The sequence below is a fragment of the Hippocampus bargibanti genome, linkage group LG11 (genome assembly GCF_051943395.1).
Source record: "Hippocampus bargibanti isolate YZ-2025 linkage group LG11, ASM5194339v1, whole genome shotgun sequence".
Lineage (NCBI taxonomy): Eukaryota > Metazoa > Chordata > Actinopteri > Syngnathiformes > Syngnathidae > Hippocampus > Hippocampus bargibanti.
Genome location: NC_142744.1, coordinates 14,015,322 through 14,295,000, shown reverse-complemented (window position 1 = coordinate 14,295,000; position 279,679 = coordinate 14,015,322). Strand labels below are relative to the sequence as shown.

At 41.4% G+C, this 279,679-nt stretch overlaps 13 protein-coding genes across 31 annotated transcripts in view; 12 read left to right on the top strand and 1 right to left on the bottom strand.

Annotated features, from left to right (window-relative positions):
- The window catches only part of kif1ab (kinesin family member 1Ab), a 43,733-nt gene extending 39,399 nt beyond the window's left edge, over positions 1 to 4,334 (top strand). For all 4 annotated transcript variants that reach the window (XM_089007596.1, XM_089007595.1, XM_089007594.1 and 1 more), the window contains one exon: positions 1,717 to 4,334. In XM_089007596.1, the coding sequence (XP_088863722.1) occupies positions 1,717 to 1,783 (67 nt within the window). In that variant the 3' untranslated portion in view covers positions 1,784 to 4,334. The remainder of the gene's footprint in view (positions 1 to 1,716) is intronic.
- Positions 4,335 to 12,582: 8,248 nt separating this feature from the next.
- Positions 12,583 to 16,182, top strand: LOC148891707 (espin-like protein). The gene is made up of 3 exons (XM_089008367.1): positions 12,583 to 13,155; positions 13,643 to 13,822; positions 13,909 to 16,182. Exons 1-3 carry the CDS (start codon positions 13,036 to 13,038, stop codon positions 15,361 to 15,363), a joined length of 1,755 nt encoding a protein of 584 aa, XP_088864493.1. The 5' UTR covers positions 12,583 to 13,035; the 3' UTR covers positions 15,364 to 16,182.
- An 891-nt stretch (positions 16,183 to 17,073) lies between these two features.
- Positions 17,074 to 26,062, top strand: rab6bb (RAB6B, member RAS oncogene family b). Of its 2 annotated transcripts, none has more exons than XM_089008756.1 (8): positions 17,074 to 17,318; positions 19,049 to 19,107; positions 19,494 to 19,547; positions 20,245 to 20,350; positions 21,523 to 21,634; positions 21,722 to 21,815; positions 23,610 to 23,676; positions 25,051 to 26,062. In XM_089008756.1, exons 1-8 carry the CDS (start codon positions 17,249 to 17,251, stop codon positions 25,113 to 25,115), a joined length of 627 nt encoding a protein of 208 aa, XP_088864882.1. In that variant the 5' UTR covers positions 17,074 to 17,248; the 3' UTR covers positions 25,116 to 26,062. The 2 variants fall into 2 exon arrangements, with proteins under 2 accessions (XP_088864882.1, XP_088864881.1); XM_089008755.1 differs by lacking the exon at positions 25,051 to 26,062 and adding an exon at positions 24,632 to 25,014 and having other exon boundaries at positions 23,610 to 23,713.
- A 26,807-nt stretch (positions 26,063 to 52,869) lies between these two features.
- Positions 52,870 to 70,633, top strand: LOC148891705 (angiomotin-like 2a). Its single transcript, XM_089007854.1, has 10 exons — positions 52,870 to 53,072; positions 53,861 to 54,607; positions 57,572 to 57,740; positions 62,054 to 62,288; positions 64,742 to 65,037; positions 66,156 to 66,331; positions 67,060 to 67,161; positions 67,837 to 68,033; positions 68,356 to 68,487; positions 69,412 to 70,633. The coding sequence occupies exons 2-10, from the start codon at positions 53,916 to 53,918 to the stop codon at positions 69,495 to 69,497; spliced, it is 2,085 nt and encodes a 694-aa protein (XP_088863980.1). The 5' UTR covers positions 52,870 to 53,072; positions 53,861 to 53,915; the 3' UTR covers positions 69,498 to 70,633.
- LOC148891704 (uncharacterized) lies at positions 66,228 to 92,198 on the bottom strand. 2 transcript variants are annotated; one of them, XR_016116405.1, is made up of 3 exons: positions 92,036 to 92,198; positions 84,084 to 87,441; positions 66,228 to 66,366 (listed from the first exon to the last, which is right to left on the bottom strand). XR_016116405.1 is itself a non-coding variant. In XM_089007855.1 (2 exons), exon 2 carries the CDS (start codon positions 87,291 to 87,293, stop codon positions 86,220 to 86,222), a length of 1,074 nt encoding a protein of 357 aa, XP_088863981.1. In that variant the 5' UTR covers positions 87,294 to 87,441; positions 92,036 to 92,198; the 3' UTR covers positions 79,330 to 86,219. The 2 variants fall into 2 exon arrangements, 1 of the variants encoding a protein (XP_088863981.1); XM_089007855.1 differs by lacking the exon at positions 66,228 to 66,366 and having other exon boundaries at positions 79,330 to 87,441.
- Positions 92,199 to 94,091: 1,893 nt separating this feature from the next.
- Positions 94,092 to 102,278, top strand: ndufv2 (NADH:ubiquinone oxidoreductase core subunit V2). Of its 2 annotated transcripts, XM_089007406.1 has the most exons (9): positions 94,110 to 94,223; positions 94,290 to 94,349; positions 94,462 to 94,515; positions 95,999 to 96,061; positions 97,597 to 97,713; positions 97,783 to 97,951; positions 99,276 to 99,385; positions 101,945 to 102,021; positions 102,102 to 102,278. In XM_089007406.1, exons 1-9 carry the CDS (start codon positions 94,182 to 94,184, stop codon positions 102,193 to 102,195), a joined length of 786 nt encoding a protein of 261 aa, XP_088863532.1. In that variant the 5' UTR covers positions 94,110 to 94,181; the 3' UTR covers positions 102,196 to 102,278. The 2 variants fall into 2 exon arrangements, with proteins under 2 accessions (XP_088863534.1, XP_088863532.1); XM_089007408.1 differs by lacking the exon at positions 94,290 to 94,349 and having other exon boundaries at positions 94,092 to 94,223.
- Positions 102,279 to 103,610: 1,332 nt separating this feature from the next.
- Positions 103,611 to 128,316, top strand: ankrd12 (ankyrin repeat domain 12). Of its 4 annotated transcripts, none has more exons than XM_089007402.1 (13): positions 103,611 to 103,750; positions 114,104 to 114,217; positions 114,928 to 115,084; positions 118,270 to 118,341; positions 118,657 to 118,797; positions 119,434 to 119,637; positions 119,979 to 120,121; positions 120,200 to 120,347; positions 120,442 to 124,565; positions 124,643 to 124,741; positions 124,889 to 125,032; positions 125,290 to 125,385; positions 127,213 to 128,316. In XM_089007402.1, exons 2-13 carry the CDS (start codon positions 114,158 to 114,160, stop codon positions 127,396 to 127,398), a joined length of 5,574 nt encoding a protein of 1,857 aa, XP_088863528.1. In that variant the 5' UTR covers positions 103,611 to 103,750; positions 114,104 to 114,157; the 3' UTR covers positions 127,399 to 128,316. The 4 variants fall into 4 exon arrangements, with proteins under 4 accessions (XP_088863528.1, XP_088863530.1, XP_088863529.1 ...); XM_089007403.1 differs by having other exon boundaries at positions 103,612 to 103,750; positions 120,445 to 124,565; XM_089007404.1 differs by lacking the exon at positions 118,270 to 118,341.
- Positions 128,317 to 130,098: 1,782 nt separating this feature from the next.
- On the top strand, positions 130,099 to 144,761 carry twsg1a (twisted gastrulation BMP signaling modulator 1a). The gene is made up of 5 exons (XM_089009024.1): positions 130,099 to 130,264; positions 132,811 to 132,977; positions 138,107 to 138,206; positions 140,669 to 140,929; positions 143,190 to 144,761. The coding sequence occupies exons 2-5, from the start codon at positions 132,843 to 132,845 to the stop codon at positions 143,369 to 143,371; spliced, it is 678 nt and encodes a 225-aa protein (XP_088865150.1). The 5' UTR covers positions 130,099 to 130,264; positions 132,811 to 132,842; the 3' UTR covers positions 143,372 to 144,761.
- Positions 144,762 to 146,268: 1,507 nt separating this feature from the next.
- Positions 146,269 to 161,787, top strand: pip4p1a (phosphatidylinositol-4,5-bisphosphate 4-phosphatase 1a). Of its 2 annotated transcripts, none has more exons than XM_089008844.1 (7): positions 146,269 to 146,491; positions 148,863 to 149,056; positions 151,223 to 151,329; positions 151,513 to 151,618; positions 153,839 to 153,891; positions 155,778 to 155,868; positions 158,951 to 161,787. In XM_089008844.1, the coding sequence occupies exons 1-7, from the start codon at positions 146,374 to 146,376 to the stop codon at positions 159,092 to 159,094; spliced, it is 813 nt and encodes a 270-aa protein (XP_088864970.1). In that variant the 5' UTR covers positions 146,269 to 146,373; the 3' UTR covers positions 159,095 to 161,787. The 2 variants fall into 2 exon arrangements, with proteins under 2 accessions (XP_088864970.1, XP_088864971.1); XM_089008845.1 differs by lacking the exon at positions 158,951 to 161,787 and adding an exon at positions 156,698 to 158,454.
- Positions 161,788 to 168,193: 6,406 nt separating this feature from the next.
- LOC148891699 (ETS domain-containing transcription factor ERF-like) lies at positions 168,194 to 171,522 on the top strand. Of its 3 annotated transcripts, none has more exons than XM_089008790.1 (5): positions 168,194 to 168,228; positions 168,370 to 168,421; positions 169,732 to 169,969; positions 170,136 to 170,271; positions 171,115 to 171,522. In XM_089008790.1, the coding sequence occupies exons 2-5, from the start codon at positions 168,370 to 168,372 to the stop codon at positions 171,349 to 171,351; spliced, it is 663 nt and encodes a 220-aa protein (XP_088864916.1). In that variant the 5' UTR covers positions 168,194 to 168,228; the 3' UTR covers positions 171,352 to 171,522. The 3 variants fall into 3 exon arrangements, with proteins under 3 accessions (XP_088864916.1, XP_088864915.1, XP_088864917.1); XM_089008789.1 differs by having other exon boundaries at positions 168,195 to 168,228; positions 169,729 to 169,969; XM_089008791.1 differs by lacking the exon at positions 168,194 to 168,228 and having other exon boundaries at positions 168,355 to 168,421; positions 170,067 to 170,271.
- A 416-nt stretch (positions 171,523 to 171,938) lies between these two features.
- lig1 (ligase I, DNA, ATP-dependent) lies at positions 171,939 to 231,357 on the top strand. Of its 2 annotated transcripts, none has more exons than XM_089008898.1 (26): positions 171,939 to 172,112; positions 173,741 to 173,809; positions 174,160 to 174,437; positions 174,517 to 174,654; positions 178,926 to 179,090; positions 179,161 to 179,260; positions 180,474 to 180,554; positions 180,863 to 180,919; positions 181,768 to 181,826; positions 182,092 to 182,205; positions 191,697 to 191,863; positions 195,258 to 195,334; positions 195,410 to 195,501; positions 197,418 to 197,517; positions 197,707 to 197,792; positions 198,518 to 198,633; positions 203,203 to 203,298; positions 212,737 to 212,847; positions 215,644 to 215,715; positions 217,914 to 218,058; positions 218,133 to 218,215; positions 219,347 to 219,499; positions 221,098 to 221,151; positions 226,499 to 226,642; positions 227,279 to 227,371; positions 231,177 to 231,357. In XM_089008898.1, the coding sequence occupies exons 1-26, from the start codon at positions 172,096 to 172,098 to the stop codon at positions 231,249 to 231,251; spliced, it is 2,742 nt and encodes a 913-aa protein (XP_088865024.1). In that variant the 5' UTR covers positions 171,939 to 172,095; the 3' UTR covers positions 231,252 to 231,357. The 2 variants fall into 2 exon arrangements, with proteins under 2 accessions (XP_088865024.1, XP_088865023.1); XM_089008897.1 differs by lacking the exon at positions 231,177 to 231,357 and adding an exon at positions 227,444 to 227,825.
- Positions 231,358 to 238,223: 6,866 nt separating this feature from the next.
- mpz (myelin protein zero) lies at positions 238,224 to 258,734 on the top strand. 4 transcript variants are annotated; one of them, XR_016116461.1, is made up of 7 exons: positions 238,224 to 238,458; positions 242,084 to 242,250; positions 246,150 to 246,363; positions 249,477 to 249,606; positions 251,308 to 251,350; positions 255,715 to 255,934; positions 256,269 to 258,734. XR_016116461.1 is itself a non-coding variant. In XM_089008539.1 (6 exons), exons 1-6 carry the CDS (start codon positions 238,413 to 238,415, stop codon positions 256,278 to 256,280), a joined length of 612 nt encoding a protein of 203 aa, XP_088864665.1. In that variant the 5' UTR covers positions 238,224 to 238,412; the 3' UTR covers positions 256,281 to 258,734. The 4 variants fall into 4 exon arrangements, 3 of the variants coding, with proteins under 3 accessions (XP_088864665.1, XP_088864663.1, XP_088864664.1); XM_089008539.1 differs by lacking the exon at positions 255,715 to 255,934; XM_089008537.1 differs by having other exon boundaries at positions 255,715 to 258,734.
- A 3,411-nt stretch (positions 258,735 to 262,145) lies between these two features.
- The window catches only part of atp1a2a (ATPase Na+/K+ transporting subunit alpha 2a), an 80,835-nt gene continuing 63,301 nt past the window's right edge, over positions 262,146 to 279,679 (top strand). For 2 of the 3 annotated variants that reach the window (XR_016116444.1, XM_089008350.1), the window contains exons 1-7: positions 262,146 to 262,219; positions 272,149 to 272,193; positions 273,511 to 273,570; positions 275,113 to 275,316; positions 278,201 to 278,314; positions 278,391 to 278,525; positions 279,125 to 279,242. Coding sequence is in view for 2 of the 3 variants with exons in the window: in XM_089008350.1 (XP_088864476.1) it covers positions 262,199 to 262,219; positions 272,149 to 272,193; positions 273,511 to 273,570; positions 275,113 to 275,316; positions 278,201 to 278,314; positions 278,391 to 278,525; positions 279,125 to 279,242 (697 nt within the window). In the remaining variant the exon portion in view is untranslated. The remainder of the gene's footprint in view (positions 262,220 to 272,148; positions 272,194 to 273,510; positions 273,571 to 275,112; positions 275,317 to 278,200; positions 278,315 to 278,390; positions 278,526 to 279,124; positions 279,243 to 279,679) is intronic. The other variant, XM_089008349.1, reaches the window with a different exon arrangement.

Below are 279,679 nucleotides of genomic sequence, written 5' to 3'. Positions count from 1 at the left end.
GATCCTTAACAAAGGGTGCTACTTTTGAAATCACCAAGTGAAAGTATTGAGAAATATATTGAGGATTCTTGCAACTAATGTTGACGTCTAACCGCATATGTTGCATCACACAACATAATTTCGGTATGTGCATTTTTTGTTCACTCTAACTGGCAGACGATACAAACACACTTTGAAAATATCATTGTGAGAAAAAGTCCTCCCTTTTTGTATGAAAGGGATACGTTTTTCTTCTTATTTGGTCCAGCTCCCACATTCATTTTAATACCCTATCTTATTTCTAAGAGGAAAAAAAACTAACGAAAAATTAGGATGTTACTAACGGCTAGCTTGTTAACTTTGCAACACTTAGGGGCGTTGTTTGAGCATGCAGTGTATCTAATAATGAGATACGTCTGTGTAAGCTCTCAGTCGTACAGGAGTGGAGGTTTCTTCAGCCGTCATCTGTACAAATTTGAAGGTTTCAGACGTTTCGCCTCCTATCCAAGAGGCTTCGTCAGCGAACACACATTGCACACATCACATTGCAGGAGTTTCTGAAAAATTACAAAGAGTCCTTTGGCAACACAAAATTCCTACTTATTTTAAACTGATAAACACGTTAAGGCAAAAATTAGTGCACCCAAAAGATAGGCTACCAAATGAAACACAAAGTAATGTAGTTTATTCCCTACATTGTAGGAATGAAAATTGTAAAGAGCAGTACATTGGGGAGACTCAACAAATTCTCAAAAAAAGACTTTATCAACATCGCAGGGATAATACAAGTGGGCCTCAATCGGCAGTACATTTGCACCTAAAAGCTAGCAACCACTCATTTGACGACAATGAGGTTAAAATCTTAGCGAAAGAACATAGATGGTTTGAAAGGGGGGTAAAAGAAGCGATTCTTATAAAACAACAAAATCCTTCATTAAACCGGTCTGGTGGGGTGAGGTTCAATTTGGATCGTTCATACAATAGCCTGCTTAGGCAAAACAGGTTAGGCAACATTCGTAATGCTGATGCGGTGATACCGGTGGGAGTGGGGGAAGTAGGCCAGTCGTTAGTCAGGAATGTAGGAACAATCAGTGGGGCCACAGGGAGTGGTCCTCTGCTCCCCCCAACCTGAGAGTAGGGACCTATCATAGCTGTGTCCGGCGCCGCCATGGCTGGACATTAGGGATATATAAATGGGGCAACCAGCGAGACTTTAGTTCGCTGACGAAGCCTCTTGGATAGGAGGCAAAACGTCCAAAACCTTCAAATTTGTACAGATGACGGCTGAAGAAACCTTCTCATCGACAGTTACTGTATATAAATAAAAAAAATACATACATGATGATTTTATTTCTTACACATTATGATTTTCATCAATTCTGGAAGGGACGGGGCGACACCTGGTTGGTGAATTGAATGGGGTGCAAACAAGGAAAAAAGGTTAAGAACCATTGCCGTATATTGATACCGTAGGTCTAGCATCCTGTTAAATTTCATGCGTGGATCCATGAGACTTTCGTTGTGCGTTCTGCCGTGATTGACAACTCATTTCGTGAAAATGGATGAAATGGAACGGATTGCTTAAAAGCACCCAAACCAAAATTCTCGGCTTCCTGTTCACATAAGCACCACCAACCAGAATTCGAACTGAACTTCACGTCTTGACTTTATAAGTCAATATATGCAAACATTTTATTATTATTTATAAATGATGTTTTTTTGTTATTTTTCCCGCAGGTCTAAACTGTCTAGAAGAAAGTCGATCCATTCGGCTCCAGATGTGAGCGTCTTGACAGGCATCTAAACACCACCAACTCCTTTACCTTACATAACCCACAAAGATAACCTTCTTAATATACTGTATCAAACATGCTATCACTGTTACAAAGCTGCATGTTGGCAACACCATGTACAGCATAGTCATACACTTGCAGTTAGGTGGTTATCCTTTGTGTTTTCAAACGGGCTAATCCAAGCACGTGGGTTCTCTTTTGTACATAGTGACACGCGGTGGGGGGAGGGGGGCTTCTTCTGCATGATGATCGTGCTAATTGTGTAGTCTCTTGCCTTGTACTTGCCTTGTTTCGCTTCGAAGGTGTCACAGTACATTTAATACGAGCTCAGCTATCCTGTAGCCTTGGGAAAATGGAATGCTGTTTGAGCATTTATTCACGAGCCTTCATCCGTGTAATAGTACACTCTGAGTTGAGAGAGCACTATCTAAATTATGATGTATTGTATTGCATTGTCATACAGCACAGTCGTAGAACAACTGCGTTTTAGTCATATTTATTTATTGATTTGTTTTTGTGTTTGTTTTGGTTACTAGTGCTACGTTTTGATAGTTTTTGGTCGTATCAAAGATCCTGATTAAGTGAGCCATTTTCAGCATTTAGTCAATATCTTCGATATACATCTTCATTTCCAAATGCTAGTTGTCTCTGGACGACTTAGCATGGCACTTCTGGTTTTCTCGTATGCTTTTAAACCTTGTCCTTAAGTAGTATCACTTCTAGGTCCAACTAGTCTGCATGTGTCATACAAGTAGCCTTGTGAGCCCTATGAATAACACGAACTTGGAGTGTTGCCTCACATGTCGTTGTCGTAAGTAGGGTGTTCACGTTTTCCTACTGCTGTGCGAGAATGTAATACAGTACTGGGAATCAATCACTTGTAAAACGATTTTGATGTACTTGTGCACTTGTTCTCAAGAAAGTCGGTCATACGGGGATTAAAAGTCACACCAGTAGAGGAAGAGATATTACGAGTATGGCGTTCTACTAGTGATCTGTGTCACTACTATTTGGGACATGATGAGTCATGTTTAGTGCTTCATTCATAGTAGAGCACACATTTCAACAGTGCGCAGTTTTGCCTGAGGAGTAACATCAAGTTGGCCGGCTATGATGCCAAAGTTGTATTTCTGTGCAAAAATGTAATGAGAAAAAAAGACATTACTCATTAGGCACAGTAGTTCTACCATATGGTGGAATTGTCTTAAGAGTGATGACAACAAAAAAATAAATACTGGGACGTGGCCCTTAACTCATTCACTGCCATTCACAAATTTATTCGGGAATTGAAAATATGACGTAGAGCAACATTCCCGAATTTTTTCGGATTTTGGTTTTTCTTGTGGGGGTGCCGATTAAGCGCTGGTAAGACCTCTGGCAACATTTTTCCTTACCACAAAGGGGCAGCATTTCCCCTTTTTTCCATGTTAGTGCGTTGTTCCAGCTTCAGCTGTTGTTAAAGCACGATATAAACCAATATGTATGTACATGTATTGCATTGCCTTTTGTACGGCCACCCCCTATTTCAAGCTCATATAACTCCATACCCATATAACTTAGAAATCAACTTTTTTTCTGATGAAACAGGAGTCTAAGGTTTGTAACGCTGCATTGAATGTTTATGTAGTCCCAAAACTCAATATTCTGTGGGTCCTGGAATTCAAGTGACAATGATAAAAACCTTGGCACTGGAGTGGACACATTTTTGCACGTCTGGCAGTCAATTAGTTAAAAGACAGCATAAACGCTCAAACATCATTCCAGGATAGGTGTAAAATATGTTCTCCCATTATTTTCTCTTTGCCTCCGAAAATCATATAACACCTTGGCTTTGAGAAAAAAAAGATAATCCCTGGCACGTAGAATCACAAAGTAATGTTATTTACTGTCGTATTATGCTTTTTTCATTATTTGCGATGGAACTACCGAACAATTTTGCTGCACGGCACTTTATTGTCCTTGTTAAGTTGTTGCATTACCAAAGCGTTTTGTTTATTGTCTGTGCATAGTTTGCATTTGTCTTACTAAAATATATCCCATCAAGATGACAAAGGGTACAACTATACCGATAACCTGTCTAAATGCATCTTGAGCAGTTACCCTGTGTTGTGGGTTGCGTTCATCGGAATTTGTCCTCCCCTATCTATTTGGAAAAACAATCGAGGCCAGCAAGGGTAAATTCTTAAAAGTGTTCAGTATTTACGATGGGATATTGTGTGTGCGGTCAACGCTGAATAGGGCCAACCAGCAGAACGTAATGATGCTCTGTGAAATAGACTTAACCATCGCTGATCCGATTTTCAGCCATGTTCATCTCCCTTCCGATGTAAGTCAAGAAAGTTTTACATGTCGTTAACGTCAAAAGATGATTTTCAGCGATTGTGGTGTGGTATTGCTCGGGAAAACTGTCAAGATGGCCTTTATATGTGGTGATTCTGTTCAACACCCGCGATAGCAAATCTTTACCGTATATGTGTGGTCAACATATTATGAAATGGAATGATAATCAGTCAAGCGGGATACACACACACACACACACACACACACACACACACACACACACACACACACACACACACACACACACACACACACACACACACACACACACACACACACACAAAAGTAATTAGGGAGGATTTGAAAATTTAGAAAATCAGCAAAATTCCGATTATCAGATGCCTCTGAAATATTATCCTGAGTGATTATCCTTATTGTAGGTGTGATTTGTCTCCCCACATCTGCTCGGAAGAAGTAAATCTTAAAATGTGTTAAGATTTACAATCATGATTGTTGAACATTTCATACTGTATACAGTATACAGTGTTATGTATTGGTCATCTGGAGCACACCCGCATATTCTGACATCACAAGTGGCAATTTTTGTCCACATAATGTGTCTTTAAAATGAACAATTTCAGTCGATCATCGGCATTTCCCACTCTTGTAGAGTGTCGTACCACAGATAACCAACACAGCCGACCATTTTATAAACAGATAATGGAGTGGGGGAAAATCTGTGAAGACACTGCTCATGCTGCAGGATAGATGCTCAAGATCATTTTCAAGAAACCCCAGACAACCTAACTCGGATTAGAAGGGGGGGGGGGGGGTTCAATTCCCCGGAATTGTATTATTATTTTTATTATGAAGAGGGAAAATGCACACAGCAGCAAATGCCTCCCATTTTGTCCTCCTCGTATTGTTCAGCTTGTTCATAGGCTAAAACCGAATACTATTCAATTTTTGATAAATACGAGTGAATATAGTCATATCGTCTTATAGCGTGCTAGCGTGTGATGTCCATGGTGTACCACAGTATCACTTGTAAGCCAAAATCCGACTTGTTTGCATTGAAGCTGTTGTAATGGTAGATTAATAGCCTATGTTTGAATTGTTTGTAGTTAGTTTTCATGTGGCAATGCCAGTTTTTAATCCCACCTCTATTGAGCAAAGGAACATAGTTCACGTTGGAAAAAATTGCACTCAACATAAAGGCCTTAAAAAGTAGTTTTGGGCATATTCCTCACATTACCTGAAAAAAGAAAGCAAATCAATGAGTTGACTGAACAGTTGATTGAAATACAGTAACTTACCTTTATGGCTAACTTGTTCTTTCTGCACCGATCAATTTGATTTCACCAAATGTATTTCACCAGAGTATTTTCACTCAGTCCTAAAAACAAAACATCCCGCGTCAGTCTTGAACCAACGTGATGTTTCCGCACAGTCAGGTGACACTTGAAAAGTTAATAGATTTTGTACCTGCAAGTTAAGTTAAGCATGTTGAGTCCCATGATGCTTGCTAAAGTCCCAACCAAAATTTCAATTTGTCATATGTAAATCACAATAACAGTTATTATTCTTGACTTCAGATTTGAAAACTAGTTATTCATTAATTTGTTGCGCGTTCTGTATGTAATATGTAGAGGAGATGAAACATTCGAATGGTTTCCCCAAATTCATAACGGTCCTCGTGCCAAAGAATGAGTTTGACACCCCTGATCTAGTTGAAGAGCATTCGATTGTCCCATCTGCCACGAAATGTCGCTATCCTCAATAGACTAGAAGCGATCCAATTTTTGTACATTGGAATAAATCAATCAGAATTTCCAGGGCAGTGGACCAATTCCCAGGCCACATTGTCAGAAATAACTGGACTGCGCCAGATTGAGATAACCCTCACTCATTAAAAAAAAAAAGATTTTAATCAGAAACATTAAAGGACAACCAACACCATTTTTTTGTTTCCTAACTGACATCAGAAAAGCATTTTATAGCATCTAAAATACCCAAAACACGCAGGCTGATATTTTTAGTCAAATGCAAAACACAAATAAAAATGAGTTAAAATGTCCCAAAAGTACTTCAAAATGACCTCGGACATGCCGAGTTTCAGAAGAACACAACGTTTTCAGGCCAAACAAAGTACCCAAAATGCGTTGTGTATCGCTTTCTCGGTCAGGGGCGTTCCTTTCGTGATGTCACGTCAGGCATCGTCACCAACTCGAAAACAAGACTTCCTGAATATTCAGTGCGAGTCTTAAAACGTAAAATATACCTTTATGACAAATTATGGACACAACTTGTCCGGAGGCGTCGGTTGTCCTTTAAAAAGTGGGGTTTGTTGAAGACATGGTCTGCCAACCATTTGGTCTTTTGTTGTGCATGCTCCAGGCCAGCCAGCCTGTTTAGCCATGCAGCCAGACAGGGAAAACCTGGAATTTGATTTGAATTTCCTGCATGTTTTGGGGTTATCTCAGTCTCTTAATTCTTGTTGAGCAAAATGTTCATTCTGACCAGATGAAAAATGAGTAGGATTTATTTATGACCTTGTTTGGGTTCTAGAATACAATGCGCAATATATTTCAGTGAAATCCTCTTTCTACATTTGACCTGAAGCATGTCACAGTAAACAATGAGTTACAAACGGTAGCATTTTTTTTATCTTCAGCAAAACTCTCTAAAATGAAATTTAATTGACACACTGCCATGAAATCTGAGCTGCCTCGCTTCAACCATGCGGTTTAATATTTTTTTTGTGCATTATTTGAACAAAGCGGCATTTGTACAAAGCATTTGTATGCACTGTGAGCTTTGCTTCATGTCGGGCTGATTCTTTAGAGGTGGATCCTAGCATGCGGGTCCGCATTTCGTCCTCCGCTCTCCATTTCTCTTTCTCCTCTTGCCTGTAAAAGTTCAGCTGTAAAGTTTAGTCACTACCTACTCTTGGGAACGGGACTCTACCTTCTGGCTCTTTCTTGTACATAAATGATCCGCAGTGTGTCTGAGCTCTTTTCTGTCCACCGTATTCCACCACCAAGGAGAATATCAATTTTCATAAGCAGTCTTGCAGGGTGATCGTTCTTTTTTTCCTTCACTTTTGTCCCCGGCTTTATCTTACTTTTATCTTCTTTGTTCTTCTCGTAGCTTGTCAAGAGATTTGGGAAAAAAACATAATCTGAATAAATGAGTGATCATATGTGTATGTTCTCATGGTCGTATTGTATTTGTTTTCAATTTAAAATGGAGTATCTGCTAGGTACGGTGGACATTTGAATGCACAACAACTGAAAGTATTTCCTTAAATTGCATTGTACCAGTGTTTGAAATAACATCTGCCCGGAGGCCCGGGCCGTTCAACTTTTACGTCGTCCGTACAACTTTCAAAACGTCTCGGCCCGGGTGGCCGACAACTTCTTCAAGAAAAACAAAAAACATGTTTTCAAATCAAATGTTTGTTTTATTCAATAAAGCAAAAGCAACCGTTACAGGCCGTGTGGACTCCTCTTTATAGGCGCCTTCAAAACTTTCAAGTACACTTTACAGTCACGGTATAGTTCAAAGCACGAAACAGGTTTCTGATTGGCTGCCGTGCCGAGTATGCAAATTGCCAAACGAACGTTCGTTTGGAAATTTGCATACTCGGCACGGCAGCAACGTGTACTTGAGAGTTTTGAAAGGCGCTTATAAAGTGGAGTACACGTGGCTTTTAGCAGACAACGCAATGCAAACATTGCATTGTACACCATGACGACAACTGGAGCAAAATCTTCAACAAGGGATATTTACCATAAATTAAGCAAGGGAGCATTTGTGGTAGGTACTTCCTTCATTTAAAAATATCCTTTATACTTTGCAACAATGTTTTTTTTTGCGATTAGTCGTCTTATTGTGTTTCAAGTTGTGAAAAATGGGACAGGCAACCTTTCAGAGTTGTCTACCCGCGTGTCCGCTAACTTTTTGTCATGAGTTTCAGACACTGATTGTACATATGTGACTTCCATCATTATTTTTCTTGTGGGTATCCATTTGAACATGTAAATTATTCACAGAACCGTAATTTCAAATTTGCATTACATGTACATATTTGCGATTGCAATTTTTGGCCACAAGATAAAGCTGAAATATATATATATAAAATATATATATGACTTCAAGACGGCGCCCCGAGAGTGGCTGCCTTTCCAGCAGCTCATGTATTTTGTTTTTCTACTTTCATTCCTTTCATCACTTTGCTGATGTGAAATGTAAATTTCTCCACTGTGAGACTAATAAAGGCATATCCAATCCAATCCAATCCAATATATGTAGGTAGATATAGATAGATAGATAGATAGATAGATAGATAGATAGATAGATAGATAGATAGATAGATAGATAGATAGATAGATAGATAGATAGATAGATAGATAGATAGATAGATAGATAGATAGATAGATAGATAGCTTTTGAGAAAATTTAATGCTTTTAAGTGCACCCTGCACTGTGGAAAGGTAATTCTGTGATGACATCATCTCATTGTCTAGTAGTGTGTTCGTCACTTCTTCTTGATACTTGTGTCCTGTTCAATACAACCAACTAGGGTGTAGGAAGATCCAGAACCACTTTCAAGCTCCTGCATACATCGACTCGGTCTATCCCTCCACGTTCAGGTCACCCTACCCGTCCTTCCTCTTGAATTATGGACAGGTGTCCAGCCCCCCAACTGAGCTTTAGGTCCTGGATCTTTAATGGTTTTCACCTCAAGAGACCAATGAGCACAATTCTGCATTCTGGATTTCCTTTCGGAGTCACCACATTTTTTTCCGACCTTTCTCCAACCACGACTTCAAGGTGAGTGCTGTCTGGATCACCGTGGTGAGATTGTGATTTTCAAATGAGGGCAATGTTTTCTTGTTTGGTAGCACATTTCTGTGAAATCTGAAAATGAATATCTTCTATATTTGTATGTATTTGATAAAAATGTTTTCTTCATTTGATGAATTATCCCGTGAATGATTGTAACCACTATAATAATTAAATACAGCAATGCAATGCAAAATTAATTTGTGAACAACGCAAAGACATTTAACTTTGCATTTAAAATCAGATTATTTAATTTTCCATCACAAAGTATTTAATGTAGCATCTGTATTTCAATTTTTTAACAGAAAAAAAAGATAATTGGGCGAAGAAAAAAAAGTGGATTCATGGGTGTTATTGGACAAAGCCCCTATATAATAAGTGACAAAAAGGTGTGTGTATTGCCAGTATTATTTCATGCACCATTTAACAGTGCTCAATGCTGTCAGGCGATCTTGGGCAAGACTAATGACCAAAGTTGAGGTTACCTGAAGCACAATATCACATTTCCACTGACTCTCACAAGCTTTCTCCTGCATGTCGAGAAGCTTCACATTTCACCGCCATCAGAATCAGAAAACCTTTATTCGTCCCACAATGGGGAAATTTGCATTGTTCTTTGCATTAAAGGACAACCGACGTCTCCGGACAAGTTGTGTCCAACATTCGTAAAATGGTTTCAAATGACTTCTACTGAGTGTATTTTACAACGATCCCACCGCATATAGCTATATTTTACGTTTTATTATTCGCGCTGAATATTCCGGAAGTCTTGTTTTTGAGTTGGTGACGAGTCCATACGTGACGTCACGGTAGGTATTGTCACTGACCGAAAAAAGGACACATCGGAGCAGTCCTTCCACGACGTCAATGCATTTTGCTGTACTTGTTTGGTTTGAAAACTTCGTGTTGCACCAAAAAGAGGCAGAAGAGGGTGACAAAGCTCCATGTAAGGAATTAATCAGCCTGTGGAAACGGGCTTATTAATTCCTTACACGGGGATTTGTCGCCATTTTCTGCCTCTTTTTGGTGTTACATTTCCCCCCCTATTGCCTCAAAATGGCACAGAATAAATTCTTTAATCAATTGCAAACATGTATGCTTTCCTCTTCAGAACTATTTGAATCATATTCATAACTGGATGAGTAACAAGAAAGCATATTCTCTGAATCTGAAGCCGTTGTTTTGATTATCCAGCAAGGCAAGACCTCGAACAAGGGGGCGGGACCTTCTGAAACTGGCCACTTCCGGGTTCATTTTTTTTTTGCAGATTTTGGACACTTTAAGTCATTTTTATTGGTGTTTTGCATTTGACTAAAAATATCATACTGCATGTTTTGGGTATTTTAGATGCTATAAAATGTTTTTCTGATGTCAGTTAAGAAACAAAAAAGTGATGTCGGTTGTCCTTTAAGTGTGCGTGTATGTGTGTGTCTGTCTGTCTGTGTGTGACGGGGGGTCCTGATTACACCCTTTATTCAGAAATTTGCCATGTCAGGTCCAACTCCTGCTCATTTTTATCTTCCTCTTTTTCTTTCAGATTCGATCAGCTGCTGCTGGTGCTGCTGCTGCTGCTTCTTTAAAATCTTTTATTATCAACATGGAGAGCAGCAAGGTGTTCACTGATCAAGTCCCGTTATTCAATTTATGTATGCAGATGGGTCACATATTGTGAAAGATATATTCAGGCTTAGGTGGCCTGAAAGAAAAAAAAATGGAATTACCAAATCCCGTGACTGTAAAGTGTCCTTGAGAGTTTTGAAAGGCGCTTAGAAATGAAATGTATTTTTTTTTTTTAACTCATTCACTGCCATTCACAAATTTATTCAGGAATAGAAAATATGACGTAGAGAATTCGTTCCGGGTTTGTTTTTTCTTGTTTGGGTGCCGATAAAGCACTGGCCATGGCCTCTAGCAATGTTTTTCACTTCCACAAGGGGCAGAATTTCCCTTTCTTCCATGTTTGCACTTTGTTTCAGCTTCCGCGTTTGTTAAAGGACAACCGACTTCACTTTTTTGTTTCCTAACTGACATCAGAAAAACGTTTTATAGCATCTAAAATAACCAAAACACGCAGTATGATATTTTTAGTCAAATGCAAAACACCAATAAAAATGACTTAAAGTGTCCAAAATCTGCAAAAAATTGAGCTGCGAATTGGGCATTTTGAGAATGTCCCGCCCCCAGTTCGTGATGTCACGACAAGACGTCTTGCATTGCTGGAGAATCAAAACAATGGCTTCAGATTCGGAGAATATGCTTTCTTGTTAAAACATCCAGTTATGAATATCATTCAAATAGTTCTGAAGAGGAAAGTATACATGTTTGCAATCGATTAAAGCATTTATTCTGTGCCATTTTGAGGCAACATTGGGGGCAAATGTCTCACCCAAAAAGAGGCAGAAAATGGCCACCGACCTCCTGTGAGGAATGAATCAGCCCGTTTCCACAGGCTGATAAATTCCTTATATGGAGCTTAGTCGCCCTCTTCCGGCTCTTTCTGGCGCAACACAAGGTTTTCAGACCAAACAAGCATTGACGTGATGGAAGGACTGCTACAATGTGTCCTTTTTTTCCGGTCAGGGGCGTTCCTTCAGTGACGTCACGTACGGACTCGTCACCAACTCAAAAACAAGACTTCCGGAATATTCAGCACAAGTTCTAAAACGTAAAATATAGCTATATGCAGTGGAATCTTTGTAAAATATGCTCAGTAGAAGTCATTTAAAGCCATTTTACAAATTATGGACACAATTTGTCCGGGGACGTCGGTTGTCCTTTAAAGCGCTATATAAATCAATATTTATGTCTTGCATTGTATTTTGGACAGCCACCCTCATTTCAAGCTCATATAACTCCAGACCAATATCGTTTAGGAATTAACTCGTTTTTTTATTAAAGAAGAGAGTCTAAGGTTTCTAATGCTGCATTGAAAGTTTATGTAGTCCTAAAACTCAACATTCTGTGGGTCCTGGAATTCGAGTGACAATGACAAAAACCATGGCACTGGAGTGGACACATTTTTACACGTCTGGCAGTAAATGTACAGTTCATGTACAGTGTATTCATAATCTAAATCCATCATCTCTATTCACACTTCAAAACGCTGTAACGGCATCCATAGTCTTCTGTGAACCTCTGAAACAGTCGTAAAATGTAACTGACACACGCAAACACCTAATACATAAACAAACAGTGCAGCTCAAGAAGCAGACAAGCTAGCCGTTTTTTGCCATACCAACCGACCAGTTGAGAATGACTGATTTAAAGTCTTCTATTCATCAATCAAAGCATGTTGGAAATGTACACAGAAGGCCAGTGCAATGGAGTTTTTAAAGGACACATTAAGCATTTCTGTCACAATTTAAAACAGTTCCCAGGTGTCTTGATATACAGTATATACGGGTCATCCATTTTTTCATAAGATCATGTATTATGCTTTGCGTGGGTCCAACAGCCGGTGAAGGAGGTGCTTCCCCTTCCTCGACTCCAGGAGATGGACTTATCTCCATCCCCAAACATTCGCAAAAAACAAACGGGGTCCATGCAGTACATCCACACGGCCTCCTCAGGTAAGCGATGTTTTAGGTCAGGTGAGTCAAACTCATTTTTATCGCCGGCCAGATTTTAGATGGCTTCCCTTGCAGGGCTGTTGTGACTGAAACCATGTAAAGAGGTCAAGAATAACAGCTTCTCTTTCAGCTATTGTTTAAATTACTATATTTATGGGTTTGTTAACAACAACATCCTGAAAATATCACTCTCTTTGATTACAAATGACGATTTTGGTCACGCGTTTAGCTGTTTTTAATCGTTAAATAGGCAGAGTAAATTCTGATTTGGTTTCCAGTCAAGCAGAAAAAAAGTTCTTCCAGATAAACCAGAGCCACTGATGAAAAGGTTTCATCAGCCTTCATCTGTACACCTTTGAAGGTGTCGGACGTTTCGCTTCTCATCCGAGGAGCTTCGTCAGCAAACTAAAAATATCTATAGGGCCAGAGCTACCAGCAAATTTTAGTTCGCTGACAAAGCTCCTTGGATGAGAAACGAAACGTCAGGATCAGTGCTACAAAATCATGTCTGAACAACTGAGAACTTAAGAGATGGCTGTATCACATGTTGTGATTATTTTCTAGTGATGACATCATTCAACCAGCTGAAGCCTCCGGAGCAAGATCTCACGCTGACATCCCACGTGAAGTCCATCAAATCATTAAAGCAGGCTGGCTTCACTGCGGCCATTTTCACTGGACAAATGGTGAGCAACTGCTTGCTTCAGAGTGGGAATGAGTCTCCAGTTTTTCTTTCTTCCTTGGGACACAGGGAAATGTGTCTGTATCACTTCGCCTGCATCTGATTCCAGTTGTCAAACTTGCTGGGTCGCCCTCCTGCAAGTTGTCTTGAGTCATTCTTAGCTTCCCTTGTGTATACCACCTTTGTACGAAATGTTGTCATTCGTTCAATTTCAGTTCCTCTCCCGCAATCACACTCAATATCAAATATTGGAAGTAGCAGCAGATCTGTCATAGATTCTGAACATTTGATGGTTCGCAAGCAGAGTACTTTGAGGCAAGTCTTGACATTCTGCCCAGTTTGAACGTGTTTACTGAACAATTTCCGCAGCTGAGACTCAAACTCAAGCCATCAAGGCACCAAATCCCAAGCAACGGGCCACCGACAATCCGTCCCTGTCACCACAGAGCACAACTAATGACAGATGTGACAATAACATTTTCTCCATGCAGAAATTTGACAGCGAAGAGTTTCCGCTGGAGGAACCGGTTATGGATGCCATCCTAGCTGACATCGAGGCTCTGGTGCCCACTCACGACGAGGTTGGTCGTCCCATTGCTGAGTGGAAACGTCAGGTGATGGTGAGACAAATGCAGACCCGACTGCAGGATGAGGCAGATCAGAGGAGACAGGTACAGTCATGCCTCATCTCAATCCACCTGGCCAAAACATATGGTTCAAGGTTTTTCCTTGTATTATTGTTTTCCTCCCCTCACAGGACTTGGCCACTGACTGCCCACTCATGGACAGCTGGAAGTTCTCCCAGACCCACAATGCTGTTCTTGGGCCCTTTGGTGAGCTTCTAACTGATGAAGACATGTTGTATCTGCAACAACAGATCGACAACGTGTCCCTCCAGAAGCGTCACCATGCCTACGAGCTGGAGCTGACCAGGTTGATGGAAGAACTTGGGTCGATGTTACCGGACCATATCCTGAACATCTCCCTGAAGAAATCCGGTCTACACCAAATGGATAAGCAGCAAAGTCAAAACCTGCCGCTCTGGTATAGTCGCGTCTCGGAGATAGTCACAAGTATGTCACTGTTGGTGGCCAACCTGACTCAGACTATCGAGGATGGATCTGTGAGGACCATGGTGGAGCGGATAATGAAGGGACGACAGGGTTCAGGCGATGGTCTGGAAGTCGTCCTGGGCAATAAGATGGTGCAGGATCAAAACGGACGTGAGAGAGTGTCCATTTTTGGGCATCGTTTAGACAGCAACGGGAAACGAGTGGAGAAGGAGATCCGTCAGTGCGGGGTTTCGGTTAGAAAGCTTCGAGCCAACTTTGAAGGGCAGATCGGTAGCATTTATCCCTTCGCCGGAGTGGTTCCAGATAGCCAGACCTCAAAAAATGAAAGAGTATCTGAGTTGTCAGGGATGAGCAAGCCAAATAGTACTGTGAGATTCAGCGGCGATCCTATCAAGCATTCACCTGTGATCGAGACCACGAGTCTCAGGAAAGAGCGTATTGTGGTGTTGTTCCTGAGCCACTGGAAAAAGTCGGCTTACGCTATCGCCACTCGGGCAGCTACGCGTGATGCGAAACCGGAACGAGGCCAGCAGAAGATCCCATCCTTGTTTCGCTTCTGCCAAAGGCGAGGCGCGGTGGATAAGATGTTAACTTCTTGGAGAAATAAACTCCAGCTGCGTGGTGTTCAAACATCCCATTTGACATTGTCCGAAAATCAACTTCACGTCTTCTCTCCGGAGCAATTCCTGCCTGAGGTGGAAGGTTCGTCGGTGAGCCACGATAGTTTGACGTTGGATCTCTTCATGCTGGGATACTTCAACATTTTGGAGCAGGAGTTGTCGTCGGTTGAGAGGAAGATGAGGCATCTGCTCTGCTTCGAAGTCTTTGACCATGTGGGGAGTTTCCCCTGGGAGACAGTGCGGGAATTCCACAAGGTTGTTCTTGAAGAAATCCGAGCCGGAAGCCGACGTTGGAGCGACGGCTTCGATGACATCAAACTTCGCTTCTTCAACCCATCTGAACCAAAGTCGGAAAGTGGGCCGGTGCCTTCACTTGTAGTTCAGTGTGCTTTGCCGGATGAGGGGAACTGTGGCACAGACTTGTCCTGTTTCAACAACGAAGACATTTGTCAATATATTGATCGCAGCTTTGCTTTCTGGAAGGAGAAGGAGGCGGAGATCTTTGATTTTGAACATTAACTGCACTCTAAAACCTGATGCTTTTTGTCCACTTAGTGTGTGTTGAGTGTGGTTACTCGACATGGGCTGAATAGTGACTTGGACAGAACGTAATTTGCATTGACTTTAGCAGGAGGGCAGCAGAGTGCTCCAGTGTTGAGCTTGAATCTCCGCATTCATACAAATGGACAATTTAGAGTATTCAATGAAGCTAACTGGAATGAATAAAACGTTGTTGAAAGTACACGATATATTTTCTGCATGTGAATGGATAAAGTGTGCCTTTGTTTTCCTGCACCTTTCATTCTGACTCCTAGAGTTCATGCTTCCTTACATCCCTACCTCCGTACTCGCACAATACTTGTCGCCTTAATCCCATCCTACTTCGCTTTCTTCAGTCTTCTTTGCCTCCCTTTTTCCTTTCTTTGTTCCTTCCTTCCTTCCTGCTGCTGTGAAATTGTCAGTTTCTCCACTGTGAGACTTCTTTTCCTTTCGGCTTTTCCTGTCAGGGATTGCCACAGCGAATCAGTGTCCCCCATCTTCAGAGGTTTGATTTGCAAGTTTGTTTTGGCCATGCTTTTGCTTCATCTTCCTTCCTTCCTTCCTTCCTTCCTTCCTTCCTTCCTTCCTTCCTTCCTTCCTTCCTTCCTTCCTTCCTTCCTTCCTTCCTTCCTTCCTTCCTTCCTTCCTTCCTTCTTCTATGAATTGCGAATTTGCCCACTGTGAGCTAAATAAAGGTTAATCTAATCTAATCTAATCTTCCTTTCTACCTTCCTTCCTTTTCCTCCTTCCTTCCTGCGTTCCTTACTTCCTTCTTTCCTTCCTTCCTGCCGCTGTGAATTGCAAATTTCCCCACTGTGAGATGAATAAAGGTTAATCTAATCTAATTTTCCTTGTACAGTTTGTGTTTTTTTTATCGTTTCACACACTCCACCCCTTTGAATTGCTGCTGTGGACTGCAAATTTCCCCTTTGTAGGACTATTACAGGTTTTTTTATTCTGATTCCTTCCTTACTTCCTTCCTGCTGCTGTGAATTGTGAATTTCCCCACTGTGAGATTATTAAATATTAATCTAATCTGCCTTCATTTCTTCCTTCCTTCCTTCCTTCCTTCCTTCCTTCCTTCCTCTTTCCTTCCTTCCCTCCATCCTTCCTTACTTACTTTCCTGCCTCCTTCCTTCCTCACTTCCTTCCTGCTGCTGTGAATTGTGAATGTCCCCACTGTGAGACGATTAAAGGTTAATATAATGTAATTTTCCTTTCTACCTTCCTTCCTTCCTTGCTTTCTTCCTTCCTGCTGCTGTGAAATTGTGGATTTCTCCAAGGTGAAACTCATTGAGGTTAATCTAATATTCTTTCCTTCCTTCCTTACTTTCTTCCTTACTTACTTCCTTACTTTCTTCCTTCTTTCCTTCCTTTATTTCTTCCTTCCTTCCTTCCTGCTGCAGTGAACTGTGAATTTTCCCACTGTGAGACTAATAAAGGTTAATCTAATCTAATCTAATCTAATCTAATCTTTCTTTCTTTCTTTCTTTCTTTCTTTCTTTCTTTCTTTCTTTCTTTCTTTCTTTCTTTCTTTCTTTCTTTCTTTCTTTCTTTCTTTCTTTCTTTCCCTTCCTTCCTTCATTTCTTTCCCAATATACATATCTTTCTTGTCTGCGTTCCTCTCCAATTCAATAAAGTGAGAATGGAACTAGGTGAGGTCGCGCATGCGCACACGTGGCGCCGAGCTGCTCGAAGGACGCCGAGCTGCATACCCATCATTCAAAGCGTAGAGAGGAAGATCATCTTCATCAGCCTCATTCTGCCCCCATTACCGCCACGCTGCTACGAGCCAGCCGAGACAATTCCCCCCTCTGCAATAATCCACCCTTGAAAATAATAACAAAAATAAACAACCGCCGTCATGTCAGCCGGAGGAGATTTGGGGAACCCCCTGCGGAAATTTAAACTCGTCTTTTTGGGAGAGCAGAGCGGTGAGTCATACCATCGCCGAAGCTTTTCTCGCATCCCACCCTTCGCGACAAACAGTTTTATTATGATGCGAATATTTTTTAAATTGTTTTATTGTTCAGTTGTAAAAGATGGCGTGGTGCCTGTCTTCCTTTTTGTTCTCGTCTATTGTGGGGGAAATTTGTTTCACCGAGACTGAGGAGAGGCACAACCCAATCCAACCCAAATAGGAGTAATATATTTTATTAGTAAAAAACATCACAACATAAATTGCTGCTGTTTAGCCTCTGTTGCGTGGGGCGCTGTTTTCGATGTTTAGACGTGCTGCAGTGGCCCACAAACACAAACCGACTCTTTCTTTTTGATTGCCTCGCTTTTCTTAATCCTTTTATTCGTTGTATACGTATTTAATCCCACCCATAACACGACAAGATCCTTCATTATGTCATATAATGGCGTTGTTTGCGTACGAGTCCCATGCATGTGTCAGTTGGGGACACACCCAAGGCTGCCGATGTCTGCTTCTTTCTGCAGCCTCCGGCTCGTCCCCTCACTTCAAACAAGCGCACAGCCAAAGTCTTGACGTTACACAACATTTTTTGTGGGTGTCTGAGTTCATGTCTTAGAGGTGCGCTGTTTGTGTCATTCCAAACAAATGGCAGGCCTTCCGGAAAATAGTACCCAGCCCAACACCTCCATAGAAAAAAAAAAATTCATAATATAATACGTGCGCGTGTGTGGCCTTGTGGTGCAATATTGCTGTCCGTGGTTCTGAATAGATGCCCTGCCCAACACCCTGTTCGTTTCCGTTTACGCAAAAAAGGGTCCGCCCAGAAGGCAGCAGCTCCAGCTTTAAAAATACTATGTTTTAAAATGTCATTACTTTTAAGACATATATATCTGATTTTCACGGGTCTTATCCGCTGTCTAGTGGAGAGGCCAATAAATGAGTTGTAACACTTCAGAATAGAAGAGGTAACTTTTGCCTTGAAGACATAGGAAAGAAAATATATTAAATGACAATATAAATAACTTGGTCATTCCGACACCAGGCCCATAGTTTTAATTTGTATTACATTCTCTTATGGTGAGAACAAAGCTGTAATATTAATTTATTCGCTGCCATTCACACATTTATTCGGGAATTGAAAATATGACGTTGAGCGCAGTTGCCGAATTTGTTCTGGTTTTGTTTTTTCATGTGATAAAACGCTGGCCACGGCTTCTGGCAATGTTTTTTTCTTTTCCACAAGGGGCAGCATTTTCCTTTTGTCCATGTTAGCACTTTGTTCCAGCTTCAGCTGTTGTTAAAGCACTATATATAAACCAATCTGTATGTATTGCATTGTATTTTGAACAGCAGCCCTCATTTCAAGCTCATACAACTCCAGACCCTTATAATGTATGATATAATTTAGGAATTAACTCGTTTTTTTCTGATGAAAGAAGAGAGTCTAAGGTTTCTAATGGTGGATTGAATGTTTATGTAGTCCTAAAACTCAATATTCTGTGGGTCCTGGAATTCAAGTGACAATGACAAAAACCCTGGCACTGAAGTGGCCACGTTTTTGCACATGTCTGGCAGTGAATGAGTTAAGAAACAAAAGTCCTCGCATTGCTTTTTGTTACACCAAATGGAAACATCCTTGCTTAATTTTTGACTCCTCGTTTCAAAAGTTGTCTTTAACACTCCTAAATAATGAACCTCCGGCGAGTTAAGTACACTGTGTGATATCCTTCTGCTATCTTTCAGTGGGAAAAACATCTCTCATCACCAGATTCATGTATGACAGTTTTGACAACACATACCAGGTGAGATACAAAACTGTCATGTAAATTTATAGTATAATATATGCATGTGTGTTATAATTCCCTTGCTTGAAGTCGTATTCAAAACGATCTCATTTGGGATCATATTCGCACACGACAAATGACATCACGCATTTGTATAGACAGTACTGATTATGTTACTAATCTTTGTGTCATTTGGTTTGTTATCAAATGTGTCTTGTGAAGCAATATCGTCACATAAATGAATATGGATTTTTCTTTTCCTTGGCTGCGTGATTGAATCGTGAAGAAGATAATTAAAAAGAAGGAGATTAAATCAGATTTATGACTCCGCCTTCTACGTATATATCTTTTGTCATTTGGAATTAATGACGCTGCAAATGAGCCGTTTTCCTTGTGTGCCACAGGCCACCATTGGGATTGACTTTCTTTCAAAGACCATGTACCTGGAGGACCGAACAGTAAGAAGCATTAGTTGTCTTTCAGAATGACTTGATAGTCAGAAATGTTTCGTGGGTTTTTCATTTCTGATAGTTTGCATCCACAGCGTTAGACCAAATTGGGGATTGATTTGTGTGTGCCTCACGTTTACAACTTTTACGACTACATGACCCCAGCTCGCCGCACCCAATGCATTCCAAACAACTGAATATAATAGTTCAGGATAAACGCTTAAATATTTGAAAATTCAGCTTTTGCTGATGAAAATGGTCACATCTGGTCTGATTATCCATGTTTTGATCTGCTGCTTAGCAAATTTATAGGCTAATTGACCCCAGATTGTCAGAGTGCGTCCGCCATAAGGCATCGAATACTGACACGGGGTAATTTGTCAGCGGTATCTGATCATCTACTTTTTGATTAGTTTTTTTCAGAAGGGAGGAGAAATCTTCAAATTTTGTCTGTATTATTGGGATGTGTGTACCTAAATTTCAAATTGTTTCTTGCTGTATGTAGAATGTCATTTGAGCTCAGTTGGAGGAAAAAAAATCCAGTTTGACTAATCCGTGATGGGATTTCATTTCTGCCTAATACGATAAACCCAAGTTTATTTCTGCTCGTAATAGCACAAGTGTCCCAAAAGTGATTTTTTTTTTACTCAGGGAGGCTGCACTACAGTTGAAAAGTCGTTCATATTGCAAAACTGTATTTGTTTAGGTGAGGCTGCAGCTGTGGGACACAGCTGGACAGGAGCGTTTTCGGAGCTTAATCCCAAGCTACATACGGGATTCCACAGTGGCCGTGGTGGTGTATGATATCACAAGTGAGCAGCTCATATGTTTGTTGTCCATCTGCTTAAATATAGGTACTGTTGCTGTTTGTGCTTCCAATCCAAAATGGTTTATGATTAGTTGTATTCATGAAAAATAAATACAGTATAGAACAAACTATAATCACAAAACACAAATGTACCTCTAATGGGCATTCCAGTGCCAGGGGTTTTTTTGTCATTTTTACTCGAATTCCAGGACCCACATAATATTGAGTTTTAGGACTACATAACCATTCAATGTAGTGTAAGAAATCTTAGACTCTCTTCTTTCATCAGAATAAAATTAGTTAATTCCTAAATTATATCATCAGAAAAAAAAGAGTTAATTCTTGAATTATATGGGTCTGGAGTTATATAAGCAGGAAATGAAGGTGGCTGTCCAAGATACAATGAAATACATACATATTGGTTTATATAGCGCTTTATGATAATACATTTTATTTCAAGCGCCTTTCAAATCTCTCAAGGACACTTTACAGTCACAGTTAAGCATAGATACAATGCTAAATAAAATACAGTTATAAATAGAAACAAGAGATAAAGCTACACAGAAAATGCAAGTTTAAATCTGTGGGTTTTGAGGTGGGATTTGAAGGTGGGAAGAGAATCGATGTGACGAATGTTGGGAGGAAGTGAGTTCCTGAGTTTGGGGGTCGAGCAGGTGAAAGCTCTGTGCCCCCACCGAGACGGGCAGGCGGCACGCAGAGGTGGAGGGAGGAAGAGGATCTGATGGAATGAGAGGGAATAGAAATAACAACAGCTGAAGCTGGAGCAAAGCACTAACATGAAAAAAAGGGAAATGCTGCCTGCTGGTGGAAAGGAAAAAAAAAACATTGCCAGAAGCCATGCTAGTGCTTTATCGGCATCCACTCAAGAAAAACCTAAACCCGAACAAATTCGGGAACGGCGCTCTAAATCATATTTTCAATTCCTGAATAAATTCGTGAATGGCAGTGAATTAGTTAAATATCATGACATAATTATCCACAAATAAGGTACTGCCATTTGCAGTCTAATTGGTTGTATCCATGTCAGTATCACTGAGGTAAAAAAAAAACTTTAATTGAAAAAAAGTTCAGTACAAATGCTAAACTGGAATAATCGTGCGAGAGGTGTCATTGACTAAATAAAAAAGTGTACTCATGTGACATATTCCTCCGCAGATGTCAATTCGTTCCAGCAAACCTGCAAGTGGATCGATGATGTCAGGACCGAGAGAGGAAGTGACGTCATTATCATGCTGGTGGGCAACAAGACAGATCTGGAGGAGAAGAGGTGAGGCGGTACCATAACATTGCTCATCAGGAGGTCGATGCTGATCAAAATGGCTGGGATGCTTCCCCCGGCCCCCACTTTCCCCAGGCAAATCACCATTGAGGAGGGAGAGCAGAGAGCCAAAGAGCTGAACGTCATGTTCATTGAGACCAGCGCCAAGACGGGCTGCAATGTCAAACAGGTGACACGTTCTCCCGAGCTACATCAAGGACATTACACCACATCAATATGTGGTCTACTACTGGAATGTTTTCCAAAATGCAGTCCGTCAAGTCATATTTTTAAAAATGTCGCAACATATCCCCAAGCAATAATGTCACAAATATCAGCCCTGTTTAAATAACCTGAAAGTCATGTATGAGTAACATGATCGGAACAGAAAACAACAAAAATAAACCTAATAAGGTATAGTTACCTTATACTATGAGTCTGAAAGGACAACCAACGTCACTTTTTTGTTTCTTAACTGACATCAGAAAAACGTTTTATAGCATCTAAAATACCCAAAACACGCAGTATGATATTTTTAGTCAAATGCAAAACACCAATAAAAATGACTTAAAGTGTCCAAAAGCTGCAAAAAATTGAGCTGCGAATTGGGCATTTTCAGAAAGTCCCGCCCCCAGTTCGTGACGTCACGCCAAGACGTCTTGCATTGCTGGAGAATCAAAACAATGGCTTCAGATTCGGAGAATATGCTTTCTTGTCACACATCCAGTGATGAATATGATTCAAATAGTTCTGAAGAAGAAAGCATACATGTTTGCAATCGATTAAAGAATTTATTCCGTGTCATTTTGAGGCAAACGGGCGGGGGGGAATGTCGCACCCAAAAATGGCCACCGCTGTTGTGAGGAATGAATCAGCCCGTTTCCCCAGGCTGATAAATTCCTTCCATGGAGCTTGGACGCCCTCTTCTGGCGGCTTTTGGGTGCAACGCAAGGTTTTCTAACTAAACAGTACAGCAAAATACATTGACGTGATGGAATGACCGCTACAATGCGACTCTTTTACGGTCAGGGGGCGGTCCTTTCGTGACGTCACGTACGGACTCGTCACCAACTCAAAAACAAGACTTCCTGAATGTTCAGCGCGATTCTTAAAACGTCAAATATAGCTATATGCGGTGGAATCTTATTAAAATACGCTCAGTAGAAGCCATTTGAAGCCATTTTACAAATTATGGATACAACTTGTCCGGAGACGTCGGTTGTCCTTTAAAGTATTGTTCTGTAGCCACAAGGGGACACAAGCCAGTGTCTTCTTGTGCCGGTCCCAAGCCCGGATAAATACAGAAGGTTGTGTCAGGAAGGGCCCGACGTAAAAGCTTGGCCAAAACAAACATGCGAATCAAACCTCTGAAGATGGCCATGGCGACCCCTTGAAGGGAAAAGCCCAAAGGAAAAGAAGAAAGTATCTTACCTTGATTGCACTTAAAAGGTGGGGTTCTCAGTTTTTAACCTCACTTCAAAAATCACACCTCCCCAATAAACCTTTCTTGTTACTTTCATCACTCTGCTGTTGTGAATTGGAAATTTATTCACTGTGAGACCAATAAAGGTTAATCCAATTCAATACAAGATAGCAAGGTATAGCTAGCATTATTATTATTATTAACAAGCCAATGTCAACCACGTCTGTTGAGTTGGTAGTGTGACTTATTTGGAATAGTATTACTATAACACCAGATTTATCAGTTTATTTTTTCAATGTACAATCAAGTATGCGTACATCAAAGGGAGTTGATAAGTGGAACTGTTCAGCAGAAATATTGTTCATTCCTCATATAGTTTGAGATCGCTTTCCTCCGCATCTGTTTGCTAGCAATTCCCAGTCGCCCAATTCTACTTCACGACAATCTCAAAGTGTTTGCATTCCATAATCAGAACACGCATTATGTACAAAACACTGCCTTGTATTTAAGAATAGAAATCTGATTCGAATATGAAAATGCTTTTTCTCTGCCTTCCTCAAGCTGTTTCGTCGTGTTGCAGCAGCTCTTCCCGGGATGGAGAGCCTTGACGATGCCAATCATGAAAGCAGTATCCTTAACGAACACGAGCGCAGAGTAACTGTTGAGTAAGCAAATATTGACATTCCATCATTTAAATCTCTGTTGAATGGTTTGCTAACATCGCTGCACAGGAAGCTCAATCTGGTTCACTTTATCTGTAACATGACCTCACACACCACCATCTAGTGTTCATTTGACAAACTGCACACAATATTACCCTGCGCTATGCTACACAATAAATAATAATAACAATACATTTCATTCATAAGCCCCTTTCAAAACTGTCAAGGACACTTTACAGTCACGGTAAATCTTTACATTCATACCATACATTAATACTATAGAGTTTACCATGCTAACATTAGATGCTACAACTGACACTCCATACTATTCAAATGCTATACCATTCCAGAGCCCCTTGCAGTAAACAATGCTGGGCTACATGTATATTATGGTATCATATAAAAACAATAAGTTTTAAAAATGAAGAGAGTCTCCTGTTTGTCATTTGTTAGCTCCAATAGCAGTGTGCTCCACTGACCTGAAGCACTAGTCAGGCATGGAGAGGGGAAATAGTTCAGCGAGGTAAAGTGAGATTACACTATTTAAAGATTTAGAAACAAATAAAATAATCTTACATTCAGTTTGAAAATGTACAAGCCAGATCTCTGAGTAGCTCTATTTAGGAGCCGAGTAGCAGCATTTTGGAACTACTGGAGATGGTTGAGGACTTGCTAACCTCAACCTAAATTGCACTACAGTAATCTATCCAAAATATAGTTTAAGGGCTGTTCAGAAAGAAGAGGGCTGTATCTGCCCAAGATAGATAAAAAAACTGGTTTTAACAACAGCACCAATATGAGAGTCATTCAAAACCAAAGTTCAATGCTTGTGATGCGAAATCAAGAGGCATAAATTAACATGGTAGGTTTACAAGGGCCACCAGGACCGACTGCCATAAACTTGTTTCCTTCTCTTTGAAGTTCAAGGAGTTCAGACCCATGCAGGCCTTGGTTTCCTCCAGACAGGACAATAGTGACCTCGAGGAAAAACATCCTTTCTGTTCAGTGAGTAGGTAGGAAAATGTCCCATCTTGAAATTAGCCACACCTTAACAGTTCCACTTTGAGTAGCTGTTAACCACTAAGGGTTACATGAAAAGCAATACCATGCTTAAGATGTAACCTAGGGGCATTCAACACATTTAAAACAACAGGGGCTAAAAATGGAACCCTGTGGAACTCCCACTACTATGACCACACTGTACCTTATCACACTCTGTTATACCATCCCATCCCATACCATAAATTATACTTTACTGCACTTACTGTGCTCAATCATATATGTAATTAATATATTGTATTGTGTAGCTTTGTATTTTTCCTTAAGCGGCACTTTTCCAGTGATTGACATTAAGCTGGACAAACCGGCAGAGCCAAGTGTCCCCGAGGCCGGGTGCTCATGTTAATGCCGAGCTGTGATTGGCCACAGCCCCCTTCACGCCATTGGCTTGTTGTGTTGCTTAAACAACTTCCTGGTTAGCCTACAGTTGACTCTTAACTCCAATTGGATGTATCATACTCGAGGATGTATCTGATTGGACACATCAAACGTTCTCTCACAGTCAGTCGTTCAGTTGTAAAATATTGTATACTTTGTCAATATGTAAGTGACCAGAGGATGAAAAAGAGAAAATGAAAAGGAACACGAAAACGTTTTGGGAGGGGGTAGAAAAAATAACTGCAAAGGGAGACCTGTTTCTTTTCGCTGTTATGTTTTGTATTTTTTTTTAATATATGAACAGGGAAAGCACCAAAATTGAAGCCTAAGGATCAAATGAGACTTTTTGGCGAGGAGCTAGTTAGTGGGCTGTCAGTTGGCCATTTTCCACCCTTAAAGTGGCGGATCACGTCTGAATGTAAGCAGCACGCATGCACGCTAAACTGATTTCTTATTGTTTTGTTTTTTTAAACTTGCCAGGCTGCTCTCAGAATGTTTTCTAGCATCTCTCGCTGTCTTTCTCTCTATAGCATTGTCACATCCCACACAACTTCCTGTAAGTTCACATAACAGTAGCTGTGAAAAACGTGGCTCTCTATCTCTCGATTGGTTCAACTTTTCTAGGAATTTTATTGTGCATTAAAAAAAGATGAATAATATGATTAATAATAATGTACAAAGAAGACGCCCACCTCCCCTACCCTGCGCTCCCCCGTTAAATCCTAATCCTTCCCCTCCATGTGATGTTTAACGATCCACGGTGATGCACTACACTGTATATAATAATGTCATATGTATGTTGTGAACGTCCTCTGTCCAAGTGGTCCTTGTTCACCAGTATGGATACTGTGATATTGTTTCATGATTAATAAATGACCGATTAAAGGGCTTCACTGTCCTAACTCGCAACACTTACATGGCGCCAAATGTGATTTCCTTGAATCAAATGCACATTTGTCACAACCAGGACGTCCTTTGTGTGTGAAATGTCGCTAAATATGGAAAATGAGCCAAATTAACAACGGGCTGATTGAAAAGCTTGATTACATTGATTTTATTGTCTTTTAGCGCATTTCTGCTTAAGGAGGAGCTGGAGCCTTATCCGAAAATCGTAATTAATTCCTTTGCATATTTCATGTAAGCTTTAATGTAATTTAAAAATAATATTTTGAAACACCGTATTTATTTCAGGGACATGAGGTAGAGCCTTATTTTAATTGAATCTATTTAATACAGTATTTTGTGATGCATTTTTTTATGTTATTTTTAATTTCAATCGATCAAATATTTTATGTACTTTTATTTTGTTGAGCCTTGTCTGCAAAGCATATTTTATTTTATTCCACTTTTTGTTTCCTCTTATTTTCTTCCATTTATTGTCTTATATGTATATTTTATGAAATTATTTTTTGTATCTTGTTTTATTTTTTGGCACATTGTATGCAAGACTTATTTTGTTTTCTAGACATTTACACCATTTTGTGTTTTATTTCATGCAGGCTTTTTCTCCAAGGCCTATTTTATTTGAATGTTTTCTTCCATTTATTGTTTATTTCTATTATCAAACAATAAAATATTGATGCGAAATGTCCTTGCTGAAGCGTTCTTTCTGGTTTGGCGCTGAGACAAGACAAGTTCACGAGAAAGAACCTTTTCTGGATGACTAAACTGAAGCCACAGTTGCTTTCTTGCTTGATGTTGTGTTACTCCATCTCCTCCATGAGTTTGCGTGCAAACAAGCAGTGGTACATTTGTGGTTGATTCAATTGGAATTTGGGCATCGCTCAGGGTACTCTACTCTACCCCATTGGACTTCTTAGTGAATTCGCAGATGAGTATTTGTACCTATTCCAAGTTCGAAAGTACAGGGTGTACGTTCAAGATGAAAATGAGGTAGGAAAATGTCCCATCTAGAAATTAGCCACACCTTAACAGTTCCACTTTGAGTAGCTGCGAACCACTACAGGTATGTTCCTGAGTAAAAACATGAAAACGGTCAAAATGCAAATCCTCTTATTTGACAATGGTCCAGAAACGAAAGCTGGCCAGTTTGTCTTTAGTGCTTCTATTCAAGAGCTCGCTTACTGCAGGTTGAGTTAACGAGTGTCACATTTCGGTTTGCGACAAACAGGTGGCACTGTCGTGTCCCGTCTGCAGCTGCACAGGTGTTGGTTGTTTTAATCAGTCGCAGTTATAAGGACTCCCAGCACGACTATTTGGGCATTGGTCATTGTTTTGTTTGCTCTTGTCACGCTTCACTCGTAATTGTCTCCACTATAGGTCATGTTTTACTGTTGCTCTCCTTCATATTTCGCTGTTGGCCTCAGTCATGCTCTCGCTCGCTCATGTTAGCGTCCCTTCTAGTTTTTAGTGTCAGCCACAATTATTGTTTGTTACTTTTGATTTTTTGCTTTTGTCATTTCTGAGTTCCGGATTTCGTCTTTCTCTTTGATTGTTTCACTCTGTCAGGTTTGTTTCATCTTGTCATGTTTTATTCATGGTTTTGTTTGCTACTTTGGACCCTTTAGTTCTGATTACTTTGTTTTTTGAGATTTTGTTTCTGCTGACTTTATTTAATACAATTTGTTAAATACATACAGCTTCTCCCTCCTGCCTGCATTTTTGCAGTCCACCACCCACAACCTCCCAAATCGTGACGAGTCAGTGGTTAAAGACCACTGCGACAAGGTTTACTTTCTTGGACTGAATTTGACACCTCTGTTAAACATGAGGTTTGCAATTTGTTCCATCAATAACTCTGGCCACTAAATATGAAAATCCTTTTTTTTTTTGGAAGGCCACACCCCATCCATGTAAAGTGGCATTCAAGTGACTTTGTGATCCACCTCCAGTATCTTTTTTGTGGCTCAACAAGTGCATCATGTCCTGAGTGGAAGCCCTGGCAGTCCCCCGACATGGCTCACTCTGGAAGGGTGTTCATACAGATATCCCTCTGTATCAAGGATTGGCTGAAAAAAAACATCCGTGAACAGATGCTGAAGGTGAGCCAAATTCGCTGTCATCAGCATACGACATTTTCTGGTTTTGACAACAAATCAACGCAAAGTTTAGTGGAGGAAGTTTTGTAAATTGCGATGACAATTTTAGCTGTATGATTACAGACAAAATGTCAATTTGCAATTACTTTGATGCGTGTTATGATCATGATTAGGAATCACAATGTGTTGTGTTTGGAAAAGCATTTGTATGTTTACTCCACTCCCCTTAAACCAAAAACATGGAAACAGTTTCCAGTGCTCAGTGAAACTTCCAAAAGTCAGATAAAAATATCTGAATTTAAAAAGCGCAAATGTTGAATGCTGAAAAAAATGTTGTCAAAATGTTTTGGAGTTTTATTTTATTACTTTTTCTTTTTTACTTTTATTTTACCATCCACACGAATTTATCAACTTCAGTAAAATGTACATTTTCCACGAGAAACAAGGAAAAACGGGGAGGTCCTAGAAAAACTGAGGAAAAAATATATACCACCGCTTTTGTTCGTTCAGCAGTTTAATGAAGTTGAGCTGTGCGATCGCCCCCTGTCGGTAGGCAGACTACTGGTTGATAACTTGCTTTATTGGATAAGCAGCAGTTCCCGCAATGACAATAGCGAAAACGATTACATCCATTTAATCGTGGAAGACCCAACTGCCCTCTTGACGACCCATTGTGCAGCCTTCTTGCAAAGGTATACACACATACCGTTTTAAATTACGACCACAATTCGTATTTTACAGTCTTTTGAAAGCAGCACTTGTGTTAGCGGTTGCCACACAATATCTCGCAGTCAAAAGTATAAAGTGTAAAGTAGCTCTACCTAATGTTTTCTTCTCAAGTTCTGACAGAAAGTGCATAAAACTGCCAGGAAACATTTACAATTGTAAAGAGCTCAAGTCCAAAGTTGCCATGGCAACCTTTCAACACAGGAGGGAGACAACAGCAGCTTTGGAAGGTCCCACCGCTCCATACTAAGGAATGTGTGAGCTTCGGTCTTTTCTGGTGTTATTTAAAAGTCGGGATTAATCTGACACAACCTCATGAAGTGGATGTTTTTACCCTTTGCGTCGAGAATGGAAATGAATGGCACTAAGGCACAACTGGCTAATTTGACCAAACAACAATAAAAGTACAATAGCAATAAATTTTGACTTTTGTGCTGTGGCTTGAGACTTTTGGAAATTTAGCTTTTCTGCTAGGACACAGGTGTCAAAGTCAAAGCCCGGGGGGCAAATCTGGCCCGCCACATTTTATTCGGTCCGCTAAAGCAAATCAAACATGTCAAGTGCCATGGTGCTTGCTAAAGTCGGAACCAAAATTTCAAGTTGTTCTATGTAAACAACAATAACAGTCATTATTTTTATTTCAAACTTGAAAACTAGTTATTCATGAAATCATTCACTGCCAGGCATGTGCAAAAATATGTCCACTCCAGTGTCAGGGTTTTTGTCACTGTTACTTGAATTCCAGGACACACAGAATGTTGAGTTTTAAACTCTCTTCTTTCACCAGAAAAAAATCTGAATTCCTAAATGATATGGCTCTGGAGTTATATGAGCTTGAAATAGCTGTCCAAAATACAATGCAATACTATATATTGGTTTAGATAGCGCTTTAACAACAGCTGAAGGTGGAACAAAGCACTAACATGGAAAAAAGTCGAAATGCTGCCCATTGTGGAAAAGATCGATGAGAAGGTTTCTTCAGCCGTCATCTTTGAAGGTGTCGGACGTTTCGCTTCTTATCCACGAAACTTTGTCAGCAAACTAAAGTCTTACTGGTAGATTAGACCCTATATATATATATCCCTACTGTCCAGACATGGCGATGCCGGATTCTGCTATGATAGGTCCCTGCTCTCAGGTTGGGGGGAGCAGAAGACTACTCACTGCCACTCCACTGATTGTTCCTATTGTCCTGACTAACGACTGGCCTGAATGCCCCACTTCCACCGGTATCACCTCATTAGTATTCCTAATCCTATTTTGCCTAAGTAGGCAGACGTATTGTGGAAAAGAAAAAAAAAATTGCCAGAGGCCATGGCCAGCGCTTTATCGGCACTCAAGCATTAAAGAACAAAACCCGAACAAATTCGGGAATGAGGTTCTTTGTCATATTTTCAATTCCTGAGTAAATTTGTAAATGGCAGTGAATGAGTTAATTTGTTGTGCAGCATTTTGGGACTTTCTGTAGAGCAGATTTGATCTTGACCTCTAGACTGTAAATGATTGGTCCAATGTCACCATTGGGAATTTGAACCACAGTGACAATTTAGGAAAAATTGGCACACAACAAATTGACTCACATATGCGGTGTTGTAGGAGACGTGTAAAACTCCAGAGAGACTCCAAATCGGCACATTCTCTGCCCTCTGCGACCAGATTGCAAATGTATTTTCACCACTGGCTAACTGGCTGAAGAAATACGTTTGAATAATCGATAAATACTGATGATAAAACACTTTTGTATCTGCAGGGGTTCTTGGCATTGTCAGGAACGCGGTGGAAATGACGGCAAGGTGCAAAAAAAGCCATCAAGCTTTGCAAGTAAGTTAATGACACTGACACGTGAGCACTTCAAATGAACGGCATTCTTCTCGAGTGTTCTTGCACTTTTGCCACTCCACCTTTCTTGAGTCTTTTTTTTTCACCCTTGGAGGACACGGTCTAACCACCAACTCACTCACTGTGCGGTTTAATAGATTTAATGAATAGATGGATGGAATGAATATTCCATATGAGCAAAATATGAATCTATTACAATAGGATTAAGAACTAGTGTGGCTCTCTTTCCACAGCCTTTGCAGACAAACGCTAAGATTCCACCGTCGATATGCCATGGTTCCTCTCGCTGTCCATCAGTTCTTTACTGAACATCATGCAAAAATGTCTTCCGAGAAAGAATATGAACTAAAAATTAAATGACCATCATTTTGATTCTTCTCTTTGTATTTTAGGTTATGCACAATGCTCATTTATTGTACAATGATCTAATTGTAACATGTATTCGTGACATATTGATGCCTTTTATGCTTTCCAAAACTCTGAATTTTTGAGTGGTTTGGAATGGATTGCGGCATTTACATGGAAAACCCGTCTCTACTTACAATATTTCGTAGTTTCGAGATGTCTTCTTGAACTGATTAATGTTGTGACTATAGGTACCAATATATTTCAAGAAAATATTGAGTGCATTCCAGTCACGTTGTCACTCAAACATGAAATCAAATGAAACCACTAAATGAATACCTCAATCAAAAATATTGCGCCATTCATTTTACCAACATTGGTACTGTACAATGATCAAATGCCCTAAAAAAGCAACTGTGATACAAATTTGAAATGCCACCATCTGTGTTTTGTTAGCGTCGATCCATCTTTCTGTTGTGCTGCATGGCGTTGATCAGCATGGCAGAAAAGGAGGCAGACACCAAATATTTACAGGTGAGTTCATACTTTCACTTTCTCTATAAACCCCCCTGAAAGTGTGAATGCCTCAGCTTCATAAACCAACAACAAAAACAGGCGGACACGTCAAACGTTCGTCTAACAGGATATACGAAATGTCACAGGTAGCCTAGCATGGATTTCAAAACCATTTTGGTTTAAAGCAGGAATTTAAATTTCAATTGAACCGCTGGATAGTTTGATGAAATGAAACACCATGTGTTGTTTTATGAACACAACATTGGTTAGGCGTGTTTATCCGATCAGGAAACTCCATGGGAAGATCCATGTCTGTAAGTGAAGAAGTCGGCCATTTTAGATTGGAAGAACTTCTTTTGGACAAATGAAATTGTTTGTTTCTATTGTGATATTCTCTGAAATGATTAAGAAAAAAACATTTTTTGCCTGCACCATTAAATGTGAGCACAAAATATTATTATTCTAAGTGTTGTCCTTGAGCAAATGGTGCAAGGGCCCGCAGACAAATTGGACTCCATTCTAGGAGAATGTGAGTGGTGTTCACACACGTGATGTAATATGTGTAGAATGTAACGGTGGGGTTGTGGGCCTGCATAAATTAGACTCAGATGTGTTTGGTAGCGTTGTGTCATATCATTTCATTGTGTTTGGCACTTTTTGGAATTCGTTTTTCACTGAAACGGTTCTCTCAGGAATTAATCTTCATGATTTAACTTTGCTATCATTCGATGAGGTCCAATTCAATGAGGAGTAAGCGTAATCCAATTGGTGTCAACTTCGCTATGACCCAAAACAATCAAAACCAAACCTCATGTGCGCAGACATGATGAATGTATCAACAAACTCAACTCATTTCTTTTCAACTACTCTTACTAGTTCTATGACTGCTATAAAAAACAATTAAGTAAATGTTTGAAAAATATCAGTAAATGTCTGTTTTCTTTGGTGGGGGGGCTGGGATAATGGCTCATGGAAATGTAATTCTCTTCACGTTTCACAATTCAATTCCGCCATACGTATTTATCAAGCACTTTCAACCAACCACCGGTGCATACAAAGTACATGCAGCAAAATTAATTCAGACAATAATTAACAAAACAATTATCTTCATTAGTGAATATTAGATTTGTAGTGGGCACTGGAAACACATTTCTTTTTAGCTTTTCAGGGCCTTTAACCATTCGTTTTTATTTTGTTCATTTTTCCAAAATAGTATATGTCATTTAAACATTTGTTTTTCAGCTCCTCAAACATCCTGCTTTTTTTAGTATTTTATTCACACTGTCGGCAACATGCCCACGCTGGACCACTTGGTAGAGTTCCGAAAATGACGTAGCACATATGACAAACCAGAAATGATGCATGTTTCCTAGTAATGGGCAAATCATTGCTCCATGTCTCCTTTAAAAAAAAAAAATACAACTAAACTGTAGCGGTAAATAAACATACTAGAATTATTTTGGGAGCAAAGAAGGAAAACAAATTAAAAACAAAATAATTGCCTCAAATGAACTCAGTCTCTCCAAGGACTCTTTAGATGCCCAACAGGGCGCCTGATGGGAAATCCACAATTAAAGCACAAACACAGCAATGAGGAATGACTCACGCTGCCTCCATTTTGCCGCCTGAGATTTTTCTGCTTATCAGCTTCATCACAAACGCAGACACGGTTCAAAATAAAATGGAAACGACCGCAACAAAGTCCAACAAGGTGCCTGATGTAAAATACTAATGGTCCTATAGTGCAGCAATAAAATACAGCAATTCTGGGAAATTCACAATTGCCGCTGCCGAAGAAATGGTTCCCAGGCACACAATGACTTTTTCCTCGCTTTCTGTCATTTGTGGCTCAAGACGTAATATTTTTTACAGCGCGAGATGTTTCATAAATTGCTCAATAGGGTTGAAGTCATGGGATGCTGGGGGCCGAATCTCATTTAAGGTTGCAAGAATTGCTTCTTCGAGTTGGTATTTGGAGTTTTACCGCCATCCAGATGGCAGTTGCACAATCTGGCGCTGAGCGAATTTACACTCGCGTCGCAGCAGATGGTTTCAATCTAGCGAGGTATGAATGCACAGAAATGCCTCCATCACACATGAATTCCTCTAAGACCAGTACTCTGATGCAGAATGTAGTTTTGTTTTTCATGGGATCAGCAGAGTTTTTGTATGACCACCAGACAACGCACATTTACACCCTTAGGTATTTGGCTGATTTTACTCCCACAGCTCCTTCGGGCCCTGAAAAACACAGGATGACGAGCATGCTCCTTTCACACTGCCAAGCATGTGTGCAATATTACATTGCACACGTGCTTTAATAATCAACTTGGAGGGGAGTTTAAAAAAAGGGAAAACATCCACCGATCCACCATTCATTTATCCACATGTAAGAAAAACATGCTTGGCCAAAAACAAAAAAATATCAAATGATCAGATAGTACCAGAATGTGAAACTGGTATGTACTAAATCCCTCAGTCGAGGCCCAACAGCAACCTTAAAATTATTCCAGCTGCATCCTAAACATCTGGTAACATACTTCTTCTCCGTGTTTACTACTTGTGTCAAGTTCTATTGCAAAATATATCCCAGAAATGTGAACCGGCGTAAAGTTTGAACAATAAGTTTTATTTACAGAAAATGCAATAAATTAAACAAAGGTACACTGGTAACAAAAGTGCCAGGATAATATGAAAGTAACATAAATTTCTTGCAAACAGCAAGTAGGACTAGATAACAAAAATAACTTAACTCCTAACAAGAGAAATGAAAAACAAGCAAGGCAAGAGAATCATCTCACAGTCTTACTAACTTAGATACTTGACTGATTAATATTGGCAGCATGTTTGCAGGATGGAGGGAAGGCCTTTATCTGCCACCTTCGTGAGATACAGTGATACCTTGGCTTACAAAATTAATTGGTTCCCAGACAGAGTGTGGAAGGCGAAAGGTGTGTATCCCAAAAAAAAAAATTCTCATAAGAAACCTTTAAAATGAGAATAAGCCGTTCCCAGGTCCCCATTAAATATAATTTTCGACTTTCTAATGTTCTAAGCCTTAAAGCTACACAAAATATACCTTATTTTATGTATAATAAATGTGTTATGGTATTATAATTAAAGAAATTAACTGGACTGTATAATAAAGTCATTTTATTTACCTTTGTGATGGTCGTTGATGGCTGGATGGAATGGAGTGGAGACTTGATGTGGAACGTAGCCTTCTTCTTTCTTTCTAATTTTACCGAATTCCTCATCAATTGTGCTCTGTTTAGCTGGGTTGATAGCTTTTTGCATCAAGTGTACAGATGGCTTGTGCGGGTTATTTGTAGAGCCTGATTGATGGGATTTTTAACCTTGCAGTCTACACTCTGCCTTTGAACTATCAAAGTTGAAACGAGTCCAAATTTCACTGTTTTCTATCCACCCTCTCTCTGTCGTTTGCCTGTCTCTTTAATGTTTAAACCACCTCCCCTCACTGCTGCGTTCTTGACCAATCACGTGGCTTTAACCGACGATTGGGGGTGGGGAATAGAGGACCAAAACAAGCCGGCTGCCATTTTCTTGTTAGGAGAACGGGCTCGTTCGCAAACGACACATCACTCATTGTGGCAGCTCCGTGTGTATCCCGAAAAATAGTTTGTATGCCAAGGTAAAAAGTTTCATAAATTTAACGTTCGTAAACCGAAAAGTTTGTAAACCAAGGGGTTCGTAAACCGAGGTATCACTGTACACAAAAACAGAATCATGACACAGAGAGTGACTAGCCAACTGCACTTGTGCTGGATTGGCAATGTGTTTTCAATAAGGAAAGGATCTCTCTATAATATTACACTTTACTTTATAAATCTATAATCCCAATGATTATGAGAAAAGAATAAAACACTTTGTGCATTATAACTGATTGATTGCAGCTCTCTCTATGGTGTGTAAAACCTGGCCACTAGGGCTGTATAACAAAGTTATGTTGACACAACTAAGCAATAGTTTCACAACTCCTTGAAGTGACTTTCGTGCAGTATTATTTGTATTTGTATTTATTTTTTGCACAGGATAAAGAATACATGCATGCGAGTATTGTTATAGTGTCTGTCTACATGTATTGATGCTCCATTTGTGTCCAAATCTCTCTTGCTTAAAGCAGCCTGTCAAGCGAATGCAGGGCACAGATATGCCAAGCGCATGAATCACATTGTGGGTTAAATATGCACAAAATAGGGCACTTACGTCCGGCTGATAAGAACATTACTTTGTGCTTGTTCTCATACAAACACACATCCTGTTAGAATTCCAAGAATCTACACACATACACACATATTCTGCCAGCAGTGTGTTGATCACAGCTTTGGAATCCTTTGGAAAAATCCCACAAAATAATTTCCCATGTTTTTGACCCGACACCGGGTGCGTTAATAAAAGCTCCTTGACAAATTACGTTTGAAGTGTTTCTCAAGTCTTGTGCAAAGGCTCCTGACCCCATTTACAATATTTTACATACGATTTGCCTGGTCTCTGCTTATATATAAAAATGATAAAGACAATATAAGCATCAAATGGTCTTTTGGAGGGCGGCCCGGTAGTCGAGTGGTTAGCACACCGGCTGCACAGTGCAGAGGTCGCCGGTTCGCGTCCCGGTCCGGCCTCCCTGTGTGGAGTTTGCATGTTCTCCCCGGACCCGCGTGGGTTTTCTCCGGGTCCTCCGGTTTCCTCCCACACTCCAAAAACATGCATGGCAGGCAGATTGACCACTCCAAATTGTCCCTAGGTGTGAGTGTGAGAGTGACTGTTGTATGTCTTTGTGTGCCCTGCGATTGGCTGGCAATGTTGGTGCAAATTTATGACTGAGCCGTTACGATGCCTACACCCACCTGCAGTTAAGTAAACCAACACCCCCTGGTCAGTATTTGCATTGATGTTCCAAAAAGCAAAAACAAATTAAAGCCGTTTTCCTTTTGTATCTGCAAGTTGATCTTTTTTGGCGAGGCGGGGGAGGTCTTGGAAACCTGCCTTGTAAGGAATGTCCTGAATTAATTGTACAATCTGTTGATTTAGTACAATAGTCTACTTCCAACATTCCAGAGTTACGTAAGAACGTTGGTGAAGTCAATAACCTCACTAGCAACTTTTTTTCTCCCTTTGTCTGAAGTAGACCAGAACATACTGTGAGTTGAGGCTGTAAACGCACTCACATGCTTCCCATACATGAATAAAAATCATTCAATATAATCGCACAAAGATTCCACTGAAGGGTAAAAAGTGAACAGGCCCTCATCTTAAGTATTGATTCTGAGCAGAAATTAAAGTAAATGACAAGGTATTACTGACTTATTTTAACCAGCTCCAAAAGTGAATAAAGAGGGATCAGCACATGCTGATAATCGGAATACATTTCTGCCCGATTTCCTGATTCTGATCAAAATCGCAGTTTTTGTCCGACTTGGAAAAATAAGACAAATAAACTCACATGTACCAACAGTTGGTCATAATTTATGGCTTTTTGTAAACACACATTCCATCCACAGCACAGTCATTTGGGATAATCTTCCTGCGATTTATAATAATCAGGCCTTTTCTTACTTTGATCGCAACCGTGTAGAAATGCTCAGATTTGTCTTTATTATCGGAATGCGTGTGCCCCACTTTGCTTCACGTCATAATCATTGTGTCCATACTCAATTCGTAGTCTAAATATTGAGGTTCGTCTCATAATATCATGTGTCAGATAGATTGGGGAAGGCAAATTATTTAACACAACTCACCCCAAAGAATAATCACTCAGGCAATGATCATCTGGATTTTTGTTGAATTTGATCATAAGTGTGAAGTTAAGGCTCAAAGTCAGAAGATTGTGAGCACGACAGGCTAATCACGGATGATAATCATTGAGAGACCTCCGATGATCAGGCCTATGCTATAATTCGGCTCGATTATCACTACATGTGTACTTAAGATAGGACAAAGGCTCTTCATCATCATTTGTCTGGATTCCCTAATTGGAAGAGGCTTGCGTGATTATTTGAAAACATTATCCTGGCTTCAGTCTCAATGTCTGAACTTTAGCTTGAGAGGAAGAAGGAGAAAAAATGTGTTTGTCCACGTCCCCCTGTAGAGCGGAGATAATGACATGCTGGCAGGGGCAGATTGCAGGGTTACCATCGGCCTGGAACTGTAAACACGGCAGCGCGGCCTCGTTAGGACATTCCAGAAAGGTCCTCAACTGTGGATTCTTGGAAGAGTTTCCCGCTTGTTTGCATTCCTCCTGTGGGACAGCAGCGCTAACAGAGTGGATAGCCTGTGATCAAGGCTGAATCCTGCAGGCCACTTGCAAATTAGTCCAGAGTGGAAACCGAGGCCAGCAGATGTCAAGCATTGCAACAAAACTGTCAAAATGGCTCGCGACTGATCCTTTTACGGATAAGACACGCGCTCTCAATTCTGGCAGTTTTTAGGTGGAAATTTAAATCAATGATATTTCATGCAGTCATAACATTTCATTCGGAGAAGATTCAAAGAGACTATTTTATATCGTCATTGTGTAATCCGGTGAAAAATACACTTTGAAGTTGCTAGCTTTACTTTAAAGTTTAGTTTTTTCGGTCATCAATATTCAACATTAAAATGAATTAATGAAAACATGAATCTGATTCACACACAGAAGTTCAAAACAAGAAATATTAGTCTGTTTAGTTAAATTTACAGAGAGATACACGTTAATTGCAAGCCGACCTTCTGCCAGCTATCCAAAAGTCGTTTCATTATTCTGCCTGTAACCATACTGTACATCGCTGGCATGAACAAATTAACACATTTGTTTCAAGATCACGGGATTTTAAGCATAATTCAAAGTTTTGACTCATTCTTGTGAGAGTCTGATGGAATTTCATAGATAATATATATATATATATATATATATATATATATATATATATATATATATATATATATATATATATATATATATATATATATCTTCTTCTTTTCCTTTTGGCTTTTCCCCTCAGGGGTCGCCACAGCGAATCAATTTCCTCCATCTATCCCGGTTTTGTGCATCCTCTTCTCTCATACCAGCTACCTTCAAAACCGAACTTCTCCTTGTCGGTACCAAATCCACCCTACACAAAACTAACAGTTTCTCTCTCACCATTGACAGTTCAACCGTGTCCCCCTCCCCTCAGGTCAAGAGCCTGGGTGTCATCCTCGATAGCTCACTATCTTTTCACTCCCATATAAATAACATAACTCGGTCTGCTTATTTCCACCTCCGTAATATTAACCGTCTCCGTCCCTCGCTCACCCCTCACACCGCTGCTGTCCTTATCCACAGTCTCGTCACCTCCCGCATCGATTATTGCAACGCACTTCTCTTCGGTATCAATCAGAAATTTCTCCATAAACTCCAACTCGTCCAAAATTCTTCAGCCCGGATCAACACTAGAACCCCCTCCTTTCACCACATCACCCCTGTCCTCCAGCAACTCCACTGGCTACCTGTTAAACATCGTATCGAATTCAAAATACTTCTGTTTACATTCAAAGCCATCCACAACCTTGCCCCTCCCTATCTTTCTGACCTGCTTCAAATCTCTGTTCCCTCTCGGTCCCTCAGATCCTCGTCCTCCCTTCACCTCTATGTGCCCTCTGCCCGTCTCACCCTGATGGGATGCAGAGCTTTCAGCCGCTCTGCTCCCAAACTCTGGAATTCACTTCCACCCAACATCCGTAATATTGACTCCCTCCCTATTTTCAAGGCTCACCTCAAAACCCACTTGTTTGAAATTGCTTTCAATGTCTAGTTCTATCTGCTATTTTATTATGTATCATTTTACTTATGGTTTTATTGTTATGTGCTTTGTTTTATTGTTTTTATTGTAAAGTGTCCTTGGGTGTTTTGAAAGGCGCTTGAAATAAAATGCATTATTATTATTATTATTATTATTATTATTATTATTATTATTATTATTATTATTATTATATCCTCTTTGACCACATCCATAAACGTCCTCTTCGGTCTTCCTCTCGGTCTCCTGCCTGGCAATTCAAGGCTCAGCATCCTTCTCCCGATACAGTTACTCTCTCTCCTCTGGACATGTCCAAACCATCTCTGTCTGGCCTCTCTGACTTTCTCTCCAAAGCCTCTCATATAAGTTGTCCCTCTCATGTACTCATTCCTGATCCTATCCAACCTGGTCACTCCCAAAGAAAACCTCAACATCTTCAGCTCTGCTACCTCCAGCTCTGCTTCCTGTCTTTTCTTCAGTGGCACTTTCTCCAGTCCAAACATCATGGCTGGTCTCACCACGGTTTTATACACTTTTCCTTTCATCCTAGCTGAAAGCCTTCTATCACACATCACACCTGACATTTTTCTCCAGCCTGCCTGGACACGCTTCTTCACCTCTTTTCCACACTCTCCATTGCTCTGGACAGTTGACCCCAAGTACTTAAAATCCTCCACCTTCTTTATCTCTTCTCCCTGTAGCATCACTCTTGCACTTGGATCCCTCTCATTCACACACACACGCACACGCACACACACACACACATATATATATATATATATATATACACACACACAGTAGTTAACATCATTCTTGTATAGAATTCTTGTAGCATTCTAGTATAATTCTGCTAAAGATGTCAGCTCAGCTATATTACATGGTAAGCTATCTGTTGCAATGGACAATTTTACCGTCACAATTTTGCAGTTTCATTGATTGGAATTTGGAATTATTAAATTTCTAATGAGCAGCTCCAGATAAAACAGATCGAGGTACTGGATGTTGTTAGGCTATGCTAACTGATGCGACAGCACCATGGCGGCATGTAAAATCCACCTTTTTCATTGGAATCTTATTTAAACATTAATTCTAAGCGCTTCAGTGTCTGTTTAGCTAAACTATCAATGCAGCAGTTGGAATGTAATCTCAAACTCCTGCCTTCCATTTCCATCGTTGAGACTAGCATTGTTTACTATTTTTGGCTGAATTCCTCAGTATCCTATCGTTTGGGTTATCATGAATTTAGATTCCAAAAGGGAAAAACAAATGTGTTTGTTTCTTCGCATTACATGTTAGCCTTGAAAGAAATTGAGCTAGAATCTCGTAACATGTTGATGTCAGCATTTATTTTGCATTGTAATAAAATGTTTAGCACTCAGTGAAGCATAAAATCCACCTTGGAGGTATATTAACAAACTGATTAGTAAGAAAGAGTTATCTTGCTCTTGATAAGGCGAGGAGGTATCCTGACATGCAACAGAGATCATCAAAACATTTGCGTCGTTTGTGTTGAAATGTCATTTAAAAAGATTTAACATGGTACTGATTGAACAGGCGCGAATGAATCTATGTGGGTCATAGCATAATATCTCTTTTCTCCTCTTATGTGATGTATTTTGGCCATTTGGATACTTCTAAAAAAATCTCCCTTTCTTTGCAAGTTCATCTTTTAAAAATAAGACAATAAGCTTCTTTTTAGTCCAGACAGTTGCCGTTTTGTGTAGTTGTGTGCGGGCCCTAACATATCTTACAGCTGAATCATCAGCACATCCAGACTTTGATGCTGGGGTTGTCTGGAAGATAAGGCATTTTTTCCACCAGACACTTTTGGCGATCTGACCAGTAAGTTAATGCTAAACATGCTGGATGCTGACACAGGAGCAATTTGTAATTTATCTAGTCGTCTTTTTCGTGAGGAAACCAATGTGGGTAAGCCAGACACAGATGGTTTTTTTCCCTCCCAGCCTGAAAAGGGATTGAATATATTACTTTTATGACCACTTTTAACAGAAAATATTCAATATTTCACCCTCGTATTGTGGGTGTGGATCTCCTGACCCATATACGGGCCCTTCACAATACCTGGAAAAAAAAGAATGGATAAAATTCTGGACATACATATTTACTTTCAGACAGTCCCAGAGTGCAATTTCCAAGCCCTCTGTCCTGAAAAGAAATATTTAAAATCAATAAACATAAATGTTGTTATATTGCTGAAAATCTGCGATTTAGACCAATTTTTACAAGGCCTAAGTGGGAACTACATCAATGTGATTTTGTGGCATGGGTAGGTCGTACAAAATTGCTGATGAGCAAACCCAACCACAAACATTTTTAATTTTAGGCTACGATTTTATTCAGTTTTTGGACATGTCTTATTTATCTTTTATGTCTTTGTCTGTCTTTCTTTCAGGCTGTCTAATCTATTAGTATTGAACTATTTGTCCAAATATCTCTGCATTTCTGAACTGTCAATGATTAAAGTATGTTATTCAGTGTGACATAATTAAAATATGACAGTGAAGGAAATGTTTACGTCCACAGAATAGCCTCCAATACATTACCAGAGCTCATTTACAAGCTATTGTCCAAATATATCTGCATTTCTGAACTGTCAATGATTAAAGTATGTTATTCAGTGTGACATAATTAAAATATGACAGTGAAGGAAATGTTTACGTCCACAGAAGAGCCTCCAATACATTACCAGAGCTCATTTACAAGCTATGAACACATTTGGTTTCGCTCTCTGACATGTCCAAGCCGGCCATGGGATTACATGTTATGTGCAAGCTCAGCAACAGAGGAGCACAGATAGCAGTTTGCCTGGGGTGGGGGGCATCCAAATGCATGCCCGGGACGGCCTCCAGAATGAATGGCTGGCATTCTGGCGCCCACTGGACCACGGGGCCAAAGGCTGTTTTTGGGACACGGCTGTCATATCTTGTTGTTGTGTCATTCGTTTGCGGTATGCATGTCATCTCCAGGGCAGAAGATAGAAAGCCCAACCCTTGATATCGCTGATAAATTTATCAAGGCTTAATTTGGGATATGTTTGCCCTCCAGCTTGGAAAGACTGGGGTCTTTGAATGGATCATTTATAAATTAAGAACGGTCGTTCTATTCTGGGGGGCAGTAAATATGGAAACTGTTCCCTCAATTTTTAACAATGTATTCTTTATCAACTTGCCCTCGTTGGCTGGTCATGTGTACTATGTAGAAACCAATAAGCCAGCTAAATTTGGCAAGGTAGAACAGGCAAGGAATAATATGTTAGAACAGGAAAGGACAGGATCAGAAAGGAAATAATAGGCAGGAAAGTGTGCTACGGAACAGGGTAGAGCAGAATAGGACAGGGCACGGCCACGACAGGACAGGAGAAGTCCAAACACGACAGACACGTCAGGCCAGAACAGGAATCTGCGTTGAGTCGATTTGTTGATCAATCTTGCTACTCAATTTAACGCCTGAAACCCAGAGATAATATGCTAATATGGTGACACAGTCTTTGTAGAGCAAAAATAAGATGGCTAAGGAAGAGAATAGTGGAAAAAAACGGCAACAGAAACATCATTTACAGTGACGCTCAGCCACTCACCACCAGCGTCCTATGACTAATATGTCTGCGAGTGGAGGCCGCATATTCCGTGTTTGGAGTGGGTGGCAGTAAAAACAATAGAGTTGCTATGACGGACTCGAAATATGTTAGCTCAAAGGGGAAATTTACATCAGGGAACTAACGTCACGAACTCAAGAACTCAAGCCATTGAATGTACATCCTAAGAGAGTCTGTTGTGGTATGTGTTTGAGCAATAATATTAGCGCTGATGTTAGTGCTAACACACAACCTCGGAGATATTAAGGGTGGATTAAGAATACATACAGGAAAACTTCCAAAATCCAACTTTTTTCAAAACTTGGATTCATTTCCAAATTGATTCAAAATATATACATTTACTGTACATGTATATATATTTCACTTATCCAAAGTTTATGTTGGTGCCACTGTTACACTTATGCTATTCTATGCTAACATTGGTTAACTTTTTTAACTTATGACAGCACTGGGTCTGCCTGTCACTTGAAAGTTACTCTTGATCAGTGGTTCGAAATCTTGTTTGAGCATTCCTGTCAACCTCCACGGCTCCATGCCCTTACAAATTGTCGTATGTTCCCGTACAAAATACAAAATAATCGTACACAATATATTTATTCAAATGTGTTTATTTATGTAGTTTAACATCAAAGTCAAAAAGTCAAAGTCAGCTTTATTGTCAAATATGCTAATATGCATGACATACAGCACAGATGAAATTACTGTCCTCTCGGACCCAGCATGCAAGGCACTTATAATTACTTTAACAAACATAAACATGAAATGGCCAATTTGCCGGGAGAGGGGAGCCGCTGCGTGTTCACACATGCACACATGTTATATTGTACATGTGTTTATTTATGTCATTATGTACATATTCTTAATAAATGATGAAATTACAAGTGTTGCTTAATTACTACAGTGTTCTCTATTGGATGCCACTGTTGAGGAGTCTTCCGGTTCTTTTTTAGGAGCAAAATGAACATCTATTGATCGATATGTTTTCCAGACTTCTGCCTTTTTGCCGTGGCTCTTTGTATCAAAATGCGTCTTTCAATCATCGAAACCGGAGGCAGCTACTTTGACGTCTTTTTTGCAAGGACCACAATACGAATACTCCACACCTTTCTTCGAAGCTTGTATCGTCTCGTATCGTCCTGACATTTGCTCCTTCTCTTTGTGATGCTTGCCTCTTCCATTTAACTTACGGCCTTTTAATTCAGGTTCGGCCATTGCGACTTGATGATTGTATCCAAAGAAATGCAATGGGAAATCCCTAGGCGGCAGATGCATGCGCACAGTAGCATCAAACCGCTCGCTTCGTTTGCAACGAAAAAAAACAATACCGAGATAGAGGCTACCGCGGCGAACTCGTTTGACTTGATTGATTTGCCGTTTCGTGATAGTCGGTGTATACCGGATGGTACCCATAATTGACAAATGTGCGTTTTTCCGTACAGATTTTCTTGTACGTCGTACACGTCTTAAAATGCATAATAAACGTACTTTGTAGGGCAAAAACGTACAGGTTGACAAGTAGAGGCACCGAACCCCACCAGTTTCAGAATCAGAATCAGAATCATCTTTATTGCCAAGTATGTAGAACACACAAGGAATTTGTTTCCGGTAGAACACGCTGCACTAGTATAGTCGTCAAAAAAACTGCTAAGTGGCACTATACAGTTCCATTTTGGCTACTGTTGAAGAGTTCAAAGAGTTAATGGCTTGGGGGAATATGCTCATTCACCGAAGCCTTCTTCCAATGAGTGTGCCCACTAACTGCAGACTAGATTGACGGGTGGACCTCTGCGGCGGAGGGTCCACCGAACCCCTGAGACCGACTCACTGAAGCCCTCGGGTTCAATCGAACCCAGTTTAAGAACCACTGCTCTAGATCTTCTCCTGAAATCATTCCTGTGACAACCACTGAATTTAGTGTCTTTGTAAGTTTATGGCAGACTTTTGTGAGGACCTCAAAAGTGGGAGGTGTTGACTTTAGATCTTCCCCCGTGGCCCAATTGTGGCTTGAACGTGGCTCTTGGTCTTCACTGTGATTTTTCTGAAACATAAAAAAAAATACAAAAAACATTGACATTGGATATTTCCTGAGACTGTAAAACTCCATCTGTAGCAGGATATATTCCCCCCCTCTGCATCCAGACAAGTAATGCATGATGCATGTGCAAAGCTACCACTGGCTAATTTAACCAGACTGAGGAAACCCAAATTTAGCTCCAAGTTGAGTTCAACACAGTAGTTGCCAACAAGTGTCAACCATCTCAATGCATTCTTTTGAGATCTGTGACTATTCCCTAAACAAAAGACGTCTTGAATATCAAGACTTCTTGTGTATCATGGCTAGAAAGGTAAAATGTGGTTATTCCAGTTCAGCGGACAGGGCTGCTGGGTGCAAGTGTTCGCTTATACAAACCCAAACAATGGCCATTGTAATAATTTTAACGACACGATATGTGATGCAATGAACAATCCAATCCATGTTTTTTTCTGAATTCCTTGAGTTTTCATTTTATCTTGGACAGAGTCAAGACAAACTATGACTGACGTAGCTTAGCAACCCCAGGACCAAACCAAGACCAAGGTTTTTCACATTGGAAAGCAGATTTCTCTCTTAAATGCCTTGACAATCTTAAGAAATCATCGTTCCCCATACATATTGAAGACACACTGCTGGATGAAACAAAGCATCCCCAGAATCTAACCAAGCCCAATGTTTTAGACAGAGGAAATTTCTCACTCGAATACCTTGATAGACTTGACATTTGAGTGTATTGTGGATTCAATTCACCACCTGTACCATGCAAAGCCAACGTCTGTGTAGGGCCTGCACTGTAGGCTCTCAGTCGTACAGGAGTGGTCCATCGATGAAAAGGTTTCTTCAGCTGTCATATGTACTTCTGTAATCAGATTTGTTCAGTACCTCTTTTGTTCTGAACAAAAGAGGTAATCATATTAGATTCAAGGAGTAGTCTACAGTTCCCCCCCAACCTTAGCAGGGACCTATCAGGGCAGACGTCTTGCACCGCCACCTCTGTCCATTCGGGATATATATATATAGGGCCAGAGGTACAAGCCCAACTTTAGTTCACTGACGAAGCTCTTCGGATGAGGAGTGAAACGTCCAACACCTTTAAAGAAGTACAGATGATGGCTGAAGAAACCTTTTCATCCATCCAAGTGACTAAGTGACTCACAATAATGTCTGTATCTCTTGAAGCATATCGGGGAATGACGGGCCTATGCATCAAGACCTAAACTCGTTATGACCACACATCTGTTTTATTTTCACACACACACACTCAACACTTGTGACTCACAATCTGAAGTCTGCCAATGTCTGGAAATTCCCTCGGAATACTTGGAAGTTGACTTGCTGCAACATGCAGACGTTCCTCACCTGCTCTCCACCCCCCCCCCCCCCAACACTCTTCTGATTCCATAAAGCACCCGAACATGCACATGTCAGGATGAGAATCGGAGCTGTTGTGAAATATGAAGACATGAGAAGCTTGCTTGGCCGCTGTTTCCTGAGAACAGGATATGGGCCTGGCTTTGAAACACCTTGCCCCCTCCTGTCCCCCCACCCTTCATTGTGTATTGTGTGAATCACTAAGTACTACGTGGATGTGAGAGCCAAACATAGGAATCCATTCCAGTCCTTCCAACACTATCAGTTACTTTCCCCACCAAGCGGGCCGTATCAAGTCGCCTCGCTGTCTATTTTGTCCGGATCTTTCCCACACAAGCCCAACGGTCTAGTATCTCTACAATGTTCCTGTCCGCAAAGGCAAGAGATAAACCACAAGAAGCTAAACTATTTGAGAGATGAAAGGAACAAAAACAAACGTGAACGAGATTAGGAGAGACTGAAGTATTGTGGTTTGAGCTCATTTTCCAATTTCTCACTTCATGCAGCTTATCAAAAAGAAGCCTAGAACCTCCCCCCCCCTTGCCCTCCAAATTATTGAAGAAATATATCGCAATGTGTCCGGAGTAACCCAGCTATTCTTATTCCCAGCATGTTAAAGGTTTTCCTTATCTGATTTTTTAAAAATCTCTTTTATCACAAATCTTGTATTGCGTACGTTGGGTTTATCTTCTTCTTTCACGTTTGACTGAGTGTTTTCATGATCTGCATTTTTTTCGTGCAACAAATCTTGGAGTGTCTCACTTCTATTTAGGATACCTGCGTTTGCATTGGACAAATTCCACAGTCAATTATCCAAGCCTTGGAATTTGCTCAAAATGGCTGCTTCAAACCAAAATGTCTGGATAAGACCTCCACAGTGTAAACATATCAAAAAGGTAAATGCACTTGCAAAAATCTATGTGTTTTAGGTCACGTTTAAGCCCTCAAAGGTGAATACAATTTATATATAATAAAAAAAACATGCGCCAACTATCTAAAATATCCAACAGTTGTCCCTTCTAAAGTGTAAAAGTGGAGTTAGTCATACCATCCTCCCTCTATTTGAGGAATAGAAACTTGACCGCAGGGTTGGAAGCAGCGTGTTTCCAATTGTGTAACATGTACTTTGACAACGGTTACTGTTGTCACAGTTGCGCTCTTGTTTTCAACTAAAGCCACAAAGAGTGTATACTTTTTACATGGCCACATACAGTACACGCCTGACCAGCCAGCCAGTTGAGCAGATCTTTTCTATATCCTTATACTGCATATATTCATCTCATGCATCCATCCTCTTATCCGGGGTCAAATTGCAGAAACAGCTTTAGCAGGGAAGCCAAGACTTCCCTCTTCCCTGATACTTCTTCTACAGAAGACCAAGCTTGGGATTTGACTGGAAGCAGAATCTTTGCGTCTGATGACATAAAGTAGCCAGAGAACATAAGCAAGCCTACTCCATGTTTCATAGAAGGTTGCCCGTGTTGTGTTTAGACAGAGAAGAGCATTGGATACACTGTCAAATATACTGTGTAGAGGTGGCTGGCTCATGTTTTGGGACTGCTCATGTATAACCCACACCGGGTGTCTTAAATCTGTGTGGGCTATGATGAAATCTCAAGACTATCGAGACACACTGCAGCAATATGTGCAGTCAAACAACTAAATTTAGTCTCGGTTATGTTCTGGGGTTGCTTTGCTCCAGTAGCGACCCGTGGATTTCATTGCTAGTCCTTCAATAGTGCTACGTCTTAATTAATCCACACTGAAAAAAAGTGTGGTGTGATTTACTACAAGTTTACTACTAGGGGGTACCATTAGCCAGAAAATAACTGACCGACCTTTCTTATTTTTTTTCTTGAAAAGTCGGTCTTTAAATGGCTTTAACAGTAAATCTCCAACCAAATCAATTTCTTCTCCTCCTTCAGCCAATGTGGGTTGACAAAACTGCTATTAAATCAACACAATATAGTTGCTTTTGCAGCTCGCTACTGATACAGTGAGCTTGCTCTGGCCAATATTCTCTTGTCACTAGCGGCTTGTGATCAGAGCAGTTTTCGCAAAAACACATTTAATGCAACAGGGCCTGCATAACTGATTGTGAAGGTGTCCAGGTAAATTTCTGACCCTGGTAACAAATAATGGCTGAAATTTGATTGGTTAAATGGTTAAATGGTTAAATGCTTAAATACGAACATCTGGAAGCAGCACAACACAGGAAAAGTAATGAAAGGGAGCAGAAAGACAATTTGGAATGATTTAATAAGAATTCATGGACAAAATATAATTAATATCAGTTTGTGATTCAGATATTTTTAGGCCAGCAGAGAAAGCTTTGCAGGCCCTGACGGCCGACCACTGAAATTTAGTCTTCGTTCTGTTCCGGGGTCGCTCTGCTCCATCAAGCACGCAGTGGCTTGTATGTAAAAGCATATTGTAAATACATTTAAAGGACAACCGACACCATTTTTTTTGTTTCCTAACTGACATCAGAAAAACGTTATATAGGATCTAAAATACCCAAAACACGCAGGCTGATATTTTTAGCCAAATGCAAAACACCAATAAAAATGAGTTAGAGTGTCCCAAAACTACTTCAAAATGACCACAGGATGACGAGTTTCAGAAGGTCCCGCCCCTTTGTTCGTGCATTGTGTGTCGCTTTCTCAGTCAGGGGCGTTCCAGATGTGACGTCACGTCACAGGCATCGTCATCAACTCGAAAACAAGACTTCCTGAATATTCAGCGCGAGTCTTAAAACGTAAAATATAGCTATATGCCGTAGAATCTTTATAAAATACGCTCAGTAGATGTCATTTGAAGTGATTTTACAAATTATGGACACAACTTGTCCGGAGGCGTCGGTTGTGCTTTATTTTTTTAAAGGAGCCAGCTTGTATTCAATTGGTTAAAATGTAACTTCATCCAATCGTAGGGATTTCATGTGGATAAGGAGACAAATATGACTTTTTGTGTGACACGTCAGTTTGGATATTGGAGCTCCATAATGACTTTTTAAAAGGCACCAAAATGAAGGGTCAGCCTTTGCATTCCTTCGGAAGTTCACAGGAAGCCTGGCACAATGGGGGACAAAATGGGCCAGAGGCATAGTCTCCCAGCAGGGACAAGGCCAGGAGTACACACACGCACACAGATGCACGGGCACACCCACAAACAACTTCAATACTTTTCTCGTTAGGCGCATTGATTTTTGCTTTTAATGAGATCATTCGCCGTGGGCCAGTAATCACATACTGTAAAAAAAAATCCATTGAAGTGGCCTACTTGGCGCTCGTTTTAAGTAGGACTTTCTATGAATCAATTTTATCCAATAATTCTTTCATTTAATTATTTTAGTTTTTTTGCTGTTTCTGTGATTCGAAACTAACGTGCACTGCTTGGTACACAAGAGCAGCATAAGTGTTGTCAACTTTAATATTCTAATTGGATTATATAAATTATATGATAATCTTAGTACAATACAATTGATTTACAGTATATAGCGCTTTAACAACAGCTGAAGCTGTCACAAAGCGCTTCACATTGACAACTATCATAGAGAGGAAATAAAGCAGTCACAAAGAAAGCACCAGGGAGTAAAACTAATATCTAATAATTTGGATTAGCCAGAATATGTATGGATGGATATAAAACCCAATTTTAGCCATGAAAAAGTCAAGATATCTATGTAAAGGGTGATTCAGAAAAACTAAAAGTATATCATTTTTCTGGAGGATCCCTGTTTGATTTTTTTTTTCTTGCTGAAAATGCTACTTGTTTTGATGAAAGGACCATTTTTTTCGATAAACCGTTATTTTGATATCATCTCTTATCTATAAACGTTTATTCGTATTGTATATTGTGGAAAATTAAATGAGGTCATTGTTATTGGGTAACGTATTTTAACCGAGAAGGGAAAATCTAAATGTTGGCAGAAAGACATTACAGTTGTTTTATCTGGAGACAACCCTCATTCTTTCTCTCTTCTCCCTTTGTCAGCTCATGTGACTGGTCAGTTATGACAAACATCTCAGTTATTTCCACCTCTCACGCTTAAAGCCTGCCATAAAGGACTTAGCACCCATCAAGCAGTAAAGTTGTAAATAGCTGTCTGTTGTTTTCTCAGCTCTTCAAGTCAAATGTAGACACTGTCATAAACATGTGCTTTATTTCTCCCTTGAGGCCCTTCTGGGAGCAAAGACTGTAATTGACACTTAATTGTCAATCACTGGAGGGAAGATGTGCGGAGCGCTTGTGCCCGAACACCGGTACACGTGTGAAAAGGTGGGTAATATACACGTCGTCTTCGTTTAAGGCTCTGTGTTTGAACTTGGACGAGGACAGAATTTGAGTTGGCTGTGCGCTGTGTTGAAACACTTAATTGCACAATTCAAACATCCAAAAACAGATTTTTCACAAATAACCAGACTGGCAATCTTTTGAAATGCCAGACTGTTGTGATGTAAAAAAATGCGATCAAGATAATTACGGGAATATCTGAAAAATTGTAACCATTATTGTAATCAATAATTCATTGATGGCTGGTGGATGATTTTCTGCTGAAGGTGCTGCACAAGTGGACCTGTAGACATGCTTTTTTTGTTTACTTGTTTTGTATTTATTTTTTGTTTACTTGTTTTGTATAATTATTTTTTCCTTAAATGAATCACCAGTATACCCAAAATCACAATGCTCCTGACCTTGCTCCTATCTGTTGCACTGAAGAGAAGCTCGAGCGCCTAGCAAAACTTTAACAACAGTCATTGAGTAAAGATTTGTGTGCCCCAGACTGGAATTCTGTTATGAAATCGGAGAACAGAAATGACCGGACCTGCTTCACAATCCCACTGTTATAATCTGTCCCACTCCATTCAAATCTTTTTCAAATGTTTTTGAGTGGGGAAGTAAAGCTACACAGCTGAGATAATGGCCCGCCATTGCCCGGATTGAAACAATCACTTCTTTCAAATGTACATTTCATGCACAGCCTTAAATTTTGAAGGCCTACAAAAAGTATTGGATGATACAAATCACAATTAAAGCAAGAAACAGACCCCGCATCTCCTCTTTCATAGCAACTCATAGTGATAATCATTAGACGAGATGGTGGAAGCAGGAGAGTAGTCCCTAAGCAAATAAATAAATAAATAAATAAATAAAATTAGTCCATTTCCAACATCTGTTTCAATAAAACTTGCAGAAGTTAGTACAGGTTCTTTCAAAATGGCTGACTTCCAAGATTTTGGTTGTCTTACTGAGTTAAATAAGCGTAAACGTTTTGAATTGATTCACTTGATTTCTCTGAATGCTTTGAGGCTCGTGACATTTACATAAATAATTCCGCACGTTCCACCTTCTCCATTGATACATGCAGTGGGTCACAATTCACATTAGAAAAGGGAAAATGGACAAGAAGATCAAAGATGCACCTCTTTTGAACTTTTTGTCAGTTGGGAATCAGAAGGGATACGTTACAAAAACTCTATATTGAATAAAAATCAACAACATTCAAACACATGAATATTTAATTTTCCACAGGTGCCAACATCTAAAGTGGAATAACTAGGTGTTTACAATCATGTAAAAATGTCCAAGTGCTTTAGTTTAAAAAAAATCTGAAGTAAAATTTAAGTCAGTCGTTTTTTTCCGTCAATGTAACCAGTAATAAAATCATTTAAAAAAATAACACAATTGAACTGGTTCTGAATGGTCTTTTGTTTTTGGCCAGCTGAGGATAGCATATATTTTGTAGTTAATAAAGAATGGGAGTCTTTTACTGAGCGAGTTGCTTGTTCTGTAGCCACAAAGGGACATAAGTCTTCTTGTGCCGGTCCCAAGCCCGGATAAATACAGAGGGTTGTGTCAGGAAGGGCATCCGACGTAAAAGCTTGGCCAAAAAAAACATGCGGATCAAACCTCTAAAGATGGAGGACACTGATTTGCTGTGGCGACCCCTTGAAGGGAAAAGCCGAAAGGAAAAGAAGAAGAGGAGATAAAGAATGGTCAACAAACTGTGTGGGAAGAAAGTTTTTACGCCGACTTCAAATTGATCATTGTTTTGAAGTGACACATTCCTCCTTTTGTACTCAAATATTTGTCAAACTTTGTACTTTAACACTTAAAGAGTTGAATCGTTAATTCTACTTTAACTGCAATCTTTTCCAAACAATCACCTGTACTTTAACTTAAGTACGGGAGACAGCACTTTCGCCAATTCAGAAGTGGACGCGCAAATGCCCTATTTTTTTTTTTTTTTTTACTTTATTTGATTTTTGTCATTTTAATGTCATATTTTTTTACATTTATTTGTAAAATATATTTATATATTTATTTATTTTTGGTGCTCGACGATCAGGGTAAAGCCCAGCAAGCTCCTCCTTTTCCTCCCGTCGCTGTCCTTCTTCCCCCCGCTGGCTGCCTTTTTTTACTCGTCTGATTCCCCCGAGGGAGCTCCAGTTGAACATTCCTCGCATTCCCGACTCGGTCCCGCCTCCCTGCTGCTTTATTATCGGTCCGCCTGCTTCCCCCAGCAAAAGCAGCATTTCGCACCGCAGCAGCAAAAGGGGAGGACGCGCGTTTTGGTTCCTCAAAGTCAACCAAAAGAAAAAAAGACGCATCCGGGGTTGGCTTGATTACAAAAACGTGGATTTCCACACACAGAGAGAAACGCCTTTTTATTTTGTTAGAATGAGGACATAAACTGGTAAGACTCACTTTCAGATTTTTTTACTCCCCCCACTCTTGCAAACATAATCATCAAAGTCTTTTGATTCTCTTTTAACGCCTAACGACGATTTCAAAGCGAAATACAAACGCTAAATGTGATTCCCTCACAGAGGCGGTGCTTCGCTTTTGTGCGTTTTTACTCCCCCGGAGATTGGAATTTTGGTCGCATGTTTTTTTTTCTTGCTTGCTACGGAAAAAAAGTATCTACATTTTAATGTTGTTCCTGTTGAGAACGTAGAAATGTTATTATTATTTAGATTTTAAGAGTCATATTTTACTCATTTCATTTGGATTTTGAAATTCCTCTTTGTGTTTGATTGACAACTGTATTTACCCACATATGAAAACATATATGATTGATGCACAATCAGAACTCAAAAGTGACTCCATTCTGTGTTTTGGGTTCATCCGACAAGTTCATCAGAAAGAAGACCCAAAACAAAGTGCGCATGGGCAGCATTTTGTTCACGTAGTATCTTGACACCAAATTGAAAACATTGTGGTTGGTGACCTTCGTCCAATTAGCTTGAAAGACATTTCATCAATTATTGCTCATATATGCGCATGGGAGAACTTGAAACTGAATTGAAACCACTTCTGGACAGGGGAGAAAGGCTGAACTTGGGCAACAAAGGCTTGAAACTGAATCGAGATGGACTGATTTGGATGGATTAGGGCCCAGTTGTGAAAGCACCTTTCTGCTTGAATTGTATTTGAATGTGTCATCATCCATGCTAACGCAACCACCATCCTTCCCGTCTGTAGGTTTGACGGCAAGTTCAGTGAAACCAGTAGAACAGAATCCACGGCAAGAATTGGCATGACATCCACAGAAGAGCCGTCCGGTACGGTTTTACACCGGCTAATCCAAGAGCAGCTACGCTACGGAAACCCCACCGATACTCGCACCTTACTCGCCATCCAACAGCAGGCCCTGCGTGGGGGCAGCGGGAGCAACAGCGGGCCCAGCAGCGGGGGCGACATTGGCCGGAGCCCCCGATCCTCTCTGGAGAGTCTCACCCAGGAGGAGACCCCATTCCCGCAGCTCTCGGCCCGACAAGAGCCCCAAGGCCAGGAGCACCAGAGCGACTTCCACCACTCTGAAAGCGGCTTTCAACTGTATCAGATCCACGGCGAGGAGCTACCCACCTATGAGCAAGCCAAGGTGCATTCTCAGTACCTGGCCACCCACTGGGCGCCGGCGAGCCCCAGTAGGCAGTCGCACGAGGGGGCCTTTCTCGAGGAGGTGGACGAGACTGAGCGGAGGTTTGCCCACGCTCGGTCCCTCAGCGAGCACCGCATGCAAATCTCTCTGGAGAGAAACGATGCAGTTGCCAAGGCGGAGGCGGTCAAGAGTGCCTCTCACAGCTACCCCGAGCTGGCTTACTACGCACAGTGGGGACCCCAGAGTCCAGAGAAACGCAACCCTCCGCCCGAGTACTCTGCTCCCATCCAGGGACAAGGATTTATCCCACACCAGGCCCAGGAACCTCTGCAGGCCCCACATCACAGGTACAAATTGATCTGAATTGCACCTATTCACAAAGAAACAGCGTGACATCACACTCTGTGGTGTGGCTCCTTGTTTCGCTTCACATGCGTAAACACATACAGTACTTGAGTCATACTTTCCTTCTTTTTAAAAGCAGCGCCGGTCCAATGGTATTTGTAATACTTGGCAAGCGGTGGCTGGAAAATAGTTTAGTTCCTCGCCATGTCCGACCATCAGCACCAGCAAGGCGTTGTTCACTATTTACAAATTAAATGTGAATGTGTTTTGCATGAAATTGTCGGACTAGCTTTCTAGTTACAGTAAAGTCTCGTTATATCGATATTCAAGGGAGTCCGAAAAAATATCGATATAACCGGGACTATCGATATATCCGATCCTGCGCCGAACTGCATTAAACAAAAGCCGCCAAAAGAGGGCAGCCAAGCGCCATATAAGAAACGGAGCTGGCCATTAGCTCCCTTTTTTTTGGGTGAGAGATGTTGCCTCAAAATGGCACATATAATTCTTTAATGATTGTAAACATGTATGCTTTAATCTTCAGAACTACAGTGTATTTGAAACATATTCATAACTGGATGTGTAACAAGAAAGCATATTATCCGAATCTGAAGCCATTGTTTGGATTCACAAGCAATGCAAGACGTCTTGGCGTGAAGTCATTTTTATTTGCATTTGAATAAAAAGTGACATCGGCTGTCCTTTAATACACAGTATGGAATGTTAATAATTTTCAAAATCATCGCGCTTCAGCAGACAAAACAAGAAACATTGTTGCAAAAAACGATTGCATTCATATACAGTACAGTGGGCATGTACATAACACAACAGGGAAACTGCAACGCTTACATCTTACTGTATTATGTATACAATTTAAAAAAGTCATCAATCTTCTTCTGCTTCCCATTTTTACCTTTTAACACAAACACTTCAATCTCATCTGCTACACACGAGCTAGCGTCTGAAAATGAAAATGGCTCTGCTACACGGGTGCTGGGCACGTAACCAAGTCACCTGACCAAGTCGACCAATGGCGCGACCGATGGCGTGTCACGTGACAAAGTCACACGGCCAAGTCGACCAATAGCGCGACCGATGGCGGCTCATGTGACCAAGTCGACCAATGGCGCGACCGATGGCGGCTCACGTAACAAGACAAGTGACCAAGTTGACCAATGGCGCGACGGATATATCGATATAAACAACAAAAATGGCCGGCGGGGGATGAAAAGGAGCACCGTAATAACCGGATTATCGTAATCACCGGGTATCGTACTAAACGGTACTAATTATACATAAAAAGACTAGAAATGTGCAAGGGAAATGAAAATAGTATCGTAATAAGCGGTACTATCGATATAACCGATATCGATATAACGAGACTTTACTGTATATTGTCTTCATTTGCGACTATTTCTCTTGGCCCCATTGGTTCTAGTGTATGTTTGTAGATGTTGAACTGTTATGCCCAATCAGACTACAGCAGACATGTCCAAAGTCCGGCCCAGGGGCCAAATGAAGCTCGTGGTCAATTTTCTTCGGGCCCGCAGCCTCCGTCATAAAATCAATAATGTATGTCCCCCATGGAAGATTTAATACATTGGGCAGTAGCGGTGTTACCTCTGTGTGCTAAGTGCTGCCCCTGGAGGCTCAATTAGGAACAACCAATTAGTATGTGACTAATTGAGTGAATGAGCCCCCAAATGTTCTAAAATGATGTTTTTCTACTTTTTTTAAAATAATTTTAAAATGGCGACAATCAACAAAAGAAAAATTACTTCTGTTGGATTGGATTAGCCTTCATTAGAGAAATTAATATTTCACAGCAGCAAAGTGATGAAAATAAGATGAAAGGAAAGAAACAAGTAGAAAAACAAAATACAGGACCTGCTGGAAAGGCAGCCACTCTTGCGGCGCCATCTTAGAGTCAAAACAACAACAAAAAAACCTAAATAACAATGAATGTGACACAACACGAAAGACCCAAAGAGTAATTCAATGTTAAGGCCTTTCTGTATCCTCTTGGTTGTATAAAGCAGTTGTAATGAAAGAGGAGAGGATCAAAGCGTCCTTTTCACCAGTGGGTCAGGGATGTCATGGCAGAATGTGCACGTCTGCTACAAGTTTAATGTTAAAAACAAACACAAAGCTGTAGCATCCATTGATGAAAAGAGATTGTCTCACATCTCCTGTCCCACGTAAATCCGCTTCAATTCCAAGCCACGACGGTTCCACATACGCATCTGCGATGATGCTCCTTTCTTCTCATCAAGCCATGCATCCATCCGTCCGTTCAACTGTTACAAAACGTTATTTCGTACTCCGAAAAATATTCACTAATCTATTAACCATGGGATGTTTTCTTAACCTAATCAGATTAAACATTTATGATATTAAATGAACAATAACAATTCTGCGATGTGCAGTGACAATAAAATCTCAATGTCATTTCCATTTTCATGTATTATTATTTAAATAGCAAAGCATGCCTGAAGAGAGCTACACACAAAAATGCAGTTCTTTTAATAAGCACCACATTATTATTAAATATTGATTGTCAAATGGCGCCGATGATATACAGACATGTAGCCTGTAGTTATGTTGGAACGTGGTACTGGTATCATGAAAAGGTGGACAACTGGTAAGTTGCCGCTGAAGGCCCAGGTAGAAATTGCCTTGAATCATAGTTTCCTTCCTTTAAAAGCATAACTGGTCCAAAAAGTATTTGTAATCCTTGGCATGCTGCGGATGGAACACCTTGCATGGCAACTTTGGCTTTTAAAAATAGTATAGTTCCTCACTTTACATTCTTGACTGGAGCCGCCGAGTCTGATGACCAAGGCACTGGAATAGAGACTGTATTGTCCCAAGCCTTCAAGTCTCCAAAGCGGGCCCCCAGGACTCATACAGTGGTTTGAATTGACTCAGATCCAGGATGACGTCACTTAAAAACATCTCTCCCTCAGGTATATCCGGTCCGGGCCGCCAGCCGACGTCTCCTGCTATGATTCGTTCACCGGCTTGCCCCCTGCTGGCTTGGAGGAGCCCAATCAAGTGGCGCTGCTGCTGATGGAGAACGAGAGGCTGAGGCAAGAGCTTGAGGCTCACCGGGAGAAAACTGGTCGTATTCAGAAGGTAAGGACTGGGAAGAACCCAAACCGTCTTTGATGACCTTCCTTGTGTAATATCACGTCACAAACCTACAAGCCACAATTGGCCAAATTGAATGTTGCCTACTCAGATAAGGATTTGCTCACGTAAATATAAAACCGCTTTGATGACTTTCATCGCCAGAAGCCAAAATATTCAAATTCAGTGTCAGCCATTGAACTGTTTGCCTCATGGCAAGCTTCAGTCCTCATGGTGTGGCTATCCTAAGGGGACGACGGTACGGGTTCTTGGTATCATTCTTGATTACTGGCAGAGCTGAACAGTCACAGAATGTACTGCTTCATCCAAAAATAAACAAATACAGAAATAAACAAATAAATAAAAAGTAAAATGCAAACTGATAAATGAATAAATACATAGATAGATGACCCGCAGAAAAAAAAAATATCTTGTGACTGTAAAGTGTCCTTGAGAGTTTTGAAAGGCGCTTATAAATGAAGTGTATTATTATAATAGATAAATAAACAAAAAAAAACATATACATAAATAAATTACTGCTTGCTCAAAAATAAACAAATAAATAAAAACTAAGAATGCAAACAGATAAACAAATTACTGCTGCTTGATCAAAAAATAACCAAATAAATAAAAATAAGAATGCAAACATATAACTGTATTGATAATAAATGAATAGATGGATAAATAAATAAAACATAAAACCTGGGCAGATAAATAAAGTAATAAACAAACTAATAAAGAAATATATAGGTAAATGAATAGATAAATAAATACTTAGATAAATAAATTAAAAAAAATAAAACACAGACAGATAAAGTAATAAATAAATAGATAAATGAATAGATAAAAAATGGATAGATAAATAAATAACAAATAAAAATGCAAACAGATAAACAAATAAACAAACAAATAAAGAAATACATAGATAAATGAATAAATAAAGAAATGCATAGATAGATAGATTTTCACAAACATGTCTGGATTTCCGAAATGACAGAACAACAAGCTTCTTAATTTGTTTTGTATTTTTTTTGTAACATTTCTTTTTGCAGCTGAAATGAGAAAAATATAGTGGGACAAGCACATTGCCATTAATCACAAAACAATACATTTTTCTGACTGTGTTTCTTCCGTACCGGTGAAAAGAAAAAAAACAAAACAAAAAAGAAGAATGGACTTAATATTGTATCATAGTCAAAGGCCAGAATGCGCAGAAAGAGCAGTTGGCGGTGAACAAAAGAGACCTTTCACTTTTGACACAGCAGGCTGCCACCTGCCAGTGAACCCCGCAACCCCTCACCTTCCACCTCCCCATCAGCTGCGCGCGGGCCACTGCCCGATCCAGTTATTGGCCCTGAAAAATCGATATGACCAGTTTAGAATTTAAGCAAGCGCGCACATGCGCTGCCTATGACAATGGGAGGAGTGTGTCGAAACACGCTAGTGTGACCTCTGCTGAGGCCTGCGTGGTATGCTAGCTAGCAGCTGCGTCCCCGCAGTGCAGATGAGGCCGAGAGAAAGCAGACAAATGCTCGCTAGGACTGGCTTTCTCAGACAGCTGTCCGGCGAAGGATACACACCCCAATAATCTGTGTCATTTGAGTATTTTTCCTTCTTTGTGGTCAGGGTGTGCAAAGGTTTGATTGGAGGGTGCACTTTCAAGATTATCCTGTGGTGTGGTCTGACTATTGTAATTGTACACCATTTACGCTCATCAATTCATCTACACCAGGGGTGTCAAACTCATTTTTTGAGTCTTGACGTTAATCCCTCTTCAAACACATTTCAGAGTAAGGAGGGATCGCATCCAAAACTGAAAGTAGTCGTATATGTAGTCGGAATTTATGCCTCTATGACAGGGATGTCAAACTTTTTAGTTACGGTTTGCTCTCGGTGGGCGTTATGAATTTGGGATAACCATTAGAATGGGTCGTCTCCTCCACATATTAAATACAGAACTCACAACAAATTAACGAATAACTAGATTTCAAATCTGAAGTCAAGAATAATGACTGTTAGTATGGTTTACATACGACAATTTGAAATTTTGGTTCAGGCTTTAGCCAGCATCGTGGACCTTGACGTGTTTGATTTGCTTTCGCGGGCCGAATAAAATGACGTGGTGGGCCAAATGTGGCCCCCGGGCCTTGACTTTGACACTTGAACTTCAAACATGTCGAATCACCGACTCTGCGATTGTGAAGTTAAGTACAGCAAGAGCCAATTAGAATGCAAACAAACAACACAAGCTCAATTTGAACCCCCTGGTGATTATCCTCAGGTGATTATACTGTACTTTGGTATGCGATGAGTGAGTCCTCCTCTGCAGATGGTTAGGTAAGGCCGTCAGGGTTTTGCCTGTTAAATATCTCCGATTGTAAATGCTTATGTGAGTGGTCAACATACAGTTGGGCCAATAGACAAATCCGGAATTCATGACATGAGATGCAATGATAGTGAATCAGGATGACGCGAATCGATTTGAGCATTTTTCATACCCACCTGATTAAAGACCATTGAAGGCATGTCATCGAATGTCTGAAAGATTATCCTTTAGTGCAGGGTGTGTTAGGAATGTTTTTTTTTCTTTGGTCGTTCCCCATAATAGTAATGTGGAGCTTTGCTTCGCTGCGTAATCGGTTAAAACATTCATCATCGCTATGCGAGGCCAAGATCCAAGAGGGAATAGTCTTTTTCCGCAGAAAACTTATCCTCCCTTTCAGTCTTTCTTTTTTGTAGAATCCATTGTGGGGGTAGAGGGGTGGGGGGTTTACAGCATGTCCCGCTGCTACGAGCTAATTGAAATGGCAACGCCTCCAACTGTTTGGAAAATGTGGCTTACAATTTTTTTTGCTGTGGTGGAAACAACTTCTTTAGTACCTCAGCCAGCCTGTAAAATACCTCTGCAGTTATGTCACATGGCTCTGGGTTTTACTCAACTGAAGAGAATGATCACTAGCAAAGGGGTGGAAAGATTTCTCCCCTCTTAGCCCGCATCGCTGAATAAACATGCCTGTAATAGTGGGTGTCTTATGGTTTTTTTAAGGGGGGGGGGGTTGCACAGGCATGCACACATTCCTCAAGCTGGCAGCCTTCCACAGACCGCTGTGTGCTGCTCTTTGTGTGTATCATAAGTTGTGTGTGTGTGCTCGCACCTGGAACGGCGACTATCAACCCTCAGGAATGTTGATATAAATCACTTTTACGGGGAGTGGTGCGGCCTTGAATTCCTTCTGGGAAATGTAGCATGCGTGCGCTCACACACATTTTCACAGTTTATTGTATGTACATACATACGTGTAGTTTATCTTTGGGCCTCTCAAAACGTTTTGGGTCGAGGAAGTCCTCATTAGAGAGATTTTTTTTTTCTTCCCAAGGAGCCTCTCGCAATACTCATGGCACTTAATAAATATGCTATGGAAGTGGAAAAGTTGCCCATTTTTATGAAGTCATCATGCTAAGAAAGAAAAGAAGTTTTCTTTTCTTTAAGAGCATAACAAAGGACTTTTTTCCCTTTTTTCCTCAAACGGTAGGACTATTTTCTTTTCCGAAAAATCACCAATAATTCCCTAAAAAGTTCGACCAGGAGAGATGTTTTTTTTCTTCCCAGGGAGCTTCTTGACATACTGATGGCACATAATATGCTATGGAAATGAAAAGGTTGCTTATTTTTTTTGAAGTTATCCTGTTAAGAAAGAAAAAAACCGTTTATTTTCTCTAAAAGTACATCATTTTGCATGACAAATAGGCTTTTCTGCCTTTTTTCTGAAACAGTAGGACTATTTTCTTTACCTAAAAATTACCTATAATTCCCCTAAAAAGTACTAATGGGAGATTTTTTTTCTTCCCAAGTTGCCTATTTTTATGAAGTCATCATGTTAAGAAAAAAAAGGTATTTTCTTTAGAAGTACACTTTTTTTTGCATACAAAAATGGAACATACTCTATTTTTATGCCCTTTTTTCCCCTCAAAAGGAGGACTATTTTCTGCCCTAAAAATCACCTTTAATTTCCTAAAAATAGGACATAATCCTTTTTGTTCTATCAAAAAAATCATCATGCAAGATTTCAGATTCAGGACACACAATACACAAAATTAGACCAGAACTTTTAATTATGATGTTTGTTTTATTGGCCACATACTGGACTGCAAATTATTCGGCGAACCCTCAAACTACAAATGGTGGGCTCTAGTATGAGAACCACAATTGTACTGTACATCGCGCAACAACAAAAAGCAACATTCCAGTACCTCCCTGTCAGGTCAGAAGGTGAACCGAGAAAAAAAAATCCATCTGTCTATTTCTGTCCTCCTCCCAGTTGGAACAGGAAATCCAGCGCATTTCCGAGGCCTACGAGAAACTAATGGACGGCAGCAGTAAGCGAGAGACTCTGGAGCAGACGCTGAGAAGAAGACTGACGGACGAAATCCGCCGGCTACAAGATTTCAACCGAGACCTGAAGGAGAACTTGGAAAACGCTCGGACACACGTGGCCAAAGAAGTGCAGGTTGCCGATCACAACCAGCACATCATGGCCAAACTCCTTGAGCAAAGTGAGTCCCAAAGGCACAATTTCATCATTTTTCACCGTTTTTAATCAAAGTATTTGCCCAATGTATTCGGGAATTAAAAATATGACGTGGAGCGTGATTCCCGAGTTTGTTTTGTTTTATCTTGCGGGGGATGCTGATAAAGACTTGGTCAGACCTCTGGCAATGTTTTCCCTCCCACAAGGGGGCAGCATTTGCCTTTTGTACAGCCGCCCCCATTTCAAGCTCAGACAACTCCAGACCCATATAACTTAGGAATTACCTTTCTTTCTGATTAAATTAGAGAATCAAATGCTTCTTACGCTGCATTGACTCTTGATGTAGTCCTACAGCTCAATATTCTGTGGGTCCTGGAATTTGAGTGACAATGACAAAAACCCTGGCACTAGAGTGGAGACATTTTTTTTGCATGTCTGGCAGTGAATAAGTTAATTTTAGTTTTCTTCCCCGCTTCTTATCAAAGTGAGGGGAAAAAAAATGTTGGACATCACAAAAATATTCTCCCGTACTGTAGAGTAGGAATGTTCTACTTACAAAGGAAAAAATAGGCTCATGGGATATGCGACAATTGGGCAAAATGTAACGTTTAATCACCCCTTCCGATCAAAAGTTACATAAACCCGATTGTGAATGATTATCCTGTGATGTGGTATGAGCAAAATGTGATTATCCCTGCCACGAATGCATGAAAAAAATAGTGACCCACAATTGTAGATGTTGAACATGTTCAAAAATTATGATCACAAATCATGTGCGTCAACACCATGTTCTGACAAATTTCATTGTTTGTGAATGGAATTTGAACAATCGGCAATTGAGCAAGGAACTCGCATACCAATAATTGCACTCAGTATGTTTTTGCATCATCCAATCAAAAAGAAAATCTCCACGAATCCGATTATTGAGAGAGAGATTATTGTGGTGTGATGAAAGTGATTTGTCATCCATGGTCAATTGTAAAAGTTGAAGGTGTTCAATATTTCGAGTCACACGGGTATGTTAAAAGACAAATTAGAGCTGAAATGGAGACAGTTTACCGACGCTACCAGTTACCCTAGCTTCCTCTATTTCTTCCATCTCTTTTTCTCTTCAGCTGCCGTGGGGACTATGCTGCCTCTCTCAGGGCAGTTTTAGTACAACAACAGAAATCTGTGTGTGTGGTGTCATCTTTGTGTGCACCACAGATCATTTTCTCAGAATGTGTGGGGTCTTTCACATTTTGGGTTGAGATATGCGTCTCCCCGCTGCGCTTGTCCTATCTCCGTCGTAATCAACATTCTTGACTGGATTCAGATGTCGTGTAGCTAAGAGTCTCACACATGCAGGAATTTCCCTTGCGTAACCTCCACATCCTCTTTAGAAGGCTTTTAGAAAAAGCATTCCGCCTTGTATGGAGAGAAGTGAAGCAAAGTTGCTCGAAATTTCTCCTGCCTTGCCCACCTGTTGTTGGATTGATTTATGTTGTCTGTGAGGGGAACCGGGGATCAAGTAGAGTGCCGTTGTTTGGATGGCCTTGATGAGGAATGCCAAAGCGCTATATGGGTCAAAGGGAGGGGGGCGGCTTTCTTCCCCCCCAACCCTTTTCTTCCTTCCTCCTCTCAGCATTCCGCAAGTGCTGAGAGGAATGAACACGGGCCGCCATGCAAGAGATTTTTTGTTTTCCGGTGGAGTGGAGGGAAAATAGTTTCAAGTTTTGAAATGTGACACAGAGTCATTGAATGAAGACAATAAACAAAGCATTTTGTGGAAATTCACTTTAGCAATGACCACCCTTTCTGTATCGTTTTGATCTTTTATTTTGGAAAAATGTGGCTTTATTCGGGCAATATTACAATTTTATCCCAGCAAAATATGGCTCTGTTCTTGTCACAATTACAAGTTCTAGTTGATGAAATATGACCTTATCATATCATGCTTTTTTAATGAAAAATGTGTCTGAGGTGGATTTTTAAAGGAATACATTTCTAGTTTCTGATAAGTCTATTTCTTTTGCCTTTCCCAAGAACATGGGCTATTCTCAGAATTGGTGGTCGTGCCCCAGGCTTTGAGCTTTGACCCACTTTGAGAATCTCTTTTTCAGCCAATAAAATTAAACACCACATTTTATGGTGTAATTTATTTTGTGTGTGAATATATTTTGAGTGGTGAATAATCAGAATCAGAAAGCCTTTAATTGTCCCATAATGGGGAAATTGGCAATAGCCTCCGCGTCTCCCTGCGGTTGGTGATATGCAAACACCCGCATGTAGACAAGCACCTTTCAGACCCTTATATGACCCTGATATTGACATCACAGTTTCTTAGAGCTCAGCCCAAATTGTGAATGTCACATGACCAAACTCAAAAATACTCAAAAAAGGTCATTCTTTCGTTCCCGTTGGCATTTCAACATTGTGAAAGCCCGTGTTCTATACAGATGTCGGACTTATGTGCGCTGGCTTTGTCTTCCCTCACAGACGAGGAGCAGAATGTGGAACGCGAGCGCATGGAGCGCGAAGCAGAGCGTCTGCGTGCGGCGGCCGAGGAGCAAAGCGTCCGCAGCAAGAGGCTGGAGGAGGCCCTGGATGCGGCCCGGGGACGAGGCCGTCAGCTGGAGGAGGAGTTGCGCAGGAAGAGGGCCTATGTGGAGAAGGTGGAGAGACTCCAGAGTGCCCTCGCTCAACTGCAATCCACCTGCGAAAAAAGGGAGAGCCTGGAGATGAAACTCAGAACCCGCCTTGAGCAGGAGCTCCGGAGTTTGAGAGCTCAGCAGGTATATTTGCTTGGGGTTTGCTAACCTTTACTGAGCCAGCGTTCGTATTTGGCATTTAAATATCAAGTCATTTCATTGATACATGGTGTAAAAATGTAAAATAATCATTAAAAAGACTGGCAACCAATCCATGATGTCCGAAGATGGCTGGGATAGGCTTCAGCATCCCCCCGCGAGCCTAATGAGGATTAAGCGGTCTGGAAAATGGATGCATGGAATTAAAAAGGGAGAATGTGCACCTTGGTTAAATTGTTGATTTTAAAAACAGAACCCATTCATTGTGCATTGAGAATTTCTCCATTATGAGACAAACCAAGATTTTCTTATCTTTTCCTCCAGTAGTCATTATTTCATTTAATTTGATTTTATAAGTCAAACAATGTATTTAGTCTGAATTACATGAGGTAGAAAAAAACATGATGAAAAAGGTCAAATGTGTATGTAACATAACATATGTTAATAAAAGGCAAGTCATTTAGTATTTTCTATGATTTATAATTGACTTACATGTATTTAGTATTGATCAATTATTTAATAAAAACACGAAAAAAATAAATACACCTAAAATTGAAATTCACATTTTATTATTTACAATAAATCAATGAATCAATTTCTCCACTGCGAGACTACTAAAGATAAATCCAATCCAATGATCTAATGAGGGAAAATGATCAGAATCCGAATCCGAAAGCCTTTCATAGTCCCACAATGGGGAAATTCGCAATCTACATCGGCACAGACTAGAAATGTCAGAAGACTGAAATGTATAACTGCAAAAATGTTTCACAAATAGAACTGTACATAGTGCAAGTATAAAATATACAGTATAAAAAGCACATTTGATATAACTGTATTGAGTCGACATAAGGTGGCTGTGCTATTTAAAATGCCCCAATAAAATTAACAAATACACTTCACTTTATCAAACAGCAAATATTACAGCTAGACTTTTAATCATATATGGATACATATGTGATCCATGAGTAACACATGGACGTGTATCCACATTGCCGTTGGCATTTTTCACCCACATGTCAAAATATCTTCTGAATCCGCAAAACATACCATAAACAGATGGAGTTTCTTGACGGTGATTTTTTTTTTTTCCTTCTCAACAGCGCCAGTCCCAACCACCTGGAGTGACCATGGGTTCCCTCCAAGAGCGCCTGCGAGAGCGCGAGGAACACATCCTGGCGCTGGAAGCTGATATGGTGCGCTGGGAGCAAAAGTACTTGGAGGAAAGCACCATGCGGCAGTTCGCCATGGAAGTGGCTGCCACCGCTGCCGCACAGAGGTACCGAGCGACGCCGTACCTACACACTAACTGTGCTGAAAAAAAAAATAATTGTAAAATTGGGAAACATAGGGAACAAAATGTAATCCTTGAAATTATTACCTATTATTATTTATATTTTTGGGTAAAAAAAAAAGTATAACTTTTTTTTTACATTTATTATTTTAATTTTTAAAATAAATCAGTTTTCTATTAGATGCATTTTAAGTTTGGTGAGTATCACATATCACACAATTCTTTTAATTCAAAAAATCTCACCTTTTTACTTTCACAGCAATAACATCACATGTAATCAGTTTAATGTTATAAAAATGTCAGCATTTAGTTCACAGATTTTTTTTGCATGCTTCAAAAACACACAGTGACACCAACGGCTGAAAGTAGAAATATACCATACCAAAAAAATCACACAAAATAAAAGAGAAATCATTAAAAAATAATTTCATATTGTCCTAAAAAAAAGAAAGGACTTGCAAATTATTTGATTTTGAACAATGCACCAGAATGTAAAAACTCTCCCTAATTTAGCAAAATCAATCAGCTAACGCGCTAGGCTAAACTTTCCATGTTTTCCACTGACCAGGCTCTCAAATGATCTGGATGTATCCCTTCAATCATACTTGCTAAACATCAGTTACTACTTTTCCTGTGTTAGAGAAATAATTGGTGGAGGGTCCACGATACTCTGTATCTGGCTACTAAAAGGTAATTTGTGTCTGTTTTTGCAGAGATACCACCATCATCAATCACTCGCCTTGTCACTCCTCCAACAATAGTTTCAATGAGGACCTGCCAGTGGCGGACTTCCGGAATCAGGAAATGGAGAACAGGTGAGTACTTTTTGGGAGATTATTTGGGGATTCTGTTGTTATCCACTAGCCAGGAGCTAACGCGTTTTCTGTTTTGATTGGATTGGATTAACCTTTATTAGACTGGCTTTGGAGAAATTTACATTTCACAAGAGCAAAGTTATGAAAATAAAATGAAAGGAAAGGAAAGAGAAGTAGAAACACAAAATACAGGACTTGCTGTAAAGGCAGCCACTCCCACGGCACCATCTTGAAGTCAAAACAACAACAACAAAATAAATGTGACAACACAAAGACACAGAGAGACATTCAATCTTAAGCACTTTCTGCATCCTCTTTGTTGCATGAAGCAAATCCAGATGAAAGAGGAGAGCATCAAAGCATCCTTGTTAGCAGTGGATCACCTCTAGTGAAATGTGCACGTCTGCTACTAGCTAAATGTTGAAAGCAAATACGCTGCTGTAGCATCCATTGATGAAAAGAAATTGTCTCACATCTCCTGTCTCACATAAATCCGCTTCAATTCCTAGCCGCGACGGTTCCACATACGCATGGGCGATGACGTTCCTTTCTTCTCATGCACGGATGGTTGGATGCATGGCTCTTCAAGCCATGCATCCAACCGTTCAACTGTTACAAAAAAGTTATTTAGTTTTCAAAAAAGTGATTTGAATGGAATATTCCCTTTTCTCTCAGGATCCGCGCTCTCTACGCCCAAATCCTGGAAAAGGACGCGGTGATCAAGATCCTGACTCAGCGACTGCACCAGGACCAGGGTCGGAAGGACGAACAGAGTCCCCGCACGAACCTCCTCAGTGCAACCGGGGCACCCCTGAGACTGGCCTCCTCTACGCCTTCCATTTTCACAGCCAAGAGCGCTGCAAAGAGTCGAGGTAAGGAGTGCAAATGGAGATAAAGGATTTTCCGTGACAAGATGGGTACGCCTTTGACTGGTCCCCTGGCCATCATAGGGCACCGTGCCATTTTATTTCAATTGGATTTTTAAACACAGATAAGAGTCCGAATATTCACTCTTGAAAACTCACCGTTACCGATAACAAGTACATATACCTCCATTGATTATGATAGACAGAATATCATTGAACACAACAATTGTCAACAAAAACCTGTCTTCCTGCCACTCATAATAATTCGGTTCAGGAGTTCTTCGAAGCAATTCAGTCTGTTTTACTTTTCGGACTCGTGTGTCGATAGGTAAGAGTCTGTCTGACGACCAGACATTACCAAGCCACCCCTTTTCCGCTCAGTCGGAACCCAACGCGCTGGAACGGCTGACAGAGGGAACGAAAGGCACCGAGGCTGTCGGCATAAGCAAGCTCAACGCCGGTGAGTAACCTGCCTGACATGCAACTTTTTGTTTACGGCGAGCTAATCATTCACTTGGCAGCCAATCATTATTTTTTTACGGGTGTCACGAGAGGGGATCGCGCACATTTGGGGAATCGCCGCCATAAAAAAAGCGGACTGTAAAGTGATGGCTGCTTTTGTTGATTAACCAATGCTGTGGCTTATGAGATACTATCTGGAACATACGTGCTTTCGAACAACTCTTTTTTTTTTTTTTTTTTGCTGCAGGACACGCTGTCGTTACGATTTTCTCTCAAGGGTCGTTATGAATTTGGGGAAGGCATAAATGTTTGCAAGCGATTAAAGGAGTCGTCCCAGTTTTGAAAGGCGCTTATAAATGAAATGTATTATTATTATATCAATTCGAGCCGTCAATGACAGCAATGTAGCACCCAAAAAATGCAGAAGATGGCGCCCAAGCTCCGTTGGAAATGGGCTGATTTGTCTGCTGGGAATTTGTGTCAGCTCGTAGCAAATAGTAGTCTTGTTGCAACACACAACAATTCACCATTGCGTTATTTTTGTGTTTTGCTTCTAATTTCGCCGAAGTTTTCAGACCATACAAAGTACCCAAAATGCATTGTGTGTCGCATAACGTCAGGAATCATCCCCAACTCAAAAACAAGACTTCCGGAATATTCAGCACGAGTCTTAAAATGTAAAATATAGCTATATGCGGTGGAATCTTTGTAAAATACGCTCAGCAGAAGTCTTTTGAAGTGATTGTACAAATTATGGACACAACTTGTCCGGGGGCGTTGGTTGTCCTTTAAGATAACTAAGTTCAGCTTTTCTTGCTGAGTGAACGTATTGTTTTTTTAATTTTAGGTACCTATTTTTTTCCGTTTTCAATTTGACCATTTCTTGTGATTCCTCATAGAAAGTTGTGTCCTTTTCCTACAGATAAAACAACGCCAAAGAAGTTGCTACTAAACCCTTTCAGAGGCCTGGAAGAGTTGGATGCGGAAGCAGTGGAGATCTTTATTTAAAAGGAGCGGACAGTGTGAGAAAGAATTCCCAAAATGTGTGAAGTCTGTCAAAGGAAGAAGATATTGGATGTAAGAGGCCGGAATATCGCGGGAAACCATTGGGCTGGGGAAAAGAACTCTTTCCCCATTTTTTTAAGAGGAAGAGCTGGGCTCTGACTCACAGCTGCAGGCAGTCGGCCCAGGATTCTTTCCAGGTTCTCCAACGGTATTTTGGATTGTGATTGGCTCGTGTCTGCCAATGTATTTATATACTGTGTAAAATGGATACAATTGCTGCTTTCTTCCCCTTGTTTTTCTTTTCCAATGTCATTTTTCCCCAATCCAGTGAATGACTAAGATGCATATTTAACTTCCCAAATATGAACTTCAGCCTTTCTATCTTTATCTCTGTCTCTCTTTCTGAGATACTGTAAAATATTTAGCACAGCATTCCCCTCTGACAAAATGTGGATTTTTCTTTTTAACCTGAGTAACCTCAATTTCGTCCCAGTTGCTCACTAATTTATAACAGAAACACTGTTGAATCGCTCTGATTTTGCCTGTTTGACGCCCCAAGCAGCCGGTTCTGGTAAGGCTGAAAAACACGTGAACAGATGTGATTTATTGTATCAATGTTTCCTTTTTTTTGCCAAACTGACACAGACCTGATGTTGTTTGTAAATGTGTGTGTGAGGAGTGTTGATTTGATACATAGCTGGTTCGTGTGCGTATGCTTGTGTCATCTCACTCGTGCGGCCATTCCGCTGGTCCGGATGCCGTTTGGGTGAGAGTTTAAAAATGACATTTTTTTGTGCTACTGTGAGCTTTTGAACTAACAAACACAGGTTAATAACAATAATAAGTATTATTATTGTTATTAAGTATATTTTTATTCAGAGATATGTATTATTATTATTATTATTATTATTATTATTATTATTGTAGATAAAATTGTGCTTTGCTGAGGACGCCAAAGAGTTTGTGTGTGTGTTTTTTTTTATAAGTTATGTACCGACAACGCAGTCAAAAGTTGGACACAACCAACCGGGTGTTGACTTCCATCAGTCTTGTCTGACAAACGTCACAGCGTTATGAAGGTTTTTACAGTTAAATTTCACTCGACATTTCAAAAAACAATAAAATGTGAATTTCCACAACCCAGACTCCTTGGTTTTCAATTGGAACTTTCCACTCACAATCACTTGGTCATTCGTAGCCAGGTTGAAGTGATGAATCGAGTAGGTAATGTTGTTTTGCACCGAAAATATATTGATCTCGTTGATTAAGTGATTTGAGAATAATAATTATCTGATCAAAGGCCTGATTATGTGTGATGTCCCACAAGATTATTTCTGATTTATTTGTTTATGATTGATTATTTTGTCATGTGGTTTTTTTTCCCTCAAATCTGCTTAGAAAATGGTCGAAGCCGATTCAGTAAAAAAAAAATTGAGGTTTAAAATTATTTTTCACTCAATTGGAAATAACACTAACAGACTCCATGACGACTATATTTAGACATGTTTAATTTTTGGGGGGCATTTATTTAATCCCCCCAAAAATTAAATAATCACTTAGTGGCTTAAAATCGCTTGTAATTGCTTGAAAATGATAGGAATTTTGGTGAAAATGTTGATGCTCTATTGTAATGTTATTTTAATGTAAATATTTCTAATCTATAAATTCAGTATGTAATATCATGTTTGACGTCCTTTGCTGAGATGCTTGATGTCATGTCCTTTCCAGCTAAAAGATAACAAATAAAAATTAACTTAATCTAAAATCACATACATATACATGTACAGTAAGCAATCCTTGTACCATGAATGTAATGGCTGGTTCCAATTGACATCAAAACGATAATAATTATCATTCTGATTTGACTTTTGTTGCAATAAAAATAAAAATCCACTTTATATCGAAATGAAGTGGTTCATTTTGACTTAAACATACAGTATATGATGCATAAATACTAATGTTTTCCCACACACAGAGGAACTGATTTAAGAGCCTTCCTCTAAAATTGTTCCTCCGAGTTTCATGATCATATATCATTCGAATCTCATAATATTGATGGGAAAAATTAAGATCAGTGACCTTTTCTTAGATTCTGAGGGTGTCTAATAATAATAATAATAATAATAATGATACATTGTATTTTATCAATTAAATTGGCATTTTCGTGTTTATTATGGTTGTTAAAGTCATTATAAGTGCCTTGCATGCTGGGTCCGAGAGGACAGTCATTTTTATCTGTGCTTTATGTCATGCATATTAGCATATTTGACAATAAAGCTGACTTTGAAAGCGCCTTTAAAAGCTCTCAAGGACGCTTCTAGCATTTTGACTATACAGCACCTGCATATAAAAAGAACCCTCGAGTGTGCCAAACCCTCACTGTTCTTACCCATGAAATACTTCCTGCCTCACATTGACTCGACACATCCACATTCCTGTCCTTTAGTTCCACGACGCAGCGAGAGAACGAGACTTTCATTCCTCATTAATGACTAGCAGGTCCGCATTCTTCTCAGCTCTTCGCTACCAAAAGCTAATGCTTGTCATGGTTGGCATTCCCTTTGCGACACCTTATACGGGACAAAGACAGGCACTCCTCCTAGAATAGCCATCAATGTTATTTCAAATTCCTACGGCCATTGCTTCGCCAGCAACGTGCGGCATTCTCTATTTTTTTCCCCCTTAGATATTTATTTTTAATGTCACTGTTACCCACCGGCCAAGAGGTTATAAGCTATTTTAGAGATGCGAACGACAAGATCTGACACTGTTGAATCGAGACAACTGTTGTTTCACTTCTGATGGTACACCCCAATGGGTTTAGGCTCTAACGTCTTCATTGACAATGACGCATCACAATGACATGAATGTGAATCACGTGCACGACAAGTAAGGACTATGAACACATACCGACATGGTGAGGCCCCTGTAGAGTTGAAGCTAAATAGATTTTCTAAATTGCACACACCACATAGAATGGTGTGGTTGACGTCTGCTAAATTACTCAGTTATATTTACTAAAGTAACTTTTCCAACTTAACAATGTATTGCTTGGTCGCTCCACAGACTCTCGGCGCTATTCACCAAGCAAGAGTAATCACTGGTGACATTTGCCTCTTTTTCACCAATCAAACAGAACCAAGCACCTACATGGCCCCAAAGTCAAAGTGACTGAACCACCCTCAATGTCTGCTCATATGAGGAAATTTCAGCATTATAAATCTTCATGTCTAGCTTGAGAAAACCTATTGCATAAATAGTGGATATTTCTTTAGTTGTTTACTTGTTTTGGCTGCTTCTATGCTAACAGTTTGATAGTCCTGCAGTCCTCCCCACAAGTGTTAGAACTGGATGGATGGATGGATGGATGGATTTGAGTGGATAGATGGATTTGGATGGATGGAAGGATGGATTGCATTTAGCACACGCAGGTAACGACGCTACTACCCAATATATTAATTCTACATGCAGACCAGACGTTATTGATTTTATGACGGAGGCTGCTGACCAGATGAAAATTGACCACGGGCCGCATTTGGCCCCCGGGACGGATTTTGGAAGCTGTTGATTGCTGAGAACTGTGAAGAAACAGCCAAGGACTAAAGTCAATGTCGTCATCACTTCCAACCTCCGTGGATCAGAGGTGAAGATAAACTTGGGGAAGAAAAGAAATATATTGGCCATACCATAAAATGCATACCATTTATTAGAAGAAAGAATCGAGTGTTAGATTGGATTTTTACACAGATGAGCCACAAAAAAATTGGGACAAGGTTTAATGGAGAAATCTCAACCAAAATGACCCAAAGGTCAAAATACGGAGAAAGGAAGGCTCTGTTTTTGATGCAAAAAAACACACTGCTCATCTGTAAAGTATGCTGGAGCATGTCTTGGCATGATTGCTTCTGGAACGGGCTCGCTCATTTTTTTATTTGATTCTGTAATTCTTGATGGTATCAGTAGAATGAATCGTGAAATCTACAAAACTATTGTCAGAAACATTGAAAGACAAGCAGATACACTGACAAAGTGTAACATTTACGACTATCAGTCCCAACGGAATGGAAAAATCATTCTTAACATTTTTAACTTAAAGGACAACCGACGCCCCCGGACAAGTTGTGTCCATAATTTGTAAAATCACTTCAAATGACTTCTACTGAGCGTATTTGACAAAGATTCCACCGCATATAGCTAGCTATATTTTACATTTTAAGACTTGTGCTGAATATTCAGGAAGTCTTGTTTTTGAGTTGGTGACGAGTCCGTACGTGACGTCACGGTAGATATAGTCACTGACCGAGAAAACGACACACAATGCATTTTTGGTTACTTTGTTTGGTCTTAAAACTTCGTGTTGATGGCGAAATTAGAAGGAAAACACATAAATAATGCGATGGTGAATCGTGTCTCGCACCAAGACTACGATTTGATACTAGTTGACACAAATTCCCAGCAGACAAATCAGCCCATTTCCAACGGAGCTTGGGCGCCATCTTGTGCATTTTCTCAGACGCTACATTGCAGTCCTGATGGCTCGAATTGATACGGCAGGACTTCTTTAATCAATTGAAAACATTTATGCTTTCCTTTTCAGAACTATTAGAACCATATTCATAACTGGATGAGTAACAAGAAAGCATATTCTCCGAATCTGAAGCCATTGTTTTGATTCTCGAGCAAGGCAAGATATCCTGACGTGACGTCGTGAACAAGGGGGCGGAACCTTCTGAAACTGAAACTTTATGAGGTCATTTTGAAGTAGTTTTGGGACACTTTAACTCATTTTTATTGGTGGTTTTCATTTGACAAAATATCAGCCTGCGTGTTTTGGGTATTTTAGATGCTATAAAACGTTAGTTAGGAAACAAAAAAAAAATTGTGTCGGTTGTCCTTTAATTTTTCAGAGACGTTTCTTTCGTGACATTGATCGTGATGTGTACTGTTGATTAGCATATTAAATATGTCTGAACCCGAGCCGAGAGGATACGAAGTGGCCGTGAAGAGATAGCACGGAGGCTTTCGGATCCGGCAGAATGCAAAGGCCAAGAATCTTATTTATGCGCTCTTATCTCACTGACAACATTTTGAGTTCCTGGCTAACATTCCATCGAGAAGGTGAAAGGCAGCTGACATGTCACAACCGCCTTCTTCTCGTTCTTTCTCACCAATGTGACAAAGGAAAATGGAACGCAAGATGGGACACAGAGATTACATTCCTGACATCCAGTGAAAATGATTTTGCTCTTTTTTTCTGCATTCTTGTCCTTGTCTAGCTCGGTCACGTGGGAATTTCGTCCTAAGCACAATCACCATGAAAGGAACTGGACTGTTGCTGTGTAAACCGTGCAAATGATCTTCTCACGGCGAGTGCTGGGGATTGTTATCTCCTTGTTTACACTTCTAAGGCACATTGCGGAGGATTCCAACTCTCCTTTCAAGGCACGCTGAGCGTGAAAATATTTTCGGCCTCTGATCACGGAGTCTTTTCGCTCACTCTCTTTCTGACACTACTTCTCTGTTTGAGAGTCTTGAGACTTGATTGTAAGCTACATTTAGACTCAAGATTTCCTCTATGGAATGAAGCAAAGAAGCCCCAGAACGTGCCAAACTTTCTGATATCTAGGTATGATATAAAGTCCTACCTCAGCTTATGCTTTAGCTCACGAACTTTTCGCCTAACAAACAAATTTGAGAATATAATCTTGCCATACCAACTAGTTTTCGGCCGATGAACCAAATCACACAGCGCCACGGTGGCTGGCAGACTAGTTTTTGTCACCGCCTTTATTTGAGTGCAGACGTAGTTTGTTATCGAGTGGAGTACTTTTGTGATTGTGGGAACGAAACAGACCCCACCACAGGCTCATGTTAAGGCGAAGAGGAGACAAAACGAAATTACAGCATCATCGAAAATCACGAACGAGTTGTGCGCTTGTGTGACTTCGTGTCCCAGTACCAGTACGCTAAGTTGACCGTTGCTACGTGAGGCTAATGGTGTTTCTGTCTTGTCTTCGCAACGGTCTCAGGCAATAGAAGAGGTTGAAAAACTTCTGTTGATTTGGATTACCGAAAAGCAGCTGGCAGAGGACAGTGTGAGTGAAGGTATCATCGCAGAGAAAGCACGGCAACTTCACTCGGATATCATCAAGCGGCAACTACATCAACGACCATCACAAAGGTAAATTAAACGACTTTACTAAAGAGTACAGTTTATTTCTTTTATTACAATCCAACAGCACATTTATTATGCATAAAATATGGTATATTTTGTGTAGTTTTAAGGCTTATTTAGTAGAAATTTGTGTTTTATGGGGACCTGGGAACTGATTATTCTCATTTTTAATGGTTTCTTATGGGAAATAAATGTTTGGAAGTCGAACTTTTCGCCTTTCACACACTATCTGGGAACCAATTAAGTTCGTAAACTGAGGTATCACTGTATATTTTTGCCTGAATACACAAATTATCTTAAAATTTAATTAAACTTGCACAGTTTCAAGATATAATTTCTCTGTCCATTAGTGATATATACAGGGCCAGAGCTACCAGCACAACTTTAGTTCACTGACAAAGCTTTTCTAATGAAGAGCGAAAACGTCCAACACCTTCAAAGAAGTACAGATGACGGCTGAAGAAACATTTTCATCATTGCGTCTTTCAAAGATGTAAGGCACACAGTGCTGAAAGTAGCAAAGCCCTCCCAGATTGTTCATTTTCATTTCATTCATTTTCCTCCCAAATGGATAATACAGCGATACCTCAGCTCACAAACATAATTGGATCCCAGAAAGTATGTGTGAGGCGAAACGTTCGTCTTCCAAACAATTATTTCCTATAAGAAACCAGTAAAACGAGAATAATCCGTTCCTAGGTCCCCATAAAAAATACATTTCTACTAAATAAGCCTTAATTAAAACTACACAAAATATACCTTATTTTATGTATTATAGTTGTGCTATTGTATTGTAATAAAAGCGTATATAAACGTAAATAAACCGTACTATATAATAAAGTTGTTTTATTTACCTTTGTGATGGTTGTTGATGTAGTTGCCTCGTGAAGTTGCCGTGCTTTTCTCGGCGATACTACCCTTAGTCTAGCTGCTTTTCGTTAATCCAAATCAACAGAAATTTTTCAACCTCTTCTATTGCCTGAGAACATTGCTTAGACAACACAGAAACACCCTTAGCCCCACACGCACCCTTAATAGCTTCCTTGTTCTTAAGGATGGTAGCAATGGTCGACTTAGCGTACTGGTACTGGGACGCTAAGTCACACAAACGCACACCTCATTTGTGTTTTTCGATGATCTCCTTCTGCTCGACCGTCATTTTCTTTAGTGTCTTCTTCGGCTTAACACTAGCCCGTGGTAGGTAGGGTCTTTTTCGCTCCCATAATAGCAAAAGTACACTTGATAACAGACCACGTCAGCCCTCAAAGAAAGGGGGTGACGAAAACTAGTCCGGCAGCCACCGTGGCGCTGTTCGACCGTGTGGTTTGGTTCTTCCGCCGAAAACTAGTTCGTCAGCCAAGACCATATGCTCGCGAATTTAATGCTCGTGAGGTGAAAAGTTCGTGAGCTAAAGCGTTCGTCAGCGGAGGTATCACTGTAGTCTTGAACTTGATCCAAGACACCCAGCGCCAGATGAAGCAATGTTGCCCAAAATATAACCACGATATGCTTTTGAACACCAGACAGCTCATTTGTCTCCTGAATGCGTTGATAGTCTTGAGCAAGTCTGCTCCGTGATAGCAGACACGGAAAATCCATTCAGTACGGTCAGATCGCCTTGATTTGAACTCAGAAACTCAGAGCATTGATGCCAAAGTGCTAATAGTTTAGGATAAATTTGGGGGCTACTTTGTTTCATGTGGCACTGTGTGACCTGAAAGGTTTCAATTGTAAGTTCTAGATGAATCAAAGCAGCCCCAATCCTGAACCTTGAGTTTCTGGCATTAAATTAAACCTATCTTGCCTTCCTGGGTGGATTTTGGCCATTCTCCCAATGTTTTCCATTTTGGTCTCCTCCATATACTCAAGTCTCCTGTCGCATTCTCCAACACATGCATTTTAGATCTGTATACTGCAATTACTAGTCGACGAGTCTCTCACCAAATGTCTTAGATTTACTGAGGACTCTGAATTGGTATACATGCTTGACGAGGGTCAGCGCCCATGAAATAACTGTCCAATACACAAAACCTCAAAAGAGATTTCGGCAGATGAAATCTCCCCTTAACTTTTATCTTCAAAAGACAAGAGTTCCTTTGCACATTGCCGTACCGAAGGGCATGGGAAGGCGGTACTTGTGAATAACACTGGTACCTTGTGTGTGTGTTACCATGTGTTTGAAACCACACAGATGACCCTCCAGTCTTTTGCAATCTTCAGCTTTAATACCACACAAGGAAGGCCCTCATGAATTGCATCCAGCAGTTTCCAAATGTTCCTCCGTGTATCCGTACACAGTATAGTGACCCAACAACTGTAATTAGTGACGCAGCCAAAGTCAACCACCCGCACACATCTTCACTCGAGAATGTCTTGATCGTCTTCAGATCTTATGGTGTCTTGCACAGTTTGTAGACATCCTGCACCATATCATGCCAAGTAAAAAATATGCATACTCCATGTTTCACAGTAGGTAACATCGTTATAAATGATTTTATCCTGGGACAGTATCTCAACATTTAATTTTGAATTTGAACCTATCGAAATGCTTCCCTTGTTTTCTGTTACTTTTCAAATACTAAACTCATTCACTGCCAGACATGTGCAAAAATGTGTCCACTCCAGTGCCAGGGTTTTTGTCATTGTCACTCGAATTCCAGGACCCAAAGAATATTGAGTTTTAGGACTGCATAACCATTCAACGCAGCGTAAGAAACTTAAGTCTCTCTTGTTGCATCCAAAAAAATAGTCAATTCCTGAATTACATGGTTCTGGATTTGTATGACCTTGAAATGAGGGTGGCTGTCCAAAATACAATGCAATACATCCATATTTGTTCATACCCTATAGCGCTTTAACAACAGCTGAAGCTGGAAAAAAGTGCTAATATGTATGTCAAAAAGTGAAATGCTGCCCACTATTCTTACCCATGAAATACTTCCTGCCTCACATTGACCCTACACATCCTCATTCCCGTCCTTTAGTTCCACCACGCAGCGAGGGAAAAAAATTGCCAGATGCCATGGCGCTATACGTCACATTTTCAATTCCCAAATAAATTCATGAATGGCAGTGAATGAGTTAATCGATGTTTTAGCATTATTCTCCTTGGTAGTGATGTATCGCACGGTTTTTGAAGAACAAATACAGGATACATTAAACAAAAAACACTGAAATACCACAAATAAATATATGTCCCCCTAAAATTGCAGGAGTCAACATTTTTACTTCAAGATGGTGCTGCGAAATTGGCTGCCTTCACAGCAGCTTCTATATTTTGCTTTTGTACTTCTTTTTCCTTTCCTCTTCCTTTCATAACTTTGCTGCTGTGGATGGGAATGTCTCCAATGCAAGACGAATCTCATCTCACCCCATTTCATGTTGTCCGGGCCCATTTGGTTGTCGAGGTAGCATAAAACATTTGAAGCTAAACACCGCTATCTATTGGTATTACAGTAGAAGTGCACATTGTGAAATCCTGCTGGTTTGATATTGAGGAGTTTCACCTGTTATCGGCTTTACTTTGCACGTTGCATGTTGGGTTAATCGAATGGATGAACTCTGAAACTAAATGAAACAAGAAATGAATAGAGTGCACCTTTCATAACATTTCTGGGTAAGAAAGACACTGATTGTACGTGGATGAAGGCTTTGCTCGTGATTGACGAGCATTTTGTTTGACCCAGATTTGTCTGTAGCTCCGCGGAAAATACAAAAGCACCTATGGTTTGTTGGCAAAAGCTAAAGAAGTGTAAGATTTTCAAGTTTGTAATCCGACGAGTTAAAGAGGACGCAAGGAAGGAAGAAAGGTAGAACGACCGAATGTGTCAGTTATCGAACCGAACGGAATTGGTGTTTTGCATTCCAAAAATGGAGGCTCAGACAAAGTTCGATAAAAAATATTGCATAAATAAATATAAATAAATAGTAAAGTGATGTTGATGGTTACGAAAATATATATATAAAAACAATGACATGAAAGCCTTTTCAAAGCAAAGATTAGAGAAAACACCAAGAACACACATTCGAAATATCACAAGTCCAATAACACGTAACATCAAGATTGATTTCAAAAACAATTTACAAACATTGATGACAAAACAAGGTCTAAAATACAAGACTTGAAGCACAACAATAAACTAAGAAAATAATCCAACAAACCAGGCAGTCCTTAAATCCTTAAATTCATGGCAAAACAGATAGACATGACAGAAGGTAGTAGTATACAAACAAAAAAGTGCTTTTTTATACAAAACTACAAAACACAACAGTGTAGTTCTGTATTTCTTCTTTCAGGATACAGATTCAACCTAAAAAGAGAATAATCACAGCGATCACGTTGCCGGTCAATTTTATAATGTTGAAATGTGTAGTTAAAAGATCAGTCTGACAAAACATATATGTACAGTGGGGTTTACGAACACCTTGCCTTACGAAATTTTCGGTTTACCAATGTTAAATTTATGAAAATTAAACCTTGGCATACGCACTATTTTTCGGGATACACATGGAGCAATCTTCGGCGGAAGAACACCAAACCACACGACCGAACAGCGCCCCAGCCGGCCTACCTTTCCACACACCCTTTTTCTGAGTGCACACGTCGATCGTCTTCAAGGATTTTTTTACGGATACTTTTGCTGGACCGAAAAAGACCCCACCACAGGCTCGTGTTCAGCCAAAGAAGACACAAAACAAAACTACAGTCGAGGAGAAGAAGGAGATCATTGAGAAACACGAATGAGGTGTGCGTTTGTCTGACTTCACGGCCCAGTAGCAATATGCTAATTCCACCATTGCTACCATCCTTCGCAACAAAGAAGCTATTAAAGGTCCGTGTGTTGCACGGCAAATTCACTCTGATATTGTCATGCGGCAACCTGGAAGTTTGGCGTTTATTGATTATTTTAAAGCTAGCAACTGATGGTTCGAGAACTTTAAGCGCCGTACAGGGTTTCATTACTCGTCATGGTGAGACAGCCAGTTCTGACAGTAAAGCTGCCGAAGCCTACAAGCGATCATTCCTCAAAATGGTGAAAGAAGAAGGCTACGTTCCTCAGCAAGTATTTAATGCAGATGAGACCAGCCTTTTTTGGAAAAAGGTGCCTAACCGGACTTTCATAACACTGGAAGAGAAGTCTGAACCCCTTTCTTTCAAGCCATCAACGACCATCACAAAGGTAAATAAAACAATTTTATTATACAGTGCAGTGTATTTCTTTCATTACAATACAATGGCACAATTATTATACATAGAATAAGGTGTATTGTGTGTAGTTTTAAGGATCATTTAGTTGAAAATTATATTTTATGGAGACCTGGGAACTGATTATTCTCATTTTAATGGTTTCCTATGGGAAATTATTTTTTTGGGATACACACTTTTCGCCTTACGCACTCTGTCTGGGAACCAATTAAGTGCATAAGCCAAGGTCCCACTGTACTTTGTTTATTTAATCGTTTATTTTATGCATATAAAGAATGGGGTCATGTAATGATGCATGTAGATTAATTTTCACTTATACCTGTATTTAGAATCTATGATTTGATTCGTGGGAACAGTATGATTTTATTTTGTTATATGCCTTGCAACTCATAGTGTGGTGTATTTAGGTATGTACAAGTGCATTGGTGTTGTAATACTGAAAGACATTTTGAAACAAGTTTTAAAAAAATGCACATTGATGTCCTGCAAAGTGCAAAGTAGAAATTTGTTGCCACTAGATGTCACTCAGATGCTCTTAATCCATTCCTGGAGCACTCTCAGAAGAGTACATCCTTCAGGTGAGATTTGTCTTTTGAATATGTGCATCACATTAATTTAGCTTCACAAAACGCATACTCTGAAGTGCACTCCATCGTGTGTGAAATTTAAAAAAAAACTAAATCTGAACTGGAAAAGAAAATGAAGAATGAAGCTGAACATTGGGAGATGTTTAAAAATAGAACTAATAGCACTGTTTACTTGCAAAGTGCAACGATTTGAGCTCATGATACAAATGTGACTTGGAAAAGCCTCCAAGTGCATTCTGTGGCAAATCTAAATAGTTTCTCCAACAACTTCCCAAAAAAGGCGCTTTCAGACATGCTCAATCAGGACTTGTCATTGTTTCTGCAACAATATCGGGAAAAGCCTCGAAGCACTGTTCCAGAACAAATCTAAGTTATACGACTACTATTTGGGGAAAACCCTTAAAGGACAACCGACGTCACTTTTTTGTTTTTTAACTGACATCAGAAAAACGTTTCATAGCATCTAAAATATCCAAAACACGCAGTATGATATTTTTATTCAAATGCTAAACACCAATAAAAATGACTTAAAGTGTCCAAAATCTGCAAAAAACTGAGCTGCAAATTGGGCATTTTCAGAAAGTCCCGCCCCCAGTTCGTGACATCACGCCAAGATGTCTTGCATTCCTGGAGAATCAAAACAATGGCTTCAGATTCTGAGAATATGCTTTCTTGTTACACATCCAGTTGTGAATATGATTCAAATAGTTCTGAACAGGAAAGCATACATGTTTGCAATCGATTAAAGAATTTATTTCGTGCCATTTTGAGGCAACATTGGGGCGAACTGTCTCACCCAAAAAAAGAGGCACGAAATGGCGACCTTTTGTGGCCACCTGCGTTTCCACAGGCTGATAAATTCCTTATATGGAGCTTGGACGCCCTCTTCTGGCGGCTTTTGGGTGCAACACGAGATTGTCAGACCAAACAAGTACAGCAAAATACATTGACGTGATGGAAGGACTGCTACAATGTGTCTTTTTTTTCGGTCAGGGGCGGTCCTTTCGTGACGTCACGTACGGACTCGTCACCAACTCAAAAACAAGACTTCCTGAATATTCAGTGTGAGTCTTAAAACGTAAAATATAGCTATATGCGGTGGGATCTTATTAAAATACGCTCAGTAAAAGTCATTTGAAGCCATATTACAAATTATGGACACAACTTGTCCGAAGACGTCGGTTGTCCTTTAATATGCAATTCAGCCCGAATCCAAATTTTCCTCCATTAATACTTTGTGACGAGCCCAAAACGTGTTTTCAAAAATCCAAGTTATTTTTTTTAGCAAAACTTTGGAAAAACAGAAGATGCAATTCACTCCGTATCCCAAAGTGTTCCCATTAACTTTAGAGGGATGTCTCAAGACTTGCTCTGTTGTTAATCCAAGTGCTTGAAGGGGCTATTTGGAAAGTCATAGTGATGAATTATGAAGTCATCATTTGTCATTTCTTTTTTTCAGACTTGTGCAAAAAGAGTTTGAAATTATATTAATGTAATCACATTGTGGTTATCTATACAACGTGTGTGTCATGATCTGGTTGGCGACCAACGGGTGGCGCTGTCGGCCCCACCTCCACCTGCACAGGTGCTGGTCGTCCCGATCAGTGGCGGACTGCCACATTCGGATTGGCGACCAACGGGTAGCGCTGTCGGCCCCGCCTGCACCTGCACAGGTGCTGGTCGTCCCGATCAGTGGCGAACTGCCACGTTCGGATTGGCGACTTCGGATTGGTGACCATCGGGTAGCGCTGTTAGCCCTGCCTGCTGCCTCGCAGGTGCTGGTCGTTCCCAATCAGTGACACTCAAAAGGACTCCCGGCACGACCATTCGCTGTCGGGTCATTGTTGAATGCTGTTGTATGCTTTGTGTCTGCTTTGTATGCATTGTATGCTGTGCATGTGTTTGTTTAATCTTGGCAGACTTTTACTCTTGGTTTTCTTTTGATACTTTGTATTTTTCTGTTCAAATGATTTTAACGTTTTAGATTTTGTTCCTGTTGACTTTATTTTAATACAATTTGTCAAACACAACCTCCTGCTCCCTCCTACCTGCTTTTTGGGATCCACATCTGCCATCACCACCTTGCAAAACATGACAGTGTGTTTTAATATGATTTCGCCCACCGTCCATCTCTGAGATAAGAGCAGCGCAAACGTAAACGTCCCCGCGATTCGTTGCATTCCACTGTTGCTCTTTCGTCATTCTCGCCACTCTCAACACTCTTGTTGGGTTGTCACATGGTTAGCTTGACTCTCGCTGTAAATCATCCTCGCTCTGCTCTGCAAAATTTATTATGAGTGCACCTGAGCCTCTTATAAATCAAGCACCTGTCGCCAGTTACACTGAGCAATTATTAAATTTAGGTGGGCATGTCAAAATACGTCAAAAGATGCCATGTTCAAAAAGATGGATGAAGTCTGTTATATCTCGTGAACTAAAGTTTCAAACAAATTCAGTCCCCAAACTCTGTTTTCTCTAGAAACAAGACATTTAGTCGGTATCCGAATAATGAATACAGTAAATCCACAAAAAAAGTCTCGAGAACTGCTTGTGACATGCTGACGACACAGTTTGATGACTCGCCACATAACTAATCATTCATCAGAGTCTGTTTCACTTACCAACATGAAATTTGCCATGCCACAAAAAGATACTGGAAGTCTGCCATTTCAGGGTCAGTTTGATCTTTTCCAGGGTTCCTCCAAAGAGAAACTCGTCCTCGGAAGTTTTGTCCAATTGTCTCCAAACTTTAACCATATACTGTATAAACCAGTGATGCATTCCAGACAAGAAAACACTCAAATATGCCCCCTACCGCCTGAAAAAAACCAACCTTGTTGCCATTTGAGAGGCACAGAAGCATTCCGGTTTGACTTGTTTCTGCTTGGTTTTCATCTGGGAAGTGTCAGGCATCCTTCAAGCAGAACAACCACAAATGTGAGAGCTGACAAGGCATAAACCGCCATGGCGAGTTCTGGCATGATGCACTGCGGTGCATCAGCGCGGCTCAAATGTGGCACTGCAAAGAAATGAGCGGGATTGTTCATGGGATACCTATGGCGGCCCTTTGCCATTTGAGTTCTGTGGGAAGATGGAATCAGTGAATTGTGATAGCGAAAGGACAATAAAAGAAAACGCTTCATCCACTCCGTAGGTCTTTTGAGTCTTGATGTTTATCCCTCTTCAAATTGTCAAGGTTTGCAAGGTGGGGATGGTGGTGGATCCCAAAAAGCAGGCAGGAGGGGGCAGGAGGTTGTATTTGACAAATTGTATTAAAATAAAGTCAAGAGGAACAACATCTAAAATCTCAAAATAATCTGAACAGAAAAATACAAAGTATCAAAGAAAACCAAGAGTAAAAGTCTGCCAAGATGAAACAAACCTGACACTGTGCAGAAAACACATACACAGCATACAATGCAATCACCTGACACGGAATGGTCGTGTCCTTTTAAGTGCCACTGATTGGAACGCCCAATACCTGTGCGGCTGCAGGCAGGGCCGACAGCGCTATCCGTTGGTCGCCAACCAGAACGTGGCAGTCTGCCACTGATCGGAACGACCAGCACCTGTGCAGGCGGGGCCAACAGCGCCATCCGTTGGTCGCCAACCGGATCGTGACACAAATAAACCTCAGAATAAGGATAGAAATGCAAAACTGACAGTCGAAAATGTGTACTGTAGTCAGAATATATGCCTCTATGACAGGAATGGCAAACTCATTATTTTGCCACGGGCCAAAATAAAAGTTATGGTGTTCTCTTGGGGGCTGTTATGAATTTGGGGAAGCCATTAGAATGTTTAACCCCCTCCACATATTACATATAGGGCGCACAACTAATTAATGAATAACTAGTTTCCAAATTTGAAGTAAAAAACAATGATGGTGATTGTGGTTTACATATGCCAATTTTAAATTTTGGTTCAGACTGTAGCAATCATCATGGAATTTCACGTTTGATTTGCTTTCGCGGGCCGAATAAAAGGATGTGGCAGGCAAGATTTGGCCCCCGGGCCTTGACTTTGACACCTGTGCCCTAAGATGTAGTTCAACACAAACCATCCAATGACATTTAAACCTGTATAAACTCTGATAATGTGAATGCTCACACACTCTCAACTGGCTTTTATCTAAAAGTGAGGCAAATTTCACAATGGGCTCACTCACGGTAACTCATTCACTGCCAGATGATATGCAAAAATGTGTCCATTGCTATGCCAGGGTTTTTGTCATTTTCACTTAAATTCCAGCACCCGCAGAATATAGATTTTTCGGATTACGTAAACATTTAATGCAGTATAAGAAACCTTAGACTCTCTTCTTTCATCAGAAAAATATTGAATTCCTAAATGATATGGTTCTGGAGTTATAGTATATGAGCTTGAAATGAGGGCGGCTGTCAAAAATACAATGCAATACATCCATTTTGGTTGATATAGCGTTTTAACATCAGCTAAACGTGGAACAAAGCAATAACATGTATAATGGGAAATGCTTCCCCCTCATGGAAGGGAAAAACATTGCCAGAGGTCTGGCCAGCGCTTTATCGGCACCAAGAAAAAACCAAAACCTAAACAAATTCAGTAATGGCGCTCAACGATTTTCATTTCCTGAATAAATTTGCGAATGGCAGTGAATGAGTTAATTCTGAACCTCCGAAATGTGAGAAACGTGCGCGAACAACCCTCTCACAGCCGCTATTAGCATAGTTTTACAAAATCATATGAGGAAAAAAAATGGAGATTGATTTTTTTGGTCAGCCCTCATGATCTGAGTCATCCAGATGGATTCCCGGCACCAGGCTGTAGTATTCAGGCGTCATGTATGCTTTCTCACGGTCGTTTGAGTCTTTCAGAACTTCTGTCACGCTGACAGTGTCCAGTTCTGACTTGCTGGGCCTCCTCCTCTTGGAACCTGAATTGAGGGACTCCACGGAGCCAAAGGGGACTTCCTGGTCTTCATTGGTGCTTCCCACCATCTTAGAAACCGAGATCAGGATTCCTTCTCTGACAGGATCTGACAAATCCTGCGGTGGCCCGCTGTCCACTTTGGACCTGGGGCCTCTGGAGCTGGGCTTCCGTTTCCTAGATATTCTGAATATGGGGGCCTCCTTCCTTTTCCTCCCGCAGCACCAACACAAGAGTAGCGTGGCGAGGATGACCATTGGTAGTGCGACGAAGAGCACGGTGAGGCTGGCCGGCCGGCATGCATCACTCAGTTTGGCCGAGCGCGCCGCCCGCCCTGCCAGGGTCCAGGGTGCTGCGCATGTCAAGTTCCTTGCTAGCTCCTCCTCCTCCAGAACTTCCAAGAAGGAGCAAGAGCACTCCCAGGGATTCCCGTCTAGCTCCAGGCTCCTGAGGATGGGCCTCTGGAGTACCGACGCCGGCAATGACCGCAGTCGGTTCTCTTGCAGGTCTAACTGTATCACGTTATTTGAGTCCTGTAGGAATCCATCGGGGAGTTCCTTCAGCAAGTTCCCGCTTAGGTCCAGCACCTTAAGCTGGGGCTGTCCCGCCAGGAAGTAGGGCGGTAATGCTGCAATTCCATTCTGCGCTAAGTAGACCTTCTCCAACAGTGATGCCCCCACGGTTGAGACCTCCAGGGAGGTGACATTGCACCTGGAGAGATCCACAACGCGAAGGTCAGAGTGGTTGGTCAGGTGAGACCAGGGAATGAGGCCCAATGTGGATCCCGAATAGTTGAGGCAGCAGACCCCGACGGGCACCTCCGAAGGAAACTCCGACAAAATGGTGGCTGGCGGACACAAACAGCTGCTGGCGAGTGCCGCCAACAGCAAAGGGAAGACGACGTCGCTCCACCCACAATGCATCACTCAAAACAGAGATTAGCAAACTTGTTCGGCAACCTCCTCAAAAGGCGGAAGTGATCTCATAATGCGCCAGGCTTCTCAAAGGATTTCCAGTTGCAGGTGTTGGCATGGTAACCTCGTCGCTAAGGCTCAGGAACATCGCATTGCGCTGCAGAGAGGAAGCAGATAGAGAAGTTTATTCAGAACAATAAAAACCAAGAGCAGTTAACTTGAGCCAAATCTGATTTAAAGGACAACCGACGCCTCCGGACAAGTTGTGTCCATAATTTGGTAAATCACATCAAATGACTTCTACTGAGCGTAGTTTACAAATATTCCATCGCATATAGCCATATTTTACATTTTAAGACTTGCGCTGAATATTCAGAAAGTCTTGTTTTCGAGTTGATGACAATCCCCATGTGACGTCACATTTGGAACGCCCCTGACCGAGAAAGCGACACACAATGCATTTTGCGGTACTTTGTTTGGTCTGAAAACTTCGTGTTGATGGCGAAATTAGAAGGAAAACACATAAATGACGTGATGGTGAATCATTGTGTTTTGCACCAAGACTATTATTCGCTGACACAAATTCCCAGCGACAAATCAGCGCATTTGCAACAGAGCTTGGGCGGCCATCTTTTGCATTTTCTGGGACGCTACACATCAGTCCTGACGCCTCAAAATGACACGGAAGGACTTCTTTAATCGATTGCAAACATTTATGCTTTCCTCTTCAGAACTATTTGAATCATATTCATAACTGGATGAGTAACAAGAAAGCATCTTCTCCGAATCTGAAACCATTGTTTTGATTCTAGAGCAAGGCAAGATGTCTTGGCGTGACGTGACGAACCGCGTGCGGGACTTTATGAAAATCCCCAATTCGCAGCTCCAATTTTTTTTGCAGTTTTAGCACACTTTAAGTCATTTTTATTGGTGTTTTGCATTTGACTAAAAATATCAGCCTGCGTGTTGTGGCTATTTTAGATTCTATAAAACGTTTTTCTGATGTCAGGAAACAAAAAAATAGTGTCGGTTGTCCTTTAAATTGGCAACATTTTTGTTGTGAAGGACTTAAATGGCATTTGTCTGCAAAAGTGTATTTAGTAAAAAAAAGTTTAATTTCTCTAACTTCATGTCCCAGTACCAGTATGCTAAGTCGACCATTGCTACGTGTGAATAAGGGTGTTTCTGTGTTGTCTAAGCAACGGTCTCATGCAATAGAAGAGGTCGAAAAACGTCTGTTGATTTGGATTAACGAAAAGCAGCTAGCAGGGGACAGTGTGAGTAAGGGTCTTATCGCCAAGAAAGCATGGCAACTTCACTCAGATATCATCAAGAGGCAACATCAACGACCATCACAAAGGTAAATAAAACAACTTTATTATACTGTTCAGTTTATTTTTTTCATTACAATCCAATAGCACATTTATTATACGTAAAATAAGGTATATTTTGTTTAGTTTTAAGGCTTATTTTGGAGAAAATAATTTTTTATGGGGACCTGGGAATGGATTATTCTCATTTTTAATGTTTTTTTATGGGAATCGATGAGAAGGTTTCTTCAGCCGTCATCTGTACAAATTTGAGGGTTTCGGACGTTTCGCCTCCTATCCAAGAGGCTTCGTCAGCGAACTAAAGTCTGACTGGTCGAAACGGCCCTATTTATATATCCCTAATGTCCAGACATGGCGGCGCCGGACACAGCTATGATAGGTCCCTACTCTCAGGTTGGGGGGAGCAGAGGACCACTCCCTGTGGCTCCACTGATTGTTCCTACATTCCTGACTAACGACTGGCCTATTTGCCGCACTCCCACCGGTATCAGCACCCTTTCAAGGGGGGTGAAAGAAGCGATTCTTATAAAACAACAAAATCCTTCATTAAACCGGTCTGGTGGGGTGAGGTTCAATTTGGATCGTTCATACAATAGCCTGCTTAGGCAAATCAGGTTAGGCAACTTTCGTAATGCTGATGAGGGTCGTTATGCTGATGAGGTGATACCGGTGGGAGTGGGGGAAATAGGCCAGTCGTTAGTCAGGAATGTAGGAACAATCAGTGGGACCACAGGGAGTGGTCCTCTGCTCCCCCCAACCTGAGAGTAGGGACCTATCATAGCTGTGTCCGGCGCCGCCATGTCTGGACATTACGGATATATAAATAGGGCTGATACGACCAGTCAGACTTTAGTTCGCTGATGAAGCCTCTTGGATAGGAGGCGAAACGTCCGAAACCCTCAAATTTGTACAGATGACGGCTGAAGAAACCTTCTCATCGATGGACCACTCCTGTACGACTGAGAGCTTACACAGACGTTTCTTATGGGAAATAAATGTTTGGCAGACGAACATTTCGCCTTACACACACTTTCTGGGAACCAATTAAGTTCGTAAACTTAGGTATCACTGTATTTTGATTCGGGAGAGGGTGGGGTTGGTACGATAGGGCTTGTATGAAAAAAGCAGCACTTTATCCTGGCGCCTCCTTAATTTTTTTCCTAAAATTTTTCTGATTTGTGTCATAATGGTAGGAAATATTTTTAGTTTGAAAAAAAAATATTTTGTATTTTTTTTTCTAATTTTGCTTTTTTTCTGAGTTTTCACAAATTATTGTAACTGTGATAGATGGTAACTATTTAGTAAAGCGCATCAGCCAGATGTCTTGCTCTCATTGTTTAAAAAATACTGGCGGAGAAGTGGGATACCACTTTTTGAGGAAATACGGTATTCCTTTGTACGGAGTTCGGGACTTCCTGTCACCTGCAGAATTTTATTCCATGGATCATTTTGTTCGTGTGTGTGCGTGTGTGCGTGTGTGTGTGTGTGTGTGTGTGTGTGTGTGTGTGTGTGTGTGTGTGTGTGTGTGTGTGTGTGTGTGTGTGTGTGTGTGCGTGCGTGCGTGCGTGCGTGAGTGTGCGTGTGTGTGTGTGTGTGTCTGTGCGTGCGTGTGTGTGCGCGTGCGCGTGTGTGTGCGTTTGCGCGTGCGCGTGTGTGTGTGTGTGTGCGTACGCGTACATGCGTGCGTGTGTGTGTGTGTATCTATACGTAAATGTACAATCTTTAAAACAAAAAAAGCAAGGTGACCTCAATCCAAAACAATGTGACATCCTCTCCCTTTTCCTGTAGAACAATGCGTCAGTTTTCCTTGTCAGAACTCACGAAGACAGTATTTGTATTTTTTATGTATTTATTTATTTTTAATGGCACGATAAGCATTTATGCAAGTCAAGATGAACAATCCAAACGCTTAAAACATGCTATTTTGACATTATTATTTTCCGTTTGCAGTCAGAAACTACTTTGTGTTTATGACATGATTATCTTGGCCTGTCATTGTGAATGATGACAAGATTTGAAACGGATTTGCCCTAAATCGCTTAATTTTGTAGTCATAAGCAAATGTATTGATGATTTTTATAGCACGGTTAAGCACATTGGAAAATAAAGGTAAACTATTTGAGCATGTAAATAAAACACTCAATATTTTTACCCTGAGTGACTTCACTTTGTTTTTATGACTTAATTAAACAAAGGTCAATGAATGAAAACTTCTTGGCACACATTTAAAATATAGTATTTGATCGCCGTAAGATTTAGTTTGTTCTTTGTTGCCAGAAACCATGTTATTTATACTTTTATGACATTGTACTATATTTTAACACTTTCTCTGACGTTTTTTTTTTCCTAGCTGGCCTGTCAGTGGTCCACGTGCTTTAGGTTGCCCACCATCATTCTTAAAGCGCAACCGACGTCACTTTTTTGTTTTTTTTAACTGACATCATAAAATGTTTTGTAATATCTAAAATATCCAAAACATGCAGTATGATATTTTTATTCAAATGCAATACACCAATAAAAATGACTTAGTGTCCAAAATCTGCAAAAAATTGAGCTGCGAATTGGGCATTTTCAGAAAGTCGCGCCTCCAGTTCGTGACGTCACGCCAAGACGTCAATGGCTTCAGATTCGGAGAATATGCTTTCTTGTTACACATCCAGTTATGAATATGATTCAAATACAGTAAAGTCTCGTTATATCGATATTCAAGGGAGTCCGAAAAAATATCGATATAACCGGGACTATCGATATATCCGACCCTGTTTGCATGTAATTTTCTCCGTGCGTGCATAGAAATAGTATCGATATAACCGGGACTATCGATATATCCGATATCGATATAACGAGACTTTACTGTAGTTCTGAAGAGGAAAGCATACATGTTTGCAATCGATTAAAGAATTTATTTGGGCCATTTTGAGGCAACATTGGGGGAAAATCTCTCACCCCCCCAAAAAAGAGGCACAAAATGACGACCTCCATTGGCCACCTCCGCTTCCACAGGCTGATAAATTCCTTATATGGAGCGTGGATGCCCTCTTCTGTCGGCTTTTGGGTGCAACACGGTTCTCAGAGCAAACATTTAAAGCAAAATCCATTGACGTTGATGAAGTACTGCTACAATGTGTCTTTTTTCGGTCAGAGGGCGGTCCTTTCATGACGTCACGTACGGACTTGTCACCAATTCAAAAACAACTTCCTGAATATTCAGAGCGAGTCTTAAAAGGTAAGATATAGCGATATGCGGTGGAATGGTATTAAAATACGCCCAGTAGAAGTCATTTGAAGCCATTTTACAAATTATGGACACAACTTGTCCGGAGACGTCGGTTGTCCTTTAAAGGAACAGTAACGTGTATACTGTATATCGATGTTCTCCAAACGTGTTAGATAAGATATGAAAGTGATACCTGTACTTACCTGAGGCGGCCATTTGTCTCATGAAAAGAGGAAGCTCACAGCCAATTCTTGAAAATCAGATTTCCATATAGCGGTCATTTCCAAAGACATACAGTGTACTTTGAATAGAGAAGCTTCCCTTTAGACTCTCGGAGTGAAACCTGTCCTCTTTTTTTCCTCCTCCTCGTCGTGAAGAAGGGTGTGTCTCGGTATGAACACAAGGGAAAATAGCGCCCCTGGTGGTTCTTTCAACTTTTTCACCCTAAACATTTCTAAACGGAAACGGACTGTCTAATGTTTCTTGAGAAGCAAATGCTGTAAAAGTAATTCATTTCAATTCGCTCAATGTACAGTGTAGGATCTATTCGTTTTATTTAAATATATGCAGAATGATGAATAAAATGCACTGACAATAATGTGTACTTATAATTTAGTATTTTAAGAGAAATCCACGTCGTAATATTTATATATTATGCAATACATTATCATATATTTTTCCAAAAAATGTATATGGCTCAGAAGCTCCAGCTTGACACCAAACAATGGCATTTAAGTATCATGTAAAATTCCAATATCTTTCTATATACATGATCAAATCCACTTCTTTCCCACGTTCCAAAAACGGGCATGGCAGAATAATATGCGTTAATTTATCCATTTTGTGATCCGCTTTACCTTCACAAGGGTCACGGGTTGTGCTGAAGTTGAACCCAGCCGTCTTTCGCAGTAGGCGGTGGACACCCTAAACCTGTTGCTCGCCAATCCCTTGGTGTTCAGACAAGAACAATCAATTGCACTCAAACTCACACTTAGTGACACTTTTGAGGGTTCAATCAGCCTGTCATGCATGTTTTTGGAAAAGGAGTACGAAAACCCAGGCAGGTATGGGGAGAACATGGAAACTCTCCACAGGAAAGTCGACGCTGGAATCGATCCCGGTACCCCCTGCCACTGTGAGGTTGATGTGCTACCCACTGGACACCGGGCCGCCCTCAAAGGCTAATAGAACATTCTAAATTAATACAGTATATCTGCTTTGGAGCGGCCAACCAGTTTAAAGGACAACCGATGTCACCGGACAAGTTGTGTCCATAATTTGTAAAATGGATTCAAATGACTTCTACTGAGCGTATTTTACAAACATTCCACCGCATATGGCTATATTTTACGTTTTAAGACTCGTGCTGAATATTCAGGAAGTCTTGTTTTTGAGTTGGTGACGAGTCCGTATGTGACTCACTAAAGAACCGCCCCTGACTGTAAAAAAGACGCATTCTAGCGGTCCTTCCATCACGTCAATGTATTTTGCTGTACTTGTTTGGTCTGGGGACCTCGTGTTGCACCCAAAAGCTGCCAGAAGGCCAGAAGAGGGCGTCCAAGCGCCATATAAGGAATTTATCAGCCTGTGGAAACGGAGGTGGGCACAGAGGTCGCCATTTTGTGCCTCTTTTTTTGGGTGAGAGATTTCCCCCCAATGTTGCCTCAAAATGGCACAAATAAATTATTTAATCGACTCCAAACATGTATGCTTTCCTCTTCAGAAATATTTGAATCATATTCATAACTGGATGTGTAACAAGAAAGGATATTCTCCGAATCTGAAGCAATTGTTTTAATTCACTAGCAATGCAAGACGTCTTGGCGTGCCGTCACGAATTGGGGGCCAAAATGCCCAATTCGCAGCTCAGTTTTTTGCAGGATTTGGACAGTTTAAGTCATTTTTATTGGTGTTTTGCATTTGAATAAAAATATCATACTGCGTGTTTTGGGTATTTTAGATGCTATAAAACGTTTTCTGATGTCAGTTAAAAAACAAAAAAGTGACGTTGGTTGTCCTTTAAGGTGTAGCTCAGATGGGCACCAGCATGCCCGCAACCCAAATGAGGATGAGTAAATTAGAAAATAGGCAAATAGATAGATGCATCATTGATGAAGAAATTGACATTTTAATTGAGTAAGCATGTGCTAAAACACACGTATAACATAACGTTTTATATAAAAAAAAATATTAAAGGACAATGTGCATTCGTTAAGTCTGCGCCTGCGCAAATTGGCCTCAGATAATAACGTCAGTCATTGCTAATCGAGCGTCGAATCGCTAATGTTTCGATCTACGGTTATCCCGTACGTCTGACCTAATCGAGGGGACCCTACGTCAATCCTCGGGATGTATTTGTCCTCTGTAGTTCGATCTGCGGTGGCGCATACGGTATGTAAGCGAAACGTTTTGTCACTTTACGCGCATTTGTTGCTATTTTAGTGTTGCGTTTGTTAGGAAATTGCACGACTCCTCACAAGGGCAAAGCGCTGGAAGGCCTCTGAGCTAACCGCTAACGTGAGCATGCTATCCGGGTTTGCAAGGGACTCCCTCTGTCTAGCCTGGATCTCGATTGTTCATTTTCATTAGACAGAAACGTAAACTTAGTTGTTCATTCTCTGCTTCTCAGGTGAGGGGTTTTCACCGATCTGCTGCTCGGACTGGAGCTGGTGGGATATTTGTGGTGCGTACTTGACATGTTCTACATGTAAATGTAGTGAATAAGACACTTACAGTTAATCAAATGCAAATAAACTACGAGATGACTCGTTTGAACGCTACCCATTGATTTCCACGTTGTTTACAAATTGCCCATAGCAATAAAATAAAATGAGTTTGTTTCCACTGTCAAATCTGAACAGTACAGATGGTGTTTTAATCAATCTCGCTACAGGCTTAGGTGTAGTTTAGGTCCTAAACTACATCTAAGTAGAGTATCATAAACTTGAGGATAAAACTGTTGAAAGCAACAATGAGGCAAATGGTGATTCCTCGAAATGTTCACCAAGCACCATCTAAATGAAAATAAACATGATTATTCTCCAAGTATGACCATCCTGACCAAGATTAAAATACTCTAGTGAAGTAAGCCTCTGTGTTAATCAGAAATGGCAACAATGGTTTCATCCATCAATTTTATTATCCATTTATCCTCACACGGGTGGCATATTGAAACGTATCACAGCTGTCTTCAGGCAGTGAGTCGGGTAAAAACCCATTCACACTCATACCTCGGGACATACTTATACTGTTCCATTGACCTGCAACTCATGTTTTTGGAATGCGGGAGAGAACCAGAGTACCCAGAGAAAACCTACACAGGCACTGGGGAAAAAAATGCAAACTCCGCACATGGAAGACCAGAGCTGGAATCATCTGTACCTCTCACACATTTAAAATCACATATGACATTTAATGATAAAATTCAAAAAAATTCTTTGTGACTGCTTTATTTCCTTTATAGGATAGTTGTCCATGTTAAGCGCTTTGTGACAGCTTCAGCTTTTGTTAAAGCGCCATATAAATATCTATTCTATTGTATTGTATGAAAGTGGAAGTCACCAAAAAGTTCTGAATGTGTTCTAAATTGTATTTAAATTAATATTGCCTACCACTGCCAATTGCTTTTTTAACTTTGTTTTCCAGAGGGCACTACTGACTGATTTTTGCTCGCATTCATACAAACTAAAGTAAAGAGGAAAAACAAACCAATTTCTATGTTAATTCTTTCCATGCCCGACCGATGATGACCTCTTGATATTTCCTTGGCGGATTAAATGATAATGGCGCATCATCCTCAAAAGGTTGGAAGTTTCCACAAGTATGTCCTGGGACCTTGTTGCCTGTGAGATGGAAATGCTGGGACAGCACAATGGAAACATGCCATGGTTTCACTGTCCCTTGACAGGAACGTCTATTCAACATATCTAAAAAAAAATTGTGGAAGCAAAGAAAAATAAAAATAAAATAAAAGCATTTTCTGTAGGGTTAAAATGGTCGGTGCGATGAAACAAAGGCGTTTTGGAAACAATTAATTGACTTTCTATTATTTCCCACGGGAGACACTTATGAAGAAAAATATCCCAGAACAGATTGCGTTCCACTCTGGAGGTTATGTTGTACTTTTCCATATGTTAACGAATGCTCCGCCTTTTCTCTCTTTTCAGCACAGGGACACACCGGACAACAATGCAGACATGCCGTTCGAATTCACAGAAGAGAATAAGAAGGTAACCACTTGTGACATGTAACTTGTATCCCTACTACTGAATTATCATGCATTGCACTACTGCTACGATCCATCAAAGTTACATCACCAATTCACTCCCTATTTTAGGTGTCTTTATAAACAGGTTTCTTGACATTCCTCCGTTAAAATTCCTCAAGGATAAAGAATGACAGCATACTTAAAGGACAACCGACACCATTTTTTGTTAACCTAACTGACATCATAAAAACGTTTTATAGCATCCAAAATGCCCAAAACACGCAGGCTGATATTTTTAGTCAAATGCAAAACACCAATAAAAATGAGTTAAAGTGTACCCCGCAATGGTTCACAGTGGATCTACGTGAGAAGGACGGGTGTTAGCCCGGGGCGCCTCTTCGTCGGGCAATCCGGGCGCAGACGTTCATGCGCACACGATAGATGACGCTTACTTGATGGCCGAGGATAAAAACGCCATAATGCCGCCCCTGTGGAAATATTGGGAGAGAAGCCCCTCGAAATAAATAACGGTGTCCTGAGCCTGGGAAGCGGCCTCGCAGTGTAGCCAAATGCCTCGTCATCTAATGGTGAGTTTCAGATGATCCCGCCCCCTTGTTCGTCACGTCACGCCGGGACGTCTTGGCTTGCTCTAGAATCAAAACAATGGCTTCAGATTCGGAGAAGATGCTTTCTTGTTACTCATCCAGTTATGAATATGTTTCAAATAGTTCTGAAGAGGAAAGCAGAAATGATTGCAATCGATTAAAGAAGTCCTCCCGTATCAATTCGAGCCGTCAGGACACCAATGTAGCGCCCAAGCTCCGTTGGAAATGGGCTGATTTGTCTGCTGGGAATTTGTGTCAACTACAATCAAATAGTAGTCTTGGTGCAACACACAACGAATCAACATCACATTATTTATGTGTTTTCCTTCTAATTTCGCCATCAACGCGGATCAACACAAAGTTTTCAGACCAAACAAAGTACCCAAAATGCATTGTGTGTCGCGTTCTCGGTCCGGGGCGTTCCAGACGTGACGTCACGTCAGGCATCGTCACCAACTCGAAAACAAGACAAGTCTTAAAACGTAAAATATAGCTAGCTATATGCGGTGGAATCTTTGTAAAATACGCTCAGTAGAAGTCATTTGAAGCGATTTTACAAATTATGGACACAACTTGTCCGGAGACGTCGGTTGTCCTTTAATGTCTCCTACAAATCATATTTTTGGAGGGGAGGAATTCACATGCAAATGCAGAGGATAGATCTCATTGTGGCAAGGCAGGTTCTACTCAGTGTTGCAAACGTAGTGTTTTTCCCCTCTCCACTATCTTTGTCACTGCTTTATTTCCTGTATATGACAGTTGTCCATGTTAAGCGCTTTGTTACAGTTTCAGCAGTTGCTAAAGCGCTATATAAATCAATAGGTATTGTATGGTATTGTTTGTGACCATGCCGCAATGCCATATAAGATGTGTTTAAAAAAAGCTGAGTTTGTTGGCTGCCTTTCATGCAGCATATGCGTCATCATCCTCAAGCATTTTGTTTTGTCCATAGAGAATCGAAGCTATCATTTCAATGTACCCCGTTGGCCACAAGCAAGCTGCTACCATCCCAGTGTTGGATTTGGCCCAAAGGCAACACGGGTGGCTCCCCGTCAGTGTCATGAACAAGGCAAGATTTTCCATCATGAGAAAGAAAACAAAACGGGAGTGCCGTTCCAACAGCCATGTTGTCTATCAGGTGGCCGAAGTGCTTGAGGTCCCTCCGATGAGGGTGTACGAGGTGGCGACCTTCTATACCATGTTCCTGCGCCAGCCTGTGGGCAAGTACTTCATCCAGATCTGCACCACCACGCCGTGCATGCTGTGCAACTCGGACAGCATCCTGGAGGCCATCAAGAACAAACTGGGTGAGCAAGGGCAGCCGAGAGTGCAGAGAGCCTCTTGCTATTGAGGAGCATGGAAATGAACAAGGGAAGTGTTTTTTTTTTTTTTTTTTTTTTTTTTTTTTTGGGGGGGGGGGGGGGGGTTAGTGTGCATACATGCACGATTATAAAATGGGATATATCAAATGCTGTGTACAAAAAAAAAACAATACAAAATCATTTGAAGTGTGTACAGACGCTCCCCACCTTACGAACGAAATACGTTCCGAGCGGCCGTTCGTAAGGTGAATTTGTTTGTAAGTTGCTTCATTGCTATATTTTGTGGGGAATGTATGTTTAAGTCAAACACTGAATGGGGAAGTATAAAACACAGACGCTCTAACAGTCGTAACATATATACATACACATATATCCATGGTTCTTCAGTAATCCATTACTGAACCTGCTGGCATGTAATTACTGAATTATGTGCCAGCAGCCATTATTATTTTTTTATGCATCGCGTACTACTGGAGCGTCAACTGGGAAGAGGGATTTCCAGCTCGGCAGATCGGGGCCTGAACTCGTTGGCAACACTTCAGCATAGTTGGGCGCTGATTGGTCAGCCTTGGTGTCCGTCGCGTAAACATCCAGCCCTTGAAACCTCCAACGAGTATGCGTGTGCGTGAAGCGCAGAAAGCGGCCAATCTCAAGCAAGCTCGTCCGGAAAAAGGCGTGCAACACAAAATCTAACCTACAGCAGCTCTGTCCAAACATTTTGCAACATACATGTACTGTACCTGCGGAAATGTGCATATGTACCATTATTCATAACTCTAATGTTCCTAAATTGGGGAGCGTCTGTATTACCTTGAAAATTACTGAGGGATGATTTTGAAAAGGTATCCTAAGAGCCCGCTGAGGTGCACTTTGCAGCTTCAAAATCTATCAAAATATCCACTACTAATGTCCTATTAACCATTGTATTATCCTTTCATTGAATTCTGACTTTTATGAATTTGTTAACCCGATTGTATTGCATTTCATGTACTATAGCTATGCTCCAGTATGGCTTTTTTAATGGGGAGAACATATCTATCATGGGAGCAGAGAGCCACAACTGATGATGCACTTTTCATACGTTTATTAAAAGGTGGGAGTTTAAAATGCATTGGAGATTTACAATTAAAATGTATTGGGATAGGACTCCAAGGTTTTTCATATGATGACAGTAAACCGTAATGGACAGTAAAAGTTGTGTGGGAGCAGCGGCAGCGAGACGCAATAGTGTTAAGTCGACACTCTGAAAAGCTCGACCCAACTGTTGTCATTAATTAAAGAATTGGGTGTTTGTGTGTTATGATCACAGGTATCAAGGTCGGTGAGACGACGGCGGACAAGATGTTTACGCTAATCGAAGTGGAATGCCTCGGCGCCTGTGTCAACGCGCCCATGGTGCAGATCAATGACAACTATTATGTGAGTGCTACATCGATTTACAAATTGGCCATCTGTTACCGGTGTCACGATGTAAATTGTTAATGCAAAACCCATTCTAAAGAAATCACATTACTTAAAAGAGCTTTGAATACAGCATTGTCTTCTTTACATACAAGTTTACCGTATTTTCCAGTGTATAAGGCCCACCCAGAAGCCTTGATTTTCTTCAAAAGATGAAGACCCTGCGCCTTAGACGCAGGTGCGCCTTATATAGTAATGTTGAGCCAAACCAGGTCTCGCAACAACTGTCAGCAGCCACGACTCCATTTCCCCCCTGTAGAAGAATAGTGTGTAATCCCAGCCTCTACTGTAGCGCCTTATAATGTGGTGTGCCTTACATTTGGAAAACTTTGTAGATTTATGTATGATATTTGGAAAACTTTTGTCATTTATTGAAGGTGCGCCTTATAGTCCGGTGCGCCTTATATGGAAAACGTTAGAAAATACAACATTAATTAGGGGTGCACCTTATACTCCGGTGCGTTTTGTACACCGTAAAATACGGTAATCTGTTGTCTGAAAACACTTGATGCCATGCGCATTTTTGGTATGTGGGAGGAAACAGGAACACCCGGAAAAACCCACGCAAGCACAAGAACATGCCAACTCCAAATAGGAAGGCCCGAGGGGAAATTAAAACCCTGAGGGTGACGTGCTAACCACCCGCAGAAAAACTTGTGACTGTAAAGTGTCCTTGACAGTTTAGAAATGCGCTTATAAATTAAACTAATAATAATAATAATTATTATTATTAATTTTAATTATTATTACCAGTGTCTGAAACTCATGACAAAAAGTTAGCGGACACCAGGGCAGACATCTCTGAAAAGTTGTCTGCCCGGCCATAAAGTTGCCTGCCCTATTTTCACAACTTGAAAGACAATAAGACGACTAATCGCACATAGAAAAACATTGTTGCAAAGTAAAAAGGATTTTTTTAAATCAAGGATATACCTACCACAAATGCTCCTTTGCTTAATTTATCGTAAATATCCCTTGCTGATGATTTTGCTCCAGTTGTCGTTTGTCCATACACTGTTCGGCATGGTGGACAATGCAATGTTTGCGTTGCCATGTCTGCTACAAGTCACGTGAACTCCTCTTTCTAAGCGCCTTTCAAAACTCTCAAGGACACTTTACAGTCACGGTATAATGTACGTTTATGTTTTGTAGCGTCATAAATTTAGTTCGCTTCTTTTGAATCTTTCTTCTGGGGCTGAGGTTCTGTGCATCTACTTTGGAAAATGATATGCAAATGCACGACCTTATAACGCTCGGGGAAAGTCCGAAGCACGAAGCAGGCTTCTGATATGCTGCCGTGCAGAGTATGCAAATTGCCAAATGAACCGATTTTTATGTTTCCGGTTCATTTGGCAATTTGCATATCAGCCCGCTTCCTGCTTCCGTTTTTCCCGACACGCACAGCAGCCAATCAGAAGCCCGCTTAAAGCAAACCTTGAAGAATTTTTGACCACTTCCGTTTTTGACGTAAAAGTAGCACGCCCCGAGCGTTATAACTGTTCGTCTGTGTGCTCTCATTACAGGAGTGCCATCAAGGTTTCTTCAGGTACTTCCCATCCAAGAGGCTTCGTCAGCGAACTAAAGTCTTACTGGTCGTATCGGCCCTATTCTTCAGACGCTGTTATTACCCAGTCGACCGCCGGGCCCGCACCAATTCAGTGGGCATTGTGCAGAACTTTCTGATGGATGTACCCATCCACTAGGGGGCAGTATAATAAACAGACATCCAACAAAACAGCAAATTGAGACAAAAAAAGCTTCCATATCTGTTGCCTTTGTGCTCTTTTGGGCAGCAGGGGAGAGGTGCGGTGATTTTTTTGAGTACGTAACTTCCTCATCCATGCTATTTTCAAGATTTGGACTTGTTAGCCACACAATGCCATAAAAGCAAGCCAGAGATGTCCAACACAATTTCTTTGCGAATGTCATTCACGTGTTGGCACTACATTTCATTTGACACACCTAATTTCAACCTCAATTTACGACCCATTAGTGATTAATCTTTCCATTTTACGTCACAGGTGTGTGATTTATGAGAAATACACAACTATGCAATTGACCTCTCCTAGGCACAAAAACACATCGCCTGACCCATGAAGCTGAGATTTACTTGCGATTATAGAGAACAAGAGAAGAAACTTGGTCAACGTTTGAGTGGATTTATTTTAATGTTATTATGCATGATTATATTCCAAACAGGGCATCTGTAAAGCTAACATGAGCACGCGGGCATGAGTAATGTTGAAAGAGCAAAAAACATTTCAGTTGATTTGGTTTTGCATGATGATACAAATTTAGCATTTATTTGTGGTTAAAAAAAGTGCAATTCTAAAAATGATCAGGTGGTTAAATAACTCATCGAACATCGAAAAGTCCACCCTGGATTGAGTCTTCATCCATTCACAGCTTTCTCAATAAAAGTTAATTGACCTGCCAAAAAATGTGATTAAATAAAGAGATAAAAGCTTAGCTTTGACGTAGGTCTGCTCCACTAGCAGTGTGCTTTTTCCCCCCCAGGAGGACCTCACCCCAAAGGACATAGAGCATATTATTGATGAGCTCAAAGCAGGCAGAGTTCCGCCTCCAGGGCCCAGGTACATTCGACACTATTTTATTCTATCTATTGACCCTGATAAAGTAACCTTGAAATTATTTTTTTTCTTTATTTTTGTAGAAATGGCCGCTTCTCATGTGAGCCTGCCGGCGGACTGACTTCATTGACAGAACCTCCAAAAGGGCCTGGCTTTGGCGTGAGACCAGACCTGTAGTAGAGTTGTAGCTTTGTCGTTCCAAATGAGCTGCTAATCTTGTATGATGGGTACATATTATGTAAATAAATAAAATGACTGTACATGAGCAGTTTTATTTCAGCGACCACGTTACTTTGTTGTCTGACTAATGTAATGGCATTACGTTCAGTAAACCGAAATATTTCATACTAGCATACAATATATATAATGGTGAGTAGAGTTTTGCTTTTTAGAATGTTGCCGTGCCGATGACCATTTAGTGTTTAGGAGGATTTTCCTGAGCATCTTCATCTTTATTAAGTTCATAAAGTTGCTTGTTCTGTAGCCAGCAACTCCTTGTGCAGGTCCCAAGCCCGGACAAATACAGAGGGTTGTGTCATCACTTGAAACCACGTTTCAGCCTGTCTTTGTTCCACCTCAGAACTGCTTGTTTTTAATTTCTTTATTTCCCGTCTTTCAAGACGTGTTTTTTACATCCTTTGGTCAAAATTTACTTTGGGCCTTCTCTCTCCGTCTAATGTTGATTTTCAATCCTCTAAATACATGTACACAATTTATTTGCCATTATTCACTGTGCCTGTAATGAAAGCGCATACCTACGTTTGGTTCACCCAATGAATGTGAACAACCAGTTCCGAGACAGCGTCCTTCCTTTAACAAAGAATAAGGAGGAAAAAAAGTCATGAATGAATGCGAGCCATTGTGTGATAACGCCTTTTGTCACACACACCGCTGTCACTTTCATCATTGGTGGCGCTCTCGTGTCTGGCCGGGGAGAGGGAGCCGTTCCCCCGCCCATTTCGAAAGCCTGCTTCGCAACATCGTTGAGTTCGCGCATGCGCAAAAAGCCACAAATAACAACCTGCGCATGCGCGCTATGCAAATGTCACTGCGCAACAGATTCGACACGAAAAATAGGCGTCACGGTCTTTCGACAGAAGAGACAGTATTTAGTAGAAAGTTCCGGGGAGAGTTTAAAGGAGAGCCTTTAGATTTCCTCCCCAGAAGGTTCTCCATAGTAACATCAATGACGTGAATGTGCTTCCTTCCTCCCCCTTTTCCCAAAAAGGCACATTTACGCCTTTAAAACAACCACAGCATAACAGCATGGGGATTGCTCTTACCGGCTAAATGTTTCGCGCAGTCTAAAAGCTGTTAAATTACTTTGGAGCGTATTGGTGGGAATCAACGCCAGAGAGGAGTGAGGCCAACCGACTCAGAGATCCGGCGAGAGAACCTTTTAAACTCGGTGTAAACTGGGGATGGATCACGTGGATACTCACAGACCAACCAGAAGGACCAAATTGTGTCACGTGTATTTGTCAGACCAATCAACACGGGCCGCTGGCGTGTTTGTGCTGGTCTTTTCTCGGCTGGAGGAGGAGGTCGAACGAAGGGTTAGCGATGTTTTCAAAAGGCGGCGATGAACGTCACACTACCGTAGGCTACGGTTAACGTCCGAGCTTTTCCCCCTTTGAGAAGCGGGGCGGGTTGGGGTGGGGGGGACGAACAAACGAATAACGGTTTCGAGTCGAGACACCCGCTGATGTATAGACGGCGGCCAACGTAAAAGGTAAGGCGGTGCGCTGCTTGTAGTTTATCCCGCGGACGGCGAGGCGGAATCGTGCTAGTTGCTGTTAGCCCCGTGCGAGCACAGAGCTAAACTGACGTAACATACGCGTGGGGAAACGAATTTTCATGTCTTCGTACGTACGAGTGCCACGTATGGACATTTGTATACATTCGCACCTACCGTAAATAGCGGGTATGAGCATGGCGGGCCGGAAAGGATCTGAAATGTCCCCCGGCTGGGTTGAAGTATTCGAAGCTCACTGAGCCGCAGTTAGCTTCCTAGCTGGGGACCCGAAGGAGGGGGCAGGGTTGCGGGGAGTATGGAGGGGGTACAGTGGTGAGGGTCTGCGGTGATGGTAGGGCTTTTGTCTCTGGGAGCTGTGCTTGTTTTGCCCTCACACACAAAAAATACTCGACTATGTAACATGCTAGCTGCAATTGGAATATTATTACACGGCGTCATGACAGCTCAGTGGACATCTTAAGGCATCATAGCTGCGAGCTTGTGTTTGGGAATTTTACTTGCCCATTGATAAAATGGCAAATTAAATGCCCATTGGATAAATTAAAAGACATTCTCGCACAACGTGAGTGGTTTGAAAATCCAGAATCATCATCTTAGCCAGTCAGTCCAGCCTGACTGTGACATGTTGGGGGTGTGTGTTGCCTCCGGATACAAAAGCCGCCTGTCTTTTTTACATGGCTACCTCTCACACAAAACGTCTGCGTGCACACCAAACAGTCACTTGCGAGGCAATAAAAATCACCAACTATGTCTAAGACCACATGGCAATCTTGATCTGTTCTGATTTTGTTTAAATATGCTCGTGTATGTCATAATGCATGCAAAATAATCTCCCAAGCGTTTTAAATGATCAAAGAAGTGTAATGAACAAAAACGTTTTTAAAAACACTCACAAAAGGAATCATATTGATGGCGACCCCCTTGTAAGCGCAAGTAATGGATGTATTCACCACAATAATAATAATGAATGTTATAATGTTCAGAATTGCATATGTTTTGAGTTTAACGCGCAAGTACATCACCACTTTTGATCCTGAAGTACTTAGGCATGATTTGAAATTCGTATCACAACACCACCCTTTTATTTAATTACATAATATAGAAAAACATACACTGGAAATGCGAAGAGATGGCATGTGTTTTGGCTATTGGCAGCCATTTTATGTCGTTTTTGCCGTGCAAATACTCCTTTTACAAATACTATTTTTAAATGCACATATCCACAATTACCAAACGCTGAACCTCTGAACCGCTCTCTACATCATCTTGATACTTTTATCTGTCTGCTGTCTCCGACATGAAACCCACAAAGAGCCTTGATTGCCTGTTGGACCACAACAGAGATCTTTCATCACGGCACTATTCACGATCAAACTAGTTTATGCCCTAGAACAAGCAGAATTGGAGAACTTTTGCTAAAAAATAGAGATTCTTGTAACTTTTTTTCCAGAGCAAATTGATGTTTGGTTCGACATTAAAGTTCAAAGTCAATCATCATCAGAAATGTTTAATGTTGCATTGCTGTCTCCAAGTGCGTTGAGTTTTTGTGATTTAATAACAATAACCGAGTGCAAGAAAAACACACACAAAATGACTCATTGTTACCTACTTTGGCTGTATAGTCATAGTCCGGTTGACATTCAGTCCAGGAAGGGAACAAAATGCAAAACATAAACATGATTTTCTCCTTTGTGAACAGGAACATATCTAATGCCAGTTAAAGTGAAAGGCAAAACAAAAATCTGGAAGAAGTAAATCCTCCAAAGGCAGAAATATTCTTTATGTATACAGTAGTTTTCGATTAAAAATGGAGTAATATCGCACATTTTGCTCTGTTGTTTTAGTCCTTCATTTTGTGAAAGAATAGGATGCAATATGGAATGCAGACAATGTGTGCAATGATGCAAAGCAAAAAATGTTTGGATGCACGTTTCTGCAGCACGATTAAAATGCAAGTGCCTCGAATTTCACATAATATCTAGAAGGTCATTTTGTACAAAAGAATAGTGTTCGGCGTGCAGGGGATTAATGTGCATGCATGAGTGTGTGGTATTTTTGAGCAGTTTACTTTTGGAAGATAAAGAAATACAAATATTTGAATAAGTGATTATTTGGATTATGAATCAAGATGTCAATATCAGTCAAAATTCAGATGATGTTTTTCAGTACTTGCCCAACCCTAATTGGTATGGGAAAATTTATTGAATTAAATCTTTGTAAGAATTGTATTTAATCCACGGTAGTGTACTTAGTTAGTTCAGTAAATGTATAACTTTTTTCGGGTTACATTGACAGTGTCACATATCCAACCAATGCGATCTGATCATATGTATTTGACGCGGCACAAACTGTTGAGAATATTTGCATTTATATTTTCTAGTATTATATTCGAATGCGGTAGATATATTCCCATTTTTAATCCCACAAACATTTATTTTGGATATTTTGTTTTTCTTTCTCCACAGACAATTTGTTTATTACTCTCTAACGGTATCATTATCCGTGGCGGAATTTCACAAAGAGAACGCGTGTTGAGTTTTCCCGGAAGCGTGCCGCCTCTCGTTTAATCGGTTGATTGAGTTGAATGGTTACATTGAGTAAACTGGGGTAATTTGTTAGCGCAAATTCTATATCTGCTCATTAACTTGTAGCCCTAAAAGGAGCTGTGTCCATCCATGCACACAGGAATGTCAACTTTATCATTAATATCTTGCTAAAGCCTTCCTGCTATATGTGTGTACTGTGCAACCTGGATGCCAAACTAGGAGAATATATCCGCCAGACTATAAGCCTCTTACGTTGGAGAATAGCCCATTGACAAAGGGACAATTACATAAGAGTCTGAATAAGAAAAATAATTTCATCGCGGAAAAGGGGGAAAAAGCATGCTTCTTGACAAATAAAACATTTTTTGGTTATATCACATCAGGTGTCATATTGTTTCATATTGCAACAATAATAAAAGTGAACAAAATAATCTCAAGAACACATGCCTGGAATAAAACAGAAGGTCAACCATTTTGGCTTGAAGCAGCCCTGTCCCAATCCACGTCATGGGTAAATTTGACAAGAATTGGCATTATTTTTCACGTAAGGACACAACATTCATAGGATGACATGTCGTGAAAAAAAATCTCAAGTATCCTTGTCCAAAATTGAACACAAGTATATTGTATTTTCCGGTGTATAAGTCGCACCCAAAAGCCTTTATTTTCTTGAAAAGGTGACCCTGAGCCTTACACGCAGCTGCACCTTATATGTGATGTAATATTGAGCCACAACAGGTCTCACAACTACTGTCAGCAGCCAACGACTCTATTTCTCCCTGTAGAAGTAGTGCGTACGCCCGGCCTACACTGTAGCTTCTTATAATGTGGTGTGCCTTATATTAGGAAAACTTTTATACACTTGTACATTATCTTTGTAAAACTCTTTCATTCTTTGAAGTTGCGCCTTATAATCCAGTAGTGTGCCATATGTATGGAAAATGTTTGAAAATCCACCATTCATTCCGGGTGCGCTTTATACTCAGGTGTGCCTTATACACTGGAAAATACGGTAAATTACAATTGAAAGAACCGTTTATGACAAATCTCTTGGCTCGGATTTTGACAAGATCTTTAGCTTAAATGAGCACCAATCGGACGGTGTGATAATAGATAGCTGGGTAACACATACTTTCCAAGATTTTTTTTCACCGCCAAATATGAATTGTCATACATTTTGTAGCTCTTTTAAACGACACACCACATCTCATTATCAAAGCAGCAGAGCACACAGCATGACTGAGCCAGCGTGCGACTGGTTTTCTCAAACGAGCGTCGAGACCTCGTTGGAGTGGGAGGAGCATGCTGCCAAGCACATATTATGGACTCGTGGTGCACATTTGCGGATGAAATGCGCCGCTGAGTGTTGTTGATTTTGTCGCGCCTCGTCTTGTTAAATGCTGCCACACAGACATGTTGCCATGCTAACTGACCTTATCATTTGTCAGACTGCAGGACGACTGCGTAGCCATGAAATGAACACTGCAGCATTGCACGGCGCCGCGAGAGTGGCTGCCTTTCCAGCAGCTCCTGTGTTTTGCTTTTCTACTTTCATTTCTTTCATAACTTTGCTGCTGTGAAATGTGAATTTCTCCACTGCGAGACTAATAAAGGCAAATCCAATCCAATCCAATCCATTACATTGCACACTTTAACTGGATTGAATAATGTTAGTGTGTTAACAACCTGTTAAAATACGTCTGTGTAAGCTCTCAGTCATACAGGAGTGGTCCTTCGATGAAAAGGTTTCTTCAGCCGTCATTTGTACTTTGAAGGTGTCGGACATTTCACTTCTCATCCAAGATATCCCTACTGTCCAGGGGTGGCAGTGCCAGACCTCTGTTATGATAGGTCCCTGCTCTAAGGATGGGGGAGCAGAAGACTGTTTCCTGAGGCTACACTGATTACTCTATTGTCCTGACTGACCTATTAAAATCCATGTTAAGCGCTTCGTTCCAGCTTCAGCTGTTGTTAAAGCACTATATAAATCCATATGTATTGTATAGTATTGCATTGTAAAATTAGACCTGCAACAAGCAAGTCGTGAATTTATTCTTCTTCACGAATGAGTTGACTTTTGGGAAGCCTCAACATAGCTGGAAGTTCACCAAAGTTTGCCAATCTGCTCATTCTGGTTACCAAGGTATATATCAGGGTTCCAGAACATAAGATCATCACGAAGTTGGTTGGCGATGTCCATCATCACTAGATAAACAAAAAAACATTACCACAATAATCATTGTAGCCCCAGTTCTGTATTTACTTAAACCATTGTCACTGATCTGTGTTCCACAGTACCAGACACTTTAAAGCGCTCAAGGACTGCTGTACGATTGCTCACTTAAACTTGATATTTTCCATATACTCCCGCAACTGTCATTGGACGGTACTACGGCACGACAGTACCCTTATATGGCAGAAAGTCTTCCGATACTTATTTGTCTTTGTTTTGTCATAGTTGCTTGTTATTGATAATAGTAGCATAGCATGTACAACCGGAGACACAGTCCTTGTGTTTTTTTCATACTTAGCCAATAACAATGATTCTGATGCCGATTCTGAAAAAATCGTTTCGATGACTCAAAATGAAAAACGCAGTCAGGCGATTTTGATGTTTTGCATTTGCAGTTGTACGTTGAGGAAAAAAATGTATACTCCCGGATATTGGTTAATCCACATCAAATGGAATTGGCTATCACACATAGAATTCTGAAGTACACGTGGCTGGAATTTCGCAAGAAATTGCCGTTTTTGAAGGGAAGCAGCCATTTTGCACCAGTGGGAACTTTCAGTAAAATTTGTGTTTGACAACATTATGCCAAAGGACAGCAAATTGAGTAGACTTGTCTATCCTAGCAGGAATTACAAATTATTCTCAAAGAACTATCCCCTAAGTTTGACAGAAGGTCAATTGCCCTCACACACTGACGATTGCGTCAAGTGGTCACTTCACATCTCCAGGAATGCATCCACTCGGTATTTGAAATTGTCTTAATGCATTAGCTACACTCATGTATTTCTTATTTCGCAAACACGTGATGCAGTGGAGGACCCTCCTCGTATGGATTGCAAATGTCCCGGTCACGTGAGCTTGCCTCTTTGGAATGATGACCCGTCCCAAGCGTAGGTCCTAACCTTTACTCTAATGCCCAACACACCCTCACCCTCCATGCAATGCTCCTTTGCTTTTAATCCATAATTGCCAACAACGGTGTCATTGTTCTTGTTCACCGATTGCCTATCTCATAATTAACCTAGATTCATAATGGCTTGCACTTGCATTCTTTAGTAGCACTTTAATAGTCGCTATTTTGAGAGTACCGGTTAACAATATTTTCACAAAACATGTACTGTATGACGAAAAGTAAACTAAGACAAAGTGAAATTAAATGTTCTGCTTCCACTGTAAGGGAATAACAAGTGAATTCATTGAGGTGCTGTAAACTAGCAACAAAAGGCATTGCGCCGACATCTCTATCGTGACACTCATTGGCGTTATTTATGCAAATGATCATTGAGCTGAATTCAGTTTGCTTTGCTACATTTGACTTATCGCGAGAGATTTTTGTTGTCAGGCATCACTGACCTTAACTCATTTGCTGCCATTCCCGAATGTATTCGCTAATTGAAAAGTGTGACGTGTAGCGCCATTCCCGAATTTGTTCATGTTTTGGTTTGCTAGGTGTCCCGATAAAGTGCTGTTCAGACCTCTGGCAATGTTTTTCCCTTCCACGAGGGGTCAGCAATTGCCTTTTGTCCATGTTAGCGCTTTGTTCTCGGTTTTCTCTGACTGAGTTTAGTATCGTCGGCAGTGGAAAGACCCCTGAAGGCCCAAGAACCACACAACCTAATTGTTGGTAAATAGTAGTTTACCGATTACTGAAAAATTATCCCCAAACACGGGTTTCACGAATCAACATGAAATTGGTTGGACGTGTCTGTTGAAACAGTGTGCACTAGAGCCTCAGGAACCTAAGCCTGAAATTAAACTGCAAGTCGACCATTTTAGTATAAAGGAGTCTTTTTGTACGTAGTTGCACATCCTGGAAAGTTAGGGAAAATGTGTGTGTGTATCTTAATCTGTTGTACTACTACCCATTTGAAATGTTACCTCCGTTCATTGGTAAAGCGCTCTTTTGACAATTTGGTGCTGGTGGAGGTTTGCATTCTTCTCAGATGTGCTATTTAATCACATGTGTTGTTGAAGGGCAATTCCTTTGTGTCATCTTGACAGCATGCCTGGTGAAAACACACGTTTTAAACCATGCGTCAGTGGCGTTGGCCCGTAGCCCCAAGTGCCGCCGTCACGCTTTAGAGGCGTCTGGATCTCTGCGGGCCTTTGTTGCTGCCCCGGCCCCTCTTTCTCCTTCATTGTTGCCTGTAGTGATCGGGCTTTTTTGTGTCTGCCTTTGTCCTGCTCCTCATTAGAGAGTCGGTGCAGTAGTGGAGGAGGGGGCGGCGACGGAGTAGATGCACACCCCCCCCTACACATTTCTACCCCTACACTGTCATTCAGCCGGATGTCAGAGATTCCCCCCATCTCTATCACGAGATTCCATTTTAGTAAAGTGGACGCCACGGTATGGTTATCCTTTGTGTCCCACGTACGATCCATGGTGTCATCAACGCGACTGCGCCTGCTGCGTGTCAGGCCTGTGATGCTATTCTTAGCCCTCCCTCGTCCCATGCTGCAGTCGCAGGGTCGGTCGGGTTACTACGTTGGACATGCTCCTCGTACAGCGACGGCAACACTACAACCACCATGGATTCCCCCGCCCCCTCCCCCATAATGGTGCCATGCAGCAGAGCTACCCTGATAGCAGATTTCCCCATACCAAGGGCGTATGCGTCTACCGCTCAGAGCTGTCATCATGAGATTTACAGATAGGGTTGGTTTTACAAATCTAAATAATCCAAAAATACAACAAAATGGTCACTTTTCTGATGACCCTAAAAATTGCATCTTTGTTCATCAAAGACAGCAAATCGTTCTCAACGCCTTTAGGCCATTATCTTCTCAAAATAACACCCACTGGTGTGGACTCCACAAGAACTAAGATTTGTGAAGAAATATTCAATTTATGAAATTGTACAAAATGAGGTTTTAGCCTGCCGCTTTCAAAAAAGCTCTTCCAGGACCATTGTACTGTATAGTGGTGCTTTCATGCATCAAGTTTTTCACGATGCAATCCCTCATTAGACAAACCTTTGGTTTTGACTTGTGAGTGAAATATACAAAAGATGAGCATTGTTGGGAAGCAGAGAAGTCCACTCACTTAACAAGCAGTAGCTTTGCAGATAAGGAACAATTCACCCCACTACCCCTCAAAAAGTCTTCAAGCTCTTTATTTCAACATCCAGTTAAATTTACTGTCAAACAACACGTAGAACAAAGAGCTTTTATACTGTATTGAAAAAAACAGCATCGCTTTACCATCAGAAGGTCCACATGGCTTAATTCATAACAGCATGGACATGCGAACAGCAAAGTATGTCAGAGACATCGAGAGAGTCTTCAGCTGCCTCGAGCTATTTGAACTGTATCTGGTGACTGTAGCGTTAAAATTAGGTGTGCTCCGATCGATCGGTGGCCTATGATCATCGGTCAAAAATGTGTGTGATCTGCAAATCCAAACAAAACCATGAAAGACTAATCAATCACTCCGTGTACCGATATATTATCGTTCTGGTAAAGCGGTGACATATTTGTCCCCAACTGTTTTTTTACTTTTAAGAATTGTTCATGTGTCTTTACAAAATAAGTGCAGACGTGGTAATGGCTTAACATTGCATTATTTTTTCTCCAGCAATGCATGATGCATCACCAGTTACACTTAAGGAATTGGCATGGATGTTATGACAAAAAAGTGAAAACGTTTAACCTTTAAATAGAACACACACGGCTACTGGTAAAAAAATCAGAAGGATGAAAATTTGTATATCTTTATTATTTAAATATATCCTCCCACACAATGCTCTGTGTAGCTAGAACCGAGCCGCTCAATGATACAACACTACTGTAAAGTATTGCTGTGTTCTATTTGTCAAACACGAATGTATTGATGGCAGAAGAAGTTTTGCCATTGATAAGAAAAAACAGCCAGATGAAAAGCATGTGAGAACAGGTGCTAAACCCCGATCGGAACATCTCCCGTTCAAATCACTCAAGTAATGCTTCACATCTGTCTTCCATGGAGAACTTGTGGAACCTATCAACTGCTATTGCACCCTCGAGATAGGACAACTTTGCACAATTCCTCTGCCTTTTTGCTTGGGAAAACATATTTTTTGTGGGCCAATTATGGGCTTAGTTGAGAAACCACAAAGCCAGTCAGCGTGCCCTTTCCACACACTTAATTTGTGTGCTTGATGATCTTTTTATACTGCCCTCAAATAGCCCATGTGAGCATGCCAGGATCATTTTAGTAGTCATGTGTGTGTGTGTGTGTGTGTGTGTGTGTGTGTGTGTGTGTGTGTGTGTGTGTGTGTGTGTGTGTGTGTGTGTGTGTGTGTGTGTGTGTGTGTGTGTGTGTGTGTGTGTGTGTGTGCGCGCGCGCGCGTGCGCGTTCTTGTGCGTGTGTGTGTGTGTGTGTGTGTGTGAACTGTGTAGATGTTTGATCCTGACTTGAAAGAGCCTAAGGTTAAGATCGGTGCTGGTCTAGTCAAGGCCAAGCTGGCGGGGGGGTCCACGTGCCCTCATAATTTCAGTTCTGCGATGTGGCCAGTGTTGCTTTTAAAGTTGGCCGCTTGGATTGGATTGGATTGGATTGGATTTGCCTTTATTAGTCTCACAGTGGAGAAATTTACATGTCCCCCTTTCCCATTTGCTTCCCCCTTTCTATTGATGAAAGTGTGTTTGCTGACTAATGGCCGATTACTCATTGGCATCCAGCAGGGAAGTATACTTTGTCCTGTCCTGTTTGTGCTCTGGATATTAAAATATTTCGTACTTGCAGTGTCAACTGCTGAAACTCATAAACCTATGCCATATTTCACTCTTATCATAACTCAAAATCCTACTCTAATTTCAATCCATCCCTAACTCCTAACCCTGCTCCACTGTCAGGTTTATTCAAATTTCTACAATGGCCCGAACCCGTATCCTTACTCCTAAACCTAACCTTTGTCAATTCTACCTCAAGAGGGCCTTTTCCCTAATTAGTTGTATTCGTTTAGCTGGATCATATATCAATGGTGTCATTTCTAGATGAGTGAAGTTGCACATGTACCCAAATGTCTGGACTTGTCCTTTTATCCTGCACAACAATCTGAATAACAATGTAATAGTATTGTTTATCATTAAACAAATCAAATGTATCAAAAAAGGAATCCCTCATTTTATAATAATGCTTACATGCACCATTCAGACAAAATGGTGCCATTTGCACCCCTGGCAATGACTAGGAAATACATTTTCATAAAGCATCCTGCATATTGATGTGCATTGCCTTAACGTTCAATCGGTGTAAATGTCATGGCTAACGTGGCTGTATTTTCATCCATACATTTCCTGATCCGCTTATCCTTTCGGGCCTTTCACAGCCGTCATAGGGAAGTATGAGCAAACCTTAGGAGTCGAATCCTAAGAAGCATACTTGGTGCATACCCAGCTTTGTTTCTTTCAAACAGAAGAGGCTAGTTACGTTAGGGTTACCCATTATGACGTACTTTGAGAAGTTTTGGATGAAAGCTGTTTTTTTACCTACCCTGCTTTTAGTTTGAATCACCGAAATATATTTTCTGACAATTTTGATACTCCACCTGATTATTTATTCACTTTCAGGTACATGATGAACCTGCTGTGCCGGAGCTGTTTCAGCTAGTTGGATGCCAGACCATGGCCAAACCTGGGAGTGACAAAGATGGCGCCATGGTGGAAAAGCAAGCGGGAAAGAAGGTCCGGACAACCCAGACCTTGGTTCCTGACATTTTATTATTCACAAGTTGCCCTTTTATCTGAGGAATGACTTGTAGCTCTAAATGTCAGACATTCACTCGGTGAAAGCATTAAAACGTCATTGCTGTATTTATAGCAACCACCATGAAATTCAAGAGGCTGTATTCCCTAATTATTGCCTCCTGTTTTCCCGCACATTCCATATGTCACAACCGTTTTCCCCGCCGCTGAAGAAACAAACTTCTTCAAACGACAGTCCTTGGTTTGGGTCGCCTACACACTTTTTTTTCCTTTTCAGAGGTTATCTTGACTTTTTGCAAAAGGTCGCTTGGAAAAGTCTTGCCTCTCCGTTTATTTTCGAAGACGTTGGGAAATGTTTGATCTTGATTAAGTTTTGCGACAGTGGGATGTTTCACACACAGCCTGCAAATTAGCCAGGGCATAGGTGGTGATGCTACTGACGGAAATTGACAAAAATGTTGCAATTCCCATAACGATCAACACTGCTTATCGAGCCAGTGCCTCATCAGTTCTCTTATTGATTCTGACTAGGCAAGAAAATGAAATAATACATAATCGATTGATTGCTGTGATTAATATCTGGTACCCAAGTTAAGAACAACTGTGTTAGACCATATATGTCAGGATTTGTATTCATTTTCATTTCATGAGTCATTTTTACTTTTTTACCCATTTTATCTGCCCAACAGTGCAAAGACAAGTTGTCCCCCTTCACCAAAACACCCAAGCTGGACCGGAGCGAGTTGCTGGGAAAGGAAGGCAAAGTCAAGTCTTCCATGAAGCGCAAACTCTCCTTCACGAACAGTCCCACCCGGATGACGGCGGATGAGCGCGACTCAGACACAGGTGAGGGCTCTTTATTCCTCGTCATCTTCAGCTTGGCAATGTCGTAGTCTTCCTACCCCCGTTGTCCAGTTGTTAGTTAGGGTTTGTCGTCATTTTGAAAATGTCACCTAAGCGCAGGAATGTCCAGCACTGGGCCTCGGAGGCTGCTATCATGCTTTGTTTTCCACTGCTCCCTGTGGCAGCACACCTGATTCCAAGGATTAGCTCATCCACAAGCTCTAAAGAAGTGTGAGAATAATGGTAATCATTTTAATCAGGTGCGTTGTGGCAGGAAGAGATTGGAAAAGTGGCGGGAATATGACCCCTAATGGATTTATTTTGATAGTTCGTCCCTGATTCATTGCTTCTACGGGCGTTGATGGCAGAGGATGGTTAAATAATCAGGAAGCCAGGTGTTGAACAGAAAATTGGTTTAATCTTGAAGAGAGCGGAGACATCGCGGTGTTGGCTAAGGAGGGAGCATGGAGAGAGAGAGACGAACTGGAATGGGAGAGCATTTATACGTGGCGCACAGGGTGTGACGCGATAGGATGTGACGTAATGTAGATGCGACATCATGTCAGGGAAGGCAGGATATGACGTATCAGGAAGTCCAAAACGAAAACAAAGATTAGAAAGCGATGTTAAAAGATGTTCGTATGGCGAATTACCCCAACACCCCTGCCTTAGAGACTCATCATATATAAGTGAATTGGCCGCGACAAAAAGTCAAAGCTAACAATCGTTATTGGGGGCTGCTTAGGGCCTCGCATATTGTGGAAGGCACCATACAGCGATGCGAGGGAGTGGCCTGTGATGGTAGAATAACAGGAAGTGATATGGTTGGCTTTCCAAGATCAGAACCAAAAGAACTTGATTGATTTTTATTGTTGGAATAAACAAGGCTATCAGACCTCACTTGACAATATATAATCTACAATAATCTATTTGTAATCTTGTATACAGACGCTCCCCAATTTACGAACATTCAAGTTATGAACAATGCTACATATGAACATTTTTGCCGGTACAGTATGTTCAGACAGAGATGCTCTAAGTTAGGTTTTGTATTGCGCGCCTTTTTCCGGCCGCGCACACTTGCGATTGGCTGCATACTGTGCTTCACGCATACACACAGACAAATTGGAGGTTTCAAGGGCGTGACTGACGCCAAGGATGACCAATCAGCGCCCGGCTATGCTGAACTGTTGCCAACGATTTCTGGCCCGATCCGCTGATCTCGCTTACGATTGGCTGCGTAGACTAAGTGGGCGGGGAGGAAATCCCTCTTCCCAGTTGATGCTACAGGAGGACACGATGCATTAGTAATTTAGTAATTACGTGCCACCAGCTTCACTAATGGCTTATTGAAGACCCAAGGATATATGTCGTCGTACTACAGTAGGTGTGAATTTATTTTAGAACTGTTAGTGTCTGCATTTTATACTTCCCCGTTCAGTGTTCAACTTAAACATACATTCCATATAAAATTTGTATTAACCGCAAAGTTTTACGATGTAATTGCTCATTGTGATTTAGGTTGTCATCACAGTGCCATAAATACTTGATGGAGTCATTTTAAAAGCTGCAACAGTGCCCAACTATTTGGGTTTTTTTCCTTCCCTTTTTGTACACGTATGAGTGAGCTTGGAGGGCGGTCAGAAACGGCTCAGTCAAGGACCAGCAGTTATTTAGATTTTTTACAGAATGTGAAATTCTCTGCAATAAAACGCTTTCTCTTTTAAGTGTTTCTCCTCTGTTCCTATGTTGAATGCAAACTGTAAATAAAGTCAAAGCTTTGAACTTGTGCAACAAGCTTGTCTTGCCACTTATCGATTCTTATTTTAGCCTAGTTGCAGCATGTTTGGTTGTGATTTAAATGCTGTAATTACAGTAAAGTGTGCCGTCGGGCATTTCACAATGCTGCCGCCCCGTTAAGATATCAACTTTCCTGAAAACCGCTTCTCTGTGTAAACTTTAGCAGCTGCTCACAGACCTATGAGACTTCTAGCAATCAGTTACAGGGACTCATCCGCTCTCTTCTCAGTCTTAGAGAGGGCAGCCAAATGAAGACCACCATGTGGGTGCAACCAACAGATGTACTGTTCATTTGTAGACCAAAGTTTCCAACCAGTGGCTAAAATGTAGCTTTTGCACCATTGAATTGAGCCCTGTCTTTTGCAATGTTCAGCATGCCTGATGCTGTGAACGCCTTCCACATACATCCTTTCATGTCATAAATAAACAAAGGTGCTAGAGATTCTGCTTATGTTGTCTGTGTCTCAGCAGGAATCAGTTTTGATTAGCTTTCTTGAAAGGTAGTCAGTATGATTTTCTAAAAGCAGCACCTTTTTTAAATGAGGCCCTCTTTGTTGAGCGCATGTCAGCAGAGATGTGCTTAGCATTCAAAATACCACTTACAAATGAATTTAACTTTTTTGAGATGGATTCAATTAATTTCACAGGTCTTACATCACTGAGCACGTATCGTCACCCGAACTGCACAATCGCCCAAGTCATTTTTGTCCAACAACCAAGTCCAATTGCCAAGAGTCATTTTTTGCCGATTACCATGGATGTTCATGGTAATTGGCAAAAAAAATGACTGGATAAACAAGAACAACAGGCAAAATCAATTCTTGATTATAATGGCTCTAAGGTAAAATGACTTGGGTTTGGTGTTTTGATATAGTATTTTGAAAAATTGGATGGTTAAATTTCAGTCAGTCGTGACTTCGCAAATATCATTTGTTTTTTTGTGATTTAATTTAATAATGTTAATGCTCATTTATTGGATGAATAAATACATTTTAACTAACCATTTTTTTCGGGGGTTGTAGTCAAATTAATGTTACAAGATGTTTTATTTAATTCCCATTGAACCGAGATGAAAAAAGGAGCTGATATATTACCACTGATCTATTGTATTGGACATATAATACAAACATGAATTGCAACCAGTTGACATGAAAATCCATGGCCACGTTGTGCAATGTGTCAAGGCCTACTTTTTTACGCCTTTCTCTGCGTTTATGATTTGAAAGTAACATTGGGGTTTGATTGGAGGGGAGTGCGCGAAAGAGCCGCTGTTTTCCACTGCTGCCCTCTGTTGTGTGTTGCCATGACTCATTCATAATGTGTGTGTGTGTATGTGAGCAGAGGGAGCGTTTTAATGCCGCGTTTTCCCACAATGCTTTGCACCACAGATGAGTCAGACCCAGGCCAGTCCGCTGAGACCTGGGGGGAGAGAATTGCGGCCCCCTGCCGGACATACACAGGTAATCAACTGATTCTAATGATCCAGCAGCTACTGCCGATTTCCACAAATATTTCCTCGTTTGTCCACCTTCCCTGTCACAAATGCACAACTGCACACGTGTGTGTTTATGTGTTTTCACACTCTGCATCCGCCCACGTATGTGTGTGTTGTCAACAACTTGGGTATGTTCGTGGTGGGTCAGGCTAGGGTGGATGTACTGCATTTTTTACTTCCTACTTGTAATCTGCTACTTGACACAAGGTGGAGGGCACGTAGTCAACACAATAATCACTCACTCTGTGATTAATGTATTGTTTTGGTGTTGTTTTTCCAGATAAGGATGGTCCAGATAAGAAGAAGATGAAAAAGGAGGCCGGGGGCAAGAAGTCACAAGCCTCCAACCTCTTGTTTGGCTATCCACTGTCCGAGCGCAAGCAGATGGCTCTGCTCATGCAAATGACAGCAAACAGTCCAGGTTTGTGCTCCTTTTCCTCCCCTCATCCAAGCCTTTAGTTCAAGTTAAGTCCACCGCACAGTGACCGGGCACCCAAAACTGTCATTCAGTGGGGTTCTGCAATTGTTGTTTTAAAGGTTTGAAATACGAGGCTGGGGCGTTGCTTTGGCCCCTGGTTTCACAATTAACTCGCTTCACAGCAAGCAACGTTTTAGCAGATGAACAATAATTGTTTTTTTATTCTTTGTTTATTATTATTCCCAGTTGAAATGTACTATTCAACCCAACATCAAAGATCGAGAATTGTACATCATGTATTGAAAATTGTTACTCAGCGTTGCCTTCTGCTAGCTTCATGCTAAAACACGAAGCAAAACATCTCCAATGCGATCTCCAGTAACATTGGTGTTCCTTACAGTTAGCTCCTTTGCCAAAAGTGAGACATGATACTGCGGCTCACTGAGAAGAGACCGTCTCTACCCATCCATTCATATCTGCATGTCTTTATTATGCTTTCCTTGGTGGGGCACACCTGAAGGAGCAAAATAATGTCCGTTGAACTAACGCAAAAACGTTTACATCGTTACTCTACGTTTCCATAATGTCCTGTCATTATACTTTTTTTGTTACATTAAATATCTCTCTATGTTTGTCCAGATTCCACGCCCAGCCACCCATCGCAGACCACACCGGTGCCCAAGAAGGTCCCCAGCAGCGCCTCGTCACGACAGAAGGACAAGGTTAACAAGCGGAACGAGCGTGGCGAGACCCCACTGCACATGGCCGCCATTAGGGGTGACGCCGAGCAAGTCAAAGACCTCATCAGCTTAGGAGCTGATGTCAATGTCAAGGACTTTGCAGGTGGGACCCCAATGACAGTCATCAACAACTAAAGTAAAATATGTACACACTCAGTTTCAATTAAGCGGCCAACATGTGTTAAACTTAAAAACAGAATACAATGATTTTCTCAGTGAAATTGAATACACTTCAAATACAATATATTTTATGTTCAAACTGATGGAATATTTTGTTTTCTGCAAATAAACATTTACCTGTTGCACCATGGCAAAAATCAAACACCTTTTGGGAACACTGCAACGGCAAATGGGTTAACTTGGATTGTTTATAAAAAGAATTATTATTCATTCTTATACCGTTGTGACCACTGACCCTACTCCCTCTTTTGGTGTTTTGAACAGGTTGGACGCCGCTTCATGAAGCTTGTAATCTTGGCTACTACGATGTGGCCAAAGTGTTAATAGCAGCTGGTGCTGAGGTAAACACGCAGGGTCTCGATGACGACACGCCTCTTCATGACGCGTCCAGCAGCGGGCATAAAGATGTAACACATGCGCCGACTGTCTGTTATATTAAATATGTGGAACGTTTTTTTATTCCATCTCCTGCTATTCTCATCCAGATTGTGAAGCTTCTGCTGCGCCATGGTGGAGATGCCTTCCAGGCCAACAAGCGCGGCGAGCGGCCAGTGGACGTCGCCGACTCGGAGGAGCTTGAGCAGCTGTTGAAAGGAGAGGCAGCACTCTCAGACCAAGATGACAGTTCCTCAGGTAAATAAAATATTTGGAAACACGTCAATTTGTAAAATAATAGCAGTTGTGAATACTGAAAGTCCCCTCATGTATATCCCATGTTTTTGTAAAGCAGACTCGGAGGATCCAACATCTGTCAATCCTTCCAGCGTGGATGACAACATGGACGACTCGGACGCAGAGAAGGACTCTGATGCTAAAGCGAAGATGTCTTCGTGCATGCCGGACCTGGACGAGTATGAGTTCAAAGATGAGGAAGAGGAGGATGACCTGAGTAAAGCACTCAATGACCGACATATCCTGCGGCGAGACTTGCGGCAGAGGGAGAAAGAGGACAAGGAGCGAAACAATGTGGCTGGAAAGCTGCATACAAAGAGAGAAGTTCTCTCCAAGTCCAAGAAGCCGAAGGTCCCTCGGGTACACTGCAGCTCAGATGCGTCCAGTGATGAGCATGAGAGCCTCCCCGACAGGCGGAGCTCACCCACCTGTTCCCACAGCTCAGAGGGTATCAAGGTGAAAAAGGACAATAGTGAGCAGAAAGACAAGGGAAAAGTCAAGAGAAAGAACAAAAGCCAACATAAAAATAAAGAAAACCAAGAGGACGGGAAGGAAAACAGCAAGTCACTAGTCTTACAGCTGGCCACAGTGTCAGAGAGCACGGAAAAGGGACGTGAGGAGGACTCATTCAAGATGTCCTTCAGTCCCAAAGACGACTCGTCCGTTCACCTCTTCCATTTGTCTGCCATCAAGTCACCCAAACTCAACCACGGGCTGGCCGACAAGCACACGCCGCTCAAGCAGGAGAATAGCTCGTGTCCCACCGACGCTATCAAGTACAACCAATACTCAGACACCGACTATTCCACAGAGGGCTCCAGCACCAAGGCCCACAAGCACAAAGAGAAGAGCAAGCACCACCAGATGGATAGTGAGCGCGATGACTACCGTGCCAGTCCATGCAGAGAGTCCTCCGCCCCAGTTTGTTCCGAGGGCGCCATGCGCAAGACGGATCTGGACATCAAGGCGGCTAAGAAGCACAAAGCCAAACATAGGGAGAAAGACAAACATCGGAGAGACTGTGAGACGGAGCGCAGCCGTCACAGGCAGAAGGACGCCAAGAGAGACGGCCACAGGAATCTGGAGTTTGACAGAGAGTTCTGGAAGGAGAACTTCTTCAAAAGCGATGAGGCAGATGACACGTCACTTGCAAAATGTGAAGCGGAGGAGAATTGCTCCCTCCAGAGGATATCTGACGGCTTTCCTTTCAAGGAGGAGAAGAATTCCAAGGAGAAATATTTTAGCAGTAAAGACAAGCGGCAAAGGGACGAACGTCATAAGGACAAGGCAGTGAAAAAAGAGCGTAGAGAGGAGAGAGTGAAAGAACGCGACAACAGAGGCGAGTGCAGCGGGCGGATTCCAAATGCCGAACTGCTGCAGAGCAACAACATCAAAGAGGAGGCGGACGAAACGTCTATAACTCTTGCAGCTGATCAGGAACATCTGGAGCCCACGCGCGAGAAAACAGACAAGCGGCTCCCAGAAAAAGAAAAGGAAATGGAAAAAATTGAGAAAAAGCATCTGGACAAGGAAAAAAAGCTCAAGTCAGAGCACACAGAACCGCAGAGTCAGTTGGAGCGCTGGAAGGAAAAGGAGCGATCCGGAGCCGCTTCCTGTCACTCGCAAGGTGATAAAAACTACAAGGAGAGTGAGAAACTCAAGTCTCTAGCCACTGCAAAGAAGCATGAAGACAGCCGAAAGAGTCGAGACAAACCGGACAAACGCTCTGAGAAAGATTACGGTGCCATGGATCACAGAGAAAAGGACCGCCTGAGTTTAGACAAAAAGAAGCCTTTGGAGAAATCCTCAGATCACAGCAGATCCGATCGCTTCAAGGAGAAAGACTGTGACCGAAAAAGAAAAGAGAAGCTAAAAGATGGAAGTCTTTCATCAAGTTCCAATCTGAAATTACTCCTGGAGGAGAAGAAGGTTTATCTCTCTGAAAGTGGCAAGTCCTCCTTCACAAAGTCTAAAGACGAGGCGGGGAGGATGCCAGAGAAAGATCGGGACCGGAAGGAGCGAGACAGAGATTCGGAAAGGCACAAAGACAAAGATCGACACAAGGACCGCTACCAGCAGACCAAGCTCAGCAAAGTCAAGCCAAGTGAGACGGATGTGGAAAAGCCCAAGCCAAAAAACCCCACTTCTGGAACGCGAGATGCAAGGCCCAAAGAAAAGCGTCTGGTCAATGATGACCTGATGCAGACCAGTTTTGAGCGAATGCTTAGTCTCAAGGATCAAGAGATCGAGCAGTGGCATCGGAAGCATCTGGAAAAGATAAAACAGAAGGAGCGGGAGAGACTGAAACAGAGACCCTTGCCGGACCCAGGAAAAGCAAGGCCAAAGGATAGGACCAAGACAGATGCCTGCTACAGCAAAGAGCTCATGCGCTCCAAAAGCTCTGAAGTTTCTGACACCCACGGCAGGGACAAACCCCTGAAGGAAGTCTCCAGTCTCAGGACTGTGTCCTTGGACGGAAAGAGCCTTCCCTCCATCGGCAACAAGATCATGTCGGCAGTTGAGAACTGCCTGAGCAGATCCCCGCGGCCTGAAGCCGAACACTGCGGCCTCATGTCCAGGTCCGTGTCTCTGGTCTCAGTCGCCAGCTCAGAGGATTCCTGTCAGGCAGTGACGATGACCCCCAAGCATGTGGAATACGACTCCGACATGAACCCGGAGCCGGCTGACATGCAGCCCACCATCTTGCAGTCTTCCCTTGTCATCCAGGCCACCAGATTGCCATCTGTTCTAGATAAGGACTGCCTTGTTCTACCGGTCACACAAAGACTGACGCTTCCCATCAGACATGAATCTCCTTGCCTCAGGGCCATCCTGGACGAGGATGCCAACGCATCTATTGAAACCAGGGTAACTGACAGTCCATCAAAACCCGATGCAGAAGTTCTGCAGACAAGGGAAACGTCAACAGAAAGAGAAGAGATGAGCGTCGGTCAACATTATTCGACCACTGATTCGGTAGCACAATATAAAGATAATGATGGCAGCTCCTCACCGAACAGAGAGCCTCCAAGTCTCACTCTGTGTGGTAGTCTGCCAATAGAACCCTCTGATACCACTGTCATGAGGGACATCCCCTGTCTGGAAAACTCAAATTCACTACTGGAACCTACCAAGAGGGACGTTGACCCTCCGTCAGCATCCCTGTCGACAGGAACACCTGATCTCATGGACCCCGAAAGCCTCCAGCAAGGGATGCCTGTCCATGCCGGACTGCCTGTAGACCCTTCTACAGCCCAGCTTTTAGGCGAGAAGGAAAAAACGGTGACCATGGAAGCTACAGAAGACCAAAATGCAGACGATTTCCCTGGGAACATCAAGGTAGAAGTGGTGCAAAATCCAACACTTTCCACTTGCACGACTGAATTTCTACCAAGCACAGAGTCTAAATGTCTGCATGAGAATCTAGATCCAAGACCTCCTGATGTAGTCACCTGTGACACTACAATGTTGATGTCAGACTATGATTCCAACGCAAATAAGGACCAAGACACGTCCGATGTGCAGCAGAAACCTGAGCCTCATCAGAGTTCTTCACTTGAGGAACACGTGAATCCTGAGCTTCAGTCTGAGCCCATGGAAGTTGACAGGAAACCTGAATACTTGGCTGAAGATTCTTGTCTGGCTCCCATGCAACCGGTGGGCCAGAGCGACTTGAGCAGCAGCTGTAGCAGCACCAGCAGTAGCAACAGCAGCGGTAGTAGTAGTAGCAGCAGCAATAGCACCTCAAGCAGTTCCTCGCCCCAATCTGGAGAACCAGAGTCAGACTGCTCTGTTGCCAAGCTCAAGCTTCGCTCATCGGACGAGGAAGTGGACCTTCAATTGCCACACCCTCGTAAAAGAAAGATGCCTAAGCCCACCTCTTGCCAGGCAGGTCCGGTCCCACAACAGGAACTTGAACGGGAGAGCGATGAACCCATCCAGCAGCAGTCGCTTGCTGCCATCGTGGCATCCGTCAAGCTAGAGGAAATTGAGCCCTACCAGACTGAGCGCGCCAACCCTTACTACGAGTTCCTGCACATCCGGAGGAAAATTGAGGAGAAGCGGAAAGTGCTGTGTAGTGTAGCACCGCAGCCTCCACAGTATTACGATGAATACGTCACATTTAACGGCTCCTACCTCCTGGACGGGAACCCGCTCAGTAAACTGTGTATTCCCACGGTAAGTACACTCATTTATCGGTATCATACCACTTAATTGAGAACTAGATAGTTAATTGATGAAAATATCCTGGACAGATAACGCCGCCTCCTTCATTACCTGAACAACTGAAGGAGATGTTCAAGCAGCAGGAGGTTCTTCGCATGAAACTGCGCCTGCAGCACAGCATTGAGAGGGTGAGGCGGCTTGTACAGTCATCACTGTTTTCCGTTTGTCCATTTTTCACTCAGTCACCGCCATAAAAAGCTAGTCCGAGACCACCAATCAAATATTGCAAGATTCAACATCACGCATGATCATGTTTTTTCCCCCGTCCCTCTTAGGAGAAGCTGATTGTGTCCAATGAGCAGGAGGTCCTGCGCGTGCACTATCGGGCAGCTAGGACACTGGCCAATCAGTCACTGCCGTTCAGTGCCTGTACTGTGCTGCTGGATGCTGAAGTCTACAACATGCCCCAAGATGTCCAGGTAAGAACCACTGGGGCCACCAATCTCATTCATCAAGCGTCGCTGTCCTACCTGTTTTCCTTCTTTCCCCGCTGCACACACCCAATTCAAATGTTGGGGACCGTTCTCATGCTTGCTGATGAGCTGATTCTTGAAATCGGGTACGTTGCAGCAGGGGGTGGTGGAAAACAAGCACGACAGAGGGTCCCGAGGACCGCAGTTTCATGTACCATCCCTTCTGACAGAAGCTTGACGAAAGTGTGGTTATTGCGTTTCAGAGTGAAGACGGGAAAACGTCGGTGAGGGACAGATTCAATGCCAGACAGTTCATGTCTTGGCTGCAAGACGTTGACGACAAGTTTGACAAGCTCAAGGTAATTTGCAATGTACCCTCAAAACAGTTTTGCTTCTCACCTGTTTTGCATGGGTTCGACCTGGGTTCTTGTGCCTGGCCAACCGTATTAAGTAGTGAGAATTGATAGTGATTGATATTGCAAATATTTGAAAACAAAATATATTAAATACCGTGTTCCTTCACTTATCGCAGTTAATGGGTACTGGGACCCTGACACATGGCTCCCCCGAAGGAATTTTCATGAAAGTGTATATGGGTAGCAATATGTCGAAAATAAGTAAACAAATACAAAGACCACGGCAGTCCCTGTATTTACTTACCATATTTTCCGGTGTATAAGGCATACCCAAAAGCTTTAAATTTCTTCAAAAAATGACCCTGCACCTTATAAGCTGGCGTGCCTTGTGTGAAGTAATATTGATCCACAACAGGTCTCACAGCTACTGTCAGCATCCACCGACTCCTTTTCCCCATGTAGATGAATAGTGGGTAATCCCAGCCTCTACTGTAGAGCCTTATAATGTGGTGTGCCTTATATTTATATATTAGTAAAACCTTTTTCATTCATTGAAGGTGCGCCTTATAGTCTGGTGCACCTTGTATATGAAAAGTTTTAAAATACACCATTCATTGGGGGTGCACCTTATACACCAAAAAATACGGTAAATCTTTCATTATAAAATCATTTACAATAAATTAACATTCAGCAACATTGACTTTTGAGAGAGAAAGACACTTACTCTCACTTTATGGTGCTCTGACAGTGGAGCCACCGCTAGCCTCCAGCTAGCTGCTGAACAGCAATGCGGCGCAGCCAATGTGTTTATGATAAAACTCAGCAATTCAGCTGTATTGATGCTGAGGAGGCGACGAGAGAGTTTTGCTCTTTTCGGACAACGCGAGTCGCCGCTTCTCTATCTCTCATGAGTGGGGAGTGGGCAGGTCTGTTTGATCTGTGATGGGGTTAGGCGTCCCAGCCACCACGAGTCTCCCTGTCTAAGTGAGCATGCCACATAGACAGTAGGTTATTGTAGGGCTTGTCTACCTACGCATGTAAAGCCTGGACCCAGCAGATTGCGTGGAGGAAACCACTAGACTGGTTCAACAGGCATGCAGATGGGCCCCGCAAAACGTTGTGGAGCGCAAGTAGGGCACAGTGAGACACGTAGAACACTGTGGTCATCCACTGCATCCCAACCCATCCCCAGTCGTCTTGACTATGTCTTCCCACTGAATTCTGATGGGCTGGGACAAGAGAGAGTGAGGCAGATGACATTGCGCAACTCTCCTTCACTTTAATCAAACTCGCGCGCAAGTCATCTTCACCATCCCCCACTCCAGTGAAGATGGTCATCTCTTTCCAAAGAGGACGAACACCGTCTCTCCTGAGCTCATGCTCCCTTTCGCTCAAGTGCTCCCCCACCCATTCCCCTCCAGGAAGCACATAGCAAACAACAACAACCTGGCTCGACACTGATCAAAGTGACAACCACGTGATGAGACATAGATCAGAGAGTAAGTCACATGACTAAACAAAAAGAAAGGCTGCCTGGATGCACAGCCAATCAGCTCATGTGATGTGATGAATCCACTCATACTGTCATTGGTCGACATCGCACAGGGAATGAATGATGCATACAGCCACACACAAAACTTCTAAGTCATTCATTTTTCACATTTTCTTCTGAATACAGTAAATAGTGCGGAAAAAAATTGTGGTGCACTGAATCCGCAATAAATGATGAATCGCAAAGTAGCAAGGGATCGCTGTGTGTCACTTGTAGTTCAAATGTGTGCATGCGTGCGGACATATTGAGTTAACTCGTATGCACTGTGCATTTTCTAGACATGCCTGCTGATGCGTCAGCAGCATGAGGCGGCGGCGCTGAATGCCGTTCAGCGTCTGGAGTGGCAGCTCAAGCTCCAGGAGCTCGAGCCAGCCACCTACAAGTCCACCAGCATCTTTGAGATCCCCGAGTTCTACATCCCACTGGTGGAGGTCAATGACGACTTTGACCTTACGCCCATATGAACCAGGGCTGCAATGCAATGCCCACGGCTCAATGTGAAGCACTTAAATGGACAACGCACCGTGGAGCACTTAAAACCCCCGGTCCAGGAGACCAAAAGGCCTGAAGTGGCTAGCGCTTGAAGCCGCGACGCCCAATAGGACGCTGAAAACTCCAGCGCTAATTTTATTGTCATGTTAAGCAGGGTCTCTCGCTCTTTCTCACTTTCTTTCTCTCTCTCTCTCTCTCTCTCTCTCTCTCTCTCTCTCTCTCTCTCTCTCTCTCTCTCACTCTCTCTCTCTCTCTCTCTCTCTCTCTCACACACACATACAGAACATCAAAGTTGCGTGTGTATGTTTGTGTACAGATTGTGCTCTTTTTTTAACTTATTTTCTACACACAAAACTTGTGCATTTGTACATAGCAAAAAAATGTGTTATAATTATTATTGTTTTCAAGAGCGCTGTACAAAAACAAACCAACAAAAAATAAGTGCAAGATATTTTGATTGTAAACGTCTCCTGTTTTAATGGACCAAAGTGTTTGTTTTCGGTGTGTCCGTGATGTCCTTGTGTCTTTTTTCAGTCTTTTTGTGTGTGTGTGTGTGCGTGTTTTTCACACTGTGCATGCCTTTTTTCAAGTATGCCTGATTTTTCTTTTTTTTCCTTCTTCCCTGTGTGTACTCGCCACCGCCTCGTGTGTATTTGTGTGCGTGCCATCCTGTGTGTGCATTCGAGTCCATTGAGGAGAGCGACGGAATTTAAAAAAATGAACAGAAAACTTTGAGTTTCAACATGAGATGACAGCAAAAAGCTATTTTTTCAACATGCCTTTTGATGAACGATAGTTCTAAAAAATGTCTATTTTAATATTTACTTGTTACAAGACCTGTACATACTTGTAATATATAATTGAATAAATTTTATTTGTTGTGAAACTAAGTTTTCTCGTGTTGGAATTTTTATTTTGATGAAATAAAAATTCATCAAAAAAATCATATCTAAAAAGATATACATGCATAGGAAGTCACATAAAAAGAATTCACAATTCATAAAAGACACATTACAGTGTCGAATTAAAGATTTTGTATTTAATTGTTATTATTGAACCACATGTCTGGAATTTCCAAGGGTAATTTTAGTTTAAAAATAGACTGAATTAGAAACAATAATTGTTACTGTGTTGACATTTTAAATTGATTAAATTTCCCAGCAAAATAATTTATATATACATCATAAAAGAATATACATATTGTTTGTCAAACACCTTCTGCTTGCCTGTCTATTTGCATTTGAAATCTGTAAAAAAGTATTGCATGTTTTTACAGAAAATTAATTAAATATTTTGTGTGCTTTTGTCATTATTAATGGTTTCTAAAATGTAACGCTATATTTTGTGTAATTTCGTTTTTAAATTTAGATTTTTTTTGTGACAGTGACACTTTAAAGGACAACCGACGTCTCCGGACAAGTTGTGTCCATAATTTGTAAAATGGCTTCAAATGACTTCTACTGAGCGTATTTTACAAAGATTCCACCGCATATAGCTATATTTTACGTTTTAAGACTTGCGCTGAATATTCAGGAAGTCTTGTTTTTGAGTTGGTGACGAGTCCGTATGTGACGTCACTGAAGGAACGCCCCTGACCGAAAAAAAAAGACACATTGTAGCAGTCCTTCGATCACGTCAATGTATTTTGCTGTACTTGTTTGGTCTGAAAACCTCATGTTGCACCAAAAAGCCGCCAGAAGAGGGCGACCAAGCTCCATGGAAGGAATTTATCAGCCTGTGGAAACGGGCTGATTAATTCCTCACAAGAGCTTGGACGCCATTTTCTGCCTCTTTTTGGGTGATACATTTCCCCCCAATGTTGCCTCAAAATGGCACGGAATAAATCGATTCTTTAATTGATTGCAAACATGTATGCTTTCCTCTTCAGAACTATTTGAATAAAATGACCTTGAGAGCTTTGAAAGGCGCTTAAAAATGAAATGTATTATTATTATTCATAACTGGATGTGTAACAAGAAAGCATATTCTCCGAATCTGAAGCCATTGTTTTGATTCTCCAGCAATGCAAGACGTCTTGGCGTGACGTCACGAACGGGGGGCGGGACTTTCAGACTTGCAGATTGTAGACACATTAAGTCATTTTTATTGGTGTTTTGCATTTGAATAAAAATAGCATAGTGTTTTGGGTATTTTAGATGCTATAAAACGTTTTTCTTATGTCAGGAAACAAAAAACTGATGTCGGTTGTCCTTTAAAATTGTACATTGTTTTAAATTAAGATGATGACGTCAACTGAATATTGGGGTCTGTGTGGCATTTATCTAAAACAGATGTCCTGTCAGTTTGCTGTAAAAATCTCCGCCAGCAGGCGGTGCACACAACTCAGTTGTTTAATATAGCATGACTCATAATGTAAATGTAAAAAAAAAACATGTAAAATTCAAAAACTATTCTAACTTGTGGTTCCCCCTCAGGTATTCCAGTTTATAGAATTCAATTAAGCGAAAACCAACCGTGACCGGACGGCATTGGCAGCGGACCGAATGGCCCAGCAGGTAAAGTAACGTCACAACCCGTCGCCCAAGCGAAAAAAGGCGGGAGGGTGCGACAACAACAACAATGGTGATGTTTTCAGTTCAGAATATTTACAAGTGTCAGATCCTACTGACACCCCCCCTAATCGCCCGAGACCTCCCCCACCGGTTACTTCTTTCTCCGCATGGTTGTGGAGTCCACGCGTCGGAGCCGAGGACCAAAATGGAGCGTGTGCCTTTAAGACTTGAAACTGACGCCCTGTGTTAGCCCACACGCACACGAACACTCATACACTGTTGGAACCGAACCACTCGAAAAGAAACGACTTCTTTCGGCATCCTGGTGAGTTTTCAACAATTTGAAAACCTATTTTCGAGCGCACGTTGTGTGTTGAGAAGCACAAAAAAGGAAGGAAAAAAAAGAGAAGTTGCTTTATGTGTGAATGGGGAGAAAGGAAAGGGGGGGAAAGCAACACGTTTGCTTGGAAATCTGCGAGACTGAAGCTGATGTTGCCAGATGTTTGTTGTTGCTCCTCTTTTACAGCTAGCACTTTTACAAAAGTTTCTTCAACCGTACTAGTTCTCCTGCTATTGTTAACTTAACCCTAACCAAGGCAAAGTGTGGCTTCCGAACTGGTCACAGTGACCTTGAAGTCAAAGTAAAATGCAAAATACGAGTTACTTTTATTTTGAACGTTGTGCTACAATTTTATGTGTACAACGGTGAATGCTAGCAAAAGCTACAACTTGCGTCTGCAGTGTTGCCAATTTAGCAACCATCTTGCTGTGTTTTGTAATTTTATTTGAAAAATATTACAACTATGGTCCTTATTTCTGCACAATTTTTATGTGTGGTGGAGGGGAGAGCGCCAGGATGATTTGGCCCGATCATGGAAAATTTGAGTTTCATATACGTACTGTACTCTATATATTGGATGTATTGTAAGGCATCACTGTCCCTTTATGCATCACAATCAATCATATTTCAGTTCACACTTCTTTATATTTGAAAGTCCTGACTAGATAAGTATAATATGGGTTTGCAGTTGCTCAATAAAGTTAACGGCAGAATTTTCATTCAGATAAAATTTTAAGCACCAATTCTAACTTTTTCACGTGTATTTTCTAATCATATTAATTATTCATACCGTATCGCAACACAACAATAACAAGATGATGCACTTTCGAAATACAATAAAAATACATGTAATACAGACCACACTAATTAGTCTCCAGTTTTTTATATGGCCTCTTCACAAATTTTATTGCCCACCCCTAAATTCTATATCAAGTAATACATCGCCATCCATCCATGTGTCTATTAACATTAATCAATGAATCAAAATCTGTCTACCTACCCTAATAAAGTTTAAGGTTGCATTCATAGACCTGACTGCATTTAAATGCTTGGTGTAATTGTTTCATTTGTCTCAGTAACTATCCATCTCAGTGACGGGCGGTGAGGTTCATGGCTGGTGAGGCACTAACGTCATCACAGTCAGATTTACAAACATATGAACTCTACAGAGTAGCTTATTCACTATTTGATTGGCAACAGTTAACATGTTTTGTTTAAAATGTCATGTCAGCATTCTTTATATAAACTGTAGCATAGAAAAAAAAGAATTAAAAAACACGTTATTATTGTATTACCTTTACTTATAAAATCCACAAGTCCATGCGCCGCTCCTTCTGAAGAAAGGCATCGATATCTTCTTTGTAGAACCCTTCCTCATCTTTCTTTGATTTTAAAAGTCTCTCTATTTCTTTCAATTTAGTTATGTAATCCTCCATCCTGAAAATAAGGCCAAGCAACACGTAAAAATGACTGGATGGTTGCACTTAACTTGCTAACTGTTTACTGTAGCTTGTAGCTAATTCTATTATTCTGCAGCCGAGGAGGCGCAAGAAGAATTTCTGTAATCACCAGCGCCCCCTGTCATGAGGCAAGAGAACTGTGTGCCTCACCTATGCACACAGTTTTGATCAAAATAAAATAAACACTGTAGTACAGTGTTTATAATGTAAAATGACTACATTATATACACCAGCTAAACTGTAGACATGTAGTTCATATACTAAAAGTGTTTGAACACTTTAATGGCGATATGCAGAGGGACAGCAATCTGGTTTCACTGCAGAGCAAGCCAGCACAGTTAGCATAGTGATTGCGCAATCCATGGTGAGGCTCAGCCGGCTGGTGCCTCACCGCTCGTCTCTAATTAGTATTTGAACGGTAAATGTGAAAATTCAGCGATTTTGAAAAAAAAATCCAAAAATGGTGAAGTTAAATGGAAAATAACTTTAAAGTACAAATCACTAAATAAATATAACTGTGTAGCAGGTGAGGAAGGAGAACACACGATTGACTGGAGTACGTCTTTATTCCAACTGCTAACAAGTGGATCCAACTCGAACAGAAAATGCAGTGAAATATATGTAACATAAACCCGCCCCCTCCAGTGCACCGGCTGGGTGAGATGCCTGGTCCTAGTGCCCCCCCATCCACCCCCGCCCCGCCACCCCCAGAACACCCAGAAGGAAAGTCAAGGTGAAAACTTTGCTGGGGGCTTGACCTTCCTGCCACAACTGTTAAATTTAATTTTTCTTTTAATATTTCCATGATGACAGGTGAGGCACGGCCTCACCTGCCTCCCCTGACTACACGTCACTGATCTATCTACCTGTTGTTCTTAATCAAGTCTCCTGTTGCCTTCAGGACCCATCCTCATATAACACGGCAAGGCAAGAGAAATATTTGTGGGGTCTTAAATTAATAACCCAGGCGTGCCATCAGAGAATCATTTTATAGCAACCTCATTCAAGCAAACAGTAGAACATTCCACACTTTTTGAGATTACTCCCGCCTGTGCTGTGTTGTCACGGTAGGTGTTCCAGTGCCGTGCAGGCGAGCCGTCAGGATGAGGCCTGGTCAGCTGATCCATCCCGCCTCTGCCGCCACCACCACGATCCTCTTCCTCCTTTCGACGTTGTCTCTCACCTCCGGCTGCAACAAAGCTCTATGCGCCAGTGATGTCAGCAAGTGTCTCATCCAGGTACACCGCAGATCCCATTAAAATAGAGCCCCTTTCATGATGAGGTCACACGAAAATTAAACAGAAAAAAAGCTGGCATCTGGTGTATGTAACATTATGACAATTGCTTTCGACACAACACAGCGAGTGCCAGCTGTTATGGAAAACCCTTTCACACGAGCAGTGTTCCGCCTCCGTTATGACTGTGAAACCTCAGAGGGTGGGAAATTGCCAGATGAATAGAAAAATAGTCAGACAGAAATAATTACTGTCAACAAAAAAGGCAGAAAGAAGTAGAAGTGAGTTACAGCAAATGTTCTGCCTCTTTTCTGACTTTGATATGCTCTAACGAGATGGAAAATTTCCATTGTCATTTGTAATTTAAAGTTCAAATTAAGATCAAATATTTTTGTACCTCATTCACTGCCATTCACAATTTTATCCGGCAATTGAAAATATGACAGAGCGCCATTCCCGAATTTGTTCGTTTTTTTCATGCTTAGGTGCCGATAACGCACTGGCCATGGCCTCTGGCAATGTTTTTTCTTTTCCATGAGGGGGCAGCATTTCCCTTTTTTCATGTTATTGCTTTGTTACGACTTCAGCGCTATATAAACCAATATGTATGTATTGCATTGTAGTTTGGACCGCCACCTTCATTTTAAGCTCGTATAACTCCAGACCCAGAAAAGTCAGGAATTAACATTTTTTTTTCCAATGAAAGAAGAGAGTCTAAGGCACAGGTGTCAAAGTCAAGGCCCGGGGGCCAAATCTGGCCCGCCACATCATTTTTTTCAGACCGCGAAAGCAAATCAAACTTGTAAAATTCCATGACGCTTGCTAAAATCCTAACCAAAATTTAACATTTTGGGATGTAAACCACAATAACAGTCATTATTCTTGACGGTAGATTTGAAAACTAGTTAATCATTAATTTTTGTGCGCTCCATGTGTAATATGTGGAAGGGATTAAACATTCTAATGGCTTCCCCAAATTCATAATGGCCCTCGAGAGGAAACCATAACTACAAAGTGGCCTGCGGCAAAATATAACTTTGACACCCCTGGTTTAAGGTTTCTAACGCTGTATCGAATGTTTATGTAGTCCGAAAACTCAATGTTCTGTGGGTCCTGGAATTAAAGTGACAATGACAAAAAGCCTGCAACAGGAGTGGACACATTTTTGTACATGTCTGGCAGTAAATTAGTTAATTTACTGATTTTACAATCGTCTTGAATGTTTTTTTTTAATCAGAAATGGAAGTGGGTTTTTTTTCTGATTCCAAATCTTAATTTTGAAAATGAATTTTGACTTTTAAGAATCATTTTTGATGTAGAATGGTGGGAGAACTGAGTGTCACCTGTTGGGAAAACACTTTTACCACCAGTTGAGAAGGCAGAAAATCATCCTTGTCTGGTGTGAGACATAAAATGCTTGTTGAAAATGAACTGTAAGTTTCACTTTGGATGTAGAAAATTGCGAGCATCTGTCGTGACAAATGGAATAACTGTCCAATGTGAGATTGCTTACCCGTCCGTCCTGGTATTAGTCATAAGAAGGAGGCAAAATAATTTGGTCAGAGCTTCATTTTTCATGCTGTTTTTGTCAGAGCAAGGAGTGACATAGCTCAACTTGTCGGAGGTCGATCCTTCCACGGCAAACTTCTGGGAAGAGCAGCCAAATAGTCATGCCGTACATTTTGGCGCTAACTTTGACTGCCCCTGACGGGAGTTATGACCCAGTAACCAGATGGAAAGAACACACCCACATCCATCGTGAACTGTCCTCTGTCTCTGTCCACAGGGCTGAAAAGCTTCTCATTTGTTATATTTACAAAGTATCTTTTACCGACTGAACTGTTTTGGTCTTGGCAGGGGCTCTTGTAGTCTTGTGACGTCATTCTCTTTGAGCGACAGCGCTGTAAATATTTGGATGTTAAAAATAGTTGGCTGGCGCATTACCGCTAAAGCTAATTGAATCTGTCAGCGGCTAGTGGAGCTGATGTTTTCCGAGCGCCTCCAACCAGCAGGCTTGTTTTTCCTCTGGATTCATTTTCGTCCCAATCCAAAACATCTGCAGCTCTGTTCAACCCTTGCGGCTTCCAGGTGTCTTTTTCCCCCCCTTCTTTTTTTTTTTTTTGGGGGGGGGGGGGGGCTGCCTGGTGAATCATCACCCACTGCACCAGCTTGCGCGACTTCGCTAACACCAAATTGCTAGCTGTCAAGAGGTGAGAGCTTGATGCCTTGTTACGCCGCCTGCTTGCAAATGCAGTCCAGATGCCCCCCAAAGGGAAATTAAAAACACTTTGAATCCAGGAACAGCCTTCATTTGCATGTTACGGTCAGACCCGGCAATATTTTCAGAAACATTTTTTACTTTTGACTTCACAATTCATTTCTCATGACGTGTGGATAATATCACAGAGGAAGTATTGTCGCATTTGGATGTGGGCGTCAAATAAGCCTTTACTGTATTTTGAAATTCCAAAGTCCATAGATAATGCTCATATTCCCTGGGTGACATCCCAAGTGTTTATTTTGAAATAATGGCAGCCAATGGAATGTTGTTGAGAAAACTTTGCGTTTATTAGGATGAAAGCAGGATGGTTTTAGTTGAATGAATCGTCATGATGAATAGGCTAGCTTTTATTTTAAAACACACTTGCAAGAACAATTCTTTACTGCCTGAGTAACATTTGGAGCTTTTATTTTGAAATCCACTTACCAACAGAATGCTCTCACATAGCATGGATGATGTATTTTGGCTTTTACTTTGAAATCTTCTCTAGCCGGACCTTGTCATCCTTGCAAAGGCACCAAATGTGTTTTTGGACTGCTTGTCATTTGACAGTTTTCCCATGGACATTGTTGTAATATTGCATGGATGATAGCGATCCATCCACTTTCTCATATTGAATGCTTTCATTCTGAAATATGACTTTATCATCACCTGTGTCCTGCCTCCGTAACGGTTCCGACATCACTTCCAAAGGTGGAAACCGACTAGATCATGTTTCAAATGGTTTGCTGTCAAATAATTTGATCAGCAGAACCAAAACAGAAGCTTTGTTCGAGAATGTTAGAGGAGGGGGGGGTCGAAAAAATGTGTGAAAAAATTTAAGCGCCACCCTCAAAGCACACCCCCTTCCTCCCTTACCTCCTCGTTTTGCTTTCTTTCCTACCCGAGGCAAAACAGAGAGCACATTCCTCCAAGTCAAGGTCACTGTGATGGAGGCGCCGGAAAAAAGTGAGGTTGGGGAAGAAAACACCTGGGAAACAGTACATGGCTCCATGTTTCCCCTCCTTCGCCCCTCACTCTGCCTCATGCTGCTTGCTGCGCAAATCTGCAGGAACGCAGTTCTAAATTTAGAGCCTTGTATCATGTTGAGGAATGAAAACAAAATGTTGAAATAAGTAATAGGCAAATGCTCAGAGCTGAAGCGCAACACATGATGCCACAATACAGCACCACCTCAATTGGAAAAAAGGAGCATGTTCATGTAAGCCAGTTATGATCCCAATAAAGAGGAAGCTGAGGCTCAGAACTAATGTAATACAAATATTAGCATGAAAGTGTATTCAGTGTTCAATAAATAGTCTTTACTCAAAGATCAAATATGAGTTGCTTGAGGTTCACAGCTTGCGCTAACCAGTCAGCTTAGTAGAAAATAAACAGCAATTTAGTGAATTTTGTTGAGAAATCTCAGCATTCATGAGTATGGACGAAGGATGGTGACAGTTTAATGAATCCCATTTAATTCATCGGTCCAAAAGGAGAAACCTGAAGGTAACGGTTTAACTTCCAGAAAACACAATCCATGTAGAACAAAACAGTCAGTTTCTGATTTGGGTTGAAAATTATGACTGCATATTCCAGTCATTGTCCAATTAATTGTCTTCATTAACTCATTCACTGCCAGACGATGTGCAAAAATGTGTCCACACCAGTACCAGGGTTTTTGTCATTTTCACTCAAATTCCATGTCCTTCAGAATATTGAGTTTTACGACTACATAAACATTCAGTGCAGCATAAGAAACCATACACTTTCTTCTTTTATTCGAAACAAATGTTATCCCTAAATGTTATGGGTCGGGAGTTATCTGATCTTGAAATGGGGGCAGCTGTAGGAAAGGCAAATGCTGTCCCCTCGTTGGAGCGAAAAACATTGCCAGAGGTCTGACCAGCACTTTGTCGGCACCTCTCAATAAAATTGTAGAATGGCGCTACACGTCATGGTTTTCAATTCCTGAATACATTTGGGAATGGCAGTGAATGAGTTAAAAGGGCACAAAAGAAGAGCCTGCGACTCACAGCTAAAGCTAACCAGATAAACAGCAGCATCTTCGTTTTACTTGAGAAATCTCAGCATAGACAAATAATAGTTGTTCAAATTCTTTCCAATTGCCAAAATAGAGTGAAATGTGAACTTTATTGTCAAATGTCCTGAATTTGCAACCTACAGCACAGATAAAAAAAATCCTTCCCTCTCAACCAAAGAACTGAGACTCAGGGTTGAACATGTCAACTTTCAAACAAAGCACGAGCCAAGGAGACATAGCTCCCCCATCCATATACGTTACATATACAAACACGACCCCTCCAACCTTTCCTTGAGCAAGTGCAGCCAAATGACTTGACTTGACTGAGAAGCGTACATGGGGAGTGCTGGGTTCCCTCCACAGAACAAAGAGGAGCTGGAACTGCTGTTTTCTATTCAATTGATGATCTGTTCCGTAAAATCCTGGGACCGATTTCAAAATAAAACCCTAGCTGACATTTTGGGCTCTGTTGGAGCATTTGGCGATGTATAATTTCAAAATAAAAGTCTTTTGAAATCACTATTGCAGCATTGGGCATCAGCTGGTCTCAATGTCTCACTCAGGTAATGTTTGGGCATTGTTATGGGGTTGATTTCAAAATAAAGATCCCAAGAATGAGCATTCTGAGAGTGAATTTCAAAATCTGAGCTAATTGAAAGAAAATGTTTAATTTAAAGGACACTTACGGAAATACATTTCATCCTAAATAATTAAGAGTTCAGTTGGTAACACTGTACCAGTATTTTCTGATTGGTTGGGACAAATCAAATGACACACGGCGTCCATTTTGGCTTGTTCATCCCAATTTTCCATGTGTTTTATGTGCAGGAATTGTGCCAGTGCCGCCCAATCGACGGCAACTGTTCGTGCTGCAAAGAGTGCATGCTGTGCCTGGGCAATCTGTGGGAGGAGTGTTGCGACTGCGTAGGTAAGCGTCCTCCCGATAACCCAAACAAGTGTCAGAAAGGACAGATTACATTTGGGGTTTTTTTTCTGGTAATTTTAAAATGTTTTGAGACTTTTAATGAATTTAAATTCATTGCCATTCCCGAATTTGTTCGGGTTTTGTTTTTTCTTACGGGTGGTGGGCGGTGCATTTCAAGCTTTGGTCAGACCTCTGGAAATGTTTTTCCCTCCCACGAGTAGGCAACATTTATCTTTTGTGCAGCCACCCCCACTTTCAATGCAGATAACCCCAGACCCATATAATTTATGAATTAACGCTTTTTTTCTGATGAAACAAAATATGTTTTTTACGCTGAATTGAATGTTGATGTAATCCTAAAAGTCAATATTATGTGGGTCCTGTAATTTGAATGAAAATGACAAAAACCCTGGCATGGGAGTGGACACATATTTGCACGTCTGGCAGTGACTGAGTTAAAAACAAGGCACTTTCTTACCGCAAGTGAGTTCAGTGTGAAATTTGCCTCACTTGTAAAGGACAACCGACACCTCAACCAACAACTTGCGTCCATAATTTGTAAAATCACTTCAAATGACGTCTACTGAGCGTATTTTACGAAGATTCCACTGCATATAGCTATATTTTACGTTTTAAGACTCGCGCTGAATATTCATGAAGTCTTGTTTTCGAGTTGAAGACGATCCCGGAATGACGTCACGAAGGGAACGCCCCTGACCGAGAAAGCGACACACAATGCATTTTGGGTACTTTGTTTCGTCTGAAAACATAGTGTTGATTGCGAAATTAGAAGGAAAACTACATAAATAACTCGATGGTGAATCGTGTGGCAGGCAATTGCGGTAACACGCATACAGATGGTGTAGGTTTACACAAATTCCCAGCGGACAAATCATGCAGCATTTCCAACGGAGCCAGAGCAGTATAGCGCCAGCCGAGGAGCTCCCCAGAGTGTGCGAATCCGCGCTTGGATAACCGCTGTCATCCCCTCAGCCTGACAATGGGTAGAAAGTTGCTTCCAGTGGTGAAAGAGAGCAATCGTCATAATAATGGAGCAAACCTATCTGACAAACATTCAGCTGCTGGAACGAGGAGCTAACCAGAGTTATCGATGGATAACCGCTGTTTGTCACTCTTCATCTTGAAAACAAAGTTTTGCATGCACAACCAGTAAACAATCTGCATTGATGTTGACATCTTGTAGCTTATTATTTGTTATTCGTGTTCTCATATGTCACCTCTCATCTCTCATCTCATTTTCCGTACCGCTTATTCCTCATTAGGGTCGCGGGGGTTGCTGGAGCCTATCTCAGCTGTCTTCGGGCACGAGGCGGGGGACAGCCTGAATTGGTTGCCAGCCAATCGCAGGGCACACAAAGACATACAACAGTCACTCTCACACTCACACCTAGGGACAATTTGGAATGGTCAATGTGCCTGCCATGCATGTTTTTGGAGTGTGGGAGGAAACCGGAGGATCTGGAGAAAACCCACGCGGGTCCGGGGAGAACATGCAAACTCCACACAGGGAGGCTGGACCGGGATGCGAACCGGCGACCTCTGCACTGTGAAGCCGGTGTGCTAACCTCTCGACTACCGGGCCGCCCTCTCATATGTCACATATCACCCAATTGATGCTCTATGGCTTATTCACCGAGCTACATATATGCTTCATATGTCGTGTCCTTCACCGGTTTCGTCGCTTACGGCTCGAATTGATACGGAAGGACTTCTTTAATCGATCGCAAATGCTTATGCTTTCCTCTTCAGAACTATTTGAATCATATTCATAACTGGATGAGTAACAAGAAAGGTTCTTTTTCCGAATCTGAACTCTCTGAAGCCATTGTTTTGATTCTGGAGCAGGGCAGTTGGTGAAGGAGTTTCCTAATGTGATGTTACAAACTGGGGGCGGGACTTTCTGAATCTCTCCAGTTTTGAGCTCATTAGTGGCAGTTTTGCGCAACTTTAAGTCATTTTTATTGCTGTTTTGCGTTTGACTAAAAATATTAGCCTGCGTGTTTTGGGTATTTTAGATGCTATAAGATGTTTTTCTGATGTCAGTTAGGAAACAAAAAAATGGTGTCGGTTGTCCTTTAAATAAAACCCAACTGAGATTGTGTGAGCATTCATGTTATCAGAGTTTACCCATCCAATGTCATTGGATGAACAGATTGTGTTGAACTACGTCTTAGAGCACAGGTGTCAAGGTCCGGGGGCCAAATCTGGCACACCACGTCATTTTATTCGGCCCGTGAAAGCAAATCAAGCATGCCAGGTGCTAAAGTCCGAACCAAAATTTCTAATTGTCGCATGTACTGGAGTGGACAGATATTTGCACATTGTCTAGCCGTATTTGAGTGAATATTTCCAATATTTTATTACTAAATTTTTTAAGGTAATACTTTTCAAGATATACCATGAAATAAATACCTTTGCGCAATTGTCGCCATCGTCATCATCAGGAATGTGCAACCCCAAGAACTACAGCGACTCTCCGGCCACATCCAAGAGCACAGTAGAGGAGCTGCACCGGCCTATCCCGTCACTTTTCCGCGCCCTCACGGAGGGCGACGCGCCCCTCAACATGATGGTGGTTTCCTTCCCTGTGGCCGAGGAGCTGTCCCATCACGAGAACCTGGTCTCCTTCCTGGAGTCACTGGACGGCCCGCACCAGAATGTGTCGGTGCCCTCCAACAGCATCCACGCCAGCTATGACGCACAAGGTGAGGATTTTTCGTTGTTGCTTCATCTTCTAATGCTATATGAACAAAATAATGACACCTACATAAATTGCTCAGCAAAGTTTTTAATTTATTTAATTATTTTTAATTTACGACATACAATATGAATAGATGAAGTTTGTTGCAAAAAATATATCCAAACTATTGAAATAATAAAGTTAGGCCCGAAAATATTTGGACAGACGCACACTTCACAAATTGGGCTCAACGTGCATCCATCACGCTGCCTCCACCATGTTTCATCGACGATGTGGTATGCTTTGGATCATGTGCTGGTCCCTTTTTTCTCCAAACTTTCTTCTTCTCATCAGTCTGGCACAGGTTTATCTTTGTCTTATCTGTCCATTGAACACTTTTTCAGAAGTGGGATGGGTTGTTGAAGTGTTTTTGGAAAGTCAAGTATGGCCAGTCTATTTTTGGGACGAATTAATGGCTTGCACCTCGTGGTGAACCCTCTGTATTTACTTTTATGAAGTCTTCTTTTTAATTGTAGACTTAGAGAAAGATTCACCAACTTCCTGGAGACTGTTCTTTACTTCAGTAGATGTTGTAAATGGACTTTTCTTCTCCATGGAGAACATTCAACGATCATCTGTCGCCGTTGTCCAAGCGTGGACTTCGAGGCCTTTTTCAATTGCTAACCTCACCAGAGCATTCCTTTTTTCTTAGAATGTACCAAACTATTGATTTGGCTTCTCCAAGCAGCTGTCGCTCTTATGGATTTCTTCTTTTTTTTGTCTCAGGATCTTCTGCTTCACCTCCATTTTGAGCTCATATCATCGCATGATGTGCGGTCACAACAACAGCTTCCCAATGCAAAATAAATAGACATTTTCACGACTTAATTGATGGCAGGTTAACAAAAAGGGAAAATTTCTGGGTCAATTACAGCCTTGTGACTCAATTGTCCAATTACTTTTGGTCCCTTGAAAAAGGGGAAAAAGAGTTTAAACTACTATAATGTCTAACCCCTTATTCCGATTTGGATGTGGAAAGTCTCAAATTGCAGCTGAGATGGTGCACTTTAAACCCATATTCATTATACAGACGCTCCCCTACTTACGAGCATTCGAGTTACGAACAACGGTACATACAAAAACATTAGTGCTAACATGTGTAGTATTCTCTCCAGTTGTACATGTACATATCTTTATAGAGCATATATTTTATTACATGTTTATTTTTCAGTGCAAAGCAATACAGGTAACTTATACAAGCCTTAAACATACATATATAAACCTTAAAGGACAACCAACGTCACTTTTTTTTTTACTGACATCAGAAAAACTTTTTATAGCATCTAAAATACCCAAAACACGCAATATGATATTTTTATTGAAATGAAAACAAATGCAAAAATCTGCAAAAAAAATTCAGCTGCAAATTGGGCATTTTCAGAAAGTCCCCCATCCCCGGTTCGTGACGTCACGCCAAGACCTCTTGCATTGCTGAAGAATCAAAACAATGTCTTCAGATTTGGAGAATATGCTTTCTTGTTACACATCCAGTTATGAATACGATTCAAATAGTTCTGAAGAGGAAAGCATACATGTTTGCAACTGATTAAAGAATTTATTCCGTGTCATTTTGAGGCAAACGGGCGGGAGGGAATGTCGCACCCAAAAATGGCCACCGAGCTGTTGTGAGGAATGAATCAGCCCGTTTCCACAGGCTGATAAATTCCTTCGATGGAGCTTGGACGCCCTCTTCTGGCGGCTTTTGGGTGCAACACAAGGTTTTCAGACCAAACAGTACAGCAAAATACATTGACGTGATGAAAGGACTGCTACAATGTGTCTTTTTTTTTTCGGTCAGGGGCGTTCCTTGAGTGACGTCACTCGTCACCAACTCAAAAACAAGACTTCCTGAATATTCAGCGTGAGTCTTAAAATGTAAAATATAGCTATATGCGGTGGAATCTTTGTAAAGTACGCTCAGTAGAAGTCATTTGAAGCCATTTTACAAATTATGGACACAACTTGTCCGGAGGCGTCGGTTGTCCTTTAAACAGACTTATGTAAGCCTTAAACGGACATTCCATACAAAATATAGCACTGAAGCAACTTACCAACGAATTCACCTTACGAACGACTTTTCGGGACGTATCTCGTTCGTAAATTGGGGAGCGTCTGTATTACTGTAGTTTGGAATATGTTAATGTGAACAGCTAAAATAACCAAACTTGTGTCAATGTCTAAATATTTTCGGACCTAACTGTATTTTCCCTGCTTTCTTCTTTCAGAGAACATGTGCACAGTGGTGTATTTTGACGACTGCGTGTCCATCCGCCAGTGCAAACTGTACTGCGAGTCCATGGGGGGCTCCAAGTACCGCTGGTTCCACAACGCCTGCTGCCAATGCATCGGGCCCGAGTGCGTCGACTACGGCAGCAAAGCTGTCAAGTGCATGAACTGTCTATTCTGAGTCCTCCCTGTCCCTGATCCGCTCCACAGGACTTCAAACCCCCTTTCACACGGCCATTTTCCACCTTTTCACTGTCGCTCTTCGGTGTCATGAGGGCATCAGCCCCCTAAATTGTTTGGGTGAAGTCAACCCAGCAATCCCCAACCAACACAAAGGAATTTCTGATGTCACTTCTCCCGTCCTGTTTCGCAGAAGGGATTTTATGTATGCTGATGAAGGATTTTACGCATCACACCAGTCACCGGCACTGTTCCGTATTTTGCAGGCTCTATCGGGGCCGTAACAGAAGCCAGGTGCCGAAATTCTGAAATGTTACTCCTCAACACTAACTTCTCTTGCCTTTTTGTGTTGAAAGTAACTATTGCTATCGGAACTATTTTATACATCTGATAATCATACAGCAGAAGTATGTATCGTGTGAAGATCCACAAAGTCGTGTAAATATGGCCGGATTTTGTGTGAAGAGGCAATGGCAGATTAATATGGGGTTTTTGTCACATAACTGACGCAGGAATTTAGCTTGAACCTCTGTTTGAGAGACAAAGCCCATTGAATACAGGTTAATGTGTTGCCACTTGATGCTGGAATTGTGCAGGATCTTCGTAAAAAAGGGAAAAGGCTGAAAACGTTTCACTCTTTCTGTTATTGCTCTGGTGCAGAAATTCAGCTGACAAAAAGTAGATAAATTCCAGCTCTTTTTGTCATGGTGACAACTGAGAAATTTTGCAGGTGTTCTGTGTGAAGGCCCCCCTCCAAAACAAAACAAAAAAGAAAATGTCAGATAAAAACCAGATATTTGGTTGTCATTCAGGTTTAGTAATGTTGCATAATCTCTGTGTAAAAGGCGAGGGTAAATTAAACCTGGTTTGTTGCGTTATAGTGCTGCTGCAGGACTTTTGCACTGTCTCTCTGTAAACGGGGGGAAAAGACTAAATACTGGAGACCTTGTTATCACACCAATGCAGCGATTTTGCAGGATCTCTGCCTTAAAGGCAAATGTAGATAAACTGTCTTCTTTTGCATAAGCGGAAAGGCAGATCAAATTATCATCCTTTGTTTTATACAGAAATTGAGTATATCTCTGCCTAAACCACAAATGTGGACATTGTAAAATCTTTGTGATTATGATGCAACCATCACCTTATGCTGTGTTCCGCGTCAAAAGGCCAAGTTAGCGTTGTACACGTTACAACTGCTTCATCATCGTGCCACCTTTGCCAACACACGCTGTATCCATCTCTGAATATTTTTATTCTGCTGTTGTCTTCAACTGTATAGTTTTAGAATCATCTTTTTTTGCCTCAAGTTAATACTGTCTAATCTCTAAGTATTTTTACATGCTCCAATCCTCCCACTTCTTTCCCCAAAATAAAACATTTTGGTTTGGTGACGTGTGCTTAAATACTAATCATAAAACATTTAATTTATAAGCGACTTTCATAACTCTCAAGGACACTTTACAGTCAGGAAAAGTTAAATACTTCATACTGCAGAGATAGAGAGGGCGGGAGAGAGTGAAAAGGCAGGCATCATTTCCCCAACAAGGCTGTCATTATGTTATTCTAGTCTTTCTGGGGTCGCAGGTGTTCCACAAGCAGAGCAAAGGAGGAAGTGACTCCGTGCCAATAGGCCCACAAACCATCTTTTGTTGCAGACAAGAGACGACTTCCACGCCAGAGAACTCCACGGGAGCCTCTTGTGGTTACTTGAAGCCCCTCACCCTACCCAGCTAAAATCTCGATTTGAAACCCCACAAAAATATCTACCATCAATTTTGGGCCCTCGGTCTCATTCTGTAATTTACATGGATTATTTTGAGAACTAAATATCAAGGGGCGCATCATGAGGTACACTTTCTACTCATTTTCTCTGGTGCTTATTCGTTCGAGGATACGCTGAACTGTAGAATATCCCAGACCTAAATGAGAAGAAGGAATGTTGGAAAATCGATCGCCATTGATTTGCGTGACAGGTACATTAACCCCAAATGTGGAGTGGTGCGACAGAAAATGGATGCTTTCATCGAGACATGAGTGTTTTAAGCCATCTAGTGGATAAACGTTGCAATTGCAACCACGTATACTAAACAGTAACGGTGGACGTCGAAGAAAACGTCTAAACTTTGAAATACTATGTCAATGTATTATTTCCTCAGATTCATTTGTCTATTTTTTATATAAGAAAGTCACAATTTACAAACAACATTTTTTGACAACTATCCTTCTTCTCCAAAAACGACTTTCTAAATACATACTTTATTTTCGAGAAAACATTTCGTTTTTTTGTCAAATAGATACATTTCAAATAAATACACATACATACGGAAAAAAATGTTTTAGAAAATACAAAACACGTCAACAAATTGCCTTTTGAACAATAAATTAAATTCATCGAAAATATCAAACTGATTTTTTTTTTTTACAATTTTCCCTTGCATATTTATGACTGATTTGTTTGAAAGAAAGGAACTTCTTTCCACAAATAGAACTTTTTGAAACTTTAATTAAAAATAATTCGCTGTATGGAAACTTTACTCATTTGCATACATGGTAAGTTTCAGAAATCATAAATCGGGAGATTTTTGTACTCGCGACTGCGTGGTGCTTGTTAAAATAATGTGAGCGTTACAAAAGTGTAATTTAGAATTAAATAAAACACAAAAAATGCTTTCATTGTATATTTGTACATTCAATTAGTATATATTATTTACATTTTCTTTTGTTTTACCTTACAAACTATTGTGGTTAAAATCAGGAGTCTCTCGACCAAATTGTGAGACTAAACATGGATGCATTTGAATTGATAATATATCAACCAATTTAACACTCGTATTGTATTGTAGTTGTGGTGCTTGTGCACATGCGCAGTCATCGCAGAGCAGCGGCCACGTGACGTTTGCATTTCCCACACTACATTACAATTCACACTAGCGGAAGAAAGCGCTGTCGGCCTCTTCCTCCCTCCCTCTCTCCCTCCGTTCCAGGCTTGCTCACGCTCTCGGCATGGCGGATGGCGAGAGGTCCCCGCTCCTGTCCGATCTGGGCGATGGCGCACCGGGCAGTGGCAACGGCGGCCTATCGCCGGGTGCGGGACCCTACGGTGTGGGCGGCAAGCCGCAAAGTGAGTACCCTCCTCGACGCAGCCATCGCGCTCCCCATCCTCCAACCCGACTAGCACGATGCTAACTGCCAGTTTGGTGACGGAGAACCGGCGAATCGTGCTTGTTTGTATCCCGTGAGAATATATAGGTTGAGACTGTAGCTAGAGGAGAGTGAAATGTTGTTTTGGCTGTATTTTTCCTGTAAGGACCTGAACGCATCGGGGCCACTACACAGCGAACAGCTCTTTTGCAATGGCACTTGAGCTGGTTATTAGCAAGAGAAAATGATCGCTGAGCGACAAATTAGCGACGTATTGTCGCAACGATTATGTTCCGATTCATGTAAAATATATTAGTTGCATTTTATACACTTATTGCCCTTGAGTTTGAATACAATTGAGCTAATTGTGCTGGTTCACTGGTTGGCAACGGCGAGAAACACCTGTTTTGATTGACACCTTCTGCGTCCAATCGAATGGTGGGTAAAAGGCGGGTCCAAGCGTCTTTCTGGCCAGTGAGGGGCCGATGAGGAAGAGGTTGCGTTCAAATGTCAAGTAGCTGTCAATTTATAACCTTCGTCCTCTCATGTTGTCCAACGAATATCAACTAATTTCTAACCAAATTAGCTACCAAAAGCAACAACATTCACTCAACGTCGTTAAATGCAAACAGTCTGAATGCGCGAATCCTTCCTAGCTTTCTAAGACCGTTTTCCGGCTTAAAGCGATTTATAATGCTAGTTAAACGTCAATTTCGCAGCTCATCTTTCAGGCGACTTCGCTATGGTTTATATAGCAAATTCTGGTGGCATTTGAAGAGCTTAGCATCGCACCATAATTAACTTTAATGAGCTATTTCAATGTGTGCAGCGTCTTTGATTGAGCCGTCCTGTCACACGGCGCAGCTCGGTGTCAAGCTCAGCTCTGGCCAATGAGTGCTCGATTACTGAGAACATGTCACATCCATGTAATGTTTAATTTTATTATAAAGGTTCGTCTAATTGGATATTTCAGCATTCAAATATCTCATTTTGATCCAGTTAGTAATATAAAGCAATATTATACGTCATGTCATGTCTGTGTTTTGCTTTTCTACTTTCATTTCTTTCATAACTTTGCTGCTGTGAAATGTAAATTTCTCCAGTGTGAGACTAATAAAGGCAAATCCAAATCCAATCCAATGCATATCACGCCGCTTGATGGGTTTGATTTCCATCCCAGCATTCCAGGAGTGTTTTACTTCCAAAAGCGGCTTTCAGAAAGCAGAACTCGAGACCAAATCTTATTAGCTTGTTAATCATAAGGAGGTCTCTTGTCATGGGAATGTAGACTTGTTTTTTTCCCTTACAGCCCTGTTGCACAAAAACCATTGTTTGGCATTCCTGTTTACTACAATTTATGTAGTTATTTTTTCGAGAACCAATTGGTGGAATTGCATGAAATAAGCCCTTGTATTATGAGCAAAAATGTACCTTTACAAGAATAAAGTTTACATTTTGAGAGAATAAATACTCTGTGCAACTTAACAAGAAGTTGTGGTAATGTACGAGGAATAAGAACGTTTGATTGATTAAAAACAGTGTAATTCTGCTACAACAAAGTTGAAATATTAAAAACACAAAGTATTTCGATGACTTCCGCAGATAAAGTTGTGAAATGGCAAGACTAAATGTCATGTTAAAAAAAATGTAAAAGAAGAGAGGGAGGTAACATTTTATTTCACAAGACCAACCAATCCCCAAAAAAATGTTTATCAGTAATAAGTTGTAATACAAGTAGAATGCTGGTCTGTGTGCAAAATATTAAATGCAGTAAAGTCTCGTTATATTGATATCGGTTATATCGATAGTACTGCTTATTACGATACCATTTCTATGAACGCAAGGAGAAATTTTACATGCCGCAGGATCGGATATATCGATAGTCTGGTTATATCGATATTTTTTCCGACTCCCGAGAATATCCATATAACGAGACTTTACTGTACCAATTACTTCTATGGTGTCAGTTTTATTGTTTTTAATTCAGTAACAAATAGATACTGTACTGATTTTTAAACCCGTGTGGTAAATCACTCCACGTGTAATTTATAATAATAATAACAATAATAACAATACATTACATTTTAAGCGCCTTTCAAAGTTCTAAAGGACTCTTTACAGTCACAACTAAAATACCATCACAAATAGAATACAATAAATAAACTAAAATTATAAATAGAAACAAGAGAGAGAGAGAGTTATACAGAAAATGCAATTTTAAATAGATGGGTTTTGAGATGGGACTTGAAGGTGGGAAGAGAATTGATGTTACGAATGTTGGGAGGAAGTGAACTGGATGAATTTGACAAATTTATCATAATTAAACTGTTTTTATTTTTCCCCCAATTGAGGCTTCCCACCTTTCCCCAGCCCTACGCAGCCGTCGGTACTCCTGGGCGAGGACCCGCCTCCGTACTCCCCGCTCACTTCGCCTGAGAGCGGCAGCGCTCCTGTCATCAGCTGCCGGGTGTGCCAGAGTCTCATCTCAGTGGAAGGAAAAATCCACCAGCACGTGGTCAAGTGCGGCGTTTGCAATGAGGCCACGGTACGTGCCCCTCCTCCCCACCTCCCGCAAGAAAAATCTATGTCGCTAATGCGTCTTACTGGTTTCATTGAGAATAATGTAAAGTCAATTAATCCATCCTGGCTCAGACTGTCGCCATTGTAAAAAGCTTCTTGAAGTGTACTTAATTCAAGTAGTTCAACCTCCTTGACTCATTCACTTCACTACTACTTGTGGGGTAGGGGCGGGGTCTAACTAAAAGCAAAACAAACGAACTGGGTCTGCAGTCATATTGTTGTTTCCTAAACATTATAACTTAAGAATATGAATTCGTTTTTTTTTAAAGTACAGTATTTCTTATTCCATAATTGATTAATTTATCATAACTACCGTAATTTCCGCACTAAAGAGCGCACTTGATTATTAAGCTCACCCAGTACATTTTAAAGAAAAAACATTTTGTACATACATAAACCGCACCTGTCTATAAGCCGCATGTTAATAAAGAAAGATGGTACACAGAAAATAATATACATTAACTTTTCTTTGAAAACATTGCCTGTGATGCGGCATTACGTTAGTAATACAGCCCTAGCAGAGCTGGTGAAAAAAACATGCCGCTAAAAGTGTCTCACTCAATCTCAGTTGGGTTTTATTTAAAGGACAACCGACACCATTTTTTTGTTTCCTAACTGACATCAGAAAAACGTTTTATAGCATCTAAAATACCCAAAACACGCAGGCTGATATTTTTAGTCAAAGGCAAAACACCAATAAAAATGTTAGTGTCCCAAAACGACTTCAAAATGACAACGGAAATGGTGATTTTCAGAAGGTCCCGCCCCCTTGTTCGTGGTGTAACGCCAAGACGTCTTGCCTTGCTCGAGAATCAAAACAATGGCTTCAGATTCGGAGAAGATGCTTTCTTGTTACTCATCCAGTTATGAATATGATTCAAATAGTTCTGAAGAGGAAAGCATAAATGTTGCAATCGATTAAAGGAGTCATATCAATTCGAGCCATCAATGGCATCTGGACTGAAGTGTAGCGTCCCAGAAAATGCAAAAGATGGCCGCCCAAGCTCTGTTGCAAATGGGCTGATTTGTCTGCTGGGAATTTGTGTCAGCGAATATCAAATAGTAGTCTTGGTGCAACACACAATGATTCACCATCGCGTCATTTATGTGTTTTCCTTCTAATTTCGCCATCAACACGAAGTTTTCAGACCAAACAAAGTAACGCAAAATGCATTGTGTGTCGCTTTCTCGGTCAGGGGTGTTCCAAATGTGACGTCACATGGGGATCGTCGTTCTGAAGAGGAAAGCATAAATGTTTGCAATCGATTAAAGAAGTCTCATTTTGAGGCGCCTGGACTGCAATGTAGCATCCCAGAAAATGCAAAAGATGGCGCCCAAGCTCCGATGGAAATTAGCTGATTTTTCTGCTAGAAATTTGTGTCAACTAGTATCAAATAGTAGTCTTGGTGCAACACACAACGATTCACCATTGAGTTATTTATGTTTTTCCTTCTAATTTCGCCATCAACACAAAGTTTTCAGGCCAAACAAAGTACCCAAAATGCATTGTGTGTTGCTCTCTCGGTCCGGGGCGTTCCAGACGTGACGTCACGTCAGGCATCGTCATCAACTCAAAAACAAGACTTCCTGAATATTCAGCGCGAGTCTTAAAAGGTAAAATATAGCTATATGCCGTGTAATCTTTGTAAAATACGCTCCATAGAAGTCATTTGAAGTGATTTTACAAATTATGGACACAACTTGTCCGGAGGCGTCGGTTGTCCTTTAAACATACAGTAAAGTCTCGTTATATCGATATCGGTTATATCGATAGTACTGCTTATTACGATACTATTTCTATGAACGCAAGGAGAAAATTTACATGCCGCAGGATCGGATATATCGATAGTCCGGTTATATCGATATTTTTTCCGACTCCCGAGAATATCGATAGCCTTAAACAGACATAGCCCAGCCTAAGACTCCGCAGTCTAAAAATCCTGCTTTCTCCCAACAGAAATACTGTACAAAATGTTTTTTCTTTCTTGACACATTGTGAAAATAACATTTCACATGTTTAACAATTGAAGCTAAAAAGACCCGTCAAACCACATGGCTCAGCCTGCATATAGGATGCTTGTGATTGTGATGTCCATTTTGAAGTGTCGATTTTTTTTTTTTCCGTGTGCAGCCCATCAAGAATGCGCCGGCGGGGAAGAAGTACGTACGCTGTCCTTGCAACTGCCTGCTCATCTGCAAAGTCACCTCCCAGCGAATTGCGTGTCCGAGGCCCTACTGGTACTTGCATGACACACTCCATGAGGCACTGTGTGTTCGAGGGCTAAAATATTTCTGAAAGAAAGTGACATTATACAGTGCGTGCGTGGATATGTCAGTATGTGAGACAGGCAGAATGACAAGCGGAATTCTTTTTTCTCTATTGGTGTCTTATTGTCTGTGTGTGTGTGTGTTTGCTTGCAGTAAGCGAATAATTAACCTGGGTCCGGTCCATCCCGGTCCAGCCAGTCCTGACCCTCAGCCCGCCGGGGCCCGCGTCTCCTGTGGACATTGCAGCAACACTTTCCTGGTACGCCCCCACTGCATTATCCTTTCTCAAACACTTTGGTTCTCATTTGGTTCGCTTCATTATGTGAGTTAACTTAGCAAATCATAATTTTTCTCCCCAAAATATAAATACCGTATTTTCCGGTCTATAAGGCACACCCCCAATGAATGAAACAAGTCTTCCAAATATAATATATAAATACTGTATTTTCTGCACTGTAAGGCGCACCTGAAAGAAAAGAAGACATCCTGAACTTGCTTGCCAGCCAATTGCAGGCCACACGTAGCCTTTCACTCTCACAAACACACCACACAGTGTTGAAATAACCTACCATGCTTAAATCTGCATTTACACCAAACTATAGAGACTCCCCAGAGGTTACAGACGTTCCACAACTTGCGACGAGATACCATCCGAACGGTCGTTCATGAGGTCTATTTTTTCGTAAGTTGCTTCAGTGCTATATTTTGTATGGAATGTACAGTATATTTAAGGCTTACAGTATATTAGTATGTTTAAAATTTATACAAGTATGTTTAAAGGACAACCGACGTCTCTGGACAAGTTGTGTCCATAATTTGTAAAATGGCTTCAAATGACTTCTACTGAGCATATTTTACAAAGATTCCACCGCATATAGCTATATTTTACCTTTTAAGACTCGCACTGAATATTCCGGAAGTCTTATTTTTGAGTTGGTGACGACTCCTCACCCTACGTCACTAAAGGAATGCCCCTGACCGAAAAAGGACACATTGTAGCAGTCCTTCCATCACATCAATGCATTTTGCTGTACTTTGGTCTGAAAACGTCATGTAGGACCAAAAAGAGGCAGAAGAGGGCGACAAAGCTCCATGTAAGGAATTAATCAGCCTGTGGAAACGGGTTCATTAATTCCTTACACGGCTTTGTCGCCATTTTCTGCCTTTTTTGGGTGCGACAATTCCCACCCCTGATGCCTCAAAATGACACGGAATAAATTATTTAATCGATTGCAAACATGTATGCTTTCTTCTTCAGAACTATTTGAATCCTATTCATAACTGGATGTGTAAGAAGAAAGCATATGCTCCGAATCTGAAGCCATTGTTTTGATTCTCGAGCAAGGCAAGACGTCTTGCCGTGACACCACGAACATGGGGGCGGGACCTTCTGAAACTGGCCACTTCCGGTTTCAAATTCAAGTACTTTTTAGACACTTTAAGTCATTTTTATTGGTGTTTTGCATTTGACTCAAAATATCATACTGCGTGTTTTGGGTATTTTAGATGCTATGAAACGTTTCCCTGATGTCAGTTAGGAAACAAAAAAGTGACGTCGGTTGTCCTTTAAGGCTTGTATAAGTAACCTGTATTGGTTTGTACTGAAAAAGAAGCATTTAATTAAATATATGCTCTATAAAGATATGTATATGTACAACTGGAGAGAATACTACAAAAGTTACTACAAAAATGTTTGTATGTACCGTTGTTCGTAACTTGAATGTTCGTAAGTAGGGGAGTGCCTGTATTTTTGCGTCATCTTACAAACAAACCCAATTGCAATGCAAAAGTGACTACATCCTTGGTGGAGGTAATAAAAAGTCAGACGGCCTGTGCCTGCTTTGGTAGGGAACACAAGTTGTAATCTGCACAGTCGTGTGATCTCTTTGTCACCGATGGGCTGATAAACTTGTCTGTGCTGCACATGCAAATGAAGAACAATTGCTATGTGTACTTGTTCCTCGAACACGTCTACCTCTCTTTTTAGCATTTTCTCCGGATGCCCCCCAGTTGTATAAAGTCTGCTAAACACCATGGTTCCTTCTCATTTACGCAGCAATTTATCGTCCACGAGTCCCCGCGGCTCCTCGAGTCCTTAATTTAACGGCCTCCAAGCTACCGCGAAAAGACCTCTGCCTTTTTTTTTCTCCCTACTGCGTAATTAGCGAGCCAATACTTGCTAACATTTCCACTGACACCAATGAGCATTCATCTCGATCTAAACTGATATAATGCTTCATCATTGAACCGGACTCTTTTAAAAGCCTCATTTTTTTTTACCATGGAAGGTGACAGATTACTCCGCCAATGCAAGCACTGTTAACACAGAAAGTCTGGATGGTTTCTATCTTCATGTGTATATATACTGTACTGCAGATGACACCTTTGTGTCAAAACAACCAGACCGACTTGAAATCATCAAGAAAAGATGCAGTGTAAGGAAAACAAAATTGATTGACGGAATGCTTTGTGCTTGCAGTGGACAGAGTTCACAGATCGCACGTTGGCCAGATGCCCGCATTGCAGGAAAGTGTGAGTAGTTCTTCTTCTTTTTTTCCTTTTCTAGAATTATTTTAGTTGTGTTCCTAATATTGTTGAACTAGCTTTGCTTGTATTATTTTTTTCTTTTTCTCATATATTTGTCTTTATGAAATATTTTAATTTTTTTAAACTCCCAAATATTTTTGTCCATTCCTCACATTTTTTACTTTACCTGTTTTTGTTTTTATGTATTTTTTAATGTTTATCTATTATTTTATATCTAATGTTTTTAAAATAATTTCATATTTGAAGTTTACATTTGTTCTTAATTTTGGTACATTTTTGCCATTTTTATCAATAGTTTGTATTTTTTTTCTAACGTACTCACTGCTAGACATGCAAAAATGTGTCCTCTCCAATGTCAAGGTAATTGTCATTGTCACTGCAATTCCAGGACCTACAGAATATGGAGTTTTTGGACTCCATAAACATTCAATACAGAAAGCTTAGACTCTCTACTTTCATCCGAAAGAAGGGTTCATTCCTAATTATATGGGTCTGGAGTTATATGAGCTTGAAATGAGGGCGGCTGTCCAAAATACAAGTCAATACATACATATTGGTTTTCTATACTCTATATCAGGGGTGTTCACACTTTTTCATCATGCGAGCTACTTTTGAAATAACAAGTCAAAATGATCAACACATTATATTTATTGAGAAATATATCGAGTATTCTTGTAACGTACATATATTGATGTATACCCGCATATGTTGCATAACACAACATAATGATGTCCATTTTTTCCATTACCTGAGTTCACTCTGATAACTGGCAGACGATACAAACGCACTTCGAAAATGTCATCATGAGAAAAAAAGTCCCCCTCCCATTCCATATGAAAAGGATACATTTTTTTCTTCCTACATGTTCCAGCTGCCCCACTTATTTTTATACCATATTTTACGTTTAAGAGGAAAAAAAACGAGTGAAAAATTAGCATGTAACTCATGACTAGCTTGTTAACTTTGCGTTGTATGAGCACGCAGTATACCTAATAATGAGAAGTCATCCGATTGGTTGTCCGGTGTGTCAATCAAGTTAAGGGATGGCTGATAAGCTGACGTCATGTTTTTTTAAACAACTCAACTTTATTTGTATAGCGTCAGTTCATGACAATGTGACATTACCTTGTCATGTGATCTACCAATTGTACCTTGGAGATAAGGCAGGTCGATCGCGATCGATGAATAGAGCACCCCTGCTCTATATTATAGAGCTTAAACAACAGCTGAAGCTGCAACAAAGCACTAACATTGTAAAAGGGAAATGCTGCCCCCATGTGTAAGGGAAAAACTTTATCAACACCCAAGCAAGAAAAAAACAAAACCCGAACAAATTTCGGGATGGCGCTCTACGCCATATTTTCAATTCCCAAATAAATTTGTGAATGGCAGTGAATGAGCTAATTGTCTTTCTCATTTTTTAAAAAAATTTCTGATGTTATTTAATATATTTGTATTTCTCCATCTGTTTTGTCTAATCTTTTTTTTCTATGTGGATTTTACAACTAACATTTCTTATTTTACACATGGCATATGTTAAGTGTGCATTCCAGTAGTCTCGGGGTCTTATAACAGCAACATTATGTGACATTGTGCTGCACTTTTCCTTTTGCAGTGCCTGACGTTTGCAAGTTAATTTGAATGCTCCATTATCTTCAGCCCCATTGAAGAATCTGTCCAATTGTTTTTTTTTTTTTTTTTTTTTTTTCTAAAGGGGGGTATGGGGACGGGGCTGTACTGCCCAAATGTCTGTTTTGCACAGATAAGATCATTGTATTGTTATCCCAGAACAATAACAACCATATTTTTAAATAATAATCATGGAAGAATCAATTTTGCAAAGATCTTCAACTTGATTGTCACCCTCACAGCTCCTCCATTGGTCAGCGGTATCCCAGGAGGCGGAGCTTGTGGTGCTTTCTGCTTTGCTTGCTGTTCTGTATCTCGACTGCTGGTCTGATTGTGAGTAAAATGACGTGGTCATGCCAAAGTGTATGCTACTTTATTTCGATGATGAACTTTGCCTTTCTAAAACGGTGTCTCATCTTAGCAAATTTGGACAAGATATGTTGAGGGAATCTGGTGTTTAATTCCTTATGTTTTTAATATCACAGACGTGGAAAAAAAGTGTTAAAATGGCTGACAGGATGAACAAACAAACAAAAATCAAACAATAAACAAAACGCCATATTTTATTCCAGTCTGACGAGAAAAAGCCCAACAAATGGAAATAGTTGAATGCATTCTTTTTGATTGCCAGCAGAGGCCGCTAAAGGAGCACAAAGGCGCTGATGTGTTGTATCCCCCCCCCCCAGCTCCCATGCTGCTGACGCAATGCAGCTTCCAACTCCACAACTCTAATTGAAATGTGCTTTAAAATCATATCCATAATCGTCACTGTAAGAGCAGAACAGCTGTACTGCGTTTAGTTCCATCATCAAATGGAGTTTTAGTGCTGAGCCTTCCAATTGGACTTGATAAACACACTGAAGTCCCCTTGTGCTCAGTCAAAGTCCTTTTGGAACGAAAAATGCAGCTGAAGTCTGAAAATGTCAACAATGTAGGATTAGTTTGAAGCACCCATGGCAATGACAAAATCATCTAAATTTGAGATAAAAATAAGTCAGACTTTTTTTAACCTGTTTTTTTGGGGGGGCTCCTCTACTCACAACCACAGTACGAAATAGTATTTTTCATTATATAGTGATACCTCGGTTTCCGAACCCCTAGGCTTACAAACGTTTCGGTTTCCGAACGTTAAATTTATGAAAATGTACGGACTATTTTTCAGGATACACACGGAGCGCCACAATAGTGATGTCGTTCACGAACGAGCCCGTTCTCATAAGGAAGTGGCAGCCGACTTTTTTTTGTTCCCTATTCCCCGCCACCAGTCTTCAGTTAAAGCCACATGATTGGTCAAGAACGCATGAAAGAGAAAGGCAGACGACAGAGAGAGAGAAAATGGATAGGAAACAGTGACATTTGGACTTGGTCCAACTTTGATAAACAAACAAAGGCAGAGTGTAGACTGCAAGGTTAAAATATCCCATCAATCAGGCTCCACAAATAACCCGCACAAGTCATCTGTACACTTGATGCAACAAGTTATCAACCCAGCTGAACAGAAGACAATTGATGAGGGACGAGGTGAAATTATCGCAGAGAAAGCACCTACAAGAGATCATTCCTCAAGATGGTGAAAGAAGAAGGCTACGTTCCTCATCAGAATCAGGATCATCTTTATTGCCAAGTATGTAGAACACACAAGGAATTTGTTTCCGGTCAAACACGCTGCACTAGTATCATCATCAAAAAATTGCAAAGCGGCATTATACAGTTCAATTTTGGCTACTGTTCAAAGAGTTAATGGCTTGGGGGAAGAAGCTGTTTAAATGTCTGCTGGATTTGGTGCGCATGGAACGGTAGTGTTTAATACTGATGAAACCGGCCACTCCATTGCATCAAGCCATCAACAACTATCATAAAGGCAAATAAAACTACTTTATTATAAAGTACTGTTCATTTATTTAATTATAATACCATAGCACATTTATTATACAAAATTAAACCTTAAAAGTACACAAAATATACCTTTTTTGTGTACTTTTAAGGCTTAAATAATTAGAAAGTAGAGAATTATGTTTTATGGGGACCTGGAAATGGATTATTCTCATTTTAATAGTTTCCCATGTGAAATTATTTTTTGGGATACACACTTTTCGCCTAACACACTCTGTCTGGGAACCTATTAAGTTCGTAAGCCGAGGTATCACTGTAGCTCGTTTCTATTTTATTTAGACTTTTTATCGGTCGGTTTTAATTGCGTTGAAAGCACGTTTGTTATTTTTCATAATATATGTCAAGTACAAAATTTAAAAAGAATGTCTTTGAAGGACAACTGACACCTAAGATGATGACGTCAACTGAACATGGGCGTCCGTGTGGCACAGTAATCTAAAACAGATGTCCTGTCAGTTTGCTATAAAATCTCCGCCAGCAGGTGGTGCACACAACTCAGTTGTTTAATATAGCATGACTCTTAAAGGACAACCGACACTCCCGACAAGTTGCGTCCATAATTTGTCAAATCACTTCAAATGACTTCTACTGAGCGCATTTTACAAATATTCCACCGCATATAGCTAGATTTTATGTTTTAAAACTTGCGCTGAATATTCATGAAGTCTTGTTGTTTTTGAGTTGATGCCGATGCCAGAAGTGACGTCTCAGCGGGAACGCTCCTGACCGAGAAAGCGACACACAATGCATTTTGCGCTACTTTGTTTGGTCTGAAAACACCATGTTGGTTGCGAAATTAGAAGGAAAACGTCAGGTAACGCGATGGTGAATCGTTGTGTGGCAGCCAATTGCGGTTGTGGGCTAAAGTACACTAAAATTCTCAAATGACCTCCTTCAGTCTGGATGCACATCAATAGCAAATAAATGTCATTAAAGTGACCCGCAAAAGCTTGTGTCTTGTATTCCTTCACAAAGATGAGAATGGACATTTTCGCTATTGTATTTTAGTCGAGGTTGTGGTTTTCGATTCCTGTCTGTATTTAAAAATATATATATATATTCAAATGATGTATTTTTCATTCCAGAATGTTTTTTTAATCCCAATCTTAGTTTCAATTATTTCAATAGTTTTTGTTAACTAACTATAATTGCCCTCGCTCACAGCAGAGGCCGATCTTAAATTTAGCTGTGCTCATGCCAAACAGTTAATTTTTTAATGTACCGTATTTTCTGGTGAATAAGGCGCACCGGAGTGTTAGGCACCGGGGGTCATCTTTTGAAGAAAATGAAGGCTTTTGTGTGCTATGGTATTTAAATGTGTATGTGTTTGTTTGTTCACTTGTTTAATTCATTAACAATCTCGAAAAGGCTATTGACTGGAAATGGTCAGCAATCACCCTAATGTGGCAACTACAAAAACGGACCTTCTTTGTCTTCCTTGCTTAACTTCTTTTGACTTTTTTTTTGGGTGGGGGGGGGTCAGTACGGGCATCTTCATGACATGACACCCTTATCTCTTTAGGCTGGCACGTGGCTGAAGGCTGAAACTTACCCTGGCATCTATGCCTCATGGGCCGTTCTCCTGCTTCTGGTGTTGGTGACTCTGGCGCGGGCCTTCTACTGGGCCTGCATGCGGGTCAGCCAGCCTTTCCAGAGTTTCACATAGACACCCTCAAAGCCTAACTCTTCACTTTCCTCCCAACCATTTCCCAAAATGGCCAGCCCAGTGAATGGCTTTAAAACCACAAGATAAGAAATATTTATTTTACTGTCATGTGGCTACTTGCTGTACACATTTCCTGCCATCTTGCCCGCCCGTCCCAGCTTTGTTATTTTCGCGCCTTGAATGAAGCATTTAGCATTTTCCAAACCAGCGACATTGATGGCTATGCCGCATTTGTGAATCAAAAGGATGAAGGATGCATTTCAAGTGTTTCAACGCGTGCGAAAATTCCCCCCTTCCCAAGCCCCAGAGGATCGACTTTGATCCTCAAAAAATGACGCTAATTGAAAGAATTTTGGAGCATAAACAAAACGGTTGATCCCAAAATTCCGGATTGCGACAGCCTAAAGTTTTCTGAAGCTAGCTAGCAATTTTTACAAGACAAAAAGTGATTCTTGAAGGTCCCAACAGCTTTATTTACTATTACTAAAATAACGCAAAAAGAAAACGTTTTTTTCCATCAACTGTAATAGCTCATCTCTTTCTGAAGTGTAGAGTAGAATCCCCGCTTTCTATCAACACACCACCAAGGGGACCTTAACTTTTTCAAGCTTGGAGAAGAGCTTCCTGATAGGTCACTCGTGAAGGGTGGGCGGAGCTTTTACGAAAGATCTGAATTGTAAAAGACCATAATGGCAATGTCGCTTTTAACTTGTTTACTGTATGTTTTCATGAAAAGGACCTAAAACGGGGACAGCTTCCGCTTTGATGCCATTTATAAAGAGTGTATCCCCATGGTAACTATGATTTTATATATATAAAGATGAATCATTTGCAAAACTCATCTTAATTTAGATTGGAAACATCTCATTTTCGCTGAAGCTTCTCCTTTGCAATCAATTATTTTGAGAAATTGTGATAGTAAGCACGAGTACAAAAAGAGGCGACTGGATTCTTTTATGTTTTTTACAAGACTGTTTAATCGACTTTACCATATTTGTGATTTTTTTTTTTTTAAATGTAATGTAATTTTTATTTGTAAATTTGTTCAGGATGCATCCATGACAAACACGATCTAAATGTGACACAAGTGGGTTCCATTGTGTTTATGAAAAAAATGGCAGGGTGTTAAATCAAAATTGTCTTTCATTGTGTGTTCATCGCGGTTATGTTAATCTTTCTTAACTGCCTGTATGTAAAAGAAAATTACAGTATTTTCCGGTGTGTAAGGCGCACTGGACTATAAGGCGCATCTTCAATGAATGAAAAACTTGATCCAAATATAATACATAAATGTATAAAAGTTTCCAAATATAAGACACACCACATTATAAGGCGCTACAGTAGAGGCTGGGTTACGCACTACTTCTACGGGGAAAATGTATTGGCGAGACTGTGACTCAATATTACATAGGCGATATAGGCGGTCGCCTAGGGCGTCATCTGCTGGAGGGGCGCCGCCACGCCGCCAGTCCCTCCAGTTGGCTGTTGTCATTGAATTGTATTGGGGGCGCCGGGATGTAATCTCGCCTAGGGCACCAAATTGGGTAGAGCCGGCCCTGCATGTAAGGATCATATTTTGGGAAAAAAAAAGAAGGCTTATGGGTGCACCTTATACACCGCAAAATACAGTAATTGCATTGGAGAGGCTTGTTGCCACTTCAATCGATTTTAATTAGTATACAGCCAATCAAGCAAAGAGCAAGATGAATCAGTTCCATTGCCCTTCTATACAAAGATTCCTGGGACATAAAATTATCACATTTTCCATAATCTTTCTATCGCTTTGTGCTCAAGTTCGGCAAAATGAAGGTAGGCTTCGCCGTCAATTGATTTCAATTGTATTACCGTGGTGATTTTCATCAAAATGAGCAGCTCAGATGTGAAATCGTACAAATTTCACCATACTTGCATCGCTATATGTTTAGTTATGATCGTTTAAAAACGGCAATGCTAACTCCCATCATCAACCCTTATGATATAGAACATTGTTGTTGTTTTTTTATGTAAATATTTGTTTTTGCTTTTGTGACAGAAAGTAGTAAGTAAGCCCGGGATGTCCAAAGTCTGTCCTCACGGGCCGCCGTCCAGCCTGTTTTCAAGCTCTCCCAGGAGCAACGCACCTGATTCAAATCATCAGGACCGTTTTGATGCCGCTTCAGGGCGAGCCGGTGATCTGATCATCTGAATCAGGTGTGTTGCAGCAGAGTCAGATGGAAAACAGCTAGGGCAGTGGCCCTCCAGGCATGGAGCTGGACATGCCTGGTGTAAGCCAATCACTCAGAGTTGAGGAATGTGGAAAAGGAACACTAAAATTGTGATCGTTTTTACGTCTGTTACATATTTGTTGATTTATTTATTGTTTGGGGAGGAGCTACTAACCAGATCAACCTGAAAAACACACAAACAAATACATGTTCACAAACACACACCAAGCACCTTACACTGCAATGATTATTCATTTTTACACTCAATTAAATTTTTCGCTGAATTCTCGATGACTGATAGAGAGAATAAGCCTTCATGTTTTATTGATTTTCAATTGTGTTTTTTTAATCTGTTGTCAAATCAGTGCAGTTATTTGGGTTGTGTTTTAATAAACCAGTTAATTGTTTTGCGGCCTGTTTGAGGATCAGTTTGTGATTTACCGATCAAGTGAACCGACAGGCCGGCAAATAAAAATGTGTCAAATGCTAGTGCGGCTTCTTTTTTTCCAAAATGTGTACACATAAAACAGAATTTGTTCAAGAATGGTATGTTGTTAGCACATGAAGCTAACATGACATATAGTAATCCAAAAAGTCATTAGAATTTCTTGGTGTGTCAGCAATGTCTTATATAAGGCATAAAATAATAGTATGACCTTGTTAGCAAAAAATGCTAAAGCAGCCCTCAAAATAACACTCTTTTCCAGATAGTTATGCAATGTACGTTTGTAAAATATTGCTGTGTTGTTAGCTCAAAATGCAAATATTATTCTTTGAAAAACACACCTCTGATGTGTTATCAGTTTTTATAAAAAGCTATTCTGTAGCTTGTTGGCTAAAAAAGCTAACCCAATTCTGTCATCAATGTGCCTGTTTCATAATAATGCATTTCATTTGCTTTTTTGAATGTTGCTGTGCTGATTACCATTTTGTATTTGGGAGCCTTTTACTGTGCGAGTTGCTTGTTCTGTAGCCACAAAGGGACATGTCTTCTTGTGCCGGTCCCAAGTCCGGATAAATACAGAGTGTTGTGTCAGGAAAGGCATCTGACGTAAAAGCTTGGCCAAAACAAACATGCGGATCAAACCTCTAAAGATGGAGGACACTGATTTGTGGCGACCCCTTGAAGGGAAAAGACGAAAGGAAAGGAATAAGAAGATTTCATTTCTAAGCTCCTTTCAAAACTCAAGGTCACTTTACAGTCACAGGATAAGTTTTTCTGTGGGTGAGCAGCGGCTGCCACACGCGCCAGCGTTCACTCAACCCGGAAGTGACTCAAATAGATATTTGCCCATTTGTTAATGCTACACAAATGCTTATTTGACCTTGAAATAGCCTTGTTCATTTTCATAACATCGTTTGCGGAAAAAAAATGCATACATTCTATACCTCAAACATTTTCAGATTTCTGAAATGTAAAGTATTTTTTTGTCCCAGTAACTCTTGGGTTCTTTGAGCATCCTTTTTCCCCTGCCTTCTTGTTTGCCCTTTTTATCTTTTGTCCTACCAGGCTACAAAAGAGATGGTAGGTTTGCCACCAGAAAAGCTTTAAAAGACCACGCGGGTCCCCCGAGAGACACCTGAACCACTGGCGAGTCTTTGTAACCTTCTGAGGACGTCATCGTGTTTTTATGGTACACACACACACACACACACACACACACACACACGTGCGCACGCACGCACACACATACACACGCACATACCCTCCATTGTGACTCACTGCCGGTCTTTTTGTTTATTGTCCTTTTTATTGACTTAATTTTTCACTCGTTTCCTTATGTGGCCTGTGGGTGCAAGTATTTTGTCTTTGTCTTCAAGATGGAGATGGATGACTGTAGCACCCCATTGTGGAGCCACTATATATTCTAGTTAGTAACATGACCTAAGTATACACGGTAGCACCAATTTCAAAACTCATATATAATACATAGTCATATAAAGTCATATAAAATACATTTTCCTTGTTAAAATGAATTAAAATCTCATTAATCTGCTCCTGAAATAAATGAATAATTTTGCTCTGTATTTAATATAGGAAAGTAACACTGTATTTTGTAGAAATAGATATTTTGTATGACAATGTGATGAAATGAAAAGTGTTCCATCAATCCGGTGTGGTTGGGTTTCGATTTGAGTAATTTAATGAACTGTTGTATTAATTGATAAATGACACTTTTAAGAATAGGGCTTTTTTAAATTGACAGTTGATAAAATGCAAGTGATAAAATGATTCAGTTCCTGGTTTGGTCTGTCAGAAAATGTTGGTCGTTGTTTTACAAAGTAAAAGTGTTTTTTTTTTTACTTTGATTCAGAGAATCAGAATCAGAATCATCTTTATTGCCAAGTATGTAGAGCACACAAGGAATTTGTTTCGACACAAAGGTTTACATGGAGGAGCCAAAACAAAACATTGACTAATTTGAGAATCAAGTAGTTGTCGATTAATCATTGCACTTCTGAAGTGAAATATTCATATTTCTGATGTGTGCCTTTGTCAAGTGTAGCCTTGCGAGTGCTCTCAGAAGCTGGTGTTCGGTTGGCCGGTTGGTGTACGTCAGAGGTGTCAAACTAAATTTTTGCCACGGGCCGCATTGTGGTTAAGGTTTCCTCTCGGGGGCGGTTCTGAATATGGGGAAGCCATTAGAATGTTTAATTCCCTCCACATATTACATATAGAATGCACAACAAATAATAATAATAATACATTACATTTTAAAGGACAACCGACGTCTCCGGACAATTTGTGTCCATAATTTGTAAAATGGCTTTAAATGACTTCTACTGAGCGTATTTTACAAAGATTCCACCGCATATAGCTATATTTTATGTTTTAAGACTTGCGCTGAATATTCAGGAAGTCTTGTTTTTGCGTTGGTGACGAGTCCGTACGTGACGTCACTGAAGGAACGCCCCTGACCGAAAAAAAAGGACACATTGTAGCAGTCCTTCCATCACGTCAATGCTTGTTTGGTCTGAAAACCTCGTGTTGCGCCAGAAGAGGGCGTCCAAGCTCCATATAAGGAATTTATCAGCCTGTGGAAACTCAATACACTGTCATGTCTACAAGAGGTCGCCATTTTCTGCCTCTTTTCTGGGACGCTATATTACAGTCCAGGTGCCTCAAAATGGCACGGAATAAATTCTTTACTCAATTGCAAACATGTATGCTTTCCTCTTCAGAACTATTTGAATCATATTCATAACTGGATGTGTAACAAGAAAGCATATTCTCCGAATCTGAAGCCATTGTTTTGATTCTCCAGCAACGCAAGATGTCTTGAACTGGGGGCGGGACCTTCTGAAAATGGCCAATTCGCAGCTCAATTTTTTTGCAGATTTTGGACACTGTCATTTTTATTGGTGTTTTGCATTTGAATAAAAATATCATGCTGCGTGTTTTGCGTATTTTAGATGCTATAAAACGTTTTTCTGATGTCAGGAAACAAAAAAGTGATGTCGGTTGTCCTTGAAGCGTCTTTCAAATCTCTCGAGGACACTTTACGGTCACACACAAGCATAGGTACTATAATAAATAAAATACAATCCCGAATAGAATGCAATAAATAAAATACAATTAGAAATAGAAACGAGAGAGAACTACACAGAAAATGCAATTTTAAATAGGTGGGTTTTGAGATGGGACTTGAAGGTGGGAAGAGAATCGATGTTACGAATGTTGGGAGGAAGTGAATACCAAAGTTTGGGGCCAGAGCAGCTCTGTCACCCATTGTGCTGAGACGGGTAGGGGGGGCACAGAGAGACGGAGGGAGGAAGAGGACCTGAGGGAACGAGAGGGAATAGACAGTTGAAGAAGGTCAGATAGGTATGGGGGGCAAGGTTATGGATAGCTTTAAATGTATAAAGAAGAATTTTAAAGTTGATTCTATATGGATGAATGAACCCATGAATGAACCCATGTACGCCGAGCGTGTTAATATGGACGCAGATAAATTCATTTTCAAAAGCATTCACCTTGTTTCTTGCGACATTGATTATTGTTAATTATAGAGTATATAATTGTTATTGTTAATTATATACTCTGTTTGAACCAATTTAATAATCTGTTTTGATCTTTTTTTTTTTAATGAATGTCTGTGTTCATATGAACACGCTTGGCGTAAAGCGGTGAATGAATAACCAGTCAAAAATAATGACTGTGATTGTGGTTTACATGGGACAATTTGAAATTCAGGTTCAGACTTTAGCAAGCATCTAATTTGGATTGGATTGGATTGGATATGCCTTTATTAGTCTCACAGTGGAGAAATTTTACACATTTGATTTGGTTTCGCGGGCCGAATAAAATGATGTAGTGGGCGAGATTTGGGCCCCCGGGCCTTGACTTTGACACCCATGGTGTACATGCAACTATGAATGTGAGATGTGAACAACACCATTTCTTAGAAGCATTTTGTATTAACGTTCCATTGCCTGAGTAGTCAAATATGAATGTTTTCTGCAAAAGTCTTCGACAAGAATGAAAGTCAAGGACTTCATTTCTGTCTTTCTTATGTCTGCTTCCTCAACTCTGCTCTCCATTCGAGTTCTGAAGCGCTAGTGTCATTTTTTCTCACATGCACACGTAACAGCCTCCAGGCGGCTAAGACGCTAACTTGATTTGACCCTTAAGACCCGTTGCGGTGTGGCCCTCATCTGCTGCAATACCATCATCCGCTTCCACACACGCATATGCACGCACACATGCACACACAGGGCATAGTGTGCTATGTTCATACATACATAGAGGAAAAGGCAAACGACACAGGATGAGAGCTGCGTGTGCATGTGTACATGATAGGATTGAGATGAAGGGCGGATGAGGATGAGTACAGAGAGCGCAAGGCTAAGCACCAGATTAAATCGAGCTCTTGTCAGCCATAAAACAAACCCTTCTTTTAGCACAGGATCAAATCCAGACTTAACCCTACAGACGCACACACGCACGCACCATCACACACGCACACACACACACACACACACACACACACACACACACACACACACACACACACACACACACTGCCAGTTTGTCACAGTTGCACTAATAACATTGACTGAGGGAGACAAGAATTGTTTCAGGATGTCACCTCAGACCTTAGTCCTGTAATTCCCACAATTCCTTTCTTGCTGAATTAGCTTTAAGAAAAAGATGCAAGGAGAGGTGGGCAGAAATAGTTTTTTGAAGGACCTACACATATTGACGATACAAGAATTGAGCATTTAAAAGTCATTAGAATGTCTTGGTGTATCAGCAATGTCATGTATGAGGCATGGACCAATAGTATGACCTTGTTAGCAAAAAATGCTAACAGAACCCTAAAAAAAACACCCATTTCCATATAGTTACACAATGTGAGTTTGTAAAATATTGCTGTTATTAGCTCAAAATGCAAATATTATTCTTTGAAAAACACACCTCTTATAGATGAAAAGGTTTCTTCAGCCGTCATCTGTACTTTTTTGAAGGTGTCAGACGTTTCGCTTCTTATCCAAGATGCTTCTTCAGCGAACTAAAGTCTTACTGGTAGTATCGGCCCTATATATATATATATATATATATATATATATATATATATATATATATATATATATATATATCCCTAATGTCCAGACATGGTGGCGCCGGACGCTGCTATGTCTGGATATTGGGGATATATATACAGTAAAGTCTCATTATATCGATATTCTCGGGAGTTGGAAAAACTATCGATATAACCGGACTATTGATATATCCGATCATGCGGCATGTAATTTTTCTCTTTGCGTTCATAGAAATAGTACCATAATAAGCAGTACTATCAATATAACCGATATCGATATAACGAGACTTTACTGTATATAGGACCAGTAAGACTTTAGTTCGCTGAAGAAGCATCTTGGATAAGAAGCGAAACGTCCGACACCTTCAAAAAAGTACAGATGACGGCTGAAGAAACCTTTTCATCGATGGAGCACTCCTGCACAACCGAGAGCTTACACAGACACACCTCTTATAGGTGTGTTTTACAATACAATACATACATATTGGTTTAAACAGCGCTTTACCAACAGCTGAAGCTGGAACAAAGTGCTAACAAGGAAAAAAGGGAAATGCCTCCCCCTTGTGGAAAAGAAAAAACATTGCCAGAGGCCATGGACAGCGCTTTATCGGCACTCAAGCATGAAAAAACAAAACCTGAACAAATCCAGGAATGGCGCTCTTCGTCATATTTTCAATTCCCGAATAAATTTGTGAATGGCAGTGAATGTGTGTTGGGTTTTAGTTGTTTTTTTTTTTTTTGGGGGGGGGTAGCGGGGGCGAATGACCCCTGAGCTGCTAAAAGTCAATTCGCCACATCCATAATTTATGTGTGTCTGGCAGACTATGTGTGTTTACACTGGAATTAAAAGGCTCTGGTGTCAGCTAACTAAACTCAGACTACCAATATAAGTTGGTGTATGTGTGTGTGTGTGTGTGTGTGTGTGTGTGTGTGTGTGTGTGTGTGTGTGTGTGTGTGTGTGTGTGTGTGTGTGTGTGTGTGTGTGAGTGTACTTTTTCCTCATACTGTAAAACTATCGTTCATTCTTCTGTCTGTCCAAAATATGCAAGTCATGTGTCACCTTCAGGGACCGTCTAATAATCGCATCTTTTATTTACGCTCCCTGCATTGTGACGTCTCATCCAGGTCAGGTGTTGCCTTAAAAAAATTAAAGGGCATCATTTTCTCTCCATCTGTCTGTTTCTCCATCTCACCTGGTCCATATCGTTGTGGGATACCTGAGAAAAAAAAGTCGGGAGGTGGTTTGGGGGGGGGGGGGGTTAGGGGTGGGGTGTGGGTGTTCCAGGAGGAGATTTTAAGATTGAGCCACAACATCCATCCTTTTCAGTCTTGTCTCACTCGGAAAGCGGACCACCTCCTCATCTTCATTTCATACCTCTTCATTAAGGTAGCTATTTTTTTGCCAACATGTCAATTGCCTTTAATATAATTTTATTGGAGGGGAGACAGCAACCTGATTTTATGCAGTACATTGGGATAGATTTTCAAAATAAGACTCATTACATGTCTGTATTTTTTTCTTCCACAGATGCAATGCACAGCCTCACTCGGTTATTGTGCCTCACCTTACTGGAGTCGAAGTAAGTATCTGATGCGTAATTTTAACATGTATAACTATTTTTTTTTAATGGCATTCCACAAAAACACGGTTGTTGTTTTTAAAGATCGGAGTGCATTGATTTCACTTTGAAAAATATTGACAAATGTCTCTAATTGTCTTGTATATACCTATGAAGGTAATGGTCTGACAATTTTCTTCAAATGTTTGTAAAATGAGAACAGAAAATTTCATTGCCTCACGACTTCTCAAAATCCCACTGAGTTGAACCGTTACAATAACCAAATTGAACCAGCGTTGAAATTTTTAGCGCCCCATATATGTGATAACCCACGCGGGTCCGGGGAGAACATGCAAACTCCACACAGGGAGGCCGGACCGGGACGCGAACCGGCGACCTCTGCACTGTGAAGCCGGTGTGCGAAACACTTCCAAACATTAATTTCCCGTAGGAAATCATTAAAAATGAGAATAATCCGTTTACAGGTCCCCATAAAACATAATTTTTCCTACCAAATAAGCATTAAAACTACACAAAATATACCTTATTTTATGTACAATAAATGTGCTATTGTATTATAATTAAAAAAATAAACTGCACAGTATAATAAAGTCGTTTTAGTTACCTTTGTGATGGTCGTTGATGTAGTTGCCTCTTGATGATATCTGAGTGAAGTTGCCGCGATTTCTTGGCGATGATACCCTCACTCACACTGTCCCCTGCTAGCTGCTTTTTGTTAATCCAAATCAACAGGAGTTTTTCAACCTCTTCTATTGCCTGAGACCGTCGCTTAGACAACACAGAAACACCCTTAGACACACATAGCAATAGTTGACATAGCATACTGGTACTGGGACTCTAAGTCACACAAATGCACACCTCGTTCGTGTTTTTTGATGATCTTCTTCTGCTCGACTATTTTTTTTGTGTCCTCTTCGGCTTAACACTAGCCTATGATGGGGTCTTTTTTGGTCCCAAAAAAGCAAAAGTATCCACTCCATAACAAAGCATGTATGCACTGAGTGCTCTCAAAGAAAGTGGGTGTGGAAAAGTAGTCCGGCAGCCACGGTGACGCTGTTCGGCCATGTGGTTTGTTGTTCTTCTGCCGAAAACTAGTCCGCCAGCCATCGTGGCGCTCAGTGAGTTTCCCGAGAACTGGTTCATATGCCAAGATTATATTTCTTGCGAATTTAATGTTCATAAGGCAAACATTTTGTGAGCTAAAGCATTTGTAAACCGAGGTATCGCTGTATTTTCATCAAGGCTTTAAAAACAGATTATATAAGACTCTAAACTGGATCCGATTGCTGAAACTTGTCCTCCCCTAGCAGCCGTGCTTTTTCCCCACTGGGCCTACAAGCCGACGTGGTCGACAGGCTCTCGTCAGGTGCAGCTGTGGCACTTCCTGCTGGAGCTGTTGGGCAGCAGCGGCGGCCAAGGCGACACCATCGGCTGGGCCGGAGAGTGCGGCGAATTTGTCATCCACGACCCCGAGCGGCTGGCCCGGCTGTGGGGTGAGAGGAAGGGAAAGCCACACATGAATTATGACAAGCTGAGTCGGGCGCTAAGGTAAGGCACCCACCTACAGTCTTGTTTTTTCAACATTAATAAAACCACATGCCATAAAAGGGTTTGTTTCCTCATGGCTGTGCCTTTTGCCGCCCAAAAATATGTGCGTCGTCACGGTGACAATGGATGACATCATCATGCCTGTGCTGTATGACGCCATGTGTAGATATTACTACAACAAGCGCATCCTGCACAAGACCAAAGGCAAGCGATTCACATACAAGTTCAACTTCAGCCAACTCGTCTTGGTCAACTTCCACCTGCCGCCATCTTGTCACTGTCTGCCACCATCGTGCCATCAGGTCTTCATTTTCTCTCCTCTCTCTTTGTCTCTATCTATCTATCTATCTATCTATCTATCTATCTATCTATCTATCTATCTATCTATCTATCTATCTATCTATCTATCTATCTATCTATCTATCTATCTATCTATCTATCTATCTATCTATCTATCTATCTATCTATCTATCTATCTATCTATCTATCTATCTCGCTCTCTGTCTTTCTCTCTGTTTCCGTCTGTCTCTCTCTCTGTCTCTCATTCTGTCTCTCTCTGTCTTTCTCTCTGCCTCTCCTTCTCTTTCTGTGATTCTCTCTCTTCCTCACTTTGTCGCTCTCTGTGTGTCTCTTTCTCTATTTCTCTCTCTCTCTCTCTCTCTCTGTCTTTCTCTCTTTCTGTCTGTCTCTTTCTCTCTCTCTCTCTCTCTCTCTCTCTCTCTCTCTCTCTCTCTCTCTCTCTCTCTTACTCGATTTGTCTCTCTGTCTTTCTCTATTTGTCACTCTCTATTTGTCTCTCTCTTTGTGCCCCTGTCTCTCTCTCTCTCTCTCTCTCTGGCTTTCTCTTTTTTTCTCTCTCCCCCCCCCCCCCCCTCTCTCTCTATCTCACTGCATTATTTTAACTCTCCACGTTACTGGTGACTGTTGCACGACCTTGACATGATGCATCGGGAGCTAAAAATATGTTTTAATTTTTTTTTAACCACTGTAGTAACAGAGTGAAACTTTTGACATCAAGACGCACACACATAAAAGAAATCATTTCCGCCCCAAATTATTCTAACATATAGTAACTGATGAACCCCTTGGCCATCAAGATGGGTCTTCCACATCATCCTTCATGCCTCCTTCCATCCATCCTCCAGATGCTGCCGAGCCACCCTATTGGTTTCGCTGTCCTCCCTAACGGGAGCGGGCTTCCGGTGCAGGCATCCCGACTTCCCCTCCAACCATGGTGTCTCCCTCATCATCCTTATACTCCACCATTTGTTCCACAGCCACCATTTATCCAGACACCCTCACCTTACATTACTTGGCGGGACCGCCTCAGTGGCCTGAGACTCGGGAAGCAAACTTCACGAGAGGAGGATGGAGGGCTTTGACACCAGCACCATAAAGTTGTACTGAATTATTTTTGTAGATTTATCATCCTGCTTTCTCCTGAAAACAACAGATCACACTCACAACGTGGAATGTGTGTGCGTGCGTGTGTGTGCGTGCTGCGTGTGAATGAGTGAATGACTGTAAGAGTGAGTGAGACGGGGAGAGTTAAACAAAAGTTATCGCTATCTTTGTGTGTTTTACGACAATAAATACGCATTCCAACATTTTCTTTCGGTTTTGATTTGTAATTTGTTTATATGTAGCGCTCCGGCACGGCAGGGGACAGCAGCTCCTTTCAGGGACACTTGTTGAGGCAGAGATTCACCGAAGAAAGACCTTGACTTTGATTTTTCTTGGGTTGAGATGGAGCCACGATTTCATAGATTAATACAAATTTATCGTCGTCTGTTAATTATGTTTAAACAAGTCTTAATCATAATGTATTTACTTAAAAAGCATCAAGTTTACAAAATCCATATGCTACAGATATCTGATTTCAATAACGAGGACTAAAAAACGTTTATCGAGTATGTTCCCCGCCAAGCCAGTGTTCTTCATAGGCGATCTTTGATAGAAGCGGCAATTTTGGCGCGGAATATTCCAAGTGTTTATGTGTGTGTAAACGACAGAGCGGCAGTTTGTGTCCTTGTTTGTGGATTACAGTAGACGTAACTTTGTTGTTATCGCCGATATAGCTATTTAACATTTTAAAACGACGCTTCGGGGGGAAGTCTGTGGACAACATGCAGCGCAGCATCGCGTGAGTAGTGACGAATGTTTTCCTGACTGCTACTAGACCGAGGTTGCCTCACTTTTTAAATAGTCAACAGTTAAGCAACCAGAATGCCTTTAATATGCCATCAGTATATTTTGATGTTAATATGTTGATTTGGTGTGGGTTATTTTGCCTCTTCGTCAAGCTAACGCCGCCTGTTGTTAAATGTGACGTCACAGGAAACGCGGAAAAGCAACTGCGAGGGCAGGGGTGCTCACACGTTTTCAGTTTGGATTGGATTTGCCTTTATTAGTCACGCAGTGGAGAAATGTACATTTCACGGCAGCAATGATATGAACGAAAAACAAAATACATCAGCTGCTGAAAAGGCAGCCACTCTGGAAAGGCACCATCTCGAAATCAAAAGAACAAAAAACACAAACAAATAATATGACAACGCAAAAACGCAGTCATTCATTCATAAGAACTTTGTGTACCCTCTTTGTTACATGAAGACGAAGCTTCAGCATCCATTGACGAAAAGAGATTGTCTCACATCTCCTGTCCCACGTAAATCCGCTTCGATTTCAAGCCGCGACAGTTCCACATATGCATTGGCACTCCGCTGACGCTCTTCTCATCACGGGCTGTTGATACTTGCACTATGTACAGTTTTTTTTATGAAACAGTTTTGCACATTTACAGTATACAGTTGACATTTTTATTTTACTATGCTTAGAATATCTTGTTTTCTATCCTTTCACCCCCAACCCATCCCTTTTCAAATTGCTGCTGTAGACTGCAAATATAACCTTTGTGGGACAAATAAAGGTTTTCTGATTCTGATAACCGCATATGTTGCACAATATAATTTGGTCAATTTGTTTGACATTCCTGAGTTCACTCTGATTGTGAAAAAATGTCAGTGATACTTTTTCCTTCTTACTTGGTCCAGCTCCCCCACTCATTTTTATACCCTATGTTGCATTTAACTCATTCACTGACATTCACAAATGTATTCGGGAATTGAAAATATGACATTCCCGAATTTGTTCGGATTTTGTTTTTTCATTCTTGAGTGCCGATAAAACACTGGCCATGGCCTCTAGCAATATTTTTTTCTTTTCCACTAGGGGGAGGCATTTCATCTGTTCCATGTTAGCGCTTTGTTCCAACTTCAGCTGTTGTTAACGCGCTATATAAACCAATATGGTCCTCGTGCCTGCCACAATGTAACTAATGACTAGCTTGTTAACTTTGCAAGGCTCAGATTTGTTGTTTGAGCTCGCACAGTGTACCTAATAATGAGATGTCATCTGATTGGTTGTCCGGTGTATCAATCAAGTGAAGTTATGGTTGATCGGCTGACGTCTGGTTCTTTTCCATACAACTCAAATTTATTTGTGTAGGGTCAGTTCATGACAATTTCACATCACCTTGTCACGCGAACTACCAATAGTATCTTGGAGATCGACTGGTCGGTCGCGATCGACGTATTGAGTGCCCCTGTGCTAGGGACTCAACCTGAGGTATCTGTGTAATGTTAAATCTTACATTTTCAATGAGACAATCTCTGAGGCATGACACGTAATGTGTTAATTATATTTTATTACTAATCACAAAAGAAGTTCTGTGCTCAAGGCAAGTTATTGACTTTTTTCTTGTTCTTCTAGATCCTTTTTTCAATCCAAGGTGAAGGACAAGGATGTACAGAAGACAGCCAGTGATGAGAATGTAGCAAAGTAAGTTTTCAAATATTGTTTTGTTTTCCAGGTTGGATTTAGATTAGATTACGTTAGCCTTTATTAGTCTCACAGTGCACTGACGAAAAATAAAATAAGACAACTCTATTCATACAGCCCTTTAAAAAGGAAAAAAAATCATAATGCCTTCTGTGGCTCCATTTTTTGATCAGTACCTCCATTTTGTGATTAGTACCTCCAGTTGCATCTGGTTTGCAGTTAGAGGAGTTCAAAGAGGTAACATGGAGTAAAACACTGAGATATTAAGATCAACTCGAAAATATTCACGAAGTCAGTGAAGAGAGGCCCTCCGACGAACTGTGGTTAGCAATGTTGGTGGTGTTTTACAGGCCTGCCAGAAGCCCACTGAAGTCCCAAAACAGGGTCCACCAAGAGGACTCACCAATCAAGAAGGTTTCCAAACGCACTCGGTGCATTTTAGACAGCGACGAGGAAGAAGTTGTGAACAATGACAAGCAAGTCCAAGAGGACGACTTCAAGGCGGTGTCATCACCTCTTCCGGCGCCTCCCCTGCCCACTGCCATTCCTTCCACACCCACCTCGTCCATGTCCCCCGGAACCCCCAACTCTGTCTCGTCTTCTGAAGGCATCAGCAAACGCAAGACGGGTAACAGAAAGTTGGAGCGACTAAAATATTTAGTGACTTATTTATTGAAATCGTTTTTTTCTTACTCCCTCTTTTGTAGCCAGGAAAATGTTCCCCAAGAGGAAGCTGGATGACAGCAGCAGTGACAGTCAAAAGGAGGATGAGGCCAACACCAAGGTTCCGCCGGCGGATGATAGTCAGCGGAAGAAACGAGCCCGACTGTGCGATGGTGACACAGGTCAGTGAAGTCAACAACTGTGAAATACAATTAAAATACAAAAAACGACCATATTTTCCCCACTAAAAGGCCTACTGAAAACTCTTCCGTTTTCTTAAAAGCCATAAAATCCAATACTCCTTGTGTATGGTCATTACGGTAATATTTCGTCCCCAAAATGGCTCCTTGAAAAACACATGCGTATAACGCAGAGTTCAAACGGAAGGTGATTGGTTGCACAGTTGAACACGGGAATAGAGCAGCAGCGAGAGACTTCACGAGTCAATGGTGCAGAAGTGGCAGAAGCAACAAGACGATGGGCACAGTTGGAAGACCATATCGCACAGTGTGTTGTGCAGCAGAGAGCAGCGAGTATTAGTGTCTGTACAGTCACAATTCAAAAAAGCAAGCACTCTGCACATGAAGTTAAAATAAAAGAAGTTAGTGGCGGTCCTTCTTGTGCTTTCGGTTTATGAAATGACTTCATCACTATCCGACTTTCGCAGCAACTGCTTCAACACTTTAAAGAACAGCTGGCCACTTTCTACGCAGACTATAAATATCAGTGAAAATAGATCCAACCAGGGCATGTTGTGAATATGGATATTAACGTAACTATTCTTGTTGCTTTGCACTATTCCGAGTGATATTATGGTTGCACTTTCATTTGATTTGCCGTCACAATATTAGACTGTTTCCACCACGTGAAAAAATGTTGCACTAACTCTTCTAAATAACTGTTGTTTAACTGACTGTCAGTGTCTAAAGTGGTGCAGACTGTCCCCAACTTATGAACGAGATACGTTCCGAACGGTCATTTGTAAGGTGAATTCGTTTGTAAATTGCTTCAGTGCTATATTTTGCATGGAATGTATGTTTAACGCTTGTATAATTATGTTTAAGGTTTATATAAGTATGAGTATGTTTAAGGTTTATATAAGTATGTTTAAGGCTTGTATATATAACCTGTATTGGTTTGTACTGCAAAATAAACATTTAATAAAATGTATGCCCTATAAAGAGATGTACATGTACGACTGGGGAGAATACAGTGATACCTTGGCTTGCGAACTTAATTGGTTTCCAGACAGATTGTGTAAGGCGAAAAGTGTGTATCCAAATATTAATTTCCCATAGGAAACCAGTAAAATGAGAATAATCCGTTCTCGGGTCCCCATAAAACCTAATTTCCTACTTTTTAATTTTCTAAACCATAAAACTACACAAAATATACCTTATTTTATGTATAATAAATGTGATATTGTATTTTTATTAAATAAATAAACTGTACAGTGTAATAAAGTCGTTTTATTTACCTTTGTGATGGTCGTTGATGGCTTGATGGAATGGAGTGGCCGGTTTCATCAGCATTAAACACTTGATGAGGAACGTAGCCTTCTTTCACAATCTTGAAGAATGATTCCTTGTAAGGTTTGCCAGTGTTATCGTCAGAACTGGCTGCTTGACCATGACGAATGACACTATGAATCCCTGTACGATGCTTAAAGTTCTTGAACCATCCGTGGCTAGCCTTGAAATCATCAATGCATGACGAACTTCCAGGTTGCCTCTTGATGATATCGGAGTGAAGTTGCCGTGCTTTCTCTGCGATAATTTTACCTAGCTCCTCCTCAATTGTGTTCTATTTAGCTGGGTTGATAGCTGTTTGCATCAAGTGTACATATGGCACGTGCGGCTTATTTGTGGAGCCTGATTGATGGGATATTTTAACGTTGCAGTCTACACTCTGCCTTTAAACTATCAAAGTTGAAACAAGTCCAAATTTCACTGTTTTCTATCCATCCTCTCTCTCTCTCTCTCTCTCTCTCTCTCTCTCTCTCTCTCTCTCTCTCTCTCTCTCTCTCTCTCTCTCTCTCTCTCTCTCTCTCTCTCTCTGTCGTCTGCCTATCTATTTAATGTTAGCCCCCTTACTGCTGCGTTTTTGACCAATCACGTGCGGCTTTAACCAAGACTGGGGGCGGGGAATAGAGGACAAAAGTCCGCTCCCATTTCCTTGTTTGGAGAAGGGGGGGGGGGGGCTCATTCTCTCTCTGTCGTCTGCCTATCTATTTCATGTTTGCAGCTCTGTGTTTCTGTAAACCCCCCCTTACTGCTGCATTCTTGACCAATCCCGTGTGGCTTTAAGACTGGGGGCGGGAATAGAGGACAAAAAAAGTCTGCTACCATTTCCTTGTTTGGAGAACGGGCTCGTTAACGAACGACACATCACTCATTGTTGCGCTCCGTGTGCATCCCAAAAAATAGTTTGTATGCCAAGATTAAATTCTCGTGAATTTAATCTTGAAAAAGCCGAAAAGTTCATTAGCCAAGGCGTTCGTCAGCCGAGGTATCACTGTACTACATATGTTACTACAGAAATGTTTGCATGTACCATTGTTTGTAACTCGAATGTACATAAGTAGGGGAGTGTCTGTAATGTTTTAATGTGAAAAAAGAATGCAGTGGGGCCTCGGTTTACAAACGCCTTACGAACGTTAAATTCATGAAAATTAAACCTTGGATTAAGCACTACTTTTCGCAATACACACTCCCACCCTGGCTGGCGGAGCAATCTTCGGCGGAAGAACACCAAAGCACACGACCGAACAGCGCCCCAGCTGGCCTACCTTTCCACACCCCCTTTCTATGAGTGCACACGTCGATCGTCTTCAACGATACTTTTGCTTTTATGGGACCGAAAAAGACCCCACCACAGGCTCGTGTTCAGCCAAAGAAGACAAAACATAATTAGAGTCAAAGAGAAGGATAACATTGAGAAACACAAACGAGGTGTGTGTTTGTGGCGTCACAGGTGCGCACCGCGGCTTTCACGTGAATCTCAGCCTGACACATTTCCCACGCTGTATGTCACTTCCCTGAGAGTAACTTTCTACCTACTACCATTCTACAAATAAAGAGCCCAGTACCGATATGCTAAGTCCACCATTGCTACACAAAGGCGTTATTTACTCGATGCTTTCACGTGACTAATGACACTGAACTTGTCACGTACGAGGTGACAGCTGGGACGGGGGTCGCCGCTCCCGAACTCCGCCAGCTGCTGTCAATCCCCTGATCACCGATACTGGGACATTTCAACGAGTCGCTGTCACTTCACCAGTGACATGACTACGGCGCCTCGCCAGTGTCTTGGACTTGCCAGCACAAGAGTTTGCTTCGCCCGAGGTGATTGTTAGCCGCGATCGCTTGTTGCTTTCCGGGATCGCAAGTCTTTTCACCCCCGCGTGCCATTTTATTTTGCCCAGCTTGATAGGCTGGACGGATCGCCCCCGCCTGCCTTGATTTGTGGCGTCATTCTTGCGCCTTTTGTTGTAATAAAATCTCTGCCAGCACCTACGTCTCTGCCGCCTGCTTAGGAATCCAACCCTTTTTATTAACGTTTCGACGAGTCAACTATCCCTGTCACGCTCGGAACGTGACAGTATCATTGTGTTCAGCTGATAGAAAAGGCTTGTCATGGTGTTACCCATCGATCCTTGTAAGCAGCATGGAAGATTTTGTGATGGGCAGGCTTTTATTGAACAGTTCCATCCAGAAAAGACTGGCTATGAGAATCATCAACATGATGAATGATAATGTGGTGCTTCAGTTCCGTAAGTCCGTACAAGTCAGAAAGCAACTGGTGTCAATGAAGAGCCATCAACGACCATCTCAAATGTAAATAAAATGACTTTATTATACGTGCAGTGTATTTCTTTCATTACAATACAATAGCACATTTATTATACATAGAATAAGGTATGTTGTGTGTAGTTTCAAGGCTTATTTAGTTGAAAATTAGATTTTATGGAGACCTGGGAACGGATTATTCTCATTTTAATTGTTTCCTATGGGAAATTATTTTTTGGGATACACACTTTTCACTTTACGCTGTCTGGGAACCAATTAAGTTCGTAAGACAAGTCCCCACTGTAGGTTAAAAGCTGCAGCTCTTGCTGATTGTATACGTGCTCATATCGGCCGATTAGAACGGCCATCGTGATCACACGTTACAGCTCCAGCAAACTCCTCTGAAGTCCCACATAATCCACAAAAGTCACCTGAGACTTAAAAGCAGGAAGTGGATTCAAATGCCAGCAAAAAATAAATGTGAGTCTCCACTGGATCCACTAAATCAAAATGCTGTCAAACGTTCACTGTTGTTGTGAACTGTAACGGGTTCGGCACTATTACGATAATGCCGTCTTATTGTTGCCACGCTCCATTTTCCCGAGAGTGGGACAGGGTCGCCCTCGCTCAACATGGCTGACACAACCTCACTTTGTGCGTAGGCGTGTTTGCTGAGAACGAAAGAGAACATGGTGACGCATCGACGGGGCAAGTGAGGATGCTGGATAAAGAGGAAGTGGAAGAGATTGACAAAAGCCGAGAGGAAGAGTCAGAAGACAATAATGATAACAAGGCCACAAAGAAAACTCATATCAACAGCTTCTTTGGTCAGTGCACCTGAACATGCCCTTCAACTATATTTTGTCACATTTGCAATCCAACAAGTTTTTCTTTTAGCTCCCAGAAAGGCTGCAGTGAATTCAGAGAAGTGTGAAAGAGAAAAGAAGACAGCAACATCGACTTCCTCCAAGGAGAAGGACATCAAAGATCCCAAAAGGTATGCAAACACAAAATGATGGCTAACAGGAAGTGACGGCGGGGAAAGATAAAGCAATACATTTAGTTACTGTATACAGCAATTAAAAACTTTGTTTTCCTTCAGAGGTTTTAACTTTGGTCGTCTGCCATCTTACCTTTGCGATATCTAGCCATAATCACTTTGCATTTGTTTTGGATTGTTCCAAAGTCGTGGCAGAGGATATCTCCGGCTTTTCCCTGATCCCCCGGAAACTGCCAAAAGGGCTCATCGATAGTTCATGGACCTTTGGTGCATTACATTATTGACATGGAACATGGCGGATGGTTGCAATATGGAGTGTTAGAACACGAGTAAAACTCTAAAAGGCAGCAAACAAACATTCTCGTTTTTTTTAAGAAACAATTGAATAAGTCTGCGGAGGGCAATATGGATTATTTTGATGATGAAAACAAACCTATTGGGAAAGTTAGTGATAATAACAATGCTGATAAAAAATATGATCACGTCTTTGAGTAAGAATGGATGAAGAAATACATGTGGCTAAGGTATGATGGAAGTAAAAACCTCATGTTTAAAGAAAATTGAAAATTGTTTTTTTTTTGTAGGAATAAATTATTTGACTTGAATTCAAATTATTTGTTGGTATATTAGAAAAATAGATTTGACTCAAATAATGGTTTTTCGTTTGCAATTTAGAAATATGCTCCAATGAATATATATATATATATATATATATATATATATATATATACACATACACACACACGCACACACACACACACAGTAAAGTCTCGTTATATCGATATCGGATATATCGATAGTCCCGGTTATATCGATATTTTTTCGGACTCCCTTGAATATCGATATAACGAGACTTTACTGTGTATATATATATATATATATATATATCTATATATATATATATATATATATATATATATATATATATATATTTTTTTTTTTTTAAATAGTTTATATATATATATATATATATATATATATATATATATATATATATATATATATATATATATATATATATATATATATATATATATATCAGTTTTTTATACTTCGGCCATCGATTTACATCGGGCCCCATCAACTTTATAATTTGGCTGCCATTTCAGACACAAAGGGGCCAACTGGCCCCATTTTTTTATTTCCCAGATGCATCCCTGTAGAAAAGCGACGGTAGATTTCATTTTTTTTATTCCTTTTCCCCTAACAGTGAGTCAACGGAAACGAACTACAACCCGTCCAAACCCAACTACCATCCCCTGGAACATGCCTGCTGGAAGGAGGGACAAAAGTTGGTCTTTTAACTCACATGAGAACTTTTACAAGCCCTTTTTTTTTAGGTGCCGGTTGGCTTGTTTGCTTTCATCAGTTTTTTTATCTATCCATTTTGAATTGCCTGCAATTTACCGCGTGCGTCTGCTTTTGTCCACTTTTCCCCTCCATTTTTGACCTACTTTTAACTCGTCTACCTTTTACCCACTTGTTCACTCTTTTGTCAGATTTAGTCGCTTTTTCCTTACTCCTCATCCCTTTTTTATTTTTGCTCCTCCACTCTCCACTTTTTTTGCAAGTCATATGTGTTACCTGGTTTTCCTACAGGGTGCCTTACCTGGCGTTGGCTCGCACCTTTGAGAATATTGAAGAGGAATCTGGCAGGTGAGAGCGCAAGATGGTGGCAGGAACTTTATCGACAGATGAATATGGGCTCAGAATCAAAGTCAAAAGTCAAAGTCAGCTTTATTGTCTAATATTCATGACATACAGCACATATGGAATTAATGTCCTCTTGGACCCAGCGAGCAAGGCACTTATAATGTGGCTAAAAAAGACATACAATTGACAACAGACAATACATGTAATTTCGGAATGTAAAGTGAGGTACAGTAAAGTCTCGTTATATCGATATTCAAGGGCGTCCGAAAATATATCGATATAACCGGGACTATCGATATATCCGACCCTGTTTGCATGTAATTTTCTCCGTGCGTGCATAGAAATAGTATCGATATAACCGGGACTATCGATATATCCGATATCGATATAACGAGACTTTACTGTAGTGTCGTATGTAACGTGAGGTAGTGACGTATGTAAAGTGAGGTAGTGTTGTATGTAGAGTGATGTAATGTAGTAATGCAAAAACAAACAAACAAAAAAGGTTGTAGTGAGGTCTTGCAGAAAAGAAAACAAGAAAAAAATTCTCAGTGAATCTCTCAGTGAGGAAGAACTGTTTGGATGTATTCAGTCTAAGATCATGTGTATCTGTCCCTTTTTTAATAAACTGATTAAGGCTGTGACCAGTGTAAAAAAAGTACATTGAAGAGAATCAGTAAGTAAAGCCCACTGCCTTTCAACACATTGCAAAGCGCTTTCACAGAGGAGGGATATTTTGACCGCTTTCAATGTGGGACTTAAAATCCACCGCAGACAGACACATCTTGTTAGTTGCCTTGCCATGTTTGAAGGCTCAAAGTTGTTTTTTTTCCTCTCTTTTCTTTCACCAGACTGAGAAACATTGAAACTCTGGCCAACCTGTTCCGCTCAGTGCTTCTGCTTTCTCCAGGTAAATACCCGCTTTTTTTGTGGCATTGGCGGTTGGCGGCTGCTACCTGCAAAGCGCCGTGAAATGAATCTTTTTTGTTTGGATTTTTTTTTTTTTTTGTGTGTGGGCGAGATGGTCTCTGGATGAATGGATGCCACGTACTGCATCATGCATAGGCAATATTATACACCATGTGGAAGAGGTTTTCCTCTGTAATGTATATATGCGTGTGTGTGTGTGTGTGTGTGTGTGTGTGTGTGTGTGTGTTTTTGTTTGTGTGTGTCAGACGACCTGCTGTGCTGCGTCTACTTGTGTCTAAACCAGTTGGGACCAGCCTACCTCGGCGTGGAGCTTGGCATCGGAGAGACATTGCTGATGAAAGCTGTTGCACAGGCCACAGGTAACATGGACGCACACACGCACACAGCATATTCACGTATAATAATAATATTTACTCTCACGGTCATTATCTCTCACACACACACACACAAAAGATATATATATATATATATATATATATATATATATATATATATATATATATATATATATATATATATATATATATATATATATATATATATATATAGGAGAAGGAGGTCGCACATAACAGCAGTGCACAATGGCTGGTGACTCTGAAAGAGGAGCTCAGCAACCTCCCTGAACAGAACCCAGTTACCATCACAGCGGCAGACATACAAGAAAGAGTCTCAGGTATGAAAAACTGGACGGCACCACGCCCGGATATGGTCCAAACCTATTGGCTAAAGAAACTCACAGCTCTCCACGAGCGCCTAGCAGCACAAATGAAGCAGTTGCTGATGGATGGGACTCACCCAGGATGGCTAACCGAAGGGCGAACAATCCTGATCATGAAGGATTCCTCAAAGGGTGCAGTTCCTTCCAACTATCGGCCAATAACCTGTCTCTCCACAACATGGAAGCTCATGTCAGGCATCATTGCGGCTAAGATAAGTGGACACGTGGATCAATACATGAGCAAAGCACAGAAAGGCATTAGTAGAGATACTAGAGGTGCCAAACATCAGCTGCTGGTTGACAGAACAGTCGCACAAGACTGCAGGTCCCGACATTCCAACCTGTGCACAGCCTGGATTGATTACAAGAAAACATATGACTCAGTGCCACACACATGGATCACTGAATGCTTGGAGTTGTATAAGGTCAACAGGACCCTGAGAGCCTTCGTTGCAAACTCGATGAGGATGTGGAAAACCACACTTGAAGCCAATGTGGCATATATCAAGGTGATGCACTCTCCCCACTGCTGTTCTGCATAGGACTGAACCCCCTCAGCCAGATAATCGCCAAGACAGGCTATGGATTCCGCCTCAGAAATGGAGCTACGATCAGTCACCTCCTCTACATGGATGACATAAAGCTGTATGCTAAGAGCGAAAGGGACATAGACTCCCTGATCCACACAACCAGGATCTACAGCAGTGATATCGGAATGTCATTCGGGCTGGAGATGGTGACTAAGAGGGGCATGGTAGTCCACACTGAAAGGGTCTCACTCCCTGAAGGAACAATAGCAGACATTGAAAACAGCTACAAGTACCTCGGTATACCACAGGCCAATGGCAACCTCGAATTAGCAACAAGGAAAGCGGCTACGACCAAATACCTCCAGCGGGTGAGGCAAGTCCTCAGAAGCCAGCTCAATGGCAAGAACAAGACCCGGGCAATAAACAGCTATGCCCTGCCAGTGATCAGATACCCTGCAGGAATAATAAGGTGGCCAAAGGAAGAGATTCAGACCACGGATGTTAAGACCCGAAAACTCCTCACCATGCACGGAGGGTTCCATCCCAAGTCCAGCACCCTGAGACTGTACACAAGCCGTAAGGAAGGAGGCCGGGGACTAGTGAGTGTGAGAGCCACTGTCCAGGATGAAACATCCAAGCTCCATTAATACATCAAAGAGAAGGCTCCAACAGATGATGTACTCAGAGAATGTCTCAGACAATGGGGAACAGAGGATGAGGTGATGGAAGAGGGACAATCATGGGAGGAAAAGCCCCTACACGGGATGTACCACCGAACCATAGCAGAAGTGGCTGATCTCAAGAAGTCCTATCAGTGGCTAGAGAGGGCTGGCCTAAAGGACAGCACAGAGGCACTCATCCTGGCTGCTCAAGAGCAGGCCCTGAACACCAGAGCCATAGAGGCAGGGATATACCACACCAGACAAGACCCAAGGTGTAGGTTGTGCAAAGAGGCACCTGAGACAATCCAACACATAACTGCAGGGTGTAAGATGCTGGCAGGGAAAGCCGACATGGAGCGCCATAACCAGGTGGCTGGCATAGTCTATCGAAACATCTGTGCGGAGTATGGACTGGAAACCCCAAGGTCAAAATGGGAAACACCTCCCAAGGTAGTAGAGAATGACCGAGCAAAGATCCTGTGGGACTTCCAGATATATATATATATATATATATATATATATATATATATATATATATATATATATATATATATATATATATATATATATATATATATATATATATACAGTAAAGTCTCGTTATATCGATATCGGATATATCGATAGTCCCGGTTATATCGATACTATTTCTATGCACGCACGGAGAAAATTACATGCAAACAGGGTCGGATATATCGATAGTCCCGGTTATATCGATATTTTTTCGGACTCCCTTGAATATCGATATAACGAGACTTTACTGTATATATATATATATAGATACAGTGGTATCTCGGTTCTCGAACTCCTCACAGTTCGAACAAATCGGAGTTCGAACAAAATACAGTAAAGTCTCGTTATATCGATATTCAAGGGAGTCCGCAAAAATATCGATATAACCGGGACTATCGATATATCCGACCCTGTAACATCTACTTTATTCTAATGAGGCAGAGAAAGCACTTCTCCTCTCGGTGGGACGAAGACATGAGCACAAGAGCACAAAGAATAAAGAGAAAAAGCAAGAGAGCAAAAGAGAACGAGCTCCCGCTCCTACAAGTTTTTAAACTTACAGAGTGGCGATCTGTTGTCCAATCACTTGCGAACAAGTCGACCTTTCCCGTCCAATCGGTTACGAGCAACTCAGTGTTGGGCGGGTCTTAGATTGAAGTTGGAGCCGCTGCTTTTTTCCTTCCACGGCTATTGTACTAATAAGACTGATAGTTTTATTTAACTAAATTAGACTGAAATTAAACGTGCACAATTCATAATATATACTAAGCTAAACATGAAAAAACATATGTTTACTAATATAAACATGAAATAACGTAATATGTTTACTAATGTGCATAAACACTCTATCATTCCCTCCTGTTGTACATTTAAACATCAGTTCATACATTTCCAAAAGATTTCATGCATGCACGTCATACTAATTGCACAGGGAACCATTCTAATCTCATCTATCCAACGTCTAATATTATTTAACTTACCATGGAGAAGGCGAAAAACCTCTATCACAATTTTGCTGCTGTGATATATAACCTCTCCATTTTTGAGGGTTTTTAATGAGGAAAACTCCTTCTCGGCTCTCCGTTTTCTTTTTTTGCTTTTGTTCTTTGGAGCAACCACTCTCTGGCCATGGTGTACTATCCCTAGCTACAACACTGGGTCCCCTTCACGCATTTGTTGATACAAAACCTTTGCGTAATTCACCTGGGAATTAGTTATCATATTCATTAGCATTGTTCTTAAGCATGGAATAATACAACCAATGACTAAGAAAATAAGTACAATCACAATTGCGAATGGGATAAACAGTCTGAGCAAAGTCTTATACCAAGAGCCCCCAAAGAGCCCGTCAAAGATCCACGGTTGATCAGGCCGGTGATCTTTGGCCATGGCATCTCTGAGATCCCTGACAACAGACAGAGCATCAGTCATGTTTATGGAATTCGCTTCTTCGGGTATGTACGTACAACAAGTATCACCCACCATAGCACAGACGCCCCCTTGTGGCGCGGTCAAAAGGTCCAAAACCATTCTATTTTGCAGCACCATTTGTCTAATTGCTGCAATTTCAGTGTTTTGCATTTCATCTACTTCCAAACTGGCGTTTACAAACACTTGAAACCTGTAGTCAATTGTTTCAATTCGTAGCATGTTTTTAGCTACTCCAATTTGTGGAAAAAGAGCTAACATTACCTTACTTCCCGTGCTATGGTGTTTGAATTGTTCTGGAACATCAGTTCCCCAGATCGAATCGTGGGGCTTAAACGACACTCTTCTTTTCACATGATGGTGTGCTGGACGACTGGTAATGATGAAAGTATTGTCAGTCACAGTAACAGGTGCGCACATACCGTAGGCTTTCGGAGGAATAAAAGAATATACTTTCCAACCACATAACCACCAAAGATGTGAAGATACAGGTAAAATGGTGACATTGGTGTTTAACGGTAGCACGTATAAACATCTATTCTCATCTATAAAACCTAGATTTTGACCTGTACCGTACATTGCAACGCATACTGGTAATCGCAATCCGCTCTCGGTCATAACCTGATTTTCAGTTTCCAAAATGGTATCCAAACTTGGAACAATCTCTCCTCTCGAAGCATTGCGAAGAACTGGAAAATGTTGATCAGGTTTATGCGAAGATATTAACATATACGCAGCTCGAGCCATTTTATCTCCAAATACCTTTGAATGCACTCTTTGTTGCGTTACAGAATGTGGCATAAAAGAACAAACAAAGCAATTACTTTTCCTATTTTGTTTAGCAATTAATGTAGCATAACGATACCACGTGTTTGATAACAACGGATTCCAGTCATGTTTTTCTCCTGCAAATGGTTGATATAATGCGTCCATGACATCTGAATTTTGGGCTTTTTGTCAGGTGTTTCCATCCAGGCTGTCGGTTTGATGTGCGGTTTATTTTTGAACGGCGATGTCACGACTGGTGTTGTCAAAGATGACATCATGCATATAGTTACAGGAAAACCAGTGTGATGTTCACGAAAATCAGGACAGAGTCTCAAGTCCATGCATCCCGCAACCTTGTGGGTTACGATAACGAGTTGGATATCTGTCATTGTGCCAGTTCCAGTTCCTAACCAGTTCCCTTGAGTTATCTTTCTGACAATTCGTTTTGCTTCTTGGGCACAGCTATTTTGAACCCATTTTGTTTTGGGCTCAGAATGGACCACAACGGAGTCCCAACCAGTGGTCCAAGTCTTCCCTGACTTGATACGAGCGTACCAAGAACCATGAGGGTAATCACTTCCCGTTTGTCGTGCTTCGTTCCTGAGGATGTTAAGAGGAAATGAGATGATTCCTGCATCTTGTAGTGGCAAGCAGGCTACAGGATGTGCCATGCTAGGGCACTTTTCTGTCATCGTTGGTTGCAATGGTGGAGTTTGGCAGGCTGATGGAATGGGAGGCTTTACGTGCGTCATCTGGATTGCCTCCACTAATTCATACAGCAAGATGATGTGGACCAAACCCATGGCTATTGAGTGGTTTGGCTCCGTCTCTCTTCCACCTGCTCCGGATCTGGTTGGTGAACGATTTTGCAGTGGCTTTGATGCACCCAGGTGGACCTCTCGGCGATTTTGATGGCAGTTGGCGTGGTTATCAGCACGGTGAATGGCCCCTCCGACTTTGGTGCAGACCTTGATCAGCGCCTTCGGGGAGCCCAGCAGCCTCTCTGTTCCTGCAAAGGGAACACAGGACTGCGGCAGTACACGTGCTGTGGACCACTTTGTTGTTGTACAACATTTCACACAACCATTTTGCCAACAAAGCGCCTGGATCTGATTCATTCTTTTAGAATAAAATGCAACTGGTCTCAGCTTTTGTCCATGCTTTTGTAACAGGACTGAAGTCATGTATTTGTCTTTGCAGTCAACTGTTTGAACAAAAGGTTTGTCATAGTCAGGTAAAGCTAAGACGCTAGTGTTTGCTATCAAATTTTTTAATTCTGTAAATGCTTTACTGCCCTCTTCGGTCCACTGAATAGAGTCTTTCAGTGCCATTTCGTCTTGGTATATAAGTGTCAATAATGGTCGGGTAACTTGTGCATAATGCGGAATCCAAGTTCTGCAATAATTGCACAGTCCCAAAAACGTCATCATCTGTTTTTTCGTCTTAGGTCGAGGAACCTGCAAAATTGTCTGTTTTCTCTTAGTTGTCAACTCTCTTCCCTTTCTTGACAAAAGATGTCCTAAGAAAACTACTTCTTGTTGACAGAACTGCAATTTATCCAAAGAAGCTTTGTTACCTGTATTCGCTAAATACTGGAACAAAGCTATTGATACAGTCTTGTTCTCATCTTCAGTCGGTGAAGCAATTAAGATGTCGTCAACATACAAAAGAATCTGAGAAGATTCAGGATGTTTAAAATCAGCAATACACGAAGACATTTCCTGTGAAAAAATTGTAGGACTATCTGTAAACCCTTGTGGTAATCTTGTATATGTATATTTTTTCCCATTAAATGTAAATCCGAACCAATGACGTGAATTTTTGTGTAATGGAATGGAGAAAAAGGCATTGCTCAAATCAATCACTGTAAACCATTTTTTGTCAGGTTTTAAACTGTTCAATAATGTGTGCGGGTCTGGCACACACGGAGCACGTGATTGTATGGATTTATTTACCTGTCGTAAATCATGCACCATTCTCCAAACTCCAGATTCCACTTTTTTAACAGGAAATATCGGTGTATTACATTCACAAGTTGGGTCTTCAATCAAAATACCAGCTTTCACCATATCCCGTATTACAGGGGTGATGCCAATAATAGCGTCCTGTTTTAATGGATATTGTTTAAGTCTTGGTCGATAAGTCGTTTTAGGCAATACTTCAACTGGTTTCGCTGTTTTAAGTAAGCCCACATCAGTTTTTCCCGATGACCAAAGGGTGGCAGGGACGTCTGGAAAGTCCTCCGCCCCTAAAGTGGCCATCAGTCATAATTCTAGTGAATCGACCTTTACTGGGTCCCCCATAGCGTCAACTACGAAGGACTCCAGAAAATTCACTTTTTTGGGTTTATACCCTTCTTCTGTTGGTATTAAAGCTATTTGCAATTTTTGTAACAGGTCTCTCCCCAACAAATTTATAGGACACTCTCCACTCAAGACCATAGTGACCTTGTATGGACTTAGTCCCTCATCTAAAATTTTTATTGGTTTGGAAATCGGTAACAATGTCACTTTCCCATCTGCAGATACCACAGAAATTTGTTGTCGACTCGAAGTGACACCTGGAATGGTGTCTCTTAACACTGATCTGCATGCACCACTATCGCAAAGAAATTTGACATCCTTTTTCCCGATTTTTAGCCAATAATAAGGTTTTTCGTTTTCCGGTAAGGTTAAGGCAAACACATTAGTCAAATCCAAGATTTCAACTGGTTTTATTGATTCCCATTCCTCACTGTTGTGACTGTTGTCATCAGTGTTGAAATGGGGTTCCTCGCGTCAATCTGAATGTTTTGTTTTATGTCCTTCACCATATCGCGTATTATGTGGTGGAGGTCTGTAAGATTTCCCATGTTTCCTTTTCGGTATAGGTTTCTTTTTGCAGTGGCGAGCCATATGCCCTACACTGCCACAACTGTAGCATCGATCATTGTGCGGCATCCGTCTCTTCATCCGATCCTGGTATAACACGTTCTCCATTATGTTACCCATGGTAGATGCCATCACATGTTCCATCGGCGAATCTGCACCATTTCCCCACTTTTTTCTCACCACTTCTTGGGCGTGTATTGCCCATTCCATGAGATCAACCAACCTTCCAGTCCGGTGTTGGACATAATGTTTGCGAATGAAATCTCCAATTTCCGGCGTCAAATTCTGCAAAAATGTTTGCTTGAATTGGTTGACATATATAGAATTCTCATCAGCAGATTCAGGAATACAGCAGTGGTTTCGAAAAACATTTTCCAAGCGTCCCCGAAAAATGTTAATATCTTCCCCACGTAACTGTCTACAATTCTGAATCAAGCCAAAGTTTGGTGTTTTCTTCCATAACGTTCGGATGTTTTCACAAACCAATCTTCGTTGGGTTGACGCTTCCTCGTACGTCATATTTGTTCCCATCGATGTTTTCCCAGTGAAGTCACCTTTCACCCGATTCCAATGATGTCCCGGGTTTCGGCACCAATTAATGTCCGGTTAAAACTTCGTTTGTCTTTCCTGGTTCGCGCATTGTCCGGAGTTCACTTGATAAAAATATCAGCAAGTACAATAGATGGTGGACAAACATCTACTTTATTCTAATGAGGCAGAGAAAGCACTTCTCCTCTCGGTGGGACGAAGACATGAGCACAAGAGCACAAAGAATAAAGAGAAAAAGCAAGAGAGCAAAAGAGAACGAGCTCCCGCTCCTACAAGTTTTTAAACTTACAGAGTGGCGATCTGTTGTCCAATCACTTGCGAACAAGTCGACCTTTCCCGTCCAATCGGTTACGAGCAACTCAGTGTTGGGCGGGTCTTAGATTGAAGTTGGAGCCGCTGCTTTTTTCCTTCCACGGCTATTGTACTAATAAGACTGATAGTTTTATTTAACTAAATTAGACTGAAATTAAACGTGCACAATTCATAATATATACTAAGCTAAACATGAAAAAACATATGTTTACTAATATAAACATGAAATAACGTAATATGTTTACTAATGTGCATAAACACTCTATCAGGGGGGGGGGGGGTGCGTAAATGCGGCATCTTTGTTATGGCATGTAATTTCATCATTGGGTTCATGGATTGCGTATCTAACATGTTTTTTGTACAGTAGTGAAGTGAAAAATAAAGTTGTGCATAAAATAAAAACGTCTTTACACTTTTTAATGACTATTTCCTTTCAAAAATGCAACCAACCAATGCTAAATCGTAAAGTTCTATTCACACGAAGCCACGAACGCCAGCATGTACAATCATATGAAAAACAGTGATTGTTGCAAACAATAAAGATATCTGGATGCAACACAATTAAATACTGTACATGGATGAAAAACCAAAACTGCAACGTTTACATAACTTACGTGACGTTCGAGAGTGGCTGAATAGAATGCCGGCGCGCAGCTGTGACGTTACAACAGCTTTTTGACTGACTCAAGAAACACAAAAAGTGATGTTGGTTGCCCTTTAATGCACAGTATGGAATGTACAGTCATTTTCAAAATCATGACGCTTCAGCAGACAAAACAACAAACATTGTTGCAAAAAACGCTTGCATTCATGTAACAGTACATGTACATAACACTGCAATTAGTATGTATGTAAGCTATTTAAAAAAGTCATCAATCTTCTTCTGCTTCCCATTTTTATATTTTAATATGAACACTTCCATCTTGTTTAACGTTTCTAAAAAACCGGATGCATTTTCTACGGATTCAAAGAAAGATCGCGTGTCCGATATCGATATAACGAGACTTTACTGTATATATATATATATAGATACAGTGGTATCTCGGTTCTCGAACTCCTCACAGTTCGAACAAATCGGAGTTCGAACAAAATACAGTAAAGTCTCGTTATATCGATATTCAAGGGAGTCCGCAAAAATATCGATATAACCGGGACTATCGATATATCCGACCCTGTTTGCATGTAATTTTCTCCGTGCGTGCATAGAAATAGTATCGATATAACCGGGACTATCGATATATCCGATATCGATATAACGAGACTTTACTGTATTCGAGATATTCTTGCTTCGATGCGTTAACGCCCACCTGTCTCGGCTTTGGCCTTGGCCGGTGGAAACCCCCCTCCCCCTCCGGTGCCGTCACTCGATTGCTGTGCGACAGTGAGATACTGGCTGGCCAAAATTGCGCTGTGAGTGTGTTGCGGTGCCTTGCGTAGAATTAACAAAAAAAAAGTATATACACACACATACAACTGTTCTCGTTTCTCTGTGGTTGCTAGGACGACAGCTGGACAAGATCAAGGCCGAGGCTCAAGAGCACGGCGACCTCGGTCTGGTGGCCGAGAGCTCCCGCAGCAACCAGCGCACCATGTTCAGGCCGGCCAGCCTGACGGTGGGCAACGTCTTCAAGAAGCTCAAGGAGATCGCCAGCATGAGCGGCAATTCGGTGAGATGCCAGAGCTAGCTTAGCTTTAGCATAAATGCTAAAAAACGAGGGCTAGCAGAAATTTTTCATGTTACGACTTATTGTCGCACAATCAATTGCAAAACAAAGAATCACAGCTTTTAACCATCATATTATGTTGAAAAAAAAATCACGATTACGTTGTGGGTCATTTTTAGCCATATGAAAAAATCCACACAAAACAGTCAAATAATAGGTGACATCAGCAAAAACTGTTTCTGAAATGTTATAAATATACTTGAAAAGAGAGAAAACAGAGTGGGATATTTTAGAACTGTTTTGAAGAAAAGGAAAGGATATCCATTGCTTTAGTCAACACAAAAATGGAAACAGGTAAAATTGACTTCGTAACATAATATGATAGCGTGTTGCTGACGCTGCTCACCCACAGAAAAACATCCTGTGACTGTAAAGTGACCATGAGAGTTTTGAAAGGCGCATATAAATGAAATGTATTATTAGTATTATTGTTATTATTATTATGGACATATGGAGTACGTTCACGTGCTTGTGTTGTTCGTTTTTATAAAAGTATTGAGTTTTTATTTTGACTTTTGAAATTGCCACACATTTCCACTGCACAAGACCTCTTTTTTTGATTGTTTGGTTGTTTTTCTTTTTTTTATAAATCTGTTTAGATTTCCTCAAGGACCATATAGGATAATTGATTATATTGTCCTATTTTTCACTCTTCATGAAACCTTTGCATCACCTTTCTGGAATTTACCTGCAAAAAAAACCCCTCAAAATAGGAGTTTCCACTCCAATGAAGTACCAGTAATTGATTTTTGTAGATACAGTGATACCTCGGTGAACGAACGGTTTAGCTAACGAATTTTTCGCCTTAAAAACGTTAAATCGACCCACGGAAGGACGGCTCAAGTATTCAGCAGCTGAGCTCCTTGCTATCCGCTCAAAATGGACGAGCTCCCCGCCGATCCTCCACTTTGCTGACATCGCCCGTCCTCCTCCGCGGAAATACATCCACCGTGGGTCTCGTCGGAGATTCCCCCTCGATGACTCGAAGGACTTCACCTCCCTTCGGTCAAACCGCCGCCGGCGGCCTCGCAGGAATAACCGCCGATCCGAGGATCACAGCACGTTAGCCAGCCTTGCGAGGTTGGCTAATAACAACTGCGACACCACGATCGACTGCCCCACTGTCATCTTTGGCCTACGAAACATCCGCTCGCTTACTGGGAAGGGGGAACTAATCCAATACATCCTCAAAGACCGGAAGCTTGACTTTCTTTGCCTAAATGAAACGTGGCAAACTCCTGGTGACTTTTCGCAGCTAAATCACTCTACTCCTCCGGGATTTGTGTATATTCCCAAACCTCGCTATTCTAGCCGTGGAGGTGGCCTAGCTATTTTTTATCATGACTTATGGAAAGTCCTCCCAGTCTCGCTCCCTGAATGCATTGCATTCCAAATTTCTGGTCCAACTCCCACGATTCTAGCCACAATTTACCACCCCCCAAATCACACTGTGACTTTTTAAACGAATTTTCTACGTTTCTCACCCATCTCTCCTCTCTCTCTCTCTCACCGAATATAATTCTTCTGAGAGACTTCAACATACACATAGACAATCCAACTATTCCGCTAACAACTGACTTCACTTATTTCCTTGATAGTCTTGGCTTCAGCCAACTTGTGGACTTGTGGACATAAAAGGTCACACACTTTACCTGATTTGCTGATCTGGATTGACTCCCATCCAACTGCACAGCTGTGCAAAGATCTTGGCTCCTCTGTACCCCTCCCATCCCCCAACCTTCCTACCCGCTCTCATCTCTTATCTTCTTTTGAACTCTCATCCCTCTACACCTCTAGTCCTGGAGAGCCACCCTCCTGCATGTTTTCCAAGTCTTCTTGTTGCAACACACCTGATTTAAATGTGCAGGTTCAATGTAAGGCTTCTGCAGAGCTTGGTGATTATCTGGTCATTTGAATCAGGTGTATTGTAACAGGGAGACTTGGAAAACTTGCAGGAGGGTGGCCCTCCAGGACTAGGAGTGACCACCCTTGCTCTGCAATCTCGGACCTCATAACTAAATCCAAGAATACTTCGTGTCAATTAGATCCCCTCCCAACAGTTCTGGTCAAATCCTGCTTACCATCTCTCCTTCCATTCATTTCATCCATTATTCACTCCTCACTATCCTCAGGAATCCCTCCCTGTCCCCCTTAAAACGGCGGCTGTCACACCAATTCTTAACAAGCCTGGATCTGATCCTAATGACTTCAAAAACCTTTGCCCCATTTCTCACCTTCCTTTTATTTCAGAAATCCTAGAAAAAGTTGTGTACTCGCAGTTACACTCTCACCTCTCCCAGAATGATCTCTACGAACCATTCCAAAATAAATAAAATGACTTTATTATATAGTACAATTTATTTCTTTAATTACAATACCATTGCACATTTATTATACATAAAATATGGTATATTGTGTGTAGTTTTAAGGATTATTGAAAATTATGTTTTATGGGGACCTGGGAACGGATTATTGTCATTTTAGTGGTTTCCTATGGGAAATTAATGTTTGCAATAAACACTTCACCTTACATACACTTTCTGGGAACTAATTAAGTTCGTAAGCCAAGGTATCACTGTATACCGTATTTTCCGGTGTCTAAGGCATAAGCCAAAAGCCTTGATTTTCTTCCAAAGATGACAATGCACCTTTTATGCAGGTGCGCCTTATATGTGAAGAAATATTGAGCCACAATAGGTTTCGCAACTACTGTCTACAGCCACTGACTCCATTTCTCCCCGTAGAAGAAGTCGTGCGTAACCCCAGACTCCATTGTAGCGCCTTATAATGTGGTGCCTTATGTTTGGAAAACTTGTTTCATTCACTGAAGGTGAGCCTTATTGTCCGGTGTGCCTCTTATATAGAAAAAGTTTAAAAATACACCAATCATTGGGGGGGTGGAGGTTGCGCCTTATACTCCTGTGCGTCTTATACGCCGGAAAATATGGTATATGAACAGTTGTCTGCTGCACATTTTTGACATCAAGGTGCATAACAGCTTTCCCGAGTAGCTCTCAACTCTAGTGACTGATTGGATACGTTGGCATTGAAAATATCCTTTCTGAGTAACTGTTTACCTGTTGCCACTGATGTGGCACGTTTCACTTCAGGATTCACAGAAGAAGATAGTTGCTTTTAACATCAGTCTGATGTAGTTGATTGATGTGCAACGTTTGACATCAAGTCTCGTGTGGCAACCACTTTTCGCTTGATAAACACCCCCTCGAGCAATGAGCAGCCTCTCCACTTCTTTTTCGGTGGAGTTTTTTTCTTTCCTTTAACCGCGAGTCTTTGCTGCTCATTCCTGAATGCTAATGGCTTCCCTCTGCCGCCGCAGGCCATGAATAAGAAGATCGACATCATCAAAGGACTCTTTGTGGCATGCCGCTTCTCCGAAGCCCGCTACATCGTCAGGTAACGAGAAGAGCGTCGCCAGTTGACCTACACCGATTTGCCGCCTCCGATTGACCGGTTGCGATGAATTGACAGGTCACTAGCCGGGAAGCTACGAATCGGATTGGCCGAGCAGAGTGTTTTGTCGGCATTGAGTCAAGCTGTGTGCCTCACGACACCCCAGAAAGGTACGCTTGATTGGTTGTGGTGTAAAATACAGTGATACCCCAATTTACAAACGCTTTAGCTCACTAACTTTTCGCCTTACGAACATTAAATTCCCGAGAATATAATGAAACAAGCCACACAGGTGGCTGGCAGCCTAGACAGACACTCTGGTATCAAGAGGAAACTACATCGACCGTCACAAAGGTAAATAAAACGACTTTATTATACTGTACAGTTTATTTCTTTAATTACAATACAATAGCACATTTATTATAAATAAAATAAGGTATATTTTGTGTAGTTTTAAGGCTTATTTAGTAGAAAATTATGTTTTATGGGGACCAGGGAACGGATTATTCTCATTTTTAATGGATCTTATGGGAAATAAATGTTCGGCAGACGAAATTTTCGCCTTACACACACTTTCTGGGAACCAATTAAGTTCGGTGACGATGGAGAACAGTAATTGTGTCAGCCATCTTCACTCACAACTACTAACCAGTCAATGGCAGTGTATTGGATGATAATGTATGTGAAAACACTGATGCCCATCGACTGATCTGTGTATCTTTCACATCAAATTAGATGCATTTAGAACCCCCCTTTTTTCCCAATCCCTCTTCCTACTTTAGTTGACATAATTAGCCTTTTCCCCCTCTTCTTTGTCTTATGTAAGAATTATCAACGAGTGTAGTGTCAGGACGCCTTTTTGGAGAAGTCAATCATCCAGAGAGTTGTCCCCCTTATCGTTGGATGAAACACGAGTTCCATTTTCCTCTCGGCTGCTCCGCTCGATGTACTTTTTTTCTGGGGTGGTGGAATTGTGTTACCCGTGCGGCATTTAAATAATGTACCCTCCGAGGTCAGAAAGGGGCCATGGTTGATTTAAAGAGCACATATAAATATGATTTTATATCCTTTACCAGAGTCACTGAAGAATTTAAATACATCCCTTTCCTGCTTCGAAGTCCTCCAAACATTCAAGAATGTGATGATTTGGAATTAGCAACACATTTTAAATTATTTGTATTTTTTTTTACTCATTGCTGACGGGCTTTGTCTCTCACTCACACACACGCACACACAGGCACACACACACACAGCCAATTATTTGTTTTAAAGCCAAGTAAATTAGCATTCAGAACTCATTCTCCAGCGCTTTAATAAGACCCAATTAGACCCTGGGCTCAGTGGGTAGATTTGCATTGATCTGCAGCCCGCGACGGAAATGTTACGCTTAATATTTGATATTTATTTGTTTATTTTCCAGCTGAAGCGTTATCTAATCAGGCAGGTTAATGTGCAAACGCTATATCCCTGGCAAAATTCAATATGCGTTGGAATAGTCTGATTAAAGCCGGTGCTGTTTCACTTCTGTCCCACGTGGGGGTGCTAATTGACCTTTGACTCTGTTCGCTAACTTTTTCATGAAATAAGATAAAACAAGCATCATTAAAAAAACATCTATACATTGATGTGAAATGATTTTACACTCTGTGGTAACTGAGGAGTAAGATTGAAATTCATGGCTGATGCCCATTGGAAAAAAAATAACTTTAAAAAATTATATTCCACTCTCATGATTAATGCACAATTAGGGTGTCGAAACTCAGTGCATAGGAGAGAATGGTTTGTTTGTTTGTTAACAACTGTCCCCTATAGGGACTGATTCAAAGTGAAATATTGCATATTTCAATGAATTGTTACTCACCGGCGTCCAAAGACTTTTGTTCATTTCCCTGACATACCTGCCAATATAATCCCTATGTGGTGCTGCGAGGAAGCTCGTTAAATCACAAATAGTCCTCGCAATTCTTGTAAACAAAACCAGGGGGTGAACCATGAAAAGATCACTGATGCCACCCTGGTGCCTTATTACAATCTACCAACCATGTCGACGCACAACATGGACGCCAAGTGAAGAGTTCTGTTCCAGGTGCTTCACCTGCCGTGATGGACGCTGGGAAAGGGATGACCACTGAAAGCAGGCGTGCTTGGATTGAAGAGAAGAGTCTTATTTTGAAACAGACTTATTGGTAAGCATAACTGACTTGGCAGCCGGTTTAAAAAAAAAAAAAAATCAAAACATTTGTCTTGTAATGTAAAAAAAATTGTAGTTGATAAGTAAAACAACTTTTTATCCAAACGTTTTTCTATATACGTAGCAAAATATTGTCATGTTTATTACCCCTGTAATTGCCACCTGCCCCCTCTTTTTTATACAGTGAGATGCCCAACTATGACATTCTCATCCCTGTTCTTCTTAAAGAAGGCATCGACAAGCTGCCAGATCACTGCAAACTCACCCCAGGTAAATAACCAATCGAGAGGCTGCAAAGATGATGCAAATGTTTATTGATCTGTTTGCTGGAGGCCAACTGGTAATGATAAACAATTATTCCTGATTACACCACCCGATAAGGATCTGCTATGTAAAAGCTCCTGTAATCATCTGTAAGTGGTGTTTATTGATTTTACGGAAGCCATTTTGCGATGAAGCAGCCATCTTGGAGTCAGTTTGGAGCTTTTGAAAGACAAACTCTTCTTTTAACTCAGTCACTGCCACGCGTGTCCACTCCAGTGCAAGACAAAACAACAAATTTGGGAATGGCAGTGAATGAGTTAAAGGAAGTTTCACCGAACAGTGAATTAATTTCAATTTTAAAGCAGCGTCTATCATGAGTAGACCCACAAACACTGTTGTGGAACATCTGAACAAATGTTTTTGTAGAACCCTTGACCAAAAACACAGGGAATCGGCCATTTTGTTATAAAGCCATCATTTTGGACATTTCCAGTGGTTCTTGAAATACAAATTCCTCCTTCAGGGTACTTTCACTGTGCAACATTCCATGCCAAAGCAAAGTTTATCATAAATAGACCAACAAAAAAAGTGTAAGGAAAATAAGACACAGAATGTCTGGCATTTTATTTAGCTAATCTCCATGAGTCTTTCAAAGACGAATTCTCATTGAGTGACCATGAACCTTCTCTCTTCCTCCTGCACTCCTCTTCAACTGCACCTCCGTGCGGCAGGCGTACCCTTGAGGCCCATGCTGGCGCATCCCACTAAGGGAGTTGGGGAGGTGATGAAACGCTTCGATGAGGCGGCGTTCACCTGCGAGTACAAATACGATGGCGAGCGCGCGCAAGTGAGTTTCATTTGTGTGATTGTCAAGTGTTTTCCACGCGGGCGCGCTCGCACACACACACACACACACACGCACACACACACACACACACACACACACACACACACACACACACACACACACACACACACGCGCGCGCACACACACAGTGTGCACTGGAGTAGGGCGTTCTCTGCTGCGCACCTATTCTTTCAAGATAATAAACATTAGCGCAGCTGTACCCCCAGGCCTGCTGGCATAAAAAGCGCTGTGCTTCTAAACGAAGGATGATAAGAAGGAGGTTCTATTTTGGTGATAGAAAGAGGTGCGAGAGCGAGAGACATAATGAGAGAAAGAGAGAGACACAGGCAGAGAAAGGAAGACAGAGAGAGAGTGAGACAGAGAGAAAGACATGAGGGGAAGAAGCAAACGTGTAAGACACAACAAGAGGCATCTGCATAAAAAGATGCAGATTGTCATGCAAGCCCATCCAGTTTGGAGCGTTAATTCTGGACAGTCATGCCTGTAAAGAGCCTTTAATCTGGGCTCTATCCAAAACAAGAAGGCCTTTTGCAATTGTTTTGCGTCATGCCTAGCAGGGGAACTCCTGATACATTTGTTTCCCTCACTCTTGCACTTGCTCACTCACTCAACATACACACAGTCTGTGTGTATGTTTGAATAACAACAACAATAGCCACCCATCAAATCAGTCAAGTGAGTGAGTGTCTGCATATTTGGTGGGTTCATTCGTCAACGTCGGCGTTCATTGATCAGCGTGCAAGGAGGAAAGGACAGTAATTGAGACACAGTCGACATCTGCACCGTCGGTCAGTGTTGACGCGTAAGTCTGCAGGATTGATGCGTGCGCCATCAACTGATAATGTGTTTTAGCTTATACGGGTGATCTTTTTTTTCCCCGATCCTGTACAAATTGTCCTGTAGTAATCGCAGATCGGTACCTGTCCGTGGTGCATTCGGTACCGGCCACACAAAAAAATAAATTACTTCCATTACCTCAATTTTATGCATTTCGGATGTTTTATTTAGAAAGAATGACCGAATACGCTGTTACATGCATCTATAGCAGGGGTCGGGAACCTTTTTGACTAACAGAGCTATAAAAGTAAAATATTTAGAAATGTTTTTCAGTGAGAGTTACACACACGCGCGCACGCACACAGACTCGCGCGGACACACACATGCAAACACGCACGCACGCTCGGCCATTTTTCACTTTGCTTGTTAAAATGTCACTGACATTCGACTGTTTCATCGATGGTATTGTTTCATTGCAAATTACAATCAGAATCTTTTCTTCCCTCAAAGGCCAATCCTCTGGTGCATTCAACCTGAAGTGTACTCGTCGGGCTCATTTATAGGACAACCGACATCACTTTTTTGTTTCCTAACTGACATCAGAAAAACGTTTTATAGCATCTAAAATACCCAAAACACGCAGGCTGATATTTTTAGTCAAATGCAAAACACCAATAAAAATGACTTAAAGTGTCCAAAATCTGCAAAAAAAATTGAGCTGCGAATTGGGCATTTTCAGAAAGTCCCGCCCCCAGTTTGTGATGTCACGCCAAGACATCCTGCATTGCTCGAGAATCAAAACAATGGCTTCAGATTCGGAGAATATGCTTTCTTGTTATGCATCCAGTTATGAATACGCTCAGTAGAAGTCATTTGAAGCCATTTTACAAATTATGGACACAACTTGTCCGGAGACGTCGGTTGTCCTTTAATCGATTGCAAACATGTATGCTTTCCTCTTCAGAACTATTTGAATCATATTTATAACTGGATGAGTAACAAGAAAGCATCTTCTCCGAATCTGAAGCCATTGTTTTGATTCTCTAGCGAGGCAAGACGTCTTGGCGTGACATCACGAACAAGGGGGCGGGACCTTCTGAAACTGGCCACTTCCGGGTTCAATTTGAAGTAGTTTTTGGACACTTCAAGCTATTTTTATTGGTGTTTTGCATTTGACTAAAAATATCATCCAGCGTGTTTTGGGTATTTTAGATGGTATAAAACGTTTTATTGGTGTAAATGAGGAAAAAAAATTGGTGTCGGTTGTCCTTTAAAGGCTGGTCCGTGGAAACAAAACCGGTCCGTGGGGGAAAAAAGGTTGGGGACCGCTGCTGTCGTGCTAATCACACATTTCGCTTTTGTGCTTTTTGACCAATTCATAGGAACGTTTTTTTTTATTATTATTATTATTATTATTTTTTTTGAGTGGTTTTGTAATTTGTTTTCAATATAAAATACCTGTGTTAAATAAGTTATGTTAATTAAAACACAAACACACATATATTTATATTCTCTACAATACAATTCTAATAGCCATGAGTTATTCATGGACATATTCAGTTCAGCCATTTAATATGTAGTTATTTAAGTTGTTTTCACATACAATATTTATCTTGTGTATTTTTGCGTATTTTCATTTGTTTTGCATGATAAATAATTTACTCACAGTTTGGCCAGAGACCAAGTTTCAGCTCACGCTGGCAGAAGCGGTGTAATTGAACAAATGTCACATCCCAGTTGTATTGTTATCTCAAACGTTTCACTATCCCCTATTTGTATTCATCGGAGCGACCACCACTCGCAACGATGGCAGAGCACTCGTTTCTGTCTTTTGTGTTGACTTTTCATGTAGTGCAAACGCCAGCTCCTGATTATTTCTACTTGTACACCTCTTGAGCAGATCAACCATCACTTCAGATGCCAGCATGTGGCCAAACACAAACCGTCAAATCTCATAGCAATTAGGCTCCTCTCTCCGTTCAGGAGAGTGAGGAAATCTGGCAAATAAGCTGAAACGTCTTTTGGACGAGCCGAGTTTAAATGTCTGGAATGTTTGAGACACTTTCCATCCCTGCCAGCATCTGTTTCCTCTGCGACTTTGCCCGCTGTTGTCGTTTTGTTCCAGAATTAAACTGCAATTTCACCTCTCGTGCACAACCGTTTAGAGCGGAGCATAAGTCAGTCGCCATGTGAGTGACAATGTCTCTCAATGAAACATATGGGTGCCGATTTAGGAGACCTCTAATTAAATTTTGTCGCGTGTCACAAGAAACTGTTGGCTAAATTATTCACCTGTGCGTGGGAAGTTTAATTTATATCTGAATTTGATTGTGTACTTTTTGATATTGTCGCGTCGCCTTTCTGTAATGGGCAAGTTGTTTGCTCGTTCAAATTGTAATACGAATTCAAATGTGACAAAGGTCTGCACTGGATTGAATTTTGTTTTAAACAAACTAAAAAAAAACACGTGCTGACCACATTTAATTCAGGCGCTCCTCAATGGCCTTATTTATTATAATTTAACAAAGGCAGATTTTTCTAATGACCAGCCACTGCTACAGTTTAATTCTCTGACACCCACATCACTCACCAGGCTACCTTTTCAAGGGATGCACACACAAAAGGCATATTTTTTGGTGAATCATTTACTCATTCATCACCATTACTGAATGTGAAATTGGGAATTGAAAAGCATGATGTGGAGCACCATATCCGAATTTATGTTGTTCTGGTTTTCTTGTGGGGGGGTGCCGATAAATCCCTGGTCAGACCTCTGGCAATGTTTCTCCCTTCCACGAGGGGGTATTATTTACCTTTTTTGCATATTAGTGGGTTGTTCCATCTTCAGTTTTGTTAAAGCGCTATATAAATCGATATGTATGTTTTGTATTTTGTACAGCCGCCCCCATTTCAAGCTCAGATAACTCCGGGGCCATATAACTTGGAAATCTTTCTATTGAAAGTAGAGAGTCTAAGGTTTCTTTATGCTGTATTGAATATTTATGTAGTCCTAAAACTCAATATTCTGTGGGTCCTGCAATGTGAGTGAAAATGACAAAAACCCTGGCACTGAACTGGACACATTTTTGCACTTCATCTGGCAGTGAATAAATTAATACAATAATCCTTAGGACACCCCATTAAAAATGTCTGTCCAAACATCTTGCAGTTAATTTTAACATGAAAAATCGTACTGAACATGTTACGAAATATAATCTTAGATCTAGATTTTATGAATTTGTTTAATATACCAGAATACAAAATAAATATGGGAGGCGGATTGTGCTTTTTGAAGTGTGCGCTTTTATAGTGTCTCGTGATTTTAAGAATGAACCAGCCATTTATTGATAACGTGACTGCTTTATTTGGATAATGATCAAAGTAAAAAAAGTCAAAGTCAGCTTTATTGTCAAATCTGCTAATATGCATGACATACAGCACAGATGAAATTACTGTCCTCTCGGACCCAGCATGCAAGGCACTTATAATTGTTATAATTATAATTACAAACATAAACATGATTGAGATTATGTCAATTCGTGTTGAGCGCTATCCGTATTTTGACTGATGAAGTATTTTTGGAGGTTGTTTTGTCACGGTCTATCAATTATTTTAACCTTTGTAAAGGTCTGTGACTTTACATTCTTTAAAATGTCTGGATCTTGGCCATTTTATTGACATAGCCAAGAAAATGTTCCCTTGCATTTTTTTTGAGTCATCATGGGAACTTAATGCACATTTTCACTGCTGGTGTTTTGCTTTACTGTACAGATTCACATCCTGGAGAGCGGTGAGATTCGGATCTTCAGCCGCAACCAAGAGAACAACACCAGCAAGTACCCTGACGTCATCTCTCGTATTCCCAAGGTAAATAAAACCATGTCAAAATATTATCATAACGGCAGGTGGATGATTGCGCCCTTCACGTTAAACCCATTTGCTGTGTTGAAATATTCAGACAGGGATGGATTTTTTTTAACCCGCTCATTAAAAAAGGTCTTCCTCCACCTAAAGTTCCTCCCAGTCCAACTGTCAGCCTTTTCGCTGAGTCTATAGCTGCCATTTGGTGTTTGTCGCTTCTTTGGAGCTTACTGAGCCCTCCCTTCCCTGCCCTCCAGCTCCTGTCTCGTCAGGAACCCGCAATTAAATAGGAAATGAGGCTACATGGGTTTATTAGAACTGTTCTCATTCACGCTCGTTGGCACACGGCTGTTATTGAAATGTCACTCGTATATCTGCGGGCACGGGCTTTAATTGCGTTAGAATATTTAATTGAGTTACTCGCACGATTGCGTCGCTCAGTAGAGGTTGTTTGTTTGTTGTGTCGTGTCATTGGCCTCATTCAAAGCACGGCTAAGCTTTGCCAAGTGACGTGCGTGTCTGCCTCCTGTTGAGCTTGAAGGTAGGGTAGAAAAGGATTCCCGGTGTGTGCAGCTCAATTTTCTAAGCAAGTTTTTATGTTGTCAGCTTTGGCTCTTAGTCCAGTTCAACTATGACTGAGACATATGAAGTTCAAATAAATGTTTCCAATTAACTCATTCACGGCCAGACAATGTACAAAAATGTGTCTACTCCAGTGGTTTTTGTCATTTTCACTCAAATTGCAGGACCCACAAAATATTGAGTTTTAGTACTACATAAACATTCAATTCAGCGTAAGAAACCTGAGACTCTCTTTTTTCAATAGAAAAATAAGTTGTATGGGTCTGGAGTTATCTGAGATTGAAATACGTAAAAAAGTCTACGTCTGTGTAAGCTCTCAGTCGTACAGGAGTGGTCCATCGATGAGAAGGTTTCTTCAGCCGTCATCTGTACAAAAGTGAAGGTTTCGGACATTTCGCCTCCTATCCAAGAGACTTCGTCAGCGAACTAAAGTCTGACTGGTCGTATCGGCCCCATTTATATATCCCTAATGTCCAGACCTAGTGGCGCCGGACAAAAGAGGCGATTCTTATAAAACAACAAAATCCTTCATTAAACCGGTCGGGTGGTGTGAGGTTCAATTTGGATCGTTCATACAATAGCCTGCTCAGGCAAAACAGGTTAGGCAACTTTCGCAATGCTGATGAGGGTCGTTATGCTGATGAGGTGATACCGGGGGGAGTGGGGGTAATAGGCCAATCGTTAGTCAGGAATGTAGGAACAATCAGTGGGGCCACAGGGGGGGGTCCCGCGCCCCCCCCCCCCCCAACCTGAGAGTAGGGACCTATCATAGCTGTGTCCGGCGCCACTAGGTCTGGACATTAGGGATACATAAATGGGGCCGATACGACCAGTCAGACTTTAGTTCGCTGACGAAGTCTCTTGGATAGGAGGCGAAACGTCCGAAACCTTCACTTTTGTACAGATGACGGCTGAAGAAACCTTCTCATCGGTAAAAAAGTCTAGAAAAAAACTTTTTTAAACTACTTTTTACAGCATAAACTGGATAAACATGTCATAATAGAGCAGGTCATTTGTAAAATACTATAAAAACGAACTGCAATTTCTTTTATTTTCACCAAATTTAACATCACCATTAACATTAGAAAGAAAAAACGCTGCACGAGAATAACGTCCGATTTGCGGAAATCTCAACCAGACCACTTTTTTAAAATCTTGATTGACCAATACAAACACTCCTGCTCACAATGGAATGCTACACGAGTATAAGGTCCGATTTGTAGAACTCTCAGCCAAACACGGGTGAGAATTCAAATTTCGGTTGTATATCGGGGTCATAAAAAACTCAAAATCTCAGGTCGTAAACCGAATTGAATGAGAACCGAGACATTAGAAAATCCAGGTTTGACTGTATAAGGAGTGCAGGACTATAAGCACTTTCAATGAATGAAAAATGTTTTCCAAATATAATACAGTGGCTTAAGTGGCTTACGAACTTAATTGGTTCCCAGACAGAGTGTGTAAGGTGAAAAGTGTGTATCCCAAAAATTAATTTCCCATAGGAAACCATGAAAATGAGATTAATGCGTTCCCAGGTCCACATCAAACATAATTTTCTACTTTCTAATTTTATAAGCCTTAAAACTACACAAAATATACCTTATTTTATGTATAATAAATGTGCTATAGTATTATGGTTAAAGAAATAAACTGTACTGTACAATAAAGTCATTTTATTTACCTTTGTGATGGTTGTTAATGGCTTGATGGAATGGAGTGTCCGGTTTCCTGAGCATTAAACACTTGATGAGGAACATAGGCTTCTTTCACCATCTTGAAGAATGATCCCTTGTAGGTGCTAGCTCTGTGATAATTGTATCTAATTCTTCATCAATTGTATTCTGTTAATCTTGCTTGATAGCTTTTTGCATCAAGTGTACAGATTACTTGTGCGGTTTATTTGTGGAGCCTGATTGATGGGATATTTTAACTTCCAGTCTACACTCTGCTTTTGAATTTTCAAAGTTGAAACGAGTCTAAATTTCATTGTTTATTTTACTTTGTATTTTCTAACCTTTTTTATGTTTTTTCTTTTATTTTTCACTTTTGTTTTTTTGGTTTAAAACTGTCATCTCCCTTTCGTCCGTGTGTGTTTTCTCTCATCTCTCTCTGTCTGCCTGTCTCTTTAAAGTTTAACCCCCCCCCCCACTGCTGGGTTCTTGACCAATCACGTGGCTTTAACCAAAGACACCTTTTTGGAGGGGGGGAGAACGGCCTCACTCTCTCTCTGTCTGTAACCCCATCGTCCACTGCTGCATTCTTGACCAATCACGTGGCTTTAACCGAAGACTGGGGGCGGGGAATAGAGAAATAAATGCAGTCGGCTGCCATTTTGTTGTGACAAGAACGGGCTCGTTCGCGAACGACACATCACTCATTGTGGCAGCTCCGTGTGTATCCCGAAAAATAGTTCGTATGCCAAGGTAAAATTTTCATAAATGTAACGTTCGTAAACCGAAAAGTTCGTAAGCCAAGGGGTTCGTAAACCAAGGTCTCACTGTATGTAAATACATTAAAAATTAAAAACATACATTAAAAATACATTAAAAATCCAAATACAAAGCACACCACTTTATAAGGCGCTATACTAGAGGCTGTGGTTGCGCACTACTTCTTCTACATGGGGAAATGAAGTCGGTGGCTGCTGACAGTATTTGCAAGACCTGTTGTGGCTCAATATTATACTTCACATATAAGGCGCACCGGTGTACAAGGCGCAGGGTAATTTTTTGAAGCAAATCAAGACTTTTGGGTGCGCCTCATACACTGCAAAATATGGTATTCATTTATTTTTGCGTTTAGATGAGAACTGTTGAGGTAATTTGCCATACGAACATCTTCAAACATCTTTTTGCATCGTTTGTTCATGTTTTGGACTTCCTGATACGTCATCCTGCCTGCCTTTACATCACAGGTGTCAAAGTTAAGGCCCGGGGGCCAAATCCGGCCCGCCACATCATTTTTTTCGGCCCGCGAAAGCAAATCAAACTTGTTAAATTCCATGCTGATTGCTAAAATCTGACCCAAAATTTCATATGTTTGCATTTCAACCACAATAAAAGTCATTATTCTTGACTTCAGATTTGAAAACGAGTTATTCATTAATTTGCTGTGTGCTCTATATGTAATATTTGAAGGGATTTAAACATTCTAATGGGTTCCCCAAATTCATAACGGCCCTCGAGAGGAAACCATAACTCCAATGAGGCCCGCGGCAAAAAATGACTTTGACACCCCTGCTTTACATGATGTCACATCCCATTACGTCACATCCTATTGCGTCACACCCTGTCCGTCTTATAACTGCTCTCCCAGTTCGTCTTTCGCTCTCTTTACTTTCTGTCCCTCCTCGGCCGACCTCCCACAATGTCTCTGCTGTCTACAAGATTAAAATAACTTCTTCTTTAACAACTGGCTTCCTGCTGATTTCAACATCCCACTTCTAACACCCTGAGAAGCGATGAACCAGGAACGAACGATCACTTTTAACCCATCAAGAACAATCATAGAAAACCAGGTCATCCCACTAAATGATGCAGCACACTTAACCTCATAGATGATGTGTGGTGTAGTAAGGAACATGTAAGAGTGTCTCAAATATTCTTAACCGGCAGTCAAACATTTTTGGGTGGTTGATTTATGCAACTTGGTCAGCGCCCGACTGGGCAAAGTGCATATTGGCAGGCCTTATAGCCTTCTTTCATCCTCCAGACCTGCTCCGGTAGCTCATCTCTCTGTGGATTTTGTACTTTTTTTTTTTAATGAAACCACCTCCTCTCACCCATGTCATGCCTCTCATCATTCTTGGGGGTGGGAGAGGTCTTTGATACATTCTTGTCACCTTTTTCCTATTTTGGTCCTCGCCTCTGGTACCTTCACTCTCATTCCTTTTATTCAAATTTTTTTGACTGTCTTCTCACTTTTTTTGGGGGTGTTTCTGGGGCTGTCAGTGTTTTTTTTTTTTTGCCTTCACGCAGCTCCTTTTTTCACCCGCTACGCACCTCAACACGTTCACCACTGGATGTTTGGCCAGTTTATTTTTATCGCCGCACCTCCTCGCAAACCGGTGACACTTCACTTAACTCCGATGGTGTGGAATGCTTTGCGAGTGATTTACTGTTTTTGTCCCTTGCTAGGTTTGCGCGGGAGGGTGGGTGGTGTTGGTGGAATAGTTAGTCAATCATGTGAACACGCTTTGGAATTAGCATTGGGTTGTCACGGCGACGCGGCCGCACCATGAATGTCTGGAGTGAGGCGCCTTCCGGGGAGACTGCGCTTTGCATGTCAATGAGTACAAAGTGGCAATGTGTTAATACAGATGCATTAGCCGCTCGTTAGATTTAAAAAGTGGCTGATCACAAGTGGTTACGTCTAATGCGCCGTGATGAGAGGGGTGTCAAAAGTAATCGCCGGGCTGACGCCACCTTGAAAAATGTGCATATTTGAAGTCCCCTTTCAAGTGAGATATCATCGACCTCTGCATCTCTCCGGTCAAAATTCATGACTTAACCTACTCTGAACTCCCGTTTTAAAATGTTCCTTTAGCACATGGGTGTCCAAACGCAAAGGGCGTTGGTGTGTTAAAAATGGAGGTGATAGCAAACTTGGCGGACATTCTTTACATATAACAATAATTAATTTAAATACATTTCAGTGAGACACAGTGTTTCACATGTGTTCTTTTATTTTAATTTCTGCTAGCGTTTTGGTTCCTTATGAAACATCTCTCATCTCATCTCATTTTCCATACCGCTTATTCCTCATTAGGGTCCCGGGGGTTGCTGGAGCCTATCTCAGCTGTCTTCGGGCACGAGGCGGGGGACACTCAGAATTGGTTGCCAGCCAATCGCAGGGCACACAAAGACGTACAACAGTCACTCCCACACTCACACCTAGGGACAATTTGGAGTGGTCAATCTGCCTGCCATGCATGTTTTTGGAGTGTGGGAGGAAACCGGAGGACCCGGAGAAAGCCCACGCGGGTCCGGGGAGAACATGCAAGCTCCACACAGGGAGGCCGGACCGGGACGCGAACTGGCGACCTCTGCACTGTGATGCCGGTGTGCTAACCACTCGACTACCGGGCCGCCCCCCCTTATGAAACATGCATATCAAAATTGGACTGCTCATTTAGTCAGTTACCGTATTTTCCGGTGTATAAGGGGCACCCAAAAGCCTAGATTTTCTTCAAAGGATGACCTTGCGCCTTGTGCGAGGCGCACAAGGCGCAAGGTCATCCTTCATATGTGAAGTAATATTGAGCCACTGCAGATGTCGCAACTCCTCTCAGCAGCCACCGACTCCATTTCCCATTGTAGAAGTAGTGCGTAACTGCAACCTCCACTGTCGCACCTTTTATACAGTATGTATATTAAATGTTGTGTGCCTTATATTTGGAAAACTTTTCTATATATGTGTGTGTGTGTGTATGTATATATATATATATACAGTAAAGTCTCGTTATATCGATATTCTTGGGAGTCGGAAAAAATATCGATATAACCGGACTATCGATATATCCGATCCTGCGGCATGTAAATTTTCTCCTTGCGTTCATAGAAACAGTATCGTAATAAGCAGTACTATCGATATAACCGATATCGATATACCAAGACTTTACTATATATATATATATATATATATATACAGTGAGACCTCAGCTTACGAACTTAATTGGTTCCCAGACAGTGTGTAAGGTGAAAAGTGTGTATCCCCAAAAAAAATCCCCATAGGAAACCATTAAAATGAGAATAATACGTTCCCAGGTCTCCATAAAATCTAATTCTCAACTAAATAAGCCTTGAAACTACACACAACATACCTTATTCTATGTATAATAAATGTGCTATTGTATTGTAATGGAAGAAATACACTGCACTGTATAATAAAGTCACTTTATTTACATTTGTGATGGTCGTTGATGGCTCTTAATTGACACCTGTTGCTTTCTGACTTGTAAGATCTTACGAAACTGAGGCATCACATTATCATTCATCATGTTGATGATTCTCATAGCCTTTTCTGGATGGAACTGTTCAATAACAGCCTGCACATCAACTCCTGGATGGCCTGTTTCTGCTTGTCCTCTTGAAGGCAAATCAAATCCTCTGTGTTGAGGTCCTCATTATGGTCAGCAACAAGCTCCCCGATGTCATCTGCATCCACTTCGAGTCCCGTAAGTGCTAGCAGAGATTTTATTACAACAAAAGGCGCGAGTCCGATGATTCCACGGACGCGGAATAAAACGTGACGAAAGGAGGCGGGCGTGGCGATCCGTCCAGCACATTTGCGATCCCGGAAAGCACCAAACTTACGCCATCGCTGCTAACAATCACCTCGGCAAAGCAAACTCTTGAACTTCCCAGCACAAGACACAGCGAGGCGTCGTAATCATGTCACTAGTGAGGTGACAGTGACTCGTTGAAATGTCCCAGTGTTGTTGATGAGCGGCTCCACACGCACACCACGCACATTCGCGATCCCGGAAAGCACCAAACTTGCAAAGCGGCAAAGCGAACTGTTGGACTTGCCAGCACAAGCGTCGTAATCATGTCACTGGTGAGGTGACAGCGGCTCGTTGAAATGAAAAAAAAAAAATATATATATATATATATATATATATATATATATATATATATATATATATATATATATATATATATATATATATATATATATATATATATATATATATATATATGGCCAGCCGAAAAAGACACTTCAGTTTCATTTCAGATATCTTTATTGCTTGCAACAATCACCGTTTTTCATATATTTGAACATGCTGGCATTCGTGGTTTCGTGTGAATAGAACAACATGAGGATTTTGCATTGGTTGCATCTTTGAACGGAAATAGTCATTAAAAAGTGTAAAAACGTTTTTTATTTTATGCACAAGTTTATTTTTCACTTCACTACTGTACAAAAAGCATGCTAGATACGCAATCCATGAACGCAATGATAAAATTACATGCCATATCAAAGATCCCCGATTTACGTGTTGCCCCCCCCCCCCCCCTTTTAATGCAGTTCGGCGCAGGACGGATATAGCGATAGTCCGGTTATATCGACATTTTTTTCAGACTCCCGAGAATATCGATATAATGAGACTTTACTGTATATACAGTAAAGTCTCGTTATATCGATATTCAAGGGAGTCGGAAAAAATATCGATATAACCGGGACTATCGATATATCCGACCCTGTTTGCATGTAATTTTCTCCGTGCGTGCATAGAAATAGTATCGATATAACCGGGACTATCGATATATCCGATATCGATATAACGAGACTTTACTGTATATATATTTCTCTCTCTCTCTCTCTCTCTCTCTCTCTCTCTCTCTCTCTCTCTCTATATATATATATATATATATATATATATATATATATATATATATATATATATATATATATATATATATGGAGAACCTTTTTCATTCATTGAATGTGTGTCCTATAGTCCGATGCGCCTTATGCCCTATACTCCGGTGCGCCTTATACACCGGAAAATACGGTACTTACATAATAATTTGCTGTTCCAAATTGAACCTCTAGATGGAAGCACTTAGCACATGAAGGTAACAGCGCTGCTGCCTAATGTATTAATTCTACATACGTGCCAGACATTATTCATTTTATGACGCAGGCTACAGGCTGTATGAAAATTGACCACGGGCCGCATTTGGCCCCCGACACACCTGCTTTAGTGTCTATTCTCCAAATATTCTTCACTGAATGCTTGCTTCAAGCTATTTATTTTCATTACTGGTCGAAGTTGACTGTAAAACTGGGTAGCTTGAGGCAATGACCTTTATCAGAATCGGACATATATTTTTCAAACATTGGATATTTAAGCACCCAAAATGTTCAATTAAAACATATTTTGGTCATTTATACCAAGAAAAGTCTGCTAGTTGAATGCTAGCATATAATGTGAATCTCTGGAGACGGCTTAGCGATTATTACCATGATGTGGTAACTCCATCCTGATCGCAAATGTGTCTCATCAACCAACTACCGCAACCAGATGTCAGCGTTGAATGAATTTAACTTTGATTGCTGCCCCTTATTGACAAAAAAGAAGTCAGTTTTACCACACAGACCATCCAAGGATGATCGCATTGATTGTTGAGGAAAATCCGGATTTTGCTGAGTTTGATCAAAAATTAAAAAAATTAAAAATTCCAGGCCTTATACACACACACAGACAAGGGTTTGCCATCCGAAATATTGAACAGCTTTAATAATTAGTTTCCAGCCCTTTTATAATGTTGTTGTCGTGAGTATGCCTGCAACCAATGAAGATCGCAAACCAGCAAAGCCGTCTTGTTCAACTTCAGTTCATTTGATCCAACTTCTTCCTTAAAATTGTCTGGCATTTTAATTACTGGACAGATTTGGATTAAAAGTCCAAAATCGAATTCATTAGAGGCTTTGTAATAAATCACATATTCAAAACATTGACGACATTGAAGTCTTTATAAAATCCATTCAAGGCCTGAAGGTGGCGGCAGCACGCTTTCAACCTGTTCATACTGTGTTCGTGTGTGTGTGCGCGCCGCACGTGTGCGTGTATTCTCTGAATTCTGTTGTCTAAATCGAACATACGTGTATGCGTTTGCACACAATGTGTATACACTTATGTACTGTACATTGTGTGTTTTGTTTGTGTGTTTCGAATGTTATTCAATTTAATGCATTTAAATCTGCCCTTTGGCTCAACCCCCTCCCTCCAAAAATCAATGTGGCCAGAGTGGTGCCTCTGTTTCATATGGATCTTGACTCGTATGTTAGCTTTTCGCCTTAGCCACACATACAGTGTACAGTACTTTTTGCTTAATTTTTGGTGTTCCCTGGCAGGTCAAGAAAGACTCTGTGGTCTCCTGCGTGCTGGATGCTGAGGCGGTGGCATGGGATCCCGAGAAGAAACAGATCCAGCCGTTCCAGGTCCTCACTACACGCAAGAGAAAGGTACGAATAAGCGGAGAGTCGTTCAACGCGTCTTGAAAACTAGTTACGTCTTTAAAACTAATTCTGACTGTGTAAGCATTTGAATATGTCACAGATCATGGCTGATTCAACAATTGTTTATTGTAATGGAGGGTTTGGTAACAAGAAAATATCACTTGTGTGTTACATATGACAAGTTGAAATGTTGGTCCAGATTTTAGCAATCAAGGCATACATTGACATGTTTTATTTTTTATTTGTTTTATTTGTTTTATTGACATGTTTTATTTGCTTTTTTTATTTGTCCCCCACAAAATGTTGTGGGGGACCAGATCTGGCCCCTGAGCCTTGAGTTTGACACCCATGCGTTAAAATGTTGACGCCCGAAGCAACTTGACATGAGACGCCAAGCGGATGAGCACAAACTGACATAGCATGACACAGACAAAGTTGCACAAAAAAATGAATCATTATCATAAAAGAATAGAAATAATGACCTCACACACACACACAACTGGATCATTTGAAAAGCGGTGTGGTGTTCGAGTCGAGCAAGTGGTGGTGAGAAGGTGTCTGAGGACGGTGTGATGGAGTGAGATGATCCAGTAGGAGGAGAAGATTAATCGGGATGCGTCAAAGGGATGGAAGGGAAAGGGGGGTGAAGATGAGATGGTGCAGGGAGAGGCTTTGTGTGATTGCAAACGCCAGCCTGGGTTTTTTCCCCCACTTTTGATCAGAATAATGGCGCTCAAACAGCACACAAATCACATGACTGCAAACGAAGGACGCGCCCTCTGTCGTTTAGCTCCTTTGGTTCCCCGACTCTGACATGGGCACAGATGAAGAAAAGGGCAAGATGAACGAGGAGCTGGCGCTAATGGAAGAACGTCAAGATGAACGTAGTCGTAGTGCTTTTATTCTCAGGGACGCCTCAATCATTTCAGTAGACTCACCGTGAGTTGTAATAACACTCTGATGCATGAATGCAGTCACATCCTTCACGTACAGTTGGCGCTGTTGCCGTTGGCAGCAAAGCAAGACAGAGAATGGTGTAAATAGCAAACAACGGTGTTGTGTGCATTCCTTACCTGGGAGTGCATCTCTTTTTGGAAGATGTTCTGCATGGGCCTTTGTCATATATCACAGTTCCGACAGTCACTGAAAACCATTAAAAGTAATATCTCGATATATTTTGTAAGAAATAAGGTTTAAAATGCCCTTAAAAATAGCTTTGAATACAATGTCTATAAGCATCAGTGAAATGAAAACTGCTGGTTAGCAGTTAGCGCCGAGCTAGCACTGAGTGTCTAGCTGGCGGTTAGTGCCGAGCTAGCGGTTAGCGCCGAGTTAGGGGTTAGCGCTGAGCTTGCAGTTAGTGCCGAGCGAGATTGCTACAGCTCTCAAACGAGCCCGTATGGGCACTCCCAGAGCCATTTGAGTGAAGCCAAGTCACTTGCTTTTTTGACTTTGTGCGCGCACACACACACACACACACACACACACACACACACGTGCGCGCGCACACACACACACACACACACACACACGTGCGCGCACACACACACACACACACACACACACACACACACACACACACACACACACACACACACACACGCACTGTGATTAACATGCTTACAGACTGTAAAAGGATGAGCGCAAACCACTGTCATCTGGGAACAAATAGGGAGGAGTAGCTTCATGTTCCATTTAATTTGCTCGTAGTTTCAATAGAAAAATGTACCGTTGTACAACATGAAAGGCCAATGCATCATTATCTTAACACAGATCTGACTCAATGTTTCACTCTCCTGATAAGGGGATATCTTTTTAACTTAAAATAACTATCGGTACAAAATGGCAGGATGAAATGACAGTATCATTGAACTAAAATAACTTAGTCATGCTTTTATTCGGTAAACAAATGTATGCATCTATATGTATTTTATTTTATTTATTGCATTCTATTTGTGATTGTATTTTATTTATTATAGTACTTATGCATGTCTGTGACTGTAAAGTGTCCTTGAGAGCTTTGAAAGGTGCTTAAAACATAATGTATTATTGTTATTATTATTATTATTATTATTATTATTATTATTATTATTATTATGTTAAGTATCAAGCGTATGGAAAACATGATAAAACACTATATTTTATTGTATGTTTAAAACAGATGCATCAACAGTTAACCTTGGAAATCTCATCCATATTTCACCAGCTGCAGAGGCTGGTGAAAAAAATGATCATCATGTCCATCCCTGGTTGCCCATTGACGGCCACATCTTCCAAGCTCAAGAAAAAAAATCCTGTGGACAGGCGTGTGCCATTTTTACCTTTGCCATCGTGTGAAGTCGAAACCTTGTTCATGTGTGCGCTTTTTACTGAGCGGGGGTGCAAAAACAATACATCACCAATTTCGGTAAAATTATTCGCTGTTTTTAATGAGGGGAAAAGACAGTCGCTTTGTATCAGACACTGGGCTCTTTTTAGCACATCTGACGTGATGATCAGTTTGTCATCTGTCCGTGTGAAAGTTTTAATTATTGTATGCTGATGGGTTAAAAGTGATCATTCGTAAGATGTTTAAAGATGTTCGTATAGCAAATTACCCCAAAATATGCGAGGCTGCAAAACGGTTACGTGACGAGAACAAATTAAAAATGAATGGTAGATATTCTTTTGGAGTATTTTTAGGACGGACGATTTGGGTTGTGAATAAGACGAGTGTCGCAATGTATTTGCATGACTTTTTCTTTCGGGAAACAGCATTAATCATGCGATTGTGTCTGTGCCTGTCTGCGTCTGTTCCTGCAGGATGTGGATGCAGCCGACATCAAAGTCCAAGTGTGTGTGTATGCCTTTGATCTTCTCTACCTCAATGGAGAGGTAATCATTACACTACGGCTTGAGGTTGGGACATTTACATGGTTCATGTCGGTGCCGGGTTTTTATATATACAGGTAACATCCGATTTACGACCGGCGCGAGTTACGACCACCCGTACTTACAACGGCCAGACCTTTTTTTTTTTTATTTAAATTCTACGGCTGCCACCACGATAGCCAGCAACACGACAGAGACAGAGGTCCGTGCAGGATGATTTATTAAGAGACAACACAAAGCCCTGGTCCCAAAAAGAGGACCAGGGGAATAATCAAAAATAAAGAATACCAAAAACAATGAGTGGGGACAGGGGGGCAATGGGAAACCCGACCCGCAAAGCAACTCGCACACAATGGTGCAGAAAAGGTACAATCCTGAAAGGATTACGGGATGTGTGTGTGGGGGTGAGGGGGGGCGGGGCTCGCACCGAACACCGATGATATAGATAGTCCAGGGTAATACAAAGTACAAATACAAGTTGACAGCGTCCCGTTTTAGCATCCTGATGAAGGAATTGACGGCATTGGAAGCGGGGAGGCGTGGCCCCGGCCCCAGCTTTCAATCCGAACGTGACAGTATCAAACAAGTAGGATGATTATTTGCCAGAGCAGCATTGCACAACGTGAGGATACAAAATAACTGTTTCTTAACAAATGCGTAGGACAATTTGTTTAGTGCAGTGTAGCAGTTGTATTAGGTAGTTCTAGTCAGGAGCAAGTTCTGTAATCGTGGCATACAAACGTAAGAGAGTCGTTATGAGAAGAAAGAGTGAAGTGTACTAAACTGAGCGAAGAAGGATATAAAGTGATACGAATTCAAGAAATTCTCGGAGTATGCAAAACTCAATTGTACGACACGATAAAAACTAAGAAAATATCACGGAACAGTAAAACGCGGGTGAGTTGATTGCGACACGTAAGTTACTGGTGCCTCGAAAGACAAAATATCCGGAAATGAATGACATCGTGATGATGCCGACGACGACCCGCCTGGTGACATTAAGCCACCGTCCAGCAAAGAAGCTATGGGAATGATTTCAAAACTATTCCTGTATGCACAAGAGTCACCCGATGTTACTGATCAGCGGGACAGTTACTTGGAACGGGCAACAAAGCTTTACAACAACCAAGCAAACACCTTGATTAACAACAAATTAAGCAACAAAACAATCAAAAATTGACTCCTATTTCACAACGAAGTAATCTTCTTTCATATTGTGTTCGATTTTTTTTCAAGATGTACTGTATTGTTATGTTTATGCACAATATATTTTGCTATCTTATAATTTTTTTGTTATATATGTTGACAACATTATATATTTATATGTTTATGCAGCACATGCATAACACCAGACATTTATTTACACATTCATGCAATACACGACTATCATGAATTCCCACATAAGGAAATTATGTTATAAGGAAAATTTTGGTACCGCAAATGCGATTCCTTATGAAAGAATATTTACTGTATATGTATAGATGTATATGTGTGTGTTTGTGTGTGTGTTTGTGTGTGTGTGTGTGTGTGTGTGCATCTGTGTTTGTGTATATGTGCATGTGTATGTATGCAGATTCCCAAAACCTCTGAAAAAAAATCAGCAGACGTGTGTCTCCCCTCACCACCCCGCCCCCCTACAAGTACACCGAAACAAATTAGCTAATTAAAACAGTGAGGGCTAATTTGTGCCTTTGCGTGTCCCAACACAGCGACAATTTTTCTGACGCTACATTATTTACTCAGCGTTATTTAGCCGCTGCCACCGTTTTGTTTGCATCCAGCACACTGCAGTGGCTCCTCGATAAAACTGATGCTATTGAGTCTACTTACTCCACTTGCTTAATGCGTTTCTGGCCCTTTACAACCGGAGATAACGTGGGGGGGACTGCCTTTCCTCTAGTCATGGTTGCCTCTAGATCCTCTTTACACAACGTTTTTCAAGAGAAACTAGCCAGTCGGTTCTCTCCTCGTACATCTGGGATGTCTCACCCTGCAATGTGGGTCATTGGAGTCTATACCCTTCTCTCAAGACGGAAATGTGTGCGTGCTCGCATGGTTCGTATGTGTGCGTGCGTGACTAACTGCAACCAAGCTTGACTGCATATGTCAGTGCAGGGCTGCAAGCAAAGTGGAAACGATACACTTTCATTTTTTAAAGATAAACAACATTAAATGTGTGTGTATGTGTGATGTGTGTGTAGTCCCTTGTGCGACAGCCACTGTGTCAGCGTCGGGAGCTCCTGCGGGAGTCCTTTGTCGAAGCGGAAGGAGAGTTTGTTTTTGCCCGATTCATCGACTCGGACAACACGGAGACCATCGCAGAGTTCCTGGAGCAGTCTGTCCGAGGTTTGCATTTGTTTGTGTGTTAGTTTGTGTGATGCCTCACACACCTGGATAAATTTGTGTATGTGTGTGCGCAGACTCGTGCGAAGGCTTGATGGTGAAGACTTTGGAGAAGGATGCCACCTATGAAATCGCCAAACGCTCCCATAACTGGCTCAAGGTGAGCATGCATTCCCTTCATGTGCCTTAACAAACCTGAATTTGACGGCTTTTAAAAGGGAACCATAAAAGACATCTAGTGATTGTGGTCAGGATTCCAGCATTGCTTCTTTATTTTATAAATTAGCCAGATCTCACAAAATTCAGTTGCCATATCTGCTATGAAAAGGATGACAAAACCCTGAAGTAGTGTGGATGTAACCTCGCTGAAGTTCCGGCATGTTGTTCCCAAAATCCTCTTGTCTGTTATTTTCAGTGGTCTATGACTTGGTGAAATGAAACAATCATGACCAACTTCTATATTTGTCCTCTTGCTAACGGTACTTCGCAAAGCTTTTTTCGATTTCACCAATGGAAAATGGGGAAAAACAACATCAAGTCAACCACTTTGCTTTGAAAACTGCCATTTTCACTTCCAGCGCCGTTATATCCATGTAATGTTTCTGGAGTAATACGATGTCGATTGTTAAATTTGATCAATAATTTGTAATAGACCGACAGCTGACGATAAATTCTAGTTCTTAGATTTTCTATAATAAATAGAAGCAAAAATGAGCAGTGTCAGCCATTTTGCTTTGAAATGGCAATATGCCTCATTTCGATTTTGTTTTCTTTATTATTATTACAGTAAAGTCTCGTTATATCGATATCGGATATAACGATAGTCCCGGTTATATCGATACTATTTCTATGCACGCACGGAGAAAATTACATGCAAACAGGGTCGGATATATCGATAGTCCCGGTTATATCGATATTTTTCGGACTCCCGAGAATATCGATATAACGAGACTTTACTGTATTATTATTATTATTATTATTATTTTATTTTCATTCTGGCTGTGTTGTGAACCATGTTTGCAAAATTTTAACCGAGTATGATTGCCGAGAGTAATATTTCAAGCTTTTGAGATTTAACAATAAATGTTAGTCTAAACAAGCATTATTTCGGCCATTTTCCTCCAAAATTGACAATTCTTTTATGACACTTTTAACTTCTCCTAATACAACCGCTTTTTAATTCCACTTGTCCGTTCCTCTTGTGAAGCAACATGTGGCGCAAACGTGATCCAATTATTTATAAACTGCCAATGAACGGGTCAATTTTTCTGCATGAATCCCCACTCCGCAGTTGAAGAAGGACTACCTGGAGGGCATGGGGGACACGGTGGACCTGTGCGTTATCGGCGCCTACCTTGGTAAAGGCAAGAGGACGGGGACATACGGTGGCTTCCTGCTAGCCTGCTACGATGAAGATAACGAGGAGTTCCAGTCGATCTGCAAGGTGTGGCACGAGCACTACTACTTTTAACATCTGTGCTAACATGTTACTATGGTGGTATATCAACTCAAGGCTAAACCATTAGAGGTTACGCGAGAAAAGCTTTATTCCCCCTTCCATTTTGTGTTGCTTAGCAAACCAGTTAGGCCCGAATTAACGGTACACGCCACATTGCCTTTTATCCTTGCTTCGAGACTCAGCCACATCAAACCTTGGATTTCTTCTGTCGTCGAGAGGCAGCAAGCTATCAAGGCCTAATGAAACATTAAGAAAATAGGATCTATTCTTCCGTTTCTTCATCTTTAATTTATTTTGGTGCTTTGCCCCCACTGGTGGAAAAAGCACCAAAATGTATTCGCCTGTCGCGAAATGAAAGTCAAGGTTGTTCGGAAGCAGAGATTTGGATGCCACTTTTAGCTCTAATTTCAATGTTGAAAAGTCACACCAGTCGCAGTATAAGTGTGACTTAATGTCCAGGAAATCTGGAAGTTGGGCCTTAACTCATTTACTGCCAGACGATGTGTAAAAATGTGTCCACTCCAGTGCCAGTTTTTTTTGTCATTTTCACTCAAATTGCAGGACCCACATAATATTTAGTTTTAGGACTACATAAAAATTCAATGCAGTGTAAGAAAGCTTAATTCTCTTCTTTCATAAAAAAAAAAAGGTAATTCCTAAATTATATGGGTCAGGAGTTATCTGAGCTTGAAATGGGGGCCGCTGTCCAAGATACAATACAGACATTTATTTACTGTGTATAGCGCTTCAGCAACAGCTGAGGCTGTAACAAAGCACTAACATGAACAAAAAGGTAAATGCTGCCCTCTCATGGAAGGGAAAACATTGCCAGAGGTCTGACCAGTGCTTTTTCGGCAAGAAAAACCAAAACCCGAACAAATTTGGGAACGGCACTCCATGTCATGCTTTTCAATTCCCGAATATATTCGGGAATGGCAGCGACTGAGTTAATAAGGATTGAGAACAGGTTTTTAAAATCCACCCAAACCATGAAATTACAGCATTTCCTAATCCCGTTTCTATTTTTCTTCAGCCCAGTCAGCCTGCAACCTAATATGGCCGGAAATAATTCCGCCCTTATAGTTTAAAGATATTTCATGTTCTTAAAAAACAAAAACAAAATAGACACCGTCTCGGCTTTGGCGATTAATCGGATCGTCCAGAAGCTGTGTATGTGGCACACAACTTCATCTCTGCGTGTTTACCGTTATACATATTTTGTCAGGTGCCAGTTGTTTAATTGCTTTTTTTCCTTCTCCTCCCTATGTTTCTTTGGCTCATGGACGCGTGGTTGTGAAGTGTGTTAACAAGTACAATGCAGCATCGGTTCCTTCTCGTAACTCCCCCTCAACCCACTGCAAAAAAAAAAACTTTAATCCCCACTCTTACTTTTATGTCTTTTTCCATGGCAAAGGGATTTGTGGCTGCAATACTGTCAGCAAAACACAAACAAAAACACACTTAAATTGATACCTTCCAAACTGGAGATTTCCAGTCATGGTGCACTCAACAAGCGTGTTTGTTGCCATTTTTATGACCGAGTGACACTGCATCTACATGACATTTTGACTGTTTTTTTCCAGATCGGGACTGGCTTCAAGGATGAAGACCTGGAGCAGCACCACAAGTTCTTGATGGTCAGTGTTCCAATCGCCCACTTTCCGCAGAGTCTGGGTTGGCGTGTGTGTGGCAGGGGACCTTTAGAATCTAAGTGCTGGCACAAGCAAGACTCATAAACTGTACTTGAACACCTCGTAGTGTAAATATTTGTGTTTTGCGACATAAACATTAAAACGTGTTTGCGGCAGATGACTCGATTGTACAACCGACTTTTGCTGTATAGTGACACTATCGGATTAACGGTAAATCGAGTTTCACCCTTGCCATGCTTTCCCCATCGGTTTTCACAAGCCGTATTGTAACTCGATAGTTAGCTGGTGGTAATGGCACATGAGACATAGGTAGATAGCGTGAACTACTCAAGCGACATTGTGTACAATGGCGAAAGTGTTAGAAAAGAAGGATGAAGATGCTGGGATCAAAAACTGGTTTGGATGGGTAATTTTTATTGTTTTGAAACTGTGTTTATTCTGTACACTTCTTTTTTTTTTTTGCTCTTTCAAGCATTTACATCCTAAATCCTATGATACTATATTATGTTTAAATTGATGATATAATGATGTCTACATATTGAAGAATGAAAATTAATTCAGAAGTTTGGCAAATGATATAAATGATGAAACATAAACTTTACCACAAACAAATGCAATGTTTGGAGCATGGCAAAAAATGAAACTGATATAACAATTTTGCCATACTGGTAGCTCACCAAACAAGGGACTTTATTTTCACCAATACAGTTGAATTTCAGCGATGAAATTAATGGTTTTGTGGTTATTAAATTGCTAAAATTGCTGCGCTTCATGGAGCTTCGCCCATGGGGCCTCCAACAGGGTGTTGCCCCTGCTCCCCAGATCCCCGCCCTTTTTTCTCATTGGGCATTCTCATCCCTGATATAGTCTTGGCTGACGAACTAATTTTCGGCGGACGAACAAGACCACACGGTCGAACAGCGCCACGGTGGCTGGTGGACTAGTTTTCGTCACCCCCTTTCTTTGAGTGTGGGCGTGGTTTGTTATCGAGTGTACTTTTGCTATTATGGACCCCACCACAGGCTTGTGTTAAGCCGAAGAAAGCTATTAAGGGTGCATGTGTGGCTAAGGGTGTTTCCGTGTTTTCTAAGCAACGGTCTCAGGCAATAGAAGTGGTTGAAAAACTTCTGTTGATTTTGATTAACGAAAAGCAGCTACTAGGGGACAGCGTGCGTGAGGGTATTATCGCAGAGAAAGCACGCAACTTCACTCAGATATCATCAAGAGGCAACGACATCAACGGCCATCACAAAGGTAAATAAAATGACTATTATACAGTACAGTTTATTTCTTTAATTACAATACAATGGCAGATTTATTATACATAAAATAAGGAATATTTTGTGTACCGTGATTTCCGGACTGTAGAGCACACCTGATTATAAGCCTCACCCACTACATTTTTAAAGGAAAACCGATTTTGTACATACACCAGCCGCACCTGTGTATAAGCCGCATGTGCCCACATTCAAACATGTAAACATATTTACAAATAAATTTACAGAGAGTTTTCAAAGTTTTAATAATATAACTTAACAATAATAATAATAATATAACCAAATAATAAATTGTATAGCCAAACGGTACCTGTGACCCGGCAGTAAAATGGTAGCAACATGGTAACAACACGCTAGCAACACAGTATAACAGGTCTGTTAAAAGAATATACTGGTAAAAATCACAGTAAGCCGTCTTCATCTTCCTCCTTTGAACTGAAGCCAACGAAGTCATCGCCCTCAGTGTCAGAATGTGGGAGTGTCATTCCTCTCAGCCTCTCTCTCGCTGTCAATACGGAATTTTCTTTTCGGTGGCGATTGTTTTATCTTTCAGTCTGATCTGCCCAGTCGAAACACCTCGGCCTGCTCTCTGTGTTCACCTAGTCTTCGAGAATGTCTTCCAGTTTGGGCTACCTGCTTTTATTACCTCAAGCTTTTTTCATCTTTTTACATTGCTACAGTTCTTCCCGCTGCCGTTTCCAGCGTCTCATCGATTTGTTTATGCCAAGTTTACGTGCAACAGCTCTGTTTCCTTCTTTATCAGACAACTCGATTGCTTTAGCTTGAAAGCTGCGTCATATGCCTTTCTTTTTGCATTTTCCATGATGAGGGTATATTTACGCTAATTCAATTCATAGACAAGACAAGAAGTTGCAGTCTTCCTCGACGCATATCTTCCACCGGTCTTTATCTTACCTTTTCTACTTGAGGGCCACTGGCGGGCGTTAGAAAAATTACATAAATTGGCCGAATCTCTGAATAAGCCGCAGGGTTGAAAGTTTGGAAAAAAAAGTAGTGGCTTATAGTCCGGGATTTACGGTAGTTTTAAGGCTTATTTAGTAGAAAATTATGTTTTATGGGGACTTGGGAACGGATTATTCTCATTTTACTGGTTTCTTATGGGAAATAAATGTTCAGAAAACGGAGTTTTCGCCTCACACACACACACACACACACACACACACACACACACACACACACACACACACACACACACACACACACACACACACACACACACACACACACACACACACTTCCTGGGAACAAATTATGTTCGTGATCTGCGTTATCACTGTACTCTCATGAGGTATTTGGTAACAAGAAAGTGCAGACAATATCACCCTTATTTAATTCATTCACTGCCATTCCCGAATTTATTTGGAAATTGAAAAGCATGACATGGAGCGCCATTCCCAAATTTGTTCAGTTTTTTTTTCTTGCAGGGGGGTGTTTCAAGTTTCAGTCAGACCTCTGGCAATGTTTCTCCCCACGAGGGGGCAGCATTTGGCTTTTGTACAGCCGCCGCAGTTCAAGCTCAGATAACTTCAGACTCATATAAATTAGGAATTAACTCTTTTTTTCTGATGAAAGAAGAGAGTATGGTTTCTTAAACTGCATTGAATGTTTATGTAGTCCTAAAACTCTAGATTCTGTGGGTCCTGCAATTTGAGTGAAAATGACAAAAACCCGCGGCCCGGTAGTCGAGTGGTTAGCGCCTCGGCTTCACAGTGCAGAGGTCGCCGGTTCGCTTCCCGGTCCGACCTCCCTGTGTGGTGTTTGCATGTTCTCCCTGGGCCCAGGTGGGTTTTCTCCGGGTCCTCCGGTTTCCTCCCACACTCCAAAAACATTGCAGATTGGCCACTCCAAATTGTCCCTAGGTGTAAGTGTGACTGTTGTATGCCCTGCGATTAGCTGGCAACCAATTCAGGGTGTCCCCCGCCTTGTGCCCGAAGACAGCTGAGATAGGCTCCAGCACTCCTTGCGACCCTAATGAGGAATAAGCGGTACGGAAAAGGGATTGATGGATGACAAAAACCCTGGCACTGGAGTGGAAACATTTTTTCACATAATCTGGCAGTGTATGAGTTAATACAATAAGAAAGGTTGAAATTTTCGTACAGACTTTCGCAATCTTCGTGGATGTTAACATTTGATCTGCTTTTCTGGACCACATAAAAAACCGTCTTGCCAGATTTGGGCCCCCGGCCTTGAGTTTGACGCCAGCACCTTTTGTGGTTCAAAATGGCAGCGAAAGGAGGGGCGGCAAACCGTTGTGAACAAATGTAACAATTTTCAAATGCTATTAGAAACTCCGAAATTCTGTAGACAGCTGCAGGACAAACCACACACAAGTATCTCACTAGCTTCTATGAGATCGCGTTGAATATGAGGCACTCACAGCTGCTGACTTGTCAACAGAAATGAGTGTACAAACGTACTCTTAGATTGTGTTAGTCATACTTCCCCTTTTGGATTGAATGGAGTTGATTGTGTTTCCACGGGTAAGCGTCGCCCATTGATTAAATGAGATATAACTGACCCTGCGGAAGGTAAGAGAGTTCCTCCAAAAAGAAAAAGGAATTCAACATACTCGACCGACCGCTGACTTTGATTGAATCATCTCATATTTGAAACACCTCAGGTTTGTTGTTGAAGCGAATAATAAAGTTTGAAAAACAACACTTCGAAGATATTGATGGTGCACAATCACACTGATTGCGGGCTAGGGGTTGAGGGAGTCGGGGGGGGCAATCCCTCATCCTCAGCCGACTCGATCGGATCCCGCCGCGCTGCTCCGTAATCAAGCGCCGCTTGTGAGCATGATGGATGGCGGATTAAGGCAGGCTGATGAGAGCCCGGCTGCGACGTGATTGGCCGCGTTGGCACATCAGCAAAGGGGCCGACCGCGCGTGTAATGTGGCCGTCAATTATGCAGCTTGTCGCACATTGCTCAAACTTCATATTCTTATGATAACAAGTATTTTTCTTACGTACCTTCACCCTGTTGAGAACGGTGGTTACGACAGTGGCCAACTTATGTTTCAGGTTACGGGGTTGTCATGATCGGGGTATGAAAGCGTGAAGTGAACTCATTGTGAACTATTGTTGCTGTCTTGTGATAAACACAAATGTCCCTTTTGTATTTTTTCTCATAAGTGGACTCACAATTACAATTTTTTTAAATTGCAAAAATTGGACTTGCATGTTTTTTTGCAAGACACCAATGGTATATTATACATCATCCATCCATCCATCGACCCTACACTCGGCCTACCCAACCTAAAACCCAATCCATCCATCCAACCAACCCATCCACCCTAAACACCAAAAACCCCATCCATGCATGCATGCATCCATCCATTCACCCACCCAACCGGCCAATCCAAACCCCATCCACCCACCCACCCACCCATCGACAACCAAAATCCCATCCATCCATCTGTCCAACCATATATTCATCCATCAACCAAACACCCACAATCCTATCCATCCACCCAAACCACCCATACATAACCCATTTAAAACCCCATCCATCTGTCCACCCACCCACCCATACATCCATTCATCCATCCATCAACCCAAACACCCAAAACCCATGCATCCGTCCATCCATCCATCCATCCATCCATCCATCCATCCACCCAACCCACCCATACATACCCCATCCACCCGCCCGCCTATCCATCCATCAATCCAAACACCCAACGCCCTATCCATCCTCCCAACCCACCCATCCTCTCTACACCCAAAACCCCATCCATCCATCCATCCATCCATCCATCCATCCATCCATCCATCCATCCATCCATCCATCCATCCATCCATCCATCCATCCATCCATCCATTTTCTAATCATCATCTCCCAGTTGTCAAAAGTTTCACCAGTCGTTAAGAAATGTAATATCTCTATCTTCATTGATATCATGCCTTTAATAAAAAATGTTTCGGGAACCCATGCCACAAAACAAACAGGAAGTCTGAATCAGAATCAGCCGTTGGTTGTCAAGGCGGCGAATAATTGACATTTATGTTTGCCTGCGTTTTCCCACCAGGAACACATCTTGCCCAAGCCTCGCCCTTACTACCGCGTGGACCAATCGGCCGAGCCCGACGTGTGGCTGGATGCTGTGCAGGTTTGGGAGGTCAAGTGTGCCGACCTGTCGCTGTCGCCCGTGTACAAGGCTGCTATGGGGATGGTCAGTTCACATCTGCTGCTGTTACTTCATCACCCTCGTCGTCATCCTCTTTCGTCCTCATTCATTAACTTTCTTTGTGCTACGACCCTGCTATTTTTTTTCTTAGTGCTTCTCTTTTCTTTTGGTTCCTTTTTCTCATTTCTCTTTTTTGACAGCCCTGTGTTTGTCGTTTGTTTTCTTACCTCCCCCATCACTGTCTTGTGTTAATTTCACTTCCCCTCTTATGTCATCTGCTTGCAACCTCCCGTCTCCCGTGTTCTCATTCTTTCTTTTCCTTCCTTCCCATCTCTTTCTCCTTTTTACTCATTACCTTTATTTCTTCACTTTTCATTCCGTTTCACCTTGCTCTCGTGCCCCGTTTCCCTTACTGTCTTGTTTTTCTTCATCCCTTCTCATCCCCATTATCTTTCCTTTCTTCTCCTCATTTCCTTTCCTTCCCCCTTGCAGTTTCCTCTTCATCTTGCCTTCTTTTTTTCTCATTCTAATTCCTCCACTTTGTGCTTTCCTTCCCCCTCATCATCCTCTCTCCTTCACCTTTTATGCTTTTTCACTCCTCCTTTTGCCTATTTGTGTCTTCTAGCTCTTCATTTCACTTTCCGAGCCCTCCCTGATCTGTTACCTCTGCATGTCCCCCAGGTGGATCCAGAAAAAGGAATCTCCCTGCGTTTCCCTCGCTTCCTTCGCATCCGAGACGACAAGAAACCCGAGGACGCCACGAGTGGCACTCAGGTGAGCCACGTGACGGACGGTCGCCTGTTGAGAATACGACAAATTTTTCTTTTGTTTGTGGCCTCCCCAAAGATCCGACCTGTTAAGTTGCTTCCGACTTCAAGGTTGAATGCAAGTACAAGGGCGAGGCTGCTTTATACTACAGGCTGTATAACAGCGGCTTTACTGCTGCCGTCTGCCTAATAAAGTGCACCAGAAGCACTGGGTAATATACAGCACCCTCACATATATCCATTGATGAACTGTGTACTGGACGGTGCGCTTTCGCATATATTCATTAATAAAGTGTGTACCGAAATCAAAGTCAATGTAGATCACACTTTGAGGTATTCTATGGCTGTGTGTGTTTCTCTAGTAAGCCTCTAGGGCAGGGGTCGGGAACCTTTTTGACTAAGAGAGCCATAAAAGTAAAATATTTATAAATGTTTTTCAGTGAGAGCCCCACACACACACACGCACACACACACACACGCACACACACACACACACAACACACACACACACACACACACACACACGTAAACACGCGCCCCACTTTTCAACGAAATGTCCGAATGTATTATTTAAAATAACTGTGATAATCCTCACCATTAACATGAATGGTTTTCCGTTCTTCAAGATTTGGTAAAAATCCAGCCAAACGATCGGAATGAAAGTCAACTTGCCGGTCTGCAATATACTTCTCGCAGAAGTATATTGATGCTAACGTTAACATGTCACTGACATTCGACTGTTTCATCGATGGTATTGTTTCTTTGCAAATTAGAATCTGAACCTTTTCTCTCCACAAAGGTGAATCCTCCGGTGCATTCAAGCTGAAGTGTACTCGTCATTTTTTTTACTCGGCGGGCTCATTTAAAGGGCCGTTTACCTGTTTCAACATGACGGCCAGTATCATCCAATCAAAATTGCGCTTTCCGCCAACCTAAGTCAGTGTCATTCAATCAAAATTGCGCTTTCCGCCAACTGCAGCCCCAACAGGAAATGAACGGCGAAAAGGCGAGAATATGTCTTGAGTTTCATCGGCGAGCCCTATGGAATCATCAAAAGAGCCATATATGGCTCGCGAGCCATTGGTTCCCGACCCCTGCTCTAGGGGGAGCTGTCATAGAGCACCGTGGTCTATATCTCCCTGATTTTAAGACACAGAGGTCAGACGAGAGGGAATTAGATCAATAAACAATTTAAGTAAACCTTCATAGACATTTTATGTCATCATTGAGTTGAGGTAAAACGATTGCTGACTGTCCCTGGAGGCATCACGAGACTTGATGGAGATTGGTAGACTTGAAACAATCACTTGGAAGGATAAATGCGTTCCCGACCGTCCTGGAAGGCAACACCACATGGGATGGATGCATGGATATTCAACCTTTTATCAGACTGTCCCTGGAGGCATCACAAGGATGATTGATTGATTGATTTATTGATTGATTGATTGATAAAATAATCATTGAAGCGGAAACTTGATTAGAAAATTGCCCTGGAGAGACAATATGGATAAATGGATTGATGGATTGAATTGAACATTTGGAACAATAATTTTTTGGGTATAATTTCGAGGGGAAGTGTGTGAATTCATGAATGTTCCCTGAAGGCAACTTGAGAACCTGGCTTGAGTGGACAGAGGATCTATGAATGGATTCATAGATTTCTAGCGGGCGATGATTGACTTGAGGAGTGATTGATTTATTTCTTTGTAAGACATTTTTCTGATTTTGGACTGTTGTTTAAAGGACAACCGACGTCTCTGGACAAGTTGTATCCATAATTTGTCAAATGGCTTCAAATGACTTCTACTGAGCGTATTTTAATAAGATTCCATCGCATATAGCTATATTTAAGTTTTAAGACTCGCTCTGAATATTCAGGAAGTCTTGTTTTTGAGTTGGTGACGAGTTCGTACGTGACATCACGAAAAGACCGCCCCCTGACCGAAAAAAGACACATTGTAGCAGTCCTTCCATCACGTCAATGTATTTTGCTGTGCAAGTTTGGTCTGAGAACCGTGTTTCACCCAAAAGCTGCCAGAAGAGGGCATCCAAGCTCCATATAAGGAATTTATCAGCCTGTGGAAGCGGAGGTGGCCACTGGAGGTCGCCATTTTGTGCCTTTTTTTGGGTGAGAGATTTTTCCTCAATGTTGCCTCAAAATGGCACGGAATAAATTATTTAATCGATTGCTAACATGTATGCTTTCCTCTTCAGAACTATTTGAATCATATTCATAACTGGATGTGTAACAAGAAAGCATATTCTCTGAATCTGAAGCCATTGTTTGGATTCTCCAGCAATGTAAGACGTCTTGGCGTGACGTCACGAACTGGGGGCGGGACTTTCTGAAAATGCCCAATTCGCAGCTCAATTTAGCAGATTTTGGACACTTTAAGTCATTTTTATTGGTGTTTTGCATTTGACTAAAAATATCCTGCGTGTTTTGGGTATTTTAGATGCTATGAAACGTTTTTCTGATATCAGTTAAAAAACAAAAAAGTGACGTCGGTTGTCCTTTAAGGCCAACCGAACTAGATTAGCATGGATTGGTAATTCAAACGGAGACATCTGGAATGATCATGTCATTGTTTGATGCTGGCTGTGATTTCAATCTGTCCCTGAAAGCAACAAAGACTTAATGCAGATGTATCATGATTCACTGAACATTTCAAACACACCTGTTTGCTTAAGAACGCTGTAATTTCTGATTGTCGTTGAAGGCACCGTGAGACCTGATTAAAGGAGTGCTAGACAATTTAGGTAAACCATTAAGGACATTTGGAGCAACTCGGTTGTGAGGATGACTGTATATCACTCAGCCCCTGACGGCAACTCCTTTGAAGAAGTGGTAGTAGTCAATATTCGAAACATTTAAGGAGACAGTGACCCTCAGCTCACAAACTTAATTGGTTCCCAGAAATTGTGTTTGAGGCGAAAAGTTCGTCTTCTGAACATTTATTTCCCATAAGAAACTACTAAAATTAGAATAATCCGTTCCCAGGTCCCCATAAAAGATAATTTTCTCCTAAATAGCTTAACAGTAGCCTGTGGTGGGGTCTTTTTTGGTCCCATAATAGCGGGAAGTACTATACTCATAACAAACCACGTCCGCACTCAAAGTAAGGTGGTGTCGAAAACTAGTCCGCCAGCCACCGTGGCGCCGTGTGGTTTGGTTCGTCCGCCGAAAACTAGTTCGTCAGCCGAGACTATATGCTCGCGAATTTAATATTCATGAGGCGAAAAGTTTGTGAGCTGAAGCGTTCGTCAGCAGAGGTATCACTGTATTTGGAACAATCTCTTGTTGGTTGTACAAGACAAATAATCACCTATTTATGTTTTTGGAATGTCTATGAATGCAATACTACATTTGGTTAGTGGAGTGATATATTTTACCTTGGTTGTTTTGTCAGGGATAGTCATAATAATAATAATAATAATAATTTCATTTATAAGCGCCTTTCAAAACTCAAGGACACTTTACAATCACATGATATTTCTTCTGCGGGTGAGCAGCGGCAGCCACACGCGTCAGCGTTCACTCAACCCGGGCTTATCTAGTTGAAAATTGTTATTTCCGACTGCGCCTGTAGGCAACGCTTGACTGGATTTGAATAGATAAGGTGCCATAGCTTATAATGGTGGTTTAAAAAAAAATGCCTGGATTGTTGTTTGGCAAGTTTTATAATTTCACATTTTCGCCAAAGGCAGTGCTTGACTCGATTAGTTTTTCCTTCAGTGCTTATGTTGATTATGAGGAAGAATGTGATTGATTCCAAAAGATATTGGACTTATCCTCCTCTTCATCCCTCAAGATCGCCAACCTGTACAAGAAGCAGCAGCAGATCCTGAATCAGGGAGACAAAGCCGACATGGAGGACTACTTTTGACCAGACCACGGTGCCAATAAATCATCATCAATCAATGATGTTATTGATATCACCTGTGTAAATAAATGTATTTTTGTCAACTTGAATGGAAATAAAAGGTCATTTGACACATCTTGAGAGTGTGTGTATGAATTGTGTCTGCAAATGTTCCTTCCTTTGTGTATGCCAGTATATGTGTGAATGAATTCCAAAATGTCCTCCTCCCTATCGAGGCTGTTGTTGTGCTGAATGGAAATCAAGTAGGCAACAGAGCAGAAAATATTGAAAATGCTAATATGGAATTGAGGTGTGCTCGGAGTATGTGTGCAATCGGACTGCATTGTGCCACCGATCTGAACTGTTTCAGAGCAGTCCGGTGTGCTCACCCTGAACACAAAAAGTAAGAAAACTGAAATGATGATGGTAAATGGGCTTTTCTACCTCTTGTATTCAAAACCGCTTCACATTCACCAACTAATGACGCAGCATTGGGTTCAGTATCTTGCACAAGGAGACTTTGATATCGCCGCAATGGCCGGGGATCGAGAGTGATATTGCTGATTGACATTTAGATTTTGGCCCGTTTTACTGCCCCTTCACCTTCTGGACTTTGCCTGACTTGAATCCAAGGTGTGGTCAGAGGATGATCAGCTAACATCGGGCCTGCGCAGCTCTTCCTCCAAGACCTTTGTGTCCTCTCTTCTTGTTGATTTGCTGTAGGTGGATATCGTCAATGGCCTCTTTGTCCACTGCGGTAACAAAAGCTTTGTTCTCCCCCGCCTCCTCGTCCTTCTATCCGTCCATCCCTCCTCAACGGTGGTAACAAAGGCTTTGTTCTCCTTCTCATCTGTCCATTCCTCCTCATCTCTCCATCTTAGCCCTGGTTGTGACATCGCTGCCATTCCAGGCCGTGAGGGAGAGAGCGGGTGGCACACATGCCACCATTGTTCCGAGCCAAAGCCCTCGGAATATCAATAGTGATTTTCTTCACGGCGTTGGCCACTAACCTTTAGGATCTCATTATGTTAGTCGGCCCCCCCACGTATTTTTCTTTTTTTGTAAAGGCTTTTTGTACAGACTCGCCAAAGTCAGGAAGCCTCACCCACTGCATACCGTTTTTTTTTAAACATTGGGTGAAAAAAAGCTACATCGACAAAGGGTGTCAATTTGAGGCTAGCTGCCAGTTCGCACTTGGCCTTCCGCATCCTAATTTAGTCCTGCATCAAAAGGTTGCGGGAAACAGCCCAAACATTGAATGAGAGGATGTTCTCAAGAGGGCATTGGCCACTGATCATAGCACGTCAATGTCAGGTTTCAAAGGAAATAATGGAAGAGTCACAGAAAGGCAAAGACGTTATTTTTATTGGATTGGATTTACCTTTATTAGTCTCACAGTGGAGAAATTTACATTTCACAGCAGCAAAGTTATGACAGGGAGGTGAAAGGAATGAAAGAAGGGTGATGCAAATGTCAGGGTCAGACAATTTTAATTTTAATCGTAAAGTATTTACGATATCTGAAAGTAATGTTTAATTACGTAGACAAGAGTCTGCTTTGAGTGCCGTATTTTCCAGTGTACTCAAAGCACCCTACTCCGGACACCCCCAATGAATGGTGTATTTTCAAAGTTTTTCCATCTACATTGATCATCCGATTTACGACCGGTGTGAGTTATGACCACCCGTACTTACGGTCGCCAGACCCTTTAAAAAAAAAAAATTCTACAGCTGGGACCGCTACGGTGGCAACGCTGTTAAGATCTGCAGATTGTTTGCGATGCATTTGGTAGACTAAAGACCCAAGAAGGCCCTTCTTGTTTAGATTGAACAAGTAGGATGTTTATTTGCCAGAGCACACAGGGCAACTCCTTCTCTCAGAATTGTAGAAGAAAATTGTATCGCTGTCAAAGGACCATATGTAGCGTTGTGGCTGCGTTTCCAGATCCACTCAACATTCAGCATGCCTCATTTATCTTAACAGAGAATATTACAGCATTGCACAAAATGAGGATACAAAATAACTTTCTTCACAAACGCTATGTCAATTTTGGCCAGCCAAGTGCGTGATTGTGTTGCGCTACCTGTCACAATGGCACCGGCGGGGTGGGGCGTCCACAGACGGCGAGGCGGGTGGAGGTCGGCGCTCGGGTTTAGGGTCCCAGCCAGGGCAAAAGCCGGGTCGGCCGTCGGCGCTCGGGCGCACCGGATCGGCGTGATGAGATCGCCGCATTGGGCCCTCGCCACCACCGCCTCTTTGAGACTTTTTGGCTTCGGCATCCGCCTAAGTCCGATCGTCTGTGTTGGCCAACCTCTTCTGGCTTCTCTGTTAGCAGGGAGAGTGATTTTTCAACAGTGCGTACACGTGGGAAGCCGTGCGTATTTGGGTCATATAGTATTCAATGGAAAACGTTTCACAAAAACAACAGATTTACATTGTATACTATCCAGTGACGTGCGGTGAGGTTCATGGCTGGTGAGGCACTGACGTCATCAATGACGTCACCGCTCGTCTCTACTTAGTATTTGAACGGTAAATGTGAAAATTCTGCGATTTTGAAAAAAATCCTAAAACTGTCACGTCACTTGAGGCTTGCGGGCAGGGCTCGAGTGACGAAAGGGGAGCGGGGAGGTTGGATTCAAAATACACGGCGAGACAGATACTCGTGAACAAAAGTCTTTACTGAGGCACGCATGAAATAATGACAGCAGGATGAGGTGAGTGAGAGAGATCGGTAACGGCACGGCAGTAACACGGGTGGCTTTCAGAATGCTCCGACGGAGACGGTATAGTGCTATCAGCAAATATAGTCAGAAGGCACAATCAAGGAAATAACAAACAGCTGTGGGAACCCAGGTGCGTGAAGATGGGAGGGGCCGTCTCCAGGGAGCAGCGGAGGAGGTGACAGGAGGGGTGGGGCGCGCCCAGGACGGCGACGAGATGTGACAAAAACGGTGAAGTTAAATGGACAAGACCTTTAAAGTACAAATCACTAAATACATCTAACTGTTTAATTTATTTTTTCATTTGATATTTCCATGACAGATTTCCATGATGACAGGTGAGGCACTGCCTCCACTGACTGCACGTCACTGATGCTATCCTGCATGCAAACGTCACATCGGCCATTTTGAATGGATCTCAACTGACGACCGTTTGACTTGCGACCGTTTTGTCGGAACGGAACCCGGTCGTAACTCAGATGTTACCTGTCTAAGGCACACCGGACTAAAAGGCGCACCTTCAATGAATGAAAAACGTTTTCCAAACATATACAGTGAGACCTCAACTTACAAACTTTTTGTCTTACAAACGTCAAATTTATGAAAATTAAACCTTATAATAAGCACTATTTTCATAATACACACCCACCACGGCTGGCGGAGTGATCTTCGGCGGAAGCACACGACCAAACAGCACCAGAGGTTAAGTTACCAACAGTCCTTATGGAAGGTGACTCTCCTTCCATAAGCCATCAACGACCATCAAAAAGGTAAATAAAACTTTATTTTACAGCACAGTTTATTTCTTTAATTACAGTCGTCATGTAATGCGCCCCTCTTTCCAAACAGCAATTCCCTTTGACCTTCGACCTCCAACGCCATTCCATCAAGCCATAAATGACCATCACAAATGTAAAGTGACTTTATGATACAATATATTTATTATATATTATATATTTCTTTCATTACAATACAATAGCACATTTATTATACATAGAATAAGGTATGTTGTGTGTAGTTTTAAGGCTTATTTAGTGGAAAAGTATATTTTATGGAAACCCGGGAACGAATTATTCCCATTTTAATGGTTTCCTAAGGGAATTTTGTTTTAGATACACACTTTTCGCCTTACACACTCTGTCTGGGAAGCAATTAAGTCCGTAAGTTGAGGTCTCACTGTATAAATATGTATAAAACTTTCCCTAATATAAGGCACACCACATTATAAGGCGCTATACAGTAAAGACTGGAGTTCAGCAGTACTTGTTCTACAAGGGGAAATATGAGTCGCTTACTGCTGACAGTAGTTGCGAGACCTTTTGCGGCTCAATATTACTTCACATGTAAAGCGCACCTGCGTAGAAGGCGCAGGTTCATCTTTGGAAGAAAATCAAGGCTTTTGAGTGCACCTTATACACCACAAAATACGGTACCATAACACCAAGTAGTCTTTGAGACTTTCAATATTTACAATAATTACGCTTTGTAAAATCAATTTCTTCATCAGCATCCTCCTTTGTCTTTTTTTTTAATAAATGCCTTAGTTTTTTATTAAATCATGCATTTACATATAACAGTGGGTCTGAGGTAGTTTCAGCTTGTCCTGGATCAGTTTACATTGTATAATGATGTCAATGTCACGAGAGAACAACGAGGCCTTTCTTCTGCATGCGATGCAGCTTCTGTAGTGCTGGCACCAAATTCTTCTGCTCCCCCCCCACCCACACACACCTTCTCCCACCATAATCAGACCCCTAGAGACCTCTCCCAATCTGCCGCATTTCTTGCCTCTATCTTGACCTGTGATGCGGCAGATGGTTGGTTTGGTTTTCCGGTGACTATTAAGAGAGGCGCTAATTTGTCACCGGTGGACAAAATGTCTACCGCCAGCCCACTTCCAGGACCCCTGAGCACGAAGGAGGTGCCCGGGAGAGCATGATGATCCAGACCTACGTGTCTTCCTCTGCTACGTAACATCACTCATACCTTCCCTCAGGTGTTTAACATGCTGACTAATGACTGCCACCAATTTTCCAAACCCTTTTAGTTTGAACTCTACTCCTTCCAAATGATCATATGCAGCAAGGGGAATATTTTGCACAAAAAGTGCATTCAAATTCTGCAAATTGTCCTCCACCTGTTGTACTTGCAATGTTCTAGATGGATTCAGGTGGTCCTGCCTGAGCCCGGTTCACTATCTGGACCAGCTCAGACCTCTCTGGAGAGCTTGCGATGAGGTTAACAAGATGTCAGAGGTGTCCGTCCTTCTTCCCGAGATGTCCTTCATTTGTCCCTGTTCCAGTTTTCCTGGCTTCAACTTTCTGGGCCGGCGGCGGCGACACGTTCCGGCGTGGGGGCACTCAATGCGTGCCTTTGTGCGTCCCAACGGGGCGGGAGAAAGCGCCATTGAGGCCTTGGGCCCGAGCCCCGTCCCCTTCGCGCTCCATTGTGTCAGTAGGAATCTGACGGGAGGGACTCCAAAGACTTTATGGCCTTTGTTCTGACATCTGAGCGCACTGGACCGCCGTAACCTAGACCTAAATGCCCTATTGCCACATTTGGTGCCAATAAAAATACCAACAGGAATCTTGGATCAGTTGAGAGACTGAGAATAACAGTTATTTATTTAAGTTAGCTATGTAATTTATATATATAAAACATCTAATCATAATTCAGCAAATTTGATCCAAGTTGAAAAATATGCACTATTTACAAAATTATTTCAAAACATGCACTTGGAAGAACTTCTTATTGTCCTTTATAAAGTTGTTCATCAATGTGTCTTTTTTGTGTTTCTTGACCCCTCAAAAAACAGGATTATACAGACCAAAAAAAAATACATCTGATCAATTTTCAGTAGTGAGACTTTGAAAGGCCTTTAGTGGCTGAGAGTGGTTCGAGCTGGTCTAAAGTGAAGGAAGGTGGTACGAGATGGTACTAAATGTGTTCAGAATTGGTCCAAAGTAGGTGAGAAAGGCCTTGACTGGTTTGAAGTTCTCCAATGTGGTCTTGAGTTGTTCAACGTAGTCGAGAGTTTGCTTAGGTTGATGCAGGACAGTTGTTTCAATTAGTCTAAGATTGGTCCCGGATTATCTGAAACTGGTACAACTTTAGACCAATTATGGTCTAAAGTTGTTCCAAGGCAGTTGGAAGTGGTCCACATTTGTGGCGGGTTGGTCCAAGGTGGTCTAGAGTCATCCCAGTCGATCTAAGGTGGCCCAAGGTAATTCAGAGCACAGGTGTCAAAATCAAGGACTGGGGGCCAAACCTGGCCCGCCACATCATTTTATTGGGCCTGCAAAAGCAAATCAATCTTGTGAAATTCCATGATGCTTGCGAAAGTCTGAACCAAAATTTTAAATTGTCCCATATAAACCACAATAACAGTCATTGTACTTAACTTCAGATTTGAAAACTAGTTACCCGTAATTTCCAGTGTATTTGGCGGTGCACCTTATGCTCAGGTGCACCGCCAATGGATGGTGTACTTTAAAACTTTTTCAAATATTTCCAATATAATGTGTAGATAATCTAAATGTTTTCCGAATATAAGCCAGATCACATTATAAGGAGATACTATAGAGGCCCTTCTACGACAGGGGTGCGGGGGTGTAATTGGTGGCTGCTGATAGGATGACTTGTTGCGGCTCAATATTACTTGCCATATAAGGTGCACCGGCGTATAAGGCACAGGGTCATCTTTTCAAGAAAATCAAGGCTTTTGAGTGCGCCTTATACACTGGAAAATACTCTATTCATTAATTTGTTGTGCGTTCTGTATGTCATATGTGGAGGGGTTTAAACACTAATGGCTTCCCCAAATTCAGAACGGCCCCTGGGAGGAAACTAACTGACCAGAACATCCCATTGTCGGATAGTCAAAGTATGCCAAGTTGGTCCAAAGCTATCTGGAGTCTTCTAAGGTTGGTCCAACTTGACTGAAAGTCATCCAATTCCAACTGAGGTGGGCCAAGATGTCCTTAGGGTGGTTAAAGTAGTGCCAGTTTGCTCCCCAGATTGTCGAGGCTTCTATAAACACACCTTGTCTTTTTAAAATAACAATTTCCTGAAATCACAATCAATATCACTTCCTGTCATCCACTTGAGCGGTGAACGTCAGTGTCCCTATCCATGCAGTGTGGGTTTCTATCAGGGATGGCGGTCCTGCGTGGACTCCTTCGAACCGGGGCGTCAGGAGGAGGAGGGTTCCTGGGGTTGGGGCCGAGCGAGGGGTGTGTCCCGCTATAAAGACTCCTCACACCGTGGGGCCTTCTGTTGCTATCTTGTGCCTCTTGGCTTCATTCTTTGTCGTCCTGGTCTTCTTCTTCACACTCACCAGCAGAGTGGGACTCTTAACACCACCGAGACCGGTCACTTGGGTGTTTGTCTGCGCTTTGTGTGTGTTTGACACCTCTGTTGATTCCTTCGGTGGGTGGGAAGTCCACACTTGCCCCGGACCATCATGCTGACCCTGGTGGCGCTGGCGTCTCTCCTCGTCCTGGCTACAGGTAAAGAAAAGAAAAACATGCTCATACATTTACACATTTTGATAATTAACTCATTCACTGCCATTCTGTAATTTATTTGGGAATTGAAAATATGACGTAGAGTGCCATTCCCGAATTTGTCCTGTTTTTGGTTTTTCTTGTGAGGGGTGCCGATAAAGCGCTGGTCAGACCTTTGGCAATGTTTTCCCCTTCTATGGGGGGGGGGGGGCATTTGTCTTTTGTTCATCTTTGTCCTTTGTTACAGCTTCAGCCGTTGTTAAAGCGCTATACAAATAAATATGTATTATATTGTATTTTGTACAGCCGCCTCCATTTCAAGGTCAGATAACTTCACACCTATATAACTATTTTTTTCTGATGAAAGAAAAGTGTTTCTTATGCTGAATTGAATGGTTATGTTGTCCTAAAACTCGATATTCTCTGGGTCCTGCAATTTGAGTGAAAAAAACCCTGCCATTAGAGAGGACACATTTTTGCACATCGTCTGGCAGTGAATGAGTTAAGTATGTGTTTCTAAGTATATGTAGGCAGAATGTTTGCGGGGAGGAAGCCATATTTTGAATGGGGGGAAAAATAAGGGAACATGTGTGTACGTACTGGACAATAGTTACATTGAATTTGGGTGTGTGGGTGATATGTAGAATGAAATGCAAACAATAGTTTGGTTGTTGTGTGCGTTTATGTAAGATGAGTAGAGACGTGAGTTTTTGGATGGAGAGTGGTGATCGTGCGTGTGTGTGTGGTTATGTGGGCACGTATAACACCATATGAGTTGTTTAGTTGGCAAAATTAAATGAAGATGAATGAATAGTGTTATTTTTATTTTTTTAATTGGGGCTTTGTTTGGGATTCATGTTTTTGTTTATAATGTTTAAACCCCATTTTGATAAATGTTGGGCGGAAATATATCTTGTGTGTTCTGGTTCAAAAAGTGCAAAAATTAAATTCCGGCATGTTTTATTAGTCATTCATTGATATTAAGTGTATTAAGTGTTGATGTACATTTATACTCCTTTTTTATTTGTTTGTGAATGCAAACAAATAATGAATACTATCTTTTCTTCCAATTATTTTATTAACTTATTCAATGCCAGACATGCAAAAAGGTGTCCACTCCAGTGACAGGATTTTCACTTGAATTCCAGGACCCACAGAATATTGAGTTTTAGGACTACATAAACATTAAATAAGGTGTTAGAAACCTTGGACTCTCTTTCGATGAGAAGGTTTCTTCAGCCGTCATCTTGGACTCTCTTCTTTCATCAGAAAAAAAATCTTAATTTGTAAATTATATGGGTCTGGAGTTATCTGAGCTTGAAATGGGTGGCTGTAAAAAAGGCAAATGTTGGAAGGCAAAAACATTGTCAGAGGTCTGGCCAGTACTTTATCAGCATCCCCTGCAAGAAAAACCAAAACCCGAACAAATTCGGGGAAGGCGCTCCACGTCATATCTAGAATTAATTTGATATGTCTGTGTTTCATCTGATGATTTTCAATGAAAAAAATGTGGAAAGTGAGAGAAAAACCTTATTGTAGTCTGTTGTGCGCAATCAGCATTTTCCTTACAAATTATAATCCGTGTTTCAGACATGGTTTTTATGTCGCTATTTGTGTTTATATGATAATCGCGTGTTCAAATGCGATGCATGCCTCCTCCCACTCGTTTACATGACAGACACGTTGATACCACCGATCGCTCCGCAGCATCTCCTTCTTAACGACCACTAAGCGGCTTAGCGGACGATTAATTGACTCAACTTTAATGAACTCCACTATCGGCGTCATTAATTGACACGTTGCTATCCTTTCCCATCCTGTAAGACTCGCCACAAAAGCATCAGTATTCCCCCCTTTTTTGCCGCACATTATTAACATGTTACTTCATGCGCTCGGATTTTTTGACAGAGTCATATTTTCCCGGTTGGTGCAATATTGATTTTGTGCCTGAGAGGCAATTAGCATCAATCATTCAGGCACTACCAGTGACACATTCAATAATTCTCTTTACATTCTGCTTTAATTGGGATGATCATCTATATGTTCACTCTATCCAATATTTCCATTTTTTGGATGCCCTACATCCTCCTTGATGGGTCTTTTTTTCTTTTTTGGCTGAGATACTGCAAACTAGTTCAGGAAATTGTTTCTGTTGACCAAACACTCCTAAACCTTTCAACAATAATAACAACTAATAACTAACTAACAATAATAACAACTATTTTCATAAATGTGGCACACCACATTTATTATCAGGCGCATATGAATAGATGCTACATTAATTGTACCAGCACATTTTTTAGTTAGCTGACGAAGCTTTTTTGATGATGAGCGAAACATCCAACACCTTCAAAGGAGTGCAGATGACTGCTGAAGAAACCTTTTCATGGTTACAATAATGGTTGCCGCTGCATTTTATGTCCACTAGATGGAGTTATGCAAAACAGCACAACACAATACGGCTTTATATCGAGCATTCACAACCGCTGCAGTTACAATACAATACATATTGATTTATAGCGCTTTAACAACAGATGAAGCTGAAACAAAGCGCTTAGCATGGACAACATTTGTAACAAAGCACTTTACAAAATATTTAAAATACTTCATCCAAGAGAAAGTGTCACCCACAGAAAAACTTATCTTGTGACAGTAAAGTGAGGCTGAGGGTTTTAAAATGCGCTTATAAATGAAATGTATTATTATTATTAATGCTGTTAAGTGCACCTTATAGTGCAGAAAATATAGTACAACAGCCCCTTCGCGCCCAAACAGGGTTACAAAGAAAACACACAATAATTAAATGTAGACAAAATTGTATTTACTCTTAACTCATTCACTGCCAGATGTGCAAAAATGTGTCCACTCCAGTGCCAGGGTTTTTGTCATTGTCACTCGAATTCCAGGACCCACTGAATATTGAGTTTTAGGACTACATACACATTTAATGCAGCGTAGGAAATCTTCGTCTCTCTTCTTTCATCAGGAAAAAAACAAGTTATTTCCTAAATTATACGGGTCTGGAGTTATATGAGTTTGAAATGAGGGTGGCTGTCCAAAATACAATGCAATACATACATATTTATTTATACCCCATTACGCTTTAACAACAGCTGAAGCTGGAACAAAGCACTAACATGGAAAAAAGGGAAATGCTGCCCCCTTGTAGAAGGGGAAAAACATTGCCAGAGGCCATGGCCAGCCCTTTATCGGCACCCAAACAAGAAAAAAAAACAAAACCCAAACAAATTCGGAAATGGCGTTGTACATCATATTGTCAATTCCCGAATACATTCACAAATGGCAGTGAATGAGTTTAAATACAAAGTAGTTATCTCATCCTGCATATTCATAGAAAAGGTCTTGGTACACCTAGTTGCTGGAACTAAAAACCCCACAGTGTAGGGGAACACTCATGAAACTTCCAGAGGGGTATCTGTAGTTCTGATCATATCTGACCGAGTGACAAGGATGTTTCAGTTATAGAAAGTACATGTGGCAAAATTTATCAGAATCACTGGAATTATTCGGGTGAATTCTCTGCAGCACTGGAACATATCAGCCTGAAAACCTTCAGTTCTAGAAAATAGCTGATAACAGCTGATCTCTGCAACTTCCCTCTGTGCAGTGCCCGAACCGTCCCAGGCCATTGTGATTTACACAGGCTGGGAACGTCACGCCCTGGTGGGTACCGAGGTGCGACTCTCCTGCTCTTTCTTCTCCTGGCGCTGGACCTCCGAGGACGTCACCTTCTCCTGGACGTACAGGCCCGATGGCGCCAAGACCAGCATCTCTGTAAATACAAACAAACACACTCACACACATTCCTGTTTCAAAGGTTTTGTGAGGTCCGGATAACTCCAGATAAGGAGTGAGGACCCTCACCCCTGTAGTGAATTTGGTTAAAATATTGTTTTACTTTTTCTGGTATGAACTTTTTCCTCTCATTAACCACGCACACACATACATAAACACACACAGTGAAAAAAAGTGTGTGTGTATCCAAGTGAAATGAAAATACATCCCAAAAAAATCATTTTGGGTGAATTTGTGAGGACCTCTCTGAAACTTTAACAGGTGCATATATGGACCCTGTTGAATGAAAAAACTTGTGAGGACCGGCCAAAAGGTCCTCACTTGTAAAAAAAAAGTCCCCACTACGTATGGTATAAAATGTTAGTGGTCCTCACAAGACTAGTCACACACACACACACACACACACACACACACACACACACACACACACACACACACACACACACACACACACACACACACACACAGACAGTCGCCTGGTCAGCACACCCACCTCACAGTGCAATGGCGCTGGGTTCAATACCAGTTCTGGCCTTAGTGCTTGAAGTTCGCATGTTGTCCCCGTGCGTGCGTGGGTTTTCCCCCGGGGACTCCGGTTTCCTCCCAGATTAAAAATAACATGCCTGGCAGGCTGATGGGACAATGTAAATTGTCCTTAGATGTGTGTGTGTGTGTGTGCGTGTGAGAATGATTGGTCTTTGTGTGTCTTTGTGTGACCTGCAATTGGCTGGCAACCAACCAGGGTGAAACCCGCTTTAGGTTCCAAGACAGCTGGGATGGGCTCCGGCACGCCACGAACGTTGTGAGGATAAATCGCATCAGAAAATGGATGGCTGGATAGAACAGGCGTTCAGTGAAGAGAGGACTGGCTCATCAGTTAAAAGTTGAAAGTGTCTCGTGTTAATTCATATTACCGTCTTTGCACCAGGCATACAAGTGCTTGGAGTCATTTTTTTTTCTTTTTCATTTTGCCATCACCCAGTTATCGGGCCGCATGGTCCTCTCCCGTCGCTTCTCTAATCTCGGCTTTCATCTTCCCTCCATCCTGTCCACCTCCGCCTCCTCTTTTCTTATTATCTCGCCCGCCTTCCGTACCTGTCCCGGCGTGGCCCCGTTCACGTTTGTTCTCTTGTTGGTGGAAATTGAGGCCACTCCTTCATACAGTATTTCCTAATACAGTGAGACCTTAGCTTACAAACTTAATTGGTTCCCAGACAGAGTGTGTAAGGCGAAAAGTGTGTATCTCAAAAAATAATTTCGTGTAGGAAACCATTGAAATGACAATAATCCGTTCCCAGGTCCCCATAAAACATAATTTTCTACTTACTAATTTTCTAAGCCTTAAAAATACACAAAATATACATTATTTTATGTATAATAAATGTGCTATGGTATTATAATTAAAGAAATAAACTGTATTGTATAATAAAGTCGTTTTATTTACCTTTGTGATGGTCATTGATGGCTTGATAGAATGGAGTGGCCGGTTTCATCAGCATTACACTTGAGGAGGAACGTAACCTTCTTTCACCATCTTGTGGAATGATCCCTTGTAGGTGCTTTCGCTGTGATAATTTTATCTAGTTCCTCTTCAATTGTGTTCTGTTTAGCTGGGTTGATAGCTTTTTGCATCAAGTGTACAGATGGCTTGTGCGGGTTGTTTGTGGAGCCTGTTTGATGGGATATTTTAACCTTGCAGTCTACACTCTGCTTTTGAACTATCAAAGTTGAAACTCACTGTCGTCTGCCTGCCTCTTTAATTTTTAAACCACCTCCCCTCACTGCTGCGTTCTTGACCAATCACGTGGCTTTAACCGAAGACTGGGGGCGGGGAATCGAGGACAAAAACTGTCGGCTGCCATTCTGTTGTTAGAACGGGCTCGTTTGCGAACGACACATCACTCATTGACGCAGCTCCGTGTACGAAAAAAGTTCGTATGCCAAGGTAAAATTTTCATGAATTTACCGAGAAGTTCGTAAGGGCTTCGTAAACCGAGGTATCACTGTATTTAGATTTCATCGGCCGGGCACTTTCATTGCTTCATATTGGCACTTTTGTAATCGTTTTGACCATTTTTCAATACATTTTCCTGATAATTACCAGATTATATTATGAGACAAATTCTAACACTTAAAGGACAACCGACGTCTCCGGACAAGTTGTGTCCATAATTTGTAAAATGGCTTCAAATGACTTCTACTGGGCATATTTTAATAAGATTCACCGCATATAGCTATATTTTACATTTTAAGACTCACGCTGAACATTCAGGAAGTCTTGTTTTTGAGTTGGTGACGAGTCCTCACGTGACGTCAGAAAAGGACCGCCTCCTGACCGTAAAAAAGACGCATTGTAGCGTCTTTCCATCACGTCAATGTATTTTGCTGTACTATTTTTTTTTGAATCCCTTGTGTTACATCCAAAAGTCGCCAGCAGAGGGAGTCCAAGCTCCATGCAAGGAATGTATCAGCCCGTGGAAACGGGCTGATTCATTCCTCACAGGAGCTGGTCGCCATTTTTCTGCCTCTTTTGTGGGACGTTACATTGCAGTCCCGATGCCTCAAAATGACACGGAAGGACTTCTTTAATCGATGGCAAACATGTACGCTTTCCTCTTCAAAACTATTTGAATCCTATTCATAGCTGGATGTGTGACAAGAAAGCATATTCTCCAAATCTGAAGCCATTGTTTGGATTCTCCAGCAATGCAAGACGTCTTGGCGTGACGTCACGAACTGAGGGCGGGACTTTCTGAAAATGGTCAATTCGCAGCTCAATTTTTTGCAGATTTTGGACACATTAAGTAATTTTTATTGGTGTTTTGAATTTGACTAACAATATCATACTGTGTGTTTTGGGTATTTTAGATGCTATAAAACGTTTTTCTGTTGTCAGTTAAAAAACAAAAAAGTGACGTTGGTTGCCCTTTAAAAGACATTAGATTTGTGGGTCTTTTTTTATTTTCAGTCTGCTGTAAAGTTAACTCCTGCTGAAGGACAAGGTATTGTGAAATATTTGAATGGTCTAAAAGTGACAATATCGTTCGAGTCATTCACTCAAGTATATTTCAAAGCAAGTTTGTACACAAACTTTTTCAATTAATTTGAAGCATTTTTTTCATTCTGATTTTTTTCAAGCTTTGACAAAGAAAAGCAATTTAGTACCATTCCATCTAAAGCTAATAATAAAATGTTTTTTTTAACTCATTCACTGCCATTCCTGAATTAATTCGTCAATTGAAAAGCATGAAAGGAGCGCCATTCCCGAATTTGTTTGGGTTTTGATTTTTCTTGCGGGAAGGGGTGCGTTTCAAGGTTCAGTCAGACCTCGGGCAATGTTTTTCCCTCCCACGAGGGTGCAGCATTGGCCTTTTGTACAACCGCCCCCACTTTAATAATAATACATTTCATTTATAAGCGCCTTTCAAACTCACAAGGACACTTTACAGTCACAGGATATTTTTTTCTGCGGGTGAACAGCGGCAGCCACACGTGGCAGCGTTCACTCAATCCGGAAGTACCATAAAGTAAACAAAAAAACTTTAAATGCAGATAACTCTACAACCAAGTAAGCTCAAAATAGACATTTTTTTTTCTAATGAAAGAAGAGAGTCTAAGGTTTCTTAAGCTGCATTGAATGTTTACGTCGTCCTAAAACTCAATATTCTGTGGGTCCTGGAATTCAAGCGACAATGACAAAAACCCTGGCACTGGAGTGGACAGTTTTGCACGTCTGGCAGTGAATGACTTCATGAAATTAAAATATTTATGGACAAATATTCCTTTAAAAGTTATATAACTGGATAAATTCATTGATTTTTAATTATAAAAAAAATTGTTAAGCTCGTGATGGTCACTAAATGCCGTGATGTTTTTAGATCTTCCACTACACAGGAGGGATGGCCTATGTGGACAACAAGGGTCCCTTCAAAGATCGGCTGGAGTTTGTGGGGGACCCGGGCCGACGCGACGGCTCCATCTTGCTCAAGAACTTGGAGTTCAGCGACAACGGGACCTTCACCTGCGATGCCAAGAACCCACCCGACATTGTCGGACGACCTTCCAGCGTGCGCCTGCTCGTCTTTGAAACTGGTTAGACGCACACGCCCGCCCATGCTAGCTAACTACCGCGAGTAGCTTCCATTGTGATTCTAGTATATGCTTTGATAAAAGTACTAGTGCGATACTAGTGCAGCGTGTTCTACCGGAAACAAATTCCTTGTGTGTTCTACATACTTGGCAATAAAGATGATTCTGATTCTGATTCTGATTCTGAAGTGCTCGAAATTATTTTTATGCGTTTTATTTTCAGTTTCCATGCAGTGAGCACAAGTAGAGGTGGCGAAGGCCAAATAAAAAGCTTATGATGAATTGTATCCTAAACTGGACAACAAGGAAGGAGAGACTGATCATTACCGGTTGGAGAGACAGAGATGGTAAGGATTTGCAGCAGGTTTAGGTGATTAAGGATGGAGATGGCAATGTATTAACCGGTGCCAGTTGTGTGATGACAAGATGGAAAGAGTACTTTGAAGAATTAGTGAATGAGGAGAATGGGAAAGAACACAGAGTCGACGTGACTGTTGTGGACCAGGACGTAGCAATAATTAGCAAGGATTAAGTGAGGAGGGCACTGAAGAGGATGTAGCGTGGAAGCGAAGAACTGTGCTATTGGAATATAAGTGTGTTAATGAGAGGGATCCAAGTACAAGAGTGATGCTACAAGGAGAACAGATAAAGAAGGTGGAGGATTTTAAGTACTTGGGGTCAACTGTCCAGAGCAATGGAGAGTGTGGAAAAGAGGTGAAGAAGCGTGTCCAGGTAGGCTGGAGCGGCTGGAGAAAAATGTCAGGTGTGATGTGCGATAGAAGGCTTTCAGCTAGGATGAAAGGAAAAGTGTATAAAACAGTGGTGAGGCCAGCCATGATGTTTGGACTGGAGACAGTGCCACTGAAGAAAAGACAGGAAGCAGAGCTGGAGGTAGCAGAGCTGAAGATGTTGAGGTTTTGGAGGCTTTGGAGAAAAAGTCAGAGAGGCCAGACAGAGATGGTTTGGACATGTCCACAGGAGAGAGACCGACCATATCGGGAGAAGGATGCTGAGCCTTGAACTGTCAGGCAGGAGAACGACAGGAAGACCGAAGAGGAGGTTTATGGATGTTGTCAAAGAGGACATGAAGGTAGCTGGTGTGAGAGAAGAGGAAGGAAAAAGCCCAAAAGGAAAAGAAGAACACAGTTTCTTGGCGGTCCTTCCAACCCAAAACGTTTCATTGAAGAGGACCCAAATTTGAAATTTACAGGACGGACACGCTGACCATGCCCGCAACGTGCTGTCATTATTGATCCATGAAGCGGCACATGAATAATGCAAGAATTCTCTCATTGGAAATCATTGGACTTATCCTTGAGATGATTATCATTTGCCGATGTCGCCCACTTTTTCGCTTCTACGGCGAAACTTTATCACTCTCGTGTCACCTTTTTTTTTTTTTTTTTTTTTACCACCACATTTTTTTCACACATATTTGGCTCGTGGCTTTATCGTCACTTTTTTCCGACACCTTTTTACTGGAATTTATTTGGTGTTATGACATTCATGACTTTTTACTTTTGCTTTTTTGCAGTTATTTATTGGGACTTTTTATGGTCAGGTTTTCTGCTGCCACTTATTTAACTCTTTCAGGGACAGACAGTGAGTGGTTACTGCAGTGAAAGATGCAACATTTTTGCAGTCGCTTGTTATTTTTCAACACCTAAAGTTTGAGCATCACTTTTTGCCTGCACTTTTTTAACTGTTACATTTTTTCCAACAGATTTTTATGGTCTTTTTTATGCAAATTCTTTACACAATATCTCTATCTCTATTGTTGCTATTTTTTTTCAATAAATGACACTCGTCACTTTTTTCACGGAAACCTTTTTCATCTACTTTCAAGTTTCTCTAATAATAATAATATTATTAATTTTTTTATCTATTAATTTGATGAATAATTATATTATTAACCACATTTTCCAAATAATTATAGCACATTTTACTTTCAATTGTTCTCAACATTTAATGTTTGTTACTTTCACGACTGTCACTTTAATAATTTTTTGTACTGTTACTTCATTGCCATCAATTTCACAACCACTTTTTATTTATTTTCTTTAGCCATCGTCTGATTTTACTTAGATTTTCTTCAGACACTGACAAAGCAGCACTTTTTGACATTCCTTTTCTGTAGACCTTTTCTTTTTAATCGTCATCTTTCACAATGCAATGCAATACATCCTGATTTATATAGCACTTTCATAACAGCTGCAGCTGCAACAAAGTGCTTCACATAATAGTCAGCACAAAGCAAAATAATAAACACAACAGGAACATAAAAACATGGATAGTTGTGCAATCTAACAGCTTTCCCCATGTACTCTATAACAGTGGTCCCCAACCTTTTTTGCGTCACGGACCGGTTTAATGTCAGAATATATTTTCACGGACCGGCGGATAAATACAACGAAATAAAATGATACGACAGGCATGGAAACTGTTTTTTTCTTTATTTTAAATATAATAATAAACCTGAATCCATTGTGTATTTTCATCATGTTTCAAAATAAAACATAGACTCAGATAATAAATAAAATGGAAATTATTTAAATTATTTATTCTTTTTGGGCGGCCCGGTACCAAATGACCCATGGACCGGTACCGGTCCACGGCCCGGGGGTTGGGGACCTCTGCTCTATAATATTCGAGTACAAGAAAGACACTTTTTTTACGTGAAGCAGTTCTAGATGAAAGAGGAGAGGATGAAAGACTCCTTTTCATCAGTGGCTCACAGATATCATGGTGGAATGAGCACCTTAATGTATTTTTTTTTCTTACCATAATTTATTTTTTGTCACTGTCATTTTTTAACGTCACATTTCTACCATCAATTTACTGTAATTTCTTTGTGATACATATTTTTCCTTCTGTTTTTTTCACCAGAATTTTTTTTACCGATCACTTTTTGTTACTTTTTTGGATCCAAGTTTTTTTTTCCACCATGTTATTCTACTCAGTTTTTATTATTATTATTATTTTTAATGTTTTATTGTATTGTATTTTTTTTTCCTCTGTTGCTCTTTTTGCTGACACTTTTGGTACAGCCACTTTTTCAATTTTATTATTTTTATTCTTTTCTCTAAATCCCCCCTCTGTCCTGCTTTTCATTGCAGTTCCTATCCAGGCAGGCGTGATCACAGGCTCCATCATTGGCGCCGTCCTGGGCCTGCTACTGCTGATCGTGGTCATCTACTACTTGATGCGCTTCCTGGTGGCGCGCCGCGTCTTCAGCCTCAACGTCAGGTCAGTGCAGGGCCCTGAGCGGAGACTGCGACTCCACACCGGTTGCCTCGGGCTCCGCCCCAAGCCTGAACCCCTCCCGGGAACGGACACTTGCATCGCCTAGTGGTCTTACCTCACATCCAGTTGGTCTCGACTGCTCACCTGCCCGATGTTTGGGTACACTGACAAGGAATCTTACTGGCTTTGAGTGGCGTCAAGACATACACAATACGGATTTGCCATTGTGATTAATGATAATGACATTTACCCCCCCCCCATAAACAAACACCAACTTCATTCATAACTACACACTAAATATATTACTATATTCCATGTTATTGCTGATCTATAGTGCGATGAAATCCTTATCGCTAGAGAGAGTGACAAGGGAAAATGTGTTTTGTTTAAAAACAGAAAATACATGTATAGATTAGATTAGATTAGATTAGATTAGATGAGCCTATATTTGTCTCACAGTGGAGAAATTTACATTTCACAGCAGCAAAAAGAAAATAAAGAAGCTGCTGTAAAGGCAGCCACTGTCACTGCACCATCTTGAAGTAAAAAAAAACCAAGTAACAAATAATGTGGCACAACACTAAAGACACAGTCTTCAATCTTTAGCACTTTCTGCACCCTCCTTGTTGTACAAAGCAGTCCTAGAGGAAAGAGGAGAGGATCAAAGTGTCCTTTTCACCAGTGGATCAGGGATGGTAAAATGTGCCCGTCTGCTACAAGCTAAATTTTGAAAGCAAACACGAAGCTGTAGCATCCACTGACGAAAAGAGATTGTCTCACATCTCCTGTCCGGCGTAAATCCACTTCAATTCCAAGGCGCGACAGTTCCTTCTCTCCCTCCACTCCTTTCTTCTCATGGCGGGTTCCTCAAGCCATGCATCCATCCAGCCGCAAACTGTCCAACAGCACCGCCCTTTCCGCTGAAGAAAGCTGGGCTGTGAAATTGCTGTCCATTACAGGCGCAAAAAAAGCATAACCCCCCCAGAGCTGTCCAACGATGACAGTCGAACGGCACCGACATTCCTCCCAATCAAAAACAGTGCTGGCATATTCATGCTGCCGATAAGGCGAAACCGCTCAGCACAGGCTCCTCCTTGATGTCGTGGCCACAAATTCTGAAAAAAAAAATCTGTATTCGGTCCACACGATGCAGCACACAAAGTAACCAAAGAAAACAGACAGCACAAAGACAACAACAAAACCACAGCTCGTTAAGGCACTTGCCGATGGCTGCCTACTCGGGCGCCATCTCGGACTTCTTGTAAAAATAGCACTGAGATAAATGTTTACTTGCCTCTCAGATTATAAAATGTGATTGTTGTGACAGGATAATGAAAACTGTATTGGATTTCTGGCACTGACATTGGTAACAGATTAAAAAAAATGGCTCCCCGCCCGACCCTCATATGATTGCGAAAGCCCCTCAACTGATATGGGTTTGTTGTCCAGAGCCAGAATGGCGTTGTTGTGACCTTGTGAAAATTGGCCCCCACTGCCCTAATACCCTTTGCACCGCCCCCAATGCGTGCTCAAGTGATTTAGCCTGATAACAATCTTCATCTGCGTGTTATCCGTCGGATAATCCGGAGCAAGGGTACAATGACGCCCCGTCCGTCATCTGACTGGTCGACAAGAGCGGCGGCGGGGGCAGCACCGCCATAAAGACATCCTGACTTCTGTTTGTTTTTGTGTTTTGTCCTCCAGTAAACACGGCAAGAAAAAGAAGGAGGGATCACAGCAGAGACAGGCAAGTTCACAAATACATCCTCTTACTCCCACGCTGCCTTTTTCTTCATATGGTGAAAACATTCTGAGGACTAATGGCTGACTCATTCATTTTTTATATTTAGATTTCATTGGCCGGCCAATTTAACTCATTCACTGCCAGACGTGCAAAAAATGTGGGTTTTTGTCATTTTGACTCAAATTGGAGGACCCACAGAATATTGAGTTTTATCACTACATAAATTCAATACAGCGTTAGAAATCTTAGACGTGCTTCTTTCATCAGAAAAAAATGAGTTAATTTTTACATTATATGTGTCTGGAGTTATATGAGCTTCAAATGAGGGCGGCTGTCCAAAATACAATGCAATACATAAATACTGGTTTAGATAGCGCTTTAACAACAGCTGAAGGTGGAACAGAGCACTAACATGGAAAAAAAGTCAAAATGCTGCCCATTGTGGAAAAGAAAGTTAATTCCCAAATTATATTATAAAAAAGAGTTAATTCCTAAATTAGATGGGTCTGGAGTTATATGATCTTGAAATGAGGGCACATGTTCAAAATACAATGCAATCCATACAGATTGGTTTATAAAGCGCTTTAACAACCGCTGGAACAAAGCGCTTACATGGAAAAAAGGGAAATGCGGCCCCCTTGTGGAAAAGAGAAAAACAATGCTTTATCAGCACCAAAGCATGAAAAACCAAAACCCGAACAAATTCGAGAATGGCGCTCTACGTCATATTTTCACTTCCCAAATAAATTCGTGAATGGCAGTGAGTGAGTTAATTGCTCCAAATTGGTGCCTTTCTAACAATGTTGCTGATTTTTTAAATATATTTTCCTGACTATTACCAGATTACAACATGAGATCCATATAATGACTTTCAAACACTTAAAAGACATTCGATTTGTGGGTCTTTTAGTCTGCTGTAAAGTTAACTCCTACTGAAGGATAAAGTATTGTGAAATATTTGAATGGTCTGCCTGTAATTCCGATCTTTTTTCTTATATGACTCATTATGAATATATATATATTTTTTTTGGGGGGGGGGCTATAAATCATTGATCAGAAATGGATTCTTCCAAATATCACAATGGGACAACTCTGAAAATAGTCTTCTTGGCTTTGAATAGTGCAACATTATTGGTGATTTCAGGCACTGGGAGCGTTCCCAAACTGCCACAAGACCAATCTTCGGCCAAAGTCTCTCTTGTTATTATGCTCTACAACTACAGGGGGCACCGAATCACCTCTTTCATTAATTGTCGTCACTCCAAAGACCTCCTGCCCTCACCCTCCACCCCACCCTGGGTCCCACTTTCACCATCTTCTTCTTTTTTCTCTTCTTTTAACTGTCAGATGATTGTCAGGTTGCTCTCCAGTGCCACGGGGCACTGTGCTAGTGTGTGTGTGTGTGTGTGTGTGTGTGTGTGTGTGTGTGTGTGTGTGTGTGTGTGTGTGTGTGTGTGTGTGTGTGTGTGTGTGTGAGGAAGTGCAGGCAAGCCAATGTGGTTGTTGCTTGGTTGCCGTGACGACGCTGTCACGCATGTCAACCTCACTGCTTTTTAAGTTATTTATTCATATATGCAAGCTCGCGCGCACACAGACACACACAAAACGAGCGCCCTGTGGTACTCGATCTATGCCGTTAAACACACACATCTACACACACACACACACACACACACACACTCACACACACATAATCACACGGGCACACAATCTCACTCGTACATGTATGTGTATGTGCACACCAAATAACATATGTGTCAACACATGAACATTTGCCCAATCTCGCGAACACACACACAAACAAATAAGCAAAATGCACACAAACAACCATGCATTTGTGCACAGTCTCCGGCGCACGCGCGCACAAAATACATACATACACGCACACACACACACAGGCACACACCCACACATGTTCACACATTTGCTCTCACATCCAGGGTTGCGGAATGATAATTGCAGCTGGCGCTTTGTATCGATTGGCACTCCACTTTCCTCCCCCTTCCTCCCTCTTCACCTTTGACTCCCTCCGCAGGCCTGGAGGAGCATCTGCCCATGTCCCCCATCCTCATCCCACTCCTCCTTTTTCTCCTTCAGGTCTTGTGATGCACTCGGACAGGAAATCAGTAGCGCTCACTCTTCATCTTCTGTCTCCTTGAGCCTTGCCCCCCCCCCCCCCCCCGCCCTTCCCCACATCTTCCATTTTAGCCTCAGGGGGCGGAACACTCCGGACCGCCGCGGTTTCAGATGCGGCCACATTAACATCCTCCTCTTCTTGTATGTCGGTCTTCTGGATGATGATCAGAGTCCAATTAGAGGTGCTCGGCGGGGGGGGGTTGATTAGAGACCACCGGCGTGCTCGTCAAGCTGATGCTTGTGTTTTAAATTCTCCTTGCCGCCAGCGGTCCGTTCTTTGAAAGTACTCTTGCTGAGAAAGGCGCCATACACGCGCCAATTCCACTTTGTACACGTAGTTTTTATGCCATTTGTCTTGTGTATGTATGTATGTATGTATGTATGTATGTATGTGTGTGTGTGTGTGTGTGTGTGTGTGTGTGTGTGTGTGTGTGTGTGTGTGTGTGTGTGTGCGTGCGTATGCGTTTGCGTTTGTGTATGTGTCTCTGCACGTATGTATGTATGCGTGTGTATCTGTGTATGTATGTATGCATGGATGTACAGTATGTATGTGACTGTGTTAGCTCTCAGTCATACAGGAGTGGTCCATCGATGAAAAGGTTTCTTCAGCCATCATCTGTACGGGTGACACCCTTTTTATCGCAGGGCACACAAAGACATACAACAGTCACTCTCACACTCACTCCTAGGGACAATTAGGAGTGGTCAATATATATATATATATATATATATATAAATTTATTTATATAAAATTATATATATATAATATCCCTAATGTCCAGACATGGCGGCGCCGGACACTGCTATGATAGGTCCCTACTCTCAGGTTGGGGGGAGCAGAGGACCACTCCCTGCGGCCCCAACGATTGTTCCTACATTCCTGCCTAACGACTGGCCTGATTGCCCCACTCCCTCCGGTATCCCCTCGTCGGCATTACGAATGTTGCCTAACCTGTTTTGCCTAAGCAGGCTATTGTATGAACGATCCAAATTGAACCTCACCCCACCAGACCGGTTTAATGAAGGATTTTGTTGTTTTATAAGAATCGCTTCTTTTACCCCCCTTTCAAACCATCTATGTTCTTTCGCTAAGATTTTAACCTCATTGTCGTCAAATGAGTGGTTGCTAGCTTTTAGGTGCAAATGTACTGCCGATTGAGGCCCACTAGTATTATCCCTGCGATGTTGATAAAGTCTTTTTTTGAGAATTTGTCGGTGGGGCCGCAGGGAGTGGTCCTCTGCTCCCCCCAACCTGAGAGTAGGGACCTATCATAGCCGTGTCCGGTGCCGCTATGTCTGGACATTAGGGATATATATAGGGCAGATACTACCGGTAAGACTTTAGTTCGCTGAAGAAGCATCTTGGATAAGAAGCGAAACGTCCGACACCTTCAAAAAGTACAGATGACGGCTGAAGAAACCTTTTCATCGAAAGTATGGATGTGTGTATGTATTTATGTATGTGTGTGGGTATTTATGTGTGTATATATGTGTATGTATGTATGTATGCGTATGTGTCTATGGATGTATGTATGCATGTGTATGTATGTGTGTATGTATATATGTATGTATGTACAGTATGTATGAATGCATGTATGTATGTGTGTGTGTATTTGTGTGTGTATGTATTTATTTATGTGTGTTTGTATGTATGTGTGTATGTATGTATGTATGTATGTATGTATGTATGTATGCACACATGCACGCATACATGCATGCAAGCATGCATGCACGCATGTGTACATACACACACGCATGCATGTATGTGTGCATGCTTGCATGCATGTATGCGTGTATGCATGCTTGTGTGTATGCATGCTTACATGCATGCGTGTGTGTGTCGTGACCATATGGTCTTAAATTGTACAGGTTTATGGAGCCCACCTGTGACAAAGTCCCATCCTAATGCATGGTTACCTCTTTTGTCGCCCCGCCCCTCCAGATCTGGACACCGCCCCCCCTCACTCTCGCCCCCCGTCCTTAAAAGGATGTTTCTCCGTCCCCTGCCTCACCCTCTTTCTCACTTCTTCCACTCTCTTCTCCTTTTTGTTTAAATGGGCTTTCTCTCCCCTTCACCACAGCGCCCCCTGTCCCTCTTCAAGTGCCGCCCCCCCCCCCCCCCAACCAGCACTTCTTTCCCCCTCGCCTTCCCCCTGGCATTCCTTTCCTCCTCGAGTGACTCTCCACCCTTGTTCTGCCCCTCCCCCCTCTATTTCCCCGCTCCCCTACAGGGCCCCGCGCCAGCGTCCGACCCCGCCAAGACGAAGGCCTCGGAAAAGAAGAAGCAGGAGTCCCGCAAGGACCGCAAATAGGATGAGGGGCGGGGCCGGGGCACGCAGTTTGGGCGGCTGCTCTGGCCCAGGGGGGACGGGGGGACGGGTGGCGGAGCGGGTGCGGCTGTAGAGGACACCGCCGGGCGAGTGTTGATGACCATCGAGCTGGAGCTGACCCGTAACAATGCCCAGGAGGGCTTGGGGGGCGGCCCCTCCAAAGCCCCCGGCCTCCTTTCTCGCCTCGCCCAGCAGCTCACCCTCAAATAAGCAGGGGGGAGGCAACAGTGGCGAGGGAGGGGCGCACTGCCTGTCATCAGAAAGTAGCCGTGACCTCGTCCCTGTATTGTTTTGATGCTGCCCGCTTGCTTCTGCCCCCACGCTACAGGGGCACCGCCCTGCTTCCTGCTCCCCTCACCACTTCTTGTCAATGTTTCAATACTCTCTTTTAATCGCTGTCTTCTCTCTCTTTCTCTCTCTCTTCCCCCTCTCACCCTCCATCCTTCTTTTCTTAGATAAAGGTCTGACTCCTCCGTGACGCCTCCGCCTCTCTAGTCAGCATGACGCACCCCACCTTCTCCTTTCCCCTTAGTCGTCATTACATCTCCTTCTTAAAGGCAGTCTATAAGAAGAATAGACACCCCCCATTCCCCCTCTCCCCCCACACTGTCAGTGGTTGTGTCAAATAATTTCCTCACCCGAGTCCCTTTATGCACTCACCAGGCCACGCGTAAATCAAGGGTTTAAGGCGTAACGACGCTCATAACCGCCACCACAGGAGCCCACCAGATGCCCCTCAGGGTGGGCCGCAGCCTCCAGAAATCTTTTTCACCCCCCACCCCACCCCCACACCTTTATGACTCAATCTGGTTGAAATCATGTGACCGAGCCACAGCAAGACCTCAGGGCACCATTGACAGAGATAGCAGTCCTGCTCTTTTTAAGATTAATTCATCTGCATGACGCACTGACAAAAACAATAGGACATTTTCTGTGGATTAAAAACAAATATTGTGGAATATCATTTAAATATAAAAAATAACTGGATTTTGGGGTGGCCACAATGTGCTTGTTTTCATTGATTAAAAAAAGATATTTTAAGAAACATAAGTAATCATTTTAGAGTAGTAAAGATTTAAATAACAAAGATTAAAAAACACATCTAAAATACCTCCAAAATAAAACATCATATTTTATGGGGTGGAAATGCCAGAATAAATTCTAAGGAAAAATCTGACCGGTACCACATTAAATGCATCTTTTCACAATAAACTTCCCAAAGAAAATAAATCCAACGCATCGGACTTTGTGTTGCCGCTGTTTTTTCTCAGTCTGGCCCCACGTCGCCCTCCTCTGGTCCCAGGTGGACCTTAATGGCCTCCATTTCTGCCCGCCCTCCCCAATAACGGCCGCTCATTTTTGTGAACGTGCCAGCGGGTCGTGTCGGGTGGCAGGCCAGCGACTGACAAACACGTATGACGTCACGAGACTGGAGGGCGGGTGGTGGGCGGACAGAAGACAGCACCGTCCTTCATTTTCCCGCACACAAAAATTGTCCACCGTCCCCTGTCACCATCACGTCTTTGGCTTTTTATCTTCTTCCGCTTCCTGTCAGAATAGGACTGGGCACAATCCACTTCGCTCGTTAAGCTTTTCCTTATCGGACGCTCAGCTTCCCTCCTTCCTTCACTTGCCCTTCAAACAACCCCGTCCTCCCTTTGCGCTCCTGGTGCGCCGTACGGTCATCGCCATCCCGCACCTTCTGACCCTCCTACCGTCTTTTGTTCAAATGCCAAGACTTTCGACCTCTGCCCTTCCCCAGACTGGCAAAAGGATGTTGGGTCTGTAAAGCCAAGTCGCATAATGTATATGTTATATGTTATATATTATTATTATTATTATTATTATTATTATTATTATTATTATTATTATTATTATTATTTCCACCAAGAGGTCTCGTTGGCTTTGGCTCGTATGCTTGGGAAGGTGAATACCGAGCCGGGCTTGTTTTTCTTGGGAAGGTTGAATCGCTGCGTCTAAAATGAGTCAAATGGCAAAGTTTGTAAAGCACAGAGAGCTTCTGGTGTTTGCGATGATTTTTTTCTTATTTCACTTTGAATATCAGACAATTTTAGCAAGCTATACGGAAACATTTTGTAAAGGACCAACAGCATTTTTTTATAACTTCGCTTCAATAACTGAAAACGTTTGCGATCTCCAACCTAAAATGGAAATTTCAATCAATAAAGTCAAAAGGGAACTTGAGGAAAGACCCCACAACTGTAAACAAGACACAATGCTAATTATTTTAAAATATTTTAGGAATGTTGTTGTTGTTGTTTTTTTTTTGCTTGGCAGAATTCTCTATCGGACAAATTGGGTCAGTTAGCTTAGCTGCTCGAAGGAGAGGGTAAGTCGGCAAGGACAGGAAGTCTCAGCAGGAATTGCCACGGGTGATGTTTGTGATTATTTTTGTTCAAAACGGAACTGCAGAGAATCGCGTACTGATTTGGAGCCAAACGAGGCTACTTGGTGGAAACACGGTTCTTTGTGTACATCGCGCTAAGTATAAAAACAACAAAGTTAGCTGAAGTCAAGCAACAGAAAGTTTTTGCGATGGCTGCACATCCTTGGCCAAGTCTCGGTTGACTGGTGGTCTTCAAAGGTGCTCCCTTGTTCTCCATAAACCAAACTACGAGCCAAACGACAGATCGGCAGATGTCAAGCTCGGGAATGGCTGAGACTTGAATGTTCCTTTTTGAAAATTTCCGAGCTTTCTGGAATGCTTGTAATCACATTAAAACACCTTGTATGTTTTCTGTGCTGCATTAGGAGCAATGTTAACATTCCCTCATTTGAAATTGACTATCTCAATTTGTTGTTGATGTTTTTTTTTACCTTTATTTAATTTACCACTTGTGTCACTCTAATTGAATGTGTAATATCTTGTAAAAAGAATGTGAAATAAACGTTTAAATCCACCATGTTTGCCGTCCTTCACGACCTAGCTTACGGTACAATTGGCGGGAAAAACGTTAGCTTGTGTAGACTCTGTTTGCACACCAAGTATCTTCCCTAATGATTTTAAACGTTATTGTCACGGTGGCGAAAGCAGGGTCAGGTCAAAGCCAAACGTAAGCAGAGCTGCAGCATTAGGTTAAGGCGATCAAATTTCACTATGGAGAGATATTGCGACACATCTTGTCACACAATGCCCACCATTCTCTTTCTGTGGTGTATTAACCACAAGTTATGTACAGGTTGTTTGGATGCACAGACTTGCCGTACCTTGCATTTGTCGCTACTGCGCATGTGTGTAAATGTTAACTCTTCCCCAAGTCATGGTCAAATATATTACGAAGGATAATGCGTCACACAAAACGCCACACTTTCCTTGGGGTATTATTGATAAAAGCAAGTACATGAAACACCTGCAAAGTGTCTGTGATTGTCAGAGGACAACAACAAAAAGTTTGTCTTCAATATGTGGTAATCACTCGAATTTATCATAGGATGTTAATTTGTCTCAAATGGCGGTTTCCCATGGAAATGAATGGGAATGAAGTGAATCCTTCCCTAATCAAGTGACTCATCTGTCTGATGCGCACGAGTGCAGAAGAAGGAACAGAAGGCAAGAAGCCAAAAAACGCGTTGGCAGCCAGCGTGAAAATATGCCAAGGCTGCTGGTGTCACAGGATCACCACCGGCATCTGTCGCGAAGGCCTGCTAGCGTATGCTCCCAATATGCTAATGCTAATATCAGCCATGGGCCCACACACCTCCTCCCCACCTGACTTTGGACTGCAGTTGTATTTTTTATTTAATATGTTTTACTTTGCGGTGACCAAATATGTCCAAATATGTCCCTCGATAGACCCACCTTTCATTCATGGAAAAGTGTCAGTGTCATGATCAATATTGACAATACTCGCCCTGTATTGACTTGACAGATTGACCACTCCAAATTGTCCCTAGGAGTGAGTGTGAGAGTGACTGTTGTTTGTCTTTGTGTGCCCTGCGATTGGCTGGCAACCAATTCAGGGTGTCCCCCGCCTCTTTGGGAAATGGGAATAATCCGTTCCCGGGTTTCCATAAAATATAGTTTTTAACTAAATAAGCCTTAAAACTACACACAACATACCTTATTATATGTATAATAAATGTGCTATTGTATTGTAATGAAAGAAATACACTGCATTGTATCATAAATTCACAAAGAGAGGCACATTACATGAAGGCTGTAATTAAAGAAATAAACTGTGCTGTAAAATAACGTTTTTTTCAACTTCTTCGATTGCCCGAGACCGTCGCTTTGAGAGCACAGAAACACCTTTTGCAATAGACGCACCTTTGATAGCTTCTGTGTTCCAGAGAATGGGAGCAATGGTTGACACAATCAAATTGGTAAATCACACAAACGCACACCTCGTTCGTGTTTTTCAATTATCTCCTTCTTCTCAGCGACAGTGATTTTATTTTGTGTCTTCTCGGGCTGAACATGAGCCTGTGGTGGTTTTTTTTTCGGTCCCATCATAGTAAAATTATCAGCAAAAAGCTCCAAGTAGGCGATGGACGTGTGCATTCAATGAGAGGGGGTGTGCAAAGTAGCGCCGGCTGGAGCGCTGTTCGGTCGTGTGCTTCCGCCGAAGATCACTCCGCCAGCCGTGGTGGGTGTGTATTATGAAAATAGTGCTTATTATAAGGTTTAATTTTCATAAATTAGAGGTTCTTAAGAAGAAAAGTTTGTAGGATAAGGTGTTTGTAAGTTGAGGTCTCACTGTGTGTATATATATATATATATATATATATATATATATATATATATATATATATATATATATATATATATATATATATATATATATATATATTTATAGCGTACGGTCGGATTGAAAAAAGCATAAGGTACGCATGCGCCTTCAAAATCTGTATCTGCGCTTGTGTTAGCGTTTTTCAATCATTTCAAATAATGTACGCCGTACTACAACTTTTGTACGGGAATTGTAATCATTTGTAAGGTTTTAGCCAAGATTACCATGTATGTAACTTTTTAAAATTGGTTTTATGCTTGATTGCCATTGCTTCCTTCTCATGATCTGTTTTTATTGACTTTATTTTGGGAAGCTACTGATTTGTTAACCCCCATTTTTTGCCCTATTCTAATACCTTGTCTCGCTTGGTACCGTGTTGTTTCCACCTGTTCTCTGTGTGAACCAATCAGCTCCTTCCCGCCACTTCTGTACCTCAGCCAGGTGTGTCTGATCATCTCATCAGTTGAATTCTCTATTCGTTGGCGTTGATGCTGTTGGCTCTAGTCACGCCACATTTTCCTTCAGCAATGACGCTGTTCTGCAGGCATCTTTGAATCTTTTGAGCATTTTGAATCTTCCACACATCCTTCTTTGTCTGTTGTTTTGCTTTTGGGTACATACTGTACATACTTTGGAACTTATTTGCCTGCAATTAGCTCTGCTTCTTGCCACTTTCCTCCATCATGCAAACCTGAGATGGAAATTGCTTTTTACCATTTCTGTTTTTGCTTATTTTCGCCCATTCTTACAACTACAGAATGCGCTTAGCTGGGAACTTGAATGCCTTAGTTTGCATCAGTGGCTATATTAGCCAGCCCATTTCGACCACTACAGAATGTGGTCAGCCTGCTAGATATAGCAATACTGTAAAAAATGCATATTCCTTCGATGACACAATTGACAGAAAAGTTTGGTGTCGATATTTAAATTGTCAATTGAGGACAAGCCCCCTCCTACCCCCATTCTCCAGCCCAACAGAGTACTCCGAAATGTATTAGTGCGCAAGCTAACATGCGGCTAGTGCCTCTTAGGGTGACGTGAAAATGTGAAATGTGACAATTGTCAGGATTCAATGTGCAGTACAAACCACGGTATAGTCGATCCTGTTTTTAACACCTCTTGTTTACATTTTCACTGCTATAATGTTCACATTTAATTTTCCAGATTTCCCATAATATATTTCCTATTTGCCAATTTGGCCTTACAACGAACACCTTGTTGTTACTCGTCTTTCCTATCTGATTTTGAATCTATTGTACGGTATGTCAGTACCCACCACCGTTAGCAACTACTGCAGTACAGTACTATAGTGTGGTACGTTGTATTCTGTTCTTGTGGTGGCAACTGCCTTTCATATGGTGACGGTGCAGATTGTGACACGTTGTTGTGGTCATTTTGTGTATACGTTTTTGCCAGCATGACCATAAAGGAGGGATGGAGAAGAGGTCACTCGATGATAATCTTTGTCCCTTCCAGAGAAGCTATGAGAATGAGTTTGATGGGCTCTTACTACCCCGCCTGTGGAGGGGTGGGGGGAGAATAGGGTGTCAAGCCCCCGCAAAAAAAAAAAAAAAAAAAAAAAAAAAATGTGGAGTGGGTGTTCCGGACTGTAGCGCTGGACAAGAAGCTAGTGGATGTCGGACATGGGCGAAAGGGTAAGTTTTTCCTCTCTTCTTGACATGATTGCAATGTTTGAAGTATGCTGCTATGTGACTTTAAAAGAAGTTCATTTTCATGAGCAATGCCAGTGGAATGTGAAAGGCGGGATGTCAAACTGGTAACATATGCTGACCGTGTTGAAGTTGAAAACAGGAGCACGCATGCGCCTCTGGCTTTGTTTAGATGATGAGGAAACTGTATGATATGTGATTTGAAAAATGTACTGCGGTCAACAAAAGAACGCAAAAATGCAAGACTTGATTGAATAGGCCAGTCAGGCTTTTTATCAGACAAAAAAAAGCTTCTATTTACGATAAGTAGAAATATATTTTTGAAATCCCGAAACTGTTGGACATGATTAATGAATCATTTCGATGTTTGTCCTATTTGGTTAAGGCACAGGAGTCAAAGTCAAGGCCCGGGGACCAAATCTGCCCCGCCACATCATTTTATTTGGCCCGCGAAAGCAAATCCAACTTGGGGAATTCCATGATGCTTGAACCAAAATTTGTCATTGTCGTGTAATTTGTTTTTCTACTTCTTTCTTTCCTTCCTTTCCTCTTCCTTTTTTTACAATGTAAATTTCTCCGCTGCAAGACGAATAAAGGCTAATCCAATCCAACCCCCGATAACACTCATTACTCTTGACTTCAGATTTGGAAATTAGTTATTCATTCATTTGTTGTGCTGTCTGTATGTACTATGTGGAGGTGATGAAACATTCTAATGGTTTCCCCAAATTCATAATGGTCCTCGAGAGGAAACCATAGCTATAATGTGCCCCGTGACAAATAAACTAGTTTGAGACCCTAAGCTAAGGCTTTTCTTATTTGCTCTGTCAAAGTATGGTTTCCCTTTTCTGGAAAATAGACCTTTTCTAAATCAGCTGTACCGCCGTGATGACTGACAGGCGAGGCCGCCCAGTGATTGCTCAGGCTACGTTTGCTAATGCTGGCAGCAAACGGTCAAACTTGAACTTGAGGAGGCCTTTTTCAATGATTTCCCTTGTGCACATTCTGGACGACTTGACTTCTTTTGTCGCAAGGGGAGATAAGACTTGAATAAGCCTTTATTCCTGCAACTGAGAAATTCCAGCAAACTAAGGAGACCTCATTTGGAAAGTATTTGGTGTAAGAAAAAAAAGACAAAGAAATGCTTCATTCGAATAGTTGCTTAACTTTTACAGAGAATTTAATTGGAATACATATTCCCTTTCAACATGACCTTAAAATGGCTGCTTGAATCCTTTTTTTTGGTCAATATGGCTACCAACCAAATCCAGTGGTGGGCCATTAGGGCCTGTAAGGCCTTCTCTGCTGGCCTAAAAAAATATCTGAATCACAGACTAATGAGAATTATATTTTGTTCATGATTCTTAATTCCAATTTAACTAATTCCAATTTGTCTTTGAGCTTCCTTTCATTGCTTTTCCACTGTTGCGCTGCTTCCTTAATGTGTTTTTTCATATTTAAGCATTTAACCAATCACATTTCAGCCATCATTTGTTACTATGGTCAGAAATCTATCTGGACGCCTTCACAATCAAATCTGCGGGCCTTAAAGCATTAAATGCATTGTCGATGACTCTGTTGCTTTATCCAATCAGATTTCGTGTTGGCAACTCAAGGCCTGTTGGAAGGCTCTGGCAACGTCAGGGTTTTCGCAAACTATTTTTGGCTAGTCACATGATTGGCTAGTCACTAGCCAATCATAGTATCACTTGCCGCTAGTGATAACAGGATACTGGTTAGAGCTCATATATATATATATATATATATATATATATATATATATATATATATATATATATATATATATAGATATCGGATATATCGATAGTCCCGTTATATCGATATTTTTTCGGACTCCCTTGAATATCGATATAACGAGACTTTACTGTACAGTAAAGTCCGTTATATCGATATCGGATATATCGATAGTCCCGGTTATATCGATACGATTTCTATGCACGCACGGAGAAAATTACATGCAAATAGGGTCGATATATCGATAGTCCCGGTTATATCGATATTTTTTCAGACTCCCTTGAATATCGATATAACGAGATATATATATATATATATATATATATATATATATATATATATATATATATATATATATATATATATATATATATACAGTAAAGTCTCGTTATATCGATATCGGATATATCGATAGTCCCGGTTATATCGATACTATTTCTATGCACGCACGGAGAAAATTACATGCAAACAGGGTCGGATATATCGATAGTCCCGGTTATATCGATATTTTTTCGGACTCCCTTGAATATCGATATAACGATATATAAAGTATAACTTTACTGTATATATATACCTCATACGGGCACCACAACTTGAGATTGATGAGGTACAACACTTTTCAACACAATTCCGAGGTGAAGGGCCCCAGGTTGCCACATCAGAGTAAGAGGTCAGACCAGAGATTTGGAAGCCAGCCCCAATAAATGAAATGCTGAGTAAAGCAGCAACTGACCTGAGAGATAAGATCATGGCAAGAATGAAAACTGGGCAACCAAGAAACCGATTACAACGGCTATGTGAAGTACCACCTGAAAGTCTGATGGAAACTGTGAATGCAGGACTGAGAGCGATCCCGACCGGAACGATCCCGGAAACCAATGAGCTGAAATACGCTTCAGCATCAGTGATCCTAGAGATGCTTGGCTACAAGAGCAACTGTGAAAGCCACGAGATTCTTTACCCACTATGGAAACGACGGTTGGAGGCTAAGATCAAGGCGGCTCGGAAAGATGTGAGTCAATTGACGGAGACCCAGAGAGGTGTGAATAAAAGGCCAATAACCAAGAGGTACATGCAGACAACCATACCTGAAGCACTCGAAACTGCCAAACAAAGGCTCCAGGCCTTGTCCAGTCGCCTAAAGAGGTACACGAAAGAGAATGAGGCCAGAAGAATAAACAGGCTGTTCGCAATACAACCTGTGAAAGTGTACGCTCAGTGGCAGGGTTCTAACAGCAGAGCAGACGCTCCAAGGCTGGAAACTGAAAGCTACTGGAAAGGAATATGGGAGAAGGAGGTCGGACATAACAGCAGTGCACAATGGCTGGTGACTCTGAAAGAGGAGCACAGCAACCTCCCTGAACAGAACCCAGTTACCATCACAGCGGCAGATATACAAGGAAGAGTCTCAGGTATGAAAAACTGGACAGCACCAGGCCCGGATATGGTCCACACCTACTGGCTAAAGAAACTCACAGCTCTCCATGAGCGCCTAGCAGCACAAATGAACCAGTTGCTGATGGATGGGACTCACCCAGGATGGCTAACCGAAGGGCGAACAATCCTGATCATGAAGGATTCCTCAAAGGGTGCAGTTCCTTCCAACTATCGGCCAATAACCTGTCTCTCCACAACATGGAAGCTCATGTCAGGCATCATTGCGGCTAAGATAAGTGGACACGTGGATTAATACATGAGCAAAGCACAGAAAGGCATTAGTAGAGATACTAGAGGTGCCAAACATCAGCTGCTGGTTGACGGAACAGTCGCTCAAGACTGCAGGTCCCGACATACCAACCTGTGCACAGCCTGGATTGATTACAAGAAATCATATGACTCGATGCCACACACATGGATCACTGAATGCTTGGAGTTGTGTAAGGTCAACAGGACCCTGAGAGCCTTCGTTGCAAACTCGATGAGGATGTGGAAAACCACACTTGAAGCCAATGGCAAGCCACTAACGCAAGTGTCCATCAAATGTGGCATATATCAAGGTTATGCACTCTCCCCACTGCTGTTCTGCATAGGACTGAACCCCCTCAGCCAGATAATCGCCAAGACAGGCTATGGATACCGCCTCAGAAATGGAGCTATGATCAGTCACCTCCTCTACATGGATGACTGCTGTATGCTAAGAGCGAAAGGGACATAGACTCCCTGATCCACACAACCAGGATCTACAGCAGTGACATCGGAATGTCATTCGGGCTGGAAAAATGTAGTCGGATGGTGACTAAGAGGGGCAAGGTAGTCCACACTGAAGGAAAATAGCAGACATTGAAAACAGCTACAAGTACCTCGGTATACCACAGGCCAATGGCAACATCGAACTAGCAACAAGGAAAGCGGCGACGACCAAATACCTCCAGCGAGTGAGGCAAGTCCTCAGAAGCCAGCTCAATGGCAAGAACAAGACCAGGGCAATAAACAGCTATGCCCTGCCAGTGATCAGATACCCTGCAGGAATAATAAGGTGGCCGAAGGAAGAGATTCAGACCACGGATGTTAAGACCCGAAAACTCCTCACCATGCACGGAGGGTTCCATCCCAAGTCCAGCACCTGAGACTGTACACAAGCCGTAAGGAAGGAGGCCGGGGACTAGTGAGTGTGAGAGCCACTGTCCAGGATGAAACATCCAAGCTCCATTAATACATCAAAGAGAAGGCTCCAACAGATGATGTACTCAGAGAATGTCTCAGACAATGGGGAACAGAGGATGAGGTGATGGAAGAGGGACAATCATGGGAGGAAAAGCCCCTACACGGGATGTACCACCGAACCATAGCAGAAGTGGCTGATCTCAATAAGTCCTATCAGTGGCTAGAGAGGGCTGGCCTAAAGGACAGCACAGAGGCACTCATCCTGGCTGCCCAAGAGCAGGCCCTGAACACCAGAGCCATAGAGGCAGGGATATACCACACCAGACAAGACCCAAGGTGTAGGTTGTGCAAAGAGGCACCTGAAACAATCCAACACATAACTGCAGGGTGTAAGATGCTGGCAGGGAAAGCCTACATGGAGCGCCATAACCAGGTGGCTGGCATAGTCTGCCGAAACATCTGTGCGGAGTATGGACTGGAAACCCCAAGGTCAAAATGGGAAACACCTCCCAAGGTGGTGGAGAATGACCGAGCAAAGATTCTGTGGGACTTCCAGATACAGAACGACAAGATGGTAATGGCCAACCAACCAGATATCGTGGTCATAGATAAAGGGGAAAAGAAAGCCGTTGTCGTGGATGTAGCGGTCCCGAGTGATGGAAACATCAGAAAGAAGGAACATGAGAAAATGGAGAAATACCAAGGGCTCAGAGAGGAGCTGGAGAGAGCCTGGAAGGTAAAGGTGACAGTCGTGCCTGTGGTGGTCGGAGCACTCGGGGCAGTGACCCCCAAACTCGACGAGTGGTTGCAACAGATCCCGTTAACAACATCGAATATCTCGGTCCAGAAAAGCACAGTGCTGGGAACAGCACGGATACTGCGCAGAACCCTCAAGCTTCCTGGCCTCTGGTAGAGGACCCGAGCTAAAATGGTAGATTTATATATATATATCATATATATCTATATTATATATATATATATATCTCATCTCATTTTCCGTATCGCTTATTCCTCATTAGGGTCGCGCCTATCTCAGCTGTCTTCGGGCACGAGGCGGGGGACACCCTGAATTGGTTGCCAGCCAATCGCAGGGCACACAAAGACATACAACAGTCACTCTCACACTCACACCTAGGGACAATTTGGAGTGGTCAATCTGCCTGCCATGCATGTTTTTGGAGTGTGGGAGGAAACCGGAGGACCCGGAGAAAACCCACGCGGGTCTGGGGAGAACATGCAAAGTCCACACAGGGAGGCCGAACCGGGACGCGAACCGGCGACCTCTGCAGCCGGTGTGCTAACCACTCGACTACCGGGCCGCCCTATATATATATATATATATATACAGTAAAGTCTCGTTATATCAATATCGGTTATATCGATAGTACCGCTTGTTACGATACTATTTTCATTTCCCTTGCACATTTCTAGTCTTTTTATGTATAATTAGTACCGTTTAGTACGATACCCGGTTATTACGATAATCCGGTTATTACGGTGCTCCTTTTCATCCCCCGCCGGCCATTTTTGTTGTTTATATCGATATATCCGTCGCGCCATTGGTCAACTTGGTCACGTGTCTTGTTTCGTGAGCCGCCATCGGTCGCGTCATTGGTCGACTTGGTCACATGAGCCGCCATCGGTCGCGCTATTGGTCGACTTGGCCGTGTGACTTTGTCACGTGACACGCCATCGGTCGCGCCATTGGTCAACTTGGTCACGTGTCTTGGTTACGTGTCACGCCATCAGTCGCGCCATTGGTCGACTTGGTCAGGTGACTTGGTTACGTGCCCAGCACCCGTGTAGCAGAGCCATTTTCATTTTCAGACGCTAGCTCGTGTGTAGCAGACGAGATTGAAGTGTTTGTGTTAAAAGGTAAAAATGGGAAGCAGAAGAAGATTGATGACTTTTTTAAATTGTATACATAATACAGTAAGATGTAAGCGTTGCAGTTTCCCTGTTGTGTTATGTACATGCCCACTGTACTGTATATGAATACAATCGTTTTTTGCAACAATGTTTCTTGTTTTGTCTGCTGAAGCGCGATGATTTTGAAAATTATTAACATTCCATACTGTGTATTAAAGGACAGCCGATGTCACTTTTTATTCAAATGCAAATAAAAATGACTTCACGCCAAGACGTCTTGCATTGCTTGTGAATCCAAACAATGGCTTCAGATTCGGATAATATGCTTTCTTGTTACACATCCAGTTATGAATATGTTTCAAATACACTGTAGTTCTGAAGATTAAAGCATACATGTTTACAATCATTAAAGAATTATATGTGCCATTTTGAGGCAACATTGGGGGAACATCTCTCACCCAAAAAAAAGGGAGCTAATGGCCAGCTCCGTTTCTTATATGGCGCTTGGCTGCCCTCTTTTGGCGGCTTTTGTTTAATGCAGTTCGGCGCAGGATCGGATATATCGATAGTCCCTGTTATATCGATATTTTTTCGGACTCCCTTGAATATCGATATAACGAGACTTTACTGTATATATATATATATATATATATATATATATATAATGGTCTAATTAACTAGGTTATATCGGTTCTAAAATTAGATATTAAGTAATGTGTTTCTGTTCTGTTTTATTTTGTGCGCTGCGTAGATGTTCTTGTGCGCTGAGTATGTGCAAGCAGTGCGCGATTGCGCATGCGCGCAGCTTCGAAGAAAGTGAAGCTTGCTTCACGGGAAGATGTTATTATTTTTTTCATGAGCAGTATTATCACTATTGTTTGATGGCAAGTGATCAAATTATGTCGACATTTTCCTCTCACACACATTGCAAAAAATAAAAACAATTTCCATATCGCCTTGGCTGTTTTTGAGTCTGTGTGATACCAATATGGTGGTAATCGCTACATACCAGTGTTTATTTTCTCCAGGTAATCCTGTTTCCTCCCTCATTCCAAAAACATGATCATGGGTGGATACTCATGACAGACCTACCGACCAAATTTCAGGTTCCTGAGTAAAACTGTTTTCGGGGGCTGAATTTGGCCAAAATTCATGATCTGAGCAATCAAAATAAAGCCGCAAAATGTGCTGTTTCCCTGAAACCAAATTAGCTCGCAAAGAATAATAAAAAAAAGCTTCCCATTGCCTTGCTTTATCTTTATTTCCGACACACTTAACATCTCAGGATGAGATGGGGAAATATCGTTCCCGGCTTGATTTTTATTTGCATAATGACGCAATTGTGTTTTTATTCGTCGCCATTGGGCCCCATTCCATTTAGCTTTATGGCAGGACAGGGGGGGGGTAATCTTGTCAAAGAATTGCTCCACCAGATGCCATTTCGAGCTTGGTGCGCCCTCCTTGTCTCAGTTTGATTACCTTTCCCTCCGTGCCTGTTTTTTCCCGGCCGACTGCCATGCGCTTGCCGGAGACCGGCAGTGGCGGGTGACTTCCATATTCCCCTCGCGACGATGATCAGCATGTGCGAGGAGCTTTTTCTCTCCTTGTCGTTGCACTTGGTGGGGAAGTGTGAATAAGCAAACATGTAAACATATGAATAGATTTAATGGCTTGACGCTTTACCATTACAACCATTTTCCCAATTTCTTCTTTAAATCTAGGAACTGTAAAAAACAAATCAACTGATCATGATTGTTATACACCTAATATTGAACAAGATGTTCATTGTTGTTTTGTGGGGGGAGCAAAAACGAATGGCATTAAAATTTACTGAAATTTGATATTTAATTTGCAATGCATGAGTTTATTTAAACTGTACCATGTTTGTCTTAAAAAAATAAAAATGTCTTATGCTGATGTAATGTGTGTGTGAATTTATCTATGTGTATATATGTATATCCAGTATATTGGTATATACAGTAGTGAGCCATGGATTTCATCTGGAGGCATTCTGTAGTGCGACGTCTGAATCAATCCACAGCTGCGACTGTAATGTGATTTATTACAAGTCCACTAGAAGGTACCTTTAGCCAGGAAATAACTGACGGATCTTTCTTCGTGATGTCCATTCATTTTTGAAACGTCCGTCTTGAAAATGGCTTTAACAGTAAATTTCCAACCAAATCAATTTATTCCTCTTCAGCAATTGTGGGTTGACAAAACTACTATTAAATAATCACAATATATTTGCTAATGCAACTCGCTCCCGATAAAGTGTGCTAAATCTGGCCAGTATACTCTGGTATACTGGCCAGATTTCGCAAACTATGATTGGCTAGTGACTAGCCTATCATAGTTTGTGAAAACTCTGACGTTGAATAGTGTCTGCAAGAAGGCGCTGGTACGCATTTTGGGTTGCCAACTCGAAATCTGATTGGTTCGAGCAACAGTTTGATTGACACATTTGATGTTCCAGTGCCCGCTGAACTGTTTTTAGTAGGTGTCCAGGTAGATTTCTCACCCTGGTAACAAATGATGACTGAAATGTGATTGGTTAAATGCTTACATAGAAAAACACACATCTGGAGGCAGTGCAATAGGGAAAAATCAATGAAAGGAAACTGAATGACAATTTGGAATTATTTAAAAACAATTCATGGAGAGAATATAATTCACATCAATCTGTGATTCAGATATTTTAGGCCATTAGAGAATGTCTTGCAGTCCCTGATGGCCCACCACTTGTGTATTTGCATTTGCATTTCTATATGTATATGTATATGTATATGTATATGTATATGTATATGTATATGTATATGTATATGTATATGTATATGTATATGTATATCAGTGTCTGAAACTCATGACAAAAAGTTACTGGACACCAGGGCAGACAACTCTGGAAAATTTGCCTGCCCGCCCCATTTTTCACGACTTGAAACACAATAAGATGACTAATCGCAAAAAAAAAAAAATGTTGAAAAGTATTAAGAATTGTTTTTATTAAAGATGCTCCCTTGCTTTATTTATCGTAAATACACTGTATCCCTTGCTGATGATTTACGTTGCGTCGTCTGCTACAAGCCACGTGAATTCCTCTTTCCACGATGCTTTTAATGTGCGTTCAATTTCTAAGCGCCTTTCAAAACTCTCAAGAACACTTTACAGTCACGGAATAATGTACGTTTACGTTTTGTAGCGTCATAAATTTTGTTCGCTTCTTTTGAATCTTTCTTCAGGGGCTGAGGTTCTGTTCATCTAGTTTGGAAAATGATATGCAAATACACGACCTTATAACGCTCGGGAAAAACAGAAGCAGGAAGGAGACTTCTGATTGGCTGCCGTGTCGAGTATGCAAATTGCCAAACAAACCAAAATTCAGAAATTTCCAAACCGAATAAAGATATCTAAATCGGAATAATTGAGTCTGATTTCGAAATCTTCGTTCAAAAGTTTGCTTTATTAAAATATCTTTGTTGAATTTTTTTGTTGTTGAAGAAGTTGTCGTTCACCCGGCCGGACGTTTTGTAAGTTGTACGCCCAACGGAAAGGTTAGACGCCGGGGCGTCCGGGCAGACACTATTTCAGACACTGATGTATATCTACATATGTGTGTGTATACATCTGTATTTGTACTGTTGTTGTACTGTATATTGATAATGATTATGTCATCTTGGTCACTGCAGCGCGGTGCAGAGATGAAGCAGCAGCAGCGGGATTTAGATGAGCTGGTAAGCGTCTTAATTTTCATTACTAGCGTTGAACATTTAGCATTTGATCCCTATGATATGCAAAATGTGGCTTTCCCGTAAAATTGTGGATAATATTCTTATAAGGCCCTTTGTGGCTGTGAGCTTCAAATGGTTGACGTTAGAAATTTAGCACATATGTTTTTGGTGGTAATTTTTCATTTTTTTCCCCTGTCTCGAATATTATTTGATCTGTATTTATTTTATTTTTCTATTTTCTTCATGACACCAAATGCGTCCTAAATGTTTGTTCGAGTTCAAATCTGCCAAGCCTTGTTGTGTGCTCATCAGAGTTTGCATTTTTCATTGTAGATTTGCGCTGAGTTTGCAATTTTAGCCTGATGTCAGGGTGATTCCCTTTGGCCAACGGACACCCACACATTTGCACACATACGCGCACGCGCACAAAACGCCCTCTGCCGTGCCCGCTTTGTACTCCAACGCTGACTAATTTGTGGGCCAGCAGCAGCGTGTGACGACTCTCTGCACTTCTGTCAGAAACGCCAGCGTGAAATGTGGCCTGACTTTTTCTTGGTCGGCCATCTTATGACACGCCACTTGTCAGGCGGACCTTTTTGGCGGCGAGGATGCTGACAAGTGTTGCGCTTGGCTTTCGTCAGCCTGTCTGTCCTCATCAATGTTGGCTTTTGGCCGTCTGTCAGTCTGATTGATGGTTGGCGTGCACAGTACAGTGGACCTGCGGAATGCTTCAGTGATTTGTATATAAGATGTGAAAATGAAACTGGCTAATTCCTTGTTAAACAACGACAGGTGGTGTGGCTAATGATATGCTTGCCAAGCATTGTGTGGAACTGATTACTGGCACGATGTATGAATGTGACTTTTTACAAATGTAATAATGCGATGACTAAAATAATTTTGGCACATAAAAATGTCATGGTCTTGAAGAAATTGAATTAAATAATTAGTTTTTGAAATATAATTTTCATTATTGCGACCCGCGACCTGATTTATATGTAGCCTATGACCTAATCTATTATTAATAAGCAATTGTTAATCATTGAAGGCATTTTTAATAATGTAGTGTATTTTTTTTATTTATTTAATGGCAGTTTTGATTATTAAATGGGATTTTAAATTATTCAGTGACTATTTCACGCTGATGCTGTGCCATATAAACACCACTAAATGTGCAATGGAGTGTTAGTGTGTGCATTTGGGCGCATGGGTTAAAATTGATTTGAATATTTTTTGTCACCTTATTAATTTATTTGTTTAGTTAGTTGGTTGGTTATGTATTTGTTTCTCTGATTATTTGTTAATTAATTAATTTTGCAGGATGACCATAAAATCTCAGCAGATGACCTGTGCAAGCGATATGGATTGGACCTTGCGAAGGTGCATACATAAACACATGCTTAAAGGACAACCAACATCTCCGGACAAGTTGTGTCCATAATTTGTAAAATCGCTTCAAATGACTTCTACTGAGCGTATTTTACAAAGATTCCACCGCATATAGCTATATTTTACGTTTTAAGACTCGCGCTGAATACTCTGGAAGTCTTGTTTTTGAGTTGGTGACAAGTCCTCACCCTACATCACTGAAGGAACGCCCCTGACCGAAAAAAAGACGCATTGTAGCAGTCCTTCCATCACGTCAATGCATTTTGCTGTACTTGTTTGCTCTGAAAACATCGTGTTGCACCAAAAAGAGGCAGAAGACGGCGACAAAGCTCTGTGTAAGGAATTAATCAGCCTGTGGAAACAGGCTGATTAATAACAAACAGGCTGATTAATTCCTTACATGGAGATTTGTCGCCATTTTCTGCCTCTTTTTTAGTGCTACATTTCCCCCCCTATTGCCTCAAAATGGCACTGATCTTTAATCGATTGCAAACATGTATGCTTTCCTCTTCAGAACTATTTGAATCATATTCATAACTGGATGAGTAACAAGAAAGCATATTCTCCGAATCTGAAGCCATTGTTTTGATTCTCCAGCAAGGCAAGACGTCTTGGGGTGACGCCACGAACAAGGGGGCGGGACCTGCTGAAACTGGCCACTTCCTGGTTAATTTTTTTGCAGATTTTGGACACTTTAAGTCATTTTTATTGGTGTTTTGCATTTGAGTAAAAACATCATACTGCGTGTTTTGGGTATTTTAGATGCTATCAAACGTTTTTCTGATGTCAGTTAAGAAACAAAAAAAGTGATGTCGGTTGTCCTTTCAGACTGTTCCCATTCACCTTGTTCACCTTTTATCCCTCAATCTTACATGCTATTTTTTTCATGGATGAGAATGTCGTTTGTAAGAGAATTGTATTGACACACGAAAAACGTCAATTAATCCTGTATCCTAGTATGCTGCATAGACACGCGCACGCAAACAATATGACTGAAGCAAATCTATATTTCGCCCCTGATTTAATTGGCCATAAAAATCAGAACAAAACGGTCAATAAAAGTTGCATGCAGCCCATTTTACAGTGCAGTGGAAGCGCCCTGCACTTTATGACACTCGGGCTGTTAAACGGGCCAGACAGGAGTACTCCACAAAACAGTAGGTGTAGTGTGAAGTAATGCAGTATAAATACTTGCTTGTTTTGAAGTGCATTTGTACTGCAACTTAAGAACGTCTCTTCATGTGAAATTTTCAAGTTACGAAAGGGCTCAACAGAAAAATTATCCCTCTTGTAAGGAAAGAAATTTCAAGATACAAAAGGGTTAAAAAAATATATAGTATGGCCGCCACTCTCAGCTCTGAGTTTCTGGAAGATAACATACTTGCTGCTCCATCATTGGCTATTACCGACCATTTAATCAGCACTTTGTTAGGAGATGAACTCTCAGAGAGTGTCTTCACTTCTACTTCAGTACAGAGTGTGAGTACCTTTGCCACAAAATGATTATCTTCTTCTTCAACTCTTCTCTTGCAGGGCCTCACCAATGCCAGGGCGGCCGAATTTCTGGAGAGGGATGGGCTAAACGCCCTCACGCCGCCGCCAACCACCTCCGAGTGGGTCAAATTCTGCCGCCAGCTGTTCGGTGGCTTCTCCATCCTGCTATGGATCGCCGCGGCCCTCTGCTTCTTGGCCTACAGCATCCAGGTGGCCAGCGGGGATGAACCACCCAACGAACACGTAAGGCCCCACAGGCACCACTGTTACAATATAAGGATCCCGTTAGCACCCCATGCCACCAAAATGTTAAATGACTGACAAGAGTGACCACAGATAGACAGAGGTGTTTGTGGTTTTCTGGCAAGTGAACTCTGGCGCACTTTGGTTTGTGACTACTCAAGTGTGAATGTATGGACAGAAAAAAAACGTACATCTGATGTCTGAAACTTTTGGTGGCGTATCTCCATTTGGGCCAGAGAACCAAATTTTGAGTTCATACTTGTCTGATGTGTTTCGGTTGGACGGAGCTCTCTTGTGGTTTATCAGGTCAAGCACACTGCATAGTCCATTTGACAAGTGGATGAAGTTATTATTTGGTTCAATTTCTGCTCAAGTATGGGCAAAATATGCACATGGACCAGACAACTGACCCTCCTTGTTGCAGCGTATCACCATCTGACTTCGGGGTCTTTGGCACTAAACAAATCAACTGCTGCGCTTTGGTTCACTCCTCAATCGTACCGTAAATGTAATTGGGACAAAAAATAAGTATGGGACAGATATTCTTGAAATTCTCGCTTGTCGACAGTCTTCAAAGTCAGCTCTATTGTCAATTATGCTAATATGCATGACATACAGCACAGATGAAATTACTGTCCTCTCGGACCCAGCATGCAAAGCACTTATAATGACTTTAACAAACATAATAAACATGAAAACGCCAAATTGCCGGGAGAAGGGAGCCGCTGCGTGTTCTTGTCCATCAAAATGCTTCTAAAAACACACCCGAGTGATAATGGCGCTTCAGTCAGGAAATAATGGATGTCTCCCCCAGGGAAAGAAGACAAGCGTCCCTAACTTCGCTGCATTAGTCCGCTTAAATACTCCAGTAAATGGAGGTGAGCAGCCATCCATGGTGCGTTTTATGGACGCCGGTCATTACGCAATCATTATTGGGCGTTTAGAGGCGTTGCATAATGGAAGGCGGAGCGAGGAGAGACAAATCGGAGGTCTGCGGGCACACCACAAACCCCCACCCGCCCTTGCCATGTCGCCGCTTTCGGCAGGGGGACATGTGGTCCGCCGTACTCCGTCACTTTCCGCACATACATCAAACACCATCCGGTCCTCTGCCATCGTATTCGCACTAAATAAGATGTGGTGTGTTTATATGCAGCTGAAAACTGTTTTAATATGATTTTTTCCCAGAAGTAAAACGGTTTAAAAATACCAGTGAGACAATAGAAATTTGAGTTTATACTTGTTTTTAGTTCAGTTACATTTAATTTCTGTAAGCTAAACAATATCACAATCTCATGGTGAATGTAGTGTATTAGGCAGCCATCAGCGAGTTCTCTCGTGAGCATTGCTTTTTTTTGCTCTTTTTGTGTTGTCTTTGTGTTTTGTTTTATCACCGTGTGTTGTTGTGCGTCACGTGGAACAAATACGGATTGTTTTTCAGCATTTTTGGCCACGACATTCATCAATGAGAAGACTGTGCTTAGCGGTTACGCCTTTTTGGCAGCCCAAATATGACAGCAGTGTTTTTGATTCGGAGAAATGTCAATTGTTGGTGCCATTTGACTGTCATCGCTGGACAACTCTCGGGCGATTGTGCTTTTTTTGCACCAATAATGGGCAGCATTTTAACAGCTCGCTTTGTTCAGCGGAAAGGTCCGTGCTGTTGGACAGTCTACAGCTGGATTGATGCATGGCTTGAGGAGTGCGCCATGAGAAATAAGGAGCGTCAGCGCAGAGCACCGATGCGTATGTGGAACTGTCGCGGCTTGGAATTGAAGCGGATTTACATTGGACAGGAGATGAGAGACGGTCTCTTTTCATCAATGGATGCCACAGCTCCCGGTTTGCTTTCAAAACTTAGCTTGTAGCTGACATGCACATGCACCGTGACCTCCTTGATTCACTGGTGAAAAGGATGCTTTGATCCTCTCCTCTTTCATCTACAACTGCTTCATGCAACAAAGAGGGCGCAGAAAGTGCTTAAGATTAAAGACTGTGTCTTCTGTGTTGTGTCACATCATTTGTTATTTAGTTTTGTTTTGTTTTTGACTTTAAATTGGAGCCGCAAGAGTGGCTGCCTTTACAGCAGCTCCTCTATTTTGTTTCGCTGCTGTGAAATGTAAATGTGTCCACTGTGAGACAAATGAAGGCTCATCTAATCTAATCTAATCTAATCTAATCTAATCTAATCTAATCTTGACACAAAACGTTCTCTGGGAAGTTGCGGAGGAATTCGTTTTTCTGTCCTTACATATCTGACATTTCTGACTTTTGAAGTAAAACAGACATTCCGGAGAAGCGTCGCTTGGAACCCGAAGCGACATGCCATTTTGTGAGGAAACAAATGTCTCTCTCGCTGTGGGTGATTTTTTTTACACGCCTGTCGTGTATGTCGTCACTGTTGGTTGAACACCCACACACATCCACACGGCAATGAAAAAGGCAAATTTTTTGGGAGGGGGATTTGATGTTCCGGGACGCTAGCTATGTGAAGACAGCAGCTGGCAGCAGTTTTGTGAAAGATGCTGACTGTATAAATATGAGAAAAGCTTCATGTTGGGAGGCATGAAAAAAAGCATCTGTGGATGCCTAAAATCTCGAACTCGAGACCTTGAACGAAGCGTCCCAAATGAGTGGAATAGAACATGAGGATGCACTTACTTGAAAGTCTGTTTTTTTCTCAACAGACCACATGAAAAAGGAGTTCATAGTGCATGGTTGCAGTCTCTCATAGTCACCGAGCAGTCTTGAAGAGTCTGATTGGACAATTAGGAATGAGTGCATTTAACTAGGGTCCCGTCATCATGACATCAACACGTTACTGTTTTCGCTGTTGCATTTAATTTTTGTGTGGGAGATTTTCAACTTTGTTGATAATTTCCAGCTGTACCTGGGTGTGGTGCTGGTCGCCGTGATCATCATTACTAGCTGTTTATCGTACTATCAAGAGGTCAAAAGCTCGCGGCTCATGAACTCCTTCAAGAAGATGATGCCTCAAGTGAGCGGCAAGCAATTTCGTCATTTGAGAGAAACGTTCTTTGCCTGCATAATTTTTCTTTGGCCTTCTTTGTCAGCAAGCCACTGTCATCCGGGAGGGGGGAAGGGTACAGATTGACGCCGGGTTGCTGGTACAGGGAGACCTGGTGGAAATCAAAAGCGGAGATCGCATCCCAGCTGACCTGCGAGTCATCTCTGCCAGCGGCTGTAAGGTGAGGGAGATGTTCGGTGAGGAAGCGCGGAGGCTCTTTTTTTTTAATGGGGATCGGCAGCTACAGGATGGGGACCTAACATGACAGAGCAAGAAATGGGCAGCATGGTTTATAGCCACTGACTGAAGAGTGCTTTGTTTCTGGGGAGGGAAAATAAAGGAAAGGCTAAAATATTATTTTAAGGTATCAGGTAGTTATGGAAACTGCGCCTACCGCCCACCAATACTTAAGTGGGGAAGGATGAAAATAAATCCTCCTGCAGTAGTAGGTGCTACACTGTATGATTTAGACACATCAGGGGGTCATCATGTGTGTCAGAAACAAAGGATTTTGTCCAGGAATTTTTTGCCACTCTGTTAAATGAAATTTTATATGTCAAATATACTCGTCACCGGGGACCTGTTATATAACGATGTTTTTTTTTTTTTGGTAAAACAAAACCTCGAACAAAACATTTTCCCCAAACGGGCATATTATTATGGCATACACAATTGTCAAGTGTAATGGATGACAGAAAGAAAGCGAATATTCTTTTTTTGTGTGAGTTCCGTTTTGACCTGACAAGTGTGTTGCGTATGTCACTGTGTTTGCTTCCAAAGGTGGACAACTCATCTTTGACCGGCGAGTCGGAGCCGCAGACACGCTCTCCCGACTTCACGAATGTCAACCCCCTGGAGACGCACAACATCTGCTTCTCCTCCACCAACTGCGTGGAGGGTCAGTAGGACACATCTGGACCACGCCAGCTCTCATTAGTGACACGTTATTTTAGCTTTGTCGTACAGCAGCGCCTCTTTACTAAATTTAGGCCTACTGGATTTAATTCTACATTACATTTCACGAGCATGGAGAAGCAACGGTAAAATAGGCCCAAATCCAAATGTCAGAGGTTATGAGAGATTGTGAAAAAATGGCTTCTTACCAATGGTTAAAGCAAATGCAAATAGATACAAACAATGATTAAAAATGTCAACAGAGGTAGCGGCTCACATTTTCATAGATAAAAAATACCGTAGTACGATAGCTCGAATAGAAAATGGTCTAGAACCCACAGTAGCTTTAGGTCAGCAACAACAGCTATACCATGTTTATTAAAATATTGTCATGTGCTTTGATAGTTATGGATACTTGCACAAAAAGGTCCTGGATCTTTC

Excerpts from the sequence above, each read along its gene's own strand:
- lig1 (XM_089008897.1), top strand. Across the intron at positions 195,502-197,417 it reads CCTCACGACACCCCAGAAAG|GTGCTTCACCTGCCGTGATG; the intron begins GTACGCTTGATT and ends GTTCTGTTCCAG. Across the intron at positions 197,518-197,706 it reads ATTTTGAAACAGACTTATTG|TGAGATGCCCAACTATGACA; the intron begins GTAAGCATAACT and ends TTTTTTATACAG.
- LOC148891704 (XM_089007855.1), bottom strand. The coding sequence starts at position 87,293 with ATGCATTGTGGGTGGAGCGACGTCGTCTTCCCTTTGCTGTTGGCGGCA.
- twsg1a (XM_089009024.1), top strand. The coding sequence starts at position 132,843 with ATGAGGCCTGGTCAGCTGATCCATCCCGCCTCTGCCGCCACCACCACG. Across the intron at positions 132,978-138,106 it reads TCAGCAAGTGTCTCATCCAG|GAATTGTGCCAGTGCCGCCC; the intron begins GTACACCGCAGA and ends TTTTATGTGCAG. Across the intron at positions 140,930-143,189 it reads CGCCAGCTATGACGCACAAG|AGAACATGTGCACAGTGGTG; the intron begins GTGAGGATTTTT and ends TTCTTCTTTCAG.
- rab6bb (XM_089008755.1), top strand. The coding sequence starts at position 17,249 with ATGTCAGCCGGAGGAGATTTGGGGAACCCCCTGCGGAAATTTAAACTC. Across the intron at positions 21,635-21,721 it reads ACAGATCTGGAGGAGAAGAG|GCAAATCACCATTGAGGAGG; the intron begins GTGAGGCGGTAC and ends CACTTTCCCCAG. Across the intron at positions 21,816-23,609 it reads CGGGCTGCAATGTCAAACAG|CTGTTTCGTCGTGTTGCAGC; the intron begins GTGACACGTTCT and ends GCCTTCCTCAAG.
- LOC148891705 (XM_089007854.1), top strand. The coding sequence starts at position 53,916 with ATGACATCCACAGAAGAGCCGTCCGGTACGGTTTTACACCGGCTAATC. Across the intron at positions 54,608-57,571 it reads CTGCAGGCCCCACATCACAG|GTATATCCGGTCCGGGCCGC; the intron begins GTACAAATTGAT and ends TCTCTCCCTCAG. Across the intron at positions 67,162-67,836 it reads AATCAGGAAATGGAGAACAG|GATCCGCGCTCTCTACGCCC; the intron begins GTGAGTACTTTT and ends CTTTTCTCTCAG.
- LOC148891699 (XM_089008791.1), top strand. The coding sequence starts at position 168,370 with ATGCAATGCACAGCCTCACTCGGTTATTGTGCCTCACCTTACTGGAGT. Across the intron at positions 169,970-170,066 it reads AAGCTGAGTCGGGCGCTAAG|AAATATGTGCGTCGTCACGG; the intron begins GTAAGGCACCCA and ends TTTGCCGCCCAA. Across the intron at positions 170,272-171,114 it reads TGCCACCATCGTGCCATCAG|ATGCTGCCGAGCCACCCTAT; the intron begins GTCTTCATTTTC and ends TCCATCCTCCAG.
- mpz (XM_089008537.1), top strand. The coding sequence starts at position 238,413 with ATGCTGACCCTGGTGGCGCTGGCGTCTCTCCTCGTCCTGGCTACAG. Across the intron at positions 246,364-249,476 it reads CCTGCTCGTCTTTGAAACTG|TTCCTATCCAGGCAGGCGTG; the intron begins GTTAGACGCACA and ends TTTTCATTGCAG. Across the intron at positions 249,607-251,307 it reads GTCTTCAGCCTCAACGTCAG|TAAACACGGCAAGAAAAAGA; the intron begins GTCAGTGCAGGG and ends TTTGTCCTCCAG.
- LOC148891707 (XM_089008367.1), top strand. The coding sequence starts at position 13,036 with ATGACATCATTCAACCAGCTGAAGCCTCCGGAGCAAGATCTCACGCTG. Across the intron at positions 13,156-13,642 it reads CCATTTTCACTGGACAAATG|AAATTTGACAGCGAAGAGTT; the intron begins GTGAGCAACTGC and ends TTCTCCATGCAG. Across the intron at positions 13,823-13,908 it reads AGGCAGATCAGAGGAGACAG|GACTTGGCCACTGACTGCCC; the intron begins GTACAGTCATGC and ends CTCCCCTCACAG.
- pip4p1a (XM_089008844.1), top strand. The coding sequence starts at position 146,374 with ATGGCGGATGGCGAGAGGTCCCCGCTCCTGTCCGATCTGGGCGATGGC. Across the intron at positions 146,492-148,862 it reads TGTGGGCGGCAAGCCGCAAA|GCTTCCCACCTTTCCCCAGC; the intron begins GTGAGTACCCTC and ends CCCCCAATTGAG. Across the intron at positions 153,892-155,777 it reads TGCCCGCATTGCAGGAAAGT|CTCCTCCATTGGTCAGCGGT; the intron begins GTGAGTAGTTCT and ends TCACCCTCACAG.
- ndufv2 (XM_089007406.1), top strand. The coding sequence starts at position 94,182 with ATGTATTTGTCCTCTGTAGTTCGATCTGCGGTGGCGCATACG. Across the intron at positions 97,952-99,275 it reads GGCCATCAAGAACAAACTGG|GTATCAAGGTCGGTGAGACG; the intron begins GTGAGCAAGGGC and ends TTATGATCACAG. Across the intron at positions 99,386-101,944 it reads AGATCAATGACAACTATTAT|GAGGACCTCACCCCAAAGGA; the intron begins GTGAGTGCTACA and ends TTTCCCCCCCAG.
- ankrd12 (XM_089007402.1), top strand. The coding sequence starts at position 114,158 with ATGGCCAAACCTGGGAGTGACAAAGATGGCGCCATGGTGGAAAAGCAA. Across the intron at positions 118,798-119,433 it reads AATGACAGCAAACAGTCCAG|ATTCCACGCCCAGCCACCCA; the intron begins GTTTGTGCTCCT and ends ATGTTTGTCCAG. Across the intron at positions 120,122-120,199 it reads CCAGCAGCGGGCATAAAGAT|ATTGTGAAGCTTCTGCTGCG; the intron begins GTAACACATGCG and ends ATTCTCATCCAG.